The 284,322-nt window shown below is 46.3% G+C and overlaps 10 protein-coding genes across 21 annotated transcripts; 5 read left to right on the top strand and 5 right to left on the bottom strand.

The window, feature by feature from the left end:
• Positions 1 to 10,425: 10,425 nt before the first annotated feature.
• Positions 10,426 to 24,119, bottom strand: LOC307221641 (trypsin-3-like). Of its 2 annotated transcripts, none has more exons than XM_079986358.1 (6): positions 23,951 to 24,119; positions 19,404 to 19,490; positions 13,291 to 13,471; positions 12,831 to 13,081; positions 12,501 to 12,637; positions 10,426 to 10,812 (listed from the first exon to the last, which is right to left on the bottom strand). In XM_079986358.1, the coding sequence occupies exons 2-6, from the start codon at positions 19,444 to 19,446 to the stop codon at positions 10,657 to 10,659; spliced, it is 768 nt and encodes a 255-aa protein (XP_079842484.1). In that variant the 5' UTR covers positions 19,447 to 19,490; positions 23,951 to 24,119; the 3' UTR covers positions 10,426 to 10,656. The 2 variants fall into 2 exon arrangements, with proteins under 2 accessions (XP_079842484.1, XP_079842485.1); XM_079986359.1 differs by lacking the exon at positions 23,951 to 24,119 and adding an exon at positions 23,406 to 23,426.
• Positions 24,120 to 38,368: 14,249 nt separating this feature from the next.
• On the bottom strand, positions 38,369 to 46,287 carry LOC307223413 (trypsin-like; the record flags this gene model as incomplete). Its single annotated transcript, XM_079989381.1, has 6 exons — positions 38,369 to 38,521; positions 38,949 to 39,094; positions 40,898 to 40,960; positions 41,749 to 42,002; positions 45,101 to 45,260; positions 46,263 to 46,287. 6 exons carry the CDS (start codon positions 46,285 to 46,287, stop codon positions 38,369 to 38,371), a joined length of 801 nt encoding a protein of 266 aa, XP_079845507.1.
• Positions 46,288 to 56,057: 9,770 nt separating this feature from the next.
• LOC307221646 (trypsin-like) lies at positions 56,058 to 64,771 on the bottom strand. 2 transcript variants are annotated; one of them, XM_079986368.1, is made up of 6 exons: positions 64,565 to 64,771; positions 62,400 to 62,498; positions 61,573 to 61,732; positions 59,687 to 59,940; positions 58,097 to 58,233; positions 56,058 to 56,562 (listed from the first exon to the last, which is right to left on the bottom strand). In XM_079986368.1, the coding sequence occupies exons 2-6, from the start codon at positions 62,452 to 62,454 to the stop codon at positions 56,410 to 56,412; spliced, it is 759 nt and encodes a 252-aa protein (XP_079842494.1). In that variant the 5' UTR covers positions 62,455 to 62,498; positions 64,565 to 64,771; the 3' UTR covers positions 56,058 to 56,409. The 2 variants fall into 2 exon arrangements, with proteins under 2 accessions (XP_079842494.1, XP_079842495.1); XM_079986369.1 differs by lacking the exon at positions 64,565 to 64,771 and adding an exon at positions 64,148 to 64,432.
• A 26,052-nt stretch (positions 64,772 to 90,823) lies between these two features.
• LOC307221653 (trypsin-like) lies at positions 90,824 to 103,090 on the top strand. The gene is made up of 6 exons (XM_079986379.1): positions 90,824 to 90,863; positions 95,194 to 95,290; positions 96,777 to 96,930; positions 99,950 to 100,203; positions 101,723 to 101,859; positions 102,874 to 103,090. The coding sequence occupies exons 2-6, from the start codon at positions 95,242 to 95,244 to the stop codon at positions 103,024 to 103,026; spliced, it is 747 nt and encodes a 248-aa protein (XP_079842505.1). The 5' UTR covers positions 90,824 to 90,863; positions 95,194 to 95,241; the 3' UTR covers positions 103,027 to 103,090.
• A 3,744-nt stretch (positions 103,091 to 106,834) lies between these two features.
• Positions 106,835 to 137,952, bottom strand: LOC307221658 (synaptophysin-like protein 1). Its single transcript, XM_079986390.1, has 5 exons — positions 137,801 to 137,952; positions 118,019 to 118,137; positions 116,551 to 116,758; positions 114,111 to 114,296; positions 106,835 to 112,624 (listed from the first exon to the last, which is right to left on the bottom strand). The coding sequence occupies exons 1-5, from the start codon at positions 137,867 to 137,869 to the stop codon at positions 112,493 to 112,495; spliced, it is 714 nt and encodes a 237-aa protein (XP_079842516.1). The 5' UTR covers positions 137,870 to 137,952; the 3' UTR covers positions 106,835 to 112,492.
• Positions 137,953 to 144,768: 6,816 nt separating this feature from the next.
• KMT2B (lysine methyltransferase 2B) lies at positions 144,769 to 209,185 on the top strand. Of its 3 annotated transcripts, none has more exons than XM_079985875.1 (37): positions 144,769 to 145,230; positions 157,159 to 157,231; positions 158,829 to 161,083; positions 165,059 to 165,172; positions 165,464 to 165,626; positions 167,314 to 167,560; positions 169,535 to 169,590; positions 183,306 to 183,551; positions 184,251 to 184,345; positions 185,259 to 185,357; positions 185,978 to 186,091; positions 186,426 to 186,572; positions 187,281 to 187,376; positions 187,479 to 187,596; positions 188,544 to 188,657; positions 189,025 to 189,209; positions 190,455 to 190,547; positions 190,629 to 190,718; positions 190,933 to 191,006; positions 191,699 to 191,823; positions 192,687 to 192,790; positions 193,563 to 193,700; positions 195,057 to 195,215; positions 195,374 to 195,494; positions 196,354 to 196,432; positions 199,761 to 199,921; positions 200,695 to 200,910; positions 201,415 to 202,939; positions 203,115 to 203,210; positions 203,300 to 203,406; positions 204,430 to 204,567; positions 204,870 to 204,944; positions 205,430 to 205,607; positions 206,363 to 206,470; positions 207,414 to 207,497; positions 207,707 to 207,836; positions 208,275 to 209,185. In XM_079985875.1, exons 1-37 carry the CDS (start codon positions 144,901 to 144,903, stop codon positions 208,548 to 208,550), a joined length of 8,529 nt encoding a protein of 2,842 aa, XP_079842001.1. In that variant the 5' UTR covers positions 144,769 to 144,900; the 3' UTR covers positions 208,551 to 209,185. The 3 variants fall into 3 exon arrangements, with proteins under 3 accessions (XP_079842001.1, XP_079842000.1, XP_079842002.1); XM_079985874.1 differs by having other exon boundaries at positions 157,156 to 157,231; XM_079985876.1 differs by having other exon boundaries at positions 144,771 to 145,230; positions 157,156 to 157,231; positions 158,829 to 160,072.
• Positions 209,186 to 212,340: 3,155 nt separating this feature from the next.
• PSENEN (presenilin enhancer, gamma-secretase subunit) lies at positions 212,341 to 214,178 on the top strand. The gene is made up of 3 exons (XM_079988191.1): positions 212,341 to 212,497; positions 213,424 to 213,528; positions 213,816 to 214,178. The coding sequence occupies exons 1-3, from the start codon at positions 212,437 to 212,439 to the stop codon at positions 213,953 to 213,955; spliced, it is 306 nt and encodes a 101-aa protein (XP_079844317.1). The 5' UTR covers positions 212,341 to 212,436; the 3' UTR covers positions 213,956 to 214,178.
• A 14,300-nt stretch (positions 214,179 to 228,478) lies between these two features.
• Positions 228,479 to 233,315, top strand: HSPB6 (heat shock protein family B (small) member 6). Its single transcript, XM_079986489.1, has 3 exons — positions 228,479 to 228,776; positions 231,455 to 231,577; positions 232,705 to 233,315. The coding sequence occupies exons 1-3, from the start codon at positions 228,561 to 228,563 to the stop codon at positions 232,900 to 232,902; spliced, it is 537 nt and encodes a 178-aa protein (XP_079842615.1). The 5' UTR covers positions 228,479 to 228,560; the 3' UTR covers positions 232,903 to 233,315.
• A 10,266-nt stretch (positions 233,316 to 243,581) lies between these two features.
• Positions 243,582 to 253,465, bottom strand: LIN37 (lin-37 DREAM MuvB core complex component). Of its 6 annotated transcripts, none has more exons than XM_079986318.1 (10): positions 253,379 to 253,465; positions 252,618 to 252,672; positions 252,312 to 252,387; positions 251,793 to 251,843; positions 250,323 to 250,352; positions 249,158 to 249,243; positions 248,121 to 248,287; positions 246,690 to 246,839; positions 244,840 to 244,913; positions 243,582 to 243,787 (listed from the first exon to the last, which is right to left on the bottom strand). In XM_079986318.1, exons 1-10 carry the CDS (start codon positions 253,448 to 253,450, stop codon positions 243,706 to 243,708), a joined length of 843 nt encoding a protein of 280 aa, XP_079842444.1. In that variant the 5' UTR covers positions 253,451 to 253,465; the 3' UTR covers positions 243,582 to 243,705. The 6 variants fall into 6 exon arrangements, with proteins under 6 accessions (XP_079842444.1, XP_079842447.1, XP_079842448.1 ...); XM_079986321.1 differs by lacking the exon at positions 253,379 to 253,465 and adding an exon at positions 252,912 to 253,372 and having other exon boundaries at positions 252,618 to 252,674; XM_079986322.1 differs by lacking the exon at positions 253,379 to 253,465 and adding an exon at positions 252,918 to 253,372.
• Positions 253,466 to 256,574: 3,109 nt separating this feature from the next.
• PROSER3 (proline and serine rich 3) lies at positions 256,575 to 280,628 on the top strand. Of its 3 annotated transcripts, none has more exons than XM_079986069.1 (14): positions 256,575 to 256,820; positions 268,976 to 269,076; positions 270,052 to 270,155; positions 270,270 to 270,378; positions 270,933 to 271,234; positions 272,111 to 272,256; positions 273,125 to 273,186; positions 274,149 to 274,228; positions 274,375 to 274,493; positions 275,468 to 275,658; positions 276,111 to 276,617; positions 278,038 to 278,209; positions 278,981 to 279,062; positions 280,210 to 280,628. In XM_079986069.1, the coding sequence occupies exons 3-14, from the start codon at positions 270,145 to 270,147 to the stop codon at positions 280,274 to 280,276; spliced, it is 1,848 nt and encodes a 615-aa protein (XP_079842195.1). In that variant the 5' UTR covers positions 256,575 to 256,820; positions 268,976 to 269,076; positions 270,052 to 270,144; the 3' UTR covers positions 280,277 to 280,628. The 3 variants fall into 3 exon arrangements, with proteins under 3 accessions (XP_079842195.1, XP_079842194.1, XP_079842193.1); XM_079986068.1 differs by lacking the exon at positions 268,976 to 269,076 and adding an exon at positions 265,540 to 265,714; XM_079986067.1 differs by lacking the exon at positions 268,976 to 269,076 and having other exon boundaries at positions 256,576 to 256,820.
• Positions 280,629 to 284,322: the final 3,694 nt, after the last annotated feature.

Genomic DNA, 284,322 nt, shown 5'->3' with positions numbered 1-284,322 from the left:
CAGCATCTTAAAGAGCATGAATGAACAGTTAATGTCAAAACTGTCAGCTGAGGGGGGTCCACTGTCTGCATCTTCAGCATGTGCTACATTTAATGTCCAATCCAGCAGTCCTCTCTTAACCTGCTTTGAAAAGTTGACCATCGATATGAACTCAACATCTAAAAGACAACTGTGTATTATAGATAAGATATTTAGTAATTCCCAGTTGGGTCAAACCAATATTATAAAACAAATCTGGAACGGGAGTAGAATTGGGAAAGAGGCGATTTCTCCTGTTTATTCTTGCTTTGTATGAAATTCAATAAATATATATATATATTAAAAGACTAACACAGTTATCCAAACTACCTTTCCTGAGGTGGGTGGGTGTATTGGGTAGAAGTCTCCTTCTGCGCAGCCCTGCCAGTCTCTACCTGTGGAATGATGCCAGGCAGATGGAAATTCCATTGGTGGGTTATCTGCTGGCATCAGTCCTGGAATGGGGCATTTTTAGGGGTGGGGAGAGGCTGAGTCAGCTCAGGATTTATTGAATCTTGAGCCAGCACCACTCCAACAATGGGACTGATCTGAGCTAAGTTACTGGGCTAAGTTACTCCAGGCTGGCCCAGTGACCTGGCTGACCCACCGCAATCTTCTGACCTTGGTGAAGTAGACCACAGTCCAGGAAAGCTTATGGCTTCATGGTCCTCACCTTCTGACAGGAGTGCTTCAGCTTACTCCAGTCCACCTCCATCACCATCCTTGATATGCCTCCATCTCCCCGACACTTAACATTTGTTGGCTACGGAGCTTGCTCAGCCATTGCTGGGTTAATTGGGAGGTTGCTGTTTTCTTGCTGCCCCCACCAATCTCCCCCTGACCCTGGAAGTCATTTATTAAGAATTGCCCTTCTGCAAATCTTAGGGTCTACCTGATATTGAGCTGCTGATGAACACCTGGAAAAAAAAAAGCTTCTGAATTCCTTCCATGTGAAAAGGGAACAGTGGCAGTAATTAAGAGATAGACACATTAGAATCACAGCCTCATTCCTTTGATCTAGATAAGCAACTTGGATCACCGTCAAGGAGCTACACAAATCCCAGGCTCCAGACAAGTCTGTGCAGCCAAAATACTTAACACGGAAGCATCTGTTCAGGAGGCTTAAAATCATTTTTGTATCTCTATTAAGTCTGACTTTAGCAACTGTTCAGGTGGAATGATAAGGCTGAGCAGAAGCACTTGTAATGCAAATGAGCATTCTGGTTGGTGTCTTTTACATTTGCGTTCCATATCTGATGGAAGCGAGGGCGCTTTAAGCTTTATTTGCGAAAACACCTACAGACAATCAGAAAACCCTCCCCGAAACCAGTAGCAGTTCACATTTACCAATACAAAGGTTGTCTCTCTTCCAGTTCCGCTGTCTTTCAGCACCTCAGGCTTAGCTTTCAATGTAAAAACATCAATCAAATATTGAAATTTGGTTGGGAGTTTGTCTTCCTTTCCGAACTGTCACTTTCGCATTGCATATACTGAATAGCGCAGTCCTTTGTACTCGATGCTAGTTCTCCTGAGAGTAGAACCGATAATATTAATGAACATTATTAAGTTAGGTCCTTTAATCTCAGAGGTTTTACTGTGACTAAAACTTTTTTTTGATACAACCCTGTTTCTATAGATCACATAGGCTCGATACTTCCTGTTTCCGGTGGTGGAAAATGGCTGATCCCACACAATCGGACCTCAGCCGTTCTGTTAATTCAGGGCTGATATGGGGGTAATCAGCCCTGGCAGCCTCCCCAGGGCAGGGGAGGACTGTCTCAACGACAGATTGCCAATGTGGCAGACGGCAGGGGCACTGGGTCATGGAGCTAGGGATGGCTGACACTCCTGCGACGTCACCCCATAGCCAGACGCATCTGCTTGGGAAAATACAGTGGTGCCCCGCAAGACGAACGCCTCGCAAGACGGAAAACCCGCTAGACGAAAGGGTTTTCTGTTTTGGAGGCGCTTCGCAAAACGAATTTCCCTATGGGCTTGCTTCGCAAGACGAAAATGTCTTGCGAGTTCCTGCGGGGGTTTTTTCCCTTCCCCCCCTTTTTCTAAGCCGCTAAGCCGCTAAGCCGCTAAGCCGCTAAAAGATGCTAAGCCACTAATAGCGCTAATCCGCTAAGCCGTCAATGGGCTTGCTTCGCAAGACTAAAAAACCGCTAGACGAAGAGAATCGCGGAACGGATTCTTTTCGTCTTGCGAGGCACCACTGTATAAAGATTTGGAAAACAAACAGACACACTCTGAATTGAAGAAGCTGGAAAAAACCTGCAGTATGTACAGTCTCTGGTGCAAAAGATCGAACTTCAAAGAGATCCTCATCATGACGTTTGGAATGTGGAGGGGCTTGGTATGTAAAAAAACATTCTTTTATCCTTAATATCAACAATCCGTAATGCATGCCAAGCCTCATTAAGAACTTAAATTGCTCTTCAGAAAGTGAGTTCAGATGGACTTTCATATATAATTGGGATCTACTCGCAGCCACTTCTCTTCTAAGACCGGAAATGTCTGTTAAAGACGAAAACAAAGGACAAAGGACAAAATGGCTGCTCCCACCACGTCGTTGTTGAATATCTGAAATACTTCCCTGATTAAGAGAAACAGGAGCTAACGGATGGTTGGTTATAAAAACTGGAAACAATATTACATATACAACTGTTTGCAAAAAGATGTTTTTTTGATTACGAGCGAGAGAGAGGGCTAAATGGATGTCTGGCAGCCCCCTCTAGGGCCCGGAGGGGGGACTGGGAGGATTCCAAAGGCCAATTGCTAACTGTCTGATATATGGCTACATTGCAAACAGTCTGTTTAAGATAAATCAACAAGGAGGTTACAGAAGGAAATTTCTCTCTGTTTCTTTGATAACACCTGGACGGGTAAGATTAACGATCTGGGAGCTGCCAAAATAACAACTCTCAAAGAGCTGGACAGAACTTTGAAATTGGATGCAATTAAATGAAGCGGTGCGATGAAAAAACAGCTGAAGGAGTACAATATACGGACAAATCTGCACTCCATAGAAAAAAAAAAGTATCTGTTTTCTGACATGAATGAGGATCGTAGAACCAGAGTCAAAATGTGGAGGGGGGAAATCGGACATGGAATCATGAATAACACTGAGGATGATGAGAGGCAGGACTATGATGTTGAATGCGCTTCGAAATTCAGACCGTAGGAAGTCAAAACAAAATTATTACAATTTGGAAGACAATTGGACCTTTTTATTTCATTTTTTTATTTTTATTGGATTTGATTTGATATGTTAATTGGATGTTTTTATTGGAAAATTAATAAATGCTTTTTAAATATATATACATATATAGATCACATAGGCTCTTGTTTATTTATTATTGATCTGATGAATTCATAGCCCGCTCTTAAAGAGACGTTCTTTCCAAAGCACCTTACAAAAGTATGCCTGAAAATATAACCAATGAAATATAATTTGCAGCTTATTAAAGCATCTACTCCATTGTATTACTAAAAGCCGGCACAAATGTAATAAATAGCCCAGCGTGATTTCACATGCACAAAAACCAGACCGTTAACTCCATTTATACAGTGCAGCCTGTAAGTAGCTACTGAAGGTTTCTATGACAAAATAGAAACAACTATTTCAACTTCGTTTCGCAAATTACACATGGAAATAATCACTTATAAAAATGGCAGAAGGGAAGAGTTTACCCTAAAAGGCAGCATACAAATGTTTTATATAAATAAATTTAAGATCTATTGTATGCTGTAGCTTCTGAAGAGCACCAGTTTGGTGTAGTGGTTATAGCGTCAAACTAGGGATGTGGGTGGAGCTGTGGTCTAAACCACTGAGCCTCTTGGGCTTGCTGATCAGAAAGTTAGCAGTTCAAATCCCCGCAATGGGGTGAGCTCCCGTTGCTCTGTCCCAGTTCCTGCCAACCTAGCAGTTTGAAAGCACAGCAGTGCAAGTAGATAAATAGGTACCACTGCAGTGGGAAGGTAAACGGCATTTCCATGTGCTCTGGTTTCTGTCACAGTGTTCCATTGCACCAGAAGCGGTTTAGTCATGCTGGCCACATAACCCAGAAAGCTGTCTTTGGACAAACGCCGGCTCCCTTGGCCTGAAAGCGAGACGAGCGCTGCAACCCCATAGTCGCCTTTGACTGGACTTAACCGTCCAGGGGCCCTTTACCTTTTATAGTGTCAAACTAGAACCTGGGAGACCAGGGTTCAAATAACCACTCAGCCAAGAAGCTCACTGGGTGATCTTGAGCTACTCACTCTCCCTTTTAAATTAACCTATCTCACACGATTATTGAGAAGACAAAATGGGTGGTGGGAGGGATATCATTTTGAGGGATGTCATTTTGCATGTTTGAGGGATGTCATTTTGCATGTCATTTTGAGCTCCTTGGCCCTGCCCCTCACCTCCCATGGATGCTTTTGCTTGGCTAAAATGTCGTTTTGAACTGTGGTAACGCCTCTGGTATGTCTGGAAGGAGCCTAGAGTGATATGTATGTACATATGTTATATAGAAAGATGTGGCTAGAATGCAACCTATTTCACAATAGTAAGGATCATACCCAACACTCTCTCTTCAAGGACCTGTGCAAGTGTGTACAAAGCTGGGGGCCACAAGTGAGAATTAATGCATGCACGGACTACATGAGAGGAGGAGGAAGCTGACACCAGTGAATCTTCCTGGAGTGGTTATAAGCAAGGAGGCAGTCTGGTGGAGGCTGGCTGAGGGCAAAATGAGGTTGGTGGTGGGGCAGAGCCCCATTTGCCCCAAAGAACCAGCCTCCACTGCTTAGCAGTGACTCTTCACACCAGGAACAGGGAACCTGTGGCCCTTCAAGATGTTGCTGGACTCCAGCTCCCATCATCCCTGACCATTGGTCACGCTGGCTGGGGACAATGTTGAAGTGCAACAGCACCAGGAAGGCCTGCTTCACAAGGTCTGCCGTGTGTTGCTTCTACGGAAAGCCACCGAGAGGATGTCAACAGCACGAGGCATTATAGAATGGACGAGCTGCTAACCATTCAGAATTGTCACCTTGGGAGTTGAAAGCCACACCCAAAGAGTCACCAGAGGATCGTTTCCATGCACATGGCCTAGCCTAACCTTTCCAAGGCACGTAGCCTCACCCTCAGCTTAAGTAGATGCAGTTTGTTATTATTAGGTGGCACATTGGAAGGAAACACCTGGCATCGTAAGTGCTGTTGGAAAAGAGGTGGGTCCAGACAGGTTGTTCTTGAGATGATTCAAACTAGGCCTGACAGTGACACAATCATGTGTTTTAATGCAGATCCAGGTTCTGAGGGGCTCTTGAACAAGGTACCTCTCTCCTTGCCACTGTTGTAGGAACATAGGAAGCTGTCTTATATCAAGTCAGACTTTTGGTCTGTCTAGCTCAGTACACTGACTGCAGCTCCATGGGGTTTTCAGGCAAGGGGTCTACTTGGAGATGCTGGGGATTGAACCTGGGACCTCCTGCTTGCAAGACAGATGCTCTACCACTGAGCTATGGCCCTTCCATCCATAGGGGGTCCCTGTGGCCATCCTGATCCTGTTGCTGCTGTGCATCGATCTGCCCTGTCAATCTGCTCCCCATCCTCACACCTGCTCAGCTTGCTGCATTTCCAGCACTGTATCTAGTTGTGCAAGCCACTTGTGCAAGCTCTTTTGCAGAACTGCAAAGGTTTAGGATTGCTCCCAAAGAAGGAACCTGTGTTCCAAAGCACACTGAAGAGTAATAAATCTTATTGGTTGGCACTTTTGAAAACCCCTTGTTGCATTTTTTCTAGTTTCTTTGCCTCCTTCCTGGCTGGGGCCTGTGTGTGAGTGCACGTGCAACTCAACTTCTGAGTTGTCTTCCAAAATATCTAGAGGGCACCAGGTGGGCAAAGGCTGCAGCACAACCTTGGGGGACCTTGCCTAGATAGTAGCACCCCTGTCTGCATGCATTGATTGTTTGTCGAGAGAGTACATTCCTGCCCCCTGGTGGCAACCCCTATCCTGGTGGAGGTACAGAAACTGCCTCTTCTCATGCTAGTTCAGAAGAGTTAAAGGTATATATAAATACAGAAGTTGAGCAATGACATGGAGCCATTAAGAGTGAATTGAACTTATGAGTTGCCTAACCAGATCACAGCAAAAAAGGCTGTGTGTTCCAGTGTTCTTTGTCTTCAAACGCCTTGGAAGCTTGCAACAGTAGTGGACTTGGGTAATATGGCACCCTGTGCGAGGCCAACATTTGACACCCTCCGGCCTCCTTGCTGCCTTCCCAAATCAGGCTAAGTGAGGCGCTGGGCTTTGGGAAGGAGGCATAAGGCTCTGGCAAGACCCTAGAGCCCTTCCACATCCTTCCCAAAGCTGGGTAAGTGATAACCAAGCTTTGGGAAAGAGGGAGGTGGACTCCAGGACTCTGTCAGAGGTTCACGCCTCTTCCCCAAAACCTGGAACCTTGCTTCCTGGGCTTTGAGAAGCTGCTCCCCCCGGCTCAACATCTAGTACAGTGGTACCTCGGGTTAAGTATTTAATTTGTTCCGGAGGTCCGTTCTTAATCTGAACTGTTCTTAACCTGAAGCACCACTTTAGCTAATGGGGCCTCCTGCTGCCGCTGCACCTCTGCAGCACGATTTTTGTTCTCATCCTGAAGCAAAGTTCTTAACCTGAGGTACTGTTTCTGGGTTAGCGGAGTCTGTAACCTGAAGTGTATGTAACCTGAAGCGTATGTAACCCGAGGTACCACTGTATGTGCATACCACTCACACAGCCCTAAATCTGCAAGCAGGGCATGATCACAGCAGTTGTCTGCTGTTTTATGCCCTGTTTCTGCTGAAACTATAAAGGGGGGGGCTTTTATGCCTAAGGGCCACATTCCCTTATAAGGAACTTTTGGGAATGGGGGCACAAGCCAGTGGTGGATAAGACCAGAGGCAAAAATGGAGCGAGGCGCCTTCACAGTTCAAGGACACTCTTCAGTCTGGCAAAGAAGGGATGCAGCAGGAGTGTGGCCTGGGAGGAGGCATGGCCTAGGGAGAGTCCCAAGGGCTGACTAAAGACCTCGGGACTCACATTTGGTCCATCCCCATGACAAGGTAGCCAAATTCTCCAGACCTGTATAAGGTAGGGATATGGAACCTTTGGCCCTCCAGGTGTTGGACTCCAACTGTTACCAGTGTGCCCAATCACTAGGGTTGATTAGAGATGGGTGAGAAATTCCATTCAGTTTGTATTTAGAGGCAAACTGACTGAATTTGAATTCTACGAAACAACACACAAACAAAGCACAGCCCTCCTTCGCAATTCACACTTTTCTGAATTTTGCAATGCCAAGTGTGCATATAAATGCACATATTAGTGGAAGTAGCATACAAAAATGCATTCAGTGTGGGGAAATTGCTTTGCAGAAATGTGCAGGTTAGAAAAAATTGTATGCAACAACGTGTATATTAAGGGAAATTTGTACTAAAGTGCTTCTTTGGTACATGAGGGCTTTCATGAGGGCTTGTTTTTGTTTTTAATTGCAAACTGTTGTGAAAATGTGGAGAACTGAACTTAAGATTGTGGAAAAATGAGAAACTGAAATTGACCCATTTGCCTATCCCTATGGATGATGGGAGTCTGACAACAGGTGCTCCACCCCCTGATATAATATATTTTAAGAATCCGTGTGTGTAGAATTGGAAAGGGAATGTTAATGGAGCTGGAAAACAACAGTCCTAACAAAGTTAGGAAGTTTGCCTTTCGTTAGGCAGATTGGCTGATGGTGCTCAACAGCTGTACTTCTGAAAGACTAGGAAATACCTGAAAGGTTTGTACCTCTTCCCCAACCCAAGCTAAGGTTGATGTGGTCTAGATGTCTTCATGAAAAGGACAGAATTCCCTTTGAGATAGAGAAAGACAAAGCTTGAGCTCTGCAAGCATCATAGGGTGCCAGTGAATGTCCCTTTATGGACTTTGGCCGTCTCCTGGAGCTTCCAATGATAGTCAACCCATATATTTGTAAATAAGTGAAAACATTATGACAAGCCTCCAGGGATGTCCATCCAAAGGGGTTTGAGCATGGGCCAGGGTTGCACTCCAGGAGCTTCTCATCAGTTAGAGAAGTGGGATGAGCATAACAATATGATGCCCTTGTTAAAGGCCTAGGAGCCTCTGTCAGGAACAAACAATCAGTGATGGGGAGAATATTTCTAAAGCATATCAAGTGATCCACATGGGCAAGGCCTCTCTCTCTGTGCTGCAACTAAGATCTAGCTATCTCCTGCATGTTCCTAGCACTTCCAGATTCTGAAGAGACATCACATACATGATCTAATTTTAATACTTACAACAGTCCTGCAAAGGTAAGTCCACATCGAGTCCCCATATTGCAGATGGAGGAGCTGTGGCTGAGGCCCAAGATCATGGCGGAGGTGAGAGCGAAACTGTGGAATTCCTCATTTGCACCTCGGCGTCTTACCCAATGCACCGTGCTCTTCATAGTTCCCAACAGGGAAAGATCTTCTTACGTTTTTAACTTGAACATTTCCAGCTGTCAGGGACCTTATTGCGGTCTCCAGTTGCAGTCAGAACATCCTTACCTTGTGGATCAGACTTTTAATAGGTTCCTGACACTTTTTAAAACTAGTTCTGCTTCTGTGCAGGCTGACACAGTGCCAGATTTATGTATAAGCTAAACAAGCTATAGCTTAGGGCCCCGCTCTCTTGTGAGCCCCCCAAAAAAATTAAAAGGGAAAAAACTGGATGTCCATTTCCAAAATATAAGATAAAAAACAAATAAAATAAAACCTACATGCAGCAACAGTGTTTTGTGTTGTGTAGGCTCCTGTGATGTAAGTAATGGGCCCCGCCTGATAGCCTGCTCCCTAAAATATCACTGGTTTGCTCATTTCTATATATAGGGTGCCTACATTCTGCATGGACTGGTTGTATCTAGGTCCATAAATTACCATGTAGCATACATTCAACACAAAAAACAGCGACAATTTGTTGTTGACAAAGGACAGCTGGACCTATAAAGGCATAGCTGTCAACTTTTCCCTTTTCTTGCGAGGAATCCTATTCAGAATAAACGAATTTCAATTAAAAAAGGGGAAACGTTGACACCTATGTATAAAGGGTCCCATTACCTTCAGTAGCTTAGGGCCTCATCAAACCTAAATCTGGCCCATCTAAAACAGGGATGGGGACACATTTGGAGGCCGCATGCCAACAGTGGGTGGGACCAGAGGCAAGAGCGGGTGGAGCAATGAACATAAATTTTACCTTTGCGCAGGAGGCTAGTTTCTACGCCCGCTCACACACCCTTCTCTTTCCGCCATCCAGGCAAGCAAAAGTAATTTGGACACAATCCAACCAAGCAAACACACTCAAGAATGTGAAGCAAGGCTGGCGAGGGGTGTGGCCTGGGAAGGTAGGGTATTAATTTACAAGGCCCTGAACAACTTAGGTCCAGGGTACTGCTTTATATGCCAGCATGATTACTGAGATCACCAGCAGGGGCATCACTGATGGTTCCCCAAGTTTGAGAGGCTTATCTGACAGCAGCAAGAAACTTTCGTGTCATTGGCACTGTCCTGTGGAATGTCGTGCCAACAGAGAATTCAGAAGGAGCCTTAGCTTTGAACCTGAAACATTTTCTGCGCTGCCAAGTTTATGCAGTCGTTGCTGTTGCACTGTAAGTTCTGTGGAGAACTCCAGCTGATTTAGGGACAGTGCATTTTGCTAAGAGGACAACCTCTTGTGTTCCATCCACACTAGTGGGAGTGATGACCAGGTTTGCATTGTTTTGGACTAATGTATGGATGTGAATGCAATTCTCCTTGTTGTTGCACTACTCCCAATGTTGCAATGCAGCTTTCAGCTCAAAAAAACCAAAAACATTAATAAAAAGCACATTTTGTCAGAAAATATGTTCCGAAACACATATTTAAATATATAGATGTTCCATAACAGTTGAGTAAACATAGAGTGGCACTGCTAGAGTGAACACCAAGTGTGGCAATAGTTGGCAGGATAATATTGATGAACAGCGGAGCTTATTGAATGGAAGATGCTAATGTTCTCTCAGAGCTTATGAAATGAGAATGGGACTGTTTCTTGGGGCTGCAGCCATGCATCCAACTGTATGCACATAAGAATTTGTGAATTAAATGGAAAGTATGAATGCAAAGTCAGGGTGGGTTTTTTCTTTAAATCAACATAATAAAGTGTATTAGTATGCTGCATTTTCTTGGAAATCTCCTCCCTCTTAAAACAAGGTCATTCCACAATCACATGGACTACTTCAAACAGGGACACTGTGTCCTAAACCCTGCCTTAATTTCCCCGCTTACAACCTTTCTCATTCACTCCATTAACTTATAACGCATGCAAATACTGCCCCCCTAATACAACACAATGAGGAATGGGTGGTACAGCCAAACTAATGTTCATTTTCAGCAGAAAAAAATAGCTTAGAGCCAGCCTTGGGTGGAGCTTGGCAAAACTTTGCCAAAGGTGGAACATCCTTCACCAGCAAAGGAAGGAAAAAACTGATGTACAAGGGGGACAATTGATCACCAGGATCTTTTTCCTGAAGCTTTTCCCTCCCCTGATTTCAGGGTCTTTTGGCTGAAGCTTTTTCTTCCGTCGAGGTTCATCACGAATTCTGATTGATCGTCTCCCGGATCCATGGCACGACACAGCACACTTTCGCATACACACCCGGATTCCCTCTCTGTGCGCACACTTGTGTTCCCCAAGAAACCACACCTTCGAGTTCCCCGCCGCAGGTGAGTGGGCCCCCAGAGTCACCCTGCATGGAGAAATGGAAGAAGTTTTCAGCAGGTGCACATCTTCATTCTGTGTGTTCTTCTGCATGGTGCTACTTAAACTCAGTTAAAAGGGCTGCTTTGTTTTGCATAACATAGCAAGCATACTTGGGTCTGTTATGTTCACCAGGGGAGAGCCATTGCTCAGTGGCAGAGTGTAGTTTTGTGTGCTTGAGGTTTCAACATTCAGTTTGGTTAGAGTGGTTGGTGGGGCTGCTTACCTGGCTTCCCAGCGCCGAGGCCTATAACCAAGAGGGAGAGGGTAGGAAGGATAATGCAGTGCAGGTGCAGTGCAGGTGCGACAGCGGAGCCAATTCAGTGCACCTCACTGACCTCCCTGCCATCTTGTCCCTCTCCTTCTTGGCTGCTAGCAGTGGCCTCCTGCTTTGGGGAAGTACTAGAAGAAAAATAGTACTAGAAGAAGTTGTCCTCATCTGAATTTTGAATATGGTTCTCCGTGCAAAAATGTACAGTGGTACCTCTGGTTAGGAACTTAATTCATTCCAGAGGTCCGTTCTTAACCTGAAACCATTCTTAACCTGAGGTGCCACTTTAGCTAATGGGGCCTCCTGTTGCTGCCGCACCGCCAGAGCGTGATTTCTGTTCTCATCCTGGGGCAAAGTTCTTAACCCGAGGTACTACTTCCGGGTTAGCGGAGTTTGTAACGTGAAGTGTCTGTAACCTGAGGTGTCTGTAACCTGAGGTATTACTGTACCAAAATGTGCACTAAAAATGCATATTTTAGGATAAAATGTGCACAAAATCTTCCAAAAGAAATAAGCTGCCTATACTGGCCCTTTAGTTTGTTTTGACCCTAGAGAAGAGGTTGACCCTAGAGAAGAGGTCAGCGACATACTGTCCTGTAGGTAACATCCACCCGCCAAGGCCTTTTCTTTCTGAAAAGCTTTCCCCATTGACCCTTTTCTTTTGGAAAGCCTACAAGTAAGTTGCGTGGCAAGGTGGGATTGAAGAGGGATTTGGTGGAGTGGGTGCACTTGGTGGAGTGGGTCCCATCAGTTGCTGCTCTCTGCCTTAGAGACCTAAACACAGATTTGCTATCTAATTGGGGGGGGGTGTTATTGGGTTGTTGTTTTTATTTGATGATATATTTTGTGGTTTTATATTATGATTTTGTTCTATGAGCTGCCCTGAGACCTCTGGGTATAGGGTGGTATATAAATTCAATAAATGATAACGATAACAACAACAACAACAACAACAACAACAACAACAACAACAACACAATCGTACCTTGGTTTTTGAACACCTTGTGAGTCGAACGTTGCAAACCTGGAAGTGACTGTTCCGGTTTGTGAAATATTTTTGGAAGCTGAACGTCCAGCAGGGCTTTCACGGCTTCTGATTCGCTGCAGGAGCTTCCTGCAGCGAATCAGAAGCCGCTCTTTGGTTTTTGAATATTTTGGAAGTCAAATGGACTTCCGGAATGGATTCTGTTCGACTTCCAAGGTACGACTGTAATAATAATAAATTCCATACATCAAAAATAAATAAATGCAGAGTGATGCAGAAATGGGAGGGAACAGGCTAGTAAATGAAAATGTGTGAATCTGACAGGGACCAAAAACAGATTGATCTGTCCATGCTTAAGACCCTAACCCTTTTTCAACCTCTCAAAAGGTGTAGTCTATCTTCACATCAGCCCTCCTCTCACCTGGCAAGAATCTGTGCCTCCTTCCTGTACTCCAGCACACATCATGAACGGTGTAATAGCACCACGATACGCCATATTACACTGTGATGTTGGGACAACATTGACATCTGCACACTGTAGCTGAGCTGGAAGCTGAGCTGGAAGAGATATGTAGAGCACCAAAAGGTCAGTGGTAGTGGTGAAACAGGAAAAAAAAAAGTCCAAGCAGACAGAAAGGGATGCTAAAAAAAGACTTTGAAGAACACATTGCTGAAAACTTTAATACCAACAACAAGAAGTTCTTTAGATATGTTAGTATCCCCTCCCTCCTTCTAAAGTTTGCAAGCTTACCTTGAGGAGATCTGATGGTACCCCAGCCCGAGACACTGCATACACTCCCGTCAGTAGGGCTACTCGTAGGTAGGTTGATAGTCCTTACAGTTTCGGAAAGTCTGGCACAGGGACGAAGTCGGAGAAGCATGAAATCCTTGTCATTTTGTCTCCGGTTGTACCCTGGGTACACTTTAACTTCAGCGATATCCAAGCACTGTTCTCCCTGTTCAACCCTCTTCAAGTTGTGCTTTCCTAAGCACACCTTCATTCTGTATGGGGGCACAAGGCAAATGCAAAACTGAACAAAAGAATAGATCGTGGGTGAGCTGTGTGAATGCTGATTACAGATCAGTCCTGTTTATGCCTCTTTGTCCGATTGCCAGGCTGTTAAAGTAAGGCTGTTGCTTGTCCCAGAGGAAGCATTCTCTCCCCCCCCCCCCACTCCATGTCACTGCATCTTGCTACAGCTTTTACTTACCCGGGTCTGGGTCTGCAATGGGCTGCTGAGAGCACCCAACATGGATGCACTAAGCTTCCTCCACAATAAATGTTCCAGTTGCCTCTGCGTCCGGTTACAATGGCCGCCTGGTAAGGTCTGGACTGTTGTGGACAAACGTACCCTCCAATTATTCGATCAGCTGTGCCTGGCTGGGCAAAAGCTGCAACAAAACAAAACAAAAACTTTGTGGTTATTTCCGTCATGTTTTTTTTATACCAGTGGTTTGTTTCAGGAACTCGATTTCATGTAAGCTTAATGTGGGCAAGATTTTAAAAATTGTGAAATAATGAGAGATCCTGAGTATATAATCTTGCCTTAACATAGGTTGGTGGACCACAGGATTTCTGCTAAAAGAAGGAACAGAAGAAGCTGCCTTCTACCAAGTAAGGCCATTGGTCCATCTAGCTCAGTATTGTCTACACAGATCGGCAGCATCTCTCTAGGATTTCAGGTGGGGAACATTCACAGCCCTACCTGGAGATGCTGGGGTTTGAACTTGGAACTTTTTACGTACAAAGAAGATGCTCCATCACTGACCTGTGGTCCTTCCTCATTCAATGACCATTCAGGACCCACACAAAAAGTTGTTTTCCCAACCTGTGCTTCACAATTCACTCGTCGACATGGTTCGCCAGTGGCGCCAATGCTCTTCAGAGTCTTGTGAAGGCTAGGCACATAGAAAAAAATGCCTTGTACCAGGGCAGACTATTTGTCCATCTAAGCACAGCATTGCCTACTCAGATGGGCAGTGGATCTCTGGGGTCTCAGGCAGAGTTCTATCACATCACATGACATCTGCCTTTTAGTAAGAGATCAAAGCCAGGACATTCTGCATACAAGTGTGTGCTCTGCATGCTCTACTACCACTGAGTTATGACCCCTCCATCAGCTCTCTTCAGAAACTTCAGGTGCCCCATATGTGTATGTGTGCAAATTCTGACCTATAGCAGATGGGAGAGGAGGCTGAGTGATGGGACTTGGCAACTTTCCCTGCTTCAGTAGTACTTATAAAGATAAAGGCAGGCTCTCCAATTGCAACCTGGTAGCTACTAACATGAGTTTGACCAAACTGCGGGAGGCAGTGGAAGACAGGAGTGCCTGGCATCCGTGGGGTCACGAAGAGTCGGACACAACTAAACGACTAAACAACAACAGTTCTCTATCTTATAACAGGGGCAGCCAATATGGTGCCCTCCACATGAAGTTGGACTACAGCGCCCATCAGCCATAGACATCAGCCTTGCCAGCTGTGACTTATGGGAGTCCAATAATACCTGGAGGGCATCATCTTGGCTACCCCTGCATTACTGTATCATAGCTTCTTCCTATACAGTGCAGTGGGATCCAAGTATGGAGGAAATAATACAGATGGAGCATATAATTCTTACAACAGGAGCAAACAACTGTTGTGGGACATTATTGCAGTCAAACCAACAGCACATGGTTTAGCGGCAAATTTGGGTTTGCCCAATGAAGGTAAAAACATAAGAAGAGCCTGCTGGATCAGGCCAGTGGCCTGTCTGGCCTAACATCCTTTTGTCACATTGGCCAACCAGATGCCTATGGGAATCAGGCAAGGAGAAGAACAGCCTTCTCCCTATTTGTGATTCCCAGCAACTAACATTCAGAGGCATATTGGCTCCAACAGTGGAGACAGAACACAGCCCAGGAACACAGGAAGTTGCCTTATAGCGAGACAGACCATTGACCCATCTATCTCAGTATTGTCTACACTGGCAGGCAGGGGCTCTCCAGGGTTTCAGGAAAGAGCCTCTCCCATCTGGAGGTGCTGGGAGTTGAACCTGGGATCTTCCCCATGCAAAACAGAAGCTCTACCACTGAGCCGCAGCCCTACAGAACAAACGCCCAGTAAAGCAGGTACATAATATGGAAGCGTTCCAGGATCAGGACTGTCCATTGGTTAAGTAGGGATGTTGGGACAAGATGTCTACTGCTGTTTGACGTTAGGTATCTTTATAATTGCTGTCTGATAGGCAGCATGTTAACAACCTTGTTTATCATTCCATCAACCTGTCTGGTAGGTCCTTATTTCTTCCAGGTGAGAAATTGAGAGAGTGTGCCAGCACATTGCTGCCTCAGAACCCAGTTTGCCCAGCGCTCTTTGATTACCTGTAAGTCTCTCCATTTAAAATCCACATAAATGGTTAAAACATTTTTTTAAAAAATCACACTGGTTGGAATGTAGGAAGTTTCAACCAGAGAGGAAACAACTTCCCAGATACCAAATACTGTACATACTATTTTTACCTGAGGCAAAGGCAGATGACCCTCCACTTTCATGAATATTACTTCATCACTGAGGTAGAAAGAGGCTCTTAAGGTTTCTGCTAGCTGCCATTTTATTTGCCCAATACTAATACTACTAATTTTTATTATTGTTATTGTTGTTATTATTATTAACCACCTTTCACCCTAAGGTCCAGGGTAGGTTACAACATTAAAACACAATATTAAAAACAGTTTAAAACAACTTACAATCACAGAAAGGGGGGGGGGAGGAGGTGTCTTAAAAATATTCACCTAGAGCAGGCATAGGCAAACTTGGCCCTCCAGATGTTCTGGGACTACAACTCCCATCATCCCTAGCTAACAGAACCAGTGGTCAGGGATGATGGGAGTTGTAGTCCCAAAACATCTGAAGGGCCGAGTTTGCCTATGCCTGACCTAGAGTGTCAAATACCAGGATGGAGAGCTTCATCTTCAGTATTTGCTAGAAGCTTTAGAGAAGGATTTACACGACTTAGGGGCTGTCACAGAGAACGCCCTCTGCTGGGCCACCACCACCTTGTGTGTCTTGGGGGGGGGGCAAAGGAACTTCCAAGAGGTCCCCCCCCTTGGCAATCTAAGCACCTGAGAGGGTCTGTGTGGAAGAAGGCCGTCTTCCAGATATCTGGGGGCCTGAATCATTTAAGGCTTTAAACATAAAATGAGCACTTTGCAGTGGGCTCAGAAACCAGTGAAGCTGTTTTAAAACAGAGGTCAGAGCTGGCCTAAAGTTGAGGCAGGGGAAAGCACCAGCCTCACATGGTGGAAGTACGACAGGCACTATCCTGCCCACCCCATTGCTTCTACCACTAGCAGAACGCCAACCCCCTCGTGAGAGGAGAGGCATTCCAGCACACCCTGTTGCCACTCATCCTCCCAGCCCTGGGGTGGAGAAGGTGAACCCAAACACTTTGCAGAACACACCTTCTCTGGGAAAGTTTGGCAAGAGAAGGGGCGTTGTGAAGGACAGGCAGGAGCCCGAAGGGGGGGGCAGAGGAGGAGGGCGGGCATGAGGTAATCAAGGGGAAGGGGCCAGTGATTTGTGGGTTTCTGTGCCACCTGTGAAGCAGGGGGGAAAGGAAGAGGCCAGGTAGCCATAGATGGGAAGAGAGGTGAGGCAGGCGATAGAGTTGCAGGAAGGCACAGAGGTGGAAGAGACAGTCCCAGGGAGTGCCTGGCCATTAGAATCTGCTGAAGCTGCCATGCAGGAGAAGCTGCTGGCAGCTTGCATGCGCCATGTCAGAAGAAGGCATTTAATGTGCTGGTGGAGATGAGGTCGCACTGCTGCTCCAACTGTCTGGGTTGGAGCACAGGTCTGAAGACACAGACGCCCAGCTAGCTATTTAGCAGAAGCAGTGCATGTGATTATTTCGCCTTAGAAGCTGATGTAACCAAGTGCCTTGCCAATAAAGAACTAAACCAGGGGTCGGCAACCTAAGGCCCATGGGCCACAAGCGGCCCACGGGGGTTGTTTAACCGGCCCATGAGCCGCCCCCGAACCGAGTGGCCCACTCGGCAAGTCCCCGAGCGTCTACACAGACGCAGATGCTGGCAATCGCAGGTGCGATCTGGTCCACAGAGGGATCTCTGCTGGAGTGAACCGGCCAAGACAACGTAAACCTTTCCAACCCCTGAACTAAACTTTCAATGGTGCGTCCTCATTAGGGAGGCTGGTGTGCTCAGAACAGGCATTCTGGAGTGCTGCATTGCCAGTGATCTTCCTGCCTCTGGGCTGGAGAAGGCGAGTGAGAGCACCTTGCAGAACATCCCTCCTCTTGCTGAGTTTGGTGAGGTGGGGTGTTCTGATAACAGCAGAAGTGAGGGGTTGCAGCGTGGCAGGGGGGGCAGGGCAGGAGGCAGCACTTCCCATCTCATCTCAGGTGGTGAAATGGGAGAATTATATGAGATCTAAACAGAATCCCAGCCAGCAATCTGGCTGCTGCATTATGGACGAATTGACGTTTCCAAGTTATATTCAAGGACCACTGCAAGTAACAGCGTATTGCTGTACTCCAGGTTGGAAGTTACCAGAGCATGGAGGACAGCGAACATGTCATCTCTTGCTCAACAAAGAATGTAGCCAGCAAATCAACTGGAGCTGGAGGGAAAGGTGCTGCTACCACTAAGGCCACCTGAGCCTCCAGACAACAGTCTTGCAGCCAGAGGCACCCGCAAACTGTGAACCTGCTCTTTCCAGGGAAGTGCCACCCCATTCAGGGCAGGTCACCTCCTGGACATGAAAACTTGAGACACATGTCACCTCCATCTTTTTGAGATTCACCTTCAGCTTATTGGTCCACATCCAGCCCATCACTGCCTCCAGCACAGGCCTAAGACATCAACAACCTCTTCTGGTTCAGTCGGAACAGAGATGGTACCCCGAGTATAACATCATTTTGGGGAGCTTCTACGGGTGGCTCCAACCAGAAGGAAAACCACTCAGCGCCTCCCAATACATTTCACTGCCTAAGGCAAAAGATAAGATGGCACCCTTCCTCCTCATCTTACCTCCTTCAACTGACAGGACTGGCAATGGAATCTTACTTCAGCACTGGGTTAAGAGAGGCCCTTAAGGTCACTCCTGGCTGCCATCTTATTTTCCCCCCAAGAAGCCCTGGATGTAGTAACATCATCCTGGTTGGGGAAACGGCAGTCTTCACTGAGGGTAATTAATTAATTAATTAAGTAAGTAAGTAAGTAAATGTCAGCGGTGGAGGAAAACAGATAAGACTCAAATTACCACAGGTAAGCCCCTCATACCCTTAAGAAATTTCATGGCTCCCCTTCTGAGAAACTGAATATAGGACAGAGAATTAGGGAGGTGCACTCTGTGACTACTCAAACAGCCATGAATGTCAGGGGCTGGCTGGCTGAGGAAGAGTGGTGGAAACCACCCAACCAAGAGCCGCCACCCCAGGGAAGTCACAGAGGAAGAGGAGCCTGGGGACTGGTGGTGGAACACTGGCCACACCTCAGGGGAGGAGATGAGCTGGGAAGTGCTAGAGCAGGGCACTAGAGGGAAAGCGAAGAGACAGAAACTGGCAAAAACTGCCCCAGCATAGGACACAGCGAGGAGGCTTCCAGTTTGTTGCCGAGCAGTGAGTCAGGCAGACACAGAGGGAGTCCCCTGGAGCTCACTGGAGCAAAAGATCACAGAGGGAGCAACCTGATGCAGGGGGCTATAGAGTGAAGGAGGGGCTACACACCAGTTTCGAACAACTGCTTCATTGGGCAGCTTTACCTTTTAGAAGTCTCTGTATGTTCTTTGTTTTGCAAGTTAGCCAAGCATATCTCTCTCTCTCTCTCTCTCTCTCTCTCTCTCTCTCTCCATGGCTGTTGGCTAATGCAAATAAAGTTTATCTTATCCTATCCTATCCTATCCTATCCTATCCTATCCTATCCTATCCTATCCTATCATCTTCTCTTCTCTTCTTTCTCTCTTCTCTCTCTCTCTCTCTCTCTCTCTCTCTCTCCCTCCCTCCTGTGAATGACCTGCTCTGCCTGTTGGCTCCCTGACACTGGAGGGATACACATTTCCAAAATCAACAAATAACAACAACTTAGGAACATAACAAAGAGACCTTATAGATCAGCCCTTCTATTCCAGCATCACAGTGGCCAACCAGATGCCTATGGGAAGCCTGAAAGAAGGACCTGAGCAGAAGACCACTCCCCATTTGCGATTCCCAGCAACTATTCTCATTGCTCCCAACACTATAGGCACAACAAGGGGGGAAAAGGAAAAAGAAGAAAACAGTGAGCATCGAGCTGTTGCTGCCCCCATGCCACTTTGCTTATTTCCTTACCTCCAGAGCTCATCAGGAGCAGCCCAAACGCCAACAGCTTCATCCTTGCACTGGCAGATCAAGAGACCAGTCTTCCCAAGGAACTTGCTGCAGGGTAAAACATTTACGGTGAACAATTGTGATGGATGGATGTCAGATTGAGTCACTGATACCGGTACCACAGCACACACCCAAATGACGATAATGAACAACATTATCATCAGTAATTGTTTATGTAAACAACTCACCAGTAGTTATTATTCATGATACATTATTGTTAGCGCTTATGCTGAAGCAAATGTCAAGGTAAATGCTTCCTGTTTGGTTGAGGACACGTGTGACTCCCCCACAGGGTCAGGGCTGAATGGAAAAGAGGATGCGATTTCTTTCCTATCAGCCTAACAACAACACTAATAAAATAAATGAAGGAGGAAAGCAATGATAATAACAGAATAGAAGAATTGCTATGTTGGTTTAACTGGTTGTTAGCTGCTTTGGGGACTGAAGACCAGAATGAAAAGTTATGAAATAAATAGCAAATGCAAAACAAAGCTTTTAAAGCATTTTGAAAAATCAGATGTGTTGTCCCTTAGGGTGGTGCATTATTACGAACCAATGCTAGTTCCACTCAGACTATTGAAATTAATGGACATGACTACCTTAGGTCAATTAATGTCAATAGGTCTACTCTAGGTGGAACTTAGTTGGATGCAACCCCAGGGCAGAGACATTGAAATTAGTGGACCCAAGTTAGCCATGTCAATTAATTTCAATGGGTGTACTCTGATGATGGTCAACACTAGATGCAACCCCAGGAATCCAAGTGAGAAAAAAGTGGGGCAGTGTGAAGTGATGAGAGAAAGGTTGGGCAACTTGGGGCCCTCCAGGTGTCGTTGGACTACACCTCTCATCATCCCTGATGAGATGACAGTAGGATAGACAGCAGATACATTTTGTCTGCAGGCAGATGCAAATTCCAGTGGAGTATCATTGCAATCAGGTTGTAATCAGAGAGTATTTTTCATTCAACATCCCTGGTAATTGGGGGAGTAATTTTATGAGAGAGAGAGAGCACTCTGGATTTACCTCGAAGCAGTCACATGGTGAAGAGGCTGCATGGTCAAAATGCAGGTGACTGCTAAAAACTTTGTTTATTTATATTATGCTGTTGAACTGAATTCCCTCCTGTCCTTTAATCTTACCTGATTAGTGTATTTAGAAGCTCTTTGATCTTATTGTTATTTTATTGGTGTTTAATTATATATTGAGTGCGATCTTGCAGTTGGAGTCCAGCAACATCTGGAGGACCAGATGTTGTTGTCCATCTCTGTGTTAAAGTCCTGGATTGGGGCAAGCCTGGGGATTCTGTGACCCTCTCATTGGTGTTCCATACAGACACAAGAGGGAATTATGGAGATGGGGATCCCCAAATGCATGTTTGGACTAAAGGTGGGTCTCAGATCTGAAAAATTTAGGGAAATCCCTAACTCACCAAGGGTTTGACTACCCTCACGTGGTTTAGTTGGCCAGTTGAAGCCATTCCCAGGGTGTGGCCGCTGTTGCATCTGGACAGGTGAAAGCTAAGCACAGCTCTACCTCTCCTTTAAATCAGAACCAGTGAAGGTGGTGAAGGTCCTTGGTGAGTGCCTGGAGGTGGTTGGAGGATGGATGGTGGCTAACAGATTGAGGTTGAATCCTGACAAGACAGAAGTACTGTTTTTGGGGGACAGGGGGAGGGCAGGTATGGGGGATTCCCTGGTCCTGAATGGGTTAACTGTGCCCCTGAAGGACCAGGTGCGCAGCCTGGGAGTCATTTTGGACTCACAGCTGTCCATGGAGTCACAGGTTAATTCTGTGTCGAGGGCAGCTGTCTACCAGCTCCACCTGGTACGCAAGCTAAGACCCTACCTGCCCGCAGACTGTCTTGCCAGAGTGGTGCATGCTCTGGTTATCTCCCGCTTGGACTACTGCAACGTGCTCTATGTGGGGCTACCTTTGAAGGTGACTCGGAAACTACAACTAATCCAGAATGCGGCAGCTAGACTGGTGACTGGGAGTGGCCGCCGAGACCATATAACACCGGTTCTGAGAGATCTGCATTGGCTCCCAGCACGTTTCCGAGCACAATTCAAAGTGTTGGCGCTGACCTTTAAAGCCCTAAACGGCCTCAGTCCTGTATACCTGAAGGAGTGTCTCCACCCTCATCATTCAGCCCGGACACTGAGATCCAGCGCCGAGGGCCTTCTGGCAGTTCCCTCATTGCGAGAAGTAAGGTTACAGGGAACCAGACAGAGGGCCTTCTCGGTAGTCGCGCCTGCCCCGTGGAACGCCTTCCCAGCAGATGTCAATGCAATAAACAACTATTTTACTTTTAAAAGGCAACTGAAGGCAGCCCTGTTTAGGGAAGTTTTTAATGTCTGGTGCTGTACTGTTTTTAATATTCAGATGGAAGCCGCCCAGAGTGGCTGGGGAAACCCAGCCAGATGGGCGGGGTTTAAAAAATAAATTATTATTATTATTATTATTATTATTATTAGCACAGGGTGGGGACCTAAGGTGGACAAGCTACCGCAGAAGGAGCATGACATGTCCCCCACTCGAGGAATTACCTCTCCCCTAACCCCTCATACACCCCTGCTTATATAACTTCTGCGTATTTATAGGTGCTCTCTGTATCTAACAGAAATTCACCTCTACTAAAAGCAAGCTAAATTCCAACAAAGGCCCACAGTATAATTATGAAGCATAATTCCAAGAATTAGACATCTTCTTATCCAGGTGTCCATCAATGCAACTGCCAATGGTGACCAGAAATGTAATTCTAGTGAACTGAAGGGAAAGCCTGTAGTAAACGCTACTGTGGGAATAAGACTTGGGAATATGGTATTATTTTAAAAGCTACTTGGAGGGAGAGAAAGAGGCGGGGAGAGAGAAAACCTTTCAAAGTGACTGTGTCTTTTACCCTTTGCCTTCTGCAATAGTGGCCAAGGTTGCTTTTACTAACAGATAGATAGATAGATAGATAGATAGATAGATAGATAGATAGATAGATAGATGATAGATAGATGATAGATAGATAGATAGATAGATAGATAGATAGATAGATAGATAGGCTGCCATTTTGTGGTAGCCACACAGCTTGGCATTCATCAGGCCAGCCAAAAGTTTCAATCAATCAATCAATCAATCAATCAATCAATGATTACGATCACAGATCAGCCATACACATGACATATTTAAAACATTGTCGCACCACTTTAACATTCATGGCTTCCTCCCCAAAGAATCTAATGGAATTGTAGTTTGTTAAGGGTTCTTGTAACTGTAGCTCTGTGAGCGGTAAACTATAGTTCCAATGATTCTTTGGGAGAAGTCATGATGGTTAAAGTGGTATGAATGTGTTTCAAATATAAGGTGTGGAAGTCACTGCAGACAACTGTGAAAGTTCAGACTCATCTGAATTTTGTGATGCAAGTCTCCAAATCATGTGTTTGAACATTCACAGGCAAGATGGGCATAAATGCATATATTTGGATTCCAGAATTTCACATTTTGGGTTACACATTCCAACAGAACAATCCAGCAGATGCCTACTCAGAAGTAGGTTCCATTCAGTTAATTAGGGCCTATTCTAAGGGATAGCGTAGCAGTCTAAATCCATGTTCTTATTTTGGAGTAGAATGAACACACACACAGGGAGAGACTACACATATTTTTGTGCCAAGACTTGAGTCCCAACAACAACAAGAGTAGCAGTGAAGAAAACAACCAAATTTCACCCAAATTCCCAGTATTCTGATAATCTTAAGAAATTCATGCATTATGAAATCTCATTGGGATGCTGTAATCATCTGAGTCATCCTTCAGTAATGAACTCTGAAAACAATGGTGTATGGGTGGTATTCTCAAGTATCAGCTTCATTTCAACTCTGAACTCTGAACTTCAAATTGGAAACATTCACCAGACTCACACCCAATGTCGCTTCAACTCTTTGGCTCCAACTACCCTTCATTAAGATCAACCTGTAAGATCAACCCCCTGTAGCTCCATGTTGCATTTCTATCATCCAACTGTATAATCCACTTAGAAGCCAGCTGTGGCATTAAGCAGTATATAAAATAAATAAATAAATAACTACCAGGATATATTTTTTTAAAGCAACGAAACACAGGGATTTCCCCTTGCAAAATTGCCTTCCAACATCCTGAGAAACAGTAGCCAAGAATGACTCCCAATCTCTCCTATTGTTTGACTGCCAAGGCTGCAAGAGAAGGAAATGTAACATAGGCATGGATGGTGCGATGGATGCCTTTGCAGCTTGGCTCCTTGACAGCCGTGATGACGGATGGGTGTTTTAATTATTTATTTGAGGCTCTCCATCGAATAGCTCTCCAACGGCAGCCAGCAATATGCCGTTTCATATTTTAAATAGCACTCCCGACGACACATACAGATAACCGGAAATAGCTGAAACAAGAATTGCCTGCTGATTAATAAGCACAGTTTCTTTGCCTCCTGGATAACATTCTAAACATAACCCTAAGAGCGAATCTATATGTAGGCTTACCTGCCGTTCCTGACGGAGAAGCCCTGGGTGGAAGGAGCTTCAACAGTGATGTCTGGTAGGAGAGCAGGTGAATAACTAGTGGAGAAGTTAGCATTTAAATGCCAGGGGAGCAGGACGGCCTTGATGGATTCCCTTCCTGGTGCATCACAGCTTTGAAGGCTCTCGCTGTGACTCAAAGCCGCGGCTGTCTATCTTCTGATCTCTGAACTTCATCAAGAAAACCCACGTTAAGAGCTGAATGGGCCAGGCTGCTGATGGGTCCACCCTCCACCTCTTCATATGATTGCTCTTGCAGCCTTGCCAAGGGGCATTTTCAGGCAGGGCTCATCCCAGGATATTTATGGCACTACATGCAATGCATGCCCAAGAGAACAGTGGCACCTCCACTGTACCTTTTTTCAGGGAAGGGTGGCGGAGGAAAGGGAAATATGAAAACCATCCTTTGTGCTCCTGAAAAGATTGGCACTCGAGAAACCTGAAAGGCAGGCTCTCCTTCACCTCCAAAGGAAAATCTAGATCTCTTGCATGCCCATCGATGTCAGATATACAATCCACCCTTGTTAGAAGTTTCTATTACGCATGTCTATTTTTCGTTTTCTGCACAGAGCAATGCTTCAGAAGAGACCTGGGCTTTTATCAATGTTCCAGCTAGACTCAATAGGGAAGATTCTGGAGCAGATCATTAAGCAAACAGTCTGTGAGCACCTAGAAAGGAATGCTGTGATCACCAATAGTCAGCATGGATTTCTGAAAAATAAGTCATGTCAGACTAACCTGATCTCGTTTTTTGACAGAATTACAAGCCTGGTAGATGAAGGGAACGCAGTGGATGTAGCCTACCTTGATTTCAGCAAGGCATTTGACAAGGTGCCCCATGATATTCTTGTAAAGAAGCTGGTAAAATGCAGTCTTGACTATGCTACCACTCAGTGGATTTGTAACTGGCTGACTGACCGAACCCAAAGGGTGCTCATCAATGGTTCCTCTTCATCCTGGAGAAGAGTGACTAGTGGGGTGCCACAGGGTTCTGTCTTGGGCCTGGTCTTATTCAACATCTTTATCAACGACTTGGATGATGGACTCAAGGGCATCCTGATCAAATTTGCAGATGACACCAAACTGGGAGGGGTGGCTAACACCCCAGAGGACAGGATCACACTTCAAAATGACCTTGACAGATTAGAGAACTGGGCCAAAACAAACAAGATGAATTTTAACAGGGAGAAATGTAAAGTATTGCACTTGGGCAAAAAAAATGAGAGGCACAAATACAAGATGGGTGACACCTGGCTTGAGAGCAGTACATGTGAAAAGGATCTAGGAGTCTTGGTTGACCACAAACTTGACATGAGCCAACAGTGTGACGCGGCAGCTAAAAAAGCCAATGCAATTCTGGGCTGCATCAATAGGAGTATAGCATCTAGATCAAGGGAAGTAATAGTGCCACTGTATTCTGCTCTGGTCAGACCTCACCTGGAGTACTGTGTCCAGTTCTGGGCACCACAGTTCAAGAAGGACACGGACAAACTGGAACGTGTCCAGAGGAGGGCAACCAAAATGGTCAAAGGCCTGGAAACGATGCCTTATGAGGAACGGCTAAGGGAGCTGGGCATGTTTATCCTGGAGAAGAGGAGGTTAAGGGGTGATATGATAGCCATGTTCAAATATATAAAAGGATGTCACATAGAGGAGGGAGAAAGGTTGTTTTCTGCTGCTCCAGAGAAGCGGACATGGAGCAATGGATCCAAACTACAAGAAAGAAGATTCCACCTAAACATTAGGAAGAACTTCCTGACAGTAAGAGCTATTCGACAGTGGAATTTGCTGCCAAGGAGTGTGGTGGAGTCTCCTTCTTTGGAGGTCTTTAAGCAGAGGCTTGACAACCATATGTCAGGAGTGCTCTCATGGTGTTTCCTGCTTGGCAGGGGGTTGGACTCGATGGCCCTTGTGATCTTTTCCAACTCTATGATTCTATGATTCTATGATTCTTAGTGCAGTTGGATGAACAGTGATTCTTAGCAGGTGACCATCTATTGGAGCATTATGCCTTCAGGTTAAGACTTACAAGATGATTTCTGCATGTCAAGCTTCTGTTCACAGCAGGCATGGTGGGACCTGCGCAGTTTTGCTTATCACCTGTGAACACTAGCCATGCTGGCTAAGGATGGGAGAGAACTGTGATTCAGTTCCCATTCAGAGGTATATTGCGTATTGCCACCATAACTTGTTGCAATTTATAAGACTCACCCTCTGTGCTTTTGCCTAATCCGCTTTGAAAGCTGTGGTTTTGCCTAATCCGCTTTGAATGCTATCAACACATCTTGCAGAAGCAAATTCCATAACATTGAACCCATAAAATAATGATACATTGTGTGAATCCTGAGTCTTTTGCCAGCCAGTTTCATTGGATGGTCCCAAGGTCTTCTTTCGTAAGTGTCTAATGAGAAGCCCTTGAAATTGAAGCAGCTGAGTGGTGAAATGGAAGTTGCGATGAGCTGAGTCAACAACCCTGGGCAAAATCAGGAGCTGCTGACACATCCATGCCAGGATGAGAGATGGAGAAGAAAAAGCTGGTGGCTGTCTTTGGTGAGCAGCGTCATTCAAAATACCTTAGAGAAATGTGGTTAGGACAGCCAAGCCAGAATTGATAATCAAAATGTATTGCTCATGTAGGAACAATCCCTGTGATAACCACCTTGAGACAGTTATAGTGCAGCCAGCATATGTTTGTATGTGTGAAGAGGCAGAACCCTCTCTTATGCAATATGGTAAGGGAGGCAGTAGTCTCTAATAATGAGGAATCAACAGTTCTGTGACAGCAAGTGTGTGGTTGAGCACACTGGTCTTTAGATAGTGGGTTATGACCCACTGATGGGTCATGACTTGATCTAAGGTGGTTGCTACAATGCACAACTACCAGATGAATATATGGTTTTTTAAAAAATCAAGAAATGAGCCAATGCATGTTTGAGTTCAAGGTGGTTCCCAGGTCAGGAAAGGTTGATGATTACAGGTCTATCTCATCCCTGTTCCTGATACATCAGTCTAACCCCTCTTGATGACTTACCATTAATTAGAAAATTGTCTTTTATGAAAGTTATTATGACCGTTGTGCAAATCATGAATACCAATTGTTTCATAAATGAGGTCTAGATCAGTGGTCCCCAACCTTTTTTGGCCATGCCTCACCTAAGCATCTCTAAAATCCTGATGCCCCCACCCCCATGACATATGATTCTTATTATTCAAAAAGTGAACTATTCATGTGGAGGAAGCCTAAAAGGCCATTCACTGTTAATAACTCATTCTTGAATTGCCCCCCTTAAAAATTAAATTGCCCCCCTGTGGGGCATGTGCCCTACATTGGGAACCACAGATTAGATGAACATACCCTGCACAATACATGCTGGCACGTGAGGCAAACCATAAAATGGTGGCCCCTCCCTGCCAGAGAAGAAGTGGAGAGCTAAATCAGGAACCCAGGGGTGAATAAAGATCTACATCTGGATCTGTGTTCCCAGGTGGATCCTGCCACCTGAGGTGGTTGCCTCACTTTGCCCTATGGGTGAGCTGGCCTGGAACATACCCAAGCCATGATCAGCATCTGAGACCCTGCTTTCTGGATTAGGGTTAGGGACAGGGCCTTTTCTGTGGTGGTACTGCTGTTGTAGATTTCCCTCCCTGGGGAGCTTTGCCAAGCCCTCACTCCCTATCCTTAGATAGTGTCTGAAAACTCATTTTTATCCAGGCTTTGTGGATTTTTACTGTTCGTGATATTAATTTATTTCTATTATTGATTTATCATCCATATCAGGGTAGGGAACCTGTGGTTTTCAAGGTGTTGGTGGACTGCAACTCTCATCATCCCTGACCATTGGCTACACTAACGGGAGTTGGAGTCCAGCAACATTTGGGAAGTCATGGGTTCTCAAGCCCTCCTCTAGAATGATATCCTATATAGATGTTAGAGGTGGACAAATATATCTATTTCAGTTTCTCTCTATTTCTCCTTTTTCCAATCTTAAATTCAGTTATCCACATTTCCACATCAGTTTGCGATTTCATTTTAGAGCAAATTCCCCCTAATAAACACATCTCTGCAAAGCAAGTTCCCCATATGTAATGCACATTTGTATGTTATTTTCACTAATTTTTTATGTCCCAATATATTAATTTTTGTGCCTTCTATTCAGCTGAAGAACTGCACTGCAAAATTCAGAAAACTGCAAATTTCAAAGGCTGGCTGTGATTCGGTTTGCATGTTGTTACAGAAAGTAACAAAGCATTTGTATCAAAATGTGTTTTGGAAGCTGGTTATGCCAGGAGATCAGTGAGATTACTGGTCAAATGACTTTGGTTCTGTTAAATATGCTTTTGGATAGAAATTTAGATCTGGATCATAAAGAGCTGTTGAACTATTGGCTGCACAAGCAGCGGTAACTCAAAACTGGAATTCACTGGAGAACATAAACCAGAAGTATGACAATGTGCTCTTTTAGAGAAACTGACACAGAAAATAAAAGCAATCAAGGGGGAAAAGATAGCGAAAATGCGGAGCTTTTGAGTTATCTCTTCACCCCAAAACCCTGCAAACAAAAATCCTGTAAAGAAAACATGAAGAAGAAAGAAAGTATGGAGATTATCAATATATATAGTCATTAGTCAATCTGAAGCCTGTTGTGGTAATAACTCACCCATTGCACCTGTTTTGTTCATTTCATTTTTAATTTGTATCTTCCAGAAAGTTTAATAAATAATTTTTTTTAAGTGTGCATGTGGCAAGTTTGCCTTACATGCAAGCTGAATTTAATTTGTCTTTCATCCCTAGTAGCTGTACTGATTTACAATTTTACTGGTCCATCCCATCGTGGACCAATATTCAATACAGTATATGCTGTGCCATTTAACATGGCTTGTGTGGTACCCTTCCGGCCAACCAGAAAACATGTTGCTAGTCATTGCTGTGACTATTTCAGTAATAGCACAACAGTGCAGATAATAACTATGGTTGCAATCGAGGGGAGGGACTGGGTTATAGGTTACAGAAACACACCCAGGGGCCAGACTGATACTTCGAAATCCCAGCTGAGGTGTTCCAGGGAATCTCTGTGAATGGAGAAGCAGCTTTAATTGGGGTGTTTCTTTGGGCTGCTGCTTGGTGCAGATGAAGATGGAATAGTAAGAAACTCACCAAATTCCTGGAGAGGACGCACCTCTCCAGGTACATAACCTCCACATGTGGTGGGAATGTCCCCAAATCCAACTCTTCAGGACATCAATCATACAAAAAATATGCAAAATAACTAAGCAAGTATTAGAAATCACCCCAGAACTGGCACTAATAAACATCTTCCAAGATAATAATGCCCACTCACATCATAAAGAGCTCATAACCCACCTACTCTCAGCAGCCAGAAGCATCATAGCCAGACACTGGAGAGACCTGTCAGGAGTAAGCATGGACCATGGTATCAAATAGTATGGAAAGCAGCCTTATTAGAAAAACTAACCAATAAACTGAAACTGAAATAGAAGAAGACGCCTTCACCCCGGTATGGTTCCCCTTTATCACATACAAAGCCCAACAAGACAACAAGAAGAATCCGCCAACAGCATACGAATCAATCTGGCTAACCTGATCCAAAAGCACGCACAACACACACACACACACACAAAACAAATCTCACTACAGCCAACCAAAGACAACCAACCAAACCCTAGGCCACCCCAACCTCTCTCACCACCAAGGAAATGTTGTTGTTGTTGTTTAGTCGTTTAGTCGTGTCTGACTCTTCGTGACCCCTATTGGCTTGTTGCATTGACTCCCTGGAAAAGACCCTGATTTTGGGAAAGATTGAGGGCACAAGGAGAAGGGGATGACAGAGGACGAGATGGTTGGACAGTGTTCTCGAAGCTACCAGCATGAGTTTGACCAAACTGCGGGAGGCAGTGGAAGACAGGAGTGCCTGGCGTGCTCTGGTCCATGGGGTCACGAAGAGTCGGACACAACTAAACAACAACAATGTTTAGTAGACTGAAAACCACAACAGCAGTGAATATGGATAGTATTTTCTGGATTGGTTCCCATTCAGGATGCGGAATGAATAAGCAGACACCATCAATTTCCATTTTCTTTGGAATCCTCCGACGTCGATATTGAGAACACAGCAAAAGTTTTTTGTTTTGTCTTTTGCGGATGGGATTATCTTCATCACCCTCCTCTGACCGGATGAGGAGGCTAGAGAAAGAATCAAACGGGAGCAGGAAGTGTGCTGATGTTGCAAACTTATCTTAAAGATACTTGTTTCATCAGATGATTTGTTAAGTGCATCTAAGGAAGGATTCTAGGAAGATAAAGACGGGGTTGGGGACATGGAAGGCAACCAGCACAATGGGCAGAACATCAAGGTTGATTAAGGTCAGTCAGGGATAGGGGATCCGCCTGTCTGTTTTGTCCAAGAAGTCTGACAGTGCAGGAAAGATGTAGATGTCTCTAACTGTTGCCAGCCTCAAGGCCCTGTTGCCACATGAGCAGGTACAGAGATAATAATGCAAACACTTGGCCGGGAGGGTGTGGGCAAAGTACATAATTTCTGGGTGTGGTTGTGACAGGTGTTGACGATGGCGACAGATGTCAGGAAAATGGGAAGCATGAATATGGAAAGTAGCAATTGCAAGTATGCAGGCAGGACGGAGTGTCCTGGCAATGGAGCAATTACTGCCAGGGACGCCTGAATGATCACAGGAAACCTCTGAACTGCACCAGAAAGTTGTTCCCAGAATTCCTGGGTGAACGGAATGTGAATTAAGTTCATTATGGGGTAGAACTCTGAACAATTTCCAGTTCCTCTTCCAAGTTCATTTTCTTACAGATTTTTTTTTACTCTTTAGGCTTACTCCTGGGCCTTTAAACTTAAAGATCAGATTAGTTGGGGAAAATAAATTAAGCAATTGACATCCTACTGTGTTTTTGAAAAAGAAGTTTTCTTGGTCTTCTTTTTTTATACTTTAGCACATCAGCTTGCAGCATCCCAAGTTATTGATTGATTGATTGATTGATTGATTGACTGATTGATTGATTGCTTGATGAGGAACATTTGGGCGAACCAGAATTGAACCTTGAACTTAATGTGAACTCAACTAGTCCATCTGATAAAGGGGAAAAACATGATCTGGAATTAATTCCGTTTTGAGGCCCACCAAGTAATTCTGAGAAGCACACAAGATGGATATACTGAGTGGATTGAGCAGTGGCATCAGCCCCTAGTAAGAACATCATGATGTTTTTGCACATGACATACAAGCAGAGAGCGAGGGAGTAAGAAACTGAGCATCCCCACCACTGCGGGAAGATACACTGCTCAGTGATCACAGGTGATACCAGGGATGTCAAAAGAAGCATGCAGGGCCAAAAGTGATGTCTAGACTTGCAAACTCTATTGGCGATCCACCTACGCTCAGAAATCTATGGAGCTGTAGTCTGGCTCAGCTGCCGCCACCGCCGCCACCGCAATCCCACATCCTTCCTCTGCCATTTAAACCCAGACAAACAGCACACACTGTGAAGGCAGAACGGAGAAGAGATGCAGCTGTGGTGGTGGAAGAAAGCTCTTATTCCTGGCATCTTCATCACTACCCAGTGAGGGGAAAGCCAACCTGGGAGTGTTCCTTGGCTGCCCTCATGTCCTTTCTCCCCACACACCTACTCACAGGTACTTCCAGGAAATGATGCGGTTGCATTGCTCTGACACAGCTAATAATAATAATAATAAATAATTGTATTTATACCCCGCCCTCCCCAGCCAAGACCGGGCTCAGGGTGGCTAACACCAGGTATAAAAACAAATTGATTAACTACAACTTAAAAACAAGATTAAAATACAACATTAAAATGCAGCCTCATTTAAGTAGAAACTCAAATCAAATCGCTTATGTGATGATGCCAACTGCTTTGGAGCAGCGATGCATCTGGTTTGTGGTTCTAAGGCAGGGGTAGCCGCTGTTGAACTACAACTCCCACCAGCCTCAAGGAGCAGGGCCAATGGGCAGGAATGATGGGAGCTGTAGTCCAACAATATCTGGAATGGCATCACATTGGCTACCCCTTCTTTTAAGATCTGTGGGTTTTTTTTAGGAGGGGTGGTCTTCAGCACTAGTGCTACTCAGAGTAGACCCATTGAAGTCAGTGGGCATAGCTAACTTAGGTTTGTTACTTTTAACTGGTCTACTCTGAGTTGGACTTAGCCGAATACAACCCTCTAGATTGTTAGATATTTACGTATTTCATTTTTGCTATCCGTGGTTTATCTATCTATCTATCATCTATCTATCTATCTCTATATGTATCTATCTTCAGAAAGGGCTGTATGTAGCGGAATTCTCCTGAGAGTAGATCCATTGCAATTAATAGGGCTAACTGTGTCATGCCCATAAATTTCAATGGGCCTATGCTGAGTTGGACTAGCATTAGCTACAACCCTAAGTCTTTAAATAAATAAAGGTTAAGGTGTAGAGGACACAGACAGACAAACAGACAGACATTCCTGGGGGGGGATCTTCCACTTGGATGCCCATGTGTCCCAAATTGACATCTAACCATTCTGTAAATTGTGTACACATCTCCCGGTAGGGTGGGGCCATAAGAGAATTGCGTAGTGCTGCCTTCCAGCTGTTCTCTGGGGCCACATTCTGCCCATCCACTGAATTTATTTTATTTTTATTTATTAAATTTATATGCCACCCTTCATCAAGAGATCTCAGGGTGGTTCACAGAATAAAATACAAAATAAAACACAATCTGTCCAGATGTTCATGCATTGGCTATTGCTTAGCCACAAGGTCTCTGATCAATTCAACAGTTCTGTGTACAATAACACGTCCCTTACACCAGAGTAGGCAACTGTTGGCCCTTTAGATTTTGCTGGGCTACAGCTCCCATCATGCCTGGCCATTGAGCATGCTTCCTGGGGCTGATGGGAGTTTTAGTTTGGCAACACCTGAAGGGCCAAATATTCCCCACACCTGCCTTACACGTTCATTTTCCTAATAGAATGGATTCCCCTTGATCCTCATCACGCATAACAATGAAGTCATCTGAGAATTCGGGAGCTGGTGATGTAGTCCTGGGTGTGTGAACATGAGGAGAACGAAACGAAACTATTTGATCAGGTGTCACAGCAAAAAAAAGGATGTAGGCTTTTAATCTTATTTATTTATGCAAACATTTAAATCCCGCCCTTCGGCTGCGAAAGCACCACTTGGGGCTGCTTGCAACATTTAAAATTGCAGTTTGAACCACAATGAGAAACAATGAACCAGGTGTAAAAACACCTGCCACATGCAAGAAAAGCCAGCCAAAATAAAATGGCCATTGGGTATCAAGGCCGAAGGGTGAGTTTTGCAACTCTGTTCCTCCTGCTTCTTTAAATTGACATCATAACTCGAAATTGTCCCGGAAAAACTGGAACAACCCATTCCCCCCCCCCCCACAAGAGCACTGAGGCCATCACATGAGATCTCACCCTGAAAAAAAAACTTTTTGGGGGCTGTGCAGCACTCCAAAACACATGTTTTAGGGTGTCATGAGGGCACAGCCCCCCAAAAGCATGTATTTGGGGCTCCATGTTCTCACACAGGTTATGTGAGAAGACTTGTGTCCTGGTTCTGGGACTCAACATGTTGCGGAGTATGTGATGTTATTCTCTTATTGCAACAGGCCTCTGTGATCTACCAGCTGCGACAGCTGCCTCAGGAAACCACTCTCTGACAGGCCCCCTTCTGTGTCAGTGAGGTGGCTGCGGGTTGCCATTTTATATTTCGCTTAATGTCCCTTAGGGGCATTGTGGGAAATTTTAAATGGCCGCTTAGAGACCTAGCCACCTGGCGTAAAGGACTCAGGGCAGGTGTGAGGTGGCCAAGTGTCTTACGTTACAGTCCTCTGCTTTGAAAGGCTTTCATAGGAGAGGACTGGTTTTGAAATAATCCTGTTTTAAGAAGAAGAAGAAACCCTAAAGAAGGGAGAGCAGGAAGGACCTTGGAGTTGCTTGCCAAGAGTTTGGACCTGAGAAACAAACAGAGCAGGCAAACAGGTCACTCGCTCATAGTTTTCTCAACCACGGTGAGATGTCTTGCATTTCCATCTAAATTGTAGTAATTCTGTCTACATTTTCATCGCTACATTTACATAAGCATATGCAAAAAAAAATAATTAGCACGTATGTGCCTTCATTTCTGGTGATGTATTTCCTTTTCTGTGGTGATGCATATGTTGCCAACCGAGCTGTGGTTGCTAAGATAGGGGTGGGGAACCCTTTTCTCCCCAAGGGCCACATTCCCTTCTGGGCAACCTTCTGAGGGCCACATGCAAGTGGTGGGCAGGACTAGAGGCAAAGCAGGTGGAGCAATGAATGCAAATTTTACCTTTATACAGCAGGCTAGCTTCTGCACTCACACCTACCTCTCCACCCTCCATCCAGACAAGCAAGAAACATGATGAGCCTTCAAGGACACATTTGAGCCAAGCAGAAAGCTTGGGGTGCGAAGTAGGGCCAGCGAGGGATGTTGCCTGGTGGCGGGGAGTTCCGAGGGCCAGAGAGAAAGGCCTGGTGGGCAACATTTGGCTCCTGAGCCTTAGGTCCCCCATCCCTCCAACTAATGGACAAGGCAATCACGTCACCAGAGACACTGAAAATGTGCAGCTACCAGGCCAAGTGTATGGCAACAAGGAGCAGAGGGAATCTTCCAGGCAAGGGCTGTTGTTCTTGGCAAGTCTCGACAGGTGCTTAAATGAATGGAGCTGCAAAATAATTGGCCAGTGATGAACTGCGACACCATTCCTCACCTGCAGCTCTTCTTGAGGCTGGACCTTTCCTGTTTGGGGCAGGCTAGGAAAGCTGAATATGAAGAGCATCCTATTATCTGTGCCCCTCAGTAATACCCTAGTGTGCATTAGCTGAGTTAATTATAATGCCTGCAACACAGCAAGCAACGCCTCTGCTCTGCTGGTGGGTGTGCAATTCCAGCCCTGCCTCTGCGTCAACAAGACGATAATTATGCCAACCCGGCGACAACTGCTCACTCAGCAAATCCACACTTCCTGTGCTGGAACATCCTCTCATTCTTACTAAAGCACATTTGAAAGATGGAAGCCAGACACTGTGCCAAAGCTATCATTAAGATTCCACCTTGGCTTGGCATGCCTTTGCTCCGAGACTCAGGAAGCTGGATAGTGTCCTCAAATTTAGCTGGGGTTTTTAATATATATATATATATATATATATATATATATATATATATATAAATATTTTTATTAATTTTTAGCATACAAAATTTTAAAGACCTACCATACAAATTATTACACACATATCTTTGTTTGGACTTCCTTCAGCACCTCTGATAATCCTCCATCTTAATTACTCCTCCTGCCATTCTTAACTTAATATTGCCTTTACATTTTCTAACAAATCATCTCTCCCTTTCCATTTTTACAATATTTCTTAAATTATTCCTCACAGAGCATCTTGCAAACCTACAAACGTAATCTGGTCATCACAAATACTTTTCAAATACTCCATAAATTTAGTCCAGTCTTCAGTGAACCTCTGGTCCAGCCGGTCTCGGATCCTTCCTGTTAGTTTATCTAATTCTGCGTAGTCCATTACTTTCACCCTCCATTCTTCTAATGTTGGCAATTCTTCTTGCTTCCATTTTTGTTCCAATAATATTCTTGCTGCTGTTACCGCAAATTTAGCTGGTCTAAATGCCTCCTGGTTTGTGCTCATGCTTCCAAACCTGCTCCCTCCTCTCACTTGACTGAGTGCAAACGTTACGAGATGTATCCTTTCTCCCCTGATATACATATAGAGGCGAGAAGCAGCTTCCGAACACACACACCCCATGCAATCTGCATCAGGCAAGTTTTTCCCAGTTACGTTGTGTGCCACTAGAATGGGTGACTAGGTCAATTTTGGTTACTCACAGTTTCTCACTTAAGTTCGTTTCTCCTCATTCCCATATCCGTTTGCATTTTTTTAAAAAAAGTTCTCAGGGAAATCCATCAGCCTTTTGGTACTTTTCTCTCCTAATATACATATCTTAGTGCAATTTTGCCCAGTGTATGCATTTTTGCAAAGTTTTTTTTTTCCCCTTAACACAATGCATTTTGTATGTTAATTGCACTAATATAGGCATTTATATGCACACTTTACCTTACAACAGGCATTCTTGTGCACATAACTTGGCTTGCAAAATTCCGAGAATTGCAAATTTCAGGGGATGGCTGTGTTTGGGTTCACATATTGTTTCAGAAAGTGTGAATTAAGTATGTTTGCCTATAAGTGCAAACGGAATAAAATTCCCTCCTGGCCCTGTATGTCATTTAAAGTTGCCACTCTTCTTTTTGTCTAACCTCGACTTCTGTGTTTCCAACAACAGCTTAACAGATGTCTGTGTGGCAGATGATGCTTTCCCCTTGTAAATGAAGTCATTCAAAAAGTCACATCCTAAATTTCTTCAGGGTTGTGCTGCTGTGAAAGGCACAAGAGGAAGGCAATTAAAACAGCACGACATCCCTAGTGTTATTCAAAAGCTGGCTTTCAAAACAGCGTTCCTGAGAACTTTGGTGTTTCTTTGCCAGAGATTCCACAACAAAGTCAGCGATGACAGACAAGCTTCTGCAACATTAACAATCTTTCCTTCACAGGAGGGCAAGGGTGGAGAAGTGTGTGCTTTTTCCAGCCCAGGGCTGGATTCCCTCAAGGGTAATGGGTCAGGGGCTGCATATTGGCAGTGGGTGAGATCAGAGCCAGCAATAGGTGGCACTACTGCCACTCACTACCCAAGGCTCTTCCAGAAGAGCTGTTTATTGAATATTCATTCTGATTTGCTTGCACAAAGCTTACACCCAGCCAGGGCTGGATTTAGGTTTGATGAGGCCCTAAGCTACTGGAGGTAATGGGGCCCTTTATAGGTCCAGGTGTCCTTTGTCAACAACAAATGGTCGCTGTTTTATGTGTTGAATATACGCTATATGGTAATTTATGGACCTAATAGGTATCTAAAGCCATTTGCACATGTTGCCATGAAACCAGTCCATGCAGAATGTAGGCACCCTATATATAGAAATGAGCAAACTAGTGATATTTTAGGGAGCAGGCTAGCAGGCGGGGCCCATTACTTACATCATAGGAGCCTACACAACACAAAACACTGTTGCTGTATGTAGGTTTTATTTTATTTGTTTTTTATCTTATATTTTGGAAATAAATGTCCAGGTTTTTTCCCTTTAAATTTTTTTGGGGGTCCACAAGAGAGTGGGGCCCTAAGCTATAGCTTGTTTAGCTTATACGTAAATCCGGCACTGCACACAGCTTAGATTATTTTCTGCTTTTATTCAGCATTTCTTTGTGGGGGAGATGATAGAAGAATGGGCATTCATCCTGATTTGTTTTCAAGATGATTATACACTTTCCTGTTCATCATTCATTCAACACACACCTTTCTGTGCAATTTCTGTGTACTTTCCCAACTGAGAACAGACTGTTGTTTTTAAAAATTGATTTTTTTACACAATAGACACAGAGCACGTAAATTCACTTTAACTGCAAAACTGCAAAGCCGGCAACTTCTCCATCACATCATGAATCTTTGCACCTGGAACACAGCAAACCTCCCAGGACATCCTGTTACCTCCACACACTGCCCCATCCTCCTCTCTGCTGAATTCCACAATGGCAACGCTGAGAATAAGAAGGAAGAACAGGACAGGCAATGCCATCTCCTGGACTGGAAGTAAGTAAAAGGGCAAGCAGATGATAGCTGGCTGAGGGCAACCTGAGGTCGGCAATGTGGTGTCCCTCTCTCCCTAATGAACCAGCCTCCACTGATTTATAGCAGGGGTGCCACTGGCACAACCAACGTCTGGAAGGGCGCAAAAGGCAAAGAGACAATACCAAAGATGGAAAGTACAAGATATACCAACTATCCAGGAGTGGCAGGTGAAGTTGACAGAATATGCAGAACTTGCCAAACTGTAAGGGAGGATCCGGGACCAGGGAGATCAAAGATACCAAAATAACTGGAGTAAATTTATTGAATATTTAAAGAAGAATTGTAAAGAGGTCAAGACACTAGCAGGATTGACATAATACCTCCAATGTATAATAGTACTAATATGAGAATGATGTGTGCAATGGAAAGGGGTTAAATATACCAGTTGTGGGGAGGGAGGGGGGTCGTGACTCGGCAGAGTCAAAGGGAATGTATGGTGTTATTACAATTTGTTGGAAAAGAATATGTAAGGAAAACAATAAAAAATTTACTTGGCAAAAGGCAAAGAGACAATACGCAATACTTCTTTCAAGAGCCTTTATTTTGCAACCTGAGGACGGGAGGGATACTAGGTTGTATTCATCAGAGATGTTAAGCCAAAGCCATTGTCTCCCGCAGCCAATTAATGTAGTTGCAGACCTTGACAAAGACGCTGGGGCTTTCTACTTGAGAGCATTTTTCAAAGCCCCAGGATGTGATGCCTTGTAGTGTGTTATCACAGACGAGGGGTGAGCCAAGGTCTCCCTGTGGAGGCAATGAAGAAATGCTGTTATGGAGTAAAAAAAATCCATCAATTCAAGGTGGCGGTACTGGGGTATAAAGCCTGGGACCTGCAGCGACCAAAGGATCACCTCACCTCTCATTTCAGGGGTGGAGGCCAGATCTTAATTTCATCACCCATGATCCTGGGAAATCCTGGGAACTGTAGTTTGTTAAGATTGCTGGAAACGGTTGGTTTTTGAGGGGGGAACTACAGTTTCCAGGATTCTTTGGCAGAAGCCATGTGTTTTAAAAGTATTTTTGTGTAAACAGCCCTAGGCCCCATGCTTCCTGTCATCAGCCATGTGCAAGTAAGTATCAAAGACTCTAGGAATAAATCAGGAGACACAAACATTAGGGTGGCAGTGGTGTTTTATGGCTGGGGGAGGGTGGTAGGAATGGCCATGCTCACCTGGCAGGAATCAGATCCACCCATCTTGACAGTAGCACATAGCATGTGCCCCAAGTCGATAGCAGGATAGGCAGCCAAACATTCCTGGTCAGTCAGGGTGGTGATATTTCCGCAGTAGAGGATGTCTGGTGGGTACTCTAGTGGGGCTGAGCAGGGGTAAGGGAGAGAGGAATGGATGAAGTAGGTATTTAACATGCTGCAAGAAAATCTCACTCTCTAATTATTTGCTGGATTCCCCACCCCTGCCAACACACTTTCGCCTTTTCTCATGGAGCTGATTCACACAGAGTTTGTGGCGGGTTCCTAGGTGTAAGAAGGCATCGTTTTCCACTCCAAACCCATGCCTAGTCGCATGCAGTGCTGTTTCCATTCCACTGCAATGCAGCTTTCAACAACAACAAAAATGTTATTCGTCTCAGTAGTCACTGCAGCAGAATTTCATGGAATAAACTACACAGGTGTGAATCCAACTAAGTTTCACTCAGAGTAGACCCCTTGAAATCAATGGTCCTTCATTATATCCCTTAAATTCAGTGGGTCTCCTCTGAGCAGGACTAGCATTGGAGACAATATCCTGTATTTATCACGGTATTCCACACCATTCATTTCAATGCAAAGGAAACACAATGCAAATGTGAGGGGGAAGTAATCAATTGTGTGTCATTTGTGGACTGAAACCAACTACAGCAGCAAATACCGATTGTATTTGCTGGATTGAGTTTTGGGCTGAATGTGGGATGACTCAGCAAACATTGGCTATTTCTGCTCCCATTTCCATTTCCATTTGAATTCTCTGATATCTGTAGACCTCAAGCTAAATGCCTTCAGTCACTGTCACTACTGCCCATTTTCATGACCTTCTGCTCCGGGCCCAATGTCAGACTCCTGCACCCTTTTTCTCAGCCAGCTAGGGAGTGTTAGGACATTAATCCTTACAGAAAACCTAACCTATAACTGCTGTTTATAGATGCTTAATGGATTTTGGCAAGCTAGAAGTTGAGGAACTTAGAGAAGTGAGGAACAGGGAATTATAAGACATTATACAGCCTAAACAATGGGAAATTGCTATAGGATCTGTACGAAATATTTCCTTGGACCTGAAAATTGAGATTGATGTGGCAAGAATGAATATTTCGAGTATAAGAGGGCACTGTTTAATGCAGGAGGTGTAAAGCTGGGAATGTCTATTTGATGCATAAGGAGTGGGTTTGTACAGTGATATATATTCCTTTTGGTCTGAAGTTGTTAGTCACATCAATTTAGTATTGATAAAATCGATATTTGCGGGTGTTCATGTACTTTCAAACTGTATCCCTGTAGTATGGGGATTAATAGTAGTACAACAAGTGGGGTTTTCGTGAGCCCTTATGGTGACTAATAAACTTATATTTGAAACCTGGAAGGATGCATAAGGTAAAGGGACCCCGGACCATTAGGTCCAGTCGTGACCAACTCTGGGGTTGTGGCGCTCATCTCGCTTTATTGGCCGAGGGAGCTGGCATACAGCTTCCGGGTCATGTGGCCAGCATGACTAAGCCGCTTCTGGAGAACCAGAGCAGCACACGGAAATGCCGTTTACCTTCCCGCTGGGGCGGTACCTATTTATCTACTTGCACTTTGACGTGCTTTCGAACTGCTAGGTTGGCAGGAGCAGGGACCGAGCAACTGGAGCTCACCCCGTCACGGGGATTCGAACTGCCGACCTTCTGATCGGCAAGTCCTATACTCTGTGGTTTAACCCACAGCGCCACCCACATCCCCATACATACCCACTGTCTATTGCACAATGGTCTGAGCACCCTCACTTTCCTGGCTGCATGTGACCATATTGCATACAGGCATCAGCAGTGCTATTTTTCTAGAAAAAGAGGTGTCGGAACTCACCATGAATGCCTCCCTCTTTCTCTTATAATCGCATTGGCACCCACCTGAGAGGTGCCAGAACTCACTTGAGAGGTTCCAGAACCCACCTGAGAGGTGCCAGAACTCACTTGAGAGGTTCCAGAACCCACCTGAGAGGTGCCAAAACCGAGTTTCGGCAGGTTCCCCTTGAAAAAAAACCCTGGGCATCAGTGTTGTGTGGCTACCTATTAGGACATCTAGAGGGCTTATATTAAATTATATGCTTAATTTAAGATACCTATACTGATGCTCACTGTGTCCACAATGTGAACTGATCATGGTCCAGTATTATTTGTATATTATTATTATTATTATTATTATTATTATTATTATTAATCTTTCTTTCTTCTTTATTTTTTTTTCTTTTTCTGTTCCTTCTTTAGTTTTCAAATAAAAAATTAATAAGAAGGATGTTAATTCTGCCACATAGTGCACCAGGAAAAGGGTGAACAGTGGAACTTGGAAGATAAGAAAGTGCAATGATAGAGGCTTCTCCCACTTCATCAGTAATGGGGATTCAACCCCACCCCAACTTTAGTACACATTTCCCCCTAATGAGCACATTTTGTATGCAATTTTGTCAAATGTACACATTTTTGCAAAATAAGTTGTCATTATGCAATGCATTTTGTGTGTGCTATTTCCCCTAATATCTGCATTTTCATGCAGACTTTCTCCTAATATACACATTTTTGCACCCATTTACTTGGCTGGAGAATCATATTGCAAAATTCAGAGAATTTCGAATTTCGAAAGACGGCCACGTTTTGGTTTGTGTGTTGTTTCAGAAAATCTGAATCAGGTAGGTCCGCCTTTAAAAGCAAATTGAGTCAGAGTTCTCCCCCATCCCTGCTCACATCCTAGCTTCCTTCCAACTCCCCACCCCCACCCCCACTACCTTTCTGCAGAATGGGGGTGCCCCATCCAGCGACGACACAGTAGCTGCCAGGATCAACACAGCTGCTGGGCAAGGTAAGTGGCTGGACGCTGTCGGTCAACCTGATGGGGGTCAGGAGTTTGACCAACATGATGTCGTTATCCTTGTTGAAGCTGTTGTAAAAGGGGTGGCGGATTGCCTTGATTCCGATCTTCAGCTGCTCTGTCCCTTCAAAGCTCAGCAGGCTGTTTTCTCCAAGAGCCACATAGAAGAAACTGTGGTACAAGAAGCAGGTGTAAAGGACCAAGAGGCACCCAAAGGCATTGGAGCAGGTATGGCCCTCCAGGTCTCTCTCTCTCTGGCCCTTGGGAGTCTCCCTAGACCACACCCTCTCTCCAGCCACGCCCATCTTCCCAGGCCACTCCCCCTCACCAGCCCTGCTTTGTACCCTCTTGAGTGCTTTGGCATGGCTAGAATGTGTCCTGGATGCTGATAATGCTTTTGGCTTGCCTGGATGAAGGACAGTTTGTCTTCAGTGTCAGTATATATAAAAACTCCATTTCTCTGACCACTTTTGCCACTTGTCTCACCAGGGCCAGCACATACCCTGGCACTGCTTGGCGAAACAGGAAGTCCTGCCCTCCTGCTGCCGCCACTGCTGCCACCACCACCAAAGTACCATGCCTGCTCCTGCTTCCATCTTCACTGTACATTATGCCACCTCCACCATTAGCAGAGAAGCAGCACAGGCACTGGTGCCAATTTCGGGCGAGATTCCAGGGATTCCAGGGAGAGATCTCGGAAAATATCTCACCAGAAATTGCCAAGATGTCTCCTGAAATCAGTGCTGATTCTGGCACTTCTCCATTGCTGGTGGAGGTGGTGGCAGCCTCACCCCACCGAATGACTGTGCTTCTCTTGGGTCTCACCCACCACTGACATATGGCCCTCGGATGATTGCCCAGAAAGGAATGCGGACCTCAGGCCGAAAATTACTCCCCACCCTTGTTTTAGAGCACAAGGCTGCCCTCGCTACATTTGGTTCAGATATATCTATTCCTTTCCCCAGGATTAAAGTCTGCCTCTAAACATGCCACGAAGTGGTCTGATCCCCTTCTAAGGTCATCCAAGTGGCCACTCTGGATTTCGCCTTTGGCAGTCTTCTCCAAGCTGGTGCCCTCCATATGCTGTTGGGCTACAACTTCCATCAACCCCAGATAGGGATGTCGGAGGAGCCTGACGAAAACGGGAATGGGAGGGGGAATTGTCAATATTCATTTTTGCTGTTGCTTTGAGCCCACAAACAATTATTTTATTGATTACACACACCCCACTTCCCATTTGCATTGTACCTCATTGGCACTGAAATGAATGGGGCCGGAATAATACAAAATGGCAATGCGATTTACATAATAAATTGCACAAGTTACGTAGTTTTGCCACCGTGGACAGCAAGCTGAATAACAGACAAACTGCCTTAAACAGAAACAGGACTAATACAGGGAAGAATTAACAATTATGCCTTTTTACATCCATAGCCCCAATCAGCATGGCCAATGGTCAGGGGTTGGTGGGAGTTGTACTCCAAAAACATCTGGAGAGCACAACTTTGGGGAAAAGCTGACATGGGAAGAACGTGGCTGTTTGCAATTGGAAAATTGTGTAAGAGCTAAGTTGAGCCAGAGGACAGTGAGCTGGAATCTCCCAAGTTGTTTGTGATTAATGACAAGTCAAGGCAAACAACTTCTTGGCACGCCAATAAAAATTTCCCCCAAAGGGCTTCATGGCACTTCAAAGGGCATTCTGAAGCAGGGTGGCCCAATTTGCTCCCCATCCTGCTCCTGCACACCTTTGAACAGCAGCCTGACATAAAGGCATTGAGCAGGAGAAGCTTTTTTGCAGCATAGTGATGCACAAGGGGAGGGCCAGAGCTCAATGGAAGAGCATAGGCTTCGCATGCAGATGGTCCCAGGTTCAATCCAAAGCATCTCCAGGTAGGGATGGGAGAAATTTGCTGCTGGAACCCTGGAGAGCTGCTGCCAGTCAGTGTAGACAATAGTGAACTAGGTGGGCCGATGGTGTGACTCTTTACTGGGCATCCCAAGACTGACTCAATGCCTGGGGTATTCAGGGGGAAACAAGGTTCTATCAAGAGCAGCCACCAATGCATCCCACTGAAGACTGGCAAACACCTCACCTCTGAAAGGCACAAATGGGGATCCCCAAGAGTGTCATTTACTCTCCAGGGTGAGTTCTTCTCAAAAAAGCTCAACAACTTTGGCTGGGTAAAAAGCCCTAGGTCTAACCTTCGTAGACTTGGTTGCATTCCAGCTACACAAAAGCCAGTAGATGCACTCCCCTCCCCATCCTGCATCCAGACAAGCAAGAGGCAACATCACAGTTCAAGGAAACATTCCAGCCAGGCAGAGGCATGCAAGGAGGGTGTGGAGCAGGGCTGGTGAGGGGTGTGTCCTTGGCAGAGGGGGTGTGGCCTAGGGAGATGCCCAAGAGCTGGGCAGAGAGGTCTGAAGAGCTGCATTTGGCCCCCATAACTGAGGTCCTCCCCCCCTCAATATCTACCCTTCCCTATCTCAACTAGGGCAGTTCTGAATCTCTGAATAGCAGAATTTCTTGGGCTCTCCTTAATTCTCGGGACCAGGACCTGCCAAGGTCCCCTTCTTTACTGACGGCCCCATCTGCACTATACATTTGAAGTTCAGTGGTACAGCTTGAAACAGCCTTTGCTTCCCCCAAAAGAATCCTGGGAAACCTCGTTCCTTGATGGTGCTGAGAGCTGGTAAAGGTAAAGGGTAAAGGGACCCCTGACCATTAGGTCCAGTAAAGGATGACTCTGGGGTTGTGGCGCTAATCTTGCTTTATTGGCCGAGGAAGCCGGCGTACAGCTTCCAGGTCATCTGGCCAGCATGACTAATCCGCTTCTGGCAAACCAGAGCAGCGCATGGAAACGCCGTTTACCTTCCCGCCGGAGCGGTACCTATTTATCTACTTGTACTTTGATGTGCTTTCAAACTGCTAGGTTGGCAGGAGCAGGGACCGAGCACCGGGAGCTCACTCCATCGCGGGGATTCGAACTGCCGACCTTCTGATTGGCAAGTCCTAGGCTCTGTGGTTTAGCCCAGAGGCCCCTATTCCCCCGAGAGAGCTGCAGTTCTCAGAGTGGGTGAACAGTTGCCCAGTTTCTTTGGAGGGAGCTATAACCAGGGCTGTCCTGGTTCAGCCCTGGCTATGATGGTGCAATGTGATAAGATGCAGCTTTGACTGTATAGAGCAGACAGAGCCATAGTTCCACAATAACAGGCCTCTAGCTTGTCCTTCTCAAGAAATACGGCCCCTGCCTCCCAGTCACACATACCGATTTGTGAAGCACTGAGCAGCAGTGACCAGCCACTGGCTGTTAATCAGAGTCCCTGTGCAGTGGAACTTCCAGCCATCAAACAGTGCTGCTGTCCAGGGCTGGGAGTTTTTGTTGCAGTGGAAACCCCTGAGCAAGCCGGGTCCGTTCTGTGCAGCCACTATAATGAAAAAATAAATGGACAGGGATGTCACAGCAAAGGGCTGGGAATGGAGGAAAGCAAATAATGTTCTTCTAGCTCTGCTGCAGCAAGGCATGGTCACATCTACACACCCATCCACCCTCCCAGCTGAGTGGAGAATACTGATGAGGGCAAACGCCAACACTGCTCCACTAAACTCAGCCAGCCCTGCCTGCCTGTCTTCTTATTTGCACCAGATCCAGGGGGTAGCACTGCCTGGCTTGCCTCCCTCGCCCCCTCCATTTCAGTGTTGCCCTGTATAACTCAGCAGGGGGAAGATGGAGTCAAAACTAGAATTAGTTGGCTCTGTTTGTCATTGGCTCTGGCACCACCCACTGTTGGTCTTCCTGCCTTCTGTCCCGCCAGTCCCAAAGGGCACCAGCCACCGGTGATACTGATCAAAAATGGTACTCATTTGTCCAGGTCAGCACCAGTGGCTTGGCATTGTTGGGCACTTGCTAAGAGCAACTTGCCAGGAAGAGAACAGGCATTGCCCATCTTTAGAGGCCCCTAGGCCCTGTTGCTTAAGAACACAGGAAGCTGCTGTGTGCTTGGGAATGAATCTGGGACCTTCTGCATGCAAAGCAGATGTTCTGCTGTTGAGCTATGGCTCATCCCCAAAGGAGTAGAGACACAGGAAGCTGTCTTATACAGACCATTGGTCTGTCTAGCTCATCTCTACACTAACTGACAGCAGTTCTCCAAGATTTCCAACCAAGTTCTCTCCCAATGCCACCTGAAGATGCCGGGGATTGAACTTTGGACCTTCTGATTGCAAAGCTGATGCTCTACCACTAAGGTATAGCCAGTCTCCTCTTTGCTCCCCCTTCCTGTTCACCTGCCCTCTCTGAATGCACATGCCGACAAGCATGTATTGCCTATCTTGAATTCCTTTTGGAAGTAAGGCTGTATATAGTTTTCAAAAATAAATAAACAAGCTTATCTGCTCTTCAAGTCTGACTCCCATATGCATGATCTCACCTGCTGTGACCAGAAGTCCAGCCATTGCTAGAAGCTCCATACCTGCCATCAGGACAGGCAGCAAGAGTAGGCTGTTGGGTCAACAGACGCTGGAAATTTTCTGAAGGATTGAAGGAGAACTGTCATTGCCAGCTTGGGAACAAGGCTGTACAAAAGGGGTGGCCAATGTAGCGCCCTCTAGATGCCCTCCTCCTCCTGACCTCTGGTCATCCATTTTTGCTGCTGCACATCAGGTCAGGGAGGGTTGAGGTCAGCATGGTTCAAAGGCACCAGTGGGAATGCCAAATTAGCCCCACTGGTGCATTTTCGCTGTGATGAACTCACCAGTGCCTTGCATTAAGCGACAACACAAAGTATACATAAGCAAATGAAAGAAAGAAATAAAAAATATATAAATTGTCCAGTAACACCTTAGAGACCAACTACCATAAGTTTGTTCTGGGTATAAGCTTTCGTGTGCATGCACACTTCTTCAGATACATTGAAACAGAAGTCACCAGACCCTTATACATAGTGGGAGGGTGGGGTGGGGTGGGGTTTTTCTCAGAAGGGCAGTGGGAGATGGGTGATTGACTCAATGGGTATGGTAAACCTGTTGATGAATGTTAACGACTGCAGTTAGTCCTACAGGAAAAAGCAAGGGATAGTATGCAGATGACCAAAAATAGCTTTAGCATAAGTAATGAGACAAGAATCCAATAACTCTATTCAGACCAGGTCTCTCCATAGTTTTCAGTTTAGTAATAAGTTGTAATTCAGCAACGTCTCTTTCAAGTCTATTTCTGAAATTCTTTTGTAATAAGACAGCTGTTTTGAGATCCTGTATTGAATGTATTGAATGTCATAAGCAGTCCTTCATATATTGAATGTCATAAGCAGTCCTTCATATATTGAATGTCATAAGCAGTCCTTCATATATTGTTATTCGTTCAACGGTACACACACACAACGAATAGCACTCCTCCTGTTCCAATGTTCAGGCTGTGGGTGCCATTTTTTAATGTACCCTGGTTGTGGGGAATCTTTGGCCCTCCAGATGTTGCTGAACTACAACTCCCATCAGCCCCAACAAGCATGACCAGTGCCCACCCACCACCACCCACAGAAGAAGAGATTAGTAGGTTGGGGGGGACACCTCCAGTTTTGCAGAAGTACAACAAAAAACTTTAGGAGGAAGAAATCTAAGAGGGTAGACACTAAAGAAATCCTAGTGAGGACTGAGCATGCTCAGTGAGCACAGGCTGCTGACTAACAGTTGGGGAGGGGGAACGGAATGGAGTGGCTGGAAAAGGAGAATGGAAGGAGAGAAACATAGCTTGATAAGGTCCACCCATCCCCTCACTCTCTCGTCACCCCACTCCTACCTAAGAACCAAGAGGTTTGAAGGCTTCCCTCAGGCAGATGCACATTTTGTTATGGGCCCCCACAAACTTCAAAAGGTGGTATTCAACTAGGTTTTGCTCGGAATAGTTCCATTACTGAAATTAAGGGACCTAGCTTCATTCATTTCAATGGGTTTACACTTAACAAAACTTAGTTGACTACCACACCCATAATCATGATCACCCAGCCATTATCCAGCATGCCACTCAAAATGCCCACCACCACCCTGAAACAGCAGCTCAAAGAAGATGTAAACCCGTCAAGTCACCTGAGGTCCCAATTTGGGATTTTGCTTTGAGGGAGGCTGTGATGGTCAGAAGCAGAATCCACAGGTAACAGATGATGGGGAGAGAGGTTCTCTTGGGCTGATCTCATGCAATGGGTTAGAGAAGCAACCATTCAGAGCAGAGCTTCACTTTCCTCCCCGCCCCTTTCACTGCCCAGTGCCCATTCCACTGTTTGGAAGCCCAACCTGTCCCTCCTTCCATAACTACACACTCCTTAGATTTTTAACTAGCTGTGCAGGTCAAGGGCTTCAAGCAGCTGGTGGAACCTCTGGGATACCTCCCCCTCCATCATTAAAACTCTTGTGCTCGTTTTGAAAATTCTGCACAGTGACTCATTTTTATTTGGGGTGTCGCTGCTGCTTGGCCAAACTCACAAAGTGGGATTACGCCACTGATCTCATTCTGCAAACATGCACCGGTTGAGGAAACGCAGCAGCTGATTTGCTTCTTCCTCACGTTGAGCACAACCAATAATTGCCAAGCGTGTTGGGGAGAACCAGGGACTAGGGATGGAGCGCCAGGCATCATCCCACAACAAAAATTAAGGTTGGAAGCTTCCATTCCTGGTCTCCTTAAATTGCACGGCAGTTAAATGCAGAAGAGCAAGTCTGGCTATTTTATCGTCCGATCAGGTGGCAACTCTGAGCAATGGCATTCCAAGTGATGGAGAACAACGAAGCAGATTGAAGATGGGATTCACACAGACACGTCCAATAGGGCTGCACCAAGTGTTGTGTGCATGAATCAGGGGTGGGAGACCTCAGGCTCAATGGGGGTCAAACGTGGCCCTCCCAAGCTGCACACCCCCCCCCAGAACACACCTTCCACTGACTTTGCTCATTTAGCAAAGTGGAATGCGACCTGGAACTGCGATAATCACTCATGCTTGCCTGGATGGAGGGTAGAGAGGGATGCGCATGTGTAGAAAGGAGCATACTGAACTGTGGTAAAATTTAAATCCATTGCTCCACACCCACTTTTGACTCTGACCCCGCCTGCTACTGGAATGCAGCCCCTGGGAGGTTCCCCAGAGGGAAATGGTGGACCTCAGGCTGAAAAATGTCCCTTACACCTTGTATAAATAATCAGTGCCAGGGTTGTGGAGGGCAAACAGGTCTGTGAGCAGTGGCAACAGAAATGCTCTGCATCAGCCCCAGGCAGCTGGGATTTGCCCTTCTGAATTTCCCCGTGCTATTCAGGAGACATTGAGGGTAACTAAATTGGCAACTCTCAGACTCAGCCGCTTATTTAAAGGAGTGCAGGTGTAAACAGAGGGCTCTGCTTGGCTCTTGCTGCGCTGCCCAAGCCTGCTGGTGCCAGGATTCAAATAATTACTATGTTCGTGGCATTTTACAGAGGCAAAGAAAGACGAGGTCCCTGCCTTGAGGATCTTACAATCTAAACCACATTATTTATTTAAATAAATTCCAACAGAGGGCGTGAGGCTACAGAGGGTGAGGAAGGGAGGGAGTGGCAAAAGGATGGAGGATTATTTGCATCAATGTGCTTAATAATGGTTTAATTTCTCTTTGCATTCTAATACAGTCTGCTTATTTGTTTTAAAAAGGCTGGCAAGCAGGTATGGGCAATGCAATCAGGTATGTGCAACTTGGCCCTCAGAGATTACCAAACATGTAGGATGGGGTCAGTCACATGGCATCATGTGACATCACATAGCCCTGACATTCCATCATAAATTTGCGCAGTGCACACTCTAAGGTTCCCAGTGGTTCCTTTGCCTCTGTAGCTTCACTAGACACACCGTTGACATCAGATGGCACCAGGTGAGTGACAGGTGGGTGTGGCAGGGTAAATGGTCTTGTGGTCCTCATTTGTCCTGTGGGCCGGAGGTTCCCCATGCAGAGAGTTGCGAGCTGAGAGTTGACTGAAGAGGAAGCTCTTTGAGATCCCAGGAATCTGATCCAGCTTAGGGACTCAACTTTGTTGTTGTTGTTTAGTCGTTTAGTCGTGTCCGACTCTTCGTGACCCCATGGACCAGAGAACGCCAGGCACTCCTGTCCTCCACTGCCCCCCGCAGCTTGGTCAGACTCATGCTGGTAACCTCGAAAACACTATCCAACCATCTCGTCCTCTGTCGCCCCCTTCTCCTTGTGCCCTCCATCTTTCCCAACATCAGGGTCTTCTCCAGGGAGTCTTCTCTTCTCATGAGGTGGCCAAAGTACTGGAGCCTCAGCTTCACAATCTGTCCTTCCAGTGAGCACTCAGGGCTGATTTCCTTCAGAATGGAGAGGTTTGATCTTCTTGCAGTCCATGGGACTCTCAAGAGTCTCCTCCAGCACCATAATTCAAAAGCATCAATTCTTCGGCGATCAGCCTTCTTTATGGTCCAGCTCTCACTTCCATACATCACTACTGGGAAAACCATAGCTTTAACTATACGGACCTTTGTTGGCAAGGTGATGTCTCTACTTCTCAAGATGCTGTCTAGGCCTGTCATTGCCCTTCTCCCAAGAAGCAGGCGTCTTTTAATTTCGTGGCTGCTGTCACCATCTGCAGTGATCATGGAGCCCAAGAAAGTAAAATCTCTCACTGCCTCCATTTCTTCCCCTTCTATTTGCCAGGAGGTGATGGGACCAGTAGCCATGATCTTCGTTTTTTTGATGTTGAGCTTCAGACCATATTTTGCACTCTCCTCTTTCACCCTCAATAAAAGGTTCTTTAATTCCTCCTCACTTTCTGCCATCAAGGTTGTGTCATCTGCATATCTGAGGTTGTTGATATTTCTTCTGGCAATCTTAATTCCGGCTAGGGATTCATCCAGCCCAGCCTTTCGCATGATGAATTCTGCATATAAGTTAAATAAGCAGGGAGACAAAATGCAGCCTTGTCGTACTCCTTTCCCAATTTTGAACCAGTCAGTTGTTCCATATCCAGTTCTAACTGTAGCTTCTTGTCCCACATAGAGATTTCTCAGGAGACAGATGAGGTGATCAGGCACTCCCATTTCTTTAAGAACTTGCCATAGTTTGCCATGGTCGACACAGTCAAAGGCTTTTGCATAGTCAATGAAGCAGAAGTAAATGTCTTTCTGGAACTCTCTAGCTTTCTCCATAATCCAGTGCATGTTTGCAATTTGGTCTCTGGTTCCTCTGCCTCTTCTAAATCCAGCTTGCACTTCTGGGAGTTCTCGGTCCACATACTGCTTGAGCCTTCCTTGTAGAATTTTAAGCATAACCTTGCTAGCGTGAGAAATTAGTGCAATTGTGCGATAGTTGGAGCATTCTTTGGCACTGCCCTTCTTTGGGATTGGGATGTAGACTGATCTTCTCCAATCTTCTGGCCACTGCTGAGTTTTCCAAACTTGCTGGCATATTGAGTGTAGCACCTTAACAGCATCATCTTTTAAAATTTTAAATAGTTCAGCTGGAATACCATCACTTCCACTGGCCTTGTTATTTGCAGTGCTTTCTAAGGCCCATTTGACTTCACTCTCCAGGATGTCTGGCTCAAGGTCAGCAACCACACTACCTGGGGTATATGAGACATCCGTTTCTTTCTGGTATAATTCCTCTGTGTATTCTTGCCACCTCTTCTTGATGTCTTCTGCTTCTGTTAGGTCCTTTCCACTTTTGTCCTTTATTATGGAAATCTTTGTACGAAATGTTCCTTTCATATCTCCAATTTTCTTGAACAGATCTCTGGTTCTTCCCATTCTATTGCTTTCCTCTATTTCTTTGCATTGCTTGTTTAAGAAGGTCTTCTTGTCTCTCCTTGCTATTCTTTGGAAATCTGCATTCAATTTCCTGTATGTTTCACGATCTCCCTTGCATTTTGCTTGCCTTCTCTCCCCCGCTATTTGTAAGGCCTCATTGGACAGCCACTTTGCTTTCTTGCATTTCCTTTTCATTGGGATGGTTTTCGTTGCTGCCTCCTGTATAATGTTACGAGCCTCCATCCATAGTTCTTCAGGCACTCTGTCCACCAAATCTAAATCCTTAAACCTGTTCCTCACTTCCACTGTGTATTCATAAGGGATTTGACTTAGATTGTATCTTACCGGCCCAGTGGTTTTTCCTACTTTCTTCAGTTTAAGCTTGAATTTTGCTATAAGAAGCTGATGATCTGAGCCACAGTCAGCTCCAGGTCTTGTTTTTGCTGACTGTATAGAGCTTCTCCATCTTTGGCTGCAGAGAATATAATCAATCTGATTTTGATGCTGCCCATCTGGTGATGTCCATGTGTAGAGTCGTCTCTTGTGTTGTTGGAAAAGCGTGTTTGTGATGACCAGCTTGTTCTCTTGACAGAACTCTATTAGCCTTTGCCCTGCTTCGTTTTGATCTCCAAGGCCAAACTTGCCAGTTGTTCCTTTTATCTCTTGACTCCCTACTTTAGCATTCCAATCCCCTATAATGAGAAGAACATCCTTCTTTGGTGTCACTTCTATAAGGTGTTGTAAGTCTTCATAGAATTGGTCAATTTCAGTTTCTTCAGCACCAGTAGTTGGTGCATAAACTTGGATTACTGTGATGTTAAAAGGTCTGCCTTGGATTCGTATCGAGATCATTCTATCATTTTTGAGATTGCATCCCAGTACAGCTTTTGCCACTCTTTTGTTGACTATGAGGGCCACTCCATTTCTTTTACGGGTTTCTTGCCCACAGTAGTAGATATGATGGTCATCCGAACTGAATTCACCCATTCCCGTCCATTTTAGTTCACTGATGCCCAGGATGTCAATATTTATTCTTGCCATCTCATTTTTGACCACCTCCAACTTACCCATGTTCATGGTTCTTACATTCCAGGTTCCTATGCAATATTTTTCTTTACAGCATTGGACTTTCCTTTCGCTCAACTATACTGCTGCAAATAAAATGTTTTAAGCGTGTTGTAAGGTGCAGTATACAAATGTGACACTAGATGGTGAAAGAGAGCTATGGCAAATTCAATATATTTTTCAAAACTTTTTTTTATAAAGCATTTTCACAGCGTTTTTTTATATATGTGTAGATTCCACCTAGGGTTTAACCACAGAGCCTAGGACTTGCCGATCAGAAGGTCGGCGGTTCGAATCCCCGTGACAGGGTGAGCTCCTGTTGCTCGGTCCCTGCTCCTGCCAACCTAGCAGTTCAAAAGCACATCAAAGTGCAAGTAGATAAATAGGTACCGCTCCGGCGGGAAGGTAAACAGGGGTCCCTTTACCTTTACCTAGATTCCACCTAGGAGTGTTTGCTGCCTGCCGGAGGAGTCTCTGCTTGCATTGTTCTCTGCATGCATTGTTATAAATAAAACAATACTGCCTCAGGACCAGCAGCCACACATTTCCAAGCTCATCTTTTGTAGGCGTGCTACTTGGGGCTAATGGGAACTGGAGCACACCAGGTCTGCGAAGGCTGATCTTAATGTGATAAATAATTGTGGGACTCATCCACTTTGGATTCTCCCTGGAGCTTGTGTAAACTCATGGTTTGGGTGCTAAAGTTCAAATTCCTTGGTGTTGGGACACTGTGTGACAGTTTCTTTATGCATGGAACAATTGTCCCAGTCACTCCCTTCTCCTTCTTGTGAGGAGAGGAGTGGTTGGTCACCCACGGCTATGGGTGATCTCACACTTCCAGGTTGTCATTCAGGGTGTTCCAACCCGGGGCATTGTTTCAGGGGATCATTAATGCATGTTTTATGATTTACTGTGCTGTAGAATAAGCACAATGACAAGATATTGTTGCACTCCTCCCCAACCTCTGAGCGGTGCAAGATTCCAGGGCCCACAGGGCCAGGGAGGAAACGGTTCTGAGCACAAAAGTGTTGGTGTTGATCTTTAAAGCCCTAAATGGCCTCGGCCCTGTATACCTGAAGGAGTGTCTCCACTCCCATCATTCAGCTCAGACATTGAGGTCCAGCTCCAAGGGCCTTCTGGCGGTTTCCTCACTGCGGGAAGTGATGTTTCAGAGAACCAGGCAGAGGGCCTTCTTGGTAGTGGCGCCCACCCTGTGGAATGCCCTCCCATCACATGTCAAGCAGAAAACCATTTATATGGCTTTCCATAGACATCTGAAGGCAGCCTGTATCGGGAAGCTTTTAATGTCTGGTGTATCCTGTGTTTTTTATATTCTGTTGGAAGCTGCCCAGAGTGGCGGGGGCAATCCAGTCAGATGGGTGGGATACAAGTAAATAATAATAATAATAATAATAATAATAATAATAATAATAATAAGGTTCCAAAACACACAGGAGCCTCCATAAGTATAGACTTCCCCGGCTGCACACGGTTGCCCTTGAAAATGTGGAGAGTGCTGAGGACAGGGGGTGATTGTGCATGCTCCCCCTTTCTTGTCTGCTTATTTAAGTTAGGGGTGGGACACCTCAGACCTGGGGGCCACATCCACCCCTTGAACATAGCTGTCAACCTTCCCCTTTTTTGCGGGAAATTCCCTTATTCCATTGCCGTTTCCTGCTGCTTCCCACTGCTATCCCGGATTGTTAGATATCCCGTAGACTGTCCCCGGGACAGGTGAGGCTGCTGATCCCTTATTTTTGAGGCTCCCCAGAACAGGTGAGGCTGCTGATCTCTTATTTTCAAGGCTGCTGATCCCTTATTTTCAAATCTGAAAGTTGACAGCTATGCCCTTGAGCCTCTTTATCTGGCCCTCAGGCCACCCTTCAGGCCCTTTCTCCTCAGGCCACTGGCTCTGCTTCCCACCCTGAGTGTTCTTGCCTGACTGGAATATGTCCTTGAACTCTGTTAATGCCTCTTGCTTGTCTGGATGGCTGATAGAGAGTGGTTTTTGAGCGTGTAGAAACTAGACTACTCTACAAAGGCAACATTTACATTCATTACTCTACTTGCTTTTGTTTCTGGCGCCGCTCACCACAATAATGTGGTCCTTAGAATGTTGCCCAGAAGAGAACACAGCCCTCAGGCCCAAAATGGTTCTCCTTTCCTGAGGTAATTCCTATTATGAACTCATGAATAGGGCTTGTGAGTTTGTGTATATGTGCACATGTAAGAAACAGATAAATCTAGCTATTGACCAGCTGCCATTTTTTCCCACCAAGAGGTTCTGGGAACTGTAGTTCTGTAAAGGAGCTGGGGATCTCAAATAGAGAATTTTGGATGCCCTAACAAAAAAGGTGGGAGTTTTTGCATAGCTTGATCAAAAGTCTTCCTGTTGTTAAAAATGAGATGCTCTGGATTTCAGGCAATAAGAGTCACATCACTGAGAGCTGCTATTGTGAGAGAGTTAGAGTCAAACTAGACCCAAAGCCTAGCAATTGTGTGAATGGGTTTTTTAAAGTAGATTGCTGGTGGGGGTAAAGGTTCAAACCTGGTATGAATGAATCTGCCAGTTATGTGTGTCTGCATTTCTTATATTTCCCATCTTGAATTCAGTTTTCCACATTTCTGCAGCAATTTGTGATTTATTTTAAAAACGCATGAAAATTCATCAGCGTTTTAGTGTGAAATTCTCCTAAGAAACACAATTTCCCAGACAGTTTTGACTTGAATTAGGACTGTCATACGTCCGGAACTTCCCAGACATAACTGGGATCTGCACATCGAAAATAGCATCTGGGTGGAATTTCCAGTCAGAGGTGTTGATTTTTTTGGCAATTTTCCCTTAAAAAATAGGTTTAAAACTTCAATCCCCCCCCCCCGAGATTTTGCAAAAATAGTTCAACAGCTTTGGCAAAAAAAAAAAAAAAAAGTGTCTGGATTGAAATATGGCAACCCTACTAGAATTCACATTTTTTCAAACAATTTCCCCTTACACGGTGCATTTCTTTGTGTTATTTTCACTAATATATGCATTTACACATACACACACTTTACACTAGTATATGTGTTTTTGTACACAACATGTGACTGGAGAAATTGCAATGTAAAGTTTTGGATTTTGAAAGATAGCTGTATTTCAGTTCAGATCTTGTTTTGGAAAGTGCAGATTAGATAAGTTTGCTTTTAAATGTGCCAGGAATCAAATTTCTCATCCATCCCTACCCCCAACCTGCATGCTAGGGTCCCGTTCAGACTAGGGGCCCCACACCTGCAATTTACCTTTCAAAAGGCATTTGTTGTTAATTGCACAAAAGGTGGTGTGTCTAATTTGGCCCTTTAGCAAAAAGCATTCATCAGTTTGAGGTGGTTTCAGAGGGCAGCAGAAGATTTGGTGGTCAAGACCAGGTTTTATTATTGTACATTTTTACACAGTGCCACAGAAGTGTTACAAACACCGCAAACCAACTTAGGGGAGTCTAGTGAAGTCCACAACAAAACATCAAGCATGTTCCCCCCTCACTTCAGAGTTTGTTCAGGGCTGGAGGAGCAGCCGTAGCTTAGTGGTAGAGCACTTGGTGGTGGGTTCAGTCTCTGGGATCTCCAGGAAAGGGTGGGATTGGCCTCTACCTTAAAACAATGGAGAGCTGCTTCTGGTCAGTGTAAACAGTACTGAACTTGATGAAGCAGTGCTCCAATTTGGTATAAGGCAGCTTCCTTTGCTCCAACTGCCACAGGATCATCAGTTATTGCGGATAGTTTCTCGGATCCAGTCCACATATCTGCATACATTCACATAGACGCCAGGCCTCCTAGGTTGTGCACAAATCTGGGGGCCCCAGGATACAAGCCCTTGCAGCTTCCCGTTGCAGACAAGGGGGCCGCCTGAATCACCCTGCAGAAGAAAAAAAAACAAAGCACAATCACTTCTCCAGATCCTTCACTGACGGTTTACCTGTGAGGTAAATAAAGCTCAGGGAGAATGATTTGCACAAAGCCTGTGGCAGATCTTCAAAGTTTCTTATAACTAATTAGTGGTGTGTGTTTATTGTTGGGACAGCCACCTCAGGTGGCAAATGCTGGAGGGCGGTATTGAGGTGTAGCAGACGAAGAAGCTCCATGTACTATATGGCTTGCCATCCTCATGGGTAGTGGAGGACTATGGGTTGTATATAACTAAGTTTTACTCTGAGTAGATCAATCAAAATCAGGCATAGGCAAACTCGGCCCTTTAGATGTTTTGAGACTACAATTCCCACCATCCCTGACCACTGGTCCTGTTAGCCAGGGATGATGGAAGCTGTAGTCCCAAAACATCTGGAGGGCCGAGTTTGCCTATGTCTGACCAAAATGAATGGATCTAACTTAGACATGTTTGTTCATTTCAATGGGTCTACTCAGAGTAGGACTAGTCTTACCTACAACCCTATCAGCAGTATTGAAGTAAGATTCAGCTGCCACTTTGTTCAGTTTCTGTATGTGAATTGGTGAGGGCACCATTCTGCCTTTCGTCTCAGGTAGCTTGTTAGAAACATCAAGGGTGAATCTAGAACAGAAGATGTTTTGAAGACTGCACTGGGTGTGAGGAATTTCCATCCCATAGGCTGAATGTGACTCTCTGTCTGGCCCTTGGGACTCTCACTAGGACATACACACACACCCGTCTAGGCTATGCCCCTTCTCACTAAGGCAAGCCCCTCACTAGTCCTAATGCTCATTGAGGAGGAATGATGTCACTTTTGGGAGGCCAGCTTCATGGCTCAACCCTACCAAACAGAGCTATAGTGAAACAGGAAACCCAAATCACACCACAAGTTTAATTAAGCACCAACATGACACTGATAAAAGCCCAGATAAATGAGAGAAATCGCAGAAGCGCCAAGCAATTATCTTTCAGTGGCTAATTCTGGTGGTTAATTCAGTTTGTCGTATGGTTCCGTTTCTTCTTTTACTGCTTTTGGTGGTTAATTTTATCACTTGATTCAATTTGCTCTGTGGTTTCATTTCTTGTTTCACTGCATCTCTGCCTCATTTGGCTTGTAGAGTTGGTTTCCTGCTGTATGGGAAGCGTAATTATATAGCTTCGTCACTAGGTGGCACTGGATTTAGTTCTATCTGCTGTTCTGTTCTTCTTCAAGAGGAACAATAAAGTTCTTGTCTAGCTTCCTGACTGGTACAGGTCTTCAACTGGTAGGATGTGACCCAACACTGGATCTTATTGTGAGACAGATCACAACAGCAGAGCTATCACAATAAGATCTAAAAACCTGAAGAACTGGGTCTTCAAATGCTTGATTAGGCTAAAGGTGGATTGTCTTAAAAGGTTAAAGAGTGCTAATCTACAAGATTCCAGAAAACACTTTTATCCACTGGCATTCACCTAGTCCTCAAGAATATTCTCAGGCTTAGTGGGAATCAATTCAACTCACCTGGCAAGCATCTGTGCCTCCTTCATTAGTGCCAGCGCAAACCATGTTCTCATTGATATAATTAGGGTAAATGGACCGACAGACGTCTTGACCAACAATGGTGACGTTTGCACAATGCAAAACACTGGGAAAGCTTGCTGTAAAACAACAATAACACAGTGTTTGGAGAGAGCGTCAAACATTACAGAATGGGTGGGGACAGAGCAGTATCCCCTGCTCATTCTCATAGGAGCGTCTCCAGCCCCATCGTTCCACCCGGACACTGAGGTCCAGCACCGAAGGCCTTCTGGCGGTTCCCTCACTGCAAAAAGCTAAGTTACAGGGAACTAGGCAGAGGGCCTTCTCAGTAGTGGCGCCCTCCCTGTGGAACGCCCTCCCACCAGATGCCAAAGAGAACAACTACCAAACTTTTAGAAGACATCTGAAGTCAGCCCTATTTAGGGAAGCTTTTAATGTTTGATGTTTTACAGTAGTTTAATTTTTTTTTGGAAGCTGCCCAGAGTGGGCAGGGTATAAATAATAAATTATTATTATTATTATTATTATTATTATTATTATTATTATACTAGGACTTGGGGTCATTTGGTCCAATGACTGGAAGGAGATGCAGGACCTGACATCTTATGCATTTCTGAACACCTTTTTTCTCAAAGTATGCATTTCTAAATGCACTTTATCCTAACATACATACACGCCTTTTTTTAAAAAAAAAAAAAGATGAAACTGCAGCACAAAGTCAGAGAAGTATGAAATCTGCATTCCATTCTGCAGGTTTTACTGGAGATGGCAGTTCAGATTAATTCGTATCAGAATCCACAAATTCCTCAAGCATGCAGACCGTCATCACAGCCATCTCATTCACCCAGTGATGTCTGTCCTGTTCTTATTTATGCCTTCAGAAGAGGAAGACCACAAGAGAAATGGTGGGCTTGGGATAGGGAAAGGGAAAGGGAAAGGGATAGGGATAGGGATAGGGATAGGGATAGGGATAGGGATAGGGATAGGGATAGGCACTAACAAATGAAATGAGTAAAGGATTGCAGCCTTTGTGGTACAAGTGGGGAAGTACCAATCTATTAATTTCGGTTTCTCTCAGTTTCTCATTTTTTTCAATCTTAAATTCAGTTCTCCACATTTCCACAAAGGCTTTCGATCTTTTTTTAAAAGTCCTCATGAAAACTCATCAACATTTTAGCACAAATTTCTGCCAATGTACACAACTTTGTAGGCAACTTTCACAAATATACACATTTTACCAAAGACTCTTCTTTTCTTATCTCTGCAGCTGCAATCACCTGGGTGATGCGGACGCCATTAGGCAGTTGAATGTGCATGCTTACTCTGTTAGTTTCCCTCCCTGCAACCCTCCCTCTGCGTGGCTCTGGACGCTGGCAACCCACACTACGCCACTGGTTGGAAGTATTTAGTGGGGAAGATTGTTTGTAAAATGGGTATCATTACTTTGTTTTTAACTGTTTCGTAATTTGCCATCCTGTGCTCCTTTGGGAGGAAGGGCGGGAATAAAATGTCATGAAATAAAATAAGAAATAAATGTTAGGTTGAAAGGATGCACTTTAAAAGGCAACATACCTTGGGGGCTTGTCGTGGTACCCCAACCTGAAACAAGGCATTGGGTCCCGGGCACAGGGCAGCTGGTGGGCAAATCAATGACATTGACTTTTTTGTTTAAGCAAACCGGGGTCAGCAACTTGACAAGCATGATATCGTTGTTCTTGGTCCGAGAGTTGTAGCCCGGATGCACAATGACTTTTGAGGCTAGTTTCAGCTGCTCAGACCAGTCCAGTTGTTTGAGGTGATGTTCCCCGAGACGGACAGGAAAAGGACTAGGAGCAAATAAATATAAATGGCAAGTTAGGCTGGTAGGAGTGCTGCCAACAGTGCTTTGCTTTGTTTTTCTTACTGGACTTGATCCTGCACTTTTAACAGCATCGCAGAAGTCCAGCAGATGCAACGTTTTCCAACATGCATGCCAGACTGTTGCTAAAAGAATAGGAGCAGCACCTTTAGAAAAGTTGGCAACTCTACCCGGCAGTGAAAAAAGAGATGGTGGTGGTGGTGATTTAGATTTATATACTGCCCTATATCCAGAGGTTTCAGGACGGTTGACAGAGATGGTCAAGTATATCCACTTTTTTCACAGGACGGATGGGGAAGCTGTGACCCTCCAGATACTGCTAGACTCCAACTCCCTTCAGTCCTGAGCATTGGCCATCCTACCTGAAGCTGATAGGAGTTGGAGTTGAACAGATTCTGGATAGCCACAGAATTCCCCATCCATGCTTTGTATGAATTACAGTGAGACAGTGCAGGCGAAGTTCATTGAACATTCAAAAGCACTACGCAAATGCAAATTATTATTAGTTTTTTTTTGGATGCAGATGCTGGACGCCACTTATGCAGGATTGAGAACAGAAGCAAGACTCCATTGCCGAGTGAGATCACTCACGATGACTGTACGTGAGATTTACATTAATGCGGTGTGGGAATGCCTTCCATGCTGAAGTTTCATAATGCGTGGCCTTCAGCTTGGTCAATGCATGCTTGCATATGATTTGCAGGGGCCTTGCTAGGTACTTAAAGGCTTGGTGTCACAAGATTTCAACACATTTGCATACCCTAATTTGTCTCTATCGATGCCTCTGGAATATGAAGACTGTGGGTGGCTGGAAATGCTACAGTACAGTGCCCAGCCTTCCTATAATCAAAGTAAAACAATGTTTGATTTTTTTTTCCATTAAAAAAAAAAAAGCAGGGTGAGGCCCCACTGTAACAATGCCCCTGAGATTAGATGTGATGAGTTCCCTGGGGAAAGGGATTGGTTATTAAGACTACTCTGGAAAATGAAGTTCCGTGAGGGGAATTTAGTGCTCTCCTAACAACTCTCAGGTGCGACGCGGGTGGCGCTGTGGGTTAAACCACAGAGCCTAGGACTTGCCAATCAGAAGGTCAGCGGTTCAAATCCCTTCAACGGGTTAGCTCCCGTTGTTCGGTCCCTGCTCCTGCCAACCTAGCAGTTCAAAAGCACATCAAAGTGCAAGTAGATAAATAGGTACTGCTCTGGCGGGAAGGTAAACAGCGTTTCCGGGCGCTGCTCTGGTTCGCCAGAAGCAGCTTAGTCATGCTGGCCACATGACCCGGAAGCTGTACGCTGGCCCCCTCGGCCAATAAAGCGAGATGAGCGCCACAACCCCAGAGTCGGTCATGACTGGACCTAATGGTCAGGGGTCCCTTTACCTTTACCTTTTAACAACTCTCAGTGCCTTCAGCAAACCACAGCTCCCATAATTATTGGGGGGGGGGCACGACTGTTTGAAGAGGTAGCATAGTGCTTTAAATGTACGGTGAGTGTAATAATACGGTGCCTCTCATGTCCACAAATGCACAAATATTGATATTCATATGTGTGCGCATGCACACGCAAATGCCCAGCCCTCTCCCTGCCCATGTACACTTACACTCCCATTTTACAATGGGCAGCAGTGAGCACCCATCTGTTGGTGATCAGGGTCCCTCCACAGTGCAGTCTGAAGCCTGAAAAAAGTGCGGCCTGCCAGGGCTGGGAATTGATCGGACAAGGACCCCCGCCAATTATCCGGTTTTCATCTGCTGTGGCAGCTGGAAGAACATAAAACCACAAATCATTACCATCTTGCCACATAAACGAAGCTAAATATGTTGCTACAGTCCTCAAAGTGTACCTATTTTCCACGGACGTCCCCAATTTAGAGAAGCCATCCCAGTTTCTGATTTGATCCCAGAATGTCCCACTTTTCCTTAGGATGCCTCTATTTTCGTTGGAGAAATTTTGGAGGGTATGTTACTATTAGTATATAAAGCACTTAACAGCTGGGGACCTGTTTACTTGTAGGATTGTTTGATCTCATACATGCCTTCTTGGTCACTTTGATCTGCAGAACTTGCACTATTACAAGTGCTGTTGTGACATATAATACGCATTCTGCACTTGTAGGAAATGGATCTTTGGAACTCCCTGCCTGTTGATATCCGGCAGGCACCTTCACTGTGCTCCTCCCAGTGCCTGATTAAAACATTTTTCTTTAGGCAAGTTTATCCAGACATGTAGAAGTTACACGTGTTTTGTTTCTTTTTAGGTACCATTGATTTTAATCATCTTCTGAATGTTTTCAAATACCTGTTTTTATCAATCCATGTGTTTTTCAACCACTAGATACATCCTGTGCTGTACACTCTCAAACATATTTACCACACCTAAAAATACAACAGCTTCACACACTTATTTTGCCTGCCCTACAGATCTTACCAGGAGACACCAGGAACAAAATGGCAGCCAGCAATTCCAGTAAATGAGACGACATGGTGGTTGGGGGTGGGATGCAATTCTTTCCAGGAATAAGCTGTCCTGTAAGAGAGGAGATAATAATGCAATCATTCCATTGTTCTAGGAGTTCCAGAGACACAAAGAAAGCAATGGGAGAAAGGAGGGCGGTTGAAGATAGCAGAGAGCCTCCAAAAAACCCTGCTCCTATTCTTTTCACCACAACTCCACAAATGTGAGATGGGAATCAAAATAACTGAGAGCCATTCTGCCCCTTTACACAGAATGAGGTGTTGTTGTTGTTGTTGTTGTTGTTAATTACTGGCCCTTCACCCCAAGGTCCCAGCATGGGTTACAACAATTTGAATTGCAACATGAAAACAGTTTTTAAAACTTATAATTCTGAAAAGCGCAATCACAAAAAATAGGGTGGGTCATAAAAATTTACATCTCAGGTGTCCAAAGTTAGAGGAAAGAGGTGCACCTTTAGCATTTACTGAAAGCAGCAGAGTGAAGAATCCAGACGCACCTCTGTGGGGAGGGAATTCCACAACAAAGTGGCTGCCACAGAGAAGGCTACCTCCTGGACAACCCCACCTCACAAGCTTCTGAGAGCAGTGGTGCAACCCAGAGGGCTCTGTCTGCCCTGGTTTACTTAGGGCATTAAGCACTAACGTGAGCAACTAAAATTGGGCCTGAAAACAAACTGGCCAACCAAGGCAGGTGTTTTAAAATAAAACGTGAGTTTAGTGTAATCTAAATGGAACCCCATATATTTGCCACTCGGAACCAGTGCATCACGCAGGGCTGGTTCTTGGTCGCCACAGCCTCTCCTCCTCCTCACCCACTACAACAGGGGTTGGCAAGGTTTACCTCACCTGGGCCGGTTCACTCCCACAGCGATCACTCCGTGGGCTGGATCACGTATGTGCAGACATGATTTCTGGCATCTGCGTCTGCACAGGCACGAATCCCGGCACCATGGAAGCGAGTCCCTGCTCTGCACTGTACCGGTTTAGCGCTAGCACGCGGGGACTCGTCAAACGGGCAGCTCAGTTCAGGGGCAGCTTGTGGGCCATTTAAACGACCCCCATGGGCCGCTTGTGCCCCATGGGCCACAGATTGCTGACCCCTGCACTACGAGCTGCTCAAGGGAGGAAGTCACCAGCAGCGGCCATGGAGAGGCAACAGGATGCTCCCTCTCAGCCACCACTCAGGGCAAGTATCAGCTCACCCTCCTCCCCCAAGGTTGGTGGCAGCAACATTGTCAGAGGAATTAGGGACATTCCAGGATCAAATCCAGTGGAAGACAAGAGTGCCTGGCGTGCTCTGGTTCATGGGGTCACGAAGAGTCGGACACGACTAAACAACTAAACAACAACAGCAAGGATCAAATCAGAACCCGGGGTGGCTTTTGTAATTCTTGGACTGTCCCTGGAAAACTGGGACACTTGGAGGGTATATCATCTCCGCCTGAGCAAATTCTGCTGCTGTCAGATTTTCCGTGGTCTGGGTTTAAAAAGAAAAGAAACTGAACAGAGAAAACATGAGAGGAGGATGTTCTGATTACTGCATCATGCAGATGTCCTCTAGAAAGCGAGCAAATAAAGATGCCAGGATTGAGATCTAATCAATCAATAGTTCTTGCGGGGCAACAAGCAGAACAAAGAAACAAAATAAATCATTTCGGAGTGACTCAGTCTGTACCATTCTTATCATGCAACATAACAAACCTTTTCAAATCCTACACAGAAAGCTGTTGAGTAGACAGCCTAGAGATATATCTATGGTTTGCAGACTCCAACAAGAAAGCAGAAAGACGTATCAATTTGAGTCAACAGCAGGCAGCTCCTCGCTGAGAGGTTATGCTGGGGAGACGCTCCTTGACTGCAGGCTGCATCCAGAGGAATTTGTACAGCCTGCCCAGATCTGTTCAGATTCACCAAGTTGCAGATATTTCAGATAAGGAAACAAATAAATCAGGGTGTTGGCTATCAAGACGGAGATCTCCTGTCAGCTAACTCCCACTGCCTCCAGAGGAGAACCTGAATACATGTCCCAGAGAAAATGCGCTGCCCAGAAAATAATACACCTAAGGTGGTTTTCAGCCCTTGAAAACAGAAAGCCATAGAAGCATAGAGATGTCTTACCCCCAAAGGCTGCCGGAATCCAAGACACTGTCTCTCAAGCCCTTCTTGGCTTTTATTTCAGCTAGTCCTGCCCTGGATTTACCGGGCTTTGGCTTTTCAGGAAGTGTTTGTTAACACCCCCGCCTTGCTCTTTCATAGCCGGGTGACTAGGACCAAATCCATTGTTCAGATTAATGCAGACTTCCCGATGATATAACAGGTGATTGTTAGAGGAGGAGGAAGAAGAAGAAGATGCCCTCAGAAATCTGCTCACCACCAGACACCTGTTCTCCCTTGAGCAAGTTGTCTGAATCACTTGCCCTGTAGCATCAGCCAAAGATGGGCTTGCCCCACACTACCTGAAGCAGAGCCGGCCCTCCCATGAGACAAGGTGAGGTGGTTGCCCTCAAGCAGTATATTATGTTGGTGCTGTTATTTATGTGTTCATTCATTCATTTTACACATTTATTCACAACATCTATTTTCTAGACTACTGTCCATGTCCTCTCTGACCCTCAAAGCAGTGTATAGCCAGCCTCCATAAAACAATAAACAAATTCAGTTTTAAAACACACCATTCCCAAATCTTGAAAGCAGAGAAAACCAACAGGGTGATCTCCAAATTATAACCCTGTTGTTGAACTCCAGTTCCCATCAGTGCCAGCCAGCATGGCCAGTGGTCTGGGGTGCTTAGTGGGTATGTGACTTCATAATAAATGATTGATGGGTCTGGGATGATGGGAGTTGGAGTCCAGCAACATTTGGAAGCCACCACATGGGCTTCCTCTGCCTTAAATAATGATTTTAGGATAATCAATAGCCATAATTCAAACATCAGTAACCTTCAAGACATAAGCCTCCTTCACCTGTGAATTTCATGGTGGGACTTTGGGGCTGCACCTCTAACCCTGACCTTGAGGCCACATGGCTCCCCAACTCCCACCCCCAATATCTGTGTATTATGTCTGGACATCTGCAGGGGAAAGCTAATGGATGAAGATCTCTACATGCATTGGCTTTCTGATACTGATTCCTCTGGGTTTGCATGAAAAACCTATGCGTGATGAAGTCTACAAGCATAGGTCATTCCTCAATATGTCCATGCCTACCTCATGGATGCCCAAGGTGGAGCCAAAGAGACACATCTTCTCAGGAGCTGTGGTGTGTCTTCATGAGATTTCTGCACAGGTAGCACTGCACAGATCCATCAGTTTGTGGGATGCTATCATTAAAATAGATACAAACTTCCTGTGGCTCATCCAAGATTTGATCTCCCTCTGCAAGATCAGAGCTTTCGTTAAAAGGAGATAAAATGCTTCCCATGGCCCCTGGGATGTCCTCCCAGGGTCTATAGAATTGTAGGGCCAGTCTCACCCCCAAAAGAGCAACTAACATATCAACTCACACAGAAGGTCAATAAAACGCTTCGTGGAAGACAGAAATTTTAAAGTCCATTTACGGAACGGATGCATACAACATGAACATTGTCAGTAGTACATGGTACATGTGTACAGGATCTAGAGGCCTTAGTAGAGCACAAGCTTAACACAAGTCAACAGTGTGACGCAGCAGCAAAAAGGGTCCTGCTATTCTAGTCTGCATCAGCAAAAGTATAGTGTCATGATCAAGGAAAGCCTTAGTACCAATCTAATCTACCTTGGTCAAACCACACCTAGAGTACTGTGTCTATTTCTGGGCACCACAATTTATGCCGGATATTGGCAAGCTGGAACGTATGCGGAGGAGGGTGACCAAGAAGATCAAGGGTTTGGAAAGCAAGCCTTATGAGGAAGAGTTGAGGGAGTTAGGTGTGTTTAGGCTGGAAAAGAGGGGACTGAGAGGAAATAAGATAGCCATCATCAAATATCTAAAGGGTTTTCACATGGAGGATGGAGCAAACTTGTTTTCTCCTGCTCCAAAGACTAGGACCCAAACCAATGGCTCCAAGTTACAAGAAAGGAGACTCCAAATAAACATCAAGAATAAGTTTCTTATGGTAAGAGCGGTTTGACTGTGGAACCGGACACTGAGGTCCCGTGCCGAGGTCCTTCTGGCAGTTCCCTCCCTGTGAGAAGCCAAGTTACAGGGAACCAGGCAGAGGGCCTTCTCGGTAGTGGCACCCGCCCTGTGGAACGCCCTCCCACCAGATGTCAAAGAGAACAACAACTGCCAGACTTTTAGAAGACATCTGAAGGCAGCCCTGTTTAGGGAAGCTTTTAATGTTTAATAGACTATTGTATTTTAATATTCTGTTGGAATCTGCCCAGAGTGGCTGGGGAAACCCAGCCAGATGGGCAGGGTATAAATAATAAATTATTATTATTATTATTATTATTATTAGTAGTAGTAGTAGTAGTAGTATAACTGAAGCTGGTGGACTACATTTAATTGGGGGGTTTTAAGCAGAGGTTGGATGGCCATCTGTCATGTATGCTTTAGATTCCTGCATTGCAGGGAGTTGGACGAGATGACCCTGATGATTCTATGATAGAAGCACATATAAAGTTCCATCACCTCCTGGTTCCATCGCCTCCTGGCAAATAGAAGGGGAAGAAATGGAGTCAGTGAGAGATTTTACTTTCTTGGACTCCTTGATCACTGCAGATGGTGACAGCAGTCACGAAATTAAAAGATGCCTGCTTCTTGGAAGAAAAGCAATGACAAACCTAGACAGCATCTTAAAAAGCAGAGACATCACCTTGCTGATAAAGGTCTGTATAGTTAAAGCTATGGTTTTCCCAGTAGTGATGTATGGAAGTGAGAGCTGGACCATAAAGAAGGCTGATCACCGAAGAATTGATGCTTTTGAATTATGGTGCTGGAGGAGACTCTTGAGAGTCCCATGGACTGCAAGAAGATCAAACCTATCCATTCTTAAGGAAATCAGCCCTGAGTGCTCCCTGGAAGGACAGATCGTGAAGCTGAGGCTCCAATACTTTGCCACCTCATGAGAAGAGAAGAATCCCTGGAAAAGACCCTGAAGTTGGGAAAGATTGAGGGCACAAGGAGAAGGGGGCGACAGAGGATGAGATGGTTGGACAGTGTTCTCGAAGCTACGAACATGAGTTTGGCCAAACTGCGGGAGGAAGTGGAAGACAGGAGTGCCTGGCGTGCTCTGGTCCATGGGGTCACAAAGAGCACAAAGAGTCGGACACAACTAAACAACAACATGTTCCTGTGTTCTTGTTTCCTTCTGAGGTGTGTTTGGTGTACTCAGCTGGCTTTGCTCTATATTTCTTTCTATACAGAAGCTTACTATGTTGGGCATGCTGTGAGTTTGGGGGCAAGGTTCTGAATATTCTGGAAAGGCCATGTGAAGCTCCTTCATTTTCCAGAAGTAGAGCCCTGCTGGACCAGACCAAAGGCCCATCTGATCCAGCAATCTGTTCTCACAGGGACCAAGCAGAACGCCATTGGAAAGGCTCACAAGCAGGACTCGTATCCAGGATGGAAAGGAGCAACCATAAACTGGGTCATTGCATGAAACAGCCCCTGTTTAATGGCATTCACTTTCAGGTGACTTGACTAACAGAACACCAAAACAGCGCCACTAGTTATGATTCATGGAGGACGTATGCAGGGAACCAGCAAAAAGGGCGGTAATTTGTTACCATCAAATTAGCCAGCAGTGCTTTGGGTTTCTCTATTTCTTTGACTTAATTACAATATATTTCCTTCCCAGGGCCCTGACATCTAAGGGTTGCTCAACAAATTCAGTTCCAGTGCCTCCTGTGAAAGGGAACCCCCAAAGCTGGGAGACAGTGGCGAAACAACTCTCCCTGTGTCCGATGAAATAAATAAATTGGCCAGACCACATTATTACAGCCACTTTTAAAAGATATCTTCTGTTGGCTGTCTAAGGGCTTGTCTTCAACTTGACACCTATCCTTACAGGAACCTGGGGTTGATGTGGGTGTGAGAGCCTGTGGCAAAGCTCTGCATACTTCATCAGAACTTCTTATGACTTGTAATTGGAAAGATCTGGAACGGCTGCAACAGGTTATTTATTCTAACACCTGTCCTAAGGCTGCTTGTGCACTAGGTATTTAGTGTGGAGCTGGCATGCCTCTTTTGATCACATTTTGCAGGGGTCCACGTGACGTTGTCGTCCATTTGCAACCCGCCTGCATTTTCCCAGCAATATGCGAGTGAGAGTTGGAGAGCTTCTCTAAACAGTGATGTGCTATGGAGATTCTGATTTCCCCCCACAAAAGTATACTGCTGATTCTCTGATGTGTTGCATTCTGATTTTGTAGGTGTTGTGTTTTTTTAACATGCATCCCAGTGCATTTATCTGAGGTACTTATGAATAGGAAGGAGACCCACAAAGAAGAATTCAGAACCTCAGTTGAAGCATTATTGGAAACAATTAAAACAGTAAAACTGTTCTGAAATCAGACAACAGCTCAGTTTAAGCACACTTTTCTGATTCCTGTGTGGGGAGGTTATCTGACAACAAGCATTCATCTTGATTTGCTTGTGGGGTGTTAACACATCTTCCCATTAGTCATTTGTGCATTCCATACTTTTCAGTGTCCTTCTCTGCCGCTTTTCCAAACCACAGAAAGTCCAATTCTTTTTTAAAAATAGATTTGTTGTTCTAGAGCAAGCATCCCCAAACTCGGCCCTCCAGATGTTTTGGAACTACAATTCCCATCATCCCTGACCACTGGTCCTGTTAGCTAGAGATGATGGGAGTTGTAGTCCCAAAACAGCTGGAGGGCCGAGTTTGGGGATGCCTGTTCTAGAGCAACAGAGAGCTCAAATCCACTTTAACTGAGCAAACCTGCATTTTTTAAATAGGTGCTTGAATTCTTCCCACAAAACTATGACAGTCTGGAGGCAAAAGCTCTTTCATTTTAGGCATTGCATCATGCTATGTGTCACAGCCTTGTCACCTGAGAAAGGAGAATTTTTTTCCCCTCCCACACAGAAGGGATCCTTCTTCTTTCAAGATTGTGCTTCTCGTTGGCAGCTTTTATAAGTACTTACATCTACTAAAAACATCCTAGTGATTAGTTGGAGCTACATTTTTAGTTGATCAGAATTATTTAAATTGATTGAACTGATTCATCTTCTGAACGCTGCGGCCCTGGTGGTTACTGTATGTGATCTGGTGGTCAGCTTTATCTGTAGGCAGATAGGAACACATGAAATTTCCGTACACCCATTCAGGCTATTCGTGCATCTAGCTCAATAAAGAGGGCGGTCCCCGGGCGTGCCTGGCCTTAAATGGGCTAGGCCACACCTCCCCGGCCCGCCGATTGGCGGGTGGGGTGGAAGGCACGCCCGGGGATTCCCTCTTCACGCGGGGGCAAGGTCCCGCCCCCGCGTGAGTGGGAGGAGGGTTCTGCCCGCAACCCCCTCTCCTCCCAGTCAGGTCGGAAATGGCTTTGTCTACAGGAGGGATGGGAGAGAATTTCACAATCATCACACATTAATGTGATCTCTGCAGCTGTCCATTCATTCACCAAGCCGGCAAGTCAGTCGCTTTCCATGCTGAGTGATATGTTTTGGTTCACATGTGCTGAAATGTTTATTCTATTGAATGCAGTTTCGCTGAAGTGATAATGGTGGTGGTGGTGATGATGATGATGATAAGAATAATTTTATTATTTATACCCTGGCCATCAGGCTGGGTTTCCTGGTATACAATACATATAAAACATATTGAATCATCAAACATTAAAAACGTCCCGATGCAGGGCTGCCTTCAGATGTCTTCTAAAAGCTGTGTAGTTCTTTATCTCCTTGACATCTGAAGGGAGGCTGTTCCACAAGGATTCACTTCTTGCAGTGAGGGAACTGCCAGAAGACCTCAGTGTCCAGACTGAGTGTTGGGGTGGAGACGCTCCTTCAGGTATACTGGGTCGATGGCATTTAGGGCATTAATATTCCTTAATCTGCCTTGGCTCCCAGTACATTTCCGCACACAATTCAAAGTGTTGGTGCTGACCTTTAAAGCCCTAAACGGCCTCAGTCCTGTATACCTGAAGGAGCGTCTCCACCTTCATCATTCAGCCCGAACACTGAGATCCAGCGCCGAGGGCCTTCTGGTGGTTCCCTCATTGCGAGAAGTGGGGTTACAGGGAACCAGACAGAGGGCCTTCTCGGTAGTGGCGCCCACCCTGTGGAACACCATTGTCTACATTGCCCTTGAGGGGTCCCTTCAGATGTGAAGGAAATAAGCAGCTATCTTCTCTTTAAAAGACATCTGAAGGCAGCTCTGTTTAGGGAAGTTTTTAATATTTAATGCTGTATTGTTTTTAACACTTGATTGGAAGCCGCCCAGAGTGGCTGGGGAAACTCAGCCAGATGGGCAGGGTATAAATAAATTATTATTATTATTATTATTATTATTATTATTATTATTATTATTATTATTATTATTATTATGTTTCTTATCCTGTCTCCTTATTTACATAGCACTCCAGTACATGGGATTCTTTTTGGGGGGGTTGTTGCTGACATCTGTCTGTCTCAATGACAGAGTGCACCTTTGGGGGTAAAGTCAGACCATTGGCAAGAGACAACGCCTGTTTTGGCTGTGTAGACTGATAGAGGAGAGACATGTTTTATTGCAGGTGGGGCAGATGAAGGTGTTCTGTTTTGCTGCTACAGGAGCACCATGGCGTTTCTTCTCAGGGTGTGGAGTTAAGGTAAGAATATAAGAAAAGCCTGCTGAACCAGGCCAGAGGCCCATCTAGCCCTATTCTCACAGTGGCCAACCAGATGCTTATGGGAAGCGCTTGTGCAGTAAGCTAGCAGCGTTTAGGGATTTTCCACACTTCTGCTTGTCCCATGCCTAGGAAACATGGGTTCTGGGGCAGTTCCCCCTTTCCCCACTCCTTTCCCAGGGAAAAACTACTCTTTAGTGCTAAATCAGAGCAAACATCAATCCGGAGAAAACCTAAAATTGCCATTTTCTCCGATTGAGCGCCAAAGAGCGGTTCCCACCCCACCCCATCTCCCGAGGGAAAGCAGCGGGACAAGAGGAAGGTGTGGGAAAGCCTTTAATTGTGGTATCGGCTTCACAAAGAAATAGGCAAAAGCGTTTGAACAAAAATAATTGCTCTCTGACCTTCTCGGGGTCACAGCCTCATGCGTTGCTGTACGAAAGCTATGTCAGTTCCACACCCCAAAATACCTAAGGAAAAAGTCAGCCAGCTCAGTTCACCAAGTCTCTTCGTCATTTTGCTGTTTGGGGGTGGGGGTGGTGCAATCCCAGCCACGTATGCTTCATGTCCTTGCTTTCATCATCATCCGTGAGCCTCATCCTGTCACACATGCACCCCCATCCAAAATATTGGCAAAGAGTTGTCAGGGTAAATTGCACAATAACAAGAAATGGAGCCTTTAGTGTCATCAGCGCAGTATTGTGGAATACCATACCAACAGAGATTTAGCAGGTGCCTTCTTCTTCAACTATTTTTTTTTTTATGCGCAGTGACTCAAGGGAGCTTTTGCAGGGATGATGGAAGAGAACAGCTCCTCAGGTGCTTTGCCCTTGTTGCTTCCGAGGGCCACACCTGCCTCGACCTCACGGTGGCAGGTGGCAAACCCAGCTCAATGGCACCCTTGCCTGCCCTTGTTGAACCTGACTGTCAAAAATGCCATGTTGTTTGCCCAGGCAAGCAACGTCATTCAGAGCCGTAATTACAGTGCCTGCAACCTTTTCGCCGGGGTCCCATTTGCATAACGTCTTCGTGGTATGCAGAAATCAACAGCCAAAGCTTCCTCTTCCTTCCTAGTCTCCCCCACCCAATTGCCACACAACACTTTGTTGTTGTTTAGTCATTTAGTCGTGTCCGACTCTTCATGACCCCATGGACTGAGTGATGGCCAGGCACTCCTGTCTTCCACTGCCTCCCGCAGTTTGGTCAAACTCATGCTGGTAGCTTCAAGAACACTGTCCAACCATCTCATCCTCTGTCGTCCCCTTCTCCTTGTGCCCTCCATCTTTCCCAACATCAGGGTCTTTTCCAGGGAGTCTTCTCTTCTCATGAGGTGGCCAAAGTATTGGAGCCTCAGCTTCATGATCTGTCCTTCCAGTGAGCACTCAGGGCTGATTCCACACAGCACTGCATTTATGCAAAGAAATGAAACGAACCTCTATTGCCAAGGAATGTTGTGCCAGGGACTGGCTGGACATTGAGGAGGATGAGTGGTGTGTGGCTGGATGAGTGGGCACCTGTAAAATGATAGATGGAAACTCTGATGGAAGAAGGGATCCTGCCATTTCAAGTAACCCAAAAGGCAATGCCCTGTTTCAGAAACAGGGTCCTTAACTTTGCCAATTAGATGCAGCAGTCTCTAGGCCTGGTCCTTAACATTGCGGTATATGACCAGCTAAACATCACGAAATATTGCTATATTGATATCTCGCCCAGCCCTAGCAATGTCATAATCTAAAATTAATTGTAACCAGAGACCTTTAATCCGCCCATCAGCAGCACCATGGCAAAAGTCCCCCAAAGTCTGTAACTTCTAAAACAACAGAGTCTTGCAGTGCCTTTGAAAAAACTGGTGCATAGTGGCAGAAACACTTGGGGGCGGCTATCCTATGCATGTCTATTCAGATGCGAGTCCCATTGAGTACAATTGTGCTTACTCCTGGGTAGATGTGCATAGGATTGCCGTCGGTTTGTCCTGAACGTGCCACAAGACTCTTCGTTGTGTTTGTTCTTATGCACCACAATGGAAATTGTGACTTCTGTTTAATATGTTTTTATTTATTTGTTTAATAAGCGGCAAGTGGAGGAGAGATGAATACTGGTTCTCAGTCTTCTGGTAGGGATGAGGGTATTTATTGCCCTAAAATTGGGGGGGGGGGGAGAGAAGCTCAAATCGCCGTCAATTGACAATTGGTGGCAAAATATAAACTAAAAATGACATGATGACCATGCAAACGAGGGACCATCACTCAATGGCAGGGCAAATACTTGGCATGCAGAAGTTCTCACCCAGGGCTGTTTTAAGCATATGTGGCACCAGGGTGCAAAGATCCACCTGGCGCCCCCCCCCCAGGTTGCCCAGTCCCAGGCACGCAGGAGGGAGGAGCTGGCCGGCCGCCTCAGTGTCTTACTGGCTCGGTCACCCCCGAACTCGCGGCACAAAGCCACCTGCAGCAGAAGAGCCTGCCACGGCAGTCCGACCAACTGGCGGGCTCTTCCCCAGACTCAACTCTTGGGCCCCAAACTCTCGGCCTGGCACCCCTGGGAGCCCGGCACCTGGGTGCCCCACACCCCTAGCACCTATGGGTAAGACGGCCCTGTTCTCACCTTCTGCCCCAACTTTTCAAGCTTAAAAGGAATGAGCTGGTAGGTGATGAGAATGACCTCTTCCTGGCTGATATCCTGGAAAATGGCAGAGATTGCAAGGAAGGAATTCCCTGCTAAGGATCTTTAGGAAAGGAATTAAAAATACAACTCCCAATAACCACAGTGTCGCTATGTAAATCTACAGTGGTGCGGCACTTGGGATATTGAGCATAGTTCCGGATACTGCCCTTCAAAAAGGATATTACAGAGCTGCAAGTGGTTCAGATAAGGGCATCCTAAATGATCAAGTGGGTGGAACAACTCCCTATGAGGAAAGGCTGCAGTAATTGAGGATTTTCAGTTTAGGGCGGAAGGTGAATAATATGGTGGTCATGATCATACCAGGAGTGCAAGATTGTGAAGACGGTTGATAAAGGTAGATTTTTCTTCCACTCTTGTAAAATTCGAACTCAGGGCCACTCAACGACGCTGAATGTTGGAAGTTTCAGGTGAAAACAGCACTTTCTTCTGCCAATGCCACCTGTCATTCAGAAAGTACAAGCAGGTCACAAGGACACGTTTAGGGTACATTGGGTTGTAGTGTTTCGGAACCATACCTACCCTAAAGAAAACATTTGCACAACTAGGTTATCAGTGCCATCAGTTCAACTCTTCTGAAAGTTAATGATTTTCACGTGCTTCTAGGAGCATAAAGAGTTGCTTTTCACCAAGTCAGACGGGTCTCCTTCCAGCCCATAATTGTCCAGAGCATCAAGCAGGAGTCTCATGCCATCTGCTCTTTGATCCTTCCCAGTGGTACAGCGGTAAATTTTGAAGTGCAGGACACAAAAACATTTGGCGGGGGGAGAGAGAGACCAGACTGACCAAGGCTGCACAGGGGGATATTGTGGGGGACTTGGCCCCTCTTGAATATTTGAGTTTCTTTCCCATAATTTTCAGTTTTCATCTTTTAAAAACCTCTCTTCCTTTTACTTGTGAAGCTTTAACCCAAAGCATGCAGACAAAATTGTGCAGATGGGTTACATATTTTTTTTTTTAGATATTTCCAAGCCAACCCCAAGTTTCTAGTCCTATCTGAGAACTTTTTGTTTGATGCATACTTTAATGAGGAGTAAACTCCTTCCCTGTGCACCACACCATAATTAAAGAAAAACTGGAAGCAATTTTCAGAAACTGGGTTGTTAACTCTGTCAATTTGACGCTGAAGTGTCATAATCCAAAATTAGCTGTACTCAGAGACATTTTAATCTCTTCATGCTGCAAAGTGACAACAGGGAAGTGTCAGAATAAATACTCTGTTGGACGTAGGGTGGTGGCTGTTCTCAGGATTTTTCACAGTAAATAACCCTCAAGGAACCAACAACAACAACAAATGCACTGAGTACAGCACTTTGTTGCAAAATTAAATTGTCTGGTTATGTGAGGTTCAGCCATATATTCCCTTTGGGATGTTGAGCATTTGAAACCCTTTTACAGTGGTACCTGAGGTTACATACTGTTCAGGTTACATATGCTTCAGGTTACACACTCCGCTAACCCAGAAATAGTGCTTCAGGTTAAGAACTTTGCTTCAGGATAAGAACAGAAATCAGGCTCCGGCGGCACGGCAGCAGCAGGAGGCCCCATTAGCTAAAGTGCTGCTTCAGGTTAAGAACAGTTTCAGGTTAAGAACGGACCTCCGGGACGAATTAAGTACTTAACCTGAGGTACCACTGTATTATTGTCTGGCTAACCCTTATGCTGGGACACAGGTGGCGCTGTGGGTTAAACCACAGAGCCTAGGGCTTGCCAATCAGCAGGTTGGAGGTTCGAATCCCCGCAACGGGGTGAGCTCCCGTTGCTTGGTCCCTGCTCCTGCCAACCTAGCAGTTCCAAAGCATGGCAAAGTACAAGTAGATAAATAGGTACTGCTCCAGCAGGAAGGTAAACGGCGTTTCCGTGCGCTGCTCTGGTTCGCCAGAAGCGGCTTAGTCATGCTGGCCACATGACCCGGAAGCTGTATGCCGGCTCTCTCGGCCAATAAAGCGAGATGAGCTCCGCAACCCCAGAGTCTGCCACGACTGGACCTAATGGTCAGGGGTCCCTTTACCTTTACCTTTAACCCTTATGATAGAGATGAGGAACATCTGGCCTTCCAGATGTTGCTGGACTGCAACTCCCATCATTCCTGATTCTGGCCATGCTGACTGGGGCTGATGGGAGTTGAAGTCCAACAACATCTAAAGCAGGGGTGAGGAGCACATTGGAAGCTGCCTTATGCCTGATTATACCATTGGTCCATGTAGTTCAGTATTGTCTGCAGCAGCTTTCCACAGTTTCAGGTGGGATTCTCTCCCAGCTTTTCCTGGAGATGCTGGAGATTGAAACTGGGACCCCTTAAGGTCCTAGAGGAACACTTAACACCAGTACTATGTGACGTAATCAACGAGATACTAAGAGGAGGAAAAATGCCAGCATCCTGGAAAGAAGCCTATATCACGTTGATTCCGAAACCAGATTCAGACAAACTTAACATCAAGAATTATAGACCGATTTCATTACTAAATAACGACTACAAGATCTTCGCAGATATAATGGCACACAGGCTTAAAAAGTGTTTAACTAATCTCATCCATATTGACCAGGCCGGTTTCCTTCCCAACAGACAAATAAAAGATAACATTAGACATACAATAGACATCATTGAATATTTAGAATGTCATAATGAAATTCCCGCTGCTTTAATGTTCGTCGATGCCGAGAAGGCTTTCGACAATGTCTCCTGGGGTTTTCTGATAAAGTGCCTGGAAAGATCAGGGATAGATGGCATATTCCTGCAAGGAGTTAGAGCAATCTACACACAACAAAGAGCTAGATTAATTATTAACAATACCCTGACAGAACAGTTTGAAATAGCAAAAGGCACTCGACAGGGGTGCCCTCTGTCACCGCTGTTGTTTATCATGGTTTTAGAGATAATCACAAACAAGATAAGAAAAACCCCAGAGATCCGTGGCATAAAAATAGGAGCGAAAGAATATAAACTGAAAACATATGCAGACGATCTTATGCTGTCATTGGAAGAACCAAAAGAGAGCGTCGGCAAAGTGTTAAAGCTACTAGAGGAATTTGGAAAATTATCCGGATTTAAATTGAACAGAGCAAAGACTAAAATAATGACCAAAAATATGGAAGAAGAAACCAAAAACGATCTTGAAAGTCAAACTGGAATTAAAATAACTAAAAAAGTACAATACCTTGGAATCTGGTTAACTATGAAAAATATAAATCTGATTGAAAATAATTATAAGAAAACATGGAAAGAAATAATGAAGGACTTGGATACATGGAATAGAATACATCTCTCGTGGTTGGGGAGAATGGCGGCGATTAAAATGACCTTACTACCTAAATTACTCTTCCTATTTCAGAATATACCGATAATTAGAGGAACCTCAATATTCAAAGAATGGCAGAGATTACTTTCTAAATTCATTTGGCAGGGAAAGAGACCAAGAATCAGATTTAAATTGCTCACAGACCAAAGAGATAGGGGTGGCCTTGCGGTTCCAAACTTGAGGTTATATTACGAAGCTGCATGTCTTTGTTGGGTAAAAGACTGGATTGTCATCAAAAACAAAAATTTGTTAGATCTAGAGGGGTTTAATCTAAGATTCGGTTGGCATGCCTATTTATGGCGAGACAAGGGAAGGGTTCATAAAGGTTTTTCTAACCACATTTTCAGAGGGCCACTGCTGGAAGTGTGGGAAAGGAATAAAAAACTGTTGGAGCAGAAAACGCCCTGGTGGTTATCACCAATAGACATTTTAACAATTAAAAAATTAAATATAGAGGGGGAAAGATGGACATATGAAGATTTACTAACCAAAACAGAATCCGGGTGGAGGATTAGACCTTATGAAGAAATAAAAAGCAAGCTGACTGGCTGGATTCAATACCATCAAATTAATTCAATGTGGAGGGAAGATAATAAGATCGGAATAAATGACAAGAAATCTAGATTTCAGATTGAAATAATAGAAAGTAAAACAAAATTATTATCAAAAATGTACAACCAGTTACTTGAGTGGGACACCAAGGACGAGGAAGTAAAGGATGTAATGGTGAAGTGGGCGGTAGACCTAGGGTACAACATAGAGTTTGACAAATGGAAGGCATTGTGGTGTAAAGATATGAATTTTTCAGCATGCACGACACTAAAGGAAAACATGTATAAGATGATGTACAGATGGTACATAACGCCGGTAAAACTACATAAAATGTATAGAACGGGCGATAAACTGTGTTGGATATGTAAGAGCAAGGAGGGCGAATTCATTCATATGTGGTGGACGTGCGAGATTCTCAAAAAAATTTGGGAATCCATCTATAATGAATTAAAAAAAATTCTTAAATACACGTTTGTTAAAAAACCCGAAGCCTTCCTGCTGGGGATAATTGGTAAGGATATTAAAGAAGAAGATAGAACCTTTTTTCAATATGCAACGGTGGCCGCCAGAACCCTCATAGCACAGTACTGGAAAACACCAAAAATCCCAACACTAAAGGAGTGGCAACTTAAATTATCTGATTATTTGGAGCTGGCTAAATTGACACAGAAAATAAGAAATCAAAGAAGTGCAAAATTTAACAATGAATGGGATAAATTTAGGATATATATGGAAATAGAGACAAGGGGAAAATTAAAATGTTGATCAGAAACACATATGTACTTATAGAAATCACAGTAGGCATGAGATAACGCTTACTACGTAAAAAGTTTTATTAAGGAATAGACACAGCAGATAGATAAACAAGATAATAATTTCCGAAATCGAGATAAAGGGAAGTCGATCAATGTCATCAAAGTTGTATGTATTTCATGTTTTGTTTGTTTGTTTTTTTCTTTTTTTCTGTTTTTTCTTTTTCATTTTGTCTTTTGTATGTTTGTGAAATATATTTATGTCAAAATTTAATAAAAATTTTAAAAAAAAAAGAAACTGGGACCCCTTGCATGCAAGGCAGATGCTCTCCTGCCGATTCATGCAAGGTAGATCAGGGATCTCTACCATAGCTGAGATTCCTGCATTGCAAGGGGTTGGGCTGGATGTCCCTGGGATCCTTCGCAACTCTATGATTCTATGAAATATCTGGCTGATGTGCTGTGGATCAGGAAGAGTTTCTGACTCCCAGTTACAGAACAGAACTATTTATTGCACCTGAGCTCAGTTCAGTTCTGAAAACAAAATCCTGGCCTCAGATGGGGAACAAGGGAGAGAGTTGGCTCAGCTCCCACTGAAAGGTGAATCGGTCTAATTACCACTTCCAAAAATGAGAAGCAAATGGAAATATAGCCATCCCTCAAAATTTGTGCTTCCCTGAAATTTTGCAATGCAGTTCTCCAGCCAAGTAATGTGTACAGCAATATCTATACCAGGGTGAAGTGCGCATGGAAATGCTACTGACGAAAGAAGAATGGCAGACAAAATTAATGGACTACGTAGAATTAGATAAGATGACAGGAAGGATTCAAAACCTGCGGGACCAGAGATTCACAGAAGATTGGAATAAATATGTGAACTATTTGAAGAGCAACTGTAATCAACAAATTACACTAATAGGACTACAATAAGTTTTGTAAGGAGGGCCCAACCCACCTGCAGAAATGCCTCTTTGCCATGGACTCTCCCTGTTTCCCATGCAAAGAGTTGTGCCCATGCCACTCTTCAAAAGAAAGGTGCAGTGACGGTATCGCTTGTTGGAACTACATCTTTGCTTGCACCTAGCCATGCATCTAAACCTTCTTTGTACCTCCTATACTTTGCAACCAGTGCCTTGCCCATCTGATTGACTCTTGAAAGACTTTGGCAAAAGCAGAACTGAGAATGCAAGGTCTTCATCCAGCACTGGGGGGCAGGACATTCCCTTTGGATTTAGATGCTGCTTCTGCCTCATGCTGATGTTGCAGGGAGAACTTACGAGAGCTCTTTGCTGAGAGGGGATCTCACACTTGGAGCTGGTCCTGGAGTCCATCCCAGTAAGGCATGAATTGTCCCCATTGATATTGACCTTAGGATCCCATCTGCACAAAAGCCTCACTTGCAAAAACCCCCGAAAAAGATGCAACGGCTGTGCAGCGTAATCTGTATCTTGCATATTTGCAGAGCACAGAGATTGCCTAGGCCTCTAAACAGATGAGATCTCAAACTCACAAGGGCTGGGTGTGACGAGGGGCAGCAAGGGCAGGGCATGCAATTCCAACCAGTGCCTTTGCATGCTGGTCCAAGCCCAGGACCTTTGCATCCCATGCTGTTGAAATGGGATGCCATTGCCCCCGCTAAGTGTCACAAAGGTCCTTCCATGCATCGTGCAGCACCATACTTCCGGAAGCTGGATGTGAACACATTGCCCATTCCTGGAATACAAGAGCAATTTAGCTTTTGTCGCAGAAGCGACCTGCTGTTTCCTTTTCTGCAGGCGGCAGTGGATTGCAATAGCAGGGTGAAATTTGCAGGTGTTGCCTATGACCCAGAGTGAGTGGCTTCCGAGATGATGTCAACACACACATTCTTTGGGGATTTCACACAGCTGCCTACCTGTTTGAAGAATCACACATGCAGTTATTTTGCCACTCCTGCACATTCCTTGGTGGGAGAACGGCATTGCAAAATTCGGAGAAGCACAAATTTCGAAGGATGTTTTGGTTCGCGTGCATTTCAGAAAGCACAAATTGCATAGATTCACATTTAAATGTGAACCGAATCACATTTCTCTTCTATCCCTAATTTTTATATTGATGGGTAGCAGCTCTCGAGGGCTTCAGACAGAGATCCTTCTCAGCCCTACCCGGGGATTGAACCTGAGATCTTCTGCTTGCAAAACAAATGCTCTGCCCCTGAGCTACAGATGCTCCCCTTCCAGTTTCCTAAAATATTAGCCATAGGACAGTCTTCATCACACTGGTGATCTCCAGATGTTTTGGACTACAACCCCCATCAGCCCATGGGCCTTCTGGAATGAATGGACCATCATCTGAGAGTCAGCTGTTCCTCTGCCCATGGACCGCAATTGCAATCTGCACTCTTCCATCTCCTCTCAACAGTTGGGGGAAATTGTAGGAAATAATTCAAAGCAAATCTCTGTCTGACCTCTTGACCTGGAGGAGAGGAGACTGTGAAAACCAGTGACCTGCTCACCTCCCTCATTCTGACGTGTCATCCCTTATTCTGACATATCATCCCACTTGCCATTTCCTGAACACCAAAATGATGATGTGGTTGCAATCAGGAAATATGGTATTAATTGAAAGACAAGTAGAAAATGTGCCTCCAGCAACAGAGTCATTCTGGGAACTGAAAGCTAGTTTCACTCATAGTGACAAAGGTGTCAATTTACCAGTCTGTGCCTCCCATTGCCCATCAGCTCTGAGTGCAAATTCTGCCCTCTGTGACATCTTCTATTGACCCAGTGGCTGTGGCCCTGGAACTATCACCTCCTTGTGTCATGGGACAAATTACTATTTCTTTAAAGCAACTGGCATATGGCCTCTGGAAGGTTTATTATTATTTTATCATTATTTTATCTATTTCATGGGTATGCAAACTAAGGCCCGCGGGCTGGATCCGGCCCAATCGCCTTCTCAAATCGGACCGCGGGCGGTCCAGGAATCAGTGTTTTTACATGACTAGAATGTGTGCTTTTATTTAAAATGCATCTCTGGATTATTTCTGGGGCATAGGAATTCGTTCATATTTTTTTTCAAAATATAGTCTGGCCCACCACAAGGTCTGAGGGACAGTGGACCAGTCCCATGCTGAAAAAGTTTGCTGACCCTTGAATTCTATTTATTTCAACAATTGGTTGTATATTGCCTAGTTGAGAGCCAGTGTGGTATAGGGATTAAGAGTGGTGGACTCGTAATCTGGTGAACCGGGTTTGCTTCCCCGCTCCTCCACATGCAGCTGCTGTGTGACCTTGGGCCAGTCACACTTCTCTGAAGTCTCTCAGCTCCACTCACCTCACAGAGTGTTTGTTGTGGGGGAGGAAGGGAAAGGAGAATGTTAGACGCTTTGAGACTCCTTAGGGTAGTGATAAAGCGGGATATCAAATCCAAACTCTTCTAGTCACAGTTGTTCCTAAGCCATGGATAGGAGACCTAATAAACAAAGCTAGGGATGAGTTAAAACTGTAATACCAGACTTTAATTGCTAGGGGAAAATAAAACAAATAGCCTTTAGGAAGCACCAAAAGTTTTAAGCAGTGGGGCCTGTCTGATTTCACCTGGAAGGGACATCTGATTTTCCCCCATGAGAGCACGGCAGCCATTTTGACCGCCTTGCTCTCTCGTGATTTCAGGCCAAGATTTCACCCCAGAAAGGCTCTTTTTGGGTCTGCAATCTCCTGCAGTGCCCCAAACGTGACTCACGTGGGATTTTGGACCCAGAAAATTGTGTCCCAGATTTGGGCCATATTGCATTGTGGGGTATGGTATTGTGGGGGAGAGGAAGCAACCTTGCTGTGAAAGAGCATGAAACCATCTGTGCAACCTGAATTTGCTGGTATGGGGTTGAATCCGACCCAGAATTAAAGACACTCTGAAAGTGCCCCTAATCATTTTGTTTCACCCTGTAGCAGAACGATTCTTTTCAAGACAGCAATACAGTAAAGGGAGATAATTATCCTGTTGAGAACATACATTAGATTTAAAAAAAAAATCCAAAAAATGCTCATAGCCAGGCACCACCAGAGAGCCAGTTTCACAGTCAGTTGTCTGGAATATACATTAGTTATCATCCTTTTTACCAAGCAGGCTTTTACCAGTTGAAGCTCCTTGTTCACGTGTCCCAGAATTGTCTACAGTGGTACCTCAGATTAAGTACCGTATTTTTCGCTCTATAAGACGCACCAGACCACAAGACACACCTAGTTTTTGGAGGAGGAAAACAAGAAAAAAAATATTCTGAATCTCAGAAGCCAGAACAGCAAGACAGATCGCTGTGCAGTGAAAGCAGCAATCCCTCTTGCTGTTTTGGCTTCTGGGATAGCTGCGCAGCCTGCATTCGCTCCATAAGATGCACACACATTTCCCCTTACTTTTTAGGAGGGAAAAAGTGAGTCTTATAGAGCAAAAAATACGGTACTTAATTCGTTCCGAAGGTCCGTTCTTAACCTGAAACTGTTCTTAACCTGAAGCATCACTTTAGCTAATGGTGCCTCCCGCTGCTGGCGCACCGCTGGAGCATGATTTCTGTTCTCATCCTGAAGCAAAGTTCTTAACCTGAAGCACTATTTCTGGGTTAGCGGAGTGTGTAACCTGAAGTGTATGTAACCCGAGGTACCACTGCACTTTGATTGACAGAGCTCTCCATGATCTTAGGTGTAGGTTTTACTCATCACCCTGATCCCATCACCCTATATAGGGTTGCCCTGTTTCAAAAAGTTAAAATCCAGACACAAAAGTTGAGCTTTTTTGCAAAAATCTCAAAATAATATATATAAGGAAATTCGTCAAAATCGAGACTTCCAACATGGGTTTCCATATGTCAGGATTTCCCCAGACATTTCAGCAATTTTCGCCCTGTTTTTGACTGCCATATTCCGGCTACATCCAGGAAATTCTGGATGTATGGTAACCGTAATTAATGAGCTTTTAAAAAGTCAACAAGACTTGGTGGGGGCAGAGTCTTGGTGCATTTTGCTTATATTTTGAGATCTGGACACACACACACCCCAAAGTGCAAAAGTGTAAGGCAGTCTGCCTCCAGATGACTGATCCTTCAGATCAATGACTGGCACTTGGACCAATTCAAAGGAGAAGAAATCACTGCGGGAAGTTATGGAGGTGTTTGTAGCATCAAGTACCGCATGCAGTTAGCTCCCCCTAATGGATCAGGGAAGAATGACAGAAATTCATGATCTTATATAAGGGATATATAACGAGGTACAAACATTTGGCCCTTCACCTAGTTTATCCCTAATTTCCCTTTCATGAAGTATGATTTGCCTACAGGGACATTTCTTCAAAGAACTCCATTCCCATGTTTTCCATTCCCTTGTGGCTTAAGTTCAGGAATTGGTGGGAAAGGGTCATGACATACAGCTGCTCTGATAATTGCTGGGCCCTTCCAGGCTGTTATGCTATTGTTGTTGTTGTTGTTGTTGTTTGGGTGCAATTCTGCAGCATGTCACTGATGCAATAACAGTGCATTCGGGGTGAATTTATACTGGACCAGCCACACACCATTCTGCTTTATTAGTTGCTCTGCAATGCTTCCCCAATGTTCATCCATTATTGCCACCTAGAAGGACATTCTTCTGCTATAGCAAAATGAGAGTGGGACACACAAAAAACAGAGAGGAGTGTTTGTGGCTTAAACAGTAACAGGATTTCAGCAGCAAGTTATGGGCCCTACGACGGTAAGAAATGAAGCAGGATGTGTCCCCTGAAACTTGAGGCTGGGGCCGTGTATAACTGCCCATGTACCATAATGGGAAGGAATCCTCACCAACTTGCAATTAAAAGGACATCTGAAGGGGGCAACTGCTTTCCTGATTTTTCATAGGAACATTGGAAGCTGCTTGATACTGAATTACCATGCTGTCTCTCCTACATGCCAACATCTTCTGCCTGAAGTGATTGCCTCCCTCTGTCCAACGGTAGGGCTGGGCCTGGAGCGAGACACCAGGACTGAACCCCTGAGCTTTTTACTTTTCCTTCTGCCTAAATTGGCTCTCTTAAGAATATCAGAAGAGTCCTGCTAGATCAGGACAATGGACCATATAGTCTAGCATCCTCTACTCTCAGGGACACGGGTGGCGCTGAGGTCTAAACCACTGAGCCTCTTGGGCTTGCCGATCAGAAGGTCAGCAGTTTGAATCCCTGTGATGGGGTGAGCTCCCGTTGCTCTGTCCCAGCTCCTGCGAACCTAGCAGTTCGAAAGCACACCAGTGCAAGTAGATAAATAGGTACCACTGCTGCGGGAAGCTAAACGGCATTTCCGTGTGCTCTGGTTTCCGTCACGGTGTCCCATTGCGCCAGAAGCAGTTTAGTCCTGCTGGCCACATGACCCAGAAAGCTGTCTGTAGACAAACGCTGGCTCCCTCAGTCTGAAAGCAAGATGAGCGCCACAACCCCATAGTCGCCTTTGACTGGACTTAACTGTCCAGGGGTCCTTTACCTTTACTTTTACCTTTACCTTTACTTTCAGTAGCCAAATGGGACTTGAGTGCAACCAAATACTTCCCTCTGCAGCTGGGATTCAGAAACATTACTGCCTCTGAGAGTGGAGGTAGAATGTCAGGGTTACTAGCTAGTCATCAGTAGCCTTATCCTAGAGACCCTTTGGGCAGAATCCTGGACTCCTGTTTTCTATGCTATGGCAGCTATGGGGCTGTAGGAAGTGGTGTAACTGCTACTGTGCCAGCGGTGATGGAGCTGTGCTGGTAGCGACAGGTATGTTGATGAAACTCACCTGGAACACCTGAGGCACGTCTTCAGCCACCCACCCCGCCATAGCTGTGGATGATTATTATGAGATCAGCAAGCCTCATGCATGCAAGCTTTATTTGTATTTTTCCTATTTAATCCACATTTACCCTTCCTGGGGGGAAATACAATAAGTTAAATAAGAAACCTGTTGCCACCAGTGGCACATTTGCAATGTCTCAGAAACCCCTTGACAGCATTAAGCTGTCTAAGAGCATAGGATTGCTTTGTTAAAGGTAAAGGTAAAGGTACCCCAGCCCGTACGGGCCAGTCGTGTCCGACTCTAGGGTTGCGTGCTCATCTCGCTCTAGAGGCCGTGAGCCGGCGCCATCCGAAGACACTTCCGGGTCACGTGGCCAGCGTGACGAAGCTGCAGCTGGCGAGCCGGCACCAGCGCAGCACACGGAAACGCCATTTACCTTCCCGCTATAAAGCGGTCCCTATTTACCTTTTTTTTTAAAAAAAATTAATATTTATTAAAGTTTTAAATGTTACAAAAGGAAAAAGAGATAATTCCAAGTTAAGCAAAAACTTAACAACAACACATCACAATAAAGAAAGAGGAGAATAGATTTTTTTTTTATAAAAAACAGAAAAACAGAAAAATAGAAACAATTAAAAAACACAACGAACCTTCCCATAACTTATCTTTCATTTACTTGTTTCCTTGACCTCCTCGCACCTCCCTTTTTTTGTATTCTAGTTCGGTTAGCTATTTCAGCAAATCCTTTCCAACTTTCCCAATTTTTAACCTATAATTTATCTTAATATAATGTAACTTTACCTTTCCTCCTTTCATCCATTAACAATCTATTTTTACTTAATCCTTTATAATATTTCCGCTAAAGCCACATAACTTCATTCCAGCCTCCTTCTAACATTCCTTAATTTTACAATGTTTCTGTAAATAAACTTTAAATTTCTTCCAATCTTCTTCCACCAACTCTTCTCCCTGGTCTCGGATTCTGCCAGTCATTTTCGTCTGTTCCATGAAGTCCATCACCTTCATCTGCCATTCTTCCCAGGTGGGTCGGTCCCTATTTATCTACTTGCACTTAAGAGTGCTTTCGAACTGCTAGGTGGGCAGGAGCTAGGACCGAACGATGGGAGCTCACCCCGTCACAGGGATTCAAACCGCCGACCTTCGAACCGCCGACCATACGATCGGCAAGTCCTAGGCGCTGAGGTTTTACCCACAGCGCCACCCGCGTCCCTAAGGGGTCTCAGAAACCCCTTGACAGCATTAAGCTGTCTAAGAGCATAGGATTGCTCTGTTAGTTTAGTGCAATTAGAATTGAAATCAGCAGGACTTACTTCTGAATAAGGATGGGTAAGGTCTAAGATCAAGCTACAAACCATTATGGGGTGTGCACTGCTCTTCCAGGGATACCGCCATTAGAGGTACATCCTAAGATGACTAATAGCTCTCAGGATCTGTGGTTTGGTTTCTGTCATTCTGTTTTTACATGTTTTTATTTTGCTTTTAATTGCAATTAAAAAAAACAAAACACTTGGTGTTTGAAGCCCTGGGAAGGAAGGGCGGGATATAAATTCAACAAATAACTCAATATCCTCCTAGGCCTTCCTGTTTTTGTTAAGCTGCAAAAACCACTCTACGGATTGGTGTGTGTTTATGTACTGGTGACGGCACGGGTGCTAGCCAATACGTGCCCACCACAGCTGGCTTTCCTCCAGTTCCAACCGAAGCCGACCAAAAATCTGGCAGAACTGGTTTCCCCAAAGATTGCTGCACAACAGGGGAAATGCATGTCAGTTTGGAGTGCAGCAACAACCCTATAAAAGCCACCTCCACTCCCTTAAATGTTACATCTGTGTTTGTGGGTCAGACTGTTCCCATCCCTTTCTCTCACTTGTTGACGTTCAGTTTGAAACATTCCTGTCTCTTCCTCTCCCTTTGCTCCTTTTGTTCTCTGTGTATGGACCAATGGAGCCCCTCCCTAACCTTCATGAAATTCAGTGCTGTCCCTTTGACAATAGAACAGTGGAAGACGAAGGAGGGGTTCAGTCAAACCCTGCTGTGTGCTCTTTCAACACACAAGGAGGCTGATAGGTTGCCCAATCTTGCCATCTTGCTTGCCCCCATCATGTACTTCCCTCCCCAACCAGCCGTGTCTTTGGTAGCCGTGTGAAGGGGCTACATGTAGGGAGAGGGGAGAAATCTGACTTTGAAGGTGGCCCTCCCTAATTTGTACTTTCTAGAACAAGAAAGCAAAATTCAAATTTCTTTGAATTTTGTAAAGCAGCTAGGAAATTGCATATACAGTAAGCCTGCAATTTATGTGCATTTAAGTTGTGCACATTCAGCTTTATGAGCTTAGCAAAATAATAATAATAATAATAATAATAATAATAATAATAATAATAATAATCAATAAGGGGGCAGAAAGGGGTCCAAGCATCCAGGAAAATAAACTTTGGCAATCCCATCCGCCATTCACCCAAAAAACTTTGATTTGGGCTTTAGGCGTGGTCCCTGGAACATAAACCTCACATAGGTTTTGGGCCTACAGTACTTCTGTGAAGTGTGCATAGCAATTCATAGATCAGTGAAAGTAACATACACAAATGCATTATATTAGAGGAAATATAAATATTATATGCTTTGGCTATTGTGCATGTTAGGCAAAAAGGCATACAAAAATTAGGAGAAATTCACTCTAAAATGCTAATGAATTTTCACAAGGATTTTTTTTTTAAGAAAGATATTCAAATGCTAATTAATGAGGAAAACTGACCTTAAGATTGGAAAAACAAGAAACAGAGAAACCAAAACTGATTTATTCACCTGTCACTAGATACACTTTGATGAATGTTTTCCACACACATAAGCTCTCCCTTGACATATTTCCCCTCAAATGGAGACCCCAGTATGTGAATACAATCCTTCCATGTGGCCTGCGGCACATCATGTATCACTTAACATGTTAAAGGATGGTTCTACATTTGAATGAGTCCCATAATTGCAGAGCTGCCCAGCCAAAGCCTGATCAAAGTCTCTTTGTTTTTGCTCCTGATCTGTGTGTCACAGTTTTGCTCATTTGTGGGGGCGGATCCTGATCCATGGATCATATTCTTGCTCTCTCTTTTTTTGGAGTCCTGAGGTCCCCGAAATGAGAGAAAATGTGGCCCGCATGTCAGAGCAAAAAAGTGAGAGAAATCACAAGAGGGAAATCATTCTTTCTAGTCCAGATCTGCTGTATCAGGCCCATGGCATCCTTTTCCCCCTGCACAGTGACCAAGCAGAATCTGAGCACAAGAACACTCTCCTATTCTGTAGGTTCCAACAACTGGTGTCAGTCTGCATTTCTTAGTACAGAAAGTATTGATCTGAGGTGTAGAGATCTTTCCTGTTCTGCTTAGTTAAAGAGGGTTCTGGAAAGTTTTCTTTCTATGTGAAAGAAACAGGCAGAAGGTTCTCGTTTGGGTTATTTCTTCCGGGAAGCTGAGTACAGCTGGTTTAAACAGGTTCTGTTATCTTTCTGTCAAGGTCGTGCTGACTATAATAGTAAGACCAGGAGGAGCCTGGGTCTCACACACTTTTCTCTTTCTGTCTCTCTATTCTAGTGTGGTGTTCTGTATGCTATAGTGCTAAGGATAAGTCTTATAAGTCATTGAAAGTTTTATTGTAAGCGCTGCAACTGGATTTTTATGGACTGTGCTAATCCTGAATGTATCGGATTTGTGACCATGATGCTCATTTGCCTTCAGTACCAGCAAGTCTCAACTGAACAACAGATACTCTATTGGCCATAAATTTGTCCAATCACCTTATAAGCCACCTGGTTTAGTGACCCGCACTGCCCCCTGGGGGAACAAATGCCAGAGTTTAAGTTTGTGCTGCATGGATTTTTATTATTAGTATTAAAATAAAATTTAATATTTAATTTAAAATTAAAATTAAAATTAAAATTTTAAAATTAAAATTATTATTAAAATTCATCCATTCATTCATACAATGTAAAAACACAAAAATACACAACACAGCACACACAATAACAATACCCTCTCCCCTACACACATACAGCTTAAAAGGCCATAGATTGTTTAATTAGCCAAAGTACTTTCTTTCCTCTGTCTTGAATCTTTCAACATTCAGCCTCCTTGGCTGTCTAAGGAAGTTCTAAGTGTTATGAGAGAGGGAGAAAAACTTCTTCTATCTACTTTCTCAATTTTATAAAATTTATCGTGTCCCCACTTACGCACCTTTCCCCTAAATTAAAAGCTCTCAAGCGCTGCAAATGGGATGCCCTTATATTTTGGGGGTTCTCCTGCTCAGAAGTAAGTCCTCCTGAGTTCAGTGGGATTTAGTCCCAGGTAAATGTGCAGCAGCCACGAAATTAAAAGACGCCTGCTTCTTGAGAGAAAAGCAATGACAAACCTAGACAGCATCTTAAAAAGCAGAGACATCACCTTGCCAACAAAGGCCAGTATAGTTAAAGCTATGGTTTTCCCAGTAGTGATGTATACAAGTGAGAGCTGGACCATAAAGAAGGCTGATCGCCGAAGAATTGATGCTTTTGAATTATGGTGCTGGAGGAGACTCTTGAGAGTCCCATGGACTGCAAGAAGATCAAACCCATCCATTCTTAAGGAAATCAGCCCTGAGTGCTCACTGGAAGGACAGATCCTGAAGCTGAGACTCCAATACTTTGGCCACTTCATGAGAAGAGAAGACTCCCTGGAAAAGCCCCTGATGTTGGGAAAGATTGAGGGTACAAGGAGAAGGGGACGACAGAGGACGAGATGCTTGGATAGTGTTTTCGAAGCTACCAGCATGAGTTTGACTAAACTGCGGGAGGCAGTGGAAGACAGAAGTGCCTGGCATGCTCTGGTCCATGGGGTCACGATGACTTGGACTAAACGACTAAACAACAACAAAAAAATGTGCAGGATTGCAGCTTTATTACCTCTGATTTTGACCCATTGCTTCTGCTGACTTTAAAATTATTTAACGACTTTAAAATTATTTATAGACTGCTCCAATTGCTCGCATCCTTATTAAAGAGCCAAATCGCACGTTTAACGTGGCGTCTGCTGAGTCATGATGAGTCGACTGATGTCTCGAGAATGCTGCTGTTCCATAGGTTCCCTGTAGGCTTAATGGCTGGACCATTTCAATCTTAAATTAGAGCACGCAGAGGCAATTCCGCACAGCGATGATGCACAGGAAAATAAGTGTCAATTATACGGTAGTGTGCTTAGTGATGCTAGAGGGCCGCGGTGTGCCAAGAATCCTGCACACCAGCCCATTCCTCTGCTATTGGGTGCATCTGCCCATGAGGCTATTTCATTTCCAACTGGGATGGGAAGGTGCCAGCCTGAGAGATGGCACAAATGATAATGACAGATCAGGAGGCATCCCCCCAGCCAGTAAATGCCACCTGCCACCTAAGGGCACCTGCTGCGGGGCCCAGGGCAGGTTAAAAGCATGTGGCATAGGGAAAGGCCAGTTGTGAGTCAGAGGCTATAGGAGCTTGGCCATCGGCAAGGAGACAAGCTGCTGGGAGGTCCTGCCTACAGAGGGTTGCATCCCGGGGATTCTGCTTTTAAGCTGGTAAGCGCAAGGGAAGGTGTTACTAGGGATAGGGGAGAAATTAAGCTTTGTTTGCCTTTCAGTGAGAAGCAACCTAATTTGAACTTCCAGAAGCAATAGGAAAACCAAAACCTTTGAAATTTGTGCTTCTCCAAATTCTGCGTCATGGCTCTGCAACCAAAGAACGTGTGTACAATTGCACGTGCTAATGAATTACCGTATTTTTCGTTCTATAAGACGCACCAGACCACAAGACGCACTTAGTTTTTGGAGGAGGAAAACAAGAAAAAAAATATTCTGCATCTCAGAAGCCAGAACAGCAAGAGGGATCGCTGCACAGTGAAAGCAGTGATCCCTCTTGCTGTTCTGGCTTCTGGGATAGCTGCACAGCCTGCATTCACTCCATAAGACGCACACACATTTCCCCTTACTTTTTAGGAGGGAAAAAGTGAGTCTTATAGAGCAAAAAATATGGTATATTGGGGGGGGGTGCTTGCAAAAACGTGCTTTATGTGGAGTAATTCCCACTAAAATGCTGACATTTTTCTTGGTGGATAATAATACAGTGGTACCTTGGGTTGCAGACACTTCAGGTTACAGACGCTTCAGGTTACAGACCCCGCTAACCCAGAAATAGTACCTCGGGTTAAGAACTTTGCTTCAGGTTGAGAACAGAAATTGCATGGCCGCGCGGCGACAGCGGGAGGCCCCATTAGCTAAAGTGGTACTTTAAAATTTCCAGATCCATTCACCTCTTATGTTCCAGATGCCTTCATTTGTTAAATGGCAGTCCCCCTATTTTTAGACAATCCTCAATTTGAAAGTCTGTTTGGTCCAAGTCCAATTTAAAGATAGTGACCCATAAGAAGGAAGAACCTTGAAGCTTGCCACCAACAGTTAAAAGCACCTGGGCAACAGACTGAGCAGGCAGGCAACTCCCCCTGGTCAGTCTTTATAACAATGGGTTATCGCCAATGTTAATCCTATTCAAAAGTAGTTTCCTTAAAAATAATGGACATGAATACCTTAGATCAGTGTTTCCCAAACTTAGGTCTCCAGTTGTTGGACTACAACTCCCATTAGCCCTAGCTAGGAGTACATGTAGTCAGGGGTTATGGGAACTATAGTCCAAATACAGCTGGAGACCCAAGTCTGGGAAACGCTGCCCTTGATCCTTTATAGTAAACCTTGCTAAATTGGCATCAGGACATTTTATGCAAATTGGTGTCTTATTTCAATCCCTAGTGCATGCCCTCCTTTTTTTGGCAATGCAGAAAAATCTTAATCTTTGGGCAGTTGCCGGGGGGCACGGTATCCCCAAACCAGCATTTTGTGCAGTGCCTGGATGTAGTCCCCCTTTTAGTTTCTCACAGCACCACTAAGCCTAGTGACACTCTGTGTCATGGCGCCTGAACTGCTGCCACTGCTTCCAGAAAAGCCCACCAAAGCTCATTGCCTGAAACCCTGGAGAACTGCTAGCCAATGTAGATATTACTGAGCTAGATGGACTCACTATAAGGCAGTTTCCTAAGTCTCCATGTGTCAGCTAGCCAGCTGCATGCGTTGCTGCACTTAGCAGAGAAACACTCCTGGCAGCCAGCCATAAATTCCTTTCTTTATTTCCTTCTGACAAGATTACATGCAGAATAAACAAAGTGACCCGTCTCTCATGACGCGTTGCTCTAACTGCTTTCTCTTTTCCCTCTCCCTCGAGACTAACAGAGCCAACGGCTCAGCCCCTTCCATTTTCCCCTGTGACGTGGATCCCCCTCTCTCTGAAGCACCCCTTCCTCCCCAGACTCACTATCCTCTTCTCTGTCTTCTGAGGAGGACTCAGTACTGAGTAGTGGAGATCGTTCCCTGTATCCTCTAATTCTTTTCTCCCTCGCTGCCTGCAGTTCCCTGACACCATGTTTCCATGTTGGTTCACCTCTTGCAGCAGGGACTGCTTTGACTGATAGCAGCAGCTCTTCAAGACCCTTGAAGTGTCTTACCTGGTCCTGTTATCTGAGATCGTTCGCTGACCTTGGAAAGTGCTTTATTCTGAGTCATATCCTTGATCCGTTTAGCCCGCAGTTAACAGAAGTAGCTCCAGAACTGGCCCTACTAAATATCTTCCAAGACACATGCTACACACATAAGAGCTTATAAGTCACTGACTCTCAGCAGCTAGGAGTGTCATAACCAGACGCTGGAGGGACCTCTTTGGAGCAAACATGGACCACTGGTACCAAACTGCTCTACTAGAAAAACTAACCAACAAATTGAAACTATCAAGGGGACAAACAAAGACGGACCCCTTGACCCTTGGGTAGCTCCCCTTTGTCACATACACAGGCCAACAAGACAATAACCAATCCCTCACAACCGACAACATACAAATCAATATGGCGGACTTAACCCAGCAGTGCCCCCCACCCACCCCAAACACGGACAAAGCACACTGCAACCAACCATGCCTTGGGCCTTTTGGTCTCTTGCTCCGCCAGCAAAAATAAGACACCTATCCACACAACACTAATTTTTTAAAAAGATCCACTTATATACTATGTCAAGAATGAAACTTGAATGTCTCCCTCACCCCACTTTTTCTGTGCCTGTTTTTCATTTCTCCATTTTCTCCTGTCTCTCTCTCTCCTTCTCTCCCCACCTCTCTTTCCCCCTCAACCTCATACAGTGGTGCCTCAGGTTAAGAACTTAATTTGATCTTAAGAGGTCCGTTCTTAATCTGAAACTGTTCTTAACCTGAAGCACCACTTTAGCTAATGGGGCCTCCTGCTGCCACCGCGCTGCCGGACCCCGATTCTGTTCTTATCCTGAAGCAAAGTTCTTAACCAGAGGTACTATTTCTGAGTTAGCGGAGTCTGTAACCTGAAGCATCTGTAACCCGAGGTACCACTGTATTACCTACAACAACAAAAATGTTTCAAACTGACTGCAATTGGCTTGTATGAAGGACTCTACAATTTGAAACAGAGACAATGAATGTACTGTACCTTTGTTACTTATGGAAAACCTTTCATTAAAAACATATGAGGGAGAGGAAGAGAGAAAGAGAGAGAGATGACACGGATTGGCAGTGTTATTCCAGGGATTCAGGCAAGGAATCCCTAACTAGAGATGCTGGGAACTGAACCTGGGACTTTCTGAACGCAAAGTTGGTTCTCTAGCACTGAGCTACAGCTCTCCCCCCGCATATCATTGTGCCAGGGGAAAAAAATCTCTTGCTCAGCTTCTGCACATCAGGATGCTGTTTCAAGGTGTGCAGGAGCAGGATGGAGAGCAAATTTGGCAACACATCTGCTCTGCCTCTGAGCTTCAGCCCTTCCTGCATGCTTTTCCACTGAGTCACGGCACCTCCCGGTCTTAGGAACTGCCGCCTTAGGAACTCCCACAAAGCTACCACAAGCAGTGCTCTCTACGGCCAGTTTTCAAAGCCCTCCCTTGACTTGGTGCCCAAGCTATGCCAAAGTTTTTATGGGTGAGGTTTTTTTGGGGGGGGGGGAAGACTCTTAGGAATGTTTGAATTGTAACACAGAGCACAACTACTTTATAACATGATCACAGGACATCCAGAAACAATTATTCTGATATGATAATGTGCCACACTGAAATGTTCAAATGTTTATTTGATTGTCCTTGATCTTCCTGCCACACTTGGTGTCCTCCCCTGCCACACCCTTTGAGAACCGCTGCCTTAGACCATGCAAAGGATGCAGCTGTGGCTCAAGAAGGCAAAATGTCTGTTGTTAGGGATTGCAGGACAAGACCTGCCAAGGAAAATAAGGAACCTCTTTATGTATGCTACAACAGCGGCAAGAGTCTTGATAGCGCAAGGATGGAAGAATGAGGAAACCCCGACAAAAGAACAGTGGCAAGAGAAATTGATGAACTATGCAGAACTGGCTAAATTGACATACAAACTGCGAGACAAGGACAACTGTGACTTCAGGGAGGAATGGGAACTTTTCACAAATTATTTAAAAATACAACAAAATGAGCTGGACTCCTTGGCAGGTTTTGAATAAACATACACAAATTTATTGTTGATAACATGATGGACAGATATGTAAGGATATATACAATTTTATAATATGCAGAGAAAATATGTGCAGCGAAATCAGGGAGAGGACCTGATGGAAGTCCCCGGGGGGGGGGGGAGAGAAATATTATGTAGGTGATTATATGGTTTGATAATTTGTTATGTGGAAATTGAGCAATAAATTTAAAAAGAAAAAAAGGAAAAGGCGGCAAAATGTCAGGAGCCACCTGAGCTATCCAGTCCAATGCAAGTCAAGTGAGTCTCCTGATAATTCTGGATAACAAATGTTTGGCTCTCCTCCCTCTGCAGGACGGATCCTCGAAAGGTCTCCAGCCACTCTCCACTCTGCTTGTGACAATGGCAGGCGTGAGGCAGCTGGCCATTGCATTGCTCCTTGTCTCTGCTGGTAAGTGCAAAGTGCAGGCACAGCGAGGGGTGGGGTGGAACCAGTGGCCTCGAGAGGGTGCTGGACTCCAGCTCCCATCAGCCCCAGACAGCTTGGCCAGTGATCAGGAATGATGGAAGTTTCTAAGCAGAGATTGGATGGCCATCTGTCATGGATGCTTGAGCTGAGATTCCTGCATTTCAGGGGGTTGGACTAGATGACCTCTGGGGTCCCTTCCAACTCTACGATTCTATGATGGGATTGTGGCCCAGCAACATCTGGAGGGTTACAGGTTCCTCACCCTGTTCTCTGCCCGAAGCTACAATTTCTAGAGTGGTCAATGATGATGATGATGATGATTTTATTTGTACCCCACCCATCTGGCTGGGTTTAACATTCAATCCCTCTTCCCAGGGGACTCTGAGACCTATAGCTCTGTGCGGGGGGTAGGGGCATACTAGCAACTCTCAGCATCATTAACAAACTACAGTTCCCATGATTATTATTTTAAATGTGTAGTGCAGGTGGGGCCAATATTTCTTTTGTCAGTTTAAAAGGAGCACCATGCTCACTTTTCCAGCTTTTTAAAATACCCAGACAAGAAATTCCAGCAGGAAGTGATGGACTGGAGCAGATAAGGAGTCCCCCTTCTCTCCGCGAGGTGTAAGGACTGAGGAGCAAAACCCTGGCTAGATATATACCTATCTAAGTTCTGAAAATGCTCTGCAGAAAAGCAGTTGTAAAGCTCACAGTTGAAAATATCATTGAGTTGTGATTTCAGCTCTGCAGTGCCATCTGGTGTCAAAGTGTTATAACACACTTTGACTAATGTACATCTGAGTCCCATCTTTTCTCCAGCTTTTTCTCTCTCTATCCCCTACAGCAGGGGTAGCCAACTCCCAAGAGACTGCAATCTACTCACAAAGTTAAAAACTTGCAGTGATCGACCCCATTTTGTGGGGTTCAGGTCAAAGATCTTGAGCTTTTTTTAGGGAAGCCAAAGTTGTTGAGGTTCTTTGGGGGGAGCCACTGATCTGCCAGTGATCTACCACGAATGTCCACTGATCTACTGGTAGATCACAATCTACCTGTTGGACATGCCTGCCCTACAGCAAAAAGCATGCTGGAACCACCTGATCCAGTAAAGATTCCATAAAAATGGCTAAAAAGAAGGTAGGGCCTGAAGCCTGATTGTTCCCTCCCTGTTCCTCAGAGTCTCCAACCCTACTTTAAATAATTTGCTGATTGGAATAGAGGGACAGTGTCACATAGTGGTTAGGGCGTTGGGCCTAGGACATGGGAGATCAGGCTTCAAATCCCCACTCAGCCCAGAAGCTCACTAGGTGAGCTTGGGCAAGACAACTCTCAACCTAACCTACCTCGCAGGGTTGTTGTTGTTGTTGTCGTGCAGAGAATACAGAGATGCAGAGAACCATGTATGCCCCTTGGAGCTGCTTGGAGGAAAAGTAGGATATAATGCAATAATAATGTTGATGTGTTTTTGCAGTGTGCACCCAAGATGACGAGGGAAGGATCATTGGAGGCTATCCCTGCCTCCCCCATTCTCAGCCCTGGCAAGCATACCTAACTGGCACATACACCTGTGGGGGGACTTTGATTGCTGACTCCTGGGTAGTCACTGCTGCGCACTGCTATGGTGGGTGAGTCTGACCATGCACCAGAAATAGTCTTCTACTGAGTCCAACTGGCCCATCTAGACCTGCCCAGATGACTGGGAGCAGACAGGGGCAAATGAAGGCGTCGTGACACCCGGGGCAGGGCATCGCTACATAGGGCGCATGTGCGGCGTCGCTACATACGATGCATGCATCATACGTAGCAACGCCGCACATGCGCTGTACATAGCAGTTTGCCAGCGGCACCACTCCAGAGCCGTACGGACAGTGCCGGGATCCCTCCATTGCCGCTACAGCCGCAAATAGAGGGATCCCACCGCTTGAGCGGCGCCAGCAGCAAACCGTTATGTACAGCGCATGTGCGCTGTTATTACATACAGTGCCTGCGTGTGACGCTGCACATACGCTGTACATAGCGGTTTGCCGCCGGTGCCGGGACCCTCTGCTCACGGCTGCAGCTGCGAACGGAGGATCCTCCACATGCAGCTGCGGCGGCGCAATGGCTGCTTGCGCTGCCGTGAGCCCTCGCTGGGTGCCTTCTTGTCACCCTCCCAGTCATGGCACCCGGGGCACACCGCCCCCCCACCGCGCCCCCATTGCGATGCCACTGGGTGCAGATCTCCAGGGACTCAGGGCAGATGTCTTACCCTGCCTTGCCACAACCCTGAAATCTCTTTAATGGAAGATGCTGGGGGATTGAACCTAGATCTCCTGTATGACAAGTAGTATGTGCTCTGTCACCGAGCTTTAATCCCACTCAAAGTGAGAAGAGGAAAGGACAGCCATGTGCTCAGCTTGATAAGAGGAAAGCCCTCAATTTCAAGGGCTGTCAGATAGGGATGGGTGGCTCTGTCCGTTTCAGTTCTTTCTGTTTCTCCCCCCCCCCCCCCCATCTTAAATTCAGTCCTCCACCTTTATGCAGCAATTTGCAAAAGGAAGGAAGGAAGGAAGGAAGGAAGGAAGGAAGGAAGGAAGGAAGGAAGGAAGGAAGGAAGGAAGGAAATAATGCTGCTGACCTGGTCAGTGGTCAGGGATGAGGGAGTTGTGGTCCAGCAACATCTGGAAGGCCGCAGGTTCCCCATCCCTGCCGCAAGGCTTCTTACCATTCAAATCCTGCTGAATCAACCATGTGATGAAAAAGACATTGCTGAGAGCAAATGCAAAGCTTTTGGAAATAGGTCAGGCAGAGGGTTGTATTATACACAGACGAACAGTGCCATCTGGTGGAGTGATTTTTACATGGCAAATCGTTACATTATTATCAAAAGGCTTGCGATCCATCGGGTTTGGAATATTTCATAGAGACATTCTGCACTGCAGTTTGCTACATATTTGAGTGATTTTCAGAAAGAAACCATTTTCCCACAGAGATGTTCAAAAGCAGCAATTTTTAAAAGTTCCTATACTTTATGATTTGGCTTCAGGATTTAGGGTGGTGACTTTTCTTTCCCTCTTTCTGCAATTTTCACTGGTGAAAAAGAAGTCTCTCAAAGCCAGTTTTGAACTGGAAATAAAGCCACAGTTGCTTTGCAGGCGCAGATCTAATTTTTGTGGGTGAAGCTGTCAAATTTGCATTGGCTGCAATGCACATTGGAAATTCCACCTGCATTCTTACACTGTAGCGAACTATCTCCTGTATCAGTCTGCCTTGGCTTTACGAACAGCCTCAGAGGTTAGGACCAGCCCTGCTGTTAGGCAGAGCAAGACAGCTGCCTTAGGCAGCAGATGCTTGGAGCACTGAGCAGTTGTGAGATGTGGGAAAGGCTGCATTTCCTAAGCAAACATGGTGCCCTCAGGTGCACTCAGTTGCGCCGTTATGCAGTGGCAGCTCCCGCCTTACATACTGCAACTAGGTGCAATGGAAGACACTGTCCTGGCACTAGATTTGAATGGCAATCCTTCCACTTCTGTAGGTGGACTGGAGTCTGTGGGTGCCTCTTTGTCCTTTGTGTCAGGCAGCAAAGAGTCTTGGTCCCTGCCATCATCCTGAGCCACCTGGAGAGTGAGCATGAAACACGGGGCCTCTTCAGTGGTGGCACCATAATTCTGAAATACCCTGCCAACAGAGATCCATTCTTGCCATCATTTAAAATCTTCTTACCAACAGGCTTTTCATGCTCAATTGTTGTGCAACCTGGCTTGCAGTGTTTCAAACTTCTGCTTTTCATTTAATCTTTGCAATTTTATTTTATTTTTAATTGTTACATACAACCTCCGTCTCTGAACAGTAATAAATCTCTGGGTTTGGTTTCCTTGGAAGGAAGGTCACTGGAGGTGGGTGGCATTAATAAGGGTTATTTACACATATATGAAGGATGGGTGCAAGATGGAAGGTTCCCAGCATTAGCACCCCATCAGATCCTGCTCCCATTTTAGGTATTGGGGGAGAGCACTGGGTTCTCGCAGAAAGCAAATCTGGCTTCTTAGTCTCCTTCTAGCCCAGTTCCAGGACAAGACTGCCAGGTTATTGTTGCTTCACATCCACACACCTTGGTGACCATACGTGGAAACAAAATCCATTTCCGGAAAAGGCTTTCTCCTTCCACAAGAGCCCATCAAGGTACACATGCCATATATTTAAAGCACCTTTAAAGAACTCCCCCTTCCCACAAATCCTGGGAACTGCAGTTTGTTAAGGGTGTTGGCAGTTGTAGCTCTGCAAGGGGTAACCTATAGTTCCCAAAATTATTTAGGGCGGATTAATGTGCTTTAAATGTACGGTTCGTGCACAGCCATAATCTCTAGCAGCCGTGCTGGCTCTGTTAAGACTATTCAATCTTAAAATCAAGAATCACAGAGCTGTAAGGGATGCATCAGACATTGCATGGACTACACTCTATCCCATTTCCCCCCCACAACGCACTTTAAAACATATTGATCCTATTGTGTACCTACTCGGGGAGCTTTATGCTGCGAGCAGAAAAGCGGGGAGAGCAATGCGTTGAATGATTTACTGATGGCATACTCTGGTTGGGAGCCAGGGACAGCATGTGCAGTTGTGCTCTCTGTACAAACCAGCTTTTCTTCTCTCCTTGTTGCCTAGCAAAATAATTGTGCGGCTGGGGAAACACAACCTGGCGGTCCGGGAAGAAGGGGAGCAGACCCGGAGGGTGGTCAGGTACTTCCGCCACCCGCGTTTTGACCCCCGTACCCTCAACAATGACGTCATGATGCTGAAGCTGGAGAGGCCGGTCCCCTTTACACAGAATCTACATCCTCTGGAGTTACCCAGAGGTTGCTCTGCCCCTGGGACGGAGTGCCTTGTTTCTGGCTGGGGCACCCTCACTACGCCACAAGGTACACGCACGGGCGCAAAAGAACCAACTCTTTTTGCTCACCTTCATTGCAAAGCTGGGGAACCACTGGGCTACCAGATGTAGCTGGACTACAGCTCCCCATCATCCCTAACCATTGGCTGTGCTGGGCTAATGTAAAGTTGCCATGTGTCCTCTTTTTCTAGGACATGTCCTCTTTTTCAGGGGTAAAATTTCTGTCCAGGTAGATTCTTTAAATTTTCCAAAATATGTCTGACTATACTTTCTGGATGAGACATAATAAGACACATAATTGGTGCTTTCCTCTTCTCTTCTCCTGCTCCCCTCGGCAACATATCACAGCTTCTACAGCCTACATATAGTAGGGGTATTTAAAATGAGAGTCGTCATAGTCGTCTTCTTTTTTGCTCTTCAAAATATGGCAACCCTAGCTGATGGGAACTGGGATCCAGCAACATCTGGAGCGACAAAGGTTCCTCAGCCCTGCCTTAATGCACAGGCTGCCAATGCACTGCTCACAGGCACACCTGCAAGTGCAGAGGCCTTCCCTGGTGCACAAAGTGTGTGTGGGGGGATTAAATGTTGCACTATGCTGATCATTCAATCATTGCAAGCATCTCATGGAACAATCTCCCCTCCCTCTACATCCTGTTCTGTGGGTTCTCCCCCCCCCAAAAAAAAACCTAGAGCCAATTTCCAGGGGCACATAGGAGTGGGGTGGGGGGGACCCATTGAGCAAGTGGTCTTCCTTGTGTGGGCTTCGACTGGTGGGACTCATTAGCTGAATCTTGCCCAGGAGCCCGACTCCCAGCTGAAATTAATTTTGAAAGAGGCCCCAAACCTAATTGTGGTGTATGTGTGTTGGAGGTCCTGGAAAATGCAGCTGGAGAGAGAAGATTCATTTTGCAGGAAGATGGCCCTTCATTAACCACACAAAACCACATACACTTTTCTCCAGCCTAATTACTGGCAGGAAGAAGAGAAGGGGTGTTATGTGCATGCGTGTAGTATATGGGGTGCCCCATGGCAGATTCTCCCGTTCCATAGGCCTGTAAAGGTTGGTGACCCCTTAGAGCTCCTCCAGACCATCTGCTTATACATCCCAATTTGCTTGCATAGTGTTTTCCGATTGGTAAGATCTCCTCATTCTTGAGAATTCGTTCTGGTTTGTTTACAGGGTGGGTTATGCATCCACAAGCATTCATCCCAATTTGCTGGCCAGGTGTTTACACGTCTTCCCATTAACCATCCACCCATCCCATACTTTTCAGTACATTGCCCGTCACTTTCCTAACTGCAAAAAGCACAGCTTTTTAAAGATAAGCGGATTTGTGTGTGCTAAAGCGACAGAAAGCTTCAATCCACTTTAACCACACGGACCTAAATTTCGGGCATGCGCTTGAACCAGTGCTGCAAATAGTGACGGTCCACAGGCACCCTTCATGCACAATCAGAAAATTACTCTGCCATTAAGCGTTGCGGATAATTTGGACATTGAGCAGCTATTAAATGGGGAGCGGGTGGTGTTGTCTTTTTTACAGCCACTTTCCCAAACATCCTGCAATGTGGAAACGTCAGGATTATCAGCTCAGAGAGATGTTCAGCTTCTTATCCTAACAGCATCACGAATGGGATGGTTTGTGCTGGTGTACCAGAAGGTGGAGTGGACTCCTGTCAGGTAGGATGGAGACATGGAATTGCTACCAAAGACCGGCTAAAGAGAATTTTCCCCCACCTTCCCTTCCTGCATGTTCTTATTCTCAGTGCCTTCTTCTGTGTCATACCTTGTCTTTGCCTCTTGGGCTTCTGATCGGAAGGTTGGCAGTTCGAATCCCCGCGACGGCGTGAGCTCCCGTTGCTCTGTCCCAGCTCCTGCCAACCTAGCAGTTCGAAAGCACAACAGTGCAAGTAGATAAATAGGTACCACTGCGGCAGGAAGGTAAATGGAGTTTCCATGCGCTCTGGTTTCCGTCACAGTGTTCCGTTGTGCCAGAAGCAGTTTAGTACTGCTGGCCACACAACGCGGAAAGCTGTCTGTGGACAAACGCTGGCTCCCTCGGTCTGAAAGCAAGATGAGCGCCGCAACCCCATAGTTGCCTTTGACTGGACTTAACCGTCCAGGGGTTCTTTACCTTTTACCTTTTTACATTGCCCCCCCCCCACCCTGGCCCTCCTGCTGACGCCATCCTTCTCTCTCTCTCTCTCTCTCCCCCTCCCTCCCTCCCATCCATTGTTGTGCAATTATCTATCCGGCTTGCTTTCCCCTGCATTTTATTCACTGTGCATGCTTTCATGTCTTGTCAATGATGCCAACCAGGGCAGGACTTTGGGGCAGACACCTGGGCTCACATCTGCAGGGCAGCATGCTGGCCACTCATAGACTATGCTTATATTTAGTACCAGTGGTTTGCTGGTGCCCAGTGGGACTTGTAGGGCAGACCAGCAGTAGGTGGAGCCAGAGTCAATAACTGGCAGGACCACCACACACACATACCCCAACTGGCTGCAAAGTAAGATGGCAGGCAGGTGGGGACCGGCTGAGGGTACCCTGGTGTTGGTGGGCGATACTTCATTTGCCAGCCTGCCATAGCAATACCACTGTTCTAGCCAAGTGCCCTGCTCTGCCACAACACTGCCCCCTGTAGGTCGGATGGCAACAATGCAATGTCAGGAACTGTGCTGCCTTTCACAGGGCGACTCCGGAGGGCCTCTTGTCTGCAATCAGCAGCTGGAGGGGATCGTCTCCTGGGGCTTGGAAAAATGTGCCCAGCCCAACCGGCCAGGGGTTTACAGCAGAGTATGCAAGTATGTCAACTGGATCCAACAAATCATGTGGAACAACTGATCCCGAGGAAAGAGCTCATCTTATCCACATTGGTGTTCCGGCAATAATAAACAATTTTTGAGTGCAGGGGTTTAAAGTCTCTCTTTCCATGAATTCTGCAAATATATATATATTCTGCAAGTATTACAGCCAGTGGTGGGTAGAACAGGATAGCTTTCCCTCTTTGAAATAAATGTTTATATTGGCTCTGCTTGTTTCTCTCTTCTCCAGTGCAATGCTTTTAAAGCATTCCTCCCCCCACCAGCAACTTCTGGAACTAATTGCAGAATACCCAAGAGACCTCCATGGCTTTGCTGGTTGGAAGTCCATTAGAAGTGCATGAGAATGTAGGGTGTTCTTTCAGAAGCAGGAGGAGTCATCATTTTACTGTGCTGTGAAGAACATACTGGTTAAAGCAAGTGTCTCAAACGTTTCCAAACCCAGGACCCACTTTTAGTCCAAGGATGCATTAGGGAACCCATTTCCCAACCTTTCCCGATACATTTGCATGGTAGTAGGGCTCCTGTGGGGACCCACCTTGGATCAGGCTGTGACCCAGAAGTGCAGAGCTTTCCAAACTTTGCATGTTGGTGGTGCACTTTTAGACAGGAATCATTCCATGACATAGTAATTCAGTTTCACTAGCAAACCGAAGGTTAAACTTAACTTTTTTTCCAAACCACAGGAGGAGCGCAGGGAGTGTTTGCGCGACACACCTACACACTGCAGCCGACATGCTATTGTCACGACACAGAGTTTGGAAAGCTCTGCACAAGTGGCTCCCACCCATCAGCTGAACCAGTGGGTTAAGGGACCAACAGAGAAAAGGTGACTCTTACGTACGGGTGTCAGAGGATTTTGACCCAGGCTAGATTTGCTGTGACTCCCCCAACTCACCATTCAAATATCAAAAAGTTATTAAATTTGTATACCGTGATTCATCCAAAGAGCTCCGGGTGGTTCACAGCATAAAAATACAAACAAAAGCACAAAATACATAATAAGAACAAAAACAAAACAAAACAATGCCACTCCCAACTGCCGTCCTCAGAATGAACCAAAAATCTGCCATTTAGTCCATCGAACTTAACAAGGTTAATTGTCCCCCCACCCCACCCCACCCCCCGGTGTTTTAAACAGTGCAAAGCTGCTTGGAGCAGCTTCAAAGTGCGGTACCTCTGCAGTGCAAGGTAAAAATACTTCTTAAGATGCTGTGGGAAGAAACTGCACTTCCTGTGTAATTCTATACACAAAGGTCTATTGTACATACAACAAAATGGCTGCCCTCATTAGAACAGTAGCCTTGGTTCACTTTCTTAATACTCCTTATTTGCATGTGTGTGTTTATGACTGCTTAGACGTGTGAATTTTTTAAAAAGGATTTCCCTGGAATTCTCCTTTATAAATCCACAGATATAGGACAAGGAGGAATCATTCATCCCTCAACTTATGAGGGTGACGTAGACATGTTGGTCCTGTATATTTGCCTAAACACTCTCTTGTCTTTAAACCCTCACTTCATACAATACCAGCAGTTTATTTCCTTTTAAAATCTCAATTAATAGCCCTTCCTACACTAGGGCTTAGGTTCACCAAGATTTTTTTTGTTTTGTTTTTTAGGCCTGTGGGCATATTTGTATTTTTGTGCAAGCGTTGTGGGTACCACCTTCCCAACAGGGACCCAAAAAAAAAAAAAAGTGCACCAACTTCATTTTCCCAAGAGAGCTGGGTAAAAGCTGTAATTAATCTGAATTAATCAAAAAGCACATAGAGCTGGAAGAGGAAGAGAGAAAGAGTACCACTCTTCCAACTTCCTGCTTCCAGCTCTATGTACTTTTCAAGGGAGGAAAAGGTCGGCACCATTGATGGACAAGGAGGCAGTGAGAGGTGGTAACTCAAGAGGCTTCATAGAGGTGCCAGAAGACCTCAAGGGCACCATTGATGACCCTGGCTTAGAACACATTTCAGAGTATTTTGGAATATTAGACAACTCCTCTTTTAGACAGTTGTCTCCCAGAAATATCTCGTACCAGAAATATCGTGTGGTTGCATTGGGTGGCTGCCACTATGAAGAAAAAGCAACCATTATTTAATTCTAACTCCCAAGGGGTTGTTTTTTTTCTTGGCGTTCTATCAATTGTCACCAGTAGTAGGCAGATTGTGGTGCACAAAAAAGCTTGTTCAACCTCAGAATTCCTTCCATTGCGCTACTCCATTTGCTTAAGTTCCAGACTTACGCAGGTGGCGCTGTGGTCTAAACCAAAGAGCCTAGGGCTTGCAGATCAGGTCGGCAGTTTGAATCCCCATGACGGGGTGAGCTCCCGTGGCTTGGTCCCTGCTCCTGCCAACCTAGCAGTTCAAAAGCACGTCAAAGTGCAAGTAGATAAATAGGTACCGCTCCGGCGGGAAGCTAAACGGCGTTTCCGTGTGCTGCTCTGGTTCGCCAGAAGTGGCTTAGTCATGCTGGCCACATGACCCGGAAGCTGTATGCCGGCTCCCTCGGCCAATAAAGCGAGATGAGCGCCACAACCCCAGAGTCGGCCACGACTGGACCTAATGGTCAGGGGTCCCTTTACCTTTTAGACTTACCACACAAAACACACACTGCTAGCCCCAAGGCTTTGGGGCCCATTTTGCAACTGGGAAGACCAGTCAGCCAAGTGGTGTTCTCCCTTTCTCCACGACTGTCCTTGAACAGAGACAGCTGATGCAAACAAATTGCACACTCCTGAGGGGTGGCAACTGCGATTAGTTTTGTTGCAGTGGGTGGGTAGGTGGGAGAAAAGAGTGCCGGCACGTCTAAGAAGTGTGTATAATATGTAAATTTGTGTGTGCCAAGTACGGCTTACTTTATCAGATGTATCTAACATTGTGCATTCTAGTCTATAAAGGTAATAGGTACCCCTGCCCGTACGGGCCAGTCATGTAGGGCCAGACTCTAGGGTTGTGCGCTCATCTCACTCTAGAGGCCGGGAGCCAGCGCTGTCCGCAGACACTTCCGGGTCACGTGGCCAGAGTGACGAAGCTGCTCTGGCGAGCCAGCACCAGTGCAGCACACGGAAATGCCATTTACCTTCCCGCTATAAAGCGGTACCTATTTATCTACTTGCACTTAGGGGTGCTTTCGAACTACTAGGTGGGCAGGAGCTGGGACCGAAAGACGGGAGCTCACCCCGCCGCGGGGATTCGAACTGCCAACCATACGATCGGCAAGTCCTAGGCACTGAGGTTTTACCCACAGCGCCACCCGCTTCCCTTATTCTAGTCTATAAAGCTTAATAAATCTGTTAAGTCTTTAGATCACCCTAAAAAAAGTCAGACAAAAAGTCACACACACCCAAAGTCACCTCAAATGTAAAGGATGTTGTGTTGGCCCACAAGAAACATTCCTAAATCCATTATGGCAGAACCCTTATTAAGCACCAAAAACGTCACAAAATAGACCCAGGCCAATTCCCCATTACGCCCCCCCCCCCAAACACAGAAGATGCACTGCTGCAGCCAGTCACTGAAATTTACTTCTTTTTAATCAGTGTAAATTCATTTGACTGACTTATGATACTGCCAGTTTACTGTCAATCAGCAGAGCAATCTGCTTTCAAGTCGAACCTGCTCTATACTCCTAAAGATTATGACAGCTGCCTCATTTCCACCTTCAGCTAAGTACTGCCCTGATTTCTAAGATTGTGTTTACCAGAATGAGAACTAGAAACATGCTCTCCCCCCCTTCAAGAAAACCTGAGATTTATCAGGACATCACAAAAGCTCAGAACAATACACAAACTCAAGCCCACTTGACACACTCTGGAAGAAAGAGAGCATTTGCAACTTTAATACAGTCACTGAGCAATTTGTTTTATTACATTTGTTGTGTGTGCAGAACACATACAGGGATCTCAAAACAATTCTTGTGAGAGACAGGCAAAAAAAATCTATATAAAGTAAAAAGGTGTGTGTTTAAATAATAAATGCATTTAGCCTCCATATTCTGCCATCGCAGGGGGGAAAAACATGCATACAAAAAGCAAATGATGGAATCAACTGCAATTCCACATGAGCTCAATTGATCAGGAATAGTCACACTGCACTTCCATAGTCATGTAACAAACACACACAGCTCACCGCTAGTGGATTTTTTTTTTAAAAAGGCACAGCCAGATTTCTTTACAAGAGAAAATAATGTGAATTTATTTGTGCTATCTACATCTGGGGTGATTTAGGAAAGATCTAGTATCAAGGGGTAAAAAATTGTGGGGTGTTATGCTATCTAACGTGTCCCCAAGTTAAAGTGTGTGTGTGTGGGGGGGTGTTGTTAGCTATATTTCATTCCAGCATTCTTCCCTCTCCAAATGTGCTTGTTTACAGCATTACTAGAAAGCAGCAAGCATTATTTGCATACATTTGCATAGTGAACTACATCCAGTGTTTTAACAGTTTAATAAGCATTCGAGACAGGGTGAGGGGCTATCTAACACAATCACTTTATGAATTTCTCTCCCTTCATACAGCTGTTGTGGGGGTGCCACTACAGGCTGAGTAGACTAGCGGCAAACTGATTAGAGGAATAATTTTACTGTACCAACCCCACCGTTTTCATCACCCTATTTGATGGTTGCAAAAGTGTGTGGTGTGTGTGCGTTTTGGTTATTGGAAAAGATTCAAGGGGTGCCCAACTCACTGGCGCTCCTTCTGCTTCCTGTGCTGCCGGCTGCCATTTTGAATTTCCCACAATGGCCCTGAAAGATGCCATGTCAGCACAATGCCATGGGGGGTGGGGCTCACGTTGGTATCCCACAGCACGAGAGCCAGAGAAGCACCGGTGACTTTTGTATAAAGGGCTTCCCAATTTGCTCCTCCCCACCACCATGAAAGGGGATGCTGTTTTGTGCACCCTCTTTTGTCGTGCCCTCAACCTCCTGCTCCCGGTTCAGGCCCAAAGTTCTCTTTTGAGATCTTGTAGGCCAACCTACAAAAGGCTTCCACTGATACACCTGAATGGTTCTTAGGCCAGGTGTTGGATGGGAAAATCCACCCGGCTGGTTGGAGGCGAGCGATTTGTGCGGCTGGGGTCAGTTTCAACCAACAGTATTGCCCCACACGGCAGGCCCTGAACCCAGAACCTGGCCAAAGAAAAGAACAGCAAGGTGATAGGCCACAAACAGGGCATGTGATGAGGCCTAATTCCTATCAAAGTTCGCAGGTCAGGGTTATCTGCTTGTCTGAGCTTAGGGGTGGGAGGAATCTTCAGTTGCTTTGGTTCATCTATCTCTATACTGTCTACACTGACTGGCAGCAACTCTCCGGGAGTCTTTTCCCAGCCCTACCCAGGGGATTGAACCTGGGACCAACCTGCTTGCATAGCTCTGTCACTGAGCTATGGCCTGTCCCTAAGCCCCTGCTCCCGTTCTAGCAGAAAATAAGGTCTGATACCTGCACATTCATGCCAAGCAATGGCGGAGGGAGAGGGCCATAATGAGTAATAATAATAATAAAGGCCCCCAAAGGGACACGACTTCAGCCCTGAGAAGTGCAGAGAACCGCCATTCAAAACAAGCATCAGAATATACACACAGCAGCTTCATAAACGTATGAGGCGTCTCCCTGTGGTAACTTGGCAAGGCATTTTATTTCTGCATGCATTTTGCTCACACGCAAAATGGAGCAAGCAGGAAACAATTGTTAGGGGGGGACAAGCAGTATAAACAAAGAGACGTAGAAATATATATATATATATAGGCACTGAAACTTAGGATTCTGCCTTTGAAGTGAAAATTCTCCCCTCTTCAGCACTGAGCACCGTGCAGATTTCCAAACACCCTGAGTGCAGATTAAGGCTTCAGCATATGTACGTGATGAAGAACATTATTGCTTCACGTGATGAAGAACATTGCATAAGAAGCTAGGTGTTACTGGGTCTTGGTTAGATCGGCTTGTTTTAGTCATGTGAAACATGTATCCATTGCTATGTGAGAAGCATTCCACTTGCGCAATGCAATTGCCCCTTCCTCTACCCTCAGGAAGAGGGTCACATGACCCTCTGAAGCAGATTTTGAGGGTAAGGTCTGCAGGAGAGAGGAGTTCTGCTTCACAAATGGAAATCTGCTGCGCGAGTCAGACAGATACATAATAAATATCGTATTTTTTGCTCTATAAGACTCACTTTTTCCCTCCTAAAAAGTAAGGGGAAATGTGTGTGCGTCTTATGGAGCGAATGCAGGCTGCGCAGCTATCCCAGAAGCCAGATCAGCAAGAGGGATTGCTGCTTTCACTGCGCAGCGATCCCTCTTGCTGTTCTGGCTTTTGAGATTCAGAATATTTTTTTTCTTGTTTTCCTCCTCCAAAAACTAGGTGCGTCTTGTGGTCTGGTGCGTCTTATAGAGCGAAAAATACGGTAATTTGAGTTCGCTTGTTCTCAGGATGGTCAGTTCATTTCAAGATCTGCCAAGCAGGGCTGTGAATCTAACTCGCAGTTTTATGGGAGCATCTGATGTAACAATGCATACAAATCCAGATTCCTGGGAATCTCAGCTTTTCAGTTTTAAACCATGTTCACAAGTTTCGAGCCCTTATGGGTGTGATGATAACACTTGGAACGCCGCAAGTCACGCCTGTTGGCATGCTGAGCATTTAAGTGAGAAGGGAAGCAATCCAGACTCATGTGCCATGGCTGCTTCTCCAGATTTCTCATCACAAGTTGGGATTCAAGGATTCTATAGCCAGAGGCACCCATAAGCAGTTTTAATTTGTGTCATAAGTTTGGATAATGATTTCACTGACAAAAAAGAGGGAAGCAATCACCAGTGTAATTCATCAAAAAAAAAGAAATGCATATAGAATGGTTGGGAGCAAAAATAGCAAGTTACTAGCTATTTCATTTTAATTTTCAGTTATCTATTCAGGACTGCTGTAGTTTCCCAGAAAACATAAAAGCAGATAACGCTGCTTTGGGAAACACATTTTCTGTTAGCAAAATGAGACAGTTGTTCTTTGCACAGCCTGCCTGTCCTATCAAAAAACCACAATCTGGTAACACTTTTTCATTGTTTCAAATCACTGGTTTTCAAACAGCCATCTGGGAGAAGCCAGGGTTTTTTTGGAAGCTTGTCACTCAGTGAAAAGTGAACATGAAAAAGTCTCCGAATTTCATAACCCAGTTCTCCAGCCAAGCAATGTGTACATATATATATATATATATATATATACACACATATACATACTGGGGTAAAGTGTACGTTATTATGCACTATATTAGGGGAAATTGCTCTGCAAAACTGTGTGTTTAAGGAGAAATTGCATGCAATTTTCTGCATATTAAGAGAAATCCACATTAAAATGCTGATGATTAAAAAATAAAAAATCACACAATGAAGTAGAAATGTGGAAAACTGAACCTAAGACTGGAAAAAAGTGAGAGGAACCAGAACTGTCAGATTTCCCCATCCTTACTCTTTGCATCTTGCTGGGACTCAAGTCTCCTACCAGCTCCAGCAGCCACTATGATCACTGATCAAAAATCCTGGGAGCTGTAATGTAATCTAACAATTTCTGGGGGTCCCAGTTTCCCCATCCCTACTCCCAAGACAGCTTACAATGAAAATCCTACTGAATCAACAATCTGATGGGAAAAAACACTGCTGGGAGTTCATGCAAAGCTTTTGTAAATACATCCAGCAGAACCGGGGGGGGGGGGGGAATCATATGCCATGAATAGAGATCATAGCAGAAATCTCCCAAAGTAACTAGATGAATTATGCCGTCAAATTCTGAGCACCATTAAAACATATGCAGCAATTTTCCATAAATGTGCTCCATATGCATGCTTCCTTCTGCATTCCTGTTGAATTCTGCGACTTCTCCAGAATATTTTGGCAAACTAGCAGCTTAGAAATGGGAGATCGTCTATGAAGCGGGCCGTGGAGGAACATTTGGCAATGGGGAGGTTTATCAGAAATCATGAAAGACATCCATCCATTCTCCAAGCTCTGCAGCCTCATTTTTGGCATCTGTAACTATGACAGCTAGAACCTTGCATTTTTAAAGTAATTTGAAGTAATAAAAACTAAGATCCTTAGGAATCCAAACTGCAAAATTCTACAGGCACAGAAAGACAAACTACTTGCAGCTTTTTAGCTGAGTTTGGCCAGGAGTTCCAGAATGCTACGCTAAAGGCATGATAGCTTCTGAACTCTGTAATCACAAAACCTAAACTGAGGGTGTAGGGGAATTAACCAGATAATGAGAATTTGCAAGCTCTACTAGTAGTTGCTATACTTTTACATGCCACTGTGTAATAATTTGCAGCAAGCGTGGTTTCTTTGGTTGTTTTAAAAAGAAATTCAAAATTCAGAGTTCAGTTGGTTTGCGAAGCACTAGACGAAGCCTGGATTAAGGCAAAAGAGGTGTGGAGTCAGGGAGAGAGGCTGATTATTATCCTAAATGAAGCCTCACATTTTCTTACCACCTGCAAGGGCTAGAAATTCAACATTGGTTTAAAGGTTTGGGTTCCGTTCAAGTTTCTGGAGCCGGCTTCAGATGCCATTATTTTGTGCAGAGCTCCTATCAACAACTCTTGCATATTCTGGTTTATATAGACCATGTGCAGAGAAATGCTTTTTGTCTCTCTACGTGTGTGGGAAGCCTGTGGCTTTCCAGATTCTGTTGAATGCCAACTTCCAGCAGTTCCAGCCAGCATGGTCAATGGTTAAGGTTGAAAGGTGGTTGTGATCAAGCTATAGATCGAAGTCCACAGGTTCCCCAGCCTTGCTCTCTTCCATTCCTAGAGTTACAGATCTAAAGTTTGGTGACAGGAGTTTCACATACAGACACTGTCCCAGGCAGTCACCTAGACTCTTCCTGCTACAGAAGGACAGCAGTGTAACCTAAGAACAATGTACATCTCTTGAGTGTTATGTACAATTCCTAACTGCAAGGCAGCCAAAGGCATATATACATATATATATGTGAGCCTTGGTCTCACCCAAGCATGTGTGTGTGTGTGTGTGTGTGTGTGTGTGCGCTTGGGTGAGGTCAAGGCTGCAATCCTAAGCATACTTGCCTAGAAGTAAGCCCCACTGATCTCAACAGGACTGCCTTCTGAGTAAACATATACAGGATCAGGCTGCAGCTTACACTGAGCAGCACAACTCAGTGCACACAGCGTGTGTTGACCTGTGCAGCCCTTGGAAAGCTGTACAGCTAAACTCTCCTAGGCTTTAAATCAAGAAACTTGTGTCCTTATTTTCAATGCACAGAATAAGCTTCAGTACAGTAGCATGATCTGTTTGGATGCACACGGGGCTGAGCAGAGATCTCCATTCTTTCCTCTTAGACAGAAATTTTAGAACAACAACAACAAAAGAAACCCATCCATTTTTCACACATCAATTGCATTATCAGGAGGGGGGTTTACAAAACAACAACAACCTGCTGCCACGACCATCCTGCCAGCAAGAGGTTGCGCCCCATAGCGGATGGCTCTCCATGCTCCTTACATCCCCGAATGAGGTGGGGGGTTGCCTGGGGTCGGAGGAGCGGCAGCTGGAGGGTTATGCAAGTTGGTTTCCTTGTAGACAAACCAAGCGTTCCCTGCCCAGAGGATCAGGTTGAGGAAACCAATGACCTAGGAGCAAGAAAAGGAGAAAAGAGATGGAGGTTTTGGCCTAAGAAGGAACTAGTGCACCTGCCTGATCCTACAAGCTGCATCCCACAATTTGCATTTCCGACATGAATTCCGGGGGGGAAATCATGCAGTGTTAGAATCCCAGAACAGACCTGCTCCAGTCCCTTCCTCCCCATCACTCCCATGAGGACTACAACTCCCATGATCCCTGACCACTGGGTCATGCTGGCTGGGGCTGATGGGAGCTGTAGTCCAACAACCCATGGAGGGCTCCACATTAGCTGTTCCTGTTTTAGCTGTTAACCGCTCAAAGTGAGAAGAAAACATTTCCCCCAAGGAATGTTGTTTTAACCCCAAAGAGCTGCAGGAAGTTGCTATCCGGACTGGGTGTTTGCCTCATGGCAGGACGCAATTATCTCTTTCCTCTTGGGCCAGTTTTCTTATTTTAAAAAATTAAGTCTCCCTTGAGATTTTTGTCCTGCAGCGGAAGAGGTAAAGGTACTCTTGATAAGAAAAACTGTACGATTCACAGAAACGGGCGGCGGGGGGGGGGGGGCTAATCTACCCAGATACTTCCGATTGAAACTGCAGCTTCCTGCAGCTGTTTTCTTTTTCTTTTTTTAACTTCAGGGGAAAATATTTCTATGACAAAGCAGACTATGCCGTTTAACCCAGAGTGTCCAGGAAAAGCATTTTACTGTATCGTATTAAACGAGAACCTCCTCCAATTTCAAAGCTATTGTCACCAAGTCCTCAAAACCCTAAAAAAACAGAGTCACGAAAGTTCAGAATATGAAAACTGACCGATCCCAACACATCTTGCTCTGAAGAGCTGTGCGTGAATCCAAACTGATGCACTGGGATTAATATTTTTTTATTAGAGGATGTTTGATTCTAAATCAATCTACAGGAAGTACCACAGAATATATCGCCCCTGAGGGATTTGGGTGTGCACAGGAATGTTTTCAGCAGGGGGCAATGGGAAGAAACATATAACAAGGCATGCAAATCCTTCCAGGACAGACGAGTGGTAGGTCAAGGTCAAAACTGAGTTTGTGAATGTTGAATTCAGAGAATAGCCAGTCTACACTCTAGTCTTAGCCAAAAGGTTGAGATGCCAAGGACTGAACCTGCGACCTTCTGCACCTAAAGCAGATGCTCTACCACTGAGCTATGGTCCTTCTACATGCTCTGAGGAAATTATGTAAATCACAATTGCCTTGCTGGTTTCTCAAGACCAGGGACAGCTTATATGGTGCCCTAAAGATGCTCGTGGGACCACAACGTTCAGTGGTCCCAGCCAGCATGGCCAACAGTCAAGGGTGATGGAAGCCATAGCCCAGTAACATCAGGAGGCCGCCATGTTAGCTATCCCCAGACTAGACCAGTATTCTGTCTCCTGGGACAACTCTCAAAGAAAGAAAACATGAGGATGGTGGCTATTTCTGGTTGCTTGTAGCCCCAGCATCTAGTAATGCATACATACCACAGAGACATTCAAGGAACCCAAGCTTCTGATGTCATTGAATTGACATCGATTGGTGGGGCTCAGGCAAGGTTGAAGTTCAGTTATGCTGTGTCCGGTGGATGTTTTGATGTCTGTGAGGGCCTTAGCCCAGGCTGATGTGCTCACCAACCACAGGAAAGAGACGACTACTGTGATAACAAAGTCCTGCATCAGGAGAAAAGACAGGCACCCTTAGCGTTCTTTTCTTTAAAAGTTTTTATTTATACTTTTCAAGTTTATACATTTCATTAGTTTTACAGTCAATTTAACATTTCAAAGTTTGACTTCCTTCTCCCTCTTTCTGTGGTTCCTTACATTTATTTTTTAAAAATATCTTCTGCATATCCAAATTCATTTACCGGTAATTTGGATTCATTTAATCATCTACTTTAAATATATACTCTTATGAAACTGCAGGTTATTGCAATAATCCTGCTAATGTTTTTATCTGTTTGCAATTTATCTGTAAATATTCAATAAACCATTTCCATTCTTTTATATAAAAAGTTTGTTATCTTGATTTCTTAATTCTTCCGGTAAGTTTTGCCATTTCTGCATATTCCATAAGTTTTTGTATCCATTCTTCCTTTACTGGGACACCTACTTCTTTCCACTTTGGGGCAAGTAGCATTCTTGCTGCTATAGCAGCATACATACAATTTAGGTAGTTCTGTCTCTATAATTCCCAAAAGAAAAGCTTCTGGGTTTTGGTTTGGTTTTTTTAACAAAAGTTGTTAGCTGTCTGTTCTGGAGGGGACGGTGGAAGATGCAGACAACTGGTCACCAAACCAGGTCGCTGCTAAGGGCTACCCAGGGCTGATCCACACATACACCTTTGTTATTGCTCAGTGACACAGTAGCTGAACATGTGGATTGCTTGCAACCCTATGTGGAGATGCCAAGGATGGAATTTGGGGCCTTCTTCATGCAAAGCTGATGATCTACCAATGCACTAAGGCCCTTCCCCATTGCTCCCTTTAACTGGAAAGGTCTAAAGACTGCACCTCAGACCTTGTGCATGTTGAGCACCTGCCCTGCCACTAAGGGATAGGCCTTAATGTTTCTGTGCTTAAGGAACTCCATAAAGAAAAAGGTTGGTAAGCTGGATGGGCCCTGTCTTGGTGTTCAGAATGCAATTCAACATGCGAAAGGAATGCCACACTCACCAGAGCTCCTACAATCCCAGCGGCAAGGAGAATAGGAAGAAAGAATCATTGCATCATAGTTAGAACATCTGGAATGCACCACACCTGCCCAGCTTCAAGGGTAACCTCTCGAATACATCCAGAGGTCAGGTATGGGCCCTGGATGCTTCACACCCAGGAAAAGAATATTAAATAGTACAAAATGCCCATATGTTGTGTATTAAGGTAAAGGTAAAGGGACCCCTGACCATTAGGTCCAGTTGTGGCCGACTCTGGGGTTGCGACGCTCATCTCGCTTTATTGGCCAAGGGAGCTGGCGTACAGCTTCCGGGTCATGTGGCCAGCATGACTTAAGCCGCTTCTGGCAAACCAGAGCAGCGCACGGAAACGCCGTTTACCTTCCCGCTGGAGCAGTACCTATTTATCTACTTGCACTTTGACGTGCTTTTGAACTGCTAGGTTGGCAGGAGCAGGGACCATGCAACGGGAGCTCACCCCGTCGCGGGGATTCGAACCGCCAACCTTCTGATCGGCAAGTGCTAGGCTCTGTGGTTCAACCCGCAGTGCCACTTGCGTCCCATATGTTGTGTATTAAAATAGCTTTAATTTAATCAAAAGTTAACTTTTGAGAGATCACTAGGTTTTAAAGAGACTTCCTATCTTCCAAAAAAATCCACATCCTAACACTTTTTAAAATAAGGATTTAAAAGTGTTTCGTTTGGTAAAATATCCCCGGTTAGTAACCAAGAAGTACACAGAACAATCTCCAAAGCTGTGCAGAACCTTGACTGGGGCTGATGTGAGATGGAGTCCAACAACCTTTGAGGGTCGCTGGTTCTACCACCATCCACTACTAACAAAAATGGTCCATAAACAAGTAACATTCTGAAGATAATGATATTAAGAATAGGAATCACCAATTTAATTTTTGTGTGTGGTGGTTGGATTTTTCCAGACAGTGCTTTTTTCTGGAGGGACGCAGGGGTACACATACCCCTAAACATTTTGTGAATCCTTGTACTTTTGTCCATATACTGTATTTATTTTCCCCAATTTGAAGAATAAAATTGTGATTTTCTTGAGTGAAAATGAGAGTATCCCTAAACATTTTTTTAAAAAGCACTGGTTCCAGATATAGCAGCCCATTTACAGCTCTCTCTTGGAGCATGGAACACACAAATCAAGTAGACTCAATGCCCAACTGATAGGCAGCACACATATCCTTATTGAGTCAGTCCTATAAATTATGGGGAAGCAAGGCGTTGCCAACTTACAATCATGGGGAGTTTACCAGTGCCCCGATACAAGTGCAAGTAACCCACGTAGAGCACCAAGGCAGCCATGCAGTACAGGAACACGAAGACTGCAAAAGTGACAAAAAATTGAGCGGGAGAGGCGAAGTCTCCCACCAGGTAGTAAGTACTGTTCCAGATGCTGTGACACTGCTTGCTTGAAGGAATGTCAAACGAAGACTGGTGCAACCTTGAGTTCCGAAGAGAGAGAGAGAGAGAGAGAGAGAGAATGCTGAAGCTCAATTCTCCCGTCACAAGAATCCCAACCAAACAGGGGGAAATGCAAAATCAACCCCCATGCAGCATTTCAGCTTGCACTTCGTAGCTGACAATTGTTCTTTCCATCAACTTAGAAAACCATAGCAACTTTAAAAACTCTTTAAGTTTAAAACCATCTTGCCCAGAAGCTCTCACTCTGAAGAAGATCCCCCTTGGCATTTCTGAGAGGAAGGAGGACGTTGCATAGGTAGCAAAGAGCCTTGCTTCATTTGGTGGGTAGGTGGCCAAACTAATATTAAGGTAAACAGGGGTGGCAGGGAGGCACCAATTCATCATAGGGCTCTGCCATAGGATAGCAGCCTTAGTTGCAAAAAAAAAAAAAAAAAAAGCATAAGAGCATCTGTAGTAGCTAATGTTGGGTTTTTAAAATTAATTTAATAATGTTAAAACACGTAAAGAGGAAAAGGACTACAGCTGTCAAAACAATAGCATACACTTCAAAGAAACAAACCTAAGGCTGCGAGCCAAGTACAAAACACCTTTTAACACCACATATTAACCAGAGATGCGGGTGCTCAGGAATGATGTTATGTGGTCTAAAATGTTGTATGGTGCTTACTCGACATCCCTCGTCCTCAGGGCCCACCTTGCTGCTGGATTGGGGCCTCTCCTTTCTGACTCAGGGCTCCAAGCAACATTAGACACCAGAATAATCACTGCCATTTTACTTTCCCAAGATGGCCCTCCATGATGCAACCCCGGGGGATTGTGGGAAACTTGAAATGGCAGCCAGACCCAGCAGTCATTGCTGCACTGCTGTAAGAACCGCTGTGGTCTCCCATCAAGGTCAGCGAAAGGCATTTTGCTGCCCGAGGCAGAGCAGCAAATGGTGCCACCTTCCCTGCCCCATTGCCCAAGGCCAGTCAAGTTATTTTGGCGCCGGAGGCAGAAAACCCCACAAGCCACCTCATTCTGCTCAGCAACAAGGCTGGCATTGCCTCTCACAGTGAGGTAAGCCCTGAAGGTCTCAACGACAGGCTCCAGCTTCGAAAGGCACCTTGCCCACAGCTTCCTCAAACCTGGAACCAGCCATTCCTGTCCACACACTCGACATTCCCCAAGTCTAGGGCAGCTCTTTGGAGAGAGACGTGTTTGTTGCGTGGACAGTTAGAAGGGCCTCTCTCTTTGTGCCACAAGTGGCAGCGTTCTTCAAAGGGATAGATGCTCTTACCTGAAAGGATACGCAAAGCTGGCTTGAAGAGATGCATTTGTGCCATTGTAGCAGTTGAGGATAAGGGAGGTTTTTCCACTGTAACCTCCACAGGTGGCAAAGGCAAAGATGGCAAAAATCTGCGAAGAACCAAGACAAAAGCAAATGTACGCGTTAGTGCAGTTTTCGGGTGCATAGGCACGTACATCATGGAGGAGGGAATGAACGCTTTCTGGGGGCCCTTTTACATCATAAAAAGTTCCTATGCTCTGACAGGGTGATCAGTAATGGGTGATCTTGAATTGTGGACCTTCTGGGAGCCTGTTTGTTCCCCTCCGTTTGGATCCACTGCCTCTCTGTGATGCCATTGGGCTCAAGAAGCTTTGCCACCCTTCTGCCTGATTATCACTGTAATTATAATTGTTGAGGCTGTTAATTTATAAGGCACCTAAAGTTGCAGGTCATTCTAAATCTGCTGAGGCTGATGGGAGTTGGAGTCCAGCAACATCTGCAGGGCCGCAGATTACCCAACTAAGGTAGATAGACTCTTGGGGCAATACTGTGTACTCCAAGCAGGGGGAGATAATTCTTAATACTCCTCAGATTTATTTTATCTTAAAAACGACAATAGATTCTTCTGGTTGATCAGAAAGAAAGGCACCAGCCCATTCCAGACTCTAATATTCACGCTATCGACCTGATGAGAGGAATTTTTTTTTAAAAAAAAAGTTTATTTTTTTAAGAATTCAGAAAGATGATTCCCCACTTGCAGTCTGAAATGGTACAGTGGTACCTCGGGTTAAGTACTTAATTCGTTCCAGAGGCCCGTACTTAACCTGAAACTGTTGTTAACATGAAGCACCACTTTAGCTAAAGGGGCCTCCTGCTGCTGCCGTGCCACCAGAGCACGATTTCTGTTCGCATCCTGAAGCAAAGTTCTTAACCTGAAGCACTATTTCTGGGTTAGCGGAGTCTGTAACCTGAAGCGTATGTAACCTGAAGCGTATGTAACCCGAGGTTACCACTGTACAACGCATTCTACCGTTTCAAGAATCTTAACACTTTTATTTGACAAATTTATAGCAAATAAAGTGTTCTCAATTGCTGGTTGAAAGATAAAGTCCAGAAAGGACCAATAAAACAACAGCAATGAAACATTGTTAATGGGGCCGATGGAAAAGCAGCTGGCATTAGGACAATATCTTACTCATAAAAGGGCTTCTGAGAAGAGAAAGGTCTTGACAGCTTGTTTAAAAGAAAAAGAAAAGAGGCTAATCTTCTGGGTGTGCAACACCAGATTTACTGATTCGAGAATTTGATGGCTAACAGTGAAAGAGTTTGGGGTCATATCCGTACCCTACATTCAAAGCACATGGATACCACTTTAACAGTCAGGGCTTCTCCCAAAGAATCCTGGGAACTGTAGTTTACACCTCACCATTCACAAACAACAGATCCCAGGCTTTGGGGATGGGACTGCCAGGGAATCTCTCTTTGCCTCTACAACCCACCAGTTTGAAAGAAAGGTCTAACCTTGCAGAAATCAAGCTTCCTTTCTCATTCAAGAGGCCCTGAGCCTGCCATGATCCTGCTTGCAGAAAGACATATATATTTTTTTGTGCCGCACAAGTTTCACATGAACTGTGCCAACTGGGTTGACCCACACTCTGTGGCCTGCTAGGTGAGCAAGCAGCGAATATCCTGGAAAGCAACCGTGGGCAGATGTACCACGGAAGTGTGGTAATTAGCCTCCTAGAAATGCCAGCTCTTGTTGCATAAACCGCAAATTTTATAGTCCTAGGTTGTTACACAGGACTAGCCTTCCTGTGCTTCAACATAATCTCAGCATACACATTGACTTGCTTTGGTGAAGGTAAACTGTCCTTCTCCACCAGTTTATTTAACACACAACTTACAGTAGCCTAAGATGAGCTTTTCCCAACCTTGGGTCTCCTCCAGCTGTTGTTGAACTACAACTCCCATCATCCCTAGCTAGCAGGACCAGTGGTCAGGGATAATGGGAGTTGTAGTCCAACAACACTGGGGACCCAAGGTTAAGAAAGGCTGGTCTAAACTACCTTATAGCAACACAATCTGCACGGGACTAACTATGAAGTTCCTTTGGGAACTTCCATTGATACCAGAATGCAGCAGCAAGTATGTAAGCGGTGACCCACTCATATTACACTGATCCTGCAGTAGCTCCTATGGCTATAATTGTTTCTGGGCACAATTTTAAAATGTTAGGAAATACCTTTTAAGCCCTAAGTGGCTTGGGTCCATACCTAATGGACCAACTTCTCCTACATCAGTCTACCAACTCCCTAAGCGCTAGTGAAGGGACCTTCTCTGTATCCCACATACACTGAAAGCATGGTCATCAGGGCCTTCTCAGTGGTGGCACCCAAATTGTGGAACATGAGGTTCAAGCGACCCCTCCTGAGTTGTCATTCAGGAAAGATCGCTTCATTCCATCTGGCTTTTATCTGAAGATGTTTTATCTAAAGATGGTGGCTTGTATTCAACCGAGTTCTAGTCACAGAACAGACCTAATGAAAATAATGTTGTGTCTTATCTGCAATGCCCATCTCTACCTGACCTGTCCAATGCCACTTTTATTGAACAATCCCTGGCATGTCGAGGCAAAGACTCCTTCCTGAAACCCTTGAGATTAAGGCTGGGCTATATCTGGTTTCCAACATCCTGATATATCACCAGCTGTTAACTCTGTCGGCTCAGCTCTCCCCTGCCACCTGCATGGGGCAACAAATCACAACAGCAAGCAATGGCAAAAAACATCGTGATTTGTATAAATATTCAGTGTCACTTGGGATAGGAAGTGATGGCCCTAGATTGGTTGATTGCTATCAGCCACATGCTAGTTTGAAAATAAGCTATTTCCAGTTTAACAAATTGGGGGAGGGGTTTTGTTGAAAAAGGCTGAATTCATTGTATAAATATTCTGCAAAAAAGGAGGGTTTCTGTTTTGAAATCTTAACTGGCAGTCATCAGAATGCACTTAATGCCCTGGGGAAACTGTGGATTCAACAGACCAGGTTCAATGGAACTGCCTTGCAACCATTTCCGGCCTTGGGGTGATATATTGCCCCATATCTCACTTTTTATGCAGGCAGCAGTGAAAGAGTCAATTCATTTCCCCATGTCTCCATGTACTTCCTCCTCAACGCAATAGATTTATTACCCAATGTCAGTAGTAATACTAGAAGCATGGAAATGGCATTTATGAAGAACACCACCAGCCTAGCCTATATCAAAAACAGCAGAGACACAAAAATGATAGCCTATGTTTGCAGAGCCCAGATCCAGCAACGCAGGCAGCAAATTAAATTGGCCAGATCTGTGCTGCCTTGCTTATTTCATATTTGGTGCCCCAAATGTTGCTGCTTACATGTTGCCTTTATGTTCAGCATTCCAATAAGCAGGATATTTTTGGTACTCCCATCACATATACCAGGGGTTATTCAACCTGTGGCCCTCCAGGATGTTATTAGACTCCAACACCCATTAGCCTTAGTCAGCATGACCTATATGGACAAGGATGATGGGACTTGAGTGTCAAACTGTAGCCTTATGAGGCTTTGCCCCTTCAAAACAACATCTACAAAGTCACAGATTCCCCAGCCCTGATGTACCCACAGTGAATTCAACTCTCCCACTGCTCATCCTTGCAGCCAAAATGGTACAGTCAAACCTCGGTTCCAAAACGCCTCCGTTATCGTACATTTTGGCTCCTGAACGCTGAAAACCCAGAAGTAAATGCTCTGTTTTTCGAACGTTTTTCGGAACCCGAAAGTCTGACGCGGCTTCTACTTGAGTGCAAGGAGCTCTTGCAACCAACTGGAAGCCACGCCTCGGTTGTCCAACATTTTGGAAGTCAAACGGTCTTCCGGAACAGATTACGTTTGACAACCGAGGTTTGACTGTGCCATTCATACATACACAAGAGAGAAACATCCAACAGGCCTGGGAGAAACCCAAGGTTTGTAGACGTAAAAATATTTCCAGGCAGGTGAGAAACCTAACAGGGGAAAGGAAACCCCCCAAACAACATAGTGAAGACTGAGCATTTTCAGTGGGCACAGAACACAGGCTAATGTTGGACGAGGATGATGACAGAAAACAAGGGGGGGGGGTGAGAATGCAATACAGTATCCTGGACAGGAACACTTCGCAATTTACTGTAGGCCTCACCTGGTAAATTTAGTTCTGATCTTGTAAATTTTACCATATCCCCCATCTGTACATTTATTCCTATAAATGCTTTTATCTTGGGACTAAGTGGGTTTTTTGCGTACCTCCACACCATCCGATCAGCTTAAGAATTTGTTTAAATCCTCAAGAATTTTAACGACTGAGCATTGTCATGAGGCCTAGCAAGGCTTCAAGGGCCGGCAACAACTCCTCTCTCGCACTCAGGAGGAGCCAGTCATTCAAGCCGTGCCAGATTTGGCTCTGCCCTCAGCCTCCTTGCCCTCACAATACTGAGGCATGGGCATAGCCGGGGGGGAGGGGCAAGAAGGGGCAGCTGCCCCCCCAAAAAAATATTCTTTAAAGGGAGCGCTGAGGAGAGCCTGTATGCATCCCAGGCTCTGCTCAGCGCTCCCTTTCACGAGCCGCGTGGAGCGTGTGTGCGGTGCTTGCAGGCTTTTCCCCGAGGAAGAAGGGCAGCCCATCAGTGACGGGCTGCCCTTCTCCCTCCTTGGGGAAAAGCCCCCAAGAGCCGCACACACGCTCTGCGCGGCTCTTTAAAGGGAGCGTGGCTCTTGGGGGCTTTTCTGGGAGGTGGGGAAAGGGACAGAGCAGCACGCTCTGTCCCTTCCACCACATCTCGCAAAAGCCGCGCACTAAGCCATATGCCAGGACAGCAAGCGGGATCACTGCGCAGCGATCCCTCTTGCTGTCCTGGCTTAAGGGATAGCCATGCGCAGCCTCTCCCAGGCAGCGGGATGAAGGCTCCTCCAAGAGCCGCGCTCCCTTTAAAGAGCGTGCGGAGCGTGTGTGCGGCTCTTGAGGGCTTTTCCCCAAGGAGGGAGAAGGGCAGCCCTTCTCCCTCCTCGGGGAAAAACCCCCAAGAGCCGCACACATGCTCCACGTGGCTCTTTAAAGGGAGCGCTGAGCAGAGCCTCCCGCCTGCATTCGCTCCATAAGATGCACACACATTCCCCCTTACTTTTTAGGAGGGGAAAAGTTTGTCTTATAGAGCGAAAAATACGGTAGCGGAGGTTCTGCCCCCCCAACAAAAGGCCTGCTCCCCACTAACAAAAATCCTGGCTAAATCCATGCACTGAAGGGGTCCAGGCCCCCCAAGAGATATTGGGGGAGACAAGACCCCTCAGTCCCAAAGAGCCCATGTCCCTGCTACCAAATGGTACCCCCACCAATGGTGTGGCTCTTACTCTGGTGCCTAAAACCCTTCATTCAGAACTCAAAGCTGATTCAGTCCCTATACCTGATATAATTGGGACTGTTTCCATTCCTCTTTTTGGTATGCTCGAAATTCTACGTGGAATCCCAAGAATGTCAGCTTTCATTTGAGAGAGAGAGAAGCCTTGAGAAATCTGTCTGCTCTATCTGTTAACCGTTCTCCAATGACACGTGGAAGGAACTCTTGCAACCGTCTTATTCACCGCGTCTCCGAAGCTGTGTACACACGATATATTTAAAGCATACACCCCACAAAAATTACGCAAAGTGCAGTTTACTTCTCATGGAGCTACAATTCCCAGCACGCTTAACAAGCTAGAGTTCCCAGCATTCTTTGGCAATGTGTTTTGAGCACATGGTGTGTACACATTCTTGCAAATTTTACTGTATGGTCAAAGACGCCGTAAAACAAATTAAAACACCAAGATCATACAGTTTCCAACACAAAGCATTAAACGGTACATTTCCTATCCTGCAGGAAATTGTTCTTAACGGAGAATATCCAGTTTCCGGTTCCTCTCTCGTGGCCACCTCCTGTTCTAACAAAATAGTTACCTCATCATGAAGCTTAAGCCTCAAAATGGCTACTTGTGGAGAAACAGGAGTCTCAGTCAGAATGGGGGCAGGGGCAGGAAGCACTTCAGCTTCCTATAGTCAAGAATCCCCTTTTTAAAACACCAGCATAAATATTTCCGCCTACACCTTTACAGCTACGGGAAACATGCTGAATTTCTCAGAGGTCTACATTATTTTTGATCAGCATTCATCAACCTGGAGCCCTCCAGATGTTTAGGACTATGGGCACCTCCAGACTGTCAGTTTTTTGCGGGAAAGATTCTAGCGTATACAGTGGTACCTCGGGTTAAGTACTTAATTTGTTCCGGAGGTCCGTACTTAACCTGAAACTGTTCTTAACCTGAAGCACCACTTTAGCTAATGGGGTCTCCTGCTGCTGTCGCACTGCCAGAGCCTGGTGTCTGTTCTTATCTTGCAGCAAAGTTCTTAACCTGAAGCACTATTTCTAGGTTAGCGGAGTGTGTAACCTGAAGCGTATGTAACCCGAGGTACTACTGTACCAGAACTTTAGGCTTCCAAAGTGGATTAACGTGCTGGTGCCTTGTGCAACAAATCAACAACAACAACAACAACAACCTGTACTTTTTCCTGTTTAGAAAGTAAGGGTGTAATGCACTGAGAAGTGTGGGATAAATGATTAATAGGGAGGCATGTTAGAGCGTGGTGCTGATAATGCCAAGGTTGCAGGTTCGATCCCCGTACAGGACAGCTGCAAATTCAGGTTTGACTAGATGATCACTCTATGTCAGGGGTCAGCAAACTTTTTGAGCAGTGGGCCGGTCCACTGTCTCTCAGACCTTGGGGTGGGACGGACTATATTTTTTTGGGGGGGGAAACAAATTCCTTTTCATGCAAAAACACCAGGCAGGCCCCACAAATAACCCAGAGATGCATTTTAAATAAAAGGACACATTCTACTCATGTAAAAACACTCTGATTCCTGGATCGTCCGCGGGCCGGATTTAGAAGGCAATTGGGCCAGATCCGGCCCCCGGGCCTTAGTTTGCCTACCCATGCTCTATGTAAACAACCTGCAAACAAAATACGAGGAATTCTCACTGCCATACAACTGCCTGGCAAACAAATCGGAGCAAATACTCAGTCAACACCAGACGTTTTGTAACCGCCATGTAAGCTCTGTGCAAGCAAGATTCGGAAGAACGCTCAATAAGTTAAGTTGCCTGGAAGAGCCCTGCCTCTCTCCATCAGCCACAGGCAACACGGCTGTGCTAGCTGAGGCTGATGGGAATTGCATGTCAAATTATCCCAAGGGCACCATGTTGGCGAAGGCTGTTTTAGATGCTTTTGGCAATAGGGAGCTCCCCTGGCTACAACTCTTCCAGAAAAGTTGAGCACGAAATGTTACTATGCTGCAGAAATGAGACTTTTAATTCCCCAACAGTGTAATTCTTTGGGGGGAGAACGTGCAGGTATCCATGCTACATTCTGTCCTGAAGTTCAGACCACACAAACAGCAAATGAAAGTTGGGAGTTGAGATGCCCTGATTCTCTTTACTTTCCTGGGTGTGGCATCTTCAGAACGATCAAGAGGAGAGTCTCAGGAGACGTGTTAAAAGTCCATTTTCCAGCTGTTAAAATTGCTTGCGAAGTTACACCACCAAACGTACAAAGTACACGTCAGACTTTTTTAAAAAAAGACAAGCTGCTTAGACGCAACCATTCCGTTTCTTTCAACACACACAAAAGCTAAAACAAAACAGCAAAACAATAACGCACACACCCTTCCCAGACACATTTAAAAGGCTGTAGAATAATATTCAGAATATTAATCAGCCAAAGGCCTGGTTGAAGAGGAATGTTTTATACAATTAATTCTATGAAATTCAAAATGTAATACCGCATGAGAAATAAGAGAAACAATAAAAAATACAATTAAAAAGTCATTCAGCACCTAGGCACAGCCCTTTACAATTGTTATAACAGGCAGAAACATTATAAAGCGGTTCAACCAAGGCCCGCAACAATATTCAAATGGTCACTGCAGGGCCGGAGGAGCTTGGGAACTCGTAATTTAAACTGAGGGAATGTTGGCCCTTCCATGCATGCTAATGATTCAACCAGAAACACCCCAATAGTCCTCTAACCTAGTAACAGTCTTATTCCTTTCTATTTATGCTGTCCTCTTCTTAATAAAGTTCTTGCCGGTTTTACCAGATGTTGACCTCGAACGCCCCCATCTGCACATCTGGAAGAATTAATTTGTTTGTATGTTACATTTCCAGGCACCTAAAACATCTTGCACGCTCTAATGCTCTGGGGTACCCCATAAGTCTTTGAAAAGGAAAGACGAGGATTTTGGAGTAAACCTGCCGTTGCCATTGCTCCAGCAACCAGAGAGGGAAAACAGGCTGTGAGGTGGGTGACTTTCATCAGAAAGGAAGGAGGGAAAACCCATTAATTCAACATTTTGTTCTGCCTACCTAAGCATGTATCGAAGAATTTGTACTATTAAAACAAACATGTTGTAGCTTGAAAAATGTCGTTGCCTCCCCCTTTCTGATCACTACTAGCTCTCTTGATCTCTCAGGGTACTTGGGATATTTTTGCACCAGAGCTGGCACAAGACGATTTGCTGTCTGTGGCAAGGGCTAAGACGGCACGCTCCCTTCATTTCATGAACAGAAGCTGACTGGGCTGGCAGCTGAATCTTAGTTCAGCACTTGCAAGGAGACAGGCTAGATTAGGAGGTATAGGGCAGGCCATGTGGAACGCACAAATGCACGCCCTCCAACATTCCTCAGGTGAAAATAGGGTCATTTCTTACTCCCCTCCCAACCCTCCTTGACCTCCTCCTGGCCCGCTCTCCAGCAACTGCTACGAACTGCCCAAGGAAGGAGGGCAGCGGCAGCAGCGGCCATGGAGAGGCCACAGAATGCTCCCTCGCAGCTACCGTCACTCAGGACAAACACCGCCTCATCCTCCTCCTTGAGCTCAGCAGTGGCAGCACTGGCAGGGGAAATAGGGACATTCCAGAATAAATCAGAACCTGGGATGGCTTTCATTATTCCGGGACTGTTCCTGGAAAATCAGGACGTTTGGAGGGTATACAGCCATCTCAAAAACTTGCCAGTGCTCTCCACATCTGTTGCCTGAGGCAACTGCCTCACTCTACCCAACGGTAAGGGTGGCCCTGCCTTCTGGACTAGGAGGGCACCCTTGGCTACTCCAGACAGGCTGTCACAGCTGATAGGCCATTGGGCCACATCTGTGCCAGAAATAAATGTCCAGACTTCATCAACTGGCTGCACAATGCACATCCGTAAAGAGTTTCAAATACCCTCTGGCTTCTCCCCTGTCCCCTGCCTCGCAACCCTCTGTTAAGGGCTCACAAGAGGAGTAAGGTGTCCGCGGTCAAACCAAATTAAAAGCAACTGGATTGCAGCATATAATACACTTCACTTCCCAGCATCTGACTTCAGCTCCAATTATCCACAAGATGGGTGGGCGGGCTTTAGGCTCACGGGAGCTATGTTGTTTTTATGCTAGATCCCTCAGGTCTGCCAGCTGGAATCAGCAAAATACTACAAGGGTGGGTAGAGGCAGATGCAAAATGGTGGCTCGGGGCAAAGACAACTGCCTGCTGAAACGAAATACGGTAGCTTGCATATGCAAGGACAAATCTATATCCAATTTGCAACTAGGGATGGATGAATCTGTCAATTTCAGGTTCTCCCAGTTTCTCTCCCCCCCCCCCCAAGTCTTCAATTCTTCGCATTTCCAGCTTGTGCTTTTTAAAAAAAAAGTCATGAAAATGCAGCAGCATTTTTAGTGTAAATTTCTCCTAAGATACACGCATTTGTATGAAATTTTGCTTAACGTGCATTTTTGCAAAGCAATTTCCGCTAATGTGATGCGTTTTTGCATGTTAAATTTGCTAATATATGCATTTCCATGTACACTTTATCCCAGTTTATACATTTTTTAACACATTATTTGGCTAGAGAACTGCACTGCAATGCTTGGAGAATTTCAGTTCTCGTACTGTTTCATAAAGGTGTGATTTAGGTATGTTTGCCTTTAAATGCAAACTGAATCAAATTTATCCGCCATCCCTACCTATAAAAAGATCAGGGTTTCTAACAGGCCGCTAACTGGTAAGAGGGAAAATCTTCCGTGTTGCTTTCCTTAAACAACTGGGAGTCAGCAATCTAGACTAAACTATTGCAAAATCACTCAGATCTATGAGTAGATCTAAATCTGCCTCCCCCACCACCTCACTATGCAAACACTCTTGTGAGTTTCCATAGGACATGAAAAATTCAACCTCATCTCACAGGAGACTGAAACTGAAAGTACTTTCTAGCAAAGGTATACTGTACTTCATACTCTCATCATAGCCCTATTTGAAACTCAAACTTTCTTCCCTTTTTAATATTTTTTTCCCCGGGTCATTTTTTCCCCCAAAGTATTTTTTTAAATCAATTTTAATGGATTGGTACATAAACATACATTTGAGAGTTAAGCTTACACTGTTGCAGAGCACATCAATAATGTACACTCATATTCGGAACCATGATTCACTATATTAGAAATGAATGGGGTATAGATTGGATGCTGCATCCAAGTAAAATTTAATGGGATAATGTGATTTATTTATTTTTTTAAAGTGGATTTACTAGATCAAATAATAAGTGAAGGTAGGAGCATATTTATGAATTTTGTAAGCTCAACTACACATCTTACAACACAATCCTATACATATTTACTTAGAATATCCCCATTGGGTTCAATAGATGTAACTCCCAGGCTGAGCATATCATTGCAGCCCTAATGCCTTAAGGTTTGTATTTTTGTGTGTTTGCCCCAGTTTGCAGGCAACACTCAACCCAAACCATGGCTGAGCATGAATGAGCAAGCCAAGAGATAAATCACAGCCACTTTTCTCCTCCTCCAATCCTGTTGGCTGCTGCAGCTGCGCTTACTCAGAGCTAAGCCATGGTTTGGCATAGTGTTACATCCAAACCCTGGCTTATGACTTGTCTGTCCCAGACAAACCATGAGCAAACAAACCTTGGCTACAGCTCATACAGTCATACCTCATGTTGTGGCCGCTTCAGGTTGCATGTTTTCATCAACCCGGAAGTACTGGATCGGGTTACCTCTGGGTTTCACCACTCGTGCATGCGCAGAAGCGCTAAATCACGCCACGTGCAGGTGAAGCGCTTCAGCTTACATCAGTTCCGTGTTACGAACAGGCCTCCGGAATGGATCCCGTCCGTAACACGAGGTTCCACTGTACTTTGTTTGGAGTGAGACAAACCATGAGCCACGAGGCTCAGATGGATTGGGGAAGGAGCAAAGTGGCTGTGATTTTTCCTCTCAACCTGTCCACTCACTCATTCATGCTTAAGCCATGGTATGCATGTTTAAGCACCTACTAATTTAAACCTAGGGACGCAGGTGGCGCTGTGGGTTAAAGCCTCAGCGCCTAGGACTTGCCGATCGAAAGGTCGGCGGTTCGAATCCCTGCGGCGGGGTGCGCTCCCGCTGCTCGGTCCCAGCGCCTGCCAACCTAGCAGTTCGAAAGCACCTCCGGGTGCAAGTAGATAAATAGGGACCGCTTACCGGCGGGAAGGTAAACGGCATTTCCGTGTGCGGCTCTGGCTCGCCAGATGCAGCTTTGTCACGCTGGCCACGTGACCCGGAAGTGTCTCCGGACAGCGCTGGCCCCTGGCCTCTTAAGTGAGATGGGCGCACAACCCCAGAGTCTGTCAAGACTGGCCCGTACGGGCAGGGGTACCTTTACCTTTTACCTTAATTTAAACCTCAGATATAAAAATGCCCGCTGTTGCCAGGCTTAAGCAACTGCCCACAGTAGCTAGAGACTCATAACCTTTCTCTCCTCCTTTGTGCTGCAACCCCAAAGCAATCACAATCTATCTAACAACTTTGGGAATCCCTGGAAATATACAGTGGTACATCGGGTTAAGAACTTAATTTGTTCTGGAGGTCCATTCTTAACCTGAAATTGTTCTTAACCTGAAGCACCACTTTAGCTAATGGGGCCTCCTGTTGCCGCCGCACTGCCACTGCACAATTTCTGTTCTCATCCTGAAGCAAAGTTCTTAACCCGAGATAATATTTCTGGGTTAGCAGAGTCTGTAACCTAAAGCGTCTGTAACCTGAAGCATATGTAACCTGAGGTACCATTGTAATCAATGTCATGAAAAATCAGTACTATTTTTCTAGAAAAAGAGGTGCCGGAACTCACTATAAACGCCTCCCTTGTTGTCTTTTAATGGGAATGGTGCCCACCTGAGAGGTGCCGTAACTTAGTTCCTGTGAAATCTCGAGATTTCTTCGAAGGAGAGATGTATATAAAAAATTAACCAATCAATTGAAGAAAAATGGGATCTTATATAGATGGGAGTTCCCAGAAGGCATTTCATTCTATTTCAAGGAAAAAAGATTTAAACTGTCCACACCCTCTGAACTTGAAAAATTTGCAAGGAGATATGAGAAAGATCTTGGAAAAATGGTGGGGAGGGAAACGGGGGAAGGGCAGGGGGAGGGGGGAGAGGATGAACAAAGTGAAGAAGAAGAAGAAAGAGAGATAAAATTAATAGAAGTAACAGAAGAAAGGGAAGAAGTAGAGAAAGAAGACAAACAGTAAATCTTATTTAGATTTGATAATCTATTTATAACATACAATAATGGCATTAAAAGCGTTGACCTGGAATGTGAATGGCATGAACAATAAAAATAAAAGGAATCAGATTGTACATATATTAGGGAAAAGGAATCTTGACCTAATCTGTTTACAGGAGACACGTAACCAATAAGCATAAGAGAATTTTAAGCAACAAGAAATTAGGACTTGATTTTGTGACTTCTGATAAAGTTAAGAAGAGAGGTGTGGTTCTATATATAAAGGAAAAATTCGATCCACAACTATTGTATAAAGATGATCAAGGGAGGGTGATAGTAGTACAGATGGTGTTTCAAGGAGAAAAAACAATTGTGGTAGGAATATATGCTCGTAATGATAAAAAATCAGATTTCTTCCTTGAATTAGGTAATAAGTTAACGGAGTGGATGGACCAAAAAATAATACTAATGGGAGATTTCAACGGGGTGGTCTCACCAAACTTGGATAAATCAACAAAAAAACAAGACTCGAAGGAAGGTAAACTACCCAGGTCTTTCTTTGATTTGATTAACAATTTAGGTCTGATAGATGCTTGGAGATTTAAAAACCCCACGATAAAGCAGTATACCTTTTTTTCAAATCCAAAGCAGAGTTGGGGGAGAATAGATAGTATTTGGGTATCTAAAGAACTAACTCAGAATTTAAGTAAGGCGGAAATTTCCGCCCAAACTATATCTGACCATAATTCAGTCTTTATGGAAATAAAAGGCAAAGACATTAGATCAGGCAGATGGAGAATGAACGAATCTTTATTTAATGATCAGAGGGTAGTAACTAAGGCTAAGGAAACCACTGAGGAATACTTTAAGTGGAACCTGAATGGGGAAACAGCTGTAGAGACAGTATGGGACGCGGGAAAGTCAGTCATGAGGGGCTTCCTGATTCAGAAAAACTGCCATTTAAGAAAAGAAAGAGAGAAAAATAAAGAGCAGATTCTAACACAGATTATGGAAAACGAAAGAAAATTAACTATTAATCCTGATGAAGAGAACGCAAAGCATAACATAAAGATATTGCAAACTAAATTCTCCATGATAATTAACCAAGAGATTGAGTGGAAAATAAAAATGATGAAACAGAGAAACTTTAAATCAGCCAATAAGATAGGGAAATACTTGGCGTGGCAAATAAGAGAGAGGAGGAAACAAAATACGATCTGTAAGATAAAGGATGGAGATAGAATCGTAGAGCAACCAAAAGAAATAAAAAAGATATTCCAGAAATACTACAAGGATTTATATAAAAGAGGAAAGGAAACGGACTATGAAATAGATAGCTTTCTCCAAAAACAACATCTACCACAAGTTGCAAAGGAAGAAAAAGAGCTATTAGACCAGATGATTACACAAGAAGAGATTAAAAAGCCATAAAAAAGATGAAAATCGGGAAAGCACCGGGGCCGGATGGCCTACCGGCCAAATATTACAAAACATTAAACGAACAAATATCCCCAATCCTGTGTGAAGTGATGAATAATATTCTAAAAGAGGGAAAAATCCCCAACTCCTGGAAGGAAGCATATATTACATTAATCCCTAAAAAAGATGTAGATGCTTTAGAAGTAAAGAACTACAGACCGATTTCGTTATTAAATAACGATTATAAGCTGTTCGCAGATGTGATGGCAGAAAGATTAAAAAAGGTCTTGAACAACAGAATTCACAAAGATCAAACGGGCTAACTCCCAGGGAGACAACTGAGGGATAACGTAAGAAACGTAATAGACATTATTGAATACCTAGATACCAGAATAGACGTTCAGGCCGCCCTGGTATTCATAGATGCCGAAAAGGCATTTGATAATGTTTCATGGGACTTCCTGAAGAAAAGTCTGACAGCGATGGGGATGGGAGAAAGATTTAGAAAAGGTATAGAAGCTATTTACTATGAACAAAAGGCAAAACTTGTAATAAATAACACAACATCAGAATTTTTTAATATACACAAAGGAACTAGACAAGGCTGCCCTTTATCTCCCCTACTATTTATAACAGTACTGGAAATATTTAATAAAAGATTGAGGGAAACAACAGAAGCTAAAGGAATCAAGGTAGGATTGAATGAATATAAAATCAAAGCCTTTGCCGATGATATTGTACTAACTCTTCAAGATCCAAAGCATAGCATGGCGCTGTGGGTTAAAGCCTCAGCGCCTAGGACTTGCCGATCGAAAGGTCGGCGGTTCGAATCCCTGCGGCGGGGTGCGCTCCCGCTGCTCGGTCCCAGCGCCTGCCAACCTAGCAGTTCGAAAGCACCTCCGGGTGCAAGTAGATAAATAGGGACCGCTTACCAGCGGGAAGGTAAACGGCGTTTCCGTGTGCGGCTCTGGCTCGCCAGAGCAGCGATGTCACGCTGGCCACGTGACCCGGAAGTGTCTCTGGACAGCGCTGGCCCCAGGCCTCTTGAGTGAGATGGGCGCACAACCCCAGAGTCTGTCAAGACTGGCCCGTATGGGCAGGGGTACCTTTACCTTTTACAGGACTTAAGGTTAATAAGAACAAAACTAAGATGTTGGTTAAAAATTTAACCAAGGAAGAAACAGTAGACCTAGAGCAAAGGGTGGGAATAATGACGGTAAAAAAGGTAAAATACCTTGGGGTATGGATTACGGCTAAAAATATTAACCTGTTTAAAGATAATTACGAGATCACCTGGAAAAACATTAAGAAAGATTTGGAAATTTGGGACAGAATGAGACTATCCTTCTTAGGAAGGATAGCAGTTGTAAAAATGAATGTTTTACCCAGAATGTTGTTTCTATTTCAAACTATCCCGGTACTCAAAGGTCTAAAGCAATGCCAAGAATGGCAGAGAACCTTGGCGAAATACATCTGGCAGGGAAAAAGACCACGAATTAAAATGAAAATATTAGTAGATAAAAAGGAAAGAGGGGGCTTTTCCCTACCAGATTTGAGTCTATACTATGAAGCGGCATGTTTATTGTGGTTAAAAGATTGGATAAGATTGGAAAATAGAGAATTACTAGATCTGGAGGGCTTCGATAATAGGTTCGGGTGGCACTCATACCTGTGGTACGGAAAGGTGAAGGCACACAGGGGCTTCCTAAACCATATTTTTAGGGGTCCAATACTCCAGGTATGGGAGAGGAACAAAAATCTTTTGGAAAGGAAGACTCCTTGGTGGATTTCACCAATAGAGGTGTTGACTATTAAGAAAACCAATATGGAAGAGAAGAATGCCACTTAGGAAGAACTTATAACTAAATCAGAACAAGGCTTGAAACTTAGACCTTACGAGGAGATAAAATTTTTTTTCACAAGTTGGTTACAATACCACCAGGTGAATGGTCTGTTAACTGAAGACAAAAAGAAATTAGGATTTGAAGATAAAAAATCTAGGTTTAATGTGGAGGTAATAGAGGGAAAGAGTAAAGCACTGTCTAGGAGATACGACATACTACTGGAGTGGTACACTAAAGATGAGGAGGTGAAGGAGGCAATGACAAAGTGGGCGATAGACGTGGGCTATAACATCGATTTTGAAAGGTGGTTAGAATTATGGAATAATAATACAAAGTTTACGGCGTGTATGGCATTGAGGGAAAATATGTGGAAGATGATATATAGGTGGTATCATACACCGGTGAAATTAGCTAAAATCTATAGGTTAAAGAACAAAAGATGCTGGAAATGTGGGGAAGCAGAAGGCGATTTCTACCACATGTGGTGGCTATGTAATAAAGTGAAAAAATTTTGGGAACTAATATATAATGAACTTAAAAAAATTCTCAAATATACTTTTCCCAAAAAACCTGAAGCCTTTCTGCTAGGAATGTTGGGTAAAGAGATTAAAAAAGAAGACAAGAATATATTCCTCTACGCCACCACAGCCGCAAGAATTATGCTGGCACAAAACTGGAAAACGGAAATCATACCTAGTATAAGTGACTGGCAGGTTAAAATGGTGGAATACGCCGAACTTGCTAGACTAACGGCTAGAATACGAGACCAAGATGAGCAAATATTTCGTAAAAATTGGAGTAAATATTGGAAATATATTGAAAATAAATTGTAGAAGACACTGGTGGGCCTGGATTAACTCTAACAGAGAATAACTAATATTTAAAACTAAGAGAAAATACGTGAATGTAGGATTATTTGATACTTACCAATAGGTGGAGGGAGGTCCAGGACTAAACAAAGTCCAAAGGCGTCTTTTTTTTTTTTTTTTTTTGTATATCTATATGTATGCTTATAAATTTAGTGATATGATGATCTGTATAGTGTATATCTATATAGACATGTGTATTTCTAAAATTTGAATAAAAAGTATTAAAAAAAAAACTTAGTTCCTGTGAGTTCCTCCTGAAAAAACTCCTGTGAAAAACTATTTAACCCCTCCTCCCCATTAGTATCCAAAGATATTCCAACTCCCGCATCTCCAAATAAAAAGCAAAGGATAGAGCCATTGTGCAAATTCCAGATGTTGGGTTTGCCAAGGACCTACAAGATGGCTAAGAGGTTTGGGGGCTGCTTTGTCATTTGGGGGTTCCTCTCTCTCTCTCTCTCAATTTACTTTAATGGATATTTATGCACACTTTCATGTGCCCAACCAGGAGTGCTTTTCATATTTTGAAAATAAATGCTCAAAATAGCCAGCGGCACCATTTATGCAAACCTGCACCACTCAAAATGCAAGGAGAAACTGAACGATTGCATATTCCCTTGGGTCTAAAAACAAAACAAAACCTCAACCATGAAAAGCCATGGTGTGTCAGATAGACGAGTTGCAGACCAGCCTTGTTACTGACACGATTGTTTCCTATGCACAAATGAGAATTGGTTTTCACATGGAGAAGCATTCAAGCATACCCTCCACACCTACATTCTGCAAGTCTGTACCTGTCAGAATACAGGTGAAATAACTGTGGTGGAGTGCTTCTTGTGATCCAAGAACCCTATGTAGATACAGTACCGTGTGCACTTTTCTTAATGTGTAGATGACTTTTCTCCCAATCTTGGTGAGAGGGAGGTACAGTGGTACATTGGTTCTCGAACGGCTTGGCTCCCAAACAAGTCAGCTCCCAAACGCCGCAAACCCGGAAGTGGGTGTTCCAGTTTGCGAACGTTTTTTGGAAGCCGAACGTCCAATGCAACTTCCGATTGAGTGCAGGAAGCTCCTGCAGCCAATCGGAAGCCATGCCTTGGTTTTTGAACCGTTTTGGGAGTCGAACAGAATCCCGGAACGGATTAAATTCAACAACCAAGGTAACACTGTATTCCATAAACCCTTCTGGAGTTTGCCCCCCATCCCCGCTCGTAAGGGGAAACAGTGCTTGACGCTCCCATTGTTCCTTTTTTTTAATAATAATTTTTATTAATTGTAACATATAAATTATAATACATACCACAAAGCTTCACCACTTATACAATCTTTTTTTTTGGGGGGGGGGACTTCCATCAGCACCTCTGATGACCCACCGTTTTAACCACTTCTTATGCATTTCTTAAATTCATATTGCCTTTAATTATCTTAACTAACCATCCTCCCCTTTATCCATTTTTGCAATAGTTCCAATAATTCACCTCACAAAACTTCTTGCAAACCTACAAACATAGTCTGATCATCACAATTACTTTTCAAATAGTTTGTAAATTTACACCGTCTTCTGTGAATTTCTGGTCCCGCAGATTTCGAATCCTTCCTGTTAATTTATCTAGTTCTGCATAGCTCCCGCTGTTCTAGGTGCATTTTGCAACATGGAATTTCATTAGTGCGAGCCGTTTCTGAGCTCTGGGCGCAGTACTGCGCCTAAATTTTCAGATTAAAACTGCAGAGTGGAAGGAAAGGAGGACCTTTTTCTGCCTCCCCACTTCCAGCTACTCTCTGAAGACTGGAGAAGAGACCCTCTTAAGAATATTAGTGGGGTGGGCAGGGGAAGGGCTAGACCATGTGAAAAATGAACATAATTATTTTAGGTGCAGTTCATTCATTTTCAGCTTTGTATTCTTCGTTATTTAAAAAGCGCACCTAGACATTCTGTTGTCGCGCCCATAACCTAGGTTTAAGGTGCCATTTAGCTCCTAGCTTTCATATCTTAGTTTCTAACACTGCTTATAGAGGCTCACATGCTGCACCTCCCCAGCGTGGGGAGCCTCAAGCGCCAAAACATCTCAGGCCACAACCTGTTCCTTCCTGCTTATAGGAACATAGAAAACTGCCTTTTAACCGATAGTTCAGGGTGGTCTCCTCTGATTGACAGCAGCTCTCCAGGATTCCCAACAAGGATAATGCTAAGGTCCTGCATGGCATTCCCTTGAAGTGACTTGACAGAGACTGGCCTCAAGTACAGTCATTGGGTTCCCTTTTGCCCCCAGAGTAAAAACTCCTTTGAGCAAGAATAATCCTCAGCCTGCATTATGAGAGTGGGCCAGTTCCTACTCCACGGTCCACTGACCTAAAGAGACTGGATCTCCTCCACACCATACCCTCCATACCCGCTGCACTCCCGCTCAAAGTTTATTACGTTGCAGGGCATAAAACTACAAGTCACTTTTGGCACACGTGTTGCCCCTTCCAACGTGACGCACGGAAGGAACGAGTCCAGGTTTTGCAGCAGCGGCTGGGAGCCGGAAGGCGACAGATCCATTAACCTGCCTGCGTGAGTTTATGCGTGATCTCTCGCTCCCCACCCCCTCCAGCCCTCCCATGACCAGATCCCCACTCTGAAGCACATGGTTTGTTTGGAAATAGAACACAACAGACGTCCCCGCCCTGCACCAACTATGCAGGGTGTGTGTGTGTGTGTGTGTGTGTGTTTAGAAGCGGCCCAGAATAGATCCCTGGAGCAGGGTGGGCTGGAAATACACGAGTCCCCTGCAAATCTAAGCGAGCTTCGAAAAGTACAGGCCGGAGGCCACGCCTGTGTTTATGAAGGGAGGAAGGCAGGAAGAAATTCCAGCGGGAGAGCCAAACAGGGCTCGCAGCCAATACCTGCCCGGGGGTGGGGGGTTGGGGTGGGTAGGGTAGATCCTGCCAGGAAACGCGGTGATCAACCTCCCCCACCCACCCCCCCAAAAAAAAACCCCGTTACCCCTCTGTGGCCACTGGCCCAGCCCCGCTCTCCGATACCCCTGCCGTCGAGGACTCACCCACTCGAGGACTTTGATGAAGCCCAGCGGCTCCTTCACGGGTCCCAAGTTGATCTGCAGCCCGGACATTTTCTCTCTCTCTCTCTCTCTCTCTCTCCCACCGAGAGGGGAGGAGCGGAACAGAAGGGGCGTTCACAGCCCGCCAGCCTCCTACCTGACTCACTCGCTCCAGGCTGGGCTCTGCCCGACGCTGCGCGCGCCCCGCCCCGAGAGCGCCCCGCGGCCAGAGCGCAGTCCCGGCCGCCCCAGGGGAGGGGCGCGGCTGCCCCGGCCCGCCTCCTCGGGGCGAGCCCCGCGCGCCCGCCCGCCCGCCCCCCCCAGGTTGCCATCTTAATCTCCGCTGGAGAGCTGCTTTTGCCCTCGACGTGGAGCGCAGCCGCCGGACGGGAAAAGCTGTTCTATGGCCGGCTTTACTTCCCTGGTGCTGCAACGGCGGCGGTGGTGGTTCTCTGCTGCCGGCTGGCTCGCCTTCCGCGCTTCTTACCTCGTTTTGGTTTTGTTTTTTTTGCAACCGCGCGGTAGAAATCCAACAGGTGCTGCTGCTTGGCCAAAGTTGGAAAGACGACAAGGTCCCTGCCAGAGTGGACTGGCAGACTAAATGAATGGATTGTGCACAGATGGCAAGAATGACTGGGGAAATCAGAAACTAGGAGGATCAAAACTTCAGCAAAGAATGGGAGAAATTTATACAGTATTATATTTGACAGAGCACTGTCAACACTTGAACCCTTTGGCAGGTTTTAAATAACTCTTGTAATGTTACATAGACTTTGGATATAATGGAGGACTGAAAAATTAGGAGGACTTATAGTATGTAGTTGAAAAGGTTAACTAAAGAACCCACCAAGGGCAGGAGGGAAGTCTAATGATTCGAAAGAATCTTGTGTCATTTTTATTATTTGTGATTTTGAGTGTGAATGAATTGGTAAAATCAAATAAAAATCATTTTCCAAAAAAAGCAAAAGAAATCCAGCAGGTGCAGCAAGCTTTGCTACCTGTGGGATTTCTGCCTTTCCGAAGGTGCAGCCCCTCGATGGTCACAATTCAGGGCCAGGGGTAGGGGATAGCTCTGAACCGCCACATGTTGCTGGACTCCAACTCCCATCAGCCCCACCCATTGTGGCCAATGGTCAGGCATGATGGGGGCTGTAGTCCAATGGCGTCCATCCCTGATACAGGAACATAGGAAGGTGCCTTGGATCTAATCAGGCTATTTATCCATCAAGCTCAGCATCCTGACTTCAAGATCTCCTCTGAAGTCTTTCCTATGAATTCTTCCTTCTGGAGAGGCCAGCGATCAAACTTGGCATCTTCTGTATGGAAATCACGTGCCCTTGTCACTGAGCAATTGATATAGGATCTCCTTTCTAAGCTGAGGCAAGGGTGTAAACTTGAATAAATTATTGGGGGGGGGGGGAGAGAAAGCACTACCCTGCATAATCCATCACATGACACTGTGATGGACACCATTTGAACGGCAATGCCCCTCAACTTTGTGGTGGGGGTGGCCTTCTCAAATATTTTAGGGGGGGGGAGGGACTTTGGCCCCTTGGAGTTGGCTGTTATGCACTGAGGCCTACTGTGTTCACCCAAAGGTGGACTGTTCTGGAAGCTCTGCTTATGCCATGTTGATAGTCAAAATGACCCCATCCTTAATTGGTAGTGGCTGTAGCACTGAACTCATACACAACTTGCTTTGATATCCACTAATTGGCCTGTTGGGATGGTACCCTTATCTGTGGGCCTGGGGAAGTTGCGTGCAGAGCCCAGAAAAGGGAAACATTGGTAATGTTTGAGGTATCGGCCACCTGTTTTCCCATGTGAAGTATATGCTGTTCTATTGGACAAAGAACGGGAGTATCTTCGTATGGATGCTAACAATCCATAATCAAAAGGGTTATCTCCTTGCTGTGGAGTTCATCCCACGGGTGCTGGTTATCAGGGGTAAGGGGAGCTGGCAGGTTGCTGTTGCTGTAAGGCTTTTTCTTTCTCTTTAATGAAGCACTAGAGTAGATCGCTCTGGTCTTTTAGACTTCTTCCTGGGTTCTTCTGCAAAATCCGAATCCCTGTGAACTCTCCAGCTCTGCAGGATGCAACACCTACCAGGTCCTAAACATGGTTCTTTTTTAAAAAAATAATATTTATTCCAATTTTAAAGATTACAAAAATAAAACACTAAATTAAGCAAGAAAAAACAAAACAATACATCACATTAATACAGACAAGCAGAAAATAAAAAACCCAGAAAAATACAAACAATTAAGAAAAAAAGAAAAAAGAGAAAAACAAGTCAAACCTTCCCATAACTTATTTTTCATTTGCTTATTTCCTTGACCTCCTCACACCTCCTTTTTTGTATTCTAGTTCAATTAGGTATTTTAGCAAATCCTTTCTATCTTTGTTTTTATCCTAATAATTTATCTTAACATACTGTAATTTTACACTCTCTTGTTTCACCAATTAACTATCCATTTTTACTTAATCCTTTCTATCATTTCTGCTAAAACCACATAACTTCATTCCAACATCCTTCTAACATTCCTTAATTTTACAATGTTTCTGTAGATAAACTTTAAATTTCTTCCAATCTTCTTCCACCAACTCTTCTCCTTGGTCTTGGATTCTGCCAGTCATTTCCGCCAGTTCCATATAGTCTATCACCTTCATCTCCTAAACATGGTTCTTCTCCCACACTCAGGCCCAATATTTGGCCTCGTTGACACCACACATTTAAAACAGTATCATACAACTGTAAACAGTTGTGGCTCCCTCTGCAAAGAATCCTGAGAACTGTAGTTTGTTAAAGGTGCTGAGAGTTGTTAGTAGACCTGTTGTTGTTGTTGTTGATCAACTCCTCACAGAGCTACAATGATCAGAGTCGTTTAACAGTCAATTCCTCTTCCAAGGGAATTATGCCAAGTGTAGCTCTGGGGGGACAGGGGTCTCCTAGCAACTCTTAGCACCCTTTACATTTCCCAGGAATATTTGGAGAAGCCACAACCACTTAAAAGTGCTCTGATACCACTTTCACTGTACAGTGCAGATGGAGGCCTATATCTGAGCTCAGCCCTGAACTTTCTTCTTAATCCAGGGGTCTTCCTCAAAACATGTGGAGTGATTTCAAAGTGTCCACGACATGTGCAGAGTGGTCTTCCCTCACAGAAGAGTGACCACAGCTAGTCTGCCCCGTCCCACATATGTGGGCTCACATTGGTTTGATGGTGGTTTGCAGACACATAATAAGCCCCGACACCTCTTCTTTAGAGATCCACACTTATTTTTATTCATTTACTACATTTATGTTCTACAATAAAGCTCTTTGAACAGTTTACAATAAGACGTCTTTTAACAACAAGAAAGGGGAAGGAGAACAAATCTGAAGAATGGCTTTACACAATCAGAGTGGCTCCCATTGAACTCTGTGGCACTGACTTCCAAGGAAATACATTTTGCAAATATTTAGATTAGATTGTATAAGGTGACTTATACCACAATCTCTGTCTTTCCTCTCTGTCCTCTGACTCACACAGTGCTGGGATTTTTTCCCCCCAGCCCAAGGGCCACATTGCCTCATGGGTAACCTTCTGGGGGCCACATGCCAGTGGAGGATGTGGCCAGATGCAAGAGTGGGCGGGGCAATGGATGTCACTCTTACTGTCGCCCAGTAGGCTACATCCAGGTGAACGTAACAGTTCAAGAACACCATTCACCTCTGACATTCCCCTCCTTGATGCCATGTTAATAAACCCCAACCATCCTTTGGTAGGCAATTAAATACATTTATTTCATTGCACCATTTCCAGACACTTTTAGGGCTTTGTTTTCTTTTTACAGTACTTGCTTTGCTTGCTGGTTTCATGCCTATCAAAGCTTTATATTCTTTCAGTAGTTACTATATTTCATTTTCCTTCTTGCAAACCACTTTGAGAACCAAGATGGTCGAGAAGCAGTATACAGTGTTACAAATTGCCTTCTCCTGTGTGAACTTCTCTAGTTAATTGAGAGAGTCTCCTCAACAATTTATAGTGTTTTTACTGTCTGTTGTTTTTAGAGTGTACAACTCCCACAAAGTCTCATGCTAAAGGGTAGTCTAGATGTTTACTAAGCTGGAGCAACTAATGCAGTTTCCTTCAGATGTGTTGGACTGCAACTCCCATCAAGGAGTTGCCTTGAGATGAAAAAGCAGAATATCAGTATTTTAAAGGAATGCCTTTCTTCCCCCTGGTGGGAAAAGATTTGTGGGATTTTATCTCTAGGGCTGCAATCTTATGCACTCTTACTTCCAAATTGTTGCATCTGTTTTTTATTTGTAGTGTTTTGCTTTAGTGATGTATGGAAGTGAGAGCTGGACCATAAAGAAGGCTGATCGCCGAAGAATTGATGCTTTTGAATTATGGTGCTGGAGGAGACTCTTGAGAGTCCCATGGACTGCAAGAAGATCAAACATATCCATTCTGAAGGAAATCAGCCCTGAGTGCTCACTGGAAGGACAGATCCTGAAGCTGAGGCTCCAATATTTTGGCCACCTCATGAGAAGAGAAGACTCCCTGGCAAAGCCCCTGATGTTGGGAAAGATGGAGGGCACAAGGAGAAGGGGATGACAGAGGACGAGATGGCTGGACAGTGTTCTCGAAGCTACCAGCATGAGTTGGACCAAACTGCGGGAGGCAGTGGAAGACAGGAGTGCCTGGCGTGCTCTGGTCCATGGGGTCACAAAGAGTCGGACACGACTAAACAACAACAAGTATTTTGCTTAGTGGCATTGTAATGGACCGATAGCTGCTCTGATCCCATTTAGAAAAGAACTGAAGACTGATTAGTGTTTTAAATAAAAAATAAAATAAGGTGTTTTGGAGGGCAAATTCAAAGAGTCATTCTATGTGTCTATTAAGACTTAGGAGTAACAATGTGATTTCCAAGAGGAGGATTAAAATGTAACTGGCACGTTATGTAGCAACCTTGGGTCTATCGGAAAAAGCCAGGTTAAAAAAGAAAGAAAGATGACACAAAGGAAGCCAAACAAATTCTGGCAAACATGTCCTTAAATATTGTGGGAGACTTTCTGCTCAGGTAGAAAAATTAACAAAACGCTTAAATGCTCCCTGCCCTCCTTCAGTTTGACAGTGTGTTGGACTGGTAACTGTGCAGTCTGATTCTGTATGATTCTGCTGAAATCGTAAACTAGCTAGTCTGCATCATATATTTAAAGCACATGCCTTCCACCAAAGTATCCTAGGAACTGTAGTTTATTAAGGATGCTGGGAATGGTAGCTCTGTGAGGGGAAATCTACAGTTCTCAGGATTTTTTTTTTTGGGGGGGAGTCATGTGCTTTAAATGTATGTTAGGTATGCAACCCTAGTTGAGGCTGCAATCCCATATACAAGCTTGCCTGGGAGTAATCCTCTAGGATTGTGCCACTGGGTCTGGTTTACGCAGATAGCTGGTGGAGATGAAGAATATTTGTTAGCATCCTAGGGTGTCAGAAAGAAATGTATGACTTCAGGTGGTGGTTGGCTTTTGTTTTGTAATGCTTCCTTAGGTTTTGTGTTTTTAAGCACCCTATACCTGGTATCGTAGCATATTAGGAAGTGAGATGTGCTAGAAGCTTTCACCCTGGTTTTTTTTCCCCTTAAAGAAACACTTGTACGTCATGTTTTGATTTTAAACAAAATAGTAATTTTTAAAGAGCAGCCTGACTTGCAGCCCAAGTGGTGCAATGCATTCTGGCATCTTATTTGGCTTAGAGAGAAAGAGAGATATACGTTTCAACATGAGGGAAGACCGGTTTGGGAGTTGGCTGATCCTTTGAAACATAAATGCACTTGTAAATGTTTCATTCAGCCTGAACAGGAAAGTGGCCTAAATCTTGCGTTTCCCCGAGGGAATTGGGAGGGATGAATAGACTGAAAGTGCTCTCCCTCAGCCTCCCCTCCGCACCTTCGTAAACATTCCTGTTCCTGGTTCGTGAAATCTTTTGTATATCCAACAACGTGATAAAGATCCTGCTTTTTCAGGTTTATCTGCTTTTTCGGGGGGGGAGAGCTGTTGTACCATTTCCTCCCCAAATTCTCACTCTGTTCCGCAGGACCTACTCGCGCGCGTTCCGTGTCTCACTCGCACAGCCCCAAATCTGGCATGCAGAGGCATTCAGAGTTTGGGTTTGTCTGTCCCGTCGCTGCAGCTTCTTTACTTCATCGCGTTCAAGGTGCGCGCGCGCGATCTTCATTCATTCATTCTCCCCAAACTTCGGCAACTTTTAAGTTCAGAGCGGGAGGGGACTTGCCGGCTTAACGTCAAATGTCAAATGGAGGGAAACTGTCTGTGTTTCTTCTCTCCCCACCGCGTTAAATAGTCGCGGCGATGCTCTGTCTGCTGCAGGACGCTATTCCTCAGGGCTACTCGCTGGGGCAGTGGTGCTCTTCATTCATCGTCCCTTCGGGGATTTCTCTCTGTAACAGCATTCAATGGGCCGCGCCGTCCAGCTCCACCCCGACTACAACTCCCAGGGTGCATTCCAAACGAGACCGGGCCTCGCGCTGCATGCTGGGAGCTGTAGTCTTGCCGCCGCCGCCGCGCCTTTCCTCTCGCCCCGAACGCGAAATGGACTCGTTCCTCATTCGCTCTTTCAGGCCTCCCGCGGCTCCTGCCTTCATTGCCCGGGCTGAATGCGACTCTTTATCCCTCAGGCGCACGAGCGGACCCGCGCCCCGCTCTTCACCCCTTGAGCGAGCAGCCATTTACAGCCGCCTCAGTCGCCCACCACGCCGGAGGGCAGCTTAGCTCGGGCGTCGGCCGCGGTGCCTGACGGGAGACGTAGTCCCTGCCCTCCGCCCTCCTCGCTTCACGCGGCGGGGCCCCGTCCCAGCGGAGGACTTCCCTTCCCATGGTGCGCGGCGGCGACAGAGGGCCACTTCCGGGGCGCGGCGGCCGACGGGAAGTGCGGTCCCTTCCCCTCGCGCCCTCCCTCCCGTCGCATTGCACAGCCCCCCTCGGCGGGACTCGGGCTCCCAGGCTGCCCCGCGCTCGGCGCTTGAAGGCTCCTGCGGAGGATTGTTATTGTGGCGGCCCGGCCCCCCTGGGCTCCTCTCAGTGTTTAAAGATGGCGGCGGCGGCGGCTTCGGCGGGAGGCGGCGGCAGCAGCAGCGGCGGCGGCTCGTCCGGGGCCTCGCAGGCGCGGGGCCGCTTCCCCGGCCGGCCCGGCGGGTGCCGCGCGCGGGGCGCAGGGGCCGGCAGCCGCGCGAGGGTCTCGCTGCTGGCGCCGCGCCTGCTGGTCTGGGCCGCTCCTGGGGACGGGGAGCGGGCCGCGACGGACACCACCCTGGGGATCCTCCTGGGCCTCAGCCGGAGCTGGCGCCGCCTGCAGGGCCTGCTGGGGGACAGCAGCAGCAGCAGCAGCGGAGGCGGCAGCAGCGGGGGCGAAGAGGAGCCGGTGAGATTCCCTGCAGCTGGTGGGGCTGGGAGGCTGCGGGCCCCGTCTTGACAGGGGGCGCGGGAGGCGCCGCGGAAGCCCACGCTCCCCGTGGGGTGGGGTCGCGCCGAGTGCACCCGCGCGATGGTGCTCAGCTGTTCAGGGGGGGGGCGCAGAAGCGCTGGAGCCGTCCTCTTCTCTGGCAAGACCTGGGCTGGAACCGCATTGCTTTTTCACTCCCTTCATCGATGCATTTCTCCAACAGGAGCGCGTGTTCGTGGTTGGTTTAGTTTCTTAATTGTCGTGGGGGTGGGGAGGCTTGTTGTGGCTGATGCGAACACTGCCACAGAGCTCACCTGCAAAGTAGGGCAGGATCCCTGGAGTTTGCGCCCTTCCTCCTCTCCTTTTTCCTGCTTCCTGGGCTGGAGGCTGGAAGCTGGCCTTAAATCCCATGCTTGTGCTTCCTGGGCTGAGCTTAGATGCTCTCTCCCCCCCCCCCTACAGGAAATTGGCTTTGGAGGTGTGTGCGTGAGGGTAGCGCTGGTGGTGGGAGTCTAGCTTGCTTGTGAGGATGAGATGGGCCTCCTTGCAGGGGAAGTAAGTTCGTCTGCTGGCACATGGTGACCCTGCACCGGCCCACTGGCAGTGTGGGATTTGAGGCTGCAGGCATGTCCAGGAGCAAGTCCTGTTGAGCACAGAAGGGGTGCTTCTGTGTCAACAGACCTGGACGATAAGGGGGTGCTTTGTTCAGCTGTCAGGATCAGCTTCTCCTTTATGCAGGCTGTGCCTCCCACTTTGGATTGCTGCATGCAACACTTTTATCAGGTAGCCATGGTGAACAGATGCTGCCCTCCTTGGGGGGAGAGACAGAGGAGGGATTGCCTTTGAGCTTCCCTGTTGTTTGCACACAGCTTCTTCTTCAATAGGTGCTTTCAAACTTAAGGCGGTTTGGGCAGAATGGCCCTGTCTCTGGCTAGGCAGGGGTGTGGTGCGATCAGACATATGGGGCTTTTGTTCCTACCTTGGTCCTTGAAAGCAGAAAGCTGACAGCGCTTAGTCACCTGCTCTGCTGTCTCCTCCCTGCTCCTGTAGCATTAGACACATGGGAGAAACTAGCCTAACCAGGGATGGCCTTCACCATACAGAGATTCTTCCAGCAATTTGGGAAAATAACTTCACTCTTCCAAGGTTTCAAGCTGCATAGAGGTAAATTGTTGCTGTTCACCAGGGAACAAGGGGAATCAATATGAGGGTGATGGAAGGCTTGTGTTGGAAGAATGGAATTTTCTTAGGGTTTTCTAAGGTGGAGAGGATGGGTGTTTGGGTGACTTTCGAGTCCCCAGAGAAATATGCTAGAAAGGATTGTCAAGAAATGTCAAGAAAGGAAGCAGTTATGACTGAGCTGGGCTGCTGCTTGTCTTTCACTATTGTACACCTATCCTCAGCTGATTGCAAATGAGAGTTAAAAGTTAATCTCCTGAAATCTTGCTGCAGTGCAACATGGGACACAAACATTTAGCAGAGTCTGAGAGTGAAACTGAGGTAAGGGACAAGTTATCGGCTGACTGACTAGCCGGTATCTGGGCTTTATTTAAGAAACTATTAAGTTTTGTTCTTCTCTTAGTAGTTAACTGAATTTCAGATGCTGGTTTTCTCTTGAAGGATTTCAGTTTCTGCTTTGGAAGATTTGCATCCTATAGGTCTGACTACCTCTGCCACCAATGGGAAAAGCCTAGCTTCCAGAATTCAGTGTCTTTGGCCTGGATGAAGTTGCCAATGACTACCTGTTGTTTCGTAACTGTGAAAGTGATGCCCTTTATGTATATTGCTAGCACAGGGGGTAGTGCCTTCAAGAAAAGCACTGGCATTGCAATGGGATGATTTTTTCTGTGCTCCCAGGCGTGTATCCATACCCGTTTATGTTGTGTGTCCTGGGACAGCTGTTTAGGTGTGCCTCATTTCAGGTACAGTACAAACAAATTGCCAGTGCTTGGTCTGAGAGTCTGTACAGTCTGTGATTTATGGAATAGCACAAGAAAGCAGGAAGACTCATTTGTGGTAGTTGCAAGTTGCTTCTTTGCCCTCAGCTGGTAAATCTGCTGGGTGGTGGTAGGGAGCTTGATCAAATCTCTATATTAAAACAAAATGCAAATATATTTCCACATAGAGAACTTGGGTATTTGGCGGTGGGGGCGGTTTCAAGCCTTGCCTATTTCCTGGCATGTGAGTCTTGTACATGGTCGGACTTTTTTTTGGTGTATGAAGAAGCATTCTGTCATGTGAACCCGCATCTGCCCTATGAAGTGTCCATTGTAGATGGAAGTGTATTTACAGTGTGATCACATCTTACATCAGGATTTGGTTCCAAGGGTTCTGTGTATACATAAAAATTACACATACCTAAACCCTTGCGGCTACTGGGTGATGGGAAAAGAGAAATAACTCTCCCCGCCCCAGTACTCCCATAGCTCGCACACCAAACAGGCCTTGCCTCGCAAGCAAGGCAGAGGTCTTAAAAGCTATTTTTTCACACTGGGTTACCCCCAGAGGATCCAGTTCGAAAGAGCTTTTAACTTTCCACCTTGCTTGGATTTAACTTGCGCGATTTCAGCTATCTATCTTCAACCATGTATAGTTGAAATTGTGCAAGTTAAATGCATGTAATATGTGATTGTACTGTGCTTTATCTACTCAGTTTATATTCTGTCCTTCCAAAGGAGCCCACCACCTTTGTTTTGTAAGCATCTCGTCTGACTAGACCTTTGCAGATTGTCTCCTTTCTGTTGTTGTTCAAGGGAAAGCCCAGGATGGGTATTTTTAGATGGCAGATTTTGATCCCCTAGTAAATTTAAAAAAGTATGCAGGTGCCTAGCAGTTAGTTTTCCAGAAGATGCAAAAGGGACCAGTTTTGAAAGCGCCCTAAGCTAAGAGGTTTGAGAACTATTTGGCACAAATTGGGCTTCTTAGGGTGAGATGGTCTATTTTCTAGGAAGACTTGGAATGTTTGTAGGAGAAAGGAAGAGGGCTACTCAAGGTAAGAAAGCTTCTGCTTGACCTGTCCATAGCACTAGAAACTTGGCTGAAAGCACACAAGGACAACTAGTGACCAGAGATGCATGTTTTGACAATTTGATAGATTTTGACTGGGTGGTCAGAATATACTGGAAGGCCATCACCTTGGCAGGGAGTGACTTCAGCCTGTGGAAAGAGGGCTTGGTGAAATCACTTGGGTAATCAGCTTTCCTTGTGATTAAATCCATCTCTTGCTAGTGGCTGTTGCTGTCTTTGGTCAACATGGGGAACCTGCAGCACTCCAGATGTTGCTGCATTTGCACTTCTGTCAGCCACAGCCAGCATGCCCAATGGCTAGGTTATGATGGAAGTTGTAGCACAGCAACCTGTGGAGGGCCACAGGTTGCCACCCCTGACATAGGCACTGGAAACTGATATGTGGTTCTCAGCACTTGTAGGGCTACACAGTTTGGGTTCATCCATAGAAAAAGCATTGATGGCATTGTAAGGTTTCCTTGGTAAGAGGTTTCCGACAACCACAGATTGTCTTGTAAAGCATGTAGCCACAAAGAGAGTGTTGGATGCATCCTAGAGTATAGTTCCAGTCAACATGTCTTGGTGTGTGCACTCGGTTCATAAGGGTGGGGAACCTTAGGCTCAGGAGTCAAATGTGACCCTCCAAGCCTCTCTGGCTCTTGAAACTGTCACCAGGGTGCACACCCCCACTGGCTCTGCCTGGCACCCTCCTTGAGTGTGGTGTTTTTTGCAAATTTGGAATGTGTTCCTGAACACAAGACCCTTGCTTGCCTGGGTGAGAATAGAGAGGGAAGTGTGAATGTAAAGAAACAAGCATACTGTACAAAGGGGGAAAATGTGTATTCATTGTTCTGCCCCCCAGGCAGGTTGTCTAGAAGAGAATGTAGGCCTCTGGCTAAAAAAATGGTTCCCCAGCTCAGATTTAGAGCAACAGGCACCTTGTGTAAATGCAGTGTGCCATAGAATGCACCCCAGAATCCTCTGCAATGTGCAGGGGATCCTTGGCAGACAAATTGCTGTAAAAAGAAACTTTGGAAGCCTATGGCAATAAGAATTGGTTACAATATTTAGTGTACAGTGGAACCTTGGTTTTCAAACTTAATCCGTTCCAGAAGACCATTCGGCTTCTGAAAAGTTCGAAAACCAAGGATCAATGGGCTGGCTCCAAAGTCAATGGAAAGAAATGAATAACGTGCCTTGGAAGCCATTCAGCTTCCGAAAATCATTCAAAAACAGAAGCATTCAGTTCCGGGTTGTCGGCGTTGGGGTTCCGAATTGTTTGGCTTCCGAAGCGTTTGATAACCGAGGTTCCACTGTACAGGGGACTTGCATGCTTCCTGATGACAAAGGAGATGTGAACTGGGAATAACAGCTGAGGTCGCTTTTAAAACACCCTCTAATTTACAGGCAGTGCAGAGAAGAGCAGATCCCTCCATCGTGTCTACAGCTGGGCATAAAATCACCGGCTTCTCCTGCAAGTTTAGGTAATCCCTACCATATGAGTACTAAGAATTCCACCTTCACCCAAGGGGGAAAAACACCCAATCAAATACTAACCATAAAAGAACTGGTGGTGTGTGTACCCACATATTTCTCCCTTGTTGAGTATGGAAGCACAGTTATTTTCTGTTTCTTTGGTTGGTTAAATAGCTAATATCTCAGCACTTTCAAGGAGAAAACACCACTAGTGGTAACTGAGCCCCTACATTTCTTTATGCAGGCTACCCCTTTGCCATGGTTGAAATGTAATCATCTTTGTATCTCTGGTTCATGCAACAGCTATTGCACGACCCCTGGCCAGAACCAGTTGTGTTTTGCGTTTCCACAAGATGGCTGTACACGTGTGGAAAGTTCTTACTCACCACAGACTGCAGGTGTTTTTCAAACCTGTTCCATCGGGTTGCCCTTGGAACAGAGTTTGGGTCACAGCCGTGCATGTGTCTACTGCAGGCCTTCCCCAACATGGTGTCTTTCCTTCCAAATATTTTGGACTGAAAAATTCCATCTCCCCTGAGTGTGGGCCAAACTGGCTGGAGTTGACAGGAACTGTAGTCCACAGTATCAGTAGGGCACCAGGCTGTGGAATGCTGATGTGCAGATAACAGCTACTCTGGTGCTTTTCAGTAGTGGCTCCCCATTTGTGGAATGCTCTCCCCAGGGAGACCCGCCTGGCACATCACTAGATACCTTTAGGTAACAACATTCCATTTTAACCAGGCTTTCGGTTTTTAACTTATCTATGACCACCTGGAGTGGAAGGGATGTTTTTAATGTATCTCCCCCCCCCCCTTTGGTTTTGATGTATGTATTGAGGGAAGGGGTTGTTAGTCACTTTGAGTTGTTGTGGAATAATAATAATAATAATAATAATAATAATAATAATGGTGTTCCAGTAAGCTGTTAACAATGTTTGGTATACCAGTCCATAATGTGACCAGTGTCAGAAATGGCCATGTGAGGTTGAATGGCATTCTTCTTCGCAGCCGGGTAAGAGCTAGCTCCAGTTACTGCTGCTTTGATAACTATCGTAACAGACACATGGGAACTGTCAGGAAACACTTTCCCTGCTTGCTATTGTGTTGGAATAAAATATTCTTTAAAAAACACACACACCTGGGAAGCCCTTCAGTAACCTTTACCAAAAGTGTAATACTGGCACACCTAGACAGGGCCCTTGTTTGCCTCTGTTTCATCAATTCCCGTTTCCTACACTTTCTGTGTCTGCAATGGACAATTACCCACAACAGGTCAGGGAGGGCATGGGTGGATTAAGACACTCTAGAGCAGGGGTAGACAACCTAAGGCCCATGGGCCACAAGCGGTCCACGGGGGTTGTTTAACTGGCGTACGAGCTGCTCCTGAACCAAGCCGCCCACTCAGTGAGTCCCCGCGTGCTGCACTAACCCAGCGTGGCGCAGGGACTCGCTTCCGCAGTGCCAGAAATCGCGTCTGCGCATGCACAGACACTGGAAATCGCATCTGTGCAAGCACTGGAAAGTGCTTCTGTGCAGACCCCGGAAATCACATCTGCACAGATGCAGACGCCGGAAATCGCGGGCGCACACGCAGTCCAGCCCATGAAGGTCTCTCCTCTGAAGTGAACCGGCCCAGGCGAGGTAAACCTTGCCGACCCTTCTCTAGAGATCAGTAGTTGGCTTGAGACATATTTGCTGGTTTTTTTTTTCCAGAATCACAAATCGGTGATAGAGAGGGAAAAATACACCCTAGGATTGCTCCTCAAAATATAAGGATGGTTGGTTCATCGTCTTGCTGTTCTTGAGTCCGGGTTCAAGCGTGCAGCAGGAAGCGTTATGCAGTGTGTCTCAGCTTGAGCATGCATATGAGCGATAGCCTATATGGAAGCATCTTTGCATAATCTCCCTATTGTTCCATCAGGGAAGGAGTTTTGACAGGCTGCCTGCCCTTGGAGTGCCAGTTGCATGCGTGCAAGAAGATTTCGACACTGCATTTAAGTGTTCAATATCCCTGTGCCTTCTGTGACAGCAGAGCCTTTGTGAACCCAGTCCTGCGTGTCCTCTGTGGTCTGTGAACAATGTGACCTTCACATCATGAACTATGGAGTTAGCTGTTTCCCCCCAGTAAAGCTGTCCACCCGTTCAAATAAATGTTGGCTGATTAATTGGATGCGTTTTGGTTGGTTAATGGATTAAGATCCATCCCAGGGTACATGTCTTTCTTTATTATTATTACGGCTATTAGCCCATGAAATATGTACAAACATGTCTGATGGGGGTACATGACAACACAGCCACCTTGCTGAAGCTAAACTGGACGATGGCCAGGGAACCCCACAAACATCGCTTTGAGTTCCACAAAGGAAGGAAGGCAAGATACAGGTGTGCTAAAATAAAAATTAAAAAATCTGCAGAAACCGGCATGCAAGAGGCCAAGCGATCGTTTGTAACAATAAGCAGATTTCTTCTGTTTCTAGATGATGTGCGGGCATACGTTGCATCAGGTGTTCCAAAATGCATTTTTCCTTCTCCCACTGGGAAGAATCTCATGGCACCTTGAAGCCTGGAACATTTATTATGGCATATGCTTTTGTGGACTAGCGTCCTCTTCACCAGATGCCTGAAATATAATTGGGATTATGTGTTTTTTAAGGTCCCAGCCACACCATACATTTAAAGCACATTTATGCCACTTTTAACAATTCTAGGAATCCTGGGAACTGTCGTTTGCTCCCCAGCTTACTAGTGCCAGGAGCTCTGCATTATTGCCAACCTTGTCTTGTTAATGGTCACTCACTTAGGTTTTTTCATAATTTCTCTGTCTGTTGTTTATGCATTTTGTTTCCTTCTGGCTTCACTGCTTCCTACCACTGCTCTCAGAAAATGTACATACGTCTCTACCAATTATTTAAAAAATGCTTCATACATCTGACAAAGTGGATTGTAGCCCATGAAGGCTTATGTCTACCTTAGATTAGTCTAAGGTACTACAGCGTTCTTTGCTGTGTTTGCTGCCCTTCTGGAACTGCCCTATTGCGATGGTCATCTGCAATTTTTATGAACACTTGTGTCACAGTAATATTAAAACAATTCACTCACTTAATCAGGGGCACCTTTTTAAGGCGATTGTTCAGTTCCATTTCAAAGTTTTAATCAAACGTTGCAGCTCTAGTCTTTTATATTGATAAATGACACATGTAGGGGGAATGCCTGTTAGGATGTGTGGGGTTTCTTGTCTGGAAGGAGGGCTTGCCAACCTGCCTGTGGGTGCTTGGCCACCCAGGTCTGCAGGTGCCCTTATTGGGAGGATAGGGAACCTTGGGGCTGATGTGCCCCCCTACAGCCTTCTCTGTGTGACCTTCAAGAGTCTCACTAGGCCACACCTTTCAGTCCTCCCTCATTCCTTCCTAAAGTACCTGATGGCGGATCTTGCCTGCCTGGGTGGAGGTAGCTATAGGTGCATAGACAGCACTTGCTTTCATGCGTCTGGAACGTAGCCTACTGTCACATCCATTAACATGCTTATTTTGGTTGCTGCTCCCACCCACCCACCCCTAGCATGCAGTCCCAGAAGATTGTCCATTAGGAAATGACTCCCTTACCTACTACTTTCCTGTAGGATTTAATGGCAACCACTCGCTTACATAGGAGAAAGCCAAGAGGTGCCCTTGGGGACACCTTTGTGGAGGGGCCTTGGTCTGCTCCCTGCCCCTGCTCCCCCCTCCCATCACTGAGGCTTTCTTCTGTATCATACTAGAGGATTACTAGGACCCAAACCTTGGTATTTTCTAGCTATATATTGAGAGGGAGAAAACGCAGTTCTCGAGAGAGGAAAGGCACCTCCCTATTTCTTTCTCCCCCACCCCCAAATTCTTCAGGATACTTGCTGTAAGCTGTCAGGCCTTTGGCAGGTCAGTTGTCTTCCCTCTCAATCCTCAGTTTGTTATCAACGGATGCATGAACATTCCGCATATCAAGCTTCTCTCTGCCCTGGACTTTCTGGATCGACTTGCACAAGCTCTAGTCCGTCTTAGTTATGTGTAGGGTATACTGGTGTTGACGCTGGAGTGGGGCAGGTCTAAAAGCAGAAGAACTCACTTGCGAGTACCTATTTGCATGCAGAGACTGCATGATTGGGAAGCCTAGTTGCATGGAGCCCTTCTCTATGAGTTGGTGTCTGCACACAGCAAGTTGTTGCAAAAGGACAACTCAGCCAGGTGTGAGGGGAGACTTGCTGTGTGCATGAGTAACACCCTGAAGAGGGCGTTTCTGGCTGAATTCTGGTTCCTTAGACCAGGGCTTGGAAGCATACACCCAGGGGCCAAATGTGGCCCTCGAGCTTGCCCTCTGAACTCTCCCCGGACCACACTCCTCACTGGCCATGCTGTGCCCCCAAAGTGCTTTTGCTTGGCTAGAATGTTGTTGCTGTGCCCACTTTGCCTCTGGTTCTGCCCACCAATTATATTTCTTCCTTAAACGGTGGCCCTCAGGCTGAAAAAGTCTCCCCATCTCTGCTTTAGGGGTGTGTGTGTGTGTGTGTGTGTGTGTGTGTGTGTAGCAGTGTTTCCCATACTTAGGTCTCCAACTGTTTTTGAACTACAGTTCCCATGATCCCTGGCCGCTGGTCCTGCTAGCTAGGGATGATGGGAGTTGTAGTCCAAAAACAGCTGGAGAACCAAGTTTGGGAAACAGTGATGTAGAGGCTCAACTGCCATAATGATCCTCTTAAGCTCACAGGTTCATGTTAGGTGGTTTGGGTTCTTTTCTTTCCCTTCACCTAAAATGTCGTTTTGATCACAAACTTGCGTCTTCCTTTATCTATGGTTTTCCCCAAGTATGTGGACGCTGATGCCTTCTTTGTTGGTAGCCCTGTTTCTTTCCTAAACTGATAGACTCTCAGCCACCTGATTTTACTATGAGATTGAGAGAACAATGAGGCTACCTGAAAGCCCACCAGGTTTGGGACGGAGGAGAGGGTGGCAAGTTCCAGTTCTTGTCCTGCCAACCCTGTTTGCTACCTCCAGTTCCCAGAAGTTGAAACCACCACTTGCTCCTATTGCTGCAGTTTGCACAAAAAACAAGGCATGCACTTGCAGACTAAAGCAAAACAAAGTGTTTGGTTCTTGCCCGCCCCGCTCCCCATTGCTGCAGTAGCAGTGCCAACACTGAAGTATGTACGGATGTGGAACTGGGAGCACCTTTTCTACCTCAACATAACCCTGTTTCTATTTTTCTGGTGATGGGCATGAAAATATATTCATGCAGCCCAGAAGTGAGACTAGTCTGAGCTGTATGGATGAAGGGAAAGTTTTGCCCCCACTGTAATTCATTTCCCACAGGAATGGATAGCTGCCATTCATTTCCATGACATAAAGTATAGGGGTGAACTGGTACTACACCTGCCCTGCTGATCTCTCAATTAAGAAGCAAGTTTGCATCTAACTGCATAGTCCTATCCTAGTTTCTGTTTCTTGGCCAAATCACACCAGGTGCTATCACTGACATTTGTAAGCTGCTCTGGGGCCCTCTTTTTGACTGAGGAATGGGGTAAAATAACAGTTACCCCACCTGATCCACTCCCTTAGCTGAACACAGGTTTGGTCTCACCTGTCGGCTCAAACATACTGAGAATTTTGGAATGGAACCCAGAGTTCTGTCTCACACCATTCACTGCATTGAACAGAGAACAACAGTTAGAAAATGAAGAACTCACTCACAAGAATTATAAGGAACTTTCATTTCCTGGCTGGTTGCTCTCTACTGCAGTAGTAGACCACATGTTCTGTGGTGCATTTTGAGATGATCCTGCTGAATTCTCTTGGTGCAAAAGTGCTGAAAACTCTTTCTGGAACAATGAGCAAATTCTGAATTGTAGGCCTTCCTTTGACAGTCTATTACATCTATACTATATGCACACAGTGGAGAGAAAGGAGGAAGCATTGGCTAGGTAGGTGTTACTAAGTTGGCACATATGCCATATCCAAATCAGCACTGAATAGCAGCATCTAGCCCAGGGTTGAGGAACCTTTGACTCTCCAGAGATTGCTGGTTCAACAGAGCCCATCTATCCGCCAGGTGGGGTGGTTCTGATGGGAGTTGGAGTCCAGCAACTTCTAGAGGACCACAGGTTCCACAGCTCTGATATAGACTAAGGCATATCTTGGTGCATGTGCAGTGCATATCCACAGCTTACAGCAGCTGTCTACTACCAGTTATGCTTCCCCTTTGCAGCACAGCTGCATGGGGATGCAGAAGGACTTGAATTCGAATTTAGAAGCTGTTGAAGCAACCACCCACTTTATAGCTGCAAATGTTAGAGAATGTGAGAATCCACAAAAAATAGGTAAAGAGGAATAATGGCCCTCACGCTTCCCTGTTGATCTTCTCCAGGAGTTGCTCCATCCATAATCTGGTGCACATTTTGCATCCCATCTGTCACTAAGCGGCCATTACCTCCAGCCTTGCATGCAGTGCCTGAGAGTTCCCTAAATTCCTTTGGGACCTTCAGAATCAGTCCCCCAACATGGATAAATTTCTGGCTATGTCTGGGGTTTTTGTGCTTGCTGAGACCCAGACTCTCACCTTTCAGAAGAGAGGGACAGCAGGCCCAGGAACTTTCTCTGCACATCCAAAGATGAGTCCACTATGTGCTCAGATGTGGGCCTGAGGTTACTTTGTATAGATGTGGGGAAACTGTTACATAGCACTTGGGTTTCCATGTAAAGTTACCGATGTGTTGGGCTGATACTCTTATACACAGTGTGTCAGTTGTGAATGGATCAATAATCTGAGACCCTTTTTTGTGGAGTGCTCTCTCCAGGGAGGCTCACCTGGCACCTTTGTAAGATACCTTTAGGCGCTAGGCAAAAACATCCCTCTTCCCCAGGCTTTTGGCTAATTAAACCATCTTATGACCTTTTAAAGTGGGAGTATTTTTTTTTGCTTGTGGTGTGTATTTTTGTGTCTTCATATTGTAAACTGCTCATTTTGCACACAATTCCCAGTAGATGTACACATGTTTTGGTGTGCATTTGAATAAGCTCTGTGACACTTCTCATCAAACAAATCTGAATGATGCCGAGTAACTCTGCAGGGCGTATTTTTGGACATGTGTCTTGCTGCTCTGCCATTAACACTTTGTACACAGCCCTGCCCAGGTGTTTTGTCTATTGTACGCTGCCCTGGAATCTGGTTGAATAAAGTGTGACTTAGAAATGTAAATAAATCCTCCCCCTTTATTTTCAAAGAATTGTATGGGCAGTGGTGGTGATGGGGAGACACCCCAGAGTTGTGCAGCGGTGTTGGAAGAAAGGGGTTTAACCTTGGCTACATGGGTGACCTGCTGTAAGGAAAGGGCCGGGTGGTTTCTTCCTTGAATGTGACCCTCACTTGTGACTCCAGTTCCTTCTCTCTTGCCTGGCAGAAGGAGTTCCTGGGCTTCCACTCAGAGGATGACGCCTCTCAGAGCTCGCTGCGTGCTGCTCTACGGTTTAAAAGAGGTAAGGGTGCCATTGCAGTTGCCTCTTGGTGGTTTTCTGGCTGATCTGACAGTGGTCTGGAGCATCTGCACACACATTTAAGTCCCAGCAATAGCAACATGGAAAAACAACACATAAAAAACCGATTAAGAAATTCTGTTGAACAGAAACAAGCATAGCCAGACTAAACGAATAATAATAATAGTAGTAAAGCACAGCATTCTGTCAGAGGGCCAGACTACATGTTACATGTTAACAGCATGTTTAGATTATGTGCGACTTTCTTACAAAAAAAAGCAGGCACAGGGAGTCTAGATGTGGTGTTTTTTGTTACAAGAAAGCTATCCAAAGCAAGCAATTCATTATATTAATTAGTTGCCCTGCTTGTGTGTCTTGATCTTCAGCTCATGGAACACTGAGATCAACTTTACGTAGTGAAAATAGACAGCTACCAATGCCATAGTACAGGTGAGAAAATGAAACAGTTACAGTATAAAAGCAGCATCCAAAATTTGAACTAAAACAGCAGCAAAGGTAGCCTTTAGCTAATTAAGCCAACTATGGTCTTTTAAACTGGGTGGGTAATTTTTTTGTTTTGTTACTATGTTATGCATTTTTGTGCTTTGATAACATACACGGCCACCCTGTGATCCTTGGATGAAGGGTGGCATAAAAATTTAATATGCGATGAGAAGCCCAGCTCTTTTCCCATCTTTTTGTCATGCCGTTTGCCTTAGCTCAGTTGCATGCCTACCAGATAGGGAGTTTCACATTTGTTCCTAGCAAATTGTGTCTTCTTGCTTTCTGTTGTTACAAGGCCTGCCAACCGATAGAAGAATGTTTAACTGGTTCATCATCTGACTTGCAAAGAGTTGATTGAGATTTTTAAAAAATGTGTTTTATCACAGCTTCCCTATAGGTGCATTCTGGGGAATACTGAAGAGAATCTGAGAGAACATTTATTTAACAAAATGTATAGACCACTTGATTTTAAAAGAAAGAAGTCTAAGCAATTTATATAAAATAGCATTTTCTTATTAATTTCTTTATATATTGATAAATTCAACAAACTTTAAAAGAAAGTCAAAATGTGGATAAAATCTGCAGCTTAAGGACAAGTAGACATAAAAAAAACAAATAAAAATTATGTGTCTGGCTAGGCTTGCCTAAACAAAAGGGAGTTTTTAGTAGGCACCAGAAACAAGACAGTGACTGTCATATCAAAAGGCAGGGAGCTCTGGAGCATAGGTGCTGAAAAGTCTTGTCTCCTCAAAAGTGGGGAATACATGTTACTAATCATTGGTCGAAGAAAATGCCTTCTTCAGTGTCCTGCTATGTTCTTCTGCTAGTAAGGAATTATGGGTGCTGCCTGTCTATGTGCACATGCTGTCAGTGGTGCCACCTGGAAGCAGTTGTTTGCTTACTGTAAGTGACCAGTCCAAGTGTTTAACCGTTTTGACAAAATTGTCTGCAAGTTGAAGTATTGAGCATCCTTCAGCTCTCTGGAGGAGCGCTTCCCAGCATGTTATATCCAGGGCCTGGTGCTGTACACACTGCCCTTGTAGGTTGGAAACTCCAGAGGCATTTTGACAGCCAAGGTTTCCTTCTCTCCTTGCAGGTGCAGTGCTGCCGGCACGTGGTCGGAAAAAAAGGGGGCTTGCTGAGGACACCCTTTCCAAGCGTCTGTCGAAGCAGAGAGCTGTGGAATCCCAGCGGGAGCGGATGGTGAAGGCTTTGGCTGAGCTGCTTCAGAGCAACAAGGGGTCTCCAGCAAGGACAGATCGGCTGTCGGCTTCCAGCCCCCAAGCTGGCGGCATGCTTCCTGAGCAGCCTGAAGCAGACCTGGAGCCTGGCGACCCCACGAAACCCTCCGTCTCCCCTGCCCTCCCGTCACAAATGGAGAAGGACCTCAACTCTGCTGTGTCGCCCAGGCCGCGAGGCCGGCCACGGGGCTCTTTCACAAAGAGGCTTGTTGTGAAACCCAAGCCTCCTTGTCAAAGCACCAAAGCTCCAGATTCCACCCTGGAACCCAGCAGCAGCAGCAGCCCTCGGTCACCCTCGCCGTGCCAAGCGGCCAGCCCCTCCCCTCCGCCCCAGGAGCCCCCGAAGAAGCCGCCACTCATCCTGAAGTTCTTCTCAAAGGCCAAGCGGCACAAGTCCGGCCAGCTGGTGGTGACCCACGTCCGGCTAAAAACTCCCGGGCACAGGAGGGGCCGCAAGAGGAAGTGGAGCGTTGTGCCGAGGAAGGGAATCTCCCCGCTTCCTTCCCGGTCTGTATCGGAGTCAGAGGCACCTTTGTCAGAGTCAGACGGGTCTGCCCCAGAGCCAGAACAGAAAGAGGAGACTTCTACTCCAGAATCTCAAGCAGAAGTCCTTTTCCCAGAGCCAGAGCCCCAGCCAGAACTTGCTGCCCCAGAGCCAGAGCCAGAGCCACAACTGGAGGTGATTGCCCAAGAATCTGAGCAACTCTCAGAGGCTCCTGTCCTGGAGCTGGAGGCCTCTGAGCCAGAACCAGAAGCTCCAGCACCGGGAGGTGGTGTTCCTGCTTCGCTCAGTGAGATAGCTGGCCAACAAGAGCACCAGCAGCCCTGCCCGCAGAGTGACGGGTCAGGAGTTGTTTCCGAGGAGGGGACTTCCAGCATTGCCCTTTCCACGCGGGCGCAGTGTTTGAAAAGGGGTCGTGGGCGTCCTCCCCTGACCGCTACGCAGCGGGCCCAGCGTTTGGCTTCTCAGCACCTGCCGGCCAAAGCCAGGGAGGAGGCTCTAGCAGCTGCACAGCAGCCTGGCGGGCCCGGCTTCGAAGAGGCGCTAGGTCACAAGGCCAACTTCCTGAAGAATATCCGCCAGTTCATCATGCCCGTGGTGAGCGCCCGCTCGTCGCGCCTCATCCGGACACCCCGCCGCTTTATGGATGAGGTTCCGCAGAAGGCAGCCAAGCCCGTGGAAAGCGCTGCGGCGGATGGGCCTTGTGCAGACAAGCAGGAGACTCCCATGCTGCCGCTGCTGGAGACTCCCCTTCAGCTGACTCCCCCAGCCCCTAGCTCCCCTGATAAAGATACCTCTCGGGCCCTGTCGCCCCCGCCTTCCCCCAGTGTGCCCCTCCTAACTTCCTCCATTCCCGCCCTACCAGAGAAGCGCCGTTCCATCCTTCGGGAGCCCACATTCAGGTGGACCTCACTGAGCCCCCCGTCGCCCCCCAAGGATACGGGCAAGGCGCTCTTCCATCTTCCTTGTGAAGATTCGTCTCCTTTGCTCAGTACTCCAGCGCCAACCCCATCTCCCCCGGCCAAGCGGACCCTGCTGCTGCGAGCCCCCCAGTTCACACCCAGCGAGGCACACCTTAAGATCTACGAATCTCTGACGGTGTCTCCTGAGGAATCTGATCTAGTGCCTGCATCCCCCGAGCTCAGGAGGGACCTCCCCGCACTGCAGCAAGAGGGTCTCCTGCTCCCTTACGAGCCAGTGGTGACCCGCAGTGGCAAGAAGCTGTTGGGAAGGACGAACCACCTTGCCCTGCCCCTCTTCCCAGAGGTTTCTAGGCCACTTGGGGCTCAGGGCAAAGAGCTGATCACCATGGAGGATGTCAATTCTCCTGGCGTAGTTCACAAGGTGGCCATCCGGAGGATTCTGCCTCCGTCGGCCCAAGCGGAAGAGGAGGAGGAGGAGGAGGAGGAGGAGGAGGTGGCAGCTGAGAGTTCAGAGAGTGAGGGAGAGCCAGCTAGCCTGCGCTCGGAGGCACTGAAGCCCCCTCCAGAGGAGCCCAAGCCCCTTATTACCCAGCTGTCAAGCATGGATAAGGTATACAGCTTGCTCACTCGTGCCAAGGTGCAGCTGTACAAGATCGATCAGCAGAAGCACTTCAAAATGACGCCGGTAAGAGAAGCCTCAGGGGTGGGAGTGGCAAGGCTTTGGCGCGATAGGCAAGGCTGTGCATTTGTAGAAGGAAATGCCGGTGGTCTTTGGGGCCTCGGTTAATGATTTTGCTTCATCTGTTTTGTTTTTAAGCTCCATGCCCCACTGTGTACTGTTCATCAAGAGACGTTGTGGGTAAACTTAACATTAACCCTGTATAACTGTCCACATAGGTCATTTTTTCCATTAAAAACAGAGATGGGGTACTTAGAATCATAGAATTGGAAGGGACCCTGAGGATCCTGTAGTCCAACCTCCTGAAATGCAGGAATATGCAGCTGTCCCATACGGGGATTGAGCCTGCAACCTAGGCATCATCAGCACCATGCTCTAACCAACTATGTTATTGAATTCCCATCAGCTGCATGCAGCATGGCCAGCAGTCACGACATTGGAAGGACCACAGGTTCTCCATCCCTGCATTAAAAGAAGTTGTGATAATTGGGCCAGCCAAATAAGGCTGTGACCTAAGAATCTTTCTGGATGAGACCAAAGGGTCATCCAGTCCAACATTCTGTTCTCACAATGGCCAAGCAGGACCTGAGAGCAACACCTGATCCCATTTACGCTTTCCAGGAACAGGTCAGTTCAGAGAGGAATGCAGCCTCTGATCCTGGAGACAGGGCACAACCATTGTAGTTGGTAGCCATTGGTAGACCTGTCCTCCACCAAGTTGTCATCCAAACTGGTGGGCCATGACCAGTGTTAGAAACTGAGATATGAAATCTAGGAGCTAAATGGCACCTTAAACCTAGGTTATGGGTGCAACAACGGAATGTCTAGGTGCACTTTTTATAACAGGAACACAAAGCTGAAAATGAATGAACTGCAGCTAAAATGTTATGTTCATTTTTCACACGGTCTAGTCTTTCCCCTGCCCACCCCTCTAATATTCTTAAGAGGGTCTCTTCTCCAGTCTTCAGAGAGTAGCTGGAAGTGGGGAGGCAGAAAAAGGTCCTCTTTTCCTTCCACTCTGCAGTTTTAACCTGAAATCTTAGGCACAGTACTGCACCCAGAGCTCAGAAACTGCTCGCACTGATGAAATTCCATGTTGCAAAATGCACCTAGAACAATGGGAGTTTCGAGCACTAGCTATAACTACATCTTGGGGCAGGAGATCTATGCTCTGTGTGAAGAAGCATGTCCTTTTTCCTATCTGGAATCTTCCAATGTTCTGCTTCCTTGAATGACACTGGATTCCAGTATTATGAGGGAAGGAGAAAAACTTGCCTTTTCTAAACGAAAAGTCCCAAATATTGTAACCTTTCCTCATAGGTATAGTTGATGCATTTCCCAGGACTGGTTTGAGGACCAGAGTGTGATGGTGCCTTCACCTGGCGATATATCGTGGGTGAAACCGCCATCGGTCCTGAGTTACACTGCCACCAGCGCCCGGAAGGAGGAATAAGCTGCCTTGGCCGGGGCCCCACGAGACCCCGGGGTGAAACTGCTGGCATTCCTGCTGAGGCGGCTTCACCCCAGTGCATCGTGGGGCCCCACCCAATGCAACTTATTCCTCCTTCTGCTTTTCAACATCGTGATGTATCACGATATCATGGTGTTCGATTGGTGATAAATCGCAACATTGAAAAGCTGATATCACCCAGCCCTTCTCATAGGCGAGTTGCCCAGCCTCGGAACCATCTTGATTTAACTTTTCCGTGCCCTATGATATCCTTTTTGAGGTGTGGGAGCTGGAACCGTACACAGTAATCTTGAGTGCAGGCACACTATATAGATTTGTATGTCGGCATTATTACATTGGCAGTTTTATTTTCAGTCCCTTTCCCTAACACGGAATTTGCCTTTTCCACACTGCTGCACGCTGGGTCTGCATTTGCATCGAGCCCCAGTAACCCTTTTCCTTTTACTCATTGCTGGTTCAGAACCCCTTAACCATATATGTGATTTTTTTTTACCCAAGTGTGTGCCACTTTGCCCTTGCTTCATCGAATCACATTTGCCATCTTAATGCCCATTCGCCTAGCTTGGGTGCATCCTTTGGGAGCTCCTCGCAGTCCCTCACCACGCTGCACACTAGGGTGTCATCAGAGAACTTGGCCACCTCGTTGCTCATCCCTAAATGCAGGTGATTTATAAACAAGCAAAAATACTGGTCCTTGGGGGAATCCGCTTCTTACATCCCTCCGTCGTGAGAACTTCCCTTTTATTTCTACACTCTGCTCTGCCACCAAGCTTTGGCCCTTCCCCCAGACAAAAAAAAAGACGTGCACAGCAGTTCTAAGAAAGACCAACACATGGCATGGCCACATCCAGGGCAATGTGCTAAAGTAATCAAAAGTCCTTTGCAAGGAAATTGGTGACCTGTTTAGATTATGCAGATTAAGCAGATCTACTTGTTTTGCATAACTTCACGTCCACTTGTCAGGGCTGGAAGCCAGGGAGGGTACTGAAGGCCAGCCCCTGGCCACGCCAAAATCTATATCTCTTTCCCACCATCAATTGATCGTTTTATGTGTATGTCGCTTTCCCAAAATTAAAACAGTGCTCGAGGTGGCTTGCAATGTGAAAACATTTCATAACTACAAATATAACAGAAGTCATAAACAATTAATGAAACATCAAAAAGTACACATTGAACAATTTCCATGTAAATCATAAGAAGATCTGAAATAAAGAAATGAAAAATTAGTATCAATGACCACAGCAAACCTCCCTTCCCCACGAAACCTGCTAAGTAATACTCCAGCCAAAGAGTCTGTTCAACAGCCTCAGCTTTTGTAACTGGAGTCAGTCAGGGCCCTGCCTTCCCAGGGCAGGTGGAAAAAGGCCTGTAAGGTAGGGAGCATGTCTTCCAAAACTCACAGCTGAAATGGTCTCCACAAAACACACACACACCTGAGATCTGATCAGTTGACCACACACCTTCAAGCCTCTGATTGTAATCTTAGGAATGTAACACTAGCTTTTAAAAGTCTGAAAGCGGAGAGTTTCTGGATGCTGAATTCTGCATTGTAGATTATGTTCTGTGCTTGACTCTTACTTGGGAATACCTTTTCTACTTAAATCTGTGTCTAAAGAGTCTGGAGTTGTGTTTAAATAAGCTAAACCTCATATTCGTTGAACAACCAGAATTTCTAGGTAAGCGAAATTCTCCATTTTGCATTCAGAAAGCACTCTTTGATTTTATTACATTAACATAAAGAGCAAGCGTACATAAATGCATGTGCTTCTATTTTGAAAGCTTTGTTTCTGGTTGTATAATTAATGTTGCCCCCCCCCAATAGTTTTGATTTTTGTGTGTGTTGATGTGGTTTGGGGAAGAAAAGCCGAGAATCCTGAAATAGACCAGTAATGCATTGCAGGGGGTTGGACTAATTGACCCTCAGGGGTTCCTTCCAGCTCTACAAGTCTATAAGTGTGGGGATGAAGGAGGGAGGGAGAGAAGCTGAGGCTGAAGGTGGTGATTGGAGTACAGTAGCTATACTGAGAGTAGAAGTCACACAGCTCCCACTGAAGCACCTCTTGTTTTCACAAGTCCCATGCAAATGGCCTTCACTTTTAGGGAGCCAAGACTGTGGGTTTCCAGTGTCATCTTTGTTTTGCTTTTTAAAGAGAGTCTGAATTTTTAGTACCAGCCATTGGACTGTCCAGTGCTTTGTAATGCAGTTAGCTAACATGGTGCCCTCCAGAAGTTGTGGACTATGTCTCCCAGCATCCCTGAGCATTGACCATGCTGGCTGGGGCTGATGGGAGTTGGAGTCTCAGCAATATCCGGACCGCACCATACATATAGGCATGTTGTTCTGTGTTTGTGCAACTGGCATCACAGATCAGTTTCCACAAACACATTCGCAGGCTGAGAGCTGCAATTATGATGGGGAGAGGCCAGTGTTGCTTGGGATATTTGGTATATGCAAAAGGAGTCTCAAATGCTAACTAACTACCTTTCATCTGTGTGTCTCTTCTCTATAGGGGTGTCAAACAGTCAATACTGAGCTCTTTGAGACTCCAAAGGTCCCCGTTAAGCAGGAGGTGACTACTGAACTCAAAGTGGCAGAAGAGGACAGGAAAGAGGACAGGAAGCAGGTAACTGGTGCCCTATTTGCATGTGTATACAGTGGTGTAGCTGAACTCCAGTTAGTGACGATGATTCTGGTTTCCAGAGCAATGGGTCCTATGTAGACACGGGTATCCTCTGTGCAGATTGCCTTTCTTGGCCTGGCCTGCCAGTGGCTTTTAGCAGTGCAGTCCTTCTCTGTACTCCTGGCAAGCGCCGGGTGGTACAGGTTCACTGAGAACTGGGGGGTGGTTTTTCAGGGCCGGCCCTGCTGTTTACCATTCATGCCCATGGCCGATCCTAATTCTCTTCCCTTGCAGGGCCAAGAGTCCCCCGTGCAGGGCCCTCGGATCAAGCACGTGTGTCGGCATGCCTCAGTGGCCCTGGGGCAGTCTCGTGCCATGGTGCCAGAGGATGTGCCGCGCCTCAGTGCCCTGCCGCTGCGGGAGAGGGAGGAGATCGCTGCATCGCCCACAGTAGAGGGTGAGTGGTTGTGTGGGGATGCCAGCTTGAAGCATTCTTTACGCTCTGTGGCCTCTTTTTAAGGGGTGAGCATGATAACTTGAGGAGTGTTGAGCTGCAAGATCACAGGGCTATTAATGGGCGCACTAATATGTGGCACCTTCTTCTGTAGCTATGTGGCAAAGATGTTTATTGATCCTCGGTGGGATAATCAGGGGAGCTATAAGGAAGACTGGAAAACCAGTGTTAGCTCTGCACAGATCCTGGAGAGCGCTGCCATCATGCCATATTCAGGGGACACTGGTTTTGGCTAGGACTGATGGTAGAGCTGGGCAATATATCAATATATTGTCCAAAACCGGTTCGAAGTCCGTATCGTTCTATCGCTTTCATAATTTTTCACCTGGCAATATATTGCAAATCATGATGTATGTTAGGGCTGGGCGATACAGCATCCAAAAATGGTTCAAAGTCCGTATTGTGATACCAGTTTCATAATTTTTGACCTGGCAATATATCACGACTTATGATGTGTATGTGTCTGTGCTATGCAAAAATCACAATGTGGAAAAAAAACCGTGAAGGCAGCCTTTGCTTCTACGTAGTCCCATCCTTATTTCAGACATTGTGGTATATCAGTATATCACGTTGTTTATCTAGTGATATACCACAATGTTGAAAACCAGATACAGTTGTAGCTTGGATCCTGAACGCCTTGCAACTCGGAACGTTTTGACTCCCGAATGCCGCAAACCTGGAAGTGAGTGTTCCGGTTTGCGAACATTTTTTGGAAGCCAAACGTCTGGCGTGGCTTCCACAGCTTCCGATTGGGTGCATGAAGCTCCTGCAGCCAATTGGAAGCCGTGCCTTGGTTGTCAAATGTTTTCGGAAGTTGAACAGACTTCTGGAGTGGATTCCATTTGACAACCAAGGTATGACTGTATTTCTCAGGCCCAGTTGATGGAGGTGAGGGGCTGGGCCTCCTCCAACAGAAGCCCCATGGGAGGGCACTTTCATCCAAACAGTTCCTCACTCCAAACCTCATTGCTCAAATTCCAACTTTCTTCAGGCCTCAGAGGTTGGTGCAAAGGCTCCTGGGATTGCTGGGTGCTGTTTTCGTGCCTTTTTTGCCCCTTCTGGGCTCTTCTAGGCCCGTTTTGTCATTTTAAAATTGACTTCCGTGCATTTGTGCAGTTAAACATCAATCAGACGCACATAGATGAGGAGTTGCCTGTACTTTATTTGGGAGGAGTAATTCCATACTTAAGCCTTTAGTTTCAAAGTGAAAATGCAGGAGCCTTTATATGGGCTGAGTTCCCTTCTTGCCAATAGCACACAGTCTTACCTAATTAAAACTCCAACTCTTTGGAAAGCTATTCGCCAGTGGAACAGTCTCCTTTGGGTGATTGTGGACTCTCCTTCCTTGGAGGTTTCTAAGCAGAGGCTGGATGTCCACCTGTCATGGATGCTTTAGCTGAGTTGGGGGTTGGACTAGATGACCCCAGAGGTCCCTGCCAACTCGACGGTCCTATGATTCTCTGACCTAATAAATGAATCAGATCCCTTTTGTGGCCTGGTCCTTTTTACGTTGGCTGCACTGAGCTTTCCTTGAGCCCACAGAAATATTTGGGTGACATACAGAGATGTTTTCTGGGGCCTCGAGATGGAGCTGCATTCCGGTCATCTTTTTGAACTTTCCCTTCCGCAGAGACCTCCTCAGCCTCAGAGAGCGAAAGCGGCCACCAGAAGCAAGTGAAGGCAGATACTGCCGTTAAGGCCGCGCCACCCCCTGTGCGTCGCCACGTCTCCCACCATCACCACCACGGCAAGAAGAACAGAATGACGCGCTGTGGGAAGTGCAAAGGCTGCCTGAAGCTGCAGGACTGTGGGGAGTGCATCAACTGCCTAGACAAGCCGAAGTTTGGCGGGCCAAACACCAAGAAGCAGTGCTGCGTGTGAGTATGTCCTGGGGGGTTCCCAGTTCTTTACTGAATTTTGCCCTCCGGCTTCTCTCTTCTGTGCTGCTTGGGAACTGGGAGCTATGACCGAAGAGTTCTCTGCCCAGCCAAGAAAGTAGGTGACGTCCAGTGGTTTTGTGGCTGAGGTTAGGTAGATGCTGGAGTTGCGCAGTTCCCATGCAGAGCTCGGTTTTGGCTGCAGAATCTTGCCTGCTAAATGCCTTGGCAGCCACTACTTACAGAACAAGTTCCCGGGCCTTAAGGCAGGGAAGATAGGCCTGTAAGTGTGTAGACGTTTGCCCCATTTCGACAATGGAGATTTGCATACTACAGCAGCTTGTCTCTTGTTGGATTGGGGAGCACAGGTGCATATTTGCCCAACCACGTGCCAATTCCAGTGAAGTCTGGAAGTGGTTGGGTGGTTTGCTTATTTAGCATACTTACATCCCGCTTTATAGGAGTTGTAAAAGCAGCTTACGCAGGATTCTTAAAATAAAATGGCGCCCAAATCGAGTGGAAGAACAGAAATAAAATGGTGGTGCCCATCCGGAATCAGGATATTTGGGCAGTGTTTCCTGCCCTCATCCTTATTCTTCCCTTGCACTATATTTGGTAGCGGCTCCCATTAATTTCTCTTGAAATTCCATTAGGGAACTCAATCCTCAGCCTGAGAAAGGTTCCTCACACCTCACCTAATCATGGTGAACTCAACAGCTTCACCTTCTTGCATGCAAAGGTGAGCTGTTTGGTTTAATCTCAAGTTGAGGTATCTAAACAGCAGTGGTAGAAAGCAGGGACTAGCAACTTTTTTAGGGGGTGGGGAACCTGGAGATGTGCCACAGGCTTGGGAAGCTGCATCCCCCTCTCTTAGCTTGAGTCATCCTCAGAAGGGTGGACAGGTGTCAAGGAGGATGGGACTCCTGTGTTTTTAATAGCTATGCAGAAGAGGTTTCTGAGCCAAGGCAATTCTGTCATGCAAGAAGGTGAGAGGATCGCTATCTGTTATATGGGCACTAGGCTCCCCCAGGAACCTATTTATAGAGCACGCGTCCTGATTTGCTTGTGGGGAGGTTATATGACAATGAGCAACCATCCTGATGTGCTTGTGGAGTGGTTTATGCATCTTATTCCATGATGCATTTTCCCATCCCTCCCACAAAATCCCTCCCACAAAATATTAGTAAATCTGGAGGCGCCTACTGTTTCCCATAGCTGCGGAGATTAGAAGCATGTTATTTTAAAACAAGGACCTGAGTTACTATGGGCTACACTATGCATTTGTACATGTTATTGCTTTGTTGTTTTGCTTTACTTGTTTGTATCCTGCATTTTATTCTGGGAACTGCCCTGAGATCTTATGATGAAGGGCGGTATAATAATAATAATAATAAATAAAACAATAACAACAACAACAACAATAATAATAATACAACCTCAGTCCTGTAGAAAGCTCTTCCAGCAGAGATTCACCAGGCACCTTCTGTTTTAACCTTCAGGCATTAGCTTAAACTTCTCCTTGCTACTAGGCTTATGCAGACAATTAAGAATACATCTTCTGTAATTGATAGATGATAAACTGTGTGCATTGGGGGGAGTTAATTTAAAAAACCACATGTATTTTATTATATATGCTGTAAACTGCTTTGATATTTTCAATGAAATTGCAGCATACAATTCTTACAAACAAATGAATGCCACTGGCAAGAAAAGAGCCTTTCCTTTCTCAGATGGGGCTTTCTTCCCCACTGAGGAGTATTTGGCCAGCTGTCCATCACTGCCGGTGTCTAGCTCCACAGTCTTCTTCTATCTGCTTTGAGCAAGACTGCGTACTGTGGGCCTGACCCTTTGCTGCCTTGGTGGGAGGGTGTGGGCCAGAGCTCCTTCGGCTCCTCCTACGCTGGTGGACCGGATATGAGTTTCTTTGTGGCTGATTTCTTTGCTCTGACCATGTCATGTCTGACTAACTGGCAGGTATCGGAAGTGCGACAAGATAGAGGCGCGGCGGGTGGAGCGGCTCTCTAAGAAAGGTAACGATTGAGTGGCTGTACATGGGTGGACTGATCATGTGCTGCTGTGAGTTGGCTGTGTGATTATGTGTGGCCTCTTCCTTGGTGTCGTTATGATACGATATGATACCTTTATTGTCATTGTCCCATACAGAACAATGAAATTGAAAAATCTACATAAGACATTCAAAAACCCCTAAAAACTCTGAAACCCCATTTTAAAATACAGTATACTATAGAGACTCCTTATGCTGCGTTTAGAACCATTTGCGTAGAAACTGTTTCTCAGGCGGCTAGTCATGGTCTTTATAACCCTATACCTTCTTCCAGAAGGCAGAAGCTGAAAGAGATCATTTCCGGGGTGCGTACTATCCTGCGTACTGCAATCTTCTGGTCCAAGGGCTCTGTGAACATATTTCTACCTGCGTGTAAACCTTTTGGGTCCAGTCCCACATATACAGTGGAGTAGGGGTTGGGTGCAGGAGTTCTGTACTGAATACCCAGCCATGAAATGCAATAAGCACTGGTTTCTACATCATGATGGAATGGATGATGACATTCAGCACTTAAAAGACATATTCTTGTTCTAACAGGCTTTTGATGTTTAGTGGTCCGTCACTTATAAAGTTTTGTGTTAGTCTGGGCTGCTGTTTTCATTGTCGTTATCTGTGCATTTTGAAACTGTGTGTTTTGATATATCTTTAACTGTTTTTATCGATATGACCAGCTATGTTTGTTTTATCTTCCTGTAAGCCGCTTTGGGCAAAACCTTTCTGTGGGAAAGTGGGGTGTGTGTGCAAATGGACTTAATTCTTCTGCTACTACTTACTTATTGTCCTTCGCATTGTGTATTGGTGGGTTATATTTTGCAAATTCACGTATTAAATTGTTACATGTTGTTAAACAAGCTCTGTTTTGTGGAGAAGTTGAAATTCGGTGTCAAAGCCTCTTTCAGAGACTGGGAAGAAAGGTTGAACCTTGTGGATATTGGGGGGTGGGGAGAGAGAGAAAAAAGAATGGGGTGTGTAGTGCCAGTCTTGCATTTAATGACTCTCCAGGTAGCCCCAGATTGCCAGAGAAGGGGCAGATCTCCCTGTCCCTCCACCATCAGGGCACTTGGTGGAAGGAAATATTTTTAGTAGCCTGCTAAGAGTCTAGTGGGCTGCATTTATTTCTGTGCTGGCTGCAGAGAGGAGGCTTTCTCCTCTTCTCCACAGCTAGCATACAACTAAAGGTTGATAGTAAAAAGAAATCATAGGCTAGTGACATCTGTAGGCTTCTTTACAAGTCCAATTCACAAGCCGTGGTAACTGCACTGAAGGGAAGAGTCCTTCTCCCACAAACGTAAGATACTCTGCCTGCTTCCAGGGGATTTGGGGCGTTCCCTTTAAAAAAATGTTTCCATGCATCATTGACCAGTATACCTTTAGAACCGGGAAGTCAGGAACACATCTTGTGTATACAGAAAATAAATAGAATATTAATCAGACTGAACCCACTGAAATTTAATCGGCATGTCTAACTTAGGTCTGTTAATTTCAGCAGGTGTGCTCTGAGTAGAACTGACTTGAATGTAACCATCTGTGTACAGGATTTGTGCTAGCAGGTCCATCCTATATCCCGTGGCTTCATTGCACTTGTGCAGAACTCGAGGTGCTCTGTTCAGGTGGCTCCAACCTCACTTGGTGCCAGTGGATACTTCTTCCATAGCGCTGTAGCTGCTTTTGATCTCTCTCACTGGGATGTGCCTCATTCGGTTTGGAACAGAGGTAGCATCCTTGTTTCGACCTTCAGCGTGTAGGAGGTTCCAAAGCATCCTTCAGTAAGCCTCTAGTGCTGCTTGTTAAGGAGTATCAGAGTTGTGTGTATGTGTGTGTGAAAGAAAGAAAGAAAGAAAGAGCTCATGTGGCCACATTGATATATTGCGGCTCCTTTTGCAGCTTAGCTGCCTTCTGTGCCCTGTGGAAACCTGTGCAGATGGCATCCAAGCACGGTAGAAACCGGGCTCTTGGTGATTTGCTCCTTAGCAACTCTGATTGTTCATTTTAGGGACCAGCTTTTCATTTGGCTGATTTAGATTTGTAGCCTGTCCAATCCCAAGAGCTCAGGACATATAAAAGAGACAAAGAGAGAGAGAAAGAGAAAGGCCTGCAATGCTTTGCTCCATTTTTTAAATAGGATAAGGGACCCCGACCATTAGATCCAGTCGTGGCCGACTCTGGGGTTGCGGCACTCATCTCACTTTATTGGCCAAGGGAGCTGGCGTACAGCTTCCGGGTCATGTGGCCAGCCTGACTAAGCCGCTTCTGGTGAACCAGAGCAGCGCACAGAAACACCGTTTACCTTCGTGCCGGAGCGGTACCTATTTATCTACTTGCACTTTGACATGCTTTTGAACTGCTAGGTTGGCAGGAGCAGGGACCGAGCAACGGGAGCTCACCCCGTCGCGGGGATTCGAACCGCCAACCTTCTGATCGGCATGTCCTAGGCTCTGTGGTTTAACCCACAGCGCCACCTGCGTTCCTTTTAAATAGGATAAAGGTAAAGGTAAAGGTACCCCTGCCCATACGGGCCAGTCTTGACAGACTCTGGGGTTGTGCGCCCATCTCACTTAAGAGGCCAGGGGCCAGCGCTGTCCAGAGACACTTCCGGGTCACGTGGCCAGCATGACATCGCTGCTCTGGCGAGCCAGAGTCGCATACGGAAACGCCGTTTACCTTCCCGCTGGTAAGCGGTCCCTATTTATCTACTTGCACCCGGAGGTGCTTTCGAACTGCCAGGTTGGCAGGCGCTGGGACCGAGCAGCGGGAGCGCACCCCGCCGCAGGGATTCGAACCGCCGACCTTTTGATCGGCAAGTCCTAGGCGCTGAGGCTTTAACCCACAGCGCCACCTGCGTCCCTTAAATAGGATACTAACATCCAAAAAGTGTCCTGGAATTTTATTAAATTACAACACTTCTGTAACAGTGGCTCTTTCTGCAAATTCATATTTGAGTTCCCGTTTGGAATCTGCCTTTACCTTGCAATAGAGGAGGGGACCCGGGGATGGGTTGCCTCTTCCATTCACACCACCGGGAAGGAATATGTAAACTGAGACTCAGTACCCTCCTAGTGGGATGGGCAACCCACTTCCTTGGCTCCTCTCCTGCTGAGCTCCACCGCAGGACTGGGGCATGTCCCATTGTGAGAGATCAAAAGCTCTGCAGGCTGGTAACCTCTTTTCTTCTTTCCTGATCATTCCTGTGGGTATTGTCAGATCTATTAAAAAAAAACCCCTCTAAACTACGGAGATAGGGGTCTCATTGCAAAGTAAGGCACCTCTAATCATATTGAACATAGAAAGCAGCCTTATACAAGGGCAAATGTACTTGTTTACGATGGCTTTCTCCAACTTGGTGCCCTCCAGATATTGCAAGTCTACAGCATCCCTGACCATTGGTCATCCCTAGTGGCACTGGTAGGAGTTGTGGTCCAAAGGATCTGAAGGACACCATGTGGTCTACTCCAGGGTCTCAGGAATAGGTCTTTCTGATCCCTTTAACTGGTGACACCAAGGGTTGACCTAGTGACCTTCTGTAAAGTAGGTGATCTACTGCTGAGCCTATCATCCTCCACTGAGTAGACAACAGCTTAACTTACTCACGACTTTGGCTGTATGCACACTATAACAGTAAAACACATTCTTTCCCTCAAAGGATTCTGGGCACTGCAGTTTACCCCTCACAGAGTTGCAATTCCCAGCAGTCCTTAATAAACTACAGTGCCCAGAATTCTTTGAGATGAATGTGCTTTGAAGGTTAGTGTGTATGCTGCCCCCAAGTCTTCTTTGACTCCTGTGTATATTGTCTGCAGGTGTCATTGCACTGAAACTGAATGGGGGCTGTTTTTCCTAGATCAGGGGTGGGGAATCTCAGTCCCACGAGCCAAAAGTGGCCATTCCTCCTGACCCACAAGATTCATAGAATCATAGAATCCTAGAGTTGGAAGAGACCACAAGGGCCATCGAGTCCAACCCCCTGCCAAGCAGGAAACACCATCAGAGCACTCCTGACATATGGTTCTCAAGCCTCTGCTTAAAGACCTCCAAAGAAGGAGACTCCACCACACACCTTGGCAGCAAATTCCACTGTCGAACAGCTCTTACTGTCAGGAAGTTCTTCCTAATGTTTAGGTGGAATCTTTTTTCTTGTAGTTTGGAACCATTGCTCCGTGTCCGCTTCTCTGGAGCAGCAGAAAACAACCTTTCTCCCTCCTCTATGTGACATCCTTTTATATATTTGAACATGGCTATCATATCACCCCTTAACCTCCTCTACTCCAGGCTAAACATGCCCAGCTCCCTTAGCCGTTCTTCATAAGGCATTGTTTCCAGGCCTTTGACCATTTTGGTTGCCCTCCTCTGGACACGTTCCAGTTTGTCCGTGTCCTTCTTGAACTGTGGTGCCCAGAACTGGACACAGTACTCCAGGTGAGGTCTGACCAGAGCAGAATACAGTGGCACTATTACTTCCCTTGATCTAGATGCAATACTCCTATTGATGCAGCCCAGAATTGCATTGGCTTTTTTAGCTGCCGTGTCACACTGTTGGCTCATGTCAAGTTTGTGGTCAACCAAGACTCCTAGATCCTTTTCACATGTACTGCTCTCAAGCCAGGTGTCACCCATCTTGTATTTGTGCCTCTCATTTTTTTTGCCCAAGTGCATTACTTTACATTTCTCCCTATTAAAATTCATCTTGTTTGTTTTGGCCCAGTTCTCTAATCTGTCAAGGTCGTTTTGAAGTGTGATCCTGTCCTCTGGGGTGTTAGCCACCCCTCCCAGTTTGATGTCATCTGCAAATTTGATCAGGATGCCCTTGAGTCCATCATCCAAGTCGTTGATAAAGATGTTGAATAAGACCGGGCCCAAGACAGAACCCTGTGGCACCCCACTAGTCACTCTTCTCCAGGATGAAGAGGAACCATTGATGAGCACCCTTTGGGTTCGGTCAGTCAGCCAGTTACAAATCCACTGAGTGGTAGCATAGTCAAGACCGCATTTTACCAGCTTCTTTACAAGAATATCATGGGGCACCTTGTCAAATGCCTTGCTGAAATCAAGGTAGGCTACATCCACTGCGTTCCCTTCATCTACCAGGCTTGTAATTCTGTCAAAAAACGAGATCAGGTTAGTCTGACACGACTTATTTTTCAGAAATCCATGCTGACTATTGGTGATCACAGTATTCCTTTCTAGGTGCTCACAAACTGTTTGCTTAATGATCTGCTCCAGAATCTTCCCTGGTATTGATGTCAGACTGACTGGCGGTAATTATTTGGGTCCTCTCTTTTCCCCTTTTTGAAAATAGGGACAACATTTGCCCTCCTCCAGTCTGCCGGGACTTCGCCTGTTCTCCAGGAATTCTCAAAGATGACTGCCAGTGGTTCTGAGATCACATCTGCCAGTTCTTTTAATACTCTTGGATGCAGTTCATCTGGCCCTGGAGACTTGAATACATCTAAACTAGCCAAGTATTCTTGTACTATCTCCTTAGTTATTCTGGGCTGTGTTTCCTCTGCTGAATCATTTGCTCTAAATTCTTCAGGTCGGGCATTGTTTTCTTTATCGGAGAAGACTGAGGCAAAGAAGGCATTGAGGAGTTCAGCCCTTTCTGTGTCCCCTGTTTGCATTTCACCATCTTCTCCTCTGAGTGACCCCACTGTTTCTTTGTTCTTCCTTTTGCTACGAACATACCCATAAAAGGCTTTTTTGTTGCTTTTAACCTCTCTAGCAAGCCTGAGTTCATTCTGTGCTTTAGCTTTTCTGACTTTGCGTCTACACGTGCTGGCTATTTGTTTGAATTCCTCTTTGGTGGTTTCCCCCCTTTTCCATTTTTTGTACACATCCTTTTTTAATCTTAACTCAGTTAAAAGTTCTTTAGATAGCCACCCTGGCTTCTTTAGGCACCTTCCATGTTTCCGTCTCATTGGTATTGCCTGAAGTTGTGCTTTTACTATCTCCCTCTTAACAAACTCCCAGCCATCAAGAACTCCCTTTCCTTTTAGTATTACTGTCCATGGGATCTCACCCAGCACTTCCCTAAGTTTTATGAAGTCAGCTTTCTTAAAGTCAAGAAATTGAGTCCTAGTATGCTTGGCTGCTCCTTTCCGCTGTATAGTAAACTTCAGAAGAGCATGATCACTCGCGCCTAATGATCCTTCCACTTCTACCCCACTAACCAGGTCATCAACATTGGTTAGGACCAGATCTAAAATGGCTGTTCCTCTTGTTGCTTCTCCCACTTTCTGGACAATGAAGTTGTCTGCAAGGCCAGTGAGGAATCTGTTTGACCTTATGCTCTTGGCTGAGTTTGACATCCAGCAAATATCCGGGTAATTGAAGTCCCCCATTACTACTATCTCCCTTCCTTTTGCATGCTTGGCCATCTGTTCCAGGAAGGCATCATCTATGTCCTCCATTTGGCTTGGGGATCTATAGTAAACTCCCACAATGAGGTCCCTGTTATTCATCTCTCCCTTAATTTTGACCCAAATGCTCTCACTTTGGCTTTGAGGTTCTAAATCTTGGATCTCTTCACAGGTATACACATCCCTGACATATAACGCCATTCCTCCTCCTTTCTTGTCTGGTCTGTTTCTCTGAAATAGATTGTAACCCTCCATTATTACATTCCAGTCGTGGGACTTATCCCACCAGGTTTCAGTGATGCCTATTATGTCATATTTAGTTTGCTGTACCAAGAGCTCAAGCTCATCTTGTTTATTACCCATGCTTTGCGCATTAGTGTACAGACATTGAAGTCCATTAATCATTCCCCCGTATCTCTTATTTAAGGATTTTTTCCTCCCACCACTAGGTCTGCGTGCTGTTTGCTCCATTTGGTCTATGACATTTGGATGATCATGTTCATCAATTGATAGACTCCTACCTTCAGGAGCACTGTCTTCCTCCCCCACATTAGTCAGTTTAAAGCCCTCCTGATGAGGTTTCTGAGATTTTTGGCAAAAACATTCCTCCCAACCGTTGTGAGGTGCAGCCCATCGCTTGCCAGAAGTCCATCTTCAAGAAACTGCAGTCCGTGATCTAAGAATCCAAACCGTTCCTGTTTACACCATTTGCGAAGCCAGCTGTTCACTTCCACTATTTTTCTCTCTCTCCCTGGGCCACGTCGTTCAACTGGGAGGACAGATGAGATGACAATTTGTGCATTTAATTCCTTCAATTTCCTGCCCAGAGCCTCATAGTCTCTTTTGATCTTCTGGAGGCTATTGCTTGCAGTGTCATTGGTTCCCACATGAACCAAGAGGAAGGGGTATTTGTCAGTGGGTTTTATGATTCCTTGCAGTCGTTCAGTTACATCTTGGATCTTAGCCCCGGGGAGACAGCACACTTCCCGAGACATCTTGTCAGGCCCACAGATCACTGCTTCTGTTCCCCTCAGTAGGGAATCCCCTATCACCACTACACGCCTCCTCTTAGGTTTGGTCGGAGTTCTTCCGTGATCTGTCCGTTCCAAGGTCGCCTGCACATTCCCTGAGGACTGACTTTGCTGCTCGTCTTCATATACCTGATCGACTGTAACGAGGGAGAGATCCTCAAATGGAGTCTGCTCTTCATCTTCCATTCTAGGGGAGAGGACCTCAAAGCGATTGTGTATTTCTAAACAATCAGAGCGAACCCTGGGCCTCCTACTTCTTTGAGTCACGTTTCTCCATATATCTGGCTCCTGTGTTGGTGAACTAGCCTCCTTCTCAGGGGAGTCCCCTGTCTCCTCCTTGGTGGAGACGGTGTGCTCTGTTGCTTCCAAGAAGAGCTCCAGCTCTCTAATTCTTTGGAGCGTAGCCACACGTTCCTCCAGTTGCTGGACTTTGTCTTTTAAGAGGGGAATCAACATGCAATTGCTGCAGGTAAAGCTGCCTGCAACCTTTGGCAAGATGGCAAACATTGTGCAGGAACTGCAGGCGACTGCAGCTGTTCCCTCACTCTCCATCTTGAGAACGTGTCGTTGGGGCTGGCTACAGTGGTCCTCCATCATAAGAAGCGTGCAGACAGGACAAGTAACTCCCCCCCCAAAAAAACCCTAGGTCTCCCCCAACAAACGTTTGAGACTAGCTCCCCTAAATCTAAAGATAGATCAAATTGCGCACGCCGCCAGGCGCGCGCCGCTGCCCTACAAGCTCTGATAAGCTCCTCCCACAGCTAATCACCTGCCTCAACAGAAACCCTGCCCCCTCTGACCTTTGCACAGGGAGAACAGCTAATCAGCCACAAGAAACACAAACAGAAGAAACCCCTTTTTGCTCCTTCTTCAGCCGCTGCCCTACAAGCTCTCCCACTACCTCTGCTGGCTCCAGCCTTTACTGGCTCTGCTCCAAGCCCTGCTTGAGTGCTTTTACCTGGCTGGAACTGATATTTAATTAATTAATTAATTAATTAATTGCATTTATATCCCGCCTTTTCTCCAAGGAGCCTCAAGGTGGCATATGTGCATAGTTCTCCCCATCCCCATTAAATCCCCACAACAACCCTGTGAGGTAGGCTGAGGCAGCCCAAGGTCACCCAGCGATCTTTATGACTGGGTAGAGAATTGAACCCTGGTTTTCCCAAGTCCTAGTCCAAGACTGACCACAACACCACAGTGGCCGTCTTTTCCACAGTGAGCTGTGTGCCCAAAGTGGCTTACAACAAACATTCAGAATACAAAGAATAAGGGGAAGTCACCAGTAAATCCAAACAGGACAAAACCTGACAATTTTAGCGAACAGAATAAATTCAATATGACAGAAGGAATGATCTGGACTTAAATGTATAAGTTTAGAGCAGAAAGACAGTAATGTTGTAGGGGCTGATCTTGCTTCACTCCACAGAGTCCTAATAATAATGATGATAATGATAATGATAATATAATTTTTATTTATATCCCACCCTCCCAAGGCAAAGGTGGGCTCAGAGCGGCTAACAACAGTAAAAATAGCACAGTTTACATAAAATCACAGTCAATTAATTGAAATACATTCTAAAATCAATTCAGAATCAAATTAATGGCAACCATTGGGCTAGAGTTCTATGAGGATTACAGAAGGAGGGGGTCAGACTGTGCTTTGGCCAAAGGCCTGGTGGAACAGCTCTGTCTTTCAGGCCCTGCGGAAAGATGTCAAGTCCTGCAGGCCCTAGTCTCTTGTGACAGAGTGTTCCACCAGCTAGGGGCCACGGCCAAAAAAGCCCTGGCTCTGGTTGAGGCTTGAATGCGTTCAGAGAGGGAGGGAGTGGTCTTCTTGCCAGGCTAGATGACTTGCAGCTGGATCCTTCATCTGACTTCCAGGCAGTGGCTTCCTGCGATGAAAAGGAAATGTTGGGGAGGGCAATGATGGTGGAAGCTCCACTGCTAGTCTTATTGCATTCCAAAAAGCCCCAGCAGCCTGTCTCAAATGAGGAGAGGGTCTTCTCACCAGGCTAGATTGCATGCAGCTAACTCCCTCATCTCTCCTCCAGAGGAGGCTGACAGCAGCAGATGGGAAATGCTGGGGAGGGCAATGATGTTGAGTCCTCTTCCCCTGGAAGTTGCAGGTGCTGGTCTTGGAATGTGTCCTTGAACCGTGATTATTATTATTTCATTTCATCATCCGGTCGCCTTTTAGAGTAAAAAGTCTTAGAAGCGACTTGGCAGAAATAAAATGCAGCAGTCTCCCCGTCCACAGCATGAGGACGTGCAAGTTTATGTGCCTTTTCTCTTCACCCTGTCCTCATTCTGGATGCTTTTGAGTTCTTGGCTCTCATAAAATGTAGTAATTTCTAATGTGGCTGTTGTAATAAAGTGATTTCCCCCCCCCGGGGGGGGATGGGCACCAATACAGCTCCTTGCCAACAGCGCAAGGGACCCTGAGAGAAAGAGAAAGACGATATCACATTCCCTGACCTTTTGTTTTCTCAAATGAGGGATTTGAAAGGCAGAGCGGAGAGGGGGGACAACTTTGCAACCTTGGGGCTCCTATACTGCTCTGTTCTATCAATGTGGGGGCATTGGAACCTGACCTGCAGTGACTGTTAGCCTTCGCTTGTGAGGAAAACTACAGCTATCAAATCTCCAAAAGGGGGCGGACCTTCCTTCTTCCACCATGTCTAGCCACAAGCTCTTCCTGAGCCTTCTTGTACTGTGTCTCAGGGCAGATTTCTGTGGGACCCTCTGCCAATGTGGAACTTTTTAACTCTCTGAAAACGACTATTAAAATGCTGTTCTCCTTTATCTAGCGTTTGTATACTGCTTTCCAAGTGCTTTGCATCTGTTACCTTGTGATCATTCTTTAACAACAACCTTGTGAGGTAGGGTAGCATGATCAGCCCCATATTGCAGATAGCAGGAGGGGCCTAAGGCCATGTAGTGAGGCAAGAGGGAGCATTTGAACCAAGGGCTTAGTGGTTTAGAGCCCAAAGTAGGCTATCTACATAGAACTGTACAGTTAAGAGGGATCCGCAAGGGTCAACTAGCCCAATGCCATGCAGTCGTACCTTGGAAGTGGAGTAGAATTCGTTCTGGAAGTCTGTTCAACTTCCGAAACATTCGACTTTCAAAGCGCAGCTTCTGATTGGCTGTAGGAAGGTCCTGCAGCCAATCAGAAGCTGCGGAAGCTGCGTCAGACATTCGGCTTCTAAAAGAACGTTCGCAAACCAGAACACTCACTTCTGGTTTTCGATCGTTCGGGAGCCGGAACGTTTGAGTCCCAAAGCGTTTGGGAGGCGAGGTACGACTGTAATGTCAACTAAAGTGTTTTAAGAAATATGCAAAGCATCCATAACAGATGGCCACCCAACCTCTGTTTAAAAACCACCTTCTGAAGGAGTCCGTTCCATGATAAAGGCTTTGTTTGAATGGCTTTCTTTTTGTGTATATACAAAGGAAGGAAGCACACCAAGCTGTGATGTCAACTGCTCCTTTACCAGCAACTCCCCTCCCTAACCCCAGTTCCTATTCCCTACTATAACTAAGCCTTCTCTAAGATAATTTCTTAATTCAGATGATCACATTTTCTCCTTACCCTCCACTTCCCCTTCCTTCTCTTGCCTCTGTTTCCCACCCTGTTTCTGAATAATAGAGTGTAAGCTTCTCAGGGCAGGGACCTGTCCTCTTAAAAGGCTGCTTGTGCACCATACGTTTAAAGCACATTATGCCCCCCCCCGCAAAGAATCCTGGGAACTGTAGTTCACCCCTTTCAATGCCCAGCACCCTTAACAAACTGCAGTCCCTAAGATTCCTTTTCTTTTGAGGAGTTGTGTGTGTTGTGCTTTAAATGTATTGAGTAAACACAGCCATAAAATGAGATGGCTGTAAGGAGAGCAATCCCGTCATTCAAACAGGTTGAGAACCATTGTGCTATAATGTAGAGGGTAATCTGCCTCCTTCTCTCCCTTCTACTTTTTGCTGGGGGCAATGGAGGCTACTAGGTTTTGAAAGTGCATAGAGGAAGCACAGACAGACTGGGTGGAATTTGCTGGTCAAGGACAAAGATAGGTGGAGCCCTGCAAACCACAACAGATAGTTCCGGGACAATGGATTTGAGGATTGGGGGAATGTGATCTCTTCCCTGCTTGGGGATGGGGAGGGGGAAGTGGGCTTGCCTCAGGAAGAGGTGGGGCCTGGTTCTCCCAGGGAAGCCATTCCAGGTTGAACCAAGCACGAGCCCTGCCTGGTGTATGTGTGGGAAATGGCATTTCTTGCCTGCAGACTGAAGAAGCACTGATTATGTGAGCAGATGATCTTGGGAAGAAGGCTGTGATTTGGGGGTGGGGGGGTGGCAGGGAGGGAGGGAGGGAAAAACAAGGAGGTGGGCCGGGTTTTATTGGATCAGCTCTGGGCAGAAAGATGGCTGTAGCAGCGGAAGCCAAGACTCCTGACCTCTCTATACTCAGCGTGGGGGGGGGGGGGAAGGCAGCTATAAATTTCAGCCTCAACATGGAAGCCCTGCAAGGGGGATTCCCCCTTTCCCTGACCTGTGTCTGTTCCTTCCCTGCCCAATCACTGCATCTAATATGGAAACTGAGGCAGGGGTCTTTACTAACCCCACCCCCACCCCGAGAAAAAGGGCTGATCTCTGGAGTTTGTAATGAATTTCACATGCAATGTGAGGGAAGGGGTGCAATGCAAAAAAGGGGGGGTTTGGGGGTAATGGCTTAATATAGCAAAGACAGCCAGAAAGAGTTTTGTAAGACTAAGAAGACAGATTCCCTGCAGCTAAAGTTTCATGACTGCCTGCTTTGAGTACTGTGGTCTTTCAGGCTGTTAGATTTTAATTATGCAATTTTTATTTTTTTAAAAAAATGGTTGCTGCTCCCAACCTGGGTTGCAATCCCCTTGTGCATTTAAATGGGTGTAAGCTCAGAACTTACTTGTGAGTAGGTCTGAAGAGTCTTGTGCTGCATCACAGCTCCCCTTCTGGAGTTTGTAGGGAGGTTTTGCTGGGAAAACTCAAGCTGCCTTGAAAGCCTTGTGACTGGAACAATGGCCCAGACCCAGTCCTGGCCAGGTGAATGCTTAACTAGCCTTTGTATTGGAAATGAGGTAGTTGAGGAGACTGCCAGATTCTCCCTGGGGGAAAAGAATCAGTTTTGCCTGCCTATTGAGAAAGGTAGGGTGGAGGCACAGCAAAAACATTATATCAGGAGGGACAGAGAGATACTCTCAGAACCAGATTGTTGGGAGGGAGGGGAGAAATAAATGAGCAGTTGAAGAAGAGGGAAAGATAAGACTTCTGTAAGGTAAGTGAGCTTATTAAAAAGGTTTTGCCACAAGTGAAATCCTGGATGGTATTGCTGTTTTGCACCCCAAGCAGTGTTCGAAACTCCCATTGTTCTAGGCGCATTTTGCGACAGGGAATTTCTTCAGCATGAGCAGTTTCTGAGCTCTGGGCACAGTACTGCGCCTAAGATTTCAGATTAAAACTGCAGAGTGGAAGGGAAGGAGGACCTTTTTCTGCCTCCCCACTTCCAGCTACTCTCTGAAGACTGGAGACAAGACTCTCTTAAGAATATTAGGGGGAGTGGGCAGGGGAAGGACTAGACGGTGTGAAAAATGAACATAATATTTTAGCTGCAGTTCATTCATTTTCAGCGCTGTATTCTTGTTATTAAAAAAGCGCACCTAGACATTCTGTTGTTGCGCCCATAACCTACATTTAAGGTGCTACTTAGCCCCTAGCTTTCATATCTCAGTTTCTAACACCGACCCCCAGGCAGCTCAGCAAATTAAGAGCTGTTATGAGGTGTGTTATTTCTTTTGTTAAATTTGTATCCTGCCTTTCCTCCAGGGAGCTCAAAGTTATTATTATTGTTATTAATATTAATAATTATCCACCATTCACCCTAAGGTCCTAGAACGGGTAGCAACCATTTAAAATACAGCTTGAAACAAATTGCAGTCACAATAATAGAGTAGATCTTGAAAATATTTATCTCAAGTGCCAAAGGCTAGGGTAAAGGGTATACAAGGTTGTTCCTCACAACAACCTGGCGAGGTTGAGAGACTTGAGCTTCCTAATCCAGCATTCTAACCCCCTACACCACATGACGCCAGCTTTGCCCTGCTCTGATGTGCACAATACTAGTGGTTATCCCTCCCACATCCCTTGCAATGACGGCAGCCCTTCTGTAGAGTGTGTGGCAGGGGGGAGGTGAATGGGACAATCTGGTCCTCATGGACAGCACCCGCCTCTGAGACTGCTCACTCCATGCCTTCGTCTCCAGGCCGTACGGTAGTGAAGCCCATCGTCCCCTGGGATTCGGAGGATTCTCAAGAGGAGTTCCCAGCCCCCTGGGAAGTCATGCTGGGGGCCACGGAGACAGCGGAGCAAGACTCCCTGCTGCAGCGCAAGTCAGCCCGGCGCTGCGTCAAGCAGAGGCCTTCCTATGACATCTTTGAATCCTCTGACTCGGAAAAAGAGACGGTGTCTGGCTCGGCCACACATCGCCGGAAATCCTCCAGGGACTCAGGTGAGAGAGAGGGGGCTGCTTTGCATCAATCCTGCATGTAGATAGCCCCGTGCACCAATCCTACAAAGGAATAATGTTGCTGCATGCTCATTGCAACTTCCCATGACATTTGTGTGGCGGGGTCAGTGTGCCTTGCTGGACTTGCACCACATCAAGTTAACTTTTCTGGGTGACTTTGGCTGTGTGTGAAGCAGCCTTTGTTGTTCTGTAACTCTGTGGCTGTGTGAGCCACCCTACCCCATTTAATGGACTTAGCTGAACCCTACCCACCTCTTCCGTCTCAGTGGGGAACGACTGCTCCAGGGATGTGCCATTGTCTGAGGCCTGTCTCAAACTTGGGTCCCCTCCCGTGGTTGCACTACAACTCTCATCATTCCTAGCTATCAGCACCAGTGGTCAGAGATGATGGGAGTTGTAGCCCAACAATAACTGGGGACCCAGGGTTGAGAAACACTGCTCTAGATTATGTTGGACTACACCTTTCCCTATCCCTGGCCATTGGTCATGCTGATGGGGCAGATGGGAGCTGCAGTCCAAGCAGCTTGCGGAGAGCCAAAGGTTCCTCAGCCCTGTGGTAAAGGCTAGCTGAGTTGCTGTGCTTTCGAGAACAAGAATAGGACCTTATCCAGTTTGGGACTGATCAAAGCTGACAGGGAAGAAAAGAGCTGGTTGACCGGCAGTTCCTGCTTTCATTTCCAGATCTGCTTCCCATGGATTCGGAGGAGCAGAGTCGGCCCCGCAGGACCCCCCTCCAGCCTGTGGTGCAGCTGAAGGCCAGAAAAAGGCCAGAGAAGGTGAGGCTTGGGCAAGGATTAAGTCAGAGCAGGCAGGGACTAGCCCACATTTGTTTTTTAAAATGCAGCAGTTTTATTGTGATCCACATTGTATTCTACCATTATAGCCCTTTGTGGGCTGTGGAAGACAACTCAGCCCAAAGATTTAGTGTAAAAAAGGGCTCAGCATGACCCTTCTGCCTTTTGACTGAGTGTGTGTATGTGTTCGTTCCCAGTATCCAAGTTGTTGTCTTTGGGAAGTGGCCATAATTTCAAGGGCCAAAACCAAATCTCCAACACAGGTCTTTTAAAACCTATATCTTTCAGAAGTCTCTAGGCTGCTGAGGCAACCCATAGACAGTCCAGACTTTATTTGATGGCTGCTGAGGTTTGATGAGAGGTTTTTCAGTTTTGGTATTTCCTTGCTGGTTTTTTTAAAAAAGTATTCTTCTTCTTTTGGTATATCACTAGCTTTGAGCATGAGGAAAGCAGCCTATAAATGCAAATTGGACCTGCAGAAAACACCCAGAATTGTGGGGTGTTTCTATTCAGGGTTCAGCCAGCTAGCCAACCATGCCTTCCTTCAGAATAACCTCTTCCAGGGCTAGAAGCCCTCCAGCTGTCTCACCATCCCTACCATTGGCTATGCTGGAGTTAGAGTCCAGGAACAACTGGAGGCACATAGAAATCCTGGTTTGTATCCAGCTAAGATTTGCTTGCAATTGACCCACTGAAATTGATAGACCTCAGTTGGTCATGCCCATTAATCTCAGCAGATCTACTCTTGTGTAGAACTTGCCTGGGACACAACCTCCTGTTTCCTTTTCCAATGGGTCCTCTTGGTCTGAGCTTTCACCCTGTTTAGGGAAACGGCCATGCATTGCATTTTCCACTGGACTCTGTTCATTTGCCTCTCTGTCCCTTCCTTCCATAGGATGTCCCATCGTCTGGCACACTCCCATCTGTCTCCAACGGCTGGAACGGGAAGCAGAAATCCACGGATGGCATCCACAGGCTCAGAGTTGATTTCAAGGTGCAGGGTGGGGAGTATCTTGTTTGAGAGATGCATCTTTGAAATGATGATATTGAAACACGAGACAAATTGTGGGCCACAAAATGCTCTTTGGGGCACCCCCCGCACATCTTCCTGCAATAATAATAATAATCAAAGCCTTAATCTGATGTAACGCCTTTTTTAATATCTGCTTTCTGCTGGTGCGATTCAAGCTCAGCCAACTGCAAATGAGCCAGAACACCGTAAAATCTGCCCCCAACCTACCCCTCATTCACAAATCACACATACCCATTGTACTTTGAAGAGCACAGGTATGTCTAACTTGATGGTACTGCCAGAAATGCTCCGGCTTTTTTCCTAGCTGCTTAGGAGCACTGCTTTCGTACAAGCAGGGTAGGAAGAGGAGAAGAGGCTGCAGTGAGCTTAAAGCAGTGGCCACAGGTCTTGGCAACCCCAGCCATTCGTGGTCAAAGGCCAAGAATGATGGGAGTTTCAATCCAGTAACGCTTAAAAGAGCCACAGGTTCCCCACCTCTGGGCTTGATGATCTCTAATCCCTTTCAATTCAGAGATTTGCTCCATGTAGCTCTTTTCACAGCTATCCCTCTGCCCCCCCCTCCCCACTTGTGTATCTTGTAGGAGGACTGTGACCTGGAGAACGTCTGGCTGATGGGTGGCCTTAGCATCCTCACCTCGGTGCCGGTCACCACGCAGGTGGTGTGCCTGCTCTGTGCTAGCAAGGGGTTCCATCAGGTAGGTCTTGAGTTATGGGGTGAGGATACCTGCATTCTGGGATTTCCAGCATCTCAGTTGTGTGGGGTGGAGGGAACGGATTACGAGCCCCATTCAGAAGGTTGGGAAGGGGGGCCACTTGAGGCCTTGTATCCAAACATAGATAAAAACCTGCTTCTTGATCTCAGGAACCATCATGCCTAATTGGGATACAAATGCATAGCAAATAGACCAGGCCTTGTTTTGTACCTGGAACAGGGTGGGGGACACTGGGGTAGCTTCTGACTTGCAGAGAGTTTCTGGCTTCCGTGTATCAAAGTGCATCTAATGCATCTGCCCACCATGTGCTTTGCAGCTTGTGTTCTGCCAGGTGTGCTGCGACCCCTTCCACACCTTCTGCCTGGAGGAGGATGAACAGCCGTTGCCTGAGCAAGAGGAAAGCTGGTGTTGTCGCCGCTGCAAATTCTGCCATGTCTGCGGTCGCAAAAACAAGGCATCCAAGGTAAGGCGGAGTGTTTTTTCCAGTGTGGGATCTGTGCAAGGGGAGGGTCTGTGGAAGTAAACATGGCTGCTTACAGGGGCTGCACACCCCACCCATGCTCTCGTGATCCCTACACAAAACACAGCTGGAGATGGAAGGGGTGGCCTCACCACTTCAGGAATGCAGGTCCCAAGAGATTACCCACAAAGCAATGTAACCCTAGGCATTTAAAAAAAGAAGAAAAAGACACCCCCTGTCACCCCTGAACTAGAGTGTGAGCAAAGGTTTTTAGCAGCATGCAAGGAAAGGGCATATCTAAAGAGGAACAAGGAAGGTTGGGCTGTGCCTTGGTTGTCTGAAGAACAGGAATGAGAGGAATGCATGACTCCAAGATTTTACGCATTAAAGGCAGGCAAAGTTATATCACAACATCATGGGGAGAAGTCTGGACAGGGATGGTAAGGAGAAGCATCTTTGTCATGATATCTGATGCCAGGTTTGAAAGGATCCCAAGAACCTGATTTCCCGGGTAGGTTCCTACATGTGAAACCAAGAGCCATGGCTTGCTCTCTGCATTTTGATCACCTCTGTAAAAGCAGAGACATATACACCTACTTTGCTTTGTTCTCTCCTGCCTGTCTTCTTTGCATTTCTCATTGGGATTTCTGTCGTACCAAAAACGTGCGTAATGGCCTACTTTCCCTCTCCTTGTTCCTCAACCTGCCGCAGCAACTGCTGGAGTGTGAGCGCTGCAGGAACTGCTATCACCTGGCTTGCCTTGGGCCCAACTACCCCACTAAACCTTTCCGTAAGAGGAAGGGCTGGGTAAGTGTCTTGCAGATTCCCGGCACCCCTCTAGTTTGGCAGACCCTTCCCTCGCTTGTGTTGCAGCTGCTAACCTGTCTCCTTCATCCTCTCCCTATTCAGATCTGTTCGGCCTGCATCCGCTGTAAGAGTTGCGGGACAGCTCCAGGGAAGAACTGGGACACAGAGTGGTCGAGTGACTACAGCTTGTGCTCTGCTTGCTCTGTGCTCTACGATAAAGGTGAGCATAGCGGAATTGCCTGGAAAATGCCATGGGTTTCATTTTGAGCTGTGCCAGGTAAGGCATTGCGAGGGGCTGACATTCCACAAACAAGTTCACATATTTTGCTCACACAATGCGTGTCTTCCTTAGCCCTAGACAGCAAAGCCTTACACAACACTGCGACCCAAATAGTTGTTGTACTCTTTCTTTCCTACAAGTTCACCCATTCATTTACATTGTCATCTGAAACTTCTCTTCCAGGGGCCTCTCCTCTTCTGGGATTTAATGGGCAGCTAGTGGGGGGGGGGGAGAGAGAGAAAGCTTTTTTGGGGTGTTGGCCCCTCACCTTTGCCATGGCTTCCCCAAGGAGGCTTGCCAGGTGTCTATTCTGGTGATGTTCAGATGGCAAATAGGTTTTTGTTTTCCCTGGACTTTTAGAAATCCTACATTTTTATTTTGTTTTTTTAAAAATTATGCAGTTGATGTAGAGGCTGTCCTGTTTGAGTTTTTTTATGTTTTACAAGCAGCCTTGTAGCTGGATTCTAACAAACCAGAACATCAGTGGAGTTTTGAAATTGGTGTTTAAGATCTGTGCTGTTTTGAAAGCTTCAGTCTTAACTCAAAATTGTATCCAATCATAAACAGAAACCTGTTCCTTGATCTCAGGAACCATCATGTCAAATTTGGATGCAGTATCTGAAGAGGTGTCCTGATGCATAGCGAACAGGCAAACTTTCCAAAGCGTAGATTGATGATGCTGTTTATACTGCATTGCATTGTTTTATATTGATTAGCTTACCTGATTTTGGACTCAGAAGGTGTCGGATATATACGGAGCAAATAAATAAAGGGGGAATGAATACACAGCTCATTTTGGGAGGGCTCGGAGAGGGCTTTGAATATCACCTGAACTGCAGAAGAAGATTCCATTAGCTTGTTCTCTGCCTCCCTCTTTTCCCATCCAGGTAACTACTGCCCAATCTGTTTGCACTGCTATGAAGACAATGACTACGAGAGCAAGATGATGCAGTGTGCCAAGTGTGACCACTGGGTTCATGCCAAGTGTGAGGGACTCTCAGGTTTGTTCTGAACCCAGAGTAACATGACCTTAACTGCTGCTTCATCACAGATCCCTCTCCCTCCTTCACATCTGCCTACCTGCTTACATCTCAAATGGCGGGGAGGAGAAATAATGTGGGGGAGAGTTGTGGCAGAGTCAGGAGAAGACAACACAGGCAATTGAGAGGCGAATGCAGGCCGCAGCCTCTGTTAAATTGCCTATGATATGCTCCCCTTTTTGACCTTCTGGCTAGGTCTTGCCCTTGATGGCATACGCCTGCCCATCTTGCTAGCGTTGGTGTGCGCAGCAGGGTGGCCTGAGAACAGCATGACAGCCTTTGGGCTAAGATTGGGCATCTCTGATGTGTTCCCACCCCCCTCTTACAGATGAAGGCTATGAGATCTTGTCCAACTTACCCGAGAGTGTCATATACGCTTGCCGGCCCTGCTGCGGCAGTGACAAGGCCAAGTGGCGGGAAGTCCTCACCTTGGAGTTGCGCAAGGGTCTCCGGCAGGTGCTTCAGGGGCTGATGAGTTCCAAGTGCGCCACCCCGCTGCTTCAGTGCACACAGGTATGTTCTCTCCAGGGCATGCGTAACAGCAGGGAGTTGTGCTTTTAAAACCACTGTTCTTGATCTGGCTGCCCTACTGAAGGAGATTTTTCTTGGCCCCATTCGCAGGCACACTTTGGGCATGGCTGGGCTGGACACATCCGTGTCCAGCATTCTTCAAACACAGTCTCACTCCTTCGATCTGGTTGCCCATTCCTTGGCTAGGTGGGAAGATGCTGGGATAGCTCAGTCAGTAGAGCATAAGACTCTTAATCTCAGATGCTCAGAGTCGTGAGTTTGAGCCTCGTGTTGGGTGAAAAGATTCCTGTGTTGCAGGAGGTTGGATTATATTACCCTCGTAGTGCCTTGTTGATTCTATGACTTCAGCTTTCCATGATATTTGAGTCTGTACGTTGCTTACCATGATAAAGGAGGGGTGTAGTATCAAGTGACATCCCTAAGGATAAAAGGAATGTATTCCTTCATGCAACCATGGCAGCCAGAATCATAGTGGCAAAAAATTGGAAAACTAATAAAATACCAGAATTATTAGAATGGAGAACCAAATTTCTTGACTTTGCGGAGATGGCAAAATTAACAGCATCAATTAGAGGCTACTCTAATCAAAAAATTAATAAAGAGTGGGAATCCTTTAAGTAATACATGAAAAAAGTCGGTGCTGGATTTTAAAAATTAATATGCAAAAGTTTAAAAGGTGCAAGCAGATAGGATAATAATATATTAAGGATGGAATAACAAATAAGGTGGATAACGCAACAATAACAAAAATAATAGGTAAAGAAGATCACACACAGGTGAAGGGAAGTACTGGGCTATGGGGGAGGGAGGTGAAGGGATTAATTGAAATTGTTAAAGACTGGTATAGGATTTAGGAGACTTAATTTTTTATAAAGATCTATAAGGAAAGCAGAAAGCAGCAAGAAATATCAAGTAAAGGTGTCGGAGAGGAGATCAGTGTAAATGAAAACATGAGACTTACGGTTTTGTTACATATGATTTTATTTTGGAGTTGTCTGCTTATTTTGGAGTTGTTGTAAAGAATATATTATGTGAATAAAATAATAAAGGATATGAAATTGGGGGGGGAGATAAAGGGGGGTAGAATCTTAGAGCTTATGGGAAATGTTTTGATTTATTGCAACACAGGACCTTTATGTCACAGCGTTCTTTGCATGCTGTAGGCAGGGGTGGGGTGGAGGCTGCAGAACAGGTGGCAGTGCCCCATTTTTCTCTGTCCTTTGCCAGTGCTGCCCGGATGACGGCGTGAAGGTTCACCTGCGGCCCTGTGACCTGCGCACTGTCAACAAGCTGTTTGAACAGGGTCACTACTCATCCGTGGTGAGTGTTGGGAGCAGGGATTCCAGGCTGGAACGGGAGCAAGGCCTCTGACCTCTGCTGAGCTGCTTTCTCTCTTTGCAGCATAGCTTCAATGAGGACATGGTGGGGGTCCTGCTGGGGCACACAGAGGAAGACCAGACCGGCCTTATGGCAAAGGCACTCTACATCGAGGTAACTCTGTACGATCTGGGTTTGGTGGGGAGGAGGGATGTGTGGTCTGGATTGACCTAACGTAAAACTAACTTGAGTGGGAATTGGGGGGGGGGGGTGTTTGGGGGTGTTTGTGCACGTGCTCCACGCTGGCTTGGGAGCACTTCCCCCCCTGCAATTCGGCACAGCCTCTCTCCCCAAGCAGCCTTGTGATTGCCTGCTTTTATCTTTCCAGCTCATGGAAAAGTTCTTCAGCTGGTTTGATGCTCAGGATGTAAAGCACTGGACCCGCAGCAGCAACCTTCCCAAGTGAGTGCTCAGTAGCTGAAAGCATCAAAGTCATGCCTCCCCCTCACCAACGGTGTCCATTCAGGGCTTCTCTGGTGCTTTTTTGGGGGGGGGGGAATTGCAGGCTTCAGACGCACCATGGACCATTGTGTGCAATTCAGTATGGAAGTTCCAACGACATTATGGGAATCTGTACAGGGGCTCAAAATAGGAGCTGTGTACAAACTACAAAAACCATTCAGGCCCAATATAATCTGTTTTCCTTGAAATTTGCTGCTACTCCAAGTGACTAGAGTAGGAATTTGAATTGGTTAAAGGCGTGGAAAATACACAGCCTGGTCTCCTCTTCCTTTTTGTCACACTTTTTGTTTGGTAAAGTGACACTGGAAATCTGTATTCTCACCACAGGCTAATCCATTATAGGTGCAGATGAGAGATAAGATGGTGAGATCACAGTAAATTCATGGGGATAGGGCAGACTTGGCCCTGTGTCTCCCAGTAGCAAGACTTTTTATCTGTTCACAGCTCCCACAATTGGCTTTAGATCCTGTTCTTTTCTTACCACCTCCCCTTTTTATTTTTATTTTGCATTTCAGTCACTGGCTTCAAGCCTGTTCTATATCTATTCCTGCGGCCTGTTTCAAACTCTGAACTGGGGTTTCCTTAGAACCAGAGCTTCTGCAGTCCCTGACAACTTCTTTTCTCCCCAACAGTGGCATGCTTCCTAACGCTGTTCTGCCTCCCTCCTCTGACCACATCTATGCTCAGTGGAGGCAGCCTGAGGAGGTCATCCCGGCTGCCAACAGCCACCTGGCTTCTACTGGGTCTGAAAAGACAGGTGAGATTTTGGGTTTCATCAGGCATAGGCAAACTCGGCCCACCGGATGTTTTGGGACTACAACTCCCATCATCCCTGACCACTGGTCCTGTTAGCTAGGGATGATGGGAGTTGTAGTCCCAAAACATCTGGAGGGCCGAGTTTGCCTACGCCTGGTTTTCATGGAGTAGAAGCTGCCTCTCTGCAGACTCCCTTGGTTTTTACAATTGCCCAGGATAACTTTGGCTGCTGCAGTTCTCCTGCTAGAAGGGAACATAAGAAGCTGCCTTATAGCAAGTCAGGGCATTGGTCCAACTAGCTTCATATTGTCTACACTGACTGATAGTAAACCTCCAGGTATAAAATGGGTCTCCCTTAGCTGTACCTGGAGATGCTGGAGATTGAACTGCAATGTTATGCATGCAAAGCAGTGTGCACTATGCTTGTCGCTCTGTATTTCCTTCTTTCTCTCCTGGTTCCCTCTACATCAGGGTTTCCCAAACTTGGGCCTCCAGCTGCTTTTGGACTACAATTCCCATCATCCTTAGCTAGCAGGACCAGCTGTCAGGGCTTATGGGAATTGTAGTCCTGCTGTTTTTGGAGACCCAAGTTTGGGCAACTGCTCTACATCAAAGGTTAGAAACCCATGGCCCTCCAGTTATTGTTGGACTCCTAATCTCCAGCATGGCCGCTGGGGATGTGTGATGGGAGTTGGAGTCCAGCGATATCCAGAGGGCCAGAGATTCCCCACTCATGTTCTGCAAAGAAGATCTCTGTGTCCTTTCTGGAAGATACTCTCTGAAAGGATTTTTTTTTGGGGGGGGGGTTCTTGCCCTCCAGCAGCTGGAGCTCAATGCCTAACCGCTTTCCTTCTCTCCCTGTAGCTGGGAAAGACTCAGAACATGCCGTGCTGCAGCAGCCGTTGGACGACCCTGAGGACAAGAGACAGTGTGCCTTGTGCCTCCAGTATGGAGATGCTCCTTCCAAGGTAAGACTACACCCTTCTGCTTTGAGAAAAACATAGGAAGGACCATTCTGGATCAGACCCAATGGCTTGTGCATCCTGGCATCCCTGTTCCCCACAGTGGCCAGTCGGGAAGCCCAAAAGCAGAACGTATGCAAGATAGAGCCCTCCTGCTGCTGTTGTTCCTCTAGTGCAGGAGTTGTCAACCTGGTCCCTACCGCCCACTAGTGGGCGTTTCAGGATTCTAGGTGGGCAGTAGGGAGTTCTATGGCACAAGCTGAATACTCCTTCCATCGAGCACTGGTGGGCGGTGAGGAAATTTTACCAGCAAGAAAGATGCATTACTGGGCGGTAGGTATAAAAAGGTCCATGGGGTCACGAAGAGTCGGACATGACTAAACCACTAAAGAACAACAACAGCAAACCCCTGCTCTAGTGACGGCCATTCTCAGGCACACTGTCTGGAACTATGTAGCCATCGGGGCTAGTATCTTACTGATGGAAAGTGTCCTAGCCGCACCTTTTTGAGGCTATATTGAGAGAATAAGGGAAGAAGTGTGGGAGAACCAAATCCACTGGCTTTGTAGGGTGGTTTTGTCTGTTTGTTGTTTTTGGTGTGGAGGAGGTAGCTTAAGTGGAGGATTGGACAGGGCCAGGAAGTCTATAGCCCCTGGATCCCGTCTTGTGTCCGGGAGGTGACCATGTGAACCCCTTGCAAATCCCTTCCTTGTGGCTAGACCTTGAGATGTTGCCTTCCCCCTCCCTCTTCAACGTGAGCTCTCTTGCTGCCCTACAGGATGCAGGGAGGCTTCTGTACATCGGCCAGAATGAGTGGACGCACGTCAACTGTGCCATCTGGTCAGCCGAGGTCTTTGAGGAGAACGATGGCTCCCTGAAGAACGTGCATGCTGCCGTAGCCCGGGGTCGGCAAATGGTGAGTTGGGCTTCTCTCCATTCAGCTCTGTAGAAGAGGGGATAGGACCAGACCCTCCTTGTGGCCAGTGCCAGATTTACGTATAAGCTAAATAAGCTATAGCTTAGGGCCCCACAAAAATTTAAAGGGGAAAAAACCTGGATGTACATTTCCAAAATATAAGATAAAAAACAAATAAAATAAAACCTACATACAACAACCATGTTTTGTGTTGTGTGTGGACCTATTAAGGACCTATTAGGTCCATAAATTACCATATAGCATATATTTAACACAAAAAACAGCAACAATTTGTTGTTGACAAAGGACAGCTGGACATATAAAGGGCCCCATTAACTTCAGTAGCTTAGGGCCTCATCAAACCTAAATCCGGCCCTTCTTGTGGCTTCAGTAGAATTCCCACTGTGAGCGAGGGTCTTGAAAACACTGCACTTTACAAAGAAAGACACTGCTGAATAGGGGCGGGGGAACTTTTATCCGTCCGCATTGCCACAATTCAAAGACACATTCCAGCCAGGTATTCAAGGAAGTGGGCATGGGAAGGGAGCCTCGTGAGAGTTGGAGTCAGGGGAGATGGGGCCAGAGCCTAAGGAGGGTTCTGTGGGCCAGATAGAGAGGCCTGAGGGCATTTGCTCTTGAACCCGAGGCCCCCCACCCCTGCTGTAGAGGACCAAACTAGCCTGCTCCTGAAGCTGCCCATATTTCAGCCTTAGTTTTGCAGTCACTGCTGCTCAAAACCTTTCTTTAAAAGCCGATCTCTGAGATTCTTGGTATGCTGAATTTTGCTCCGGTAATTGAATTTCCACAATTGCACACAGCATATGAATAGCGATGTGGACATGATGGTTTAACAGCTGTCCAGACTTTTTCGTCAGCCAGATCTTATGTTCCCTGGACCCACTTAGAGCCTCCACTCAAATTAAGAATCAAAACTCCTCTCCCTCCCACCCCCCGGCCAGGGTGGAGCTGAAAACTCCTTCCAAGTGTTCACTGCTGTGAGAACAGTGCTTGGGTATTACTACAGATCTTATCAATCAACTAGAAAGTCCCAGCAAGACTGCATCGTCGACATGGCTGCTTTCTGCATCTGATTGCATTGATGTGTAGGGTGATCTTGATGACGAGGAAAAGAGAGGAAGCAATGGGGTGTTTGGAGTGCATGTTTGTCTCTATAATGTGTGTATAAATGCCCTCCCCAAATTACATCTTGGTCAGAAATGAATGCAGACTGATGATTTTGTTCCTTGGGGAGATTTTGGCCCTCTGCGTCTTTGCTTAGTGCCACACTTTAGCCCTTGCCCTGCTGCAGTGGTGTTCCTTCCACACCTTTGACATACCTCTCCCCCCCCCCCTTAGCGCTGCGAACACTGTCAACGTACAGGGGCCACGGTTGGCTGCTGCCTCTCCGCGTGCATCAGCAACTACCACTTCATGTGTGCTCGCCTCTGCCAGTGCACCTTCCAGGATGACAAGAAAGTCTTCTGCCAGAAGCACGTTGACCTCCTGGATGGAACAGTAAGTAGGGAGGGCACCTTCAGGCTTCCTGTTGCCTCTGGGATGAGTGGGTCGTGGGTGGGACAGTTCTGTTAGGACTGGCAGTTTTGTCTTCTGAAGCTTGGTCACTGCAAATAGAATTTAAGAGGGTCCCTTGGCCATGTTGTCTGTCTTTTTAGGAGATAGTTGCTGAAGATGGGTTTGATGTCTTGCGCCGCGTCTACGTTGACTTCGAGGGCATCAGCTTTAAGAGGAAGTTCATGGTGGGCCTGGAGCCAGACACCATCAACATGATGATAGGTAATTATATGGGGACAGGGCAGGAGAGCAGCACTTTGCTATGCAAACACTGTGGTCCAGAGTAGATGGGATTTTCTCCTCTAGCAAGTGGGTGGTTCTGCATTTGAACGTGCAGGGAATAGGAGGGACCAGCTTGCTTCAGAATGGAGCGGAAGAATCTGCAAGTAGAAATGGATTCATCACCGCTCTTTGCACCTTGTATCTGTCACGCCTCTGTTCTGGCAGTGTCTGCGCTGGTTATCTCAAACACCAGCAAATAAGCTTGTTGTTAATACTTAATGGGAGCAGGGAGAGAGAGGGAGGGAGGGAGGGCCTCATCTACAAGGGGAAAAAGTAAACTCTGAAACCATTGGGGTGGAGAAACATTTGTCCCCTCTGAACTATATCTTAGATTGCATCCTGTCCCATAGTGCCAATGCCGGCTAAGCCAACCCCTGTCTTCGTGCATACACCTTGAGTTCCTGCGTCTTGGCTAGGCCCATTTTGGGAACCCAGAAACTAACTTTCTTGGTTCCCTTGTAGACAGAGTGTAGGATGCCCTCATTAGCCTCTCCAGAAGTGCCTAAAAGGCAGAAAATCTAAGCAACTATTCTTTATCCTTTCCCTTTGCTCATGCACTAATTACCATGGGACGCCGTCCATTGGGACACCCTCAGGTACAAACTCTGTTGAAACAGAGGCTTCTGCAGCAGAACTCTCCCCAGTGGATTGTATCCATTAGGTCTGATAGGTTTTTCTCTCTCTCATGCTCTGCCATCCGTAATAGCCCCCCTAACCCACATCCTGAGGCAACTGGCTTTCCGTTCGCCTCATTTTTGCTCTGTTTCTGGCTCTCTGCTCAGTGTGTTTGTGCTTCCAGGCTCCATGAAGATCGACAGCTTGGGGATGCTGACAGATCTGTCTGAGTGTGAGGGACGCCTCTTTCCCGTAGGCTACCAGTGAGTATCCGCATTAAAGTTGGTAGCAGCCTCACACCCACCTTAAGTGACAAAGGAAAAACAATCCCATGCTAGCTATGCTGAGGATCGTCACCAGGGGAGCCGTTATGGGGGGGGGGGGGTATGGATACGAGATGGCTTTTGGCAGGGGATACCCAGAAGAAAAGGACTGGGCAACTGCTTCTGTGCCACACTGCTTCAAAATTCTCTGCCAGCTTTAGGAGTCCTCACAGCATTTGGGGCCGTTCCTTCAGCTCTGATTTGGTCAATCATGAAGAGCAAGACCCAGTTTCCAAAATTTCATTGAGACGTTTTCCTCTGAAATCATGCTAAGGTCACATTTACTGAGCAAGCAATGCTTGCCTGTTGCATTTGATTATGAGGTCGAAAGACCCCGAGCTCCTTTTTAGGCAGTCAAAATCCAAGAGCACTCAACACGTGGAAGTTGATCCGGCTGCCTTCACTGTGTGCCCAAGATTCCTGGATTTCACCCATGTGAAAAAGGGCTCAGGTCTCCTGGGTGGCCTTTAGACAGGCTGCTGCATTGACTGTCCACACTGTTAGAGCTAATTGCACTCTTTCCTGGGAGCTGCACTCAGTCCTGGCTCCTGGATCTTACCTGTGTGGTGCCTGCTTTTGCAAACACTGGTTTGTTGCATTCACACTCCACATATTTGGGTATGGATGGATCTTGAGAGAGACACTCAAGAATTGAAAATGCAATTTGTGTCTGAAGCATCCCTTGGTGGTTTATGTACTGAACATTTTAAGTGTTTAATAGGAAGGGAGGTGTGTGTGAATGTCGCTCTTCTCTTAATACGGTATTAAATTAATGGTATCTGAAAACTTTTCCACTGTGGTTGCTGCTGTGCAGATGTTTGCAGCACTCTGCATCCCTCAAGTAACCTCTCCAGATGAAAAATTGCCCACCATTTGCTTTCCTTAAAAGGATTGTCATACAGTTTCCCATTTATAATAATTACGGGCTAGTGAAATAATAGAAATACAGGTTTTTAAAAATCGTTTAGATCCTTACTTTAGTCTAATCCCATTCATTTTATCTGGCATGAATGATTCTACTGAATAGATGCTGAAGCAGATACTATCGTAGCATGGATTATCTTACCCTTTACGCCATCCTCTTGGCAGGGTGGCTCAAGAGAAGGGAGGGACTTTATCCTCCTCCACATCTCCTTGGGAGCTCATCACGTTTCTTATGGTTAAAGCATCACCTGCTATGGTGATGGCGGGTGTGAAACCAGAATGTGGTTGTTATTCCAGGTGGATTAATGCACAGTGTGGTGTGTTTAGGTGCACACGTGGCACGGGAGATTGTTTGCAACCACTCTTTTCTTTCCCTCCCATTTTTTAAATTTTGCCGATTGGAAAATGCTTGTAACTGATCTATTCCCCCCCCCCCTTTTAATGTGAATGAGGGCTGTGTAGGATGCAGTTCAGGATGCTCTGCATCTCCCAGCGGCCAATCAGATATTGCGTAGTCACCTGTAACGACATATGAGATTTGTAGCATAATGCAGCTACATGGGTCACAGCAGCCTTTCCCAACCTAGTGCCCTCCAGATGTTTTTAACTACAACTCCCAGCCAGATGCTGGGAGTTGGTGAAGGCTGGCTTTCAGGTCCCTACCCAGTAAGCTTCTAAATAGCTAACATCTTTTAAATTTGTTACAACATTTATTCCCCAACTTTCCTCCAGAGAGCTCAAGTTGGAGCACATGGTTCTTGTTATCCTCATGACAACTCTCTGAAGTAGATTAGAGTGGGAGTTGGAGACACCCAGTGATCTTCATGGCCTAGTGGAGATTTGTACTCTGGTCGGCAAGGTCCTAGACCCAAAACTCTATAGTCATCACACCACATTGGCACTCAACATATTCCCCAGCTGTCAGAATCCATTCTTGCAACTGTGCAGAAGGATGGGCCTTGGTTTGATCAGCTGCCATGTAGATTCTTTAAAAGCTCCATAACAACCAGAACCAGAAAGCCGCCTTTCTCCTTTGCCCTCTCCACAGTCTTCTCTCATTTGCTTCTTGCTGTGTTCTGTCTAGCAAGAGCCATGGAAGTGTCTCCCAATTAATTCTCCAGGATTTTGCCAGACTTGGGAAGAGTTTCCCTGCTTTTGACAAAGGACAAAAGATCCTAGCGATCCTCTGCAGTAGCACACACAACCTGGGAAACTTGTTTTTCAGCAGGTATCCCTTTCCCTTTCTTTAAAAGGGCAAGGCATGTCTCTACCTGAGGCCTGGGTGCCAACATGTCTGCTTCCACTTCTGAGGTGTTCATAGGAAGGTTGACAGCCATTCTCGTTATGCCAGTGCTCCGCAATTATGGACTGTGATGCACAAAGATAGCTACTCTTTACACAGCCTCTGAAAATGTTTTCCTGGTTGTGTGCCTTTTCTTCCCTCTGGCTCTTTAAACGTTTGCTTTCTGGAACTGCCCACTTGGCATCCATCTGGCAATAGCAAATCAAATGTCACATGAAAATCTCTGGTGCTTGCTTCCTCTGCTGGTCAGGGATGCAGAGACGAGAGAAGTTCTTTTTCTTCTTCTCTGAAGTTGTGTGAATTGCGCTCTCTCTTCCCCAACCTGGTGGTTGTCGGATGTTTTGGACCAACTCCAATCAGTCCCCGACCAGCACAGCTGAAGGGATATGCCATCTGAAACATCTGGAGCCCACCAGCTTGGGGAAGGCTGAAGTATCTGCTGGAATGTGCCAACAATCACAAATCGGTTTTGCAAAACCTTGGAGCAGGGCTTGTTATCTGTTTAGGGATAATCTGCTCCACCCATGGTGAACCATCTAAAACCTGTGGCCTTATCTGTGGGGTCAGGCTCCAACTCCTAATATCCCAGCCAGCGTGACCAGTGGTCAAGGATGATGGGTGTTGTAGTTCAATAACTTCTGGAGGGAAACAGGTTCCCCATCCTTAATTCAAATGCCCTAACCGCTAGGCATTTGCCACCAAGGATAGGAGGCCACTTGGTTGCAATGGGGGCTGGTCCATTGGGACAAATGGGGCACTGCCTCACCAACCTTCACCATGAGGTCTCCTAGCTCACCTGTGGCCTTACTTGCAACCAGTCCAAAGGGTGGCTCTGGCTGTCTTGCTTCTTGCACCTTTGCCTCGGCGTTAAGTAGGGGCAGGTGCAAAACTTAGTTGGCTCTGCCAATCATTGGTTCCACTTACTGTTAGACTCCTTGCTTTCCTCCCAGCAATCCTGCGCTACTGCTTTGAGCAAGCAGCCCCATGGCAGTCAGAAGGCGATTCTGATGGGACTGCCTTTGTGTTCCTTCCACCCCCCAGGTGTTCCCGTATTTATTGGAGCACGGTGGATGCCCGCAAGCAGTGCTGGTACAAGTGTCGCGTCCTGGAGTACCGGCCGAAGCTGAGTCAAGAGGAGCCTGATGCTTCGGGAGTGCAGGAGGAGAACCACACGATAGTGCATAGTCCAGCTGCCCCTGCCGGTAAGGGGATCTGGGATGTGCAGCTGGGCTGGCTTTTGGATACCGTCATCCTCTCCATCTGCAGTAGGAAGTCAGGGTGGCGATAAGTTTTCCTGCCCACTTGCATGTTGTGGGGGGACTCTCTGCATCCCGCTTCACCTGACAAAGAGGTTTAAAGTCAAACCCTTTAAGTCAGTTTAGTGGTTAAGCTACTTCTCTGGGGCAAATAACAACCCTTTATTGGAGCTTACTAGTCCATCCTTTCTGCTCAAAACCAGAATACAGTCATACCTTGTTTACCAAATGCCTTGGAACTTGTACGTTTCGGCTCCCGAACGATCAAAAACTGGAAGTGATTGTTCCAGTTTTCGAATGATTTTCGGAAGCCGAACATCTGGCACGGCTTCCGATTGAGTGCAGGAAGCTCCTGCAGCAAATCGGAAGCCGCGCCTTGGTTTTTGAACAGTTCTGGGAGTTGAACGGACTCCCAGAACGCATTTTGTTTGAGAACCAAGGATTGGGTTGGGGCCTGTCGCCCTTCAAAGTTTATGGGCTCCAACTCCCATAAGTGGGGGGGGGGTGCTCGGAGAGAAAAATAAGAGCAAATGTATATAAGAGTACAGGTCTTCAGCCCATGTAGACCAAATAGGCAAATAATCTGTTCTGGAATAAGGCAGTTTTCTTGGTTCTGTGCTGTCTTTTCTCAGCACAAAGCCCACAGTAAGGGTTGCCAGCTTCTGGACGCTGCCATTGCCATGCTTGGTCTCTTGTCATGTGCCTTTTCATGTTTTCAGATCCTAAACTTGGGAATGAGCACCTTCAGGATGTGCCCATTCCACTGCCGTCACTGGAGCGCCACTCCCCCGCGCAGAACCCAGGACCTCTGCCACCCCCGGAGTCTGCGGCCTCCAAACACAGGTCTCTCACTGGAGCTCGCATCAAAGTGCCCAACTACTCCCCTACTCGACGACCCATAAGTGGGGTGTCATCCCGCCCGCTGCCTTCTCCTGGTGAGTAGCTTCAAGGCCATGTAGGCAGCACAGAGACAAGAGGGTCTGAAACGGAGCACAAACACCTCTTTCTATCCAGAGGCCTTACCAGAGTCTAAGGGCACATTCCAGCTGGGCAAAAGCACTCTAGGTGTGGAATGGGGCCAGTGATAGAATTGTAGAGTTGAAAGGGGACCCCGAGGGTCATCAAGTCCAACCCCCTACATCCATGACAAATGGCCATCCATGTGTTGCCTGAGGAGTGTTCCCAGAGCCAGAGAGAGAGGCCTGGAAGGTGGCATTCAGACCCCCGGCCTTCCCCATCCCAATACTGAGCTAGACAGACACAGTGCTCTGACTCCAAACATAGGAAGCCGCTGTCTACTAGGTTCCTAAAAAGTTGCAAGTTATCTCATGGGGGGGGGGAGAGGCGAGTTGTTCCCTGTGTGGCTAGTGCATTTGTGCATCTGCCTGTTCTGCTTCCCACCCCCTGTTGACATGCTCTTCCTGTTCCCTCCACCACAGGGAGCGCATCATCCATGTCCCACCACATCTTGACGGTGGGCGACCCCGACTTTCCCCCTCCACGCCGCACGCAGCGCCTCAGCCCCCTGTCTCCCAGCAGCGTCCCCCACGCCCGCCGCTCCCCCCTCCCGCCGCAAGCCGCTGCTAGCAACAGGACTAGTCCCCCCAGCACCTCTCTCAGGGCCATGCCGCCTCTCCCGGACAACCCCCTGGCGGGGAGCGGCTTCAGGCATACTTCTACCTCTGACGGGCAGCGCCCCCTACCTACCTCACCCCCTCCCTCGCCCCCACCCGTCCCGCCAGAGCTGGCTTTCGAGCTCAACGTCTCTGACCTGGAGTTTGACGACAGCCTCCTGGACGAGCCTTTCCAGGAGGAGGAGCTGGGCGTGCCGCGAGCCTGCCCCTCGCCCAGCCTGGAGCTGCCCCAGCTGGACGGCCTGGGCGACGGCGAGAGCGAGGAGGAAGGGGAGGCCAGCCGCTACTTCCGCTTCCCCCGCACGGTGGTCACCCGGGAGCCGCCCCTGCCTCCGTACCCACTGGACCTCCCTCTGCCCCACATCCACCAGCTCGACGGCATCGACGACGGGACCGACAGCGAGGCGGACGGGGCAGGGGGCCACCCTCCGGCCAAGGGCAAGCAAGCGGAGCCCAGAGGTGAACGGGAGCTGGCTGGCCCTGCTCCTGCGCCGGAGGACCTGCCCTCGGACATTGTGGACTTCGTCCTGAAGAATATGGACACACCGGAGAGCAAGGCGCCGCTCTCCTCCTGCCTCAACCAGACGGCCTCGCCGCCACCAGCACCCCCTACCTCTGCCAGCCTCAACGGCACCGAGGCAGCCCGCCCTAGCCCCGCTCCAGACCTGGCTCCGACCCTGGCTTGTGCCCAGGTGCCAGGCACCGCTGAGGTCAAACTGCTGGGACCCGAGGGGCAGCTGCCCGGCTCCAGAATCATCCTCGTGAACAAGCTGGGACAAGTGTGCATGAAAGTGCAGGGGGAGGAAGGCGCCTTGAGCACCCCGGACGGGGAGCAGGCCTCCGGCTGCAAGGCCGTGCCAAGCCCAGCGCCGCCACCTCCTGCACCCGTGCCCAACCTTGGCACGGTCATATTGCGAGCGCCCCTGGGTCTCGCTTCCAGCCCTTTGCCCACATGGACCATCCGGGGCCCGGTGCTCAGCATGGTGCCCATGATGAACGTCGTGGGCGCCACCTCTCAGGCCGTCGGAGGGGGCCAGCTGGCACTGGGCACTCCAGCTCTGGTGACGCCCTCGCTGGGGATCCCCCAGACGTGTCTACTTCAGCCAGTGGCTGTGAATTCTGGCGTGCTCAGCATCCCCGGCTTGGTGTCCTTGCCGGGCCCCCGGCCGGCCATCCGGGTCAAGAGGGTCTCCACCTTCGTCGGAAGCATGCCTCTCAAGAAGGCCAAGGTGGATGGCGCCAACGAAGAGGAGCCGCTGCCCGTGTCGCCCACCGTCACGCCGGATCACTTGGTGAATAACTGCGTTTCTGGCAGCACAGCGGGCTCAGGGTAAGCGCAAGCATGTGATCTCCACACTCTTAAGCATGGGAGGGCTAAGGAGAAGGAGTGGTCTTTTGTGGGTTTGTACTTCAGGCCAAGCATGGCTTCTCTGCATTCTTCTGGGTAGCCCCCAAGCTGTGTGTTTTGTTTGTGGCCGTGTTCATAAGACCTTCTTCCCCTGCAGCATGGGAAGGGTGCGGATGAAGACCCCCACAGCCAAGGGCGTCCTTGACCTGGATGCGCTCAAAGAGGAGGCAGGCGCTGTCGGCGAGAGTGAGCTGTGAGTGTGCGGTTGGAGGCTGCGGGATCCTGTTCCTTGCCTGCCGCAGGGTTTTTAAAGCAGCCCTTCTTTCTTTCATGCCCCCGCAGGTCTCCGATGGACCATTCGCCCTCCCTCGCAGCGTTACATTCCCATCCTGGAACGCCGGAACCAAACCAAGAGGCTCTGTTGGAGCCAGTCTGGCATAGATATGCAGGTACTGGGATGTCTTGCCTGCCCCGCTCTGCCTTCGAAATAAGGGTGGCCGGTACTGAGCTGGGAGGCTGTGGGCTGGCTCCGGGCGTACAGAACCAGGGATTAAATGTCCACATTTGCTTTATGGGGCAAATCACTGTGCATGTGGTACTAAGAGCCAGGGTGGTGTGGCGGTTGAGTGTGTTGGATTAAGACCAGGGAGACTTGAGTTCAAATCCTCACTCATCCCTGTAACTTGCTGCAAGTCATTCTTTCTCACCCTAACCTACCTCACAGGGTAGTTGTGGAGATTGGGGGTGGGACGAACTTGAAGGAAGAGACAAGATAGAAATATAATAAAGCATTAAGCAGCTATGTATCTCTTGTTCATTTGTTTTTAATGGTGTGGGCAGCCACCCCTTTTAAGTTCCCTTTAGAGATGTGTATCCCTAATCCCTACATCAGATTTTATTCACACCAGGTTTCTCTGGTGTGAAATCCCTCCCCAGCTGTCTGCACCATTGTTCGGTATAAGATAATTTTATTCTCAATTTTATATTTGTTATGTGGTACGTGGCTCTGGTGCGTTTTATGTTAAGCAGTATATAAATTTGTGCAATAAATAAAAATAAGATAAATGGTGTTCTATATACACAATTGCTTTTTGTAAGCTGCTCTGGGAGACTGTAACAAAGGCACGGAATATGAATGCTGTAAATCAGTTTCTATACAGAAAGTGGGTTGTATCCAAGCTCTGCTCAGTGTAGACCCTTCACAATGAACGGATCTGTCTAGTCATGTACATTAATTTCAATGGGGCTAGGATACGGACTGCAGTGTTCCAGCCTGCATACCAGAGTTCAGAAAGTGAATCCTGGACCTGACAGGTCTCTGCTTTGTGAGCTTGGGTTTTTATTTTAACCCTGCTGTAAGTCTATTCCTTCCTGTGAATTAAGCCCTTTCCCACAGATGATGACTCCATGACAGCAGAGCTAATACGCCTGGGCCTCCTGCTCTCCCCCCCCCCCCTTTTCTCCCCTCCCAGGGGATCTCTCCAGCTCAGACGAGGACAATCTGAAGCAGGAGGACAAAGAGAATGAGATGCCCCGCAAAACGCAGCCCCACCTGTGCTTTGAGATCACCAGCGAGGACGGCTTCAATGTGCAGGCTGACAGCATAGATGGTGAGGGGGAGAGAATCGCATCGGTGGTAACGTTCCTTTGAACCTCTAGCCTCTCAGCTGGCTGGCTATAGTTGTGCTGCTGGAAAGAGGGACACACTCCACAGACAACTGGGAGATTGTTTTTCTCCCGGGTACAAGCAGGAATTGTGTTATGCCTTGCTCAGGGAAGCCATAAGAGATTCTGTGGAACAGCAGCACCTTGGACCTCCTTTACCCAGTGACACCCTTCTGATAATTATTTTGCTTTGGGTCAGATGCCTGCCTCTTACAGAGTAAATCACGGTTGCCTTCTCCATATTTAGGTGCCTGGAAAGCAGTGATTGAGAAGATTCAGGAGGCCCGCACCAATGCCCGGCTCAAGCACCTCTCCTTTGCAGGTAATAAGGTCCTGTTTGAAGGCTTCCGATGGGCATCTGGCTGGCTGCTGTGGATGTCAGACTAGAAGGGCCTTAGGCCAGATCTGGCAGGACTCTTACTTGGTTCATAGGTTGTTCTGTTCTGGCTGGAAATTACTTTACAGCTCCCAGGCTAGCCTACCAGTCTTTTGGTTTTTTAAAGTTCAAGGCCCAGAGACAATAGAAAGGGGAACAATCTCTGGGAGCAGAAAACTGCCCAGAATAGCTGCTACAAAAGAGGGAAGACTATAAGCATAGGAGCTGCACAGAGGTTCCAAATAAATAAGAGAGCAGATGATGTAGAAAATCAGAAGCTGGAAAAAGTACATCAAGAAAGCAAAATGTCGTGATTTGCGTTGGGGAGGAGGTTTCTGGGGCTCTTCGGAGGCTTTGGGATAGGACTGGTTGTCTTGCACTGAAAGGGTGACTGGGTGCTGAATTTTAGGTGTAATTGACTTTCCTGGCAGGGATGAACGGCGTGCGGCTGTTAGGGATGCACCACGATGCCGTCATCTTTCTGGTGGAACAGCTGTATGGTGCCAAGGCCTGCCACAAATACAAGTTCCGGTACCACCAGCATGAAGGCGAGGAGGAGGAGCTTCCGCTCAACCCTCATGGCTGTGCCCGAGCAGAAGTCTATGTCAGGTGAGGAATGGCCTTGCTTTCTCTCTGGGGAGTAGGAGTGGACTGCAAATTTCTCTACCACCCTTTAACCGTGGATCACGGGGCAGTTTACAATATACCAGTTGGATCACGCACCTCTCTGGATTTTGCAGGGCAGTTGCAGTGTGCAAAAGGTGTGTGCAATCATATATATTTTACGTAAAAAAAGAGTTCAAAATGCATATTTTACCGATGAATGCATTGAAAAGATTGATACAGATGCATTAATTTGTATAATTTGTTGTGAACTGCCCTGAGATCTATGGGTATAGGGCAGTATAGAAATTGAATAAAAAATAAAAAGTAATCAAAATATTTATTTTGTGTTCTTTTAGATAAAATGTGAATTTCTGTGCATTTTTACACACTGAAACTACTGCAAAAGTGCATACAAAATGCATACAATTTAAATGCAGACAAATAATAATAATAATAATATCTGCACAAAACAGGAATGACCTATAATTGAGACCAGTTGGGGCAGAATTTGGCTGCCCAGTCCATCCGTTACAGTTCCCATGATCCCATGTCATTTGCAGCTGATGGGATTTGTAGTCCAGAGACATATGGTGGATCACCGATTCACTCCTTATTCCTAAATTGCATGCTTGCCCGGGTTGTATTGCAGCAAAAGGAGTAGGGGAAATGCAGATAGTGTTACAGATAGTGTTTAAAAGAGAGAAGAGCAGGGAACCCAGTGGCCTTCTGAGATGGGCAGCCCTCCACTTCTTTTGCAGGAAATGCACTTTTGATATGTTCAACTTTCTGGCATCGCAACATCGTGTGCTTCCTGAGGGAGGCCCTTATGACGAAGAGGAGGATGAAGTGCAGCTCAAGTCCACCAGGTAAGAAAACGCCTGGCTTCTGCTGTCCTGAAGCTGGTCAATCTTGACTTTGTCCCTTCATAGGGTAGGCTGTGAAAACTCAGCATTTGGTAATATGAATCTGATTAGATAATGCCCATGCTGTGTGTACTGCCAGGGAAGCTTTTAAAAACAGGCCCTTCTCCTCTTCAGCCTGTGAAGCTCATGAGTTATAAAATTTCCAAGAGGATCGTTTTTCTCCAAAGCACTTAGAAATAGGGGCCCATGTTTCCTTGCCCAGATCTCATTTCTACTTGATTAAAATGCATTGCTTGCTTGTAGTCAGTTGTCTTTCGGCTCTCTAGCCAGGTTTATGTAATAAAGGTGATTACCTGCTTTCCAGCACCAGCTTTTTTTGCTGCCATGGAAGCCCAGTGAGCCCAGTCCTCTTCTGTGCACCAGAGAGCACACTCAGGAAGGCAGCAAATAGCCCAAATTAGCATTGACCCAAAAAACAGGAGAGCTCACATACCCCGCAGAGAATATCCTGGGGAGGGCCATAGCTCAGTGATACAGCATCGGTTTTGCATGCAGGTCCCCAATTCAGTCTCAAGGCATCTCCAGCTAGGGCGGGAAGAGACCTTTTCTGAAATCCTGGAGAGCTGCTGCCAATCAGTGTGAGCAATATTGAGCTAAATGGACTGGTGCATAAGACAGTTTCCTACGTTTCAGGAATTCCTCCCTCCAGAAGGGAAACTTTACTGTCCATTCCCACAATTTGTGCCATGATGTGGTGCTGCTGCTACTCAAGTTTTCTTCTCCATCACTTTTAAAACTGTCGTGCTGCACCCTAAACATCTGATTTTCGTCCTTGTGATTCTTGCTCGGAATCTGTCCATCTTGAATCCATTTTTACTGTCAAGGCAGCCACACTCTCTTTTGGCATAAGCTTCTAAGTCTAGTCTGGTCTCCACTTCTTCCTTAGGCGAGCCACCAGCCTGGAGCTACCCATGGCCATGCGGTTTCGGCACCTGAAGAAAACCTCCAAGGAAGCTGTGGGCGTGTACAGGTAACAAGGGCAGCTGCTGCTGCTGCTTGCTTGAATCCTTGGCCATGGCCTTCCTAAAGAGGCCACTTTGTACAGAGAAGCAGCCCTGCTCCATGCTCGCCTCCAGGATGAACCTGAAAAAGAAACAGAGAGTACCCAGTGGCTGGCCCATCTTTGGCCTGCCTTGTTAACTCTCTTAATGCTGATCTGTATCTTTCTCCCCACTCCAGGTCAGCCATCCACGGCCGGGGCCTGTTCTGCAAGCGGAATATCGATGCAGGCGAGATGGTGATCGAATACTCTGGCATTGTGATCCGCTCGGTGTTGACAGACAAGCGCGAAAAGTACTATGACAGCAAGGTACTGAATCAAGAGAATTGTAGAGTTGGAAGGGACCTTGAGGGTCATCTGGTCCAATCCCCTGCAATGTAGAAATCTTTTGCCCAACGTGGGGCTCAAATCCATGACCCTGAGATTGAGAGTCTCATGCTCTACCAACTGAGCTGATGGTCAAGGGAGGGGGGAGCCCATGACTGAGTTGAGGACAGGGTATAAATCAGGCATAGGCAAACTCAGCCCTCCAGATGTTTTGGGACTACAACTCCCATCATCCCTAGCTAACAGGACCAGTGGCCAGGGATGATGGGAGTTGTAGTCCCAAAACATCTGGAGGGCCGAGTTTACCTATGCCTGGTATAAACCACAACAATTATTGTTAACAGGACCAGTGGAGGAGGGAGGAGCTGGGCTCCCCAAATCGTCTCACTAATCTGAGCTCTCTTTTTCTCATCCCTGCAGGGCATAGGCTGCTACATGTTCCGCATCGATGACTTCGACGTGGTGGACGCCACGATGCACGGCAACGCCGCCCGCTTCATCAACCACTCCTGCGAGCCCAACTGCTACTCGCGGGTCATCCACGTGGAGGGCCAGAAGCACATCGTCATCTTTGCCCTGCGACGCATCTTCCGGGGCGAAGAGCTCACCTACGACTACAAATTCCCTATTGAGGACGCTGGCAGCAAGCTCCCTTGCAACTGCGGGGCCAAGCGCTGCCGCCGTTTTCTCAACTGAAAGGCATTTTTTTTGACCCGTGACCTGATTCCTCAGCTCTGTACCTTTCTCCCAGCCTGGTGTCAGTGAGGGGGACGACGACACCAAGAGGCATGCCGGGAGCTTAACCACCTCACTGTAGCTTTCCAAGTGGGTTGCTGCAGGACTGACTCATCCCCTTAGTTCCCTGAGGCATGGAGATGGTTCATCTCCCAGGAGCATCGGTGATGCCCGTTTTGTCTGGGAAGAGGGGATGCTCTTGGCAGTGGACCTGTCTGTGGCTTGAAATTATGGCAAGCAGAGATATGGGGCAAGTGTGGGAAGGGTAGTCTCCCCAGTCCCTTATCTGTGCCCGCCTGCTTCGTAGACCTGATTTTCTTTCCCTCTCCCTTGTGGGGTGAGAACAACTTTTTCTTTAATTTTGTACTTCTAACTTTTGTGATTCTCTTTCCTTTCCCGCTAAGGCTTTCTGTTTTAAAGTTAAAAAACAAAACAAAAAAAAAACATCAAACCCAGGAGGATGTAAATATTTGTACAAATTTCTAAACCTGTTTATTTTCTATGCACTTTTTTATTTAAGATGCTCAGTCAACTCAGACGGTAAAGGGTTGGATTCTTGTTGGTATAATTTTAAATAAAACGCAATTTTGACACAAGACTGTCACAAGGCTTCTGTTGTAGCCTGAAGGGGGGGGGGTAGTGTGTTTGCGTGTAAACAACAAAGCCCATCCATCTGGAAACGGAGACAGCAACCATCTAGTGATTTCATATCAAAACTCTTTGATTCCAAAATGCAAAGGCACTGGCTGTCTTACATGTTCCAGAGCTTTACATATGAGCTCCCCAAAAATATAGTGGTGCACTGCCCATGTTGGTTATGCATTTGTACTGCACACATTAATGGTGGAGCCCACATAGATCCATATCTGATGGCCTACTCCTGTCCAGAAGAGTGGCCAAGAAAATAAAAATAGAACCATTTATAGAGCCCCTTATGTTATTTGTTTGCTGAGTTCCCGTAGAAAGCACTTAGAACAGTCAGGTCGGGTACCTCCATCTCATTGGCTACCCCCCCATTTTGCCTGAGAGGCTCTTTTGTGCAGGCCACACCCACCCACCCAACACCTGACATATCTGACTTCAGGTGTGAGGGCAGGTAAGAGCAGGATTTCAAATGAAGAACTAGGAGCTTGGAGAAGTCCTTGCAACGTGGACTTCAAAGTGCAGCATCACCTGCCTGGACTGCTAGGGTTGAAGAGGGAAAGATCTGGCCCAGCAGCCAAAAATGTGCCCTACGGAGATTTGGGGGGGGGGGGGCGGACACAAAGGCTGCTTTTCTAGATATTGGGTGTGGGAGAGAGTTAAGTACCGTATTTTTCGCTCTATAAGACGCACCAGACCACAAGACGCACCTAGTTTTTGGAGGAGGAAAACAAGAAAAACATATTCTGAATCTCAGAAGCCAGAACAGCAAGAGGGATCATTGCACAGTGAAAGCAGCAATCTGCCTTGCTGTTCTGGCTTCTGGATAGCTGCACAGCCTGCATTCACTCCATAAGACGCACACACATTTCCCCTTACTTTTTAGGAGGGGAAAAGTGAGTCTTCTAGAGCAAAAAATACGGTAGTTAAGGAACAGGCCCTGTCAATGTCTGATGCCTGGTGTGGCTGTGGGGTGGGGAATGAGGGTTACGCCCTAAAGAGGTCCCTCATAAGGAACTTAACTGCGAGGCTTTAGAAAATGATATGTTACCTTAACCATACTTTGCTTGTAGTATAATTCATTCTCAAAATTATGATGCACCTTGCATCTAACGTGCATCAATAAGGAGCAAGTGGCAAGTCTATGGGGAAGCGCACTTTACACATGCTCAGGAACATACTTCCTATCTGAAATAAGATTGTGAGGCAGAAGAAGGAGAAAAGGCAATGGGTGTTCAGGTTACGCCTCCTCTTTGTTGGCAAAAACGTGGCATAGCAAGAAGCAGCTTTGGTCCTGCACAGCGTTTTACCTTTAAAATCACAAAATACGGAAAGGAAGAGCTGCTCGTGTCGCTATTTCGCCATCTGGTGGGTTGAGGCGGTAGGGCTTTGTTGTTGTTTCGTCGTGTCCGACTCTTCATGACCCCCTGGACCAGAGCACACCAGGCACTCCTGTCTTCCACTGCCGCAGTTTGGTCCAACTCATGCTGGTAGCTTCGAGAACACTGTCCAGCCATCTCGTCCTCTGTCATCCCCTTCTCCTTGTGCCCTCCATCTTTCCCAACATCAGGGGCTTTGCCAGGGAGTCTTCTCTTCTCATGAGGTGGCCAAAGTATTGGAGTTTCCTGTCCTTCCAGTGAGCACTCAGGGCTGATTTCCTTCAGAATGGATATGTTTGATCTTGCAGTCCATGGGACTCTCAAGAGTCTCCTCCAGCACCATAATTCAAAAGCATCAATTCTTCGGCGATCAGCCTTCTTTATGGTCCAGCTCTCACTTCCATACATCACTACTGGGAAAACCATAGCTTTAACTATACGGACCTTTGTTGGCAAGGTTGGTAGGGCTTTGAGGAACTACAACTCCCAGCAAGCTCTTGGCCCCTGCTCCCTATTATCCGCCGCAAATAAGTATATCCCAGCATGCGCTGCGGCAGGGCGTTGTTTTGAACCGTAGACTTAAAATGACAGACGCGTCGTGTCTGAACGCTGTGAGCTCGTCTTCGGAGGTCGGGATGCCGCAGCTTGCAAACTAGGGAAATTTAGGAATTGAGCAGGCTGCTTTCCCTCAAGCAAAAATGAGCAGCAGAGATGAGAGTTCGCGCTCTAATTAACTCAGGTCTTATTGTGTGTAGGGTTTTTTTATATATATTAAAAAGTGAGCCTTAGGAAAAGCGCAATGCATCTGCATGCAGGTCCCTGGAGTTAAAAGTCCTGCTTTCAACGGAGTGCTGGATTCAATAGATTTCACCATGGAGGGTCCCTCAAGGGGATCCTTGATACTGGATTCAGGGGGCTCTGCCTGCTCCTCAAGGCCCTTGTCTTTTTATTCATCCCCGGAGGTTTCAGCGTTTGGCACCACCTCAGGGCTAGGAATGCTCCCCACCCCCTTCCAATCACAATTATTTTGGAGAAGGGCTAAAAACTGTGTTTGATTTCCACAAGGGTTTGTGCCTTTCCCTATGCATGCCAATGGACAGCTCTCCGTTGTATTTCCCCCTTTAAAAATCTAAGGGAGAAGCTTACTCCCACCCACCACCAAAGACCTTGGGGAAACAGGAACATTGCAATAGGTGCAACCCGCGGGGCGCTTCTCGTCCACGAAGACTTCGCGCTTGGGGGGGGAGGGGGGGCGAATCCAAGCCGTTCCTGGCAAAGCTGTCGCGAGGTAACCCTTCTCGCAAGCACGCCCCTGCACCTACCTACCCACCCACCTACCTTCCTACTTGCAAGCTGGGATAATGCAGTCCAACGGCAATCTGGGCTGGGTTTTTTTTCGGGGGTGGGGGGGGGGCAAGAAAAATAAAAAAGGACCCTTGCTCTCTCGTGTGCGGCGGGGACCAAACGAAAGAGCAAGCGAGGGATACCCGCCACCGACTACTCGTCGCGCTGCTCTGCACGTTTCCTATCTCCGCGCTTAGTGAGAGCGCGGACGTTTTCCCAGCAGCCCGCGGGGCGAGCTGGTGACCAGGAACAGCGCAAGTTCCGCGTTGGGGAAGCAGAAGCTATTCTGCAGGAGGAGGAGGAGGAGGAGGAGGAAGGGGTGAGTCGTTGGGGGAGGGGAGGCTCACCCACTCCATAATTCGGGGGTGGGGGTGGGGGATGGGCCCTGCCCTCCAAGCCAGAGGAGGGTTTTGGGGGGCTTAGCCCTGAGCTCCGCCCTGACTGCGAGGGTCCCTCTCTTCCTCCTAGATCCCAGTCGCACCATGAACCTGGAGCGCGTTTCCAACGAGGAGAAGCTCAACCTCTGTAGGAAGTACTACTTGGGTGAGTGCCTGGTTCCAGCGAGAGGCATCGGTGATGGTTAGATATTTATTGACACCCGGCTTTTCCTCCTGACGATCATTGGGGGGGGGGGAGAGACACACACAATTAAACGTTAATAAAATAAAAGGCACACGGCTTATTTCTCTCCGCGTCCAGAATAGTATACGCCAGATGTTGGAAAAGAAATTGAAATCCCCGCTAAGGAGCAATGGTGATATCAATTGACAGAATTTCCATTACTTCCCAATAAGACAGCCGAAATAAGAAATTTGGGTGGGAAAACCGGATAAAGGGACGAGCGGGAAAGCTTTGGGGAGTACCTCAAGAAGAAGAAGAAGAAGATACTAAATTTAATGTACAAGTAGGGGTGATCACATGAGCAGCCAGTCAACTATAGTTAAGAAGTAAAAGGGATGAAAAGAAAGATGGATGATTAAATGGAGATGCAGCACACCTTGGGTTTATTATGAATGCCATGGAGTGCTAGGTTCGGAAGTCTGTATGTAAATATTCAGCGTGGAAGGAATGTGATGTGCAAAGGGAAAAATGGAAGACGCATAAATTTTATATATATATATATATATATATATATATATATATATAAAAGCAGTAACAGAATGATTCCTTAAAGTTGTTTTTTATTTTATTTAAAAAAGCACTATTTCACCCAGGTGCATAGAACTTGTGAATTTCTACTACAGTAAGAACTGGTGTGTGTACATTTTGGTGGCTTATTAGAAATGTTATGTTTTTGCCAACTTGCTTAGACGGTAGGCAGCTGTTTTTTCAGTAGGCAAAGTGAACCTTTTGGAAAAATACAGACCTTTTTCCCCCCATTTTTGCAGCCCCTTTTAAAATAGGAAAGGTGAAGGGGTTTAAAAAACACACACATATAAATGAGTCCTTTCTTTCCTTTGTTTCTCCAGGTGGCTTTGCTCTGCTGCCTTTCCTGTGGCTGGTGAACGTTTTCTGGTTTTTCCGAGAGGCCTTTCTGGTGCCGGCGTACACTGAGCAACTACAGATAAAGCGCTGTGAGTTTTGGTGCAAATCCTAGGAAGTGGAAGGGCAGGGGGCAGGGCGGGTGTGAGATCCCTCCACATGTTGCTGAACTACAACTTCCATCAGTTCCAGCAAGTATGACCAGTGACCAAGAATGATGGGAGTTATAGTTCGGCAACTTACGGAAGGCCAAAGATTTCCCACTTCTGCGCTAGGAGGAGACCCCAGGCCACCTATTTGGGCAGTGCCAGATAGCATAAGGATCTGTGCTTAAATGGAGGTGACTGTGGTCATGGTTTTCCATCTGTTTCCATCCCAGATGTCCAGCGTTCAGCCATGGGGCTTCTTTTCTGGGTGATCGTGCTCACCACGTGGATCAGCATCTTCCAGGCGCGCCGGGCAGAGTGGGGCGAGCTTGGCGACTACCTCTCCTTCACCATCCCCCTGGGCACTCCGTGACCAATCCCTCCTCCCTTCATGTCACCAGCGTGGAGCTTTTAGGGTTGTATTTTTTTCAATGGGCTCCCTGGGTGGCATGCTGCTCTCCCCTTTTATGGAACCAGAGTGGGATTGCGCCATGGTGAACTCCGGTGAGGCTGCCTCTCCTTGCAGAATCCTCTGTTCAGTATGCCCTGATCACAACCTGGGGCAGAGGTGATTAATAAACCTGGGGTTGCCTACATCTGCTTGCCCACAGTGTGGTGGTATTGGGAAGAAGTGAGAATTGGGATAAGACCATTAAAAGAGCCTGCCAGATCAGGCCAGCAGCCCATCTAGTCTCTCTTAGGCATTGCATTAGCACCAATGGCAGTCCTTGCCCGCAATTTTAAACATCTGTCCTTGGCTGTATAAAGCAGAGAGGCAGGGGTACAGTAGAAGGGCAAAATGAATTATTTCTCTGTGGACATTTGGGCTTTAAAAAAACTATACATATCTAAATATATAGCAAAATAAAAAAATTCCTTCCAGTAGCATGTTAGAGACTAACTCAGTTTGTTATTGGTATTAGCTTTCATGTGCATGCACATTTCTTCAAATACCTCTTTAGTTACATGCCTGTAACTAAACATATAGCAGGATATTCTTAGACTCAAGTGGTTGGCTCTCAGGGATTTATTCTTCCCAGAAAAACCTTCACTTTTCTGCCTCTTGTGCAATACTAACAATTTCCTACTAGAAGACACCCTTTTGTGTGTGTGTGTTTGGTTTCTAAGTAAAATTACTGTGTTTAATTCAAAAGAAGTGATTTCTGACTTAGCAAGTCTATCTAGTTAGATGATAATATACTATGGGTCTTTCCCCCTACCTCAGACAAATTTCTTCAGCACACCCTTGTATAGCTAGGGACATCCCTTCGGTCGTAGTGGGGGCTGGTAGGTGAGACCCAAGTCAAATCACAATGTATCTCCACCTGCCCCACTTCCAATTAGCAGTGGTGACCCCCCCCCCCATTTTTTTATATGAATGCTGCTTTAGCAGTACCTCCTCCCTGCCTGCCTTGTCCCAGGAAAAAATCGGGCAGAGAACCTGGCCAGGTTGACAAGAAGCAGTGGGGCAGGGGCTGCCAGTGCCAGGCATGGGGTCCTCCAAGCGTGGAGCACAGGGCAGTCATCATTATTTGCCCTCCCCAGACTCTTCAGTTCCCATCATTCCTGTTGTTTGCCATGCTGGCTAGGCCAATGGAAAGTGAAACCTTATCAATGTCTGGAGGGTCACAGGTTCTTCATCCCTGTTGTAAAGCATCAAGCACCTAGGCAATCCAACCGTTTGATTCAAACCCAAAAGAGATGGAGGCTTTACGAGGTAGGTGTCACGCTTTCTAAAGCCTGCTGCTTCCACTTTACGTCTTCCTTGTGTATTCAGAAACCTAAGAAAAGCAGCCAGAAAATTGCCAGAGAATCATCTTGGAAAAGATGGTGACGACCAGGGTCGCACACAGTATTTGCATGAAGGGGATCACTGATAGATCTATATCAGGTTTTTTTTAAAAAAAACTGTGTTCCTGTGTGCTCTCCATTATGTGTGACTTACTGCGCTACTTCTTGCATTAGGAACATAGGAGGTGCTGTGGTCTAAACAACAGCCTCTTGGGCTTGCCAATCGGAAGGTTGGCAGTTCAAATCAGTGTGACAAGCTCCCATTGCTCTGTTCCAGCTTCTGTCAACCTAGCAGTTTGAAAGCATACCAACACAAGTAGATAAATAGGTACTGCTGTGGCGGAAAGGTAAATGGTGTTTCCATGCACCCTGGCTTCTGTCATGGTGTTCCTTTGCACCAGAAGCAGTTTAGTCATGCTGGCCACATGACCTGGAAAGCTATCTGTGGACAAACGCCACCTCCCTCAGCCTGAAAGTGAGATGAGCGCCGCAACCGCACAGTTGCCTTTGACTGGACTTAACTATCCAGGGGTCCTTTATCTTACCCTTCTTGCATTGTTGTAGTCCAGCAACATTGGGAGGGCCATAGCTCCCCCATTCCTGTTAAGCTCTGTTGATTTCCATGAAAAATAAAGGTGTATATGTGTGTGTGTTTACTACAATGATAGGATTTTTACATATATATATATTTAGATTTCTTGCTGGGCTTAGTTCTGCTCTCCTTTGCAATTGTTGATGAACAACAACATGTTTACTTGGAAGTAAATCTTATTGCGTTCAATGGGGCTTACTCCCTGAGTAAAAATGTCCTATCCAGCATGCAGCAAAGGGAGATGTAGCCCGACAGCGCATAACGTGCCACAGTTTCTCCCTCCCTGTTCTTTTAGGATGGCGACTTCAAGGGCCTCATTCTTCCTTTAATGAGCAGCCCCCAATTGCTGCAGTTTAAGCCTGTGCTGTGTTCCCCCAGTGCAATATACAGTAGACACTGGAATAGATCAAGGTCTCCTGGCATGGAAGAAAAGTTGCATAGAGAGAAAAAGCTTCACTTGGAATCTGCATGCTGAGTTGCTGTTTTCAAGGGACAGGCGTGGGGCGATGAAAGGAGGAGGAAAGTTGGCTGCTGTCCTAGGAGAGCCTTTCTCCTACACCTCCGTCAGCTGATTGGGATGTAGGATGGTGTGATAAACAGTGGAGGAAACAATGAGCCCAATGTTTCCCTGAGCCGCTGCAGCTTGCTCTGCAATTTAAATGGCGTCATTCCAGCAGGCCGGTTACAGTCTAGTGTCTCAGAAAGGGATGGGGGATCCTCCCTGCTGGTTAGGCAGCCGTGCCCTGCTGTACCTTCTCCCTCCTGCGCAGGCTGGGTGGGGAAGGGGGCGTGAGCTGAAGGTCGGTGATGTCAGCGGAGCATGAAGTAGCCTACAGCAGGTGTTGGCCTGCCTTGCATGAGGTCACTTTTCCATTGTGCTAAGCGGAGGGGGGAGGCACAGGCTTCCTTCCAGCCATGAACTCATTGCAGGTGTCCCCAACCTTTTGGGGGGGGGCAGGTCCAGGGGGGCACATATTTAAAAATCTGAGCGGAAACTTGTGGGCATCACAAAAGAACCATTTCACAAAAGGAAAATAGGCAGAATTGTGTACCCGCTGCCTCACATCAAGGACAACACAGGCATGAAAAGCAGGTGACTTTCCCCAGCAAAACAAAATGAAAAAGCCCCTCCAAACTCAATTTTACAAACCAAGGGGAGAATAAAAGGTTATGGGATGCCAATGGAGATTTCAGAAGTACTGTGTACAACGTTGGGGACCTAAAGCTCACTGAATGTTAATTGCAACCAGTCTCCCAGAATGGCTTCTGCGTTGTTATTTTTTTAAGTACTCATTTTTCTAGGTGGAAGTAAACCTCTAGAAGCAATTCTGCAAAAGCTCTGGAGGACACATGGTTGTGCCTAGGACAGGCGTGAGGAACCTTTGTCCCTCCAGAGGTTGCTGAACTGCAGCTCCCATCGTCCATGGCTCCTGTCCGTGCTGGCTGGGCTTGATAGGAGTCGTAGGTCAGCAACACCTGGAAGGCCAAAAGTTTCCAATCTTTATATACCACCTGACAACAAAAGTCCTATGGGCAGACTTAAGTTAAAACCTTAAAACGTAAATTGCAGTAGGAAACAAAAATCTAACAGAATAAAAGCAGCAATAGAGAATGGCATCCAGTACAACAAAATAAAAAGCAGTAAAAATATATATTTACAACTGAAAATGCTATCAGTGAAGTGATTGTGTTAAAAAATAAGCATTCTAGATATTACCTGTCAAATGTCATTTGACTGATAAGGCCATTGGGGTGGAACCATTCTAAGTTATCTGAACAAGTCCCACTGAAAATCCAACCCATTTACTACAAAATATAAACCAGCAGCAAGCTGCAGTATGGCCATCTTGTTTGCTTCTTTCTCTTCTTTCCTTTTTTTTGTTTTTTTGTTCTTATCATTGCTACTCTTTTTATTTTTCTTGGTTCCACCTGCTTTGCTATCTCTGGAGCTGCTGACACAAATATACCAACTATCAGGTGTGGCTAATGCACACCCACTGAGGCTGCACATCGCCCTCTTCCAAAGAAGTTTGTTGTTAAAAGTGGAGCGGAGATGCCACCCAAGGTGGGTGCAAATGAATGGAGGTATCTCGTCTGACCTGAACTGGCAGCCTCTCTAGCTTTTCACCTCCTTTGCCTTCTTCATCTGATTGCTGGAGCTCCTCACCCCGTCTCCTTTTTTCCATTCCTTCCTTGAAACCTGCTCAGGGTTGCTTTGGCGTTGAAGGCTGTACATGCACAAAAGCACATTTCACTTTGGATTTAATTTACCTCCCTTTGACAAACCAATAGCTAATTCAGATTGAAACCAGCACTTCACAGACAAATCTGTATTTCTAAAATGGGAGGGATGGAGCAAACATACTGTTCTTGCATCTGTATGTGAAACAGTAATGTACCACTTGGCCATGAAGTTCGTGTCCCAGGTATTCAAACCCTGGTCTCCCAGGTCCTAGACCCATCAGATGTGGGAAGTAGGGGAAGTTTGTCTATGTTCACCTCTCTTTATTGGGAAGCAATTCCTGCTGTTTGAGGAGCTGGGATTTGGAAGTCATTTCAGTTCATCTTGTTACCGTCTGTCTATCTGCTGCATATACAACATATACAACATACATTTAAAGTACGTGACATTTATAGCCCACCTTTCTCTCTTGAGGATCTCAAGGTGGCAAATGAACATGGTTCTCCCCCTCCTTGCTTAATTCCCACAACAGCCCTGTGCGGTAGGTTAGGCTGAGAGCCCCAAGGTCACCCATGAGCTACGTGGCCGCATGGGAATTCAAACCCTGGTCTCCCAGGTCCTAGACCAGCACTTTAACCACTGCACTACTTTGGCTCTGCCTCAGTCCTTGTCTTGCCAAATGCAAGGTGGTTCTTTAGGGGGGAAAATTCAGAGGCAATACAAAACACACGTGAGTGAGAAGATTTAAGAATTTGTTCTAAACAGCAAGCAATATATACATACCAAGCAAGAACTTCAGTCTGCCACTTGGAAGCCCTCCAGAAGTGGCAAAGTGACTCCTCCAGGTAGCCTGAGGTTGCACGGCCCCATGGCCATCGGTCCGTGCACGAGCTTCTCCGAACTCGGCCCAAAATAATCTGATTTATAGATAGCTAACCTGTTAGATAGATAGCTAACCTGTTAGCCTTGGCTTGCCTGACTGACCACATGCTACTAGCTACGTGCAAAATATTCCTTAGCCGCTTCTGCCAATGCCTCACTTTCTTCAAACTATGCCCAACATCAAAAGAAGGTACCCAGCAATATCACTTCCTCCCAACAGATTAGGACTAGGAAATCAAAGGCTGTTCTCAGCCATCATAGTGCTTAACAAAAGACAGGGAAAAGGGAGGTACGGGGCAGGAAGAGGGAAACTGAGTTAGGTCACTCAAAATAGAAATATATTCCGGGGAGATTGCCCATGCAGTCCTTTATCTACATAACATAAGACAAGTCAACCTGGATCAGACCAAGAATTCATCAAGAACCCTGGTTGGGGACCTCAGACCCAGGGCCATGTGTAGCACTCCAGACCTCTCTATATCTTGTCCTTGGGACTCTCACCAGGCCTTGCATCAGCCCACCAGCCCTGCTTTTCATGCTCCTAGCATGTTTTTGTCTAGGGTGGATGGAATGTGCTTTTAAAGTCGGATAATGCCTCTTGCTTGTTTGAATACAGGCAAAGTAGCACATGAGCATGTGGCGCTGTGGGGACACAGGTGGTGCTGTGAGTTAAACCACAGAGCCTAGGACTTGCTGATCAGAAGGTTGGCGGTTCGAATCCCTGCGACGGGGTGAGCTCCCGTTGCTTGGTCCCTGCTCCTGTCAACCTAGCAGTCTGAAAGCACGTCAAAGTTACGCTAAGACCAGACCATGTCATTACAGAGGAGGCAGGTTTAGTCGTTGCCTGAGGACTATCCCTGCCTCCGGGTCTGGCCCTGACCGGATGAATACTAGAATCAGCAAGGGATACCCACATGACCTGAAAGTGTTGCTGTGCAATGCCAGGTCAATGATTCATAAGACCACTGCCATCCATGACTTGATCATGGATGGAGGACTTGACCTGGCATGTGTAACAGAGACTTGGTTGGATGAAGCAGATGGGCCTGTCCTTGCCGCTGCTTGTCCACCAGGTTTCTCTTACGCACAGCAACCCAGGTCATGTGGGCGGGGAGGGGGGGTTGCAGTGATTTTTAGGAAGTCATTAGTTTGCACCAGGCGTCCTATTGGGGAGACCCAGTTTTCTGAGTGCATGTTCTGGAAGTTGGGCAATAGGGGCAGTACAGGATTCCTTTTGGTGTACCGACCTCCCCGCTGCACCAAGGATTCCCTGCCCGAGCTGCTTCAGGTCGTGGCGGATGTTCTCCTGGAGACACCTAGCTTGGTCGTCCTAGGGGATTTTAACATCCATGCCGACACGACCTTACAAGGGGCCGCTCGGGACTTCGTGGAAAGCATGGCCTCCATGGGGCTGTCCCTGAATAAGTCTGGCCCAACCCATAGCCGCGGACATGCCTTGGACCTGGTGTTTACCTCTACGGATGTTGGTGATCTGACACTAAGTAAAAGTGAAACGAAAGAAGTGCCATGGTCAGACCACTTCCTGGTGCAACTGGACTTCTCTGCGACCCATCCCCTCTGCAGGGAGGTGGGACCGATTCGGATGGTCCGCCCCCGCCACTTAATGGATCCAAATGGTTTCCAGAGAGTGGTAGGGGATGCTTTATCCCATGTTGATGGCCTTTCAGCCGATTCCCTGGTGGCCCGCTGGAATGTGGAGTTAACCAGGGCTATTGACTGTTTGGCTCCGAAGCGCCCTCTCCGATTGCATGGAGCCCGGAGAGCCCCGTGGTTTTCCACGGATCTGAGGGCAATGAAACAATCGTTGAGACGGCTAGAGCGCTGGTGGCGGATAACCCATTCTGAATCTGACCGGACACAGGTTAGAGCTCAACGTCGAGCCTACCAAGTGGCGATAGCGACGGCGAAGAAGACTTTCTTCACCGCCTCTATTGCATCTGCAGAAAACAGCAGCAGGAGACTCTTTCAGGTGGTTCACAATTTAGCGGAACCACCTGTAACATCGGGGCCCAGTACGGGCCACATGTTCTCCTGCAATGATTTTGCAAATTTTTTTGCAGATAAAATCGCTCAGATTCGGGAAGAAGTAGACTCCACCGTGGGAGCAGGGCCGGGGCGGGAGAGTGCTAGAGTCCTGTCTGGTCAAGTTGTGTGGGATCAATTCCAGTCTGTTACCTCCGAGGATGTGGACAGGCTGCTTGGACGAGTGAAGCCAACCACCTGTCTCCTGGATCCTTGCCCATCCTGGCTTATAAAAGCTAGCCGGGAAGGACTGGGCGATGGGCTTCGTGGGGTGGTGAATGCTTCCCTCCGTGAGGGAGCCTTCCCAGACCCGCTGAAAGAGGCGGTTATTAAACCGCTTCTTAAAAAACCATCTCTAGATGCGGCCACGATGGCCAATTATCGCTCAGTCTCAAACCTTCCATTCTTGGGCAAGGTGATTGAGCGAGTGGTTGCTGAACAACTCCAGGCACGCCTGGAAGAAGCGGACCATTTGGATCCCTTCCAGTCGGGATTCAGGCCTCATCATGGGACTGAAACTGCCTTGGTCGCACTGGTTGATGATCTCCGGCGGGCTAGGGACAAAGGTGAGAGCTGTTTCCTAGTTCTGCTGGATCTCTCAGCGGCGTTTGATACCATCGACCATGACATCCTTCTGGACCGTCTTGAGGGGCTGGGAGCTGGGGGCACTGTCATACAGTGGTTCCGCTCCTTCCTCCTGGGCCGTGTTCAGAAAGTGGTGGTGGGGGATGAGTGTTCAGACCCCTGGGCTCTCACTTGTGGGGTGCCTCAGGGTTCTGTCCTCTCCCCCATGCTTTTCAACATCTACATGCAGCCGCTGGGAGGGATCATCAGGAGGTTTGGGCTGGGTGTTCATCAGTATGCAGATGATACCCAGCTCTACCTCTCTTTTAAATCAGAACCAGTGAAGGCGGTAAAGGTCCTGTGTGAGTGTCTGGAAGCGGTTGGAGGATGGATGGCGGCTAACAGATTGAGGTTGAATCCTGACAAGACAGAAGTACTGTTTTTGGGGGACAGGAGGCGGGCAGGTGTGGAGGATTCCCTGGTCCTGAATGGGGTAACTGTGCCCCTGAAGGACCAGGTGCGCAGCCTGGGAGTCATTTTGGACTCACAGCTGTCCATGGAGGCACAGGTCAAATCTGTATCCAGGGCAGCTGTTTACCAGCTCCATCTGGTACGTAGGCTGAGACCCTATCTGCCTGCAGACTGTCTCGCCAGAGTGGTACATGCTCTGGTTATCTCCCGCTTGGACTACTGCAATGCGCTCTACGTGGGGCTACCTTTGAAGGTGACCCGGAAACTACAACTAATCCAGAATGCGGCAGCTAGACTGGTAACTGGGAGCGGCCGCCGAGACCATATAACACCGGTCTTGAAAGACCTACATTGGCTCCCAGTACGTTTCCGAGCACAATTCAAAGTGTTGGTGCTGACCTTTAAAGCCCTAAATGGCCTCGGTCCAGTATATCTGAAGGAGCGTCTCCTCCCCCATCAGTCTGCCCGGACACTGAGGTCCAGCTCCGAGGGCCTTCTGGCGGTTCCCTCACTGTGAGAGGCCAAGTTGCAGGGAACCAGGCAGAGGGCCTTCTCGGTGGTGGCGCCCGCCCTGTGGAATGCCCTCCCATCGGATGTCAAGGCGATGAACAACTACCTGACATTCAGAAAACATCTGAAGGCAGCCCTGTTCAGGGAAGTTTTTAATATGTGACATTTTAGTGTATTTTTCATCTCTGTTGGAAGCCGCCCAGAGTGGCTGGGGAAACCCAGCCAGATGGGCGGGGTACAAATAATAAATTATTATTATTATTATTATTATTATAAAGTGCAAGTAGATAAATAGGTACCGCTACAGTGGGAAGGTAAACGGCGTTTCCGTGCGCTGCTCTGGTTCGCCAGAAGCGGCTTAGTCATGCTGGCCACATGACCCGGAAGCTGTACGCCAGCTCCCTCGGCCAATAAAGCGAGATGAGCGCCGCAACCCCAGAGTCGGCCACGACTGGACCTAATGGTCAGGGGTCCCTTTACCTTTACCTTTAATTCCTCTTGTTTGGATACAGGATAGAGTAGCACATGAGCATGTGGAAAGTAGCCTGCTGAACAAAGGTAGAAATTACATTCCTTGCTCTGTCCATTTTGGTCTCTGGCTCCACCTACCCCTGGCACCTAACCTTCCATCCCCGAAGGTGTCCTAGAAGGAAATACAGACCTGGGAACAAAAAAGGATTCCTAACCCCTGATTTAGGATCTACAGCAGCGGGGAATGAAGCTGACAGTCTTCCCTTGTCTCTTCTCCTTCATACCTCACAGCTGGTATTTGGGGCTAAACTGCCTCTGCATATGGAGGCGCCATTTGCACATTACGTCTAATACTGACCCCCCCCCCAGTATAGCTGCCTGCTCTCCATAAATTCGCCTGATCCCATTTGAAAGCTGCAGCCATCACTGCATCTTGCAGCAGCAATTTGCATCAATTAATGACATTACGTTTCAACGTTTAGGGGACTGTCTCTGCCAAACGAGAAAACCTAGAGAGGTTTGTCTGGCATCTGTTTTACTAGCAGCGCCAGGCGAAGGACTCCCCACCCACCCCCTCCACTACCACCGAGCTTTCTGGGTGCAGTTTTAACCCCCTTGGCTGCTCTGTGCTTCTTTTATGATTATCTGGCTTTTAGCTTATTTTACTGCTTTGTTTTGATGCTTTTAAGTCTTCTGCTCCTTTTGCTAACTGCCTTGGGAACAGGATACAAGAGTAGCATAAAAACAGTGTTTTATTTTTTTAAAAAAACTGAGAAATGGGCTAGCAGTAGAGAGAAAATCCTGCTTGTTTTTTTCTTCAGGGAAGGGAGAAGTCTTGGAACGGTGTATACCTGGAACGGCAACACACCTGTTATCCAAAAGAGTTGAGAGCAGCATTCCAGCCTTTTGATGTAATCCAGAAGACGCTTTGGCACAGTCCACACCCTTTCCCAAGCTCAATAGTCTGACTATGAGCTACCCTGTTCTTCTGAATGCTTAGATCCCACTGGAGCAGCACTGATCTCATGGGGTAACTGCCCCACCTAACCCCAGAGGCAGCTGAACAAGCAGTCGGACTCCTTGCGGAAAATTGTGCTGCAGCTCTTTTTAAATCCTTTGAGAATATGTGTGTGGCAAGGTTCTGACTGATGGAAACAGCACGCGAGCTTTGCGAGCAAGGAGGTTGCAATATGGCATTATTTAAAAGTGTGTGGCCTAGTGGTTAGAGCATTGGACTAGGGAGACCAGGGTTTGAATTTCCACTCATCCACAAAGTCCCTGGGTGTGTCTCCACTTAACCTGTCTCACAGGGTTGCTGTGAGGAGAAAATGGAGAAGAAGGGGAACCCTGTGTCACCCTGAGCTCCCTGGAGGAGAGATGGGATATTCGTATGAGAATAAGCTGCTTCTAAGCTATTTGTTTGATAAAAAAATCATTTAAATGCTTTTTCTTAAATCAAAATGGAACATTCCCTACAAACCGGAAACAACTCTGCACATTTTTTAAATATTATTTTTATGGTCAGGCCATGCACCCCCACCACTCCAATATTCTGGGTTTCAAAATGCATTATATAGCCTCGTAAAGTTGGGTGGGGGAAGAGTCTCTGTCCTCAAGTAGAACCAATTAAGTTACCCAGCTACCAAGATCAATAAGTGTTAGCGTACAATGCCCTAAATGGCTTGGAACCCCAGTCCTGAAAGGAGTAACTCCCCAGCCATCTTAGGCCCTACAATGGACAGAAGAGGACCTCTGGCCGCTGCCCACTTAGGATTGACCCATGACAGGGCCTTCTCAATGGTGGTTCCCCATTTGTTGAATGGTCTCCCTGGAGCAGGGAATCTGTCTCCCTTGGTATTGGCTTTCAGGAGAAACTCAAGGACATTCCTGTTTACTCAGATCTTTGATTATCAGGTATTGCTACATCTATCCACTACTGCAATTGGTTTTAGATGTTTTTAAAATAGTTTTTAAAATGCTTTAAATATGTGCACAACATTATGTTTATAATGTGTTGTATTACTATTCTGAGATTGAGCTCCTTTGGGAGGAAGGGTGGGATACAAGTTGAGTAATAAATTAGTGATGTTTGTCCCCCTCCCAAAGATATGCAGAGAGAACATAGTTCATAGTACACGCTTGTATCATCTCCTTGGGCTAGGGAAAAAATATCCCCTCCCCTTTAACATATTCCCTGCCCCTGCTGCTTCTCAACTCTAAATTATCCTCTCCCCAGGCTGCTTTTTCACTTTAAAAAACTGTGTTGGGGCTTCACAGCTGCATTCATTTGCAGGTAATGTATAATTAAGGTAAAGGTAAAGGTACCCCTGCCCGTACGGGCCAGTCTTGACAGACTCTGGGGTTGTGCGCCCATCTCACTTAAGAGGCCAGGGGCCAGCGCTGTCCGGAGACACTTCCGGGTCACGTGGCCAGCGTGACATTGCTGCTCTGGCGAGCCAGAGCCGCACACGGAAACGCCGTTTACCTTCCCGCTGGTAAGCGGTCCCTATTTATCTACTTGCACCCGGAGGTGCTTTCGAACTGCTAGGTTGGCAGGCGCTGGGACCGAGCAGCGGGAGCGCACCCCGCCGCAGGGATTCGAACCGCCGACCTTTTGATCGGCAAGCCCTAGGCGCTGAGGCTTTAACCCACAGCGCCACCTGCGTCCCTAATGTATAATTAGCCCCTTCTAAATAAATATACTTAAGGTCAGGGGCACACGCTAAGGATTTCAATAAGAATGTTTTAAGTATACACTGACAATTCTCCCAGTTGAAACTGAGAGGAGCTAACAGTGCCAGAAAATTGGAACATTTGTGCTCGTTATACCACAGATGTTAATTTTGTAAAATCACTTTTCAGGGAAACAAAACAGCTTTACTAGTCTCACATCAATTAGCCTAATAAAGGCCTTGAGCAGGAAGCTGGGCTGCTATCCCTTCTGCTTCAAAGGCGATTTGGCATTTGAAAGGTGTGTCTCTCTAACCCAATCCCACGGCTTGCTATAGGAGGCGACATTGTATGCTCAGCAAGAAAAGTGTGCTTGTGGTAGGGAGAGATGACTGCTGTATGTAAACTGTGCATGAGAATTCCATTTAGTGTATCTTTCAGCTGGTTCCTAACACCATGGACCGAAGTTCAAGCGAGTCAGAAGGCCTGATCCTGCAGGCCTGTTTTATATTACAGTACTTTCCAACCAAGCTTATTATTGCATTCACCTGTGAGTCAAGTGTTGACCAGTTGTGTGGTCTACATGTCAAGATCCCAAGCTGCATATTGAAAAAGCTGAACCACAAGACTCTTGTTTGTGAAAGCCTCCAATTCTTGCTCCTCTATAATATAGAGTCCCTTCTTTCCAGCTACCTTTGCTTATAAAGGAGCGAATTTTGCCGTGTTCGTTCTCCCCCAGAGATTTGGATTAGAGGTGCGAAATATTTCCCAGAATGGTGACTTGAGGGAAATACCTGTACTGTCGAGAAACTACAGGACTTGTGCAGTAGGCGGAGGTGTGAATCAGTCCCTTTAGCATAATATGTCCCATTAAATCAAAGTGGGGTGATTTGTGACCCTCTGGGTACTGCTGGACTCCAACTCCCATCAGCCCAGCCAGCTTGGCCAATGAGACAGGGATTATGGGGTTGTGGACAGTGTTCTCGAAGCTACCAGCATGAGTTTGACCAAACTGCGGGATGCAGTGGAAGACAGGAGTGCCTGGCATGCTCTGGTCCATGGGGTCACGAAGAGACGGACACAACTAAACAACTAAACAACAAAGTCAAATGAATGAGTTAAGCATGTTTACATCTTTTGGAGCTGACCTCCTGGGTTTCCTGTATCCCTTCCCCAGTTGGCATTCTGGATTGTCCTGCTTTGTGAAGGAACCCCCCCCCCCCCCAGGTCCTTTGCAAGCAGTGCTACATAAAAGGAGCTGCTGCTGAAGCAGCTAAGCATGCTGGGTATGTGCTGTCTCTTCCGTCGATCCATCACCTGGTCCTTGCAGGGTTGGTCCAGTGAGCTCAGGGTTCTGCCTTGGGCTGAGGAAGGGCAAGCAAGTATCTACATGTTGCCAGGCGCAACAGGGATGCTTCCACTTGCGCTGAAAGGCAGCATAAGCATTTTAAATAAATTAAAATAATGTTTTGTGAACATTTCCAAACTCCTTTATTAGGTCATGTCACTGACACACACTATATATTTAAAGTGCATGGCCTCCCCCTCCCCAAGGCTCCCGGGAGCCATAGAGCTATGATTCCCACCAACACCCTTAACAAATTACAGTTCCCAGGATTATATCAGGCTAGAAGGCAAAGCCGGCAGGAAGGGAAGGAAACAAGCGAATGTGGGTTGCAGGAAATGGTGTTAGGGACATAAACGTGGAGAGTGGTTGTTTTTTCGTAAAGAGATTTTATTGCATTTTGGAATATATACAAAAACCAGAAGAACTGATGACAACTGACGAAAAAAACCATGAGCACATAGAATATGTACATTTACTTCTGTGGCTTAAGTAACAAAGTCCAATTCATGAAAGAAAAAAGAAAAGTTGTCTTCACAGTTAAAAAACACCAACACCCAGAGAATACATTTAGTGTTGTTTGACTGTCAAGTGAAGTTCAGATTTGCCAGGCTTGTGTCCATGTTTGTCTTCAAAATGAAGGTTGTCCTGCCTATGTGACAAAGGAATGAATGCCAAATGATACAAAAAATGTCTGGGTTTGTGGAAATCTCAAATTATAGCGTACTTTCCCCTGTGATAGTTTTATTCCACTGCGAGTGGTGAAAGCAGAGACAAATCTTTAAAAGATCTGTTAACGCGCGCTCTCTTTCAAAGGGAAACAAGGACTCACATTTCTTCCCTCGGTGTATTTCCGGCCCACCATCGTTTTGCTTCTCCCGTGTATAAAGGTAACGTCTGAAATGGGGCCGGGGGGGCGGGGCAGCACCGACCGACGGGAAGAGAAACGATGTGCTTTTCCCCCTCCTCCCCCATCTAACCACCTGTCCCCAATTCAGACGTTACCGTTACACTGCCCTCCCACTTTGCGGCGTCGCAGCAGGGCCGTCGTTCAACGTGGGAATGGGCTGGATGGGAGCTCTAAGCCGGGGAAACGCCGAGAGAACCTTCCCGGCTCCCTCCTTTCCAGAGTAGAATCCTGATGACACGGATGATCCAGGCACGCCTTTCCCCGCGGAGCCGCGCCTCCGCCCATCGGTTCCCACGTGAGCCTCGAGGCTAGGCGAGCACTAGGCCCCGCCCCTTTTCCCGTGGCCCCGCCCACCCGGGCGCTTCGCGGGGCTTCCCGCTCCGTCCCGAAGGCTCTTCTGCGTTCCAGCGGCTTCCAGGGGGCGGAGCCGGCCGGGTATAAAAGGCGCCGCGGCGGGCCGGGCTGGGCGTGCGCTCCCCTGGCCGCGGTCTGTGTTCTGCGCGTCTCCGGCTGCTCGCCCGCCCGCCCGCCTTCGCCTCTCCGCGCCATGGACATCGCCATCCACCACCCCTGGATGCGGCGGCCCCTGGGCTTCCCTTCGGCCTTCCCGTCGCTCTTCCCGCCGCGTCTTTTCGACCAGAGGTTCGGCGAAGGGCTCTTCGAGAGCGACTTGTTCCCGGCCACGCTCAGCCCCTATTACATGCGCACGCCCAGCCTGCAGATGCCTGCGATGCCGCAGATGCCGGACACGGGGCTTTCGGAGGTAGGTGCACCTTGCGTTAAGTTGTGGACGCGTCTGGAGCTTTTGAGCGGAATTGCACCAGAAAAGAAAAGAAAAGAAAAGAAAAGATAACGGGAAGTTAGTTTTCTAATCCCCCCCATGTATGTCGTGATGCCTCTGGCCATGTGCAGAGTGCTTTTTTGGCCGAGCAACAGCGCAGCAGGCCCCCCGCCTAACCGGAGGCTGCTGAGGGGGGTTGCTTAGGATTAAAAGGGAGCAGAAATGCGCGAAGATGGGTAGGGCTCGGTGTCTGGACCTGCGTCGTGGGAATGGGTGTGCCTGCGTGTCGGGAATGTGACGCTTCCTGCGGGGAAACGGTCTGCGGACCCGAAAGTAGGGGTGCTGCTGTTGCCAATTGGTGAAGGTGTGCGCTTGAAAGAGGAAAGGGTGCCAAGGGGCTGGCAGGCTGTGCTTACCTATTATGGTAACATTCTTCAGCCGCCCCAGCTGGCCCTATGGGGGAGCAGGGGGGAGACAATGCCAGCTGGGTTGTCTTGCCCTGCGGGGAAGGGGCTGGCATGCAGGACTCAACCCGCCCTCTGGACTCTTGCTATACAGAAGACGCACTGTCTTGCTGGCTCCCTGCCCACAGCTGCCTGGAGTTACTTACCAGCATGGGGGCATAAGAGGTGGCCTTGCCCCAGATCAGATTATTTGTCTGTTTAGCCCAGCACCACCTGCTCTGACCGGCAGTGACTCTCCAGGGTCCCCAGGGAGATCATTTCCCCACGTTGCCGCCAGATACCTGATCCCGAACTGGAGGAGTTGGGAACTGAACCTTGGACCTCCTCCATCACCCCAGATAGTTGCTGCCTATATTAGAGATGCTTCCTCGCTCAGTCGGACATTGGCTGTTGTTTCTGCTGTCCACACTGGTGGGGAATCCCAAGAATTTTCCCCACCCCCAAGTCCCTTCTGCTTGTGGTTAGAATGGGACGTGCCAAGGGGGGGGGGTTGAACCAGGGTCCTTCTCTGCATGCAAAGGAGCTGCAGTCATCAGCTCCATAAATAATAATGACTAAATAATATGTAATCGGACCTGGGAAACGAGGGGTTCTTCTAAGGGCTGTGGCATTAACACCCAACTGTTAGAATTCATCCTTGGGGAGATTTCAGCACAGCCTTGCGCTGCTGCTGCTGCTGCCGCCGCCACTTAACTCCCCATGCATGACTGGCATACTTGGGCTTTTTTTGTCTTGCGCCTGCTTTTTCCAATGTGCTTCATCACACCCCTTGGCAGGGAGATTGCTCCTGTGTTCTTGGCGCACTGGCTCTAAATAATATACAGCGGTCCTACCTAGAAGACCCTGAGGAATAGCTCAGTTGGTAGTGCCTGAAACTTTTTTCAGTCTTGGGTTCGAGTCCCTCACTGGGAAAAAGATTCTTGCATTTCAGGGAGTTGGACTGGATAACCCTCGTGGCCCAACTCTACAATTCTATGATATTCTTAGCTACCTACAAAAGGGTGTAAAATACAGAGCATTCTCGCCCATATTATAAAGGGTTGTGTTTAGCCTGGAGGGGCTGTTGCCGTGTTGGTTTCTGTAACTGCTACCCAGTGCTCATAAAGCGGCTTCATGGTGGCTCTAACTTATTATTTAACAATTAAAGTGGCTAATTTCTTTCCTAAACGCTGTGCATATATTAAGATAATATCAGAGGCAGGGAACTTTGGTCAGCCCAATGACACACTTCCCTTCTGGACAACCTTTTGTGTTGGTAGGTGAGGCCAGAGCCGAGAATGAGCAGAGCAGCGAATGTGAATTCTGCCTTATGCAGTCAGCTAGTCTCTGCACAGCCTGGCATACCTGTTTGGTCCTCCATCCAGACAAACGAGAAGCCTCAGCAGAATTCAATGACGTATTCCACCCAGGCACAAACACTCAAAGAGGGTGTGGTCTTGGAAGAAGTGTGTGATCTGGGTAGAGTCTCGGGGCCAGATACAGACCTGGAGGGCAGCATTTGGCCCCTGGGCCTGGGCATCCGATCCCTGGATTAAGACAGTTGTTGTTCACTGTCTGGTAAGGCATGATATAAAAGGAAGAAGGCATGGTGAGGGAAGAGGAAAGCAAGTTCTGCGCTTTGGCTGCATATGTTACTAGAGCACTTACTTTCTTCCCCAGGCTTTTGATGGACTGTGGTGGTGTTTGCTATTAGTTGTGCTTCTGTTATTGGGGATGTCCGGTTTTTTTTATTATAATGTACAGTGGTTCCTCAGGTTACAGACGCTTCAGGTTACAGACTCCACTAACCCAGAAATAGTATGTCGGGTTAAGAACTTTGCTTTAGGATGAGAACAGAAATCACGCGGTAGCGGCAGCGGGAGGCCCCATTAGCTAAAGCGGTACCTCAGGTTAAGAACAGTTTCAGGTTAAGAACGGACCTTAACCCGAGATACCACTCTGCTTGTTTATTGTGCTCTCAGTATCTATTTTTTGGGAGACTTTGTTCAGCCGGCAACTAACAAGTTCAATGAGTTATAATAGTCCTTGCTAAATATGCCCAGTGGTGTTAGTGCCTACCCTGTGGCTTGTTGAAGAAAGCAGTAAAAGGGTGTTTACTTGTCCACAACAGCACCCCTGTGGGCAGGGGCAGCTGGCCTGCAAAAGTTTCTGTCTGTTGAATCCAGTTTTTACTTTGTTTTCCCCCCTTCCACCCAGGTGAAGATGGACAAAGACAAGTTCTCTGTGTTGTTGGATGTGAAGCATTTTTCACCTGAAGAGATGAGTGTGAAGGTGATTGGGGACTACATCGAAGTTCATGCCAAGCATGAGGAACGGCCGGTATGTAGCTTCATGGGTTCTTTGTGGGGTGACCCTGACCTAAAAGATCCCTGTGGTGGCCGTAGGCCAGTGTTCTTCAACCTTGGGAGTTGTCGTTCAGCAAAATCTGGGGAGCTGCCATCCTTGAGCTGCCATCAGCTAAGCTGCCTGGGAATGATGGGGTTTGTGGTTCAGCAACTTCCAAGACCCGAGGTTGAAGAACACTGGCATATCCAAAAGCAGAAAGTTAAAGCTGCCATCCTAAGTCAACCCCAGAAGCAAATCCTATTGAACTCCGGAGTCCTCTTAGTCTGTACGCAGGAATTTGGAAACCTCAGTAGCTGGAACTGCCTGGAAAAACATCTGTTGCTGCACCACCAGTGTCCAGAGCAAAATCCGTGGCCCTCCAGAGGTTGTTGGAAATGCAGCTTGCATTGGTCCCAACCAACAGGGTTTATGGCCAGGGGTGCAGGGAATTGTAGTTCAGCAACATCTGGAAGGGCCACAGATCCCGTCCTGCCCCCCCCCCACAAGCCCTGCCTGAAATGTGCAAAAACTACATGCATCTGTAAATAGAAGACATCTGAAGGCAGCCCTGTTTAGGGAAGCTTTTAATGTTTAATAGACTATTGCATTTTAATATTCTGTTGGAAGCCGCCCAGAGTGGCTGGGGAAACCCAGCCAGATGGGCGGGTTATAAATAATAAATTATTATTATTAATAATAATAAGGCATGTGTTGCTGCCTGAACTTCCTGTTTGAGTTGCCTTGGGCAGGCAATATAAAGCGACTAACCAATTTAATAAAATAACTTTGGAACTCCCTGCCTGTTGACATCAAGGAGGTGCCTTCACTGCACACTCTTTCAGTGCCTGCTAAAAACATTCCTGTTGAATCAAGCTTACCTAGATACTTAGAAAGCTGAGGCCATATCAGTGTTTCAGTATTTTATCTCTAGAAGTAGGGTTCTAAAATTTTACTTGGGGTTACTGGTTTATCTTTCCATAAACTGCTTTGACCTTTTTCCTTTTAAAAAATCAAACGGCGTATAAATTTTGTGAAGTAAATACATAAATTTCTTGGGGAGAGTGCTGGTTTCTGGACCCCCTTTAGTCACTTGCCTGTTTTTGCGTCTCCGCTCTTTACAGGATGAGCACGGCTACATCTCCCGGGAGTTCCACCGCCGCTACATGATCCCCAAGGGGGTTGACCCCGCAGCCATCACCTCGGCCCTGTCTCCCGATGGTGTGCTATCCATCACGGCGCCGACTACCCAGGCTCTTCCCGGAGTGGAGCGCAGCATCCCCATCAGCCGCCAGGAAAAGCCTGCCGTCACCGGAAAGTAATAGGGTAGCAGCCTAGCTTGGCTTTTTGCTCTCCGTTTTTACCGGAAGCCAGCAAGCATCTGAGGCCTGCTCTCCCCTCGCTAGTAGCTGCAAGGGCTGCTCACTCTTCACAGAAGTGACATTCCCCTCTGCCCCCTCTCTGCTGAGGTTCTGGCAGCAGAGACTATATATTGCCTCTAGGGTGGTGATCCTTTAGTGCAATTTCCCTACACTCCAGTAGGACCTTCCTGGAGTAGAGATTGGGCCCTTTCTTCTTCTGGCTAGGAGTACCCTTCTGTTGCAGGCTTACTCTGTGCACCACTGTTTATGCCAATCTCATTGCTTTGTATAAATACGGATGCCACTTGGGTACATGTACTTGCTTAAAAAACAGATGTCACATTGATACTTGCTAATAAACATGATGTTTCTGCCTTCTGAGTGTGTGATTGCATTCTGGACGTGGGAGGGCAATGAACCTTAAGGCGGCACCAGCAGGGAAGGTGGGTGGTAGCAAGTTTCCACATCACTGACCACGGCATTGACCGCTGAATTCCAGATTAGAGCATAAGAGCCCAGCAGGATCAGGCCTATCCAGCAGCATATTCCTTCAAGTGGACATCTCGGAAGTGAAGGAGGAAGACATGGGCATAAGCGCCCATGCAAATCAATAAAACACTCTAAAAAGGATAGTTATTTTGCAGAAGCCATGCTGATTCTTCTCTAGCAAAGCTTGTTCTTCTATTTTTTTCAATGCTTTCCACCAGTTTTCCCAGGACAGATGTCGGGCTAACTGGTCTGCAACAGCCCAAATCCCAATATATTTCCCAAATACTTAACCTTACACTAGCCACTTTCCACTCTTCGGGTACAAAGGCTGATTATTAGCGACAAGCTGCATGTTGTTGTTAGATCAGCAGTTTTGCATTTCATTTCTCTCAAGAATGCTCTGAGGGCTGTCATCTGGACCCGATGACTTCTTTTGAATTGGTTGAGGACGCCTAGAGCATCATTGTGTGATGCCAATATTTGCAATAGGACCTGGCAAGAGGATTTGGTTGTTAAACCCCTGGGAATTGTAGCTCTGTGAGGGGAATAGGAGTCTCCTAACAACTCTCGGCACCCTTAGCAAATTGCCCTTCCTATAATTCTTTGGGGGAAGCTATGATTATTCAAAGGGCAAAGTGCAGATGGGGCCTAACTTAGACCATTAATTTGAATGGGTCTACTCTCAGCAGAGGGATGCGGGTGGCACTGTGGGTTAATCCACAGAGCCTAGGACCTGCCAATCAGAAGGTTGGCGGTTTGAATCCCCGCAACGGGGTGAGCTCCCATTGCTTGGTCCCTGCTCCTGTCAACCTAGCAGTTCGAAAGCACATCAAAGTGCAAGTATATAAATAGGTACCGCTCCAGTGGGAAGGTAAACGGTGTTTCTGTGCGCTGCTCTGGTTTGCCAGAAGCGGCTTAGTCATGCTGTCCACATGACCCGGAAGCTGTACGCCGGCTCCCTTGGCCAACAAAGCAAGATGAGTGCCGCAACCCCAGAGTCGGCCACGGCTGGACCTAATGGTCAGGGGTCCCTTTACTCTCAGCAGAGCTTATCTCACACTCTGGCTTATGTAGCACCATGAAGCTGTCTTTTGTGCAGCTGCAGCCATGTGAACCCGAAGCTTAACAGACTCACTTTAATTACCCCTCAATGTCCAGAACAAAGGCCTATTGCCTCCATCCTAATTGCCATTCAAGCTTCTGATTTTGAAACTGTAATTACAAAACAGCAGTGTTTAAGACGCGTGAATCCTTCCACATTTCCAGATGTCTCGGCATGTATAGGCAAATTTCAAACGTGCTTAAAATGTACCGTGTCTTAACATCTGTGGGCACTGTAGTCCCGGTGGAGACACGCAATACGCATTCCACAAACGACAGAAACTTGGCGGGCTGCCTAATCCGTTGTGCCGATGGATTAAATATCTTTATTTTTGCAGAGGAGTCTTGTGGTGTTAGGCTTTTGAAGCAAAACAGTCATGTCAGTTGGCATGTCTTAACAAATTGGTTATGGTGGAAGTTTTTTGCGGGCTACAGTTCCAACTTTATTGTGTGCATCTGATACTGGAACATTCTGCTTGGGGAGCTACCTGGTTCTGCCTGGGTGGCTATTACAGGCACTGGGTATGACAGAATTTTGGTGTGATTCAGCAGGGATCTCCTAGGTGTGGTCTTATTTCAGCCATGGAAATAAGTGTTGGAAACATGCCCCAGGAAGGCTACCAACTTCCAAGTCTTCAGAGCGTCTCTCCGGTGGTCCTCCCTGGCTGTAAATCACCCTCAGTCCAGAGAGACCAGTGATAAGTGACCTTTCTCTTCTGAGAAGAGCACACTAGTCTTCTGGTACAGTGGTACCTCGAGTTAAGTACTTAATTCGTTCCGGAGGTCCGTTCTTAACCTGAAACTGTTCTTAACCTGAAGCACCACTTTAGCTAATGGGGCCTCCCGCTGCCACCGCACCGCCAGAGCATGATTTCTGTTCTCATCCTGAAGCAAAGTTCTTAGCCCGAGGTACTATTTCTGGGTTAGCGGAGTCTGTAACCTGAAGCGTATGTAACCTGAAGCGCATGTAACCCGAGGCACCACTGTATTTCATAGCAGAAGAAAGATTTGTAGTTCTAAAACTACTTTATTTACAGTCTATGTACAAAGGCTCCATCAGCACGTCTGTGCTCTTTGAACACCAGTACAGAAAACTGCGACACATACAGAAGTGAAACTAACTTCCAACAGTACAGGAAGAGATAATACAGACTTCCTTTCTCACGCTCTCTCAGACACTCACATGATGTCCACAAAACATAGTACAATAGTACCACTCGCTGGAGCAGCTCGGATAAATAAAAATCCTAACAATAAGTTCCCCAGAGTTACCAGGTTTGCAAAATTTTAGTACTCTCTTTGCCCTTGCAGATGAGGGACAGAATCTGCTTCAATGGCTGCCTGCTACATTTCTATGCCCTGGTACTGAGGAGTGGGCTTTCTTGTCAGTCCACTCACTTTCTCTAGTAAGCATGGAGGAGAAAGTGTTCCACCTCTTTGGCCTGCCTGCCTCTAACTCCTTGCCTCCCTGTGGTGAGTAGTCTAGTATTTAAACAGCCTAGCACGGCACCCTTAGATTTGTTGTTGTTTAGTTGTTTAGTCGTGTCCAACTCTTCGTGACCCCATGGACCAGAGCATGCCAGGCACTCCTATCTTCCACTGCCTCCCGCAGTTTGGTCAAACTCATGCTGGTAGCTTCGAGAACACTATGCAACCATCTCGTCCTCTGTCGTCCCCTTCTCCTTGTGCCCTCCATCTTTCCCAACATCAGGGTCTTCTCCAGGGAGTCTTCTCTTCTCATGAGGTGGCCAAAGTACTGGAGCCTCAGCTTCACAATCTGTCCTTCCAGTGAGCACTCAGGGCTGATTTCCTTCAGAATGGAGAGGTTTGATCTTCTTGCAGTCCATGGGACTCTCAAGAGTCTCCTCCAGCACCATAATTCAAAAGCATCAATTCTTCGGCGATCAGCCTTCTTTATGGTCCAGCTCTCACTTCCATACATCACTACTAGACCCTTAGACTAACATCTGTTAATTTGCTTAGTTTGTACTGACTTTGCCATGATGGTCAAGAAGACAGGGCCTTGAAGCTCTAATCTCTGCAGGTGGAGAGAATCTCTTCCTTAGCTCAAGGGCTACATTAACCTTCTGGGGGCCATATTGTCATTCTTTTCTTTAAAGAGACTTTACATGCAGGTCGCCTACAGCCTCCCAGATAAAGCTCCACACCTTTGTCCCAAGTTTCTGTTAATGCTGCAAAGGATGGTATTTTTCTAAAAAAAACTCTGCTAAACTAGATGCTAATCTTCATTGATGGAAGAGGAAGTGTTGTAGATTTCCCCATACAATTCAAGGAGGAAACACAAGACTTCATGCACTTCCCACGACCAAGATATAATTGGTTGGTTCTCTGTATATAAGCCAGTAAGTGAGCAAATCTAGATGCAAAGGTGGGCAGAAAAGTGAAAATAAAATTTAACTTTGTATAGAAGGCTAGCTTCTACATCTACACACATGCTCTCTTGTCCACATGGCCCTCCCAAGTTTTCCCCAGTTCCTGGAGTTACAGAAGCCGTCCCGGTTTCTGATTTGATCCCAGAATGTCCCACTTTCCTTGGGACGTCCCTATTTTCATCAGAGAAATGTTGGAGGGTGTGGAGTTATGCGACCCCCGAGCCAAAGAGATAAGTAGCTATACAGTGGTACCTCAGGTTACATACGCTTCAAGTTACATACGCTTCAGGTTACAGACTCTGCTAACCCAGAAATAGTGCTTCAGGTTAAGAACTTTGCTTCAGGATGAGAACAGAAATTGTGCTCCAGCTGCACGGCGGCAGCAGGAGGCCCCATTACCTAAAGTGGTGCTTCAGGTTAAGAACAGTTTCAGGTTAAGAACGGACATCCGGAACCAATTAAGTACTTAACCCAAGGTACCACTGTACAACCTTTAGAAGATATCTGAAGGCAGCCCTATATTATCATCTCTCTCTCTCTCTCTCTCTCTCTCTCTCTCTCTCTCTCTCTCACACACACACACACACACACACACACACACATATCTATAGGAAGGTGCCCAGAGTCATAGCTGTCAACTTTTCCCTTTTCTTGCCAGGAATCCTATTCGGAATAAGGGAATGTCCCTTAAAAAAAGGGGAAAGTTGACAGCTATGCCCAGAGTGGCTGGGGCACCCTAGTCAGATGGGCTGGGTAGTATTTTATTTTATTATTTTTATTATTATTGAAATGTTGGAGGGTATGCCCTACTCCTCCATCAGGCAAGCAGGAGGTAATATCAGAGTGCAAGGATGTATTCTAGCCAGGCAAGAAGGATGAGAAGCAGGCTAGTTAAGGCATGTAGCTCAGGGAAAGATGGTGTGACTTCGCAATGTCCCCCGGCCCAGGTACAGAGATTTGGAGGCTTAAAAACAACAGGGCTTTCTTGCCCACTAACAAAGGAGGTGGAGGTGTGGGCTGTGGCTCCGCCAAGCAAACATGACAAATCTTTCACACTTGACTTTTCTTTCTAGCGCCACTGTGTCCTAAGAAACAGACTTTTTCAGCGAAGGCAGTGACCACAAAATAGCAAATAAAGAGAACAACACTCGAGCAGAGTCAAAAGTACCACTACAGCTAGTTTGGACAGAAAACCCTCTGCACCAGCGTGTAACTGCTAAAGAACGGAATAAAAAGGGACACATTCTTCAAGTTGTCAGTGCTTGCCTGTGTTAAAACTTAATGAGCTTTGGTTCAGAAAGCAAGTTAAAAGAAGAAGAAAAAAGCTGGCAGCCAGCCAAACGAAAAACCACAAGTTTCCTCTGCTTTGCCTTTTCCAAAAGCAGAGGTTGCCAATGTGGTGCCCGCAGAGTCTCCTCGCCCCATTGAAATTAGGCTTGAAAGAAGTACGCTATTGTAGCCAAGAGAAAATAGGTTGTGGTGTGTGCTTGGCTGCAGTATCTCTGCCTTGCAAATGTGCCTACTGGCCCAGAAAACACTAGATAGAATCCTAGATCATCCCTGCTTATGCACACAAGTTGTTTTTGCAGCCTCTACATATCGTCGCCCTCAAAATGCCATTCCGCTCCCCCGCTCCCCCATATAATCTGGATTTACTTTTGCTTACTGAATTTCATGCAGAAGCATTAAAACTACATTAAATGGGGGAATCTGGGGTGATGTTTTGAAGGGGGAGGTCATTTGGACGCTGCACAAAATTCCTGGAGTGGTGGAGCATCTGCTTTGCGTGCAGAAGGTCCTGGGTTCAAATCCCGGCTTCGTCAGGGAGGGCTGGGAAAGAATCACTGCCTCAAAAACCATGGAGGGTTGCTGCCAGTCAGGGTAGACAGTACTGAAGTGGATGGACCAATGGTCTCACTCAGAGGTGCTAACTTGTGCCCCAGATTGTGGGTGCCCAGTGGCACACATGCGTTTGACGCGACATCATGATAACAGGTGCCCGTGGTCTGCACTTTCTGGAAGCAACTGAACAGTTTGGTTCTGAATGGCTTTCCCGGCTGGGTAACTTAGTGATATGTGTCTTATTTTAATTCAAATGCATCTGCTGTTTCCTTTTTTATTGTGCATTGCCTTGAACCACAGTGCAGAAGGCGAATGATAATAATGCAATGGTACCTCGGGTTACATATGCTTCAGGTTACATACGCTTCAGGTTACAGACTCTGCTGACCCAGAAATAGTGCTTCAGGTTAAGAACTTTGCTTCAGGATGGGAACAGAAATTGTGCTCTGGTGGCGCGGCGGCAGCAGGAGGCCCTATTAGCTAAAGTGGTGCTTCAGGTTAAGAACAGTTTCAGGTTAAGAATGGATCTCCGGAACGAATTAAGTACTTAACCTGAGGTACCACTGTAACATGATGTTGATGTACTAGCTACAAGGCATTGGACTGTCTCCAACGTGTAATCTTCTAACTTAAGTTCTTCCCCTGGTATCCTGGTCACCTTCGCTGGTATGACACAGCAGTTCTTGTGACTCTTCTCAGCAAGGCAAAGACAGAAAGATCCACGGTGGTGCATCTCAAGAGTGCGTTGGCTTTGGACGTGGGAAAACACCAGGGGAAATATTTGCTCAGTCATGGAGCCTGTTGGCTGGCAGCCTAACTTCAGAGGTAAACTGAGAACCCCATGTAAGCTATCCCCAGCTGCTTGGAGTAAGGGTAGGATACACAATTGTCTAATAGTCTATATATATATATATCTGTGTGTGTGTGTGAGGGAGCTGGTTTCAGCTTCGTCACTTTCAAGAATAGGGATAAGTTCCCCACCCGCCTGAGGGCTATATTTTCCAGAATTTTCCAGACATTGTGGGATTCGGCTGTCGGAAACAGTGTCCGAAAAGGATATACCAAGAGCTCTGGCCAAAAGTTTCAATACAAGGAATAATTCCTACTTGAGAGTTGAAAAGAAAAACGTGTATATTCTGCTAAGAATAACAGTTTTAAACTAATAGTAAATTTAAACACAACGTATAAGTGCGACAGTTTTAAAATGATAGTAAATTTAAACACGTTTAAGTGCAGAAATAATGTAGTTTCAAATATGCAGTGATATAGTATAAAGGTACATAAAATACCAGTATACAACAATTGTTTTATACAAGTCTCAATGGCAGTCAAAGAGAGTCCATATTATATAAAGTCAGAATAAAGAATTAAATAGGGCCAAAAAGAAGTATCCGGAGTATGAATTAGATGTATGACTCAGTAGCGGTGACCAGGACAGGGCCCTGTTTCGGAGTAAATGCCTTCTTCAGCTCGGTTTTTTAAGGAATATAAATCTGTTGGAAGTCTGTATCATTCAATTCTTTTGTGTTTCTTTTTCAACATGCGTCTTAGATAAATGAATCCAAATTTTCTTGCGTTTCTCTGTGCGTTCTCTGTCCGGGCAGAAATTGCTTAAACATCCGGGGAAATCCGGACATACGGCAAACCCATGTCGGAAGTGTAGATTTCGGCAAATTTCCTTAAAAATAGCTTTGAAACTTCTTTTTCTTGTTGAGATCTTGCGAAAATAGCTCAATGACTTTTGTGTCTGGATTTTCTCTTTTTGAAATACGGCAACCCTATTGTATTCCCTTCTGGGCAACTTCCCAGAGGTCACATGACAGTGGTGGGTGGGGCCAGAAGCACATACCCTCCAATTGAAACGCTGGAGAATCAACTGCCAGTCAGGGAGCCACTGAGCTAGAATGGACCACTGATCTCTGTTTAAGGCAGATTCCCATGTTCCTATGGCATTAATGGACCTAAGTTAGTGATGTCCATTCACGTCTATGAGGCTACACTGCTTAATAGTGGATGCAACCCAGTATGTCTTTCCCCACTTCAGTTAAGTGGATGAAACGAAGACAGCTGTGGGCTTGAGTGCGAAAGGAGTGTGAGTTCAGTTCAGTTCTGGAGACAAATTCCTAGGCGAAAGATGTGAGCCTTGTTCTTTAATCCTGACTGTATGTTGTTTGCACCTGGTTCTGGTTGGCAGATCTCGAGGTTCTAGCGAAAAACGAAATTGACCCAACAGTTTGGATAGTTTGTGCACGCCCGATTTGCAGGAGAGCTGCAACTTGCACCCATTTAACCTGCGCACATTCAGCTTTACGCACTTGGCAATAAAAAAATAAAATAAAAATAAGGGTGCAGGCATCTGGGAAAAAATACATTGGCAATCCCATCTGCCTTTGCACCCAAAGTGCTTTGACTATGCGTGATTTTGGCTTTGTGCTCTATCCCTGGAACATAAGTTGAGAGTCAACTGTAGTAGACAATACTACCTAGCAGAGCAAGGCTTCGGTGTGGTATGAAGTCCTTCCAAAGGAGCTGACCAGTGAAGGAGAGGGGCAACAATAGTTCTGCATAGGAAGCAGCTGACAGGGACCGTGCTGAGGATCAGGATCCTCAATCTTTCCAGGAGCAGTGGGACAGTATGGATTTGGAACAGTGGTTTGCAGAGGGACATAGTTCAGAAGACAGAAGTTGGGAAGAACTGGGTGGTGAACAGCTAGGAGAAGAACTGGGAGAGAGTTAACAGACTCTCTCTCACTGGTAAGCATCCATCCGCTCAGCCCAAGGTCAAGGAGAGCAGAGAGGGTGGCAATACAGAAAGCACAGTGGTTGCAAGATGAGGAACTGACATGGGTGACTAGGGGAGGAAGCAGGTGGAACCCTTAACTGGGAGACCTTCATTCCTAGGAATGGATTCTTTGTTCTCTCTCTGTGATCATTAATATCTGTAAATGGTAAGAGACTCCTTTTGCTTTGTTCTGCTTATCTACTGCCAAAGGGGGCAGGGAGTAAGCAGAGTCCCTGAAGCCTGACAGCAGCCTTATGTCAAGGCAGCCCGCTGCTCAGTCTAGCTCAGCATCACCTGCACTGACCGGCAGCAGCTCTCTGGTGCTTCAGTGAGGCGTCTTTCCCACTCCTATCTGGAGACGCTGGGGAGGCCCATTTGCATACATGTTCTCTTGAGACCTGCTGGTGAAGGGCAGGAAATAATTTTAATAATAAAAATGTACTCAACCACTGAGCTACACCCCTCTCCACCAAACATCACAGCAACACAGGAAGATGCGGTGAAGGGGAGAGTGCTCCTGCACCCGGGTCCTGTTTGCTGGCTTTGGCATCTGGTTGGCTGCTATAAGGCTGCTAGGCTGGGTGAGCCCCGAGCCCCATCCAGCAAAGTCCTTCTTATGAGTCAGACCCCTAGCTCTCCACGCTGGCTGGCAGAGGCTGTCCAAGATTTCAGGCAATATTTTCTCCCAGCCCTACAAGGACACGCCAGGGATTGAACCTGGGTATTGAACCTGCACTCAAAGCAGATGTTCTTCCACCGCATCACAGTCCTTCGCACCAACGGGTGTTCTCCGAATCCAGCCCATAAAAAGCCACTCTGGAGATCTCCGGCTGTGTCACCCTCCACTGACTCACCGGGCCCAAATGTTGCTCTGCTTATCAAGCCTCTGGCGACCCGCCGAGCGGATTTTTGCTGCCAGCCTGCTATCGCTGAGAAAAAGGGCATGAGCTGCCAAGTCCTGGCGTGGCAGCTGTGCAGGGCCATTCCTCTCTCCTCACCAGGTCCATGAAATGAAACTCAGGAGGCGATTTAGCTGGACTTTGTTCTCACCAACCTCCTTTTCAGAATTATTAGGTCTCTAGCCCACCTTTTATATGCCTGTTGTCTTTCTCCATGGAGTTTTCAGACCCTGGTGTTGGGAAAGATGGAGGGCACAAGGAGAAGGGGACGACAGAGGACAAGGTGGTTGGACAGTGTTCTCGAAGCTACCAGCATGAATTTGACCAAACTGTGGGAGGCAGTGGAAGACAGGCTTGTCTGGTGTGCTCTGCGGTCACGAAGAGTCGGACACGACTAAACGACTAAACAACAAAAAGCCCACCTTTTCTCCAAGAAACTCTTCTTTCCCCTCACAACCACGCCTATAGGTGAACCAGGGGGTATAGGACGAAGCCAGTACTCAGGAAAAGCCAGGAGCAGGGGTCAGCAAACTTTTTCAGCGGGGGGCCAGTCCACTGTCCCTCAGACCTTGTGGGGGGCCGGACTATATTTTGAAGAAAATAAATGAACAAATTCCTATGCCCCACAAATAACCCAGAGATGCATTTTAAATAAAAGCACACGTTCTACTCATGTAAAAACACCAGGCAGGCCCCACAAATAACCCAAGGATGCGTTTTAAATAAAAGGGCACATTCTACTCATGTATAAACACACTGATTCCCGGACTGTCCACGGGCTGGATTGAGAAGGCGATTGGGCCGCATATGGCCCCCGGGCCTTAGTTTGCCTACCCATGGCCAAGAGGGTAAGCTCAAAGTGCAAGTCAGAAGAACAGAGGGTGCAGGTAAGTGCTAGGGCTAAGGAAGATCCTTGCTGAGGCAGAAAACTCTTTATATTATTTTCTGCCTCAAGAGGATTCATTGGGCAGCCTGGGGGTGGGGGAGCCAAGGGGACAAAGGAATCAAGTCTAGGGTCTGAAGAAGCTGCCCAACCTCACACAGATTATCAACACCTCTAGACAATTCATAGCATCCTGGTTTACCTGTGTGGGTCCTCCTCAGCTCCAAGGAACGGATATATACACACATATATGTGGACCTATTCCAAATACTGTGTTTATTGTTCCATAAAACTGAAGCCAGTTAATGCCAAGGCAAAGGACTCCAGGGAAGGGAAGATTTACAAAAGGTTGTTGGCTATGGTCAGGTGTGTCCCTCACTGCCGCTCGTACATCTCCTTCAGAATCTTCATGCTCTCCGAGTATCGCAGCTGGTTCTTGTGCGATCCCTCTTTCCACCTGTGAATAGCGGAGGCCACAAGTCAGCCACACAGCCCCGTACATCTCTTTGTACACATGGCTCTCTCAGATCAGTTGTTTCCCATGATCCCCACAAACAGCGGTCTCTGGTGCCCCTTGAGGCTGGTAGGGTGTAAGGCGGGGAGACCAATGGTAGGTGGCGCTATAGTCTTATGGTGGGCGGAGCTACCTAGTTCTAGTTTCGTCTCCGATTTCCTCCCTGCTAAGCTCTATGGCAGAGCTTCCCAAACTTCTCATGTCAGCAACACATTTTTTAGACATGCGTCGGTAATTCGGTTTTACTAGTAAGCCGGAGGTTAAAGTAACCCCTTATAAGAGCGTTCACACAAGCACGCCTACACACAGTTTGCAACACACAGTTTGGAAAGCTCTTCTGCTCTACAGGAATCAAACGAGAGGAAGCCAGGGCCACTCCCTTGACTGGCCACAGGTAAGGAGGGAGGCAGGTAAGGGGCTGGGCTGAGGGCAGACTGAAGTTGGTGGCAGTGGCTTTGGTAATATGGTGCCCTGAGGGAGGACAAAATCCCCCCCTTCTTATTTTCACAATAATTCATTTTGGTACAGTTGATTTTTTATATACCTGTATGTAGGTGGTGGTGTTGTTATTTGGCGTTCCTTCAGCTTGGTGCCCTGTGTGGGAGACCAGCTTGCACCACCCTAAATTGCCTGGCACCATTATTCACCTTTAGGTGCCAGGCAAAAACATTCCTCTTCAGCCAGGCCTTTGGCTAACATCCTATATCACTGAAAATGTGTTTGTGGGAGTGCTGGGGAGGGGCGGTTATGGGTTTATTTCATTCCTGTTTTTATTATGTATTCTGAGTTTTAATCTAGTATTTTTATGCTCGCGAACCACCCTGAGATCTACCAAGGAAGGGTGCTAAACACATTTAATAAAGGACAATGGTCATAAATGAATCTGGCAGTTTGTGGGGCAGTGCCCCAGTTTGCCTTAATGGACCGGCCTCCTCTGCAAAAGGTTCTCTGCCTCATGCCCTCCTCCTCCTTGCTTCCAGAGCCCAGCATCCTACCTCTGCCTGATCTTCTTCCACCGCTCCATGTTCTTGTAGATGAGGGAGGACATTGATGGTACGGCATCAGATGCCTGGAGTTGGTGAGAGAGAGAGAGAGAGAAAGAGAAGGGATTTCGTCAGCACTCTGCTTGGCCTAAAGCCCTGTAGGGCTGACACAGCGGCCTGGCAAGCAGAATAACCCAATCAACTCAAAAGCTATCTAAAGGCCAAGAAGCAAATGAAATGAAGATGCAGTAACCCCCTTAGTTGGAAAAAATAAAAATGCAGAGATATATTTTCTTGCAGAAATCACAGTCAACATACTGAGAGTCTGTTGACTTTAAATAATTATCTTTACTTATTAAAAGAAATGAAATGTTTAAAATGGCCTATACATTCAATATTTGCACGTGTAAAATTTGTGTATTTATGCGAGTGCAGCTGCCATCAGTAGCAGACAATACTAAGCTTCAGAGATCAATGTTTCAGTTGGTATAAGGCTTCCTATATGTTTATTGGCTGCCGACCATTTCAGATAAAATGCCACCCTCAGTTGACAACTCTTATCTACACACATGTAAAAAGGGTGGAGGGGAAGAGAGAGAATGTGAACAGCGGGAAATCCCTGGTCTTGACAGAGCCCCTAGTGAACAGAATCAAACTTGCCAGAAAATTCTGGTTCAGTAACTATTAGTTGATGGTTGTTCAGCCTTTGTAGTTATTTATACTCAGCTTTCCCACATAGCTCAAAAGAAGCTTGTAACTTTGAGATGTCATATTAGTGCAACGATAAGAAGAAAGAGTTCGGTCCCCAGTCTCAAAAATAAAACCCAACAGTACTCAATATTGCTTAGAGCAAACTGCAAGCTCTTACAAATTTCCCCAGGTATTCCAGAAACTAAGGGAACACTGTGGTGAATTGCAGTCCATGGCTGGCTAGCCTGGCCAAGGATTTTAACTCTGCAGCAGGTGAAGCTGAGGCCCCCATCTGCACAATTCGTTTAAAGCAGTATCATGCCACTTTAAACATGCCTTCCCCCCAAAGAGTCCTGGGAACTGGGATTTAATGCTGGGAGGTGTCAGGAGACCCTCCCCTCCCAATTCTCCTCCCAGAGCTACAATTCACAGAGTGGTTTCACAGTTAGACCCTCTTCCTGGAAACTGCAGCTCTGTGAGGGGAATAATAATAATAATTTATTATTTATACCCCGCCCATCTGGCTGGGCCTCCCCAGCCACTCTGGGTGGCCTCCAACAAAATATCAAAACACAGTAATGCCTCAAACATTAAAAGCTTCCCTAAAGAGGGATGCCTTCAGATGTCTTCTAAAAGTCTGGTAGTTGTTGTTCTCTTTGACATCTGGTGGGAGGGCGTTCCACAGGGCGGGCGCCACTACCGAGAAGGCCCTCTGCCTGGTTCCCTGTAACTTGGCTTCTTGCAGTGAGAGAACCACCAGAAGACCCTCGGCGCTGGACCTCAGTGTCTGGGCAGAAGGATGGGGGTGAATGGGAATGGGGTTTCCTGACAACTCTCAGCACTACAGTTCCCTTCAAATGTTTTTAGAATGTTTACAAATTGTTTTATTGTGGATGTGTTTGCTGCTCTTGGCTCCTGCAGGAAGAAGAGCAAGATATAAATATATTCAGTGCTTTTTTTCCTTTAAAAAGTGTTTAGGGGTACTCTCATTTTCCTACTCATATTTAAATACTGCCCCTCAAAGAGGCCAAACTTATATTCACAAAATGTACCCCTGTGCCCCCCCCCCAGAAAAAAGCACTGAATATAAATATAAATTGCTTCAAATCAGCAGAGCTCCCACACTCCTTTTCTCCCTTCTCCCCCAACTCCCTGCTTTAGGGTGCTCTGACCGTGTCAGCAGCTACTTTCGCCTTGTCTTCGGGCTCTAGCGGGGATGGGATACGCAGGTTTACTGGTTCCCCTGCGGCATTTGTGTGGCAGGGAGCAGGAGGCGGCAGCTTGTACACATCCTGGCTCTTCCCATTCAGACCTTCGGCGCACTAGGATCAAGAACACGGGGAAAGAAGAGAGGCAAAGGTTCAGTATCTCTTTGACTGTGGACTTGCCAAGCTGAGAAGTCCGTCCCCGTCCCCCCCCAATTCATTCCCTATGTTTATACACCACCCGTTTCCCAGCTTAAGGCAGTATACATGGGAATGTTCCAATTTCCTGATCACAATGTAATCTGGGAGGTAGGTTAGGCAACGATTGTGTGCTGTGGGGGGCTGAGTAGGAATTTGAGCCTGGGCCTCTGCAGTCCAAGTCCAAACCTTTTTTAAAAAAAATATTTTTATTAAGTTTTACATAACAAATTTAAATTCAAACACATCGTTCACCTCCTCATTTAGACTCCTCTGAATCCCTTGACTTCCCTCTGCCCTTCCATGGTTACCACTGTCAATCTCCCCCCCCCCCCCGCCATGTGCTTATCTTATTTTCTCTAATTTGTTAAAAGAATAATAATCTATTTTCCCATAGTTTCTTGTACATTACAAGCACCACTCAAATCCTGCCAAAGTTTTTAGTTGTTTACAGTGTTCTCTTAAGTACATTCTAATTTTCCCCATTCCTTCTTAAAATTCTTCTCTTCCTGGTTTCTGATTTTCCCAGTCAGTTTCGCCATTTCGGCATAGCCCATCATCTTCATCAGCCATTCCTCTTTGGCTGGAACTTTATCTTCTTTCCATCTCTGAGCCAGGAGCCAAGACCAAACCTCTAACCACTATGCCACACTGCAGGGCTGGCCTCATCATTGGGCAGAGTGAGGTGGCAGCAAATTATTGGTTATTTAAAACTCAGAAGCAAAGCGGCTGTGTGAGCTCCTCTCTGGGAGGCCTGCAAATTTGTGTGGTCTTGCTGAGCCAAGGTGCGGCCTAACATGTTGAACCTGGCCAGTACACACAAAAGAGTATTAGTCAAAAAGAGTGGGCTTTGTTTTCATGGCAGCCGGGTAGAATTCTGCCCAATGTCAGTGCAAACCGACCACAGCCAACCCTTCCCCTCTGAAGTTTTGTGGTAAATTTTTTGATGTTGGATTAGGTGGTAGTAGCACAGGCATTCCTAGATCCCTTGAGGTAATAGTAAGCTGTAAGAGTTCTCTGGGCCACCTTTGCCAGGCCCTGCCACACTGAAACAAGATGGCGGCAGCAGCGGATGTGGGGGAGGAATACCAGTCTGCTACCTCCCCCTTGTCTGCCACCTGTGGCAAAGGGCTCATTCTGCCCAATGTGAGGACTGGCCCTGCCGCACTCTTTCCTAAGCGAGGGCCTCTTAATTAGTACCTCCTCATCCTCCAGTAGGACAGGCAGATTTGGGCTGGGAGATCGCTCCTGCTCCCGGACCATGGGGCTGTTCCGCATCCAGGCCCGACAGATGGGGTACAGCGGGGTGCTCTCGGAGAACTGCGCCAGGTCGACGCTCCGGTCAAACAGCTTGATGACATAGGTATCTGCGGGGAACAAGGCAGCAAGACACAGCTCTGCAAAGCAGCCCTTTAAAAATGCCACCCAGTTCTTGGGGTTACATGGAAGCCACTAAGGGCTCCATTTATTATCAGTCAATCTTTATTACGTTCCAGAGACCCAACAAATCATTACAAAGCAATGCACAATTCAGACAGCCTACCTCCAGGTTAAACAAGCATTTTGTTCAGACTTCAAAATAGGGATCATTGGTTCTTGCAACCACTGATTAAACACTTCGCCACTGCTAATGTTCTAGTGTTTGTCCGGTCTTCCAATAGGAACCTGACATAGTGAGCCTCTGATTTTCCCGGGAAAGGTACCAGCAAGGGTAGTATCAGTTCAGCCCTGGCTTGCTCATATTTCGCACAGTGCAGCAAAATATGTTTTATGGAATCGATGTCTTGAGCACACGAGCAAAGTCTGTCCTGGTAGGGAACTCCTCTCAACCTGCCATCCAACACTGCAGAAGGAAAGACATTTAGTCTGGCTTTGGTGAAAAACCTTCGATAATTTCGTATTGTCAGGTTTTTAATGTAAGATGTTAACTTAAAGACATGTCCATTTATTATTATTATTATTATTATTGCCAGTGTTGGTAACAACAGGTGGAGCCAGAGCCAATGACACACAAAGCCATGACCTTACCAGTTGTAAGGAAGGAGGCAGGGAATGGCTAAGAATGAGGTTGATGGGGCAGTGCCCCATTTGCTCGGATAAGCTGGCCTGCACTGGCTTCAAGGATTGCCAGCTTCAAGGAGGGGATAGGCTCCACCCACATCCTGGTTCGGCCAACTCTGAGATCAACCACATCTTTCGGAGGAGTCTTGCTGGAGCAGCCCAATGTTTCTACTCACTCTGTTTCTGTTGCCCACCCTCCGTCAATCCATCGTCCGTCTCTTTCCTCTTCTTGCGGCGGTGGTGAGAGAACCGGCTGGACGGCCTGAGAGCAACGCCACAGTTTAGAAACTGTGCAGCTAGCCGACTCGCTGCACAAGTGTCAGAAAGGCCTGGAGGCACTTTCCAAGCCCTGGGGGCAAGCCACAGCATCGCTTGTGCAACCAAAACCAAAAGCTGCTAATCCTGGCTGATGATGATGATGATGATGATGATGATTATTTATTAAATTTGTATACTGCACAGTTGACAGCATAAAATTACAATATAAAAAACACAAAATCTGATGGGAATGCTGTGTAGCGCAAGCCTTAAAAGCCCTCTAGGTGTTGCTGAATTACAACTCTTATCATCCCAGGCCATTGGCCATGCTTTTTGGGAGCTGTAGTTCATTCAGCAACACCTGGAGGGACGAAGGGAGAGGGCTCACCTGTTGACCTTGGAAGCAGCAAGAAGCTGCACTGCTTCTCAGTCTCAGTGTGTGTTCAGGCACAAGATCCCAACCTTTCCACAAGTTCCCGCTGCATGTCAGTGGATGGTGTTGGTGGCAAATACAAGCAACAGCTGGCCAACAAAGCCAACCAAAATGTGTGAGCCCATGAAGTAACACAGGGCTAATTCAGTTTTGCTCAGAGTAGGATCCACTGAACTTAATGGACCTAAGTTAGTCATGTCCATTAATGGCAACGGATCTACTGAGTAGGACTAACACAGGATACAACCAACAGTGTGATGTTTGCAGCAGCAATAGTTTCAAGCATGAGAGACCTGTGCTAGAGAACCTCCAGGTGGTGTATTTTGAGTGATAGGCTTACTTAATTTTATTATTTGAAATCTAGCTCAGGAGCATCAACCAGCCAATCCACACTGCCTAGTTCTAAATGCCATCTTCCGGTAAATGAGTACAGTGGAATAACAGACTCGCAGAATTGTAAGAAGGGACCACGAGGGTCATCTAATCCAACCACCTGCAATGCAAGAATATTTTGCCCAATGTGGGGCTCGAACCCACAACCCTGAGACTAAGAGTCTCGTGTTCTACCAGCTGAGCTAAGAATGGTGAAATCTGAAATCTCCCATGCTATTGTTATCAACAGGTGGGAAAGACGCTGTAAAGAACCATACCTCTTTCCTGTGGCAGTAGGAGAAGAGTCCCTGAAACCGCAAAGCAAGAGGATTTAGGAATTGCCCAGAATGCAATAGCTTCACCAGCAAGAAGAAAAAGGGGGAAAAAACCTACTCCCCAGGATAGCTGGTCCCAGGAGAGGATTAACCATTCTTAGGGTTTGGGACCCCCCAAGAACACTCCTCTCCCATGAGTTTGAGTAGAAGTCGGGACCATTTTTAAAGCCCTTATATAAAAATAAATATCCCACAGCAACTTTACAAATTAAGATCTTTTCTATTAGCCCTCTTTGCAAATACAGACACACAAAACCTAGTAGCTAGGTTTGTTTATTTTCTGCAAATTGTTATATCCCTAACATATTAGGATATTTAGGGCAAAGCTGTGGGGCTCATTTTCACAGGTTCCTTCCATTCTCCTAGACCAGGGGTAGGCAACCTAAGGCCTGGGGGCCGGATGCGGCCCAATCACCTTCTCAATCCAGCCTGCAGACGGTCTGGGAATCAGCATGTTTTTACATGAGTAGAATGTGTGCTTTTATTTAAAATGCATCTCTGGGTTATTTGTGGGGCATAGGAATTCGTACATATTTTTTATTCAAAATATAGTCTGGCCCACCACATGGTCTGAGGGACGATGGACCAGCCCATGGCTGAAAAAGGTTGCTGACCCCTGTCCTAGACACTTTGTAGAGAAAAGAAAGGAAAGAAATCCAGAGAAGAAGCGGGAAACAAAAGCCAACTGTCTAAACGCATGATTCTCAACAGAGGTGGGCCTCTAAGGGGGGGGGGGAGAGGAGAAATCTTTCCTTTACTCAGTTTCAACATACGCCTGGGCAAGAGTCTTGCCCACCTGTTCACATTCAGTGTAACACAGGAGGTATGTGCAGTCATAGGGGACTTAATAAATTCAATGGGGCTTACTCTCATGTAAGTGGGGCTACAATATCAGCCTCATCCACCCAACCCTAAACTGCTGGGAATAAACAATGAGGTATGGCCATTACCATTCTGCACTGCCACAGCAGTTTTTAAAATATATTTTACTTCTGCAAACCTAGAGTTCTCCCAGGTCTAACTTTTTTGTGCATGGGTGGTACCATTCTGGCAACTCTGGCACCCTCAGCCCAACCATCAGAAATAAAGGGAATGGTGTTGTTTGCTGCCCAGGATCCCGGAAATAGGATACTAGACAAAATGGACCTTGGCCCGGTCTAGAAGGGCAATTCTTAGTTCCAAAGTGGCAGGACCACAGGATCAAAGAATTTTAGTTTTGCAGGTCAACTACTTCAATACAGGAATCTCCTCCACCCACCCCAGTTTTCCCTGGCTGGCAGACATAGCTACAATATTATTATAGCTATCTAGGAGCTGGCCCTTGGCAACAGCCTCCTCCCACCAAAAAATTTTATGGCATGGGACAGCAATCAAGGGCAAGAGAAGCAACTTGGGAATGCTTGAGTGTCTTACTTGCTGAGTACATCTGAGGGAGTCTTCCCAGAGTCCTCTTCCATCTGCTCCCTGCGGAGATGAGTCAGGAAAAGGGGGAATAGGATATCAGCAGCCGTGTCCGGGGAGGAAAACTGGCATCTCACTTGAGGACCCACCTCTTGGAGCAACTACAGTGGTACCTCGGGTTACATACGCTTCAGCTTACAGACTCCGCTAACCCAGAAATATTACCTCGGGTTAAGAACTTTGCTTCAGGATGAGAACAGAAATCATGCAGCGGCGGCGCAGCAGCAGCAGGAGGCCCCATTAGCTAAAGTGGTGCTTCAGGTTAAGAACAGTTTCAGGTTAAGAACAGACCTCCGGAACGAATTAAGTACTTAACCCGAGGTACTACTGTACTCCTTGCAGGAGAAGGAGCTAGTCGCAAAGCACGCCACAAGGAATCTAAGGCCTCTTCCTTCTAGGCGAGGGTAGATGAGAAATTGCAAGCATACACATTGCCGACTCCTGAACCCAAAAGAACCTGGCAATACTTACCGATCAACCTCAGACTTCTCCAGTAGGCATTGCAGCACAGCATCAAGGCGGTTTCGAGCATTGGCCGTCTCTAGATCTGGGGAAGGTCCGCAGGGGAGAAAATCATTATTCTGGCAGAAAGCATTTACCCACCCCCTCCACTTTACAGTACAACATAGGATCTCTTCTCTCGCCATAGCAGTTGTCCCCAACCTCATGCCCAGTGGGTGCTGTGGAGCTGCAATGATGAGGTCACTTCTGCACTGCCCTTTCAGCCGCTGCTGCTTTCCCGACTTTCGTGGCAGAGTTTTTTCAGAGCCCCCTTACCTGGCTTTTCCGTTTTCACCTTCGTGTGTAGCATGTTTACCAGAATCACAGTTCCCTGCAAGAGAAAAAATAAACCTGTGTCTCACTTGTTACAGAGGATTCTGGCCATTACGGCCAAGTGATATTGAATGTTCAAAATAGGAAGATATATTGTATGAACTAAGGAGGCAAACAGAAAATACCTTAAAGGCAAGATGGGTATCTTTAACAAGCATGGGATTTTGCAAAGAAGGGCCACAAGACTCCGCCTCTTGCGCACATTTCTGGCCTCCGTGTTTACAGCAGCTTTACCTTTTTTACCTTACAGCAGTTTCCTCTTTCTCTACCGACCCTTCACGTGATCGATGAAGCGGGATCTCTGGGATCTTTTTTTATTTTTATGTTGCCAAGCTCCTGCCAGGCAGCCAGCCCTGTGCGCTGTTGCCCGGGAACAAGCCCTACTGAACTCGGTGGGGCTTACTCCCGAGTAGACACACGCGCAGCATTGCACTGCCCGGCTCGTCCCGGGCTCCAAGGTACAGGAAAGGCTTTCGGTTCTGCTGCAGCTGACCTTTCGGAGCTGCTTCTCCTGCGCTGGACCGCGTTGCCTCCAGGAGAGAGGGCAGAAGCCGGTCCCCGATTCTCCGGACCAAAGGACTTTGCTTCTTGCTTTGCTGCTGGCCTTTCTGCCCTTGCTCCCCGTCGCCCCGCCTTCGCGCGATCCCGGACACCCCCAAGCGAAGAAGCAGCAAAACACCCGCAGTTGCAACAGCAGAAGCCACCTCTCTGCTAATCGCTCCTTCCCTGATGCCAGTTCGCACGAATGCAGAAAAACCGCCTCTGGCCCGCTGCATGCTGGGAGTTGTAGGCGACTTTTTGCCGGGGGCGGGGCGGGGGCGGCAAGCTTCGGCCAATGGGCTGCCCGCTTCCCTTCTTTGAATTGATCTCTGCGTTCTGTGCGTGTGTATTTTAAGGAGCAGGACACAGTGTAAGATTGGGAGTCATGGGGTTGGTGGAGAAGAGTGTATTTATGAACTTAACAGTGCTTAGTTAATTTTTTTTTTGGTTGCTCTTTTTGTAGAACAGTCCAGTTGGAAGGGACATTGATGGTCCAACCCTGTGCAAGGCAGGAATCCTGCCCACAGCTGTTGCCCCTGGGTGGGCTCGAACCACCAAACTTCCTAAGCCTCTCTGCAAAGTTTTCGCATTTCACATTTTTGCATACTGAGTTAGTAGTAGTAGTTGCTGACAATTGACCCGTATGGAGAATCTGATCCCACCGCAGGAAAGCCTCTTGATTGCTAGGATGGAATGGAGGGAAAATAGGGCTGGCTCCAGGTCTGGTGGGACGCGGGTGGCGCTGTGGTCTAAACCACAGAGCCCAGGGCTTGCCGATCAGAAGGTTGGCGGTTCAAATCCCGTTGACGGGGTGAGCTCCTGTTGCTCGGTCCCTGCTCCTGCCAACCTAGCAGTTTGAAAGCACGTCAAAGTGCAAATAGATAAATAGGTACCACTCTGGCGGGAAGGTAAACTGGTTCGCCAGAAGCGGTCTAGTCATGCTGGCCACATGACCCGGAAGCTGTATGCTGGCTCCTTCAGCCAATAAAGCGAGGTGAGTGCCGCAACCCCAGAGTCGTCCACGACTGGACCTAACGGTCAGGGGTCCCTGGTGGAACCCCTACCTGGGTCCCCTTCTGTATATCCCCATGCTGGTCTAGATCCTTAATGGGGGCCCTGCTGCTAATGCTTTCCCTAAAAATCTAAGCATCCTAAACGACAGTAATAAGTATTCTTAAGGTAGTGACTCTCATTGAACTCAGTGGAACTTGTTTCTGCTTAAATAAATTTAGGGTCAGGTATGCAAATTTTCAGTTCTATTGTCTTGTTTTGCTGTAAATAATTAAGAATAAAATTAACTGGTGTTGTTAATATTGTTTTATAGATTAAAAATGCCGTGTTGATTTGTTAATCATATAATAGGACTTTTGCTTTAATTGTGATGTTTTGCTTTGTTAAGAGTGTTTTATAGGTTGCAATTGTTTCACAATATGATTTATGTTGTATTTGTGATATTCTATTATGTTCTATTGTGTTATGGTTATTTATTTAAGTGCAGCTTATGGTGGTGAGCAAGAGTCCAGAGCTTTCCATTATGCCTATCCTGTGGTTGCTGACAAGTTTCTCCCTTTAGTTTGGGCTCCTGTGTTTTTTTTAACAGTTGCTGCCTGGCAGAGAAAACCGACATTTTTGGTTCTGTGGGACTTTCTGAGGCTTACCTAAGGAAAGTTCATCAAAGGGCGACTCCCCCCTGCCACCCAACTGCTTCCCACACTCCACCCTTGGTCGTGCATCCTTGTGAAGAGTGCTACCTTATGCGCAAGCTTAACAGCATCTTGGCCCCCAGCAGGAGCACCAGTTCTGGATTGCTGCCTTAGTCTGCAGCTTGAATTTTTGCTGATCCAAGAAATGGTAATTACAGGTGCTCACAGTGCTGTAGGGGCTCCCATGTAGGTGTGAAAGGAGTATCCTTTGTTCCTGAGCATCATAAAATACACTGTCACTCATTGCAGCAGGCATTCTTCTCCCACTCTTGCTCAACACCACCCTATGAAACAGCAACTCTAGATGCATATTTTTATGGGGCTAGAAATGGTTGGCACTCGGAGAGCCTACTTTGGACATGCCTATCTGTGTTCCATTTAAGCAGGGCTCTGTAGCAGTTTCCTTTGCTGCTGCTACTATATGTTTGTTGTCTCAGAGGACTTGTAAAGGTAAAGGTACCCCTGCCCGTACGGGCCAGTCTTAACAGACTCTGGGGTTGTGCGCCCATCTCACTTAAGAGGCCAGGGGCCAGCGCTGTCCGGAGACACTTCAGGGTCACGTGGCCAGCGTGACATCGCTGCTCTGGCCAGAGCCAGAGCCAGAGCCGCACACAGAAACGCCGTTTACCTTCCCGCTGGTAAGCGGTCCCTATTTATCTACTTGCACCCGGAGGTGCTTTCGAACTGCTAGGTTGGCAGGCGCTGGGACCGAGCAGCGGGAGCGCACCCCGCCGCAGGGATTCGAACCGCCGACCTTTCGATCGGCAAGCCCTAGGCGCTGAGGCTTTAACCCACAGCGCCACCTGCGTCCCACGCAGAGGACTTGTAGGAGCACACTATAATACTGTAGAGACTTTTGCGAAGAACTTACACCTCCAAGATGCCTGCCCTGCCTTTTGTTAGAAATGCTCACCTGAATTTTCGGTATCATTGCTGGAGGGCTGTATTAGTGCTAGAATAGTGTTTCCTAACATTTAATAATATATTTTACACACACACACACACACACACACACACATCTAATGCTTTGTGTCCTCCTTGCGGGTGGGAAGAATAATTGTTTCCCGATGAATGAATGAATCGATTTATTTCGGTCACTGCCCAGAGTGTACTTGTTTCCCAATATCCCTTTTAAATACTTCTAAAGTGCTTCCAAGGAAGCAGGCCACAGGATTACTCTAGCTAGCGTACGTGCTAATTTTCAGAATTGCTCAGCCCTAGTGTTACAAATACATTTCAGGACACGATTGCAGTTAGTCACGTACTCGCAGCTCCTGCTTAAAAATAAGTCGTGCTGAGTGTAATGGGACTTACCATGGGCGTAACCAGGATTTTTGTTGGGGAGGGGCAAACAGTTGAGCTTTTTTGGGGAGATTACGGGTAAAAATGCCTCCCCTCCCAAAAAAAGAGACCATTACGGGGGCAGGCTTCTGCTGTGTGGGGGTGCAGAAGCTCAGTTTATTGAGTATTTTAAATGCTTTTCAATACTTTTTGAGGATTTGCCCCCCCTCTCACTTGGCTTCGCCCATGAGACTCACACCCAATCAAGTAGTACCAGAGCATGACGGTATTTGTAGTTTGTGCGCCCGACCGGAACTGAGAAGCCCTCTGGCGTATATTCCCCTCCCGGAGGGCTCGGCGCGCAATGCTTTGTGGGAATCGTAGTACTGAAGCCGACAGGTCGATGAAAAAGCCGCGCACCCGACATCCTCCGCGGGCAGCGACTTCCTCTTTCGGTTGCTAGGTGACGGCCAAGGCGGCAAGCTCATCTCGGGTTGAGCGGGAAGAAGGGCTTTAGGCCCCGGGGAAGGGGCGCCAGAGGTCACTGAATCCGGGGCCGCTCTCCAGGCGCAAAATCCCGAGGGACTGCTGCAGAGGAGTATTCCTTGGGGTTCACTGTCAGGTAAGTGTGTTTTAGCGGTGTAATCCTACGCAGGCTTACTTCCTGGTAATGGGGTTTAGGGTCGCAGCCTAGGCTTGTCAGTGTCATCGTAGAGCTAGAAGGGACCCTGAGGAGGAGCTGCTGAGCCGTGAACAGCTAGAGGCAGATAAAACACACCTGTACACAGTGTGTTTTTTCCCCCTGGGGGACGGGACGCATATCCCTAAACCTTTCTCAGCCTGTGGGTCCCCAGATGTTGTTGAACTACAACTCCCATCACCCCTAGCTAGCAAGGCCAGAGCTCAGGGATGATGGGAGTTGTAGTCCAACAACATCTGGGGACCCGGCCTAAACATTTTGTGACTCTTTGTACTTTTGTACTTTTGTCCATTTACTGTACTTATTTTCCCCGATTTTAACTAGAAAATGGTGATTTTCTTGAGTCTAGTGAGAGTACAGTGGTACCTCAGGTTAAGTACTTAATTCGTTCTGGAGGTCTGTTCTTAACCTGAAACTGTTCTTAACCTGAAGCACCACTTTAGCTAATGGGGCCTCCTGCTGCTGCTGCTGCACCACCGCTGCACGATTTCTGTTCTCATCCTGAAGCAAAGTTTTTAACCTGAGGTACTATTTCTGGGTTAGCGGAGTCTGTAACCTGAAGCGTATGTAACCCGAGGTACCACTGTACCCCTAAACATTTATTTAGAAATAAAAGCACTGCCTATATAGTTGGAGAAAGTAACAGGCATGGAGATTTCAGTGGTGGAAGAAGCTTCCTCTGCTAAGGTTTGGCTTCTATCAGTCCTATTAAGGGCACATGAGCTGGGCCCTGCCAGGGGGAAAAAAAAGGAAAGGAGTGGTGGTGGAACTGGCAACCTAATCTGTGTGGTAAATGAAGCCAGCTCTCTTCCCTTCAGCTGTGGCTGCTAGATTTTCCTGTGTGCAGGGAATATTGTTTTCAGTAATGCAGGCCCCGTTACCTGTGAATTCTAGTTTAGGTTGGAGATTATCCCGGAATTAACTCCCGCAGAGCAGAAGAGATTGCGCTGTGCATTGAAAGACACCATCCCAGAGCTTTATTCATTTCTAGACTTTCTTGTTTGGGATTTGTTTAGTATGATTCTCAAAACTTAACACGTTTAGGCCATTTCACACGTTACCTGGCAACAGACGTAGGTTTGTCCCTGTACATGTATTTTCAAGAGGGAGCTTCAGCTGGTTCTGATGTGTACCTATTTGCATTTGCAAACAAGCTTATAAGCTTGTTGCATTCATATGTTTTTTTTTAAGCATATCCTTAAAGATGTGACATGTAAAGTGGTCCCGCCTAGGTTTCATTTTCTTGCAGTGCTTTGATAAACACATTGAAAACATTTGGTTATTATCTGAATATTTCTCCAGGCTATAATCTGCAGGACCTCTCTATTTTTAAACCAGTGTTTGGAATGTGTTAACTTTGCTTTGGAGCCTCTCGCTCATCAGCAACTTTTACACTTGTAGTTCTGGGTCTGTGACTAGCTGGAAGCTTTCTGCTTTAAAACCCATGTGACTTCTGGCTTTATGTGACTTTTGTTGATGCTGAACTTTCTGTACCTCAGATTTGCCTTGGGTTGTGGGATCATAAAAAATAATAATAGTCCAGCAATTTACATGAATTGTAAATTGGCTCTGATCAGGTTTTGAGTTGGAAGTGAGTGACTGACACAGCTCCAAAACTTTGAAATGACTTGTGAGGATTTGTTAAAATAATGGGAAACCCTGCTTTCTTTTTAAAAAGATCTAGATTTCTACCTCTCCAGGTTGCAGAAGTGTGAATCTGTGGATGGTGAAACCTGTAATGAAATGAGTTTTGTTTTTCAAGCCCCAAACAAGTTGGTCGCCATCCATGGCCTAGATCAAAGCACTTGCTGCATTCTAGGTAATTGCATGGCATAGAGCTGTAAATTGTGATGAACTTTTGGCTAATCATGAAATGCTATGCTGAAAAAGAGGGTAGTTGCCAAGTTGCATGAGCTATGTGTAATAATGAAATGTGTTTGAGCACAGTGCATCAGCTATCTTTCTTCTGTGATGTTAGCTGAGCAATTAGTTGGGTCCCGACTCAGCTACACAGCTACAAATAAAATGCTTTAAATGTGTTATAAAGTGCAATATACAAATGTGACACTAGATGGCGACAGCAAGCTATGCAAAATTCAATGTATTTTTCGAAACGTTTTAAAATAAAGTATTTTCACAACATTTTTAATATGTATGTAGATTCTACCTAAGAGTGAAAATTCTTATGACAAATGTAGGAGCGGTTGTCTGTTCATTGAAGGTGTTTTCTTCCTTGCACCTTAATAGCTCAACTGCCTCTGCCTGTTTCTTTGGCAATCTTACAGGTTGACTATATTCATGCTTATCTGAAGTCATGTCAATGGGAGTTACCCTCAAGTAAGAGTGTGTTAGATTGCAGTCTTCAAGAATTGTTCTTTTCTAATACAGTGGTACCTCAGGTCAAGTACTTAATTTGTTGCGGAGGTCCGTTCTTAACCTGAAACTGTTCTTAACCTGAAGCACCACTTTAGCTAATGGGGCCTCCTGCTGCCACTGCGCCACCGGAGCACGATTTCTGTTCTCATCCTGAAGCAAAGTTCTTAACCTGAAGCACTAGTTCAGGGTTAGCGGAGTCTGTAACCTGAAGCGTATGTAACCTGAGGTACCACTGTAATAGTTCATGTTGGAAGCAAAGCACCACTACTTATAACCAGTAATCTGAACCTGGGGTGGGCAGGTAATAGACAGAGAGGAAACGTTATTCCCTTTCATAGTCCTTCATAAGTTACCACTGGTAACTTAAGTTACCCGCCCCCCCCTTCAGAATTTACTTTCTTTCTTCTCCTCCAGTTAGTTAACTTTATGACTTCATAATGGTCACATGTATGTTTGTACTCATAAGGTTTATTACTCCTGGGAACACAAAACCATTATGTGTATGCCTTTATTTTGTCATACTCTTCTGGTAAGGGGTTATTGGTTTGTTTTTGTTTTATTATGCATTTTGTGCTCTCACTTTGTATTTTTATGTTGTAAATCACTCTGTGATCTTTGGATGAAGGGTGGTATACAAATATTATACACACACAAACACACAGTGGAACCTCGGTTTTCAAATGCTTCGGAAGCCGAACAATTCGGAAGCCGAATGCAGACAACCAGGAAGTGAATGCTTCCATTTTTGAATGATTTTCGGAAGCCAAACAGCTTCCGAGGCACATTTTTCATTTTATTCCATTGACTTTGCAGCCAGTGCATTGATTCTCGGTTTCCAAACTTTTCGGAAGTCAAACAGTCTTCCGGAACAGATTAAGTTCAAAAACCGAGATATATATCTATCAATAGTAGTACTCATTTCTTCAATCAGCTGTTATATGTACTAAACTGCAGTTGCTCATTCAGTGTTGCTTCCAAATAAGTTGCCACTTGGAAATTCAGTCATAGTTCTGAGCATCTGGCATTTTTAGAGCTCATGAAGATGGAGCTGAGGTTAGGAGCAAACATTTTTGTCCTTTTGACCACAATTAATTGGTTGCGGCTAGTTTAGAAATACAGGTGACACTCAATTTACATTGGGATTACGTTATGAGGATAGCGCATAACCATGTAACTTTTTGGCAAATGGGAAGTATTGTTCCTTTTCAAGCTTAGTGGGATGCTGCAAATGACTGAAATCCTGCAATCTTTCTCACCTGGAAATAAACCCCATTGAGTTCAGCGGAATTTACTTCTAGGCAGACAAGGTTAGGATTGTATCATTACAGTGGTATGTGTAGCCCAATGGATTAGCAACCTTTATGGCCTTATTTGCAACATTGGGCCAAGGCATACTTGCCAGGTGCAGCAGTCTCCCATTACTAACAGGGAGTAATACATATTTATTAGAAAGGTGGAGTGTAAGTCTATAATATGTGGCTAGTTTAGCTATTCCTAGGGCTTATAGTTTCTGAGGCTGTAGAGCGTGGCTGTTGTATCTGTTAATGGACCTCTTTGCCCTAGTATACAGATCTCTCTGGTTTTATTTGGAAATCATAATCCTACCTTCCTTCTCTGATGCTTTCTGGCAAAGTGAAAGCAATGCAACCTGGCTTGTCAGCAGAGTGAGCCAGCTGTGGCCTCACCTGCAGACGCAGGGAGTGTCCTGGGAGCCAGTGCAAGAGAGAACTGATGGGGTGTGTCCCTGCCCATTCCTGTGTAATAGAATAGGTTGGGCCCTATGGTGAGAGTATGAATTGCACATCCGTATGTTCTCATCTCTTTAGAGGAATGTCCTGATCTCTCTGGAAGGCCCTTGGAGAGGCTGCTATTCGTGTCCCTTAATGTCTCAGTGACCAGGGTGGTGTACTTAGTTATTTCTGCATTTAGCCCTTTCTTTACCTGTCCCCCACCAATGGTTAATATATTTTCTCTTTCCTAGCAGTCCTTCACTATGCTCTGGGTTTGTCCTCCCCTGATCTTCTGCAGGAGACATAGAAAATTCAGTGGCACTTGTTTTATTCCACGCAAGGCAAGGGCCCTTTGTGTTTGTGCTCACAGAATTATAATCTTAGGGCCTGTAGCTTCTGGAAACCTTAACAATGGAAAGAAATAATATTCAGCTTCCTTGTTCTAATGCCAATGATGTTTCTGATTTGTACTAAAATCTAGTAAGTTAATTAGTAGAGGACTATAAACCACAGAACCTAGGGCTTGCCAATCAGAAGGTCGGTGGTTTGAATCCCTACGATGGGGTGAGCTCCCGTTGTTTGGTCCCTGCTCCTGCCAACCTAGCAGTTCGAAAGCATGATAAAGTGCAAATAGTTAGATAGGTACTGCTCCGCGGGAAGGTAAACAGCGTTTCCGTGCGCTGCTCTGATTCACCAGAAGCGGCTTAGTCATGCTGGCCACATGACCCAGAAGCTGTATGCCATCTCCCTTGGCCAGTAAAGCGAGATGAGTGCTGCAACCCCAGAGTCGTCTGCAACTGGACCTAACGGTCAAGGGTCCCTTTTCCTTTACCTATATATGAAGCACTTTTCTTTTACCCCCTCCCTAATCTTATTGGGATTACCTGGAGGAGGAACCGGCAAGCCACTCCAGTATCCCTGCCAAGAAAACTCCATGGACAAAGACAACAGGCATATAAAAGTTATGACGCTGGAAGATGAGCCCCTCAGGTCGGAAGGTGTCCAACATGCTACTGGGGAAGAGCGGAGGGCAAGTACAAGTAGATCCAGAGCTGGGCCAAAGCCGAAAGGATGCTCAGTTGCGGATATGCCTGGAAGCGAAAGGAAAGTCCAATGCTGTAAAGAAAAATATTGCATAGGAACCTGGAATGTAAGAACCATGAACCTGGGTAAGTTGGAGGTGGTAAAAAATGAGATGGCAAGAATAAATATTGACATCCTGGGCATCAGTGAACTAAAATGGACGGGAATGGGTGAATTCAGTTCGGATGACCATCATATCTACTACTGTGGGCAAGAAACCCATAAAAGAAATGGAGTAGCCCTCATAGTCAACAAAAGAGTGGCGAAAGCTGTACTGGGATGCAATCACAAAAATGATAGAATGATCTCGATACGAATCCAAGGCAGACCTTTTAACATCACAGTAATCTTTTAACAATCACAGTTTATGCACCAACTACTGGTGCTGAAGCTATAGTTAGAACTGGATATGGAACAACTGATTGGTTCAAAATTGGGAAAGGAGTACGACAAGGCTGTATTTTGTCTCCCTGCTTATTTAACTTATATGCAGAATTCATCATGCGAAAGGCTGGACATCACCTTGCCAACAAAGGTCCGTATAGCCATGGTTTTCCCAGTAGTGATGTATGGAAGTGAGAGCTGGACCATAAAGAAGGCTGATCGCCAAAGAATTGATGCTTTTGAATTATGGTGCTGGAGGAACTCTTGAGAGTCCCATGGACTGCAAGAAGATCAAACCTCTCCATTCTTAAGGAAATCAGCCCTGAGTGCTCACTGGAAGGACAGATCATGAAGTTGAGGCTCCAGTACTTTGGCCACCTCATGAGAAGAGAAGACTCCCTGGAGAAGACCCTGATGTTGGGAAAGATGGAGAGCACAAGGAGAAGGGGGCGACAGAGGACGAGATGGTTGGATAGTGTTTTCGAGGTTACCAGCATGAGTTTGACCAAACTGCGGGAGGCAGTGGAGGACAGAGGTGCCTGGCATGCTCTGGTCCATGGGGTCACGAAGAGTCGGACATGACTAAACGACTAAACAACAACAACAACAACAATCTTATTGGGTTAATAGGTTCATTTTAATTTTTAGCCAGAAGGCCATAACACATGTTTTGTTTTGTTTTTACATAAGAAACAAAATACTTAAATGCACATATTACAAGAATTGTGTGGTTCAGAAGCTAGGTTGCATAGCCAACCTGATCTAACTATGGAAATGATTGGGATAGTAATATACTGTGTCTGAGTTTTTTAAAAAGTATCACTAATCTTTGGTGTAACTGTTGCGAACTACATAACTTTGGATGGTATAAGAATGCATGTAATTTTGGGGATCTGGTAAAGAGGAATATGAAGAATTTTTTTTGTCAAAAAAGCAGAGCTGTCACATACTAATGTGGAGGACTTTCAACCACAAATCGTAGATACTGAATTTGATCCTTTTGAGGAAAGGACTGTGTTTATGATGGTCTCCCTGACCAACTGAAACGTGGACCTTTTTTATTAACTTGAATGGAGCTTGACTTGCATAAGTAGCCCCTGGTGTATGTAGCAGCTACAGTAATTGCACAAGGGGAAGGGGGAAAAGAAAACAGTAACAGAAAATGCTGGGATTCTTTTCTTTCATCCCGTAAATGCTGACAACTGGGACTTCTGATGCCAAAAAGCAGGACAAGCCAGAAAACAGGCAAGAACATCTACATTCAGTGAAGACCGATTCAAGCCTGAGCAGGTGCCATAAAGTAAGCCACAAGCAATTTATTTAATCCATCTGGGTTGAAGATTTTCTCTTCCTTTGTGCCACCCTATTAAAATGCAAAGCCAGCCTGCTTTACGTGCCAACCCACAGTGGCATTCTTTAAACCTGCCAACCTAAAGATGCCAGTTTGAAACCAAGCGAAGGAACATTGACGCAGCCTTAACCCTTTTTGCCAGCACATGACGATGCTCCCCAGCTTGCAGTTCGGAGATGCACTGCTCACAGCACCAGGACCTGTGTGAGAATAATCAATATCTCCTGCCATATCTGTAGGTAATGTGAAGTAGGATCTTGATTTGCCAAGGTGGAAAAGCAGGATGGGTGGTTTGCTGGAGAAGGAAGGGAAGTTGACATCTCCAGCTAATGAAGCAACCTGCATACCACTGCAGAGATGGCGAAGTTCTGTGCTAACTCTCAGTGCTAGACAGGTCTCTCGTAGCTGTCTGCTTAAATTATCACTGCTTGGTTAAATGATGAATTATGCACGTCCATGTTTCGTCAAGTGCTGTGGTGTCAAATATTCAAGGAGGAATCTCTGTGCTTGCTGGGGGTATGCAAGAGGAGGATTATCTTTGGGGCCAGGGAAGACTTTTTGAGCAGCAGCATGGATTAAGATATTTAAATCTTTGCTTCTGTTTTAAGGCTTTGCTGCTTCCACTCCAGACCTTATTTGAGATTTGTGGCAGATGAGTGGCCTATTTTGAGGCATATAAAACACTCATCTGATCTGTCTTTTTGGCACCGAAAGACCATGGAAATCCACTCAAGTGCATGTTTACTGTGCTTAGCAGTTTAAACAGGGGCCTGCTTCTGTTCTTTAATTTTCTTTGCCACACACAAAAAAGTGAATGGGATTGTTGCAAACTGGACCTGGTGATTGCCTGGAAGTGGAGCTGATTATGTCCTTGTGTCCTTGCCTGGTTTCCCATTTACCCCTCTAGTGCTGCATCAAGGCTCTTCAAATAGCATGGTTTAGCACTAAACTGGAATGGTCGCAGAAATTCTGAGAAAAATAATTGTGGGGGTGTTTTTGCATAGTGATCTCAGAGGAATCTTTAGTGTGTGTGTGTGTGTGTGTGTGTGCGCGCGCGTGCGCGCGCGCCAGCCAGCCACTCCTGCTGTTCCCTAGTCTACAGTTTAAAATAGAACAGCAGAATTTCCATTTGATCCTGTTGAATCAACATATTTGGCACCTATCAGGACCACATGACACCAGTCCTGAGAGATCTGCATTGGCTCCTAGTACGTTTCCGAGCACAATTCAAGGTGTTGGTGCTGACCTTTAAAGCGCTAAAGGGCCTCGGTCCTGTATACCTGAAGGAGCATCTCCACCCCCATCATTCATCCCAGACACAGCGCCGAGGGCCTTTTGGCAGTTCCCTCATTGCGAGAAGTGAGGTTACAGGGAACCAGACAGAGGGCCTTCTCGATAGTGGCGCCCGCCCTGTGGAACGCCCCCCCCCCATCAGATGTCAAGGAAATAAGTAGCTTATTTTTAAAAGACATCTGAAGGCAGCCCTGTTTAGGGAAGTTTTTAATATTTAATGCTGTATTGTTTTTAACACTCGATTGGGAGCCGCCCAGAGTGGCTGGGGAAACTCAGCCTGATGGGCGGGGTATAAATAATAAATTATTATTATTATTATTAGTAGTAGCAGTACTGAAAACTCTGCACTGAGAGTTCCCTAAATTGTGTTGTTCTTGTATACTGCAAATGCATTCTAAATCCATTTTTTCTTCTTTCCATTTAGACTGCTGTCTGTCTCTCATTGACTCTCTTCACATGTGCCATACGAAAGAATTAGAGAACTAAATAATGCACCAGTACAGTTTGAAGAATGAATTCTAGCATTTCTGTACTTTCTCAAAGTGCATGGTAGTTTATTGGAAAGCGGTAATGGAAGCGGTCACTGGATCACCCTTTCTGTATGTCATCTGCTGCTAATGCAACGTGAAGTTGTTTTAGGAGATAGTATTCATGCTTGCTAATGGTCTTTGTTCTGCATTTGCAGCATTTGGGCTAGATTGTAGCCACTAAAAAAAATCATTAATGCTTCCTCAAGCATTATAAAGAAATGGGCCTGGCCAGCTGAATTTCATGTACAAGTGCAGTGTGGGGGAGAAATAAAGAGGACGATCCTTTTGTCCTTTCGCAGGAAGAGATGCCCGGTTAGAATGTTGTTTGGCATGGAAAAGATACTTTCCATTCCTTGCCAGTGTTAGGTGCCTATGCAGGGCTAAAACTGATATTTCAAATTTTCCACTAGATGTTATATGTCCATTGTGACTCAGGTAAGGGGTCTGGCCCTAAAGTGAACCCCTATTTTTCTGGTAACACCATATTTAGTATTGTATTGTTAGCTGTAATCACTACAGTCATACCTTTGGTTGTGAACGCTGCAGGTTGCGCGTTTTCGGGTTACGGACCACGCCAAACATGGAAGTACTGGAACGGGTTACTTCCAGGTTTCGGAGCTCGTACATGTGCAGAAGCGCTAAATTGTGCTTTGCGCATGCGCAGAAGCACTGAATTGCAGTGCTGCGGGTTGTGAACGCTGCGGGTTGCGAACGTGCCTCCCACACGGATCATGTTCACAACCCGAGGTTCCACTGTATTCTGTTTGATAAGGCATAGAAGCCCGGGCTTGAATTGCTTATGGCAACCCCAGTTGTGGTGTGCACATTCTCTAACAGTGCAAGCCTATACATCCCTTTGACTTCACTGAGGCTTGATCCCTAAGTGTAGTAACAACAACAACAACAACAATTTATTACCAGTACTTGTGTCCCATCCATCTGACTGGGTTGCCCAGTCATCCTGGGCTGCTTCCAATGGAATATATAAAAACACACACAAACCATGGTGACATTAAAAGCTTCCCGATCCAGGACTGCCTTCAGATGTCTTCGTGTATGAATGCAACCTAAGTAAGGAATTTCATTTTCACCATGCCTTCAATTCTGCATTTGCTTCTGGGAACAAATGTGTAGAGAAGGATTATTTTCCCCTAGAGAAGCACCAAAGTCCAGAGGTCTTTCAGTCAGCATATACAGTACCTCACAGGTGTACAAGCAGCTTCCTGTTCATCTGCTGACATTAGCATGTCAGAGGCCTTTGTTGTTGCTTTTAAATATATTTTTATTAAAGATATATTGGTTTACAAATGTATGTGCTATGTCTCTCTTTTCAAGTTACATTTTCTACAGATCAGTTTTATTTGTTGAGACATTAGTGTTACATTAGGAAGAAAAAGGGGAAAGAGGTGGAGGGGGGAATGGTGAGTGGGGTGGTGTAGAGTGGCAATGCTTCTATTCTACTTAGTGTATGTGTGGGGTTTTCTGTCAGCATCACTTGTGTGGGTTCTCTTTACTATTCACTTGTATTCCTTTGATGGTGAGAGAGGTTGGGGTTGGCCTAGGGCAGGGATGGCCAACTCCCAAGAGACTGCGATCTACTCACAGTTAAAAACTGGCAGTGATATACCGTATTTTTCGCCCTATAGGACGCACTTTTCCCCCTCCAAAAATGAAGGGGAAATCTGTGTGCGTCCTATGGGGCAAATGCAGGCTTTCACTGAAGCTTGGAGAGCGAGAGGGGTCGGTGCGCATGTCTAAGCTGCGGATGTCTGCCCGAAGCGCGGGGCGCCCTGCTTCAGCGCTCCCCGCACTCCATGCAGCAGTCTGCTATCCGCAGCCTAGGGAGCCCTTTATTCCCCCCCAAAAAACTAGGTGCGTCCTATGGGCCGGTGCGTCCTATGGAACGAAAAATACGGTACCCCCTTTTGGGGGGTTCAGGTCAAAGGGAGGAGGAAGGCCCATTTTTGGGGGGTGCAGGGCAAGAATGTTGAGGTTTTTTTAGGGAAGCCAGAGTTGTTCGGCTTCTTTGTTGGGAGCCACTGATCTACCAGTGATCTACCGGTAGATCACGATCTACCTGTTGGACTTGCCTGTCCTAGGGTATGGTTGGTTGTCTTTGTTTGGCCATAGTGAAATTTGTTTTCATGTGTCTGCTGGGAAGGCCCATTGTCCTCCTTCTCAGTACTGTGTTGGGGCAAGGTGTGGCTTTAAAGGCACAGGCCAGTGCAAAAAATGAGGACTCAGGATTGGCACAGTCAGCACAGTTCTATCCTCCAGGCAGAAGAGCTCAGGGGAATGGACTGTCCCCACCTGCCCCTAGGGCCACAGATTGCCATTGGTGAGATCTGACGTGTTGGCTGCAAGTAGCAGCCTGTTAAGTTGTCACAATAGTTAGCAAAACAGGCTGTCTTGGTAACCATTTCAGGCTGGCGGTTCTGCTATGAACGGATTTTCACTGTTCTGTGTTTGAATGATCGTATCTGAACTATCCTCCCAGCATTTACTGCAGCTGTGCCTGATGTGTGGGCCTAAATAAGTAAAAACTCGCTTTGGCTACAGCGTTTCTTACAGTGTAACTCCATTTTACAAGTGGGAGCTTTGCTGGGAGATGCACAGGAAGATGCTCTAAAAGCACAGAGATGCTCTCACAGATTTGTCAATTGATGGGTGCCCTTAAAGAGTTGAATTTTCTTTCCTCATTATTCTGTCCAATTTTCATAGCTCTGATCTTCCAGTGATAGTCCTAAAGGCTATACTATCCCATACCAACCAATCCAGTTGCTTGCTCTGTTTTGCTATAATAGGAATTACTCCACCTTTTGATCAGATGTTAGTTGGAGTCATAACATTTTATTCCAGAGCAATGGAATTCATGTTGTTCATCGTTTCATAGTATGGTAGGGTCAGTGAATGGGGTACTTTCACCGGGGGGGCGGGGGGGGGGGAAACAAAAACTGTTGCCTTGGCAACTGCACACTGCGCAAACAAGTGCCATGGAAATTTCCTTCCTAGCTGCAGGAAGGAAAGAATTCATTTATGCAAATAATTCATTGCTCTGAACCACAGCTAAGTTGGAAATTCATAATATCGTGCAGCAGATTAGCTGCTCTAGAACATTTCCCAGGTCTGGATCGTGTCACAATTTGGAATTGTTTTGCTTCTGTGTCAATGGATTTATATAAAGTTCCCTAGGCTGGATTAACAGATAGACTACACATACCATAGAGTGAGGCCTTAAGTTTGTATGAAGGATGATTTTATCCCACCTCTGCAGGATGGGATTTTTAACATTCCCACAGTTGAGAACGTTGTGGTTGGTTTCTTTGCCAGGCAAACGGTGGCCAAATTCCTGGCTGTGGAGAAATGTTAAGGTGGTTGGAGCCTGCATAGCCCAAGGAGCAGACTGATGATGTGCAATGAGGCAATTTCAGGTGTTAAAGTAGCAGGACATAATTTTCTGTTAATTTATTGCATTTATATTCTGCCTTTGCTCCATGATGGTACTTGAGATGGCATAGATGGGCAGATGGAAGCAGAGAGTGGCATGAATTAGAAGAGGGTGAGACTTTGAATATGACTCCTTGACTTTATCTTTTAATCTTCCCGAGTTACATGTTGACAGAGGCAAGGTACTGGGGGTGAGAAATAGTTTCCAGGTCGACATGCCAACTTTGTATTTGAGAGCCATTGTAATAGTGATGATGAGTATGAGCTAGAGCTTCTCGGTTCAGCCGTGTGTTTGTCGGGAGCCATTGATGAACCACAATCTCTGAGCTTCTTGTCCCCTAGTTTACCTGCAATGTGGGAATAATAGTGCTGACCTTTAAATGATTGTTTATAAAGATTACAGTCATACCTCGGGTTACAGACGCTTCGGGTTGTGCGATTTCGGGTTTGCACCGCGCCAAACCTGGAAGTACCGGAACGGGTTACTTCCAGGTTTCGGCACTTGCGTATGCGCAGAAGCGCTAAATCACACTTTGCACATGCGCAGAAGTGCCGAATCGCAACCCACGTGTGCGCAGAAGCGGCAATGCGGGTTCCGAATGCTGCGCGTTGCGAACGTGCTTCCCGCACGGATCACGTTCGCAACCTGAGTGTCCACTGTACTGAGCCAGTGTATATGAAGGGCTTTTGAGCACTTAGAAAAAGCAGTGACCTGAGTTCTCTGAGTGCCCCTCCTTATGTTGGCAAAACTGCATCTTAATATTTTTGCCCTCATTCTTCATGCCTTTTTGCCCCTTTCCCCTCCTTCAGCTAAATCATGATTGCCAGAAATATCCCAATAAAAAACAAAAGGGAAGGGTGGAGGAAAAGCCTATGGACATTTGGAAACAAAATAAATTACGTAAAAGAAGTAAAGCCTATCCCAAAATGTTTGTATTTATTGTTTCTTCTGTTTACAGCACAAACTTTGGGAAGCCTTCGATCATCCCATGAGGAAAGCGTGTAGAGACCACATCCGCAGCCATCAAAGCTGAACACCTGGGTGTAGAATAATGGATTCCAGGTATGAGAGCTAGCGGAAGAAAAGGGTTTGACCTGATGGGTTTCCTTCTGCTAAGAAGTGCCCAGTCTAGGCAGGGCAGGGCCTCACTAACTGGGATTCCTTGCTTGCCCGCAGTATGGCTGTTTTCTCCACCCTGGGAAGCCCCTTTTTGGAGCAATCTTGTTCGCGGAGCCATTACCACCCTTCCCAGGCACACCCACTGAGGAAGGAGCAGCGATATACGGTGAGATGGGGTGGGGGGAGACAAGGTGGGCAAATACTGCTGCAGAGTCGCTAGCGGGGAAATCAAATGGAGCAGAGCTGCTAGCAGGAAGAGTCAAACAGGTCTTTTGGATCTCTATTGAACCAGTCCCTTTCAGGAGCTGGATAAAAATTCCATGGTGTTGGCTATCCAGTGGAACATGAATGCTCCACTTTGAGCATTTCTGTATTCTTGCGGGTTGAGCTAGGCCTGGAAAGAGCCAATAAAGTATATTGATTAGATGCTGGGAGTTCAAATCCCTTCTCAGCCATGACGTAAGCCATTCATCCTTTCTTAGCTTAGCCTCCCTTGCAGGATTGTTGTGATGGAAAAGGATGTGGGGGTAGGAAACCACGTTTGATGCCCTCAGTTTTTTTGGAGGAAGGGTAGGATAAAAATGTAAGGATTAAACAGTTGTCAAGTGGAGCTACAGGAAGAGGGAGTTATTTTACATCTTGGCTTGAACTTTTCTGGAAGGTTTATGCCAGCTCTTTGGGCCCACCGACTCTGAAAACTCACTTTCCCGCTTTCCCTAGGCTCTGAGCCCATCTCGTTTACAACACAAGAATTGCCCCACCTCTCCCAAGAAGGCAGAAACACAAAGTCCTCCAACCCCAGGTTTGCTTCCTGGGTCCAGTTACCAGGAGGTGAAACCCCCCGAGTCAGACTCCACAAGCCCCTTCAATGAATCATGGCCCTCGACTGAGCGCAGTTCTTCCTCTCTGACTCCCAAGGAAGCAAAGGGCCTTCCCTCAGAGCAGATAACGGGGATCAAAGCACTGGCTTCGCCAAAGCCCCCAGAATCATCTGTTTCAGACAGCGATTCAGTTATTGCCAGGTAAGCCTGCTAGCTAAGGGTTTCTTCTCAGGTGGGTGGGCAGAGTAGCAAGAGTTTACTGGACTTGTGTGGGGATGGGAGTCCTGGGTTCAAATACTACCTGGAAGAAGAACACATCTGATACCCTCAGTCAAGTCTGTTTCTCAAACTTAATTTGTTCCGGAAGTCCGTTCTGAAACCAAAGTGTTCCAAAACCAAGGACACTTTCCCATAGAAAGTATTGCAAAACAGATTAATCGATTCGAGACTTATAAAAACAACCTCTAAAACAGCAATTTAACATGAATTTTACTATCTAACAAGACCATTGGTCCATAAAATGAAAGCAATAATCAATGTACTGTTCTATTTAAAACAAATAAGACAGTACTGTAGATGATAATTTTTTTAAAAAAATCTTAACCTGCACTGATGATAGTCATTGTTTGGATGGGGGGCTTTTATCCATTTCCACAGTCACACAATCAGTCAGTCAATCAATCAATCAATCAATCAATCAATCAATCAATCAATCAGTAGCTGAACTGGGTTCCACACAGTCACAAAAACAAATTAACCGAAAAGCCTCCGAAACAAAAATGCAAAATAAATAGCAAAAACAAAAGTGCCAAACTTAATTTGTTCCGGAAGTCAGTTTGACTTCTGAAATGTTTGAAAACCAGGGCGCAGCTTCTGATTGGTGCAAGCACCCCAGAAACAATAGCCGGATGTCCGGCTTCCGAAAAACATTCGAAAACCGGAACACTTACATACCAAGGCGTTTGAGAACCAAGGTACCACTGTACTGAGTCTCTAGTCTAGCTTGGGAGTGATTACTACATTGAAGTAAAGTTCTTTGTCCATGTCTGTGATGCGGCACCTTTGATCCTTTGGCAGGTATATGGAGCGATTTCGTTACGGGCAGCCCACAAGCCGCAGGGAGCGCTGGGCACCAAATGGTCACTCTGCACAGTTCTGGTGGCTTGGCCACTCATTTCCCCCTGAATGCAACATCTCCAAGAAGGAGACATCGCCAACTTCAGGTACTTGAGTCCAACAAGAAGGGTGCCGATATGGGGAACACTTTTATCAAGGCAGACCAGGATGAGTGGGCCCTCGGAAAAATTGGATTTGTGTTGGAGCAGTACCTGCCCTAGCCAAAAGAGTGGTTGCTATTGGTAGGAAAAACTTCAGATTTGAAGACTTGCAGATTTAGATATGGACACACACATTGGAGCTGTGTCTTTGTCCAGGACTTACCTGTTAATTCCTATGAAGTAGAACTTTTTAGCAGTGGCAGGTAGCGCTCACAGGTCGCTCCTGTCCTAGCTTTTCCCATAAGAGAGACATATGAGATCAACTTGGGACCAGGTTATCTGAGAGACTCGCCTGGTCAGTAAGATAATCTCAGTGGCCCTCCTCATTGTGCCATAGTCTGCAGGTGCCCATCTGGCATCAACTGGGAAGAGGGCCTAAAATAAATAATAGGAGTGTGCCAGGATTTTAAAAATCACAATATTTAAATCTGTCCCCTCCTCTGTAGTTATCAGATAACTCTGCATATGCTCTAAGGTATTTTCTTTAAGGTATCAAAGCAATCCAAAGTCAGATGGGGGGGGGCTCTGACGGCCCCCATTATTACTTGGGAGTTCTGTGTAATTTTAGCACCCATTTCTCACAACCAAGCAACCCATCCAAAGGGTGGATTCATGTTGGCCTTTTTCAGGGTTCTTCACCTATAATTTAGAAGATAACTTAAAGTCAAGCATATAGTTTTTCAGGCCTATGGATGAAAGGGGAAGGGAAGGAGGGAGGGAGCCTAGAGCCACCCAAGATTTAAAGATTAGGCTCTTTGCAAAGATGTCTGAACTGTGTGAGTCAGAAATCTGTAATGAAGGTGTCTCCTTGCAGACAGTAGCCAGAGTGAAGTGAGGCAGTCGCTTTTCAGTCCTGCTCTGGACCAGTCTCCCTCGGTGAGTAAGGAGGTTCTCTCTAGGAATGGGGAGGTATCTACTCTGTCCACCAAAAAAGGACATAATATAGTTATGTTATCTTTGTGGATCACTGTTAATCTCAACCCTCAGGGTTGAGGAATATTGTACAGAATCTGGAGGCATGGGTTCTAATTCTTACTCAGCGATAAAGCTCATTGAATGACCTTCAGCCAGTCATATCTTAGAGCCTAGCCTTTTACGCAGGATTGTTGTGAGGATAATATGGAATAACCACACATGCTGCCCTGGTCTCCTTGAAGAATATAAACATGATAAATGGGGAAATCATATGTGTAAAGTTGGTCCTGCTTTGAGGACTGTGCTCTGGGTGGAGAAAATTGTGATGTTCACTATAGCACTTCTCAGCAGGATGATTAGTTTTTGGTTTCCCATTTGGATCTTTTATTAAGAACCAAGCGACCTTAAATTTTCAGAATTTGCAGGCAGGCAGGCAGGAGTCTTGCTTGGTCCTGGTTTGGCTGATTACTTTGACAGATCAGAAGACCATTTTCAATTTCCTCTGTCTCAGTAGCTCCCTGCTTATTATTGCTGGTGACTGTTTCACCTTAACTGGTGTTCTTATGTTTTCTGTCCCTACTTTGTCTGCACCAGAGGATCAAAGTACCTTTGTCCCATTGGATTGACCATCTTCTATTTTTTGGTCATGAGCTTGCTAACACTAGGCAACTCCATAGGTGCTGCAGCTTCTCCCCTTGCCCTGCTGCCAGAATCCTGACATTCTTTTCCGTATAGAGCAGGGGTGGGGAATGTGTGACCCCCCTGGATTTTGTTGGACTAGAGCTCCCATTATCCCTGACCATTTGCCCCATGAGCTAGAGCTGATGGGAGTTGGAGTTCAACAACATCTGGTGGGCCACAAGTCCCCACTCCCAGCTATAGAGTCTCCTATCTGACCCATTCCTTTGTATGTTCTTTTGTAGGGGGACTCACAGGATTCTTCCACGCTGGACCCCGAGACTGTTAAGCTGCAGGAGAGAGCAGCCAGGCTGTTACACAGAAGGTACTAACCTCCCTTGTATTTCACTCATCATCTAGGCTGCCCTTCCTCAATGTCTAATGGGCCTTCCAGCTTCTCTTTCTGTTCTCTCCCCAGCTGCCCCTCATTCCTAATAACCTGCCTGTCCTCATATGTATTTCTGCATGCAGCACATCCCCGTTGAGCAGCTCCAGGCATGCAAGCTCTACCCCCACGTCCACCATCACAAATGCTGACACAGACATGACTGGTCGTGCTCCACATCACCTTGGTCTTGGCGAGCTGCAAGGTAAGACATGAGATCCAGGACCTTGCCTCTTGAAGGAGTGTTTTTCAACCTGGGGTCTCCACATGTTGCTGGACTCCAATCTCAACAGCCCCAGCCAGCTTAGCCACTGGTAAGGGGTGATTGGAGTTGTAGTCCCAGCACCTGAAGCCCAAGGTTGAAGAACTCTGTCTTGAAGGAATGCCAGTGTTGTGGACAATGACAGAAAGTGAGTGTTGTTGAGGGGGGGGGGGGAGTGAGGAAATGAAAGTTGGCTGGACTAGTAACTGGCTGAGTGCAAGTCTGATTGCCTCCTAAACAGTGTGGATGTTCTTATTTGGCAATTTATGAAGAATGATGGCTGCTTTAGCACAAATCTTTAGACTGCCCTATCTTTCAGTGCATCACTCAAAGGCAGAATTTGGTAAGGGGCACCCCAGTAATCTCCCCTTTCATTTACAAACAAACAAATTGCTAACCCTTCAGGCAATCCTTGGTAACTTTCAAAAGGCCAGAGGGGTTGCTGAGCAGGATCTCACATGGACAGGGTAACAGCAGCTGAATAAACTGGGCAAAACAGCAACTGTACAAATTTGTATTGCTAAATTTCTAGAGGTCACAGAATTACTGGTATAGAATTTGTGTTGTCTTGATATTAAATTGATTCTTGTTCAAAAGCACACATGCCTTATCATATGCTGGTTGAGTTGAATGGGCTCTTTTGGACTCCAGGTCCTGTCATCCCTAGCTAGCATAGCCAGTGGTGAGGTATGATGGGAACAGTAGTCTAACAACATCTGTGGAGCCATGGGTTCCTCCTGCCTGCTGTAAAAGATCCAGTGACTGATATAAGCCATCACCAAAGGAGACAAATCAATATACACTTTTTCAAAGATGATGATCCCAAAATGAAAACAGTGATGGACAATGCCTGTATCTTGCAGAACTTTTTCAGAAGTTCACTCCATTCATGTGCACCTCTCTCCCTGCCTCCCTAGGTAGTCTGAATGCTTTCCCTTACTATATCACTCAAAGATCTCAGCCATGTTCTTCTTCAAAACCAGAGGATGATATCCTTTTCCAGTGGCGACTGCGGCGAAAGATGGAGGAAGCGAGCCAGGCTGTTGCTGTGATGCCCCCTCTAGCTTGGAGGAGTCCACATATCCAGCCAACCCGTCCTTCTAGCCTGGTAAGAGTTTGAGGTGAATAAGTTTGCCATTGTTCTGTGCTGTGTAGCTGCAAGGCAAAAGCCTTGGAAGCAGGGGATGGAGCCATGCTTTCAGTGCACAACAGGATGGAGAAGCACAATCAGTAGGCAGCGTGTGATGCATGAGAGGACCACAGCTCTTGCTACCTTGTCGTTGAGAGCTGAAATGGAAGAAACCTTGCAAAGTTCATGCACTGTTTCAGGCCACTTCATCTTTATAACTCCCAAGATGTTTGTGGCTATTCCACCTCACCCTACTTCAGTTGTTTTGGAGTTGATGAGGTAAACAACTTTCCCATCATAGTATTGATCCTATACAGTATGGCAAAGCGTTCAGAGAGGAGTGGATCTGCTTCTAAGCATCTCACTACTCCATCTCAGAAAGTCCAGTAGATGCAGTCTGAGTCATGTTTTTCAATTGTTGTTCCCTGCAGGTAGAAAGAACGGCCCAGAAGCCATCAGAACCTGCAAGTTGGAAGAGTGAAGATGGAAGAGTGCAGCCAACTTCGGAAACCGAGCTGCATGTGAAATCCACCCTCCATAATTATCATCCCTGCTGCCCCACAGACTCTGTGAAAAATGGACCATGCTCTACGCAGCTCATAGAAGCCGCTCCCTTCAGCAGTGGGATTGTACTGGTTGGAAGTTCAGAACCAAAGGGAGAGCAAGGAGTGAAGGAAGTAACTCTTCAAGAGGAACATGTCCCTGCATACCGAGACTCTCCTCCCCTACCAAGGCCTGCAGGAACCAGCAAGCTTTTGGGCCAGAGCACTCTGCATCAGGATCAACAGGCAGCCCGCCCTGTAGAGAGAGTGCACACTGAGCCCAGAGGGAACCAGAAGGCATTCAGAACCGAGCAGGGCCAAGCCAAACCAGTCAGAGACTTCCGAGGGCCACCAGTCAGTCGCACAAAAGATTCTATTCAACACGTCTTGGGAGAGGTATAAACATATGATCTGGCAATCTTTGTGGCTGTCATCACAGTGTGATGTAGAGGCCTGTCATGCAGAATAGTGAGCACTTGAGTCTGGATGATTTTTCTAGTCCTCATGGTTGCAGAGACAAATGTGAATGCTTTTATTGGCAGCTACTGCTAAAGATTTAGGAATAAGGACTAGGCTGAGGTTTCCATTAATCTCAGACAGGGCTCCTTGACTCAGTGCAGGCCCCTCCCCAGCTCTACCTAGACACTTTCTATCCTTAACACTTTTCTTGCCCTCTGATTCCCCCCCCCCCCATGTGTTCCAGTTGCCCCCACTTCCTTTATGGCTAACAAAAATTTAATGCTAAATTGTGAAGTATCCCCACATTATATTTCACTGGAGCAGTGGTTTTCAAACTGTGTTCCAGGGAAGTTTATGTGAGGCCCTTCATGTGGGAGGCAGTGACGATCAGTTCTGGCAGACAGAAAATTCATTTGAAAGACGGCTTATTCATCATTATTGACCTTCTGCAAAGCCGCTGGAGAGAAAACAAATTCACAGGCTGCGCTGTGAATTCAGACAGGAGTGACAGTGGGATCCAACAGGCCTAGCTAGTGGCCCATGTGAAGTGTTTGCCCTAGTGCATGCCTGTGATGGGCTTGGTCAGGTGGGTGGAGGGACATCCATGGGAGCGAGAGACAATGTGTTTAAAGCTGGAAGAGGAGTATTTGTGCTCTTCTCTTTATTGCAGGTAGTTTTTTCGTTCGTTCCTTCCACTTTCATGGCAGCCTTCTAGGGAGGCTTCTTCCCCTTTGAAGGTGAAGAAGGAACATCATCACCACCTGGATTCCAGAAGCTGCAAATGCATGCACCACACACACATCTCTTGCTCGGACTTGGTTTGCTCTTGGGTCCCTTTCTCTAGTGCTGCCCAAGCCTGATTCTGGTCTCTCTTGCTCCCATGGGAAGCTTTAATGCCTCCAGTTATCAAATTTGGTTTAGCAGCCTGCTCCCCAACTGCTTCCCTTCAGGCTAACCAGACTGACTTGTGGCCTGCTATGACATTATCTCAAAGCACTGGAGGCTGCAGCCAAGTTGGTTCAGACAGCAGGCAAGCATCAGGCCTTCTCTGCATGGACATCTTTGCAGATGTTAAGGAGTTTCTCAGTAGGTAACGTGATGTGGTCCCTTGAAGACCACTGTGCCAGGAAAAAAGCACTTTCAGAAAGTTTATATAGATAAGCAAAATGTAATCAAGTGGCACACTTGCAGATTTCCCAGTGGGTTGTGGGAATGACTTTACTATAGAAAAGGAAGATGAACCATCGTCCAGCAGCTCCATTTTGCTGCTTGGGGGTATCTGAAATGGGCTCTTCCACTTCTGCTTTCCTTCCCAGGAGGACAGGAGGAGATTTAACTAGCTTTCTCTCTCATCCAGGTGATTGCCGAAAGACTTTTCTCCCCACCTGATTCTCCAGGTCCTCATAGGGACAAACCAAAGAGGAATTCAAAGAGTCGAAGCCTGGACGAAGCTCGGCCAAGAGCTGCTTCTGCTCCCTCACATCCCCAGCTCCTGAACATGGCTGCTCAGCTGCTGGAGCAGGCTGAAGGTGGGATAGCTGAGGGAATGGCAGATATGTGGATTTCATGGAGAGCTATAAACATTCATGGTTGGGTCCATTTCGTCCCATCTGTGTAAGCATGTACCTTTAGTTCCTGCTTGGCTTCACATTTCATAAACTCTGAACAGGAAGCCTAGACCTAGACGTGGACTCTGGACCACTGGGTAGCTGTCACTGGCAATGAGCGATGATGATGCTCTGTTCAGTTTCCACTGGGCAAACATGAGCTTAATTCCGATTTTGCAACTATTCTAAACACATTGACCAAATCAGTAATGGGTAGAATGGAAATGGAGATGTGGCTAGAGAAGGAACAGGGTAAGCAAGAGACAGGGTGTCTAAAGGTATCTACACCAGCGAGGGTTTTTTTTTTGCACAGACCTAGAACTACAGATGTTGTGTGTCATAGTGTTGGTGTTGTAACAGGAGCTATTTGCCACATGCCTCTAGTCTAAGTACAAGCATAGCCAGAGGCACAATACAGGCACAGCCCAGAAGGAGAGAAAAGTATGTGGGGGTAGAAGGTGAAGAAGGCTGGAGCAAGAGGAGGGGAATATGTGGAAGCGGGAATTGAGCAGGAGGAATTGTAAGCACCTGGGAATTGGGTTATTTTACAGGTTTGCACTGATCGTTTGGTTCTAAGCAGATAAACAACAGACAGCTTGGAACGTCCCTGCAGAGATTTATTGGAGAGCTCCACAGCCTTGGTAGGAAAAGGAGAGAGCACTTAAAGTGGAGTTAATTTTTTCTGTTTTGCAGACTCGGATGGCACAGAGTTTGAGGACGACCCCCTGTTACAGGTGCTAAGGGGCCAGAGGGAGTTGCTGCGCAGCCAGCTGAGGTGGGTTGCTGCTCACTGCAAACTGTCTAGAGGCATTCTCTCTTGGGATTGCTGCTGTTTCAAAGTCTTTGCTAGCTGCTGAGAACTGTTGCCTTACGTTGCCTGATGTCCTGCTAGGCTTTCTGTGCCCCTCTCCTTTGGCTTTGAAGAATAATGGATACCTGAGAGCAGATCGTTAGAAGTTTTGTCTCCTTTGTCGTCATCCCTGGTGCCTTTGCAGTGTCAACACATTCTCCGTATGTGTCTTCTTCCCACCCACCCCAGCTTTAGATGCAGCTCCTATGAAAAGAGGTCGTTAGAATTCATATTGTTTGATACATATTCTTCCCTCCTTCAAAAGAGTTTAGGTGGTGTGTATAGTTTTTCCCTCCACCCATTCTGTCCCTGCAACCAATCCTGTGAGTTAGGCTGAGAAATGATGGCTGGCCTAAAGTCACTTGTTGAGTTTTGTGGCTGGGTAGGAATTTGAGGCTGGAGTCTCTCTGGTCTTAGTGCAGTGTTGCAACCATCACATCACACTGTCTCTCCATAAGGATCTGTAAGAGGTTGCTTATGTTTTAGCATCGGGCAAGAACTCAAGGCTTTATAGTTCATATTCATCCAGATTTAATCCTTCCCTAAAGTACAATTCTTGGTATGGACAGGATAGTGGATATTCAGTGATTCGAAGCAATCACTTAAATAATAATAAAAGAGAGCACAGAATTCAGCTTTTTTTGATGGCCTGTATTCATGTTTGCAATGTTTCTAGTCTTTACAGCTGTGACAATTGAAAGCATGTAGGAAATATCTAGTAATCTCAAAAGTCAGAAGTGTGGCTTATGTTTATTTATTTTTTTAGTGGATTTAGGCATTGCACATGCCATTTTGACACTTTTCATATGTGAGGGAAGCAGAATAAAGTATGCAGGAAATAGAATTTGCTTAATTTATGCACATCTTAGAATTTATGATAAGTTGGCACTTTTTAGTGCAAAGGGCATTTTGCTTTCAGCTATGAGCGGTTGCTGAGTGCTGCCCCACTGCTCCAAACAAATTGCAGCTGCCTGGTCTGATGGGCAGTTTGTTCTGTGACAGTATGGCTGTGTTGCTTTGGTCTCCTCCAGCCCTTAAAGGTGGTATGCATTTCTACTCTGTTCCCTTGCAGAGCTGTGGATGTCCGCGTAGCTCAGCTTGAAGGCTACCATTCTGATCAAGACTTATCCCATCGATGACAGACGCCTGCACGATCTTCTCTGCACCTTGAGTGTGGTTGAAGGCTCTCCGATTCATAATTTGGGATTACAGCAGTGGACTGGGTCCTGTGCTCCTTGCTCAGACACCTCTGGATGACTTCAGCAACAGGGTTTGGGAGAGGTTCTTATTTATGCTAGCACCCTTCTGGTTTTGGCTGCGCTGCCTGTACCCAACAAGCTGGTGTGTTCATCAAAGTCAACTGGGAGTGCAAAATGACCAGGCACTGGTGTGTAGGGATGTGCCTAAAGCATAAACAGTGCCTTGTTTCCATGGTTTCATTGTGTATTTTTGTGGTGAGATTAAAATAAAAAGTGTATTTTTGGATCAAAATGAACTCTGATGGTTTGCAGTAAGATGACATAACCTATCCAGTACCTCCTGTCCAATTAAATGATGGTTAATGAAGTCTAAAACCATTTGACTTGGAGAGGAGGCACTAGGCAAACAGTTTTAATTTATTTTAGCCACCTTTGGAATGGAAAGGACGGATGAACAATCCCCAAATAAATACATTTTATTTTATTAAATGTTGTATTCCACCTTTCTAATTAGCTGTCAAAGGCACCTTACATCGAATTGTGTTTTATTGGATTTTAAACAACGTAATCCCCAAAACAGTAATAAAAACCAACAGTAACATCAAAACACTAGGAGAGTTAAAACTGGCAACAGTTATAATTTTGAATTAAAAAAAAAACTGGCAACAGAACTCTATTGGGGAAGGCACAGGAAAATAAAGAGGTGTTTACTTGGGCCTTAGGTGTGCCTCTTTGGGGAGGGTTTTTCACAGGACCTTTTCAGTTGTGGCACCTCATTTCCTTTTTTTAAAAAATATTTTTTCTTAGTTTTTTCCCCTCATTTCCAGTAGTCACCTGCCTAACCTTCAAGAGCAGGGATACTCAAAGGAGTGCTGACGACTGCAACAAACTGCAATGTTTGTGCAGGACAAGGCAGTGTGGATGCTATCCTGTAGACCAGCTTTGTAAGTTTAGTCCCTTCTGCAGTAACCTGCTGCATTTCTGTGCTTAGTGCAGAGGATTGGAAGTGAGGGGCCTCTGTCTCACCTCTGCCAACTTGCTGCCATGCAGTTCCTTGTCACATATGCCATTCCCAGGCCAGTGATTAAATACGCTACAGATGAACGTGTTGCCCCTGCTCAGCCAAAGAAGATGTATGGGGAGATGCGAGGTGGGACGTAGATATAAAAGCATCCATTTAATGTGTCATAAACTGTTTCCTCCAAAGTCCTGGAAATCATATATGTGTGATCCCAGGGTCTGCAGCAGCAAATCTGTCCTGTCCAGAGAGATATTTGGTGCCCTTTTATGCAGCAGCAATGTTAAGACTGCCAGCACTTAATATAGGAGCCTAGTAACAATATGAGGGAAGATCAAAAGACTCTATAAGGAGCTCCTCGAAATGACCAGGGAAAGAGGAAATAGATGCTGGCAGGCCAGCATAGAATAATCCCAAGAAAACACAACTTTCCCCATGGCTGGTTTCTCATAGCGTCCTCCCTGTCCCTGTTGTCTATTAACAGGGAGCATTATGGGTGAGACTGAAAGCTCATTTAGTGCAGTATTACATTGCCAACCATGATGGCCTGTTCCCTCTTTGATCCCAGCATCTGGTATTCAGTACACAACAGCTTCCATTTAGCTATTGTGGCTAATATCCATTGGCAGTGTTCTCCTTGTCTAAGCCTTTAAAAAAGTGATCTAAGCTTGTGGTCATGACCACATTTTGGAGGTAAGGAATTCCATAAGTGAATTACGAATTTTGTGTTAAGTACTTTACTTCTTTTTGTCAGTCCTGAAACTGCTGCCAATTGGTTTAAATATTGGTGTAACCCCCCCAGTTCCAGTGTGAGAGGATGGAAAAGGTTTTTCGATTTGCAGCCCTTGGGCCCTTTAGGTTGTGATGTCTGGCTATGAATGGAGAAAGCGAACTGAACACAGGAGTATCCCTGCAAAAGATTATTTCTTTTCTAAGTTGGGCTTCAAATGAGAGAGAATAAATGGAATACTCTTGAGTGGGGCAAATGGGCAAGCTAGGAATGTGGCACTCTACCACATATTTATTCTGTATGAATATACACACACGTGCGCGCGCGAGTGTGTCCCATTGTCTTGCAAAGCAACTGGGACAGACCTAGGTAGCTGGATGTCATAGACAGATTGGATGTAGAGGAATGTGTTGCGGGTAACCCCAATGGAAGAAGGCTCAGAGCCAGGGAATTGGGGGTGGGATGACGATGAGTGGTTAGATGGAGAAGAGGGAGAAGACTGGGAGGAGGTGGTGTTGGAAGTTGAAGAGGTAACACAGCTTAGTGAGCGGGGAGAGTCTATGGCAGAGAGAAGTCCAGAATTACAGGCAGAAACTGCTGTAGGAGAGGCCCAGAGGCAGAGATGAGTCCAGCTGGTGAAGAGGCACGGGTGTCTCCTCTTCCTGCTGTGACAAGCTGCCCTCCCCCCAGTCTCCCAGAACCAGGAGAGGCATGAAAAGGGCAGAAAAGTTAACTTCACACAGGCACAGTCTCAGATTGCTTGGGGAAAACTGGAGAGGAGGGGCCTTAGGCAGCTGTGGGGAGGCAGGGACCTTCAGTCTTCGCAACCACTTCGTGGGGGCAAGACCTGCCGGAGATGAATTGCTGGGCTGATTAGGCCTGGCACACCTGTGCAGATCCTGTTTTTGCTAATAAAAGAGTTAACTCCAATGTGTTTGGTGTGATTTACTGCTGGCTCGCTCCTGTCACTGCCTTCTCTTGAGTTAAGACCATTCATTCATATTCCTCAGTGTTTGCTACACTTGACTGTCTATCCAGGGTTTCAGGCAGGGTTCCTTCCCAGCCTTACTTGCAGATGCTGGAAGTTGAACCTGGGGCTTTCTGTGTGGAAAGCAGATGCTGCATCTCTGTGCTATGACTTCCTCATCATCTCGAACATCCAGACATTTGAAAATTCTGTCTTTATTTGGTCACTTCTTTCCCCCTTCCTGAGTCCACTTACATGATCTATTTATGGGCATGTCCGTCTGTCCCCTTGAGGGACACTTACCTATACACACACACTCCTGAACTGATGTTGGCATCCCATCCCATTTTATAATATTTTTAATATTTTGTTGGAAGCTTCCCAGAGTGGCTGGGGAAACCCAGCCAAATGGGCGGGGTATAAATTATTTATTTCTTCTACTACTACTACTACTACTATTATTATTATTATTATTATTATTATATCCCTATTCTCAAGGCAGCTAAGTGCCAATATGTGGCCGCAATCAGCAAATCAGAAATCTGAATGCTCCCTTATCCTTTGATTTCTGACCTTCACCCATGTTCTACATGAAGCCATCACAGGTTGACTTGTGAGTTAACTTGAACTGTTACTGGCTGGATGTCCATCTGGAGAGGCCACATGAATTATAGCAGTGCAGGACAGTGTGGGAGCTAGCTGGGATGGGTGGGTGTTGAATGGACACAGCTGTGATAGCCTAGGTAGTGCCAGGCATCGAGATGGCCGTGTCTGGCAAAGAACAAGGTACTTTTTGTTGTTTCGAACCACTTTGTCACATTGCTCCCTCAGTCGTCCTGTCCTCATCTCTTGTATTTTAATATTTTGTTGGAAGCCGCCCAAAGTGGCTGGGGAAACCGAGCCAGATGGGCAGGGTAAAAATAATAAATTATTATTATAATTAGCCGAATATTGGCCCATTTTTAGGGCAACAACTTCGTCACTGAACTTCTAAAGTTCTATTAGTTTTTCTGAATTTTTGTTCAGTCAGTGGGATTTGGACAGTGACCTTTGGAGACCTAGGCTTCCTGTCTGTAGCTGGCAGGAGCAGAGATGGCAACTCATTCTTGCCTGCAAATGCCTTGACCGTAAGATATTACTCATGTAGCTAATGGTCTGTCTTTGCATCAAAATGACTCTTGCGCAATCTTCCCACGTGAGATTCCTTTAGGTTTCTGGCACATTCTGAAGGATGTGGATGTGATAGGGATGTTGCGGGGGTCAAATGCAAT

This window comes from Podarcis cretensis (genome assembly GCF_951804945.1).
Source record: "Podarcis cretensis genome assembly, chromosome: 8".
NCBI lineage: Eukaryota > Metazoa > Chordata > Lepidosauria > Squamata > Lacertidae > Podarcis > Podarcis cretensis.
The sequence above is the reverse complement of the archived record's forward strand: the minus strand, read 5'-3'. Positions and strand labels throughout refer to the sequence as shown.

Excerpts from the sequence above, each read along its gene's own strand:
- LOC307221641 (XM_079986358.1), bottom strand. The coding sequence starts at position 19,446 with ATGAAGCTGTTGGCGTTTGGGCTGCTCCTGATGAGCTCTGGAG. Across the intron at positions 13,472-19,403 it reads GCTCCTGATGAGCTCTGGAG|CTTTTGCCCAGCCAGGCACA; the intron begins GTAAGGAAATAA and ends GTTTTGTTGCAG. Across the intron at positions 13,082-13,290 it reads CATTGCAGACCCAGACCCGG|AATGAAGGTGTGCTTAGGAA; the intron begins GTAAGTAAAAGC and ends GCCCCCATACAG.
- LOC307221646 (XM_079986368.1), bottom strand. The coding sequence starts at position 62,454 with ATGTCGTCTCATTTACTGGAATTGCTGGCTGCCATTTTGTTCCTGGTG. Across the intron at positions 59,941-61,572 it reads GCCCATTGTAAAATGGGAGT|TCCTTTTCCTGTCCGTCTCG; the intron begins GTAAGTGTACAT and ends ATTTGCTCCTAG. Across the intron at positions 58,234-59,686 it reads TACCACGACAAGCCCCCAAG|CAAGCTTTCCCAGTGTTTTG; the intron begins GTATGTTGCCTT and ends GTTGTTTTACAG.
- LOC307221653 (XM_079986379.1), top strand. The coding sequence starts at position 95,242 with ATGGCAGGCGTGAGGCAGCTGGCCATTGCATTGCTCCTTGTCTCTGCT. Across the intron at positions 96,931-99,949 it reads GCTGCGCACTGCTATGGTGG|CAAAATAATTGTGCGGCTGG; the intron begins GTGAGTCTGACC and ends CTTGTTGCCTAG. Across the intron at positions 101,860-102,873 it reads GTGGAGTGGACTCCTGTCAG|GGCGACTCCGGAGGGCCTCT; the intron begins GTAGGATGGAGA and ends TGCCTTTCACAG.
- LOC307221658 (XM_079986390.1), bottom strand. The coding sequence starts at position 137,869 with ATGTCCGGGCTGCAGATCAACTTGGGACCCGTGAAGGAGCCGCTGGGC. Across the intron at positions 118,138-137,800 it reads TCATCAAAGTCCTCGAGTGG|ATTTTTGCCATCTTTGCCTT; the intron begins GTGAGTCCTCGA and ends GGTTCTTCGCAG. Across the intron at positions 112,625-114,110 it reads GTTCCTTGAATGTCTCTGTG|GTCATTGGTTTCCTCAACCT; the intron begins GTATGTATGCAT and ends TCTTGCTCCTAG.
- KMT2B (XM_079985874.1), top strand. The coding sequence starts at position 144,901 with ATGGCGGCGGCGGCGGCTTCGGCGGGAGGCGGCGGCAGCAGCAGCGGC. Across the intron at positions 186,092-186,425 it reads CTAGCAAGGGGTTCCATCAG|CTTGTGTTCTGCCAGGTGTG; the intron begins GTAGGTCTTGAG and ends TGTGCTTTGCAG. Across the intron at positions 200,911-201,414 it reads CCGCCCGCTGCCTTCTCCTG|GGAGCGCATCATCCATGTCC; the intron begins GTGAGTAGCTTC and ends CCTCCACCACAG.
- PSENEN (XM_079988191.1), top strand. The coding sequence starts at position 212,437 with ATGAACCTGGAGCGCGTTTCCAACGAGGAGAAGCTCAACCTCTGTAGG. Across the intron at positions 212,498-213,423 it reads CTGTAGGAAGTACTACTTGG|GTGGCTTTGCTCTGCTGCCT; the intron begins GTGAGTGCCTGG and ends TTGTTTCTCCAG. Across the intron at positions 213,529-213,815 it reads GCAACTACAGATAAAGCGCT|ATGTCCAGCGTTCAGCCATG; the intron begins GTGAGTTTTGGT and ends TTTCCATCCCAG.
- HSPB6 (XM_079986489.1), top strand. The coding sequence starts at position 228,561 with ATGGACATCGCCATCCACCACCCCTGGATGCGGCGGCCCCTGGGCTTC. Across the intron at positions 228,777-231,454 it reads CGGACACGGGGCTTTCGGAG|GTGAAGATGGACAAAGACAA; the intron begins GTAGGTGCACCT and ends CCTTCCACCCAG. Across the intron at positions 231,578-232,704 it reads CCAAGCATGAGGAACGGCCG|GATGAGCACGGCTACATCTC; the intron begins GTATGTAGCTTC and ends CGCTCTTTACAG.
- LIN37 (XM_079986318.1), bottom strand. The coding sequence starts at position 253,450 with ATGCAGCGGGCCAGAGGCGGTTTTTCTGCATTCGTGCGAACTGGCATC. Across the intron at positions 246,840-248,120 it reads TCCTACTGGAGGATGAGGAG|TGCGCCGAAGGTCTGAATGG; the intron begins GTACTAATTAAG and ends TCTTGATCCTAG. Across the intron at positions 243,788-244,839 it reads TGGAAGAAGATCAGGCAGAG|GTGGAAAGAGGGATCGCACA; the intron begins GTAGGATGCTGG and ends CGCTATTCACAG.
- PROSER3 (XM_079986069.1), top strand. Across the intron at positions 273,187-274,148 it reads CTCTGGACCAGTCTCCCTCG|GGGGACTCACAGGATTCTTC; the intron begins GTGAGTAAGGAG and ends GTTCTTTTGTAG. Across the intron at positions 278,210-278,980 it reads GCTGCTGGAGCAGGCTGAAG|ACTCGGATGGCACAGAGTTT; the intron begins GTGGGATAGCTG and ends TCTGTTTTGCAG.